Raw genomic sequence first — 288,358 nt, forward strand, 5'->3', positions numbered from 1 at the left:
ACCTTCAATTAATTAGTATTACTTATGTTACAACTACAGACATACACGTCTAGTTACATTTAACTAAGTGCTAATGTTACATGATTTACACGTCTAGTTACATTTAACTAAGTGCTAATGTTACATGATTTACACGTCTAGTTACATTTAACTAAGTGCTAATGTTATATGATTTACACGTCTAGTTACATTTAACTAAGTGCTAATGTTATATGATTTACACGTCTAGTTACATTTAACTAAGTGCTAATGTTATATGATTTACACGTCTAGTTACATTTAACTAAGTGCTAATGTTATATGAACGTCTAGTTACATTTAACTAAGTGCTAATGTTACATGACACGTCTAGTTACATTTAACTAAGTGCTAATGTTATATGATTTACACGTCTAGTTACATTTAACTAAGTGCTAATGCCATATGATTTACACGTCTAGTTACATTTAACTAAGTGCTAATGTTATATGATTTATTGTCCCTCGGGAGTTCAACGATAAGTCTGTAGAATTTTGACTTAAGGTTTCGATCTCCGGAATAACTAAAGAGTATCGGTGAGTCAGAGTCACATAGATTTCATGATTTTAAGGATTAAGATTTCATTGGAACATACACCTTTCCACTAGTGTAATAAGATTCATCACGTTTTAAATATTGATACCAATTAAAAAACTAAATTTTTTAAACATCAAAAAATGAATTAATTTCCTTCCAGCGTCCGCCCGGCATGGCCAGGTGGGCTAAGGCATTTGAATCGTAATCCGAGGGTTGCGGGTTCGAATCCCCGTCGTACGAAACATGCTCGCCCTTTCAGCCCTGGGGGCGTTATAATGTGACGGTCAATCCCACTATTCGTTGGTAAAAGAGTAGCCCAAAAGTTGGCGGTGGGTTGTGATGACTAGTTGTCTTCCCTCTAGTCTTACACTGCTAAATTAGGTACGCCTAGCGCAGATAGCCCTCGAGTAGCTTTGTGCGAAATTCGAAACAAACAAACAAACAAACTCTACAACGTCCATCCCTCTCAATTGTTGAGCTTTTGTTGAAATATGGCATACAGTTTTTTCTTTTCTTTCTTGTAAATCGTAACTCTGGTAACAACTCACATTATACTTTCTTCGCATTTGTAGGAAAAATGTAATTACTTTCATTGTTGATTAACAATAAACTCGAGGGCTAAAAACAGTCTACGTTTTCGTCACTATTTACATAAAACATTACAGTAGCGCCCTCTATGACCCAACGGCATAACCGCGGATTTACAACGCCAGAAACTGGGTTTCGATATGCGTGGTAAGCAGAGCACAGATAGCCCACTGTGTAGCTTTGTGCTTAACTTCAAACAAACAAGAATAGCGACTACCTGTGGAGTGGGCGAACCTTTGCACGTTTTCGGTTTGGCTTTCAAGTTGCATCAGCTCTACGTGAGAATAATATATTTTTTGCTGGGAACCTGTTTCCTGCAGTTTAAAATTTCAAAAAATAAATCATATTAGGTTAGGTCAGGGTGTTTACAGAACTGTTTTGAATGCTTAGCCACCTGTTATATAGCAGAAATATTGTCTCGTACAATGGTAACGTATATAATTCTTCTGAGAAGGTTGTCAAACATGTCATTTAACTATTTATGTCTTTCGCATTCTGGTATCAGTTACTCAAATATAAGCCACAGCACAGTTACAATATAGTGAGTTTCTATTTTAAACTGGTCTTTCGTTGGGTGGGATGATCGTTGATGGCCACAGAACATGTATGTATTAAATAATTCAACCTAGTAATAATACTAAAACGTGTATTTTGTGTAACCTACCCACGTAACTATGTAATCATATGATAGCTGTGTGTGATGAAATAGCAAACACATGATAACAGCCTGTAGATAATGCTGAATGAAGCCTTTCACACTTCATTAGGTTGATTAAAGTATTACGTACAGAAAGTTCATATGGAATATTTTGAGATTAAGAGATTTCCTGTCCTCCGCTGGGACAGCGGTAAGTCCCAGGTCATCCCATAAGTGATGTCGTTTGTAACACTAAAATTTAAAATGACAAGAAAGAATTCAAATAACAACTCTAATCAATTATTATTTTCCATCACTTTCAAAAGTCAACGTCTTAAAATATTTCCAACACCACGCTTATAAAAAGTCTGATGGTTTTGAGACAAAAAGGGTGCAAAGACTATTTTTAACTCATACATAGAAGTAAATCGTTTTTCATTCAGATTATGTTGCAAACTTTTGAAAATATGGTAATCTGAAGGAGCAAGATCAAAAGAATAAGGAGGGGTGTGGAAGTGTCTTCCAGTCAAGCTCTTCAATTTTTCTGTAAATGATGTGTGAGGATGTGTACTGTCACTGTCATGGTGGAAAGCAACTCCTTTCCAATTTACCAAAGCAGGTCTTTTTTTTTTTAGTGCACTCTTCAGTTGATCCAGTTGCTAACAGAATCTCTTAGCAGTGATTGGTGTGTCTCAAAGTGTATTACACCACCTTTATCCCACCAAACACTAAGCAAAATCTTACTATGGTGCACATTCGCTTTTGGCTGTGGTGTAGCTGGTTCTTCTGCACTAACCCACTGCTGGTGGTGTTTTGTTAGGGTATCCATTTCTCATCTCCAGTCACTAGACGATTTAGAAACAAAACTTAAAGTTCATGAGAGTGAAGAGATGTGCAGATGTCCACTCGTTCTGTCAAATTATCAGCTGACAACTCATGTGGTACCCAGTTTCCCAACTTTGAAACTTTACCAAGTTGTTGCAAATGTAAATGGACAGTGAAAGGAGATGAATTGAGTTTCTGAGCTAATTCTTTAACAGTTACAGCAGAATCTTCCTCAAGTGATGCTAGAAGCAGGTTATTATGAAACTCAACATGGCGCCCAGGGTTAGCTGCATCTGTCAAACTGCAGTCATCAGTTCTAAACTTATTAAGCCATCTTTGACACTTCCTCACAGTCAGAATCTCATTGCCATGTACCTCTTGAATGCTTCGCGTAGCATTGGTAGCACTTTTTACTTTTCTGAATTTGTCAAACATTATATGCCTTATGTGCTGCTCTAACATTTCCATGACAACTGGAGCTTCCAAAGTAAATAAAACAAAAACTAGTAAAGAAATGAACTGGCTTACACTTAATGTTATTAAGTCATTTTACGTAACAAATATAACTTTGAGCCAAGAAATATGCATTTAAACTTATCCTATCCCAACAGATAGCATAACTCGTGGGATGACCTGATACAACGTTAAAATCAGGGATTCGATTCCCCTCGTTGGACATAGAAGATAGCTCGATGTGGCTTTGCTATAAGAAACACACACACAGATTTCCTAGAATATCTATATAATGCTGAATGAAGCATTTCGCATTTCCACTTTATCATTAGGTTGATTAAAATATTAAGTTCAGGATTTTCTTATGGAATATTACTAGAACTTGATCATTTATTTGCACGAATAGAAGCAATTAAAACCACGGGTATCGAAACCGCTATCGTTGTAAGTCCGCACACATAGCGCTGTCAGTTTTACAGCGTACCTAAGACTATAAAATACAGAGCGCATAAGGGTGGGTGAGACAAACAATGAATCATCAAGTCCGAAGTCCAGGAGTGTTTACTACTTAGCGTCATGTAACAACTCCATCTGTCTCTTAAGTCTCTGGACGTTTTATACAATAAATCACTACCTTCACCATGGTTAATTTTCTCAGATTATTCGACAATTATTATATAAACTGCTAACCCTGTTAACAAATTTACTTGCATGGTGTTCAGGTACACCATTGATAACAGTTAAGTATCCACAAAATGGCTGGTCCCAGTGGTAGTTCGAGCCATACCAAGTTCGTACGATCTTTCTTTTTTATGTTTCTCACAACACGACAGTAATGTATATTCTGAACACAGGGTTCAAGGACAGGTTGCAGTACGACTTTCAATTAATATTTTAACCTCTCCCGTCTGCTAGTATTGTCTGGAAAGTTCACAGCTGCCTTCGTAACCTATTTAAGGTGAGAAACATTTGGTAAGTGCCTTCATTTCGTTTACTCCTAATTTTTATTTTCAAGGATTATTACCGTTGTCCAAAGGTATTTAGAAAGCTATTTATAATTCGCATGGCGTTTCGAGGTGTTGTTTGTCCACCAAAGTGAACCTATATTTATACTGAGTTTAAGAAACGTAAAGCATTAATGCAACTAATTTATTCTTGTGAAATATTCACCAGCCAAGCGGTTTTAAGACACTAAAAATAGGTATAGAGCTCATTAATCATTCGGTTCACCTCCTGTCACTGAGTTGTACCGGTTTATAATATGCACTTCACTGCTGTACGAAATCTAGTTACCTTCTTTCGATCTGACCCTGTCTGAGGTTACTGGAGATGGGTGGAATTCTCCGAAACAGGTATAACCCAGTGACTGATGATTGCATCGAATGATATATTAAGCTACAAACGTATTTTTAATGCAATTTTGCATGTTGTTGTCACAGACGATAATGCGAGATAAAATACTTATTATCTGTACGATGCTAAAATACACCATGAACCTTATTCCAAAATTATCACAGCCATCTTATCATCCATTGTCCATAACGGTGGGGTGGTATGATTATCGTTACTGGAAATATCCAAACGTACTGTCTCCAGGACTATGAAGCCTGAAAGCAAATCATGTATTAGGAGTTTTAGTTCTTTTCTCTTAAGTGACCTTCTAGATATCAGAATCTTACTCAGCGTCGGGAGACGCATCAAAGGTGGTACTTATCGAATTGCAGTTTTCTTGTGTTGAGAGCTTCAGTCTGGTTAAGATACGTTTTTCGTACAGCTCCTTGGCCAATAATAACTCCTAGGCTTTGGCTTTCCACGTCTGCTTTCTTGAATCTGAAATCTAAATGTTTAATCCTCTATACTGTGACATATATTCTCAACTTTGAAAGTAATCCGAGGGTCGCGGGTTCGAATTCTCGTTGTACCAAACATGCTCACTTTTTCAGCCATGGGGGCGTTATAATGTGACGGTCAATCCCACTATTCGTTGGTAAAAGAGTAGCTTAAGAGTTAGCGGTGGGTGGTGATGACTAGATGTCTTAAACTGCTAAATTAGGGACGGCTAGCGCAGATAGCTCTCGTGTAGCTTTGCGCGAAATTAAAAAAAACCAACACCAATCCAAATGCAACTTTGAAAATTTACAGACGATGCCCATGATATATCTTGAAGTAAGGATATGACGTACGTACACGTTCTCAAGTTCATAGGTTATTCAAGGTTACAAAAGCGGGATTTATTAAACCATGAAAGATTGTGGAGTTTAGTCCGAAACTTCGTATGTTACTGTTTGGTTCACCAGAGGGAGTGACAGTTTCTACCACTATAACATCTGTTTCTCTCCTCCCTCCATGATGTGAGACTGTTGCTCCAATATTGTATGGGTTCGTTGCTCTATTAACATGTCCCAACAGGATTATTGTTTTGGGTCTAATGCATTTCCTGTGTTTTTGCACGTTTATAGTAAACAGTGTTTATAAATAGTTGTTTTTTTTTGCCTTTGTTTCCAGCGTTTGCAGTTTTTTTGTCCATGGACCAAACATAGCCTGGTGGATAAAGCACTCGTCTCACAACCTGCGAGTCGCGAATCGAATAATTTTATATGACATGCTTGCTCTTTCAGTTATGGAGGTGTTATAATGTTTCTGTCAATCCAATTATGTGTTGGAAATGACTAACTAAAGAGTTAGCGATGGATGGTGTTGACTAGCTGTCTATTACTTCAAAATTAAGCACAGTTCGCGCAGATAACCCTCAAGTAGCTTCGTGCAAAATTCAGCAAGCAGACAAACAAATAAATCTTAGTCTATTGTATATCAAGCTACTTGTTAAATAACCCATCATTACTGTGGTCTGTATGTATTAGTCATGTGACTGGATATTCACCAATGATATCACAGCTATTCTCTCAACTCAAGCCTCAACACTGTTTTAAATATCCCTGTTTCTTGTTAAGTTTTTGTTCTGATACATGACACAGATTCGTTACTATTTGTGGCCCAACAAGGCTAGGTGGTTAGGGCGCTTCGACTCGCAATCTATGGGTCGTGGGTTCGAATCCCCGTTATATCAAACATACCCACCCTTTCAGCCCTGGAGGGTGATGATGACTAGTTGCCTTCCCTCTAGTCTTACACTGCTAAATTAGTGACGACTAACGTATATAACCTTCGTGTAGCTTTGCGCGAAATTTAAAACAAACAAACGGTACTATTTTTGCTCATGTAAACATAAAATGACCGAATAAAAAAAGATGAATTGTCCTAGCTGTTAGAAAATTGTATAAATTAATACGTCCACGGGCGTAGCTTACTGGGGTAAGAGTCAATCATAACTATATATCAGTATATATGAAGAAAGACAGGTAAGACCAAAACATATGTAGCTGTGCAGAGTACAGAGGTATCATCAGGAGAGACAATACCCTGCACTAACTATACACATTTAATAGTAGGCCCAGCCATGGAGTTATTAGCTTGTACATACTGAAGATATACCTTAGAATACTTAGATTCATTACTAACATATAGAGACGTTATCTGAACTTTACCTTGCTATACTCGAGAAAAAAAACTTCTTGCTTTCCTGGTATGACACTCACGACTTCCATCTGTGGTTTAGCAGTATATCTGCGAACTTAAACGCTAAAATTCGGGTTTCGATACCCGTGGTGGCCAGAGCACAGATAACTCATTGTGTAGATTTGTGCTTAATTCAAAACAACAACAACAACAATCCATCTGTAAGAATGGAATTTCTTTGTTCTTAGCAGATGCTCTTTCAAGGGGAATCTATAAATACGATTATGTTATACAGAAATACATCCAAGATATCTCCTTCCATGGCTGCTGTAGTTACCTGTGAGAAACTAGGGAAACCTCGTTATTCCTAATTTCAATTCCCAACATCCGTACCATTTGAGGTTGAAGTAAGCTTAGAATGTTTAGTATGAAGAGCCACATAGCTCTAACAAACTTCTGCACATCTCTAAAGTTATTCATCAAACATTGTATCCACAACATCCCATAGAGCTTCATGGATGATTATGTTAATATTTGGTTATTCTGTCTCCCGATTTTGCTCAAATGTTTCAGTTATCCTGTTGTTCGGTTAGTTGTATTTTTACACATCTTTTTAACACGTTTTTATAACCATCTCTGATGTTATTGGTTTGTTTTTCCAACAGCTTTAAAAAAATAACAACTACTGGACAAATCTCTCCAGATTTCACACCAATGTTGAAAGGACTTCAAACTTCTTTTAGTTTCTGTAGATTTCTTAAAAATAGCATTAAATACATTGCTGACACTAGATTATCACTTGTTGGTTTTTTTATCTATATTTCTATAGATTGATAGATTAAATACGAATAAAAGTACTGATAATGTATTGGAACACACAATGTTAGTGATACTAAACACAATGTTGACGATTCTGAACTCATTGAACACAATGTTAGTGATACTGAACACAATATTCACGATTCTGAACTCATTGAACACAATGTTAATGATACTGATAAGATTAACATGAACAAATTTCATCTTACCTGCGAGGCTTACGAACAGATCTGATAAACCGACTCTCCTGGTGTCGTTAGGTAGGTATTTCTTACATACCTTTTTAGCGGAATACGATTTACCATAGTTCCATCAAGTAGTTTGTGAGTTACATTTTAATTGTTTTATTTCATGTGTGCGACCAATATAAAAGAATTCAAAAATCACACACAAATCTATATATGTATATACGTTTGTGTATCTGTATAATGTCTGAGAGAATTTATGTTTGTTTGTCTTTGTAATTTCGCGCAAAGCTACACGAGGGCTATCTGCGCTAACTTTCCTAATTTAGCAGTGTAAGACTAGAGGGAAAGCAGCTCGTATCACCACCCACCGCCAACTCTTGGGCTACTTCTTTTAACAATGAATAGTGGGATTGACTGTAACATTATAACGCCCCCACTCCTGTAATGGCGAGCATGTTTGGTGTGACGGGAATTCAAACCCGCGACCATCAGAGTATACGAGTCGAGCGTCCTAAAGACCTGTCCATGTCGGGTCAGATAATTTATGATTGGTTCTATATGTTAATCATGTTGTTCAATGTTGTTTTTTGAATAAAGGGCAGAATTTTACATCCGATTAGAGAAAAGTTAAAGTTCAAATACAATAATTACGTTTGACAAGAAACAGTTGAAACAAATTTGACACTTTAAGGTTACCTTGGCTGTGTCTTGATAACATGTCTCAATATATTCATTACATTTAAAACACGAAGCCCTCCGTCTGGAGTCATGATTATGCTTGCATAATATTTAGTCTTGACGTACTTGGAGTTTGGACTGCAGTCTCGTGAGAAAGAAAGTCCCTTAGATTGATGCTATGACTGGCTTGAAGTTAAAGTTTTGACCATCAGAGGGCAGGGCTAAGCAGTTTAAGGAACTAAGTGTTGGCCTACATGTGTGATTTATATACGTTTATATGTGTGTATACACAGACATTTTGTTCGTTAATAAATTACTTTCTTTAGATGTAACTAAACGAACGCATCTCATCAGATGTAGATATCATAAAAAAGAGATAAATCACATTTTTACAATTATCTAAATTTTGGCCGAGAATGTTTGTTTTCTTCACAGCCACCTATTTTGTTTTCAACAAGATGTCACAATTAAGGGTGGATACATATAGTTAGCATTAGGTAGTTAAATGGGAAAATCCTGATAGAAAATCCTAATAGAAACAAGTACATTTTATAGTTTGGGTTTCTTAACATAGAACAAGTCCGTTGCCGCCGTGATTTGTAATCCTTTAGGGAAATGCCTGTATTTTGTGTTTGTTTGTTTTTTCAATTTCGCACAAAGCTACTCGAGGGTAATCTGTGCTAGCCGTCCCTAATTTAGCAGCGTAAGACTAGAGGGAAGGCATCAACTCATCACCACCCGCCGCCAACTCTTGGGTTATTTTTTCATCCAACGAATAGTGGGATTGACCATCACATTAGAACGCACCCACGGCGGAAAGGGCGAGCATGTTTGGCGCGACGGGGATGCGAACCCGCGACCCTCGGATTACGAGTCGCACGCCTTAACGCGCTTGGCCATGCCGCGCCTATGTATTCTGTGTTTGACACGACTGTAAAATTTTACCATTTGACAGAAATCAGTTAAAGTGTAAAAGCTTGTTTTAAACTTTGACCGCTTTTTGACAACTGACAAAGTTTAACAGGCATTTCTCAAAAGGATTACAAAATATGACACCAATAGACCTATTATATGTCATGAAACGTAAATTATAAGATGTGTTTGTTTGTTTTAGGGTTTTCCCACATAAGAACTAAAGGCTAACTCCATGTACCCGCCCTTAAGTTTGAACTAGTAATCTAGAGAGAAGGCAGATAATCAACAACTTCCGCCGCCAACCCTTGGGCAACTACTGTCTGATCGAATAGTGGAACTTTGACCGACACACTAACCACTATGTTACACCTGGCCCCATATTTTAAAAACTGAACTAAAAATACGCCAAGTGAAATGAGTTTTAGAAGCAAATATCTTTTTATAATGATTTTATGAAAGACAGACTTAAATCCGTAATTAATGCTTAATTGACTTATTATTCGTATTTCAGCTGCAAGTCTTCCAAAGGATGTTTAATACGAGATAACTTTCATTGCGAGAATACTTTAAATTAATATTTACAAGCCACTAATACATATAGTATTGTCGAACATTACTTCATCTCACGAGCTTACACTGTCTGAAACGATTTGAAATGAACTGGTTTTCAGAATACTCGATTCACAAACTGTGGGTCACGAATTCGAATTTCAACTCTGAACATGCTCGCCCTTTCAGCCATGAGAGCGTTATAAAGTTACGATCAATCCTTCCACTTTTCGATGGTAAAGGAGAAGCCCAAGAGTTGGCGGTGGGTGATGATCACAAATTGCCTTTCTTCTAGTCTTACGCTGCTAAATCACGGGCTGCTAGCGCAGATAATTCTCGTGTGGTTTGACGCGAAATTCAAAAACAAACAAACATTAGGATCTTCAATACTATGCTCTACCGTACTGTTAACAAAGTTTTTCGTACATTTACACCGGAACTATTTGTAACCATATCCACCACCGGGGACGCTAAGCGTTCAGTACTTTGTAAACTACGTATTTTTAGGTCGTTCACTATTGTTGTATAGCATCAGTTATTTGAACGTTACTCAAAAAAGTCTGTAACTTTCTTCACTATAATGGGTTATAGCTCTGTATATATGACACGTCTCCTTGGCTAATTAACTACTCTGACTGATTTCAGGTTTTTTCACATTTGTGAAGTTTGTTATATTTTCTATCAAAACAACTAACGAAAACTAAAAACACTTTAATGTTTTTTACCAACTTCTTCTTCGTAACACAGACACACAGACAGACACTTGTATATTTTCCTTCAGTAAAATTTAAAAAAAAAATATTTTCCATTTTCCACACTAACACAAAGTTTTCCTACCAACCAAGAACGGTTATCAGGTCATACATCTACGCACGTGTCCTAATTTCCCATATTTACTAAGCCCTCCCTCAATTACTCCCGTATTTCACAATTTTCTGAGTTCTTTGCCATTTACGTCAAGCTTCACGTCAGAGAGAGGGTAATTCAGTTCATTCCCCATATTCTGTTTGGCCCACAGTTAAGTTGACGTCATTCTTGCTTCAGTAAAAAACACATATTTAACAATATAGCTTAGAACTTCTATGCATGATTAGTTTGTTTGTTTCGGATACTCATCTACAGGTACACAAAGACTACATGCAGTTGTTAAGCCCAATTTTGAACCTTGAGACATTTTGACAAATCAGTTGGATTTAACTGTCACACTTATGCCACACCCATCGCCCTAAAATGCAGCCGTTTATTTTATTTTATTTTTGCCAACATAACGCGAACCTTGGGCTCTCGAACTCATGCCTGGTCCGTGCATGATTCTTGACAGATGTAAATATGAAATAATTATATTTGTAAATGTTTGGTTTTGTCATTTGTTTTGAAATTTGCAAAATGCTACACGAGGGCTATCTGCTCTAGCCGTCACTAATTTAGCAGTGTAAGACTAGAGGGAAGGCAACTAGTCATCACCACCCACCGCCAACTCTTGGGGTAGTCTTTTACTAACGAATAGTGGGATTGACCGTTACATTATAATGCCCCATGGCTGAAATGGTGAGCATGTTTGGTGTGACGAGGATTCGAACCTGCGACCCTCAGGTTACGAGTCGAACGTTTGGTTTTATATTTACTAACGACATGAATTCTCTACTCCTTATTTACTGGTATATTTAACCTGATTTTCATCTAACATACTGCATGAAGTCACTTTAAAACCTTTAAAAAATAAGCAACAGATTTTACTGTCTGAACAGTGGTTCAGTGGCAAACTTGAGTTCTGTCATATTTTTCGTCTTTAGGCTTAAAATCACGTATTAACTTCATGACGGATAGTATGTTTATTTCGCTTTGTAATTCTCTTTCGGTTTCAAGATTTTAAGCCCCTCCCCCAGTGGTTCAGCGGTATGTCTGCGGAGTTACAACGCTAAAAACCGGGTTTCGATACGCGTGGTGGGCAGAGCACAGATAGCCCATTATGTAGCTTTGTGCTTAATTCAAAACAACAACAACAATCAAGATTTTAAAATGTCTAAATCATGGGCTTCTAAATGATATGGGTTAATAAATTATCGAAAATTTATTTGACACAACAGACTTTTTTTTGAACGAATACACTTTTTCATACGATTGCCTTACGAAATTTACTAACATTCCAGTTGGATTGTGAGGGCTTTATTTTATAACGAGGTTGAGTACCTAATATTAAAACGATTTTGAAGCATCACCTTTGATGACATCACGATACTTAAATAAAGCCAGAAGGTGCTGAATTATAGTTCTGATACAATCTGTTCCACCTTTGATGACATCACGATACTTAAATAAAGCCAGAAGGTGGTGAATTATAGTTCTGATACATTCTGTTCCACTGCAAAATTGTCTCGGCTTTGGTTATCACGTGACTTATTACTTGCATATTCGAAATCTTATTAATATAACGTACTCAATCCATCCTGTCTCTGTATCTCTCTCTCTATATATATATATTTACTGAAATTGCACCATTTCTAAGTCCGAAAGTATTAAATGCACTTTTATAAAATACAAGAACCTCAAAGTTGGGAAATAGGTATTTTAGGGCCTTCATATTTTGTTAATACATAACTAACGGATCTGGTTTTTATTGTTATGGTTAAATAAGAACTGCTGTAAAGAAATGTATCGTACCAATCGAAAAACAATTGCAAACTCCGAAGTACACCATTTATACTTAAGTAGAACATTAACTCACATCGGATAATTAAATTCTGTAAATTATAGAACACAGCTGGTGCAACAAGATATGTTTACCCTTTCCAGTCTGAGTAGGCCAATAACAGTTTTATTATTCTAGGGCAATTAAAAAGCGTAATTAACTGTGATGTTTATTCATATATAAAAGTATAAAACTAGACCAGATAAAGCACTTTTCTAATTTATTAAATTACATAAAACTATAGAACATTAAATATAAAAAATTACATATTTCTTTTAAATATTTCCCACAGTATAGCCCCCCGCTAGTACAGTGGTATGACTCCGGATTTACAACGCTAAAATCAGGGGTTCGATTCCCCTCAGAGGGCTGAGCAGATAGCCCTTTGTGGCTTTGTTATACAAAAAACACAAACACGCCATGGTTCTTGGTATTTGGCCCGGCATGGCCAAGCGTGTTAAGGCGTGCGACTCGTAATCTGAAGGTCGCGGGTTCGCATCCCGGTCGCGCCAAACATGCTCGCTCTTTCAGCCGTGAGAGCCTTATAATCTGACGGTCAATCCCACTATTCGTTGGTAAAAGAGTAGCCCAAGAGTTGGCGGTGGGTGGTGATGACTAGCTGCCTTCCCTCTTGTCTTACGCTGCTAAATTAGGGACGGCTAGCGCAGATAACCCTCGAGTAGATACACGTCAGAGCAGTTTAATAAATATGTAACCTAATTCTGACTTGTAAGTGACTTAAATAACATTGATAGTAATTACATTAATTGTAGTTCATACCATTGTTTGTTTTTTGAATTTCGTGCAAAGCTACATGAGGGCTATCTGCGCTAGCCGTCCCTAATTTAGCAGTGTAACACTAGAGGGAAGGCAGCTAGTTATCATCACCCACTGCCAACTCTTGGGCTAATCTTTTGCCAACAAATAGTGGGATTGACTGTTATATTATAACGTCCCCACGGCTGAACGGGCGAGAATGTTTGGTGTGATAGGGATTCGAACCCGCGACCCTCATATTACGAGTCGAACGCCTTAACCCACCTGGCCATACCGGGCCAGTTCGCACCACAACAGTTGCTGTTCGTGCAAGTGATAACATAAATAAAGTCTAGACGACTATCACGTTGTATTCCAGCATGACTCATGAGCCCGTCGTATTAAGTGAAATACCTCGTTGTGGAAGATATAGTGTGGGCGATATATATATACATTCTTCTTTGGTTTTACTCATAATTTCGTAGAATAACAGTACGTGTAATTATAACAGAAAATGGATGATTTAAAGAAGAATTAAAGGAGAAACATTCACTTAAAGTGAATTATTCCCTTTCTTCGAATTATTGGGTGGGCGCCTGCACAAAGGGGTAAGAGGGGTCAAAAATGACCCTTCTTACATTTCCCAAATTAGACTTTCAGTTCATAATGTTTCTAATGTTTGAATGAAAAAGAAAGTTTTAAATGGATTATTATAATAGTTCCTGAGAGGAAGGAAGAGGTCAACGCTGAACCTGATCTTCCCTGGTCCAAAACATGGTTCGAATCCCGAAAAGGAAGAAAGTAGCTAGTCAACGACACCCAGAGCCATCTGTTAAGCTACTATCATTCAAGTAGACAATAGGACTTGACTTTTATAGCCAAACTAAGATGTAACGTGTGTTGTTGTGGTAATGGTTCACGAATAACGATTTTTAGGGTTAAAAATCAGGGTATATTAAGTGCTAGGTCACTCCTGGTCTGTGCTGGTGTGACACTGTAATTAACTGAATACCTTTGAAAGAATTATTAAAACAACAACACAAAAACAAGCAGGAACATTCAATTTAATCAAATATACGAAAATGCTCTTGGGCCCGGCATGGCCAAGCGTGTTAAAGCATTGGACTCGTAATCCGAGGGTCGCGGGTTCGAATCCCGGTCGCACCAAACATGCTCGCCCTCCCAGCCGTGGGGGCATTATAATGTTACGGTCAATCCCACTATTCGTTGGTAAAGGAATAGCCCAAGAGTTGGCGGTGGGTGGTGATGACTAGCTGCCTTCCCTCTAGTCTTACACTGCTAAATTAGGGACGGCTAGCGCAGATAGCCCTCGAGTAGCTTTGCGCGAAATTTAAAAAAAACAACAAACAAACGAATATTCTCTGGTGGCTCAATGGCAAGAGTGACGAAAGCTTATAAAACTAAAGTTTGGAGTTCGAGCCCTGTCGTGGATGCAAAAAAAATTACTTTACTGTGCTACTTAGTAAAAATAACGATATTATGGTTCAATTATAGAATGTTTTAATTCTCGAGTTAGCATACTTTAAATTTGTTCAAGATGTTTTGTTTCGTGGTGTTTAAAACATTTGCTTTTCAGGTAAATTCGACATATCTGTTAAATAATCTCCAACTGTACATGATAACAGCAAGTTGAAAATAAATGTGTTAATAAGTGTTAAAAACAGTTCACAAACAACACAAACAACTATTTGTATCGTCTGAGAGTGTGCCAAGTATTATTCACTTGAGACATCATGAATAATTGAAATGTTATTATCTCTGGACACTACGTAGACAAACTTAAGCGGATGTGAAAGAGGGACATAGAAGTTATTGAACTACATTAGGCTTACGTTTGTGGTTTTCAGTCGGTCATAAAAACCATACAAAAAGTAGAACAGAGCTTGGAACTGTTACGTGGGTTTTGGGGTCACAGGTCATTGCATTGGAAAAGATAAGCACGAGATTGTGAAGAACGTTGAAAAAAAATTATTTATTTCAAAACTTTGTTAGAATTAAGATAATGGTTTTTAATCGGTTGTAAAAACAATAAAAAATAAGAAAAAAATATTAGGGTTAGAAATTACGATATGGATTTTGGTGTCACAGGTCGTTACACAAAGTGAAGAACCTATTTATTTAATAAGTTGATGAGTTTTGGATTCGAAGATTTTTGTCAGTAAAAGAATATATATATACATACATACACACATACTAAGATTAGGTAATACGAAGTGTCTGTAAACGACTTCCATTAGTTTTGTAACCTTTCAGTAAAAGTAAGAATGATGAAAAGACCCGTAATGTTTCTCCTAACTCTTCCACAGAGACCCGTACAACTATACTGTAACAAATAACCTGCATTTATTTCACTGAACTAGAACGTTTAAAAGAGCCTATCGACTGGCAGGAAATTTCAAAACGAAACCAAAACCTGTTCTTAGAAATACAACTTCAGAGTTTTTTGGCTTAACTCTCATGGCATGAATCTAAAGGTAAAATATATAATAAAACAACCCTATGTACAGCGCCACACACATCTCACTTTTCTACAGTGCGTATGTGTATCATATTTGCACGATTTCTAAACACCACAAAGTTCGAATGTGGACATGCTAAACTCAAACACCTACCCCTCAATCCTTCCATGGCACGATTCAGTGTCAAAGGATACCTCAGTTGTGTTCTGTTTTACCTTGTAAATGTGCATTTCTTTACACCTATCACATGGAGAAGAGATGTTTTAATATTTGTGATCAAGCTTTCTGATTGTTCAGCAACAAAGAAATTGTGGGTGTGAGCATTTTGACGTTTTCAACGAGATTTGTTTCTCGTCTGATAAAGACTCGCTGCGGAAGTCTCGGGTTTGTTTCTTGCACTTTTCAGTTTTAGAGGAGAAAGAGAAGGTTTGTTTTTGAATCTTCGCGCAAAGCTACACGTGGGCTATCTGCGTGAGCCGTCCCTAATTTAGTAGTGTAAGACTAGAGGGAAGGCAGCTAGTCATCACCACCCACCGCTAACTGTTGGGCTACTCTTTTACCAATGAATAGGGGGATTGATCGTCACATTATAACACCTCCACGGCTAAAAGGGCGAGCATGTTTGATACGACGGGGATTCGAACCAGCGACCCTCAGATTACGAGTCGAACGCATTAATCCTCCTGGCCATGTCGGGCGAGAAGGGTTTTTTTTGTTTTGTTTGTTTTGAATTTCGCACAAAGCTACTCGAGGGCTATCTGTGCTAGCCGTCCCTAATTTAGCAGTGTAAAACTAGAGGGAAGGCAGATAATCATCACCACCCACCGCCAACTATTGGGCTACTCTTTTACCAACGAATAGTGGGATTGACCGTCACATTATAATGCCCCCACGGCTGAAAGGGCGAGCATGTTTGGTGCGACGGGGATTTGAACGAGCAACCCTCAGATTACGAGTCGAACGCATTAATCCACCTGGCCATGTCGGGCGAGAAAGAAGGTCCTGTGCCAATGATCCGAGGCTTACTGTCAAGTAAAGTGTATTTCCGTTACATTTTAGGGAGAGTTTATTTTAACCAAAAATAAAATTATCACACATTCGTTGCGTTTTAATTTTTTTTTAAGATTTGAAAAATACATTTCATGTGGACGTTGCGGAATAAACATATTTCACTCTAAAACACAAAAAAACCGCAACGAAGATAACCAGCAACCAGCTCAATGAGAAATGCTAACAAAAATACAGAAAAAAATATGAACATAAGATACGCACGTGTAGGATAGGGCAGATGCCAAAGAAAAACTTCTCTAGTTGAAATTATCTTTATGTACGTTCCACTTGGTCCGTCGTGGCCAGATAGTTAGGGCCGTCGACTCGTAGTCTGAGAGTTGCGAACCCTTGACCCTCGGATTACGAGTCGCACGCCTTAACGCGCTTGGCCATGCCGGGCCCAAGAGAATTTTCGTATATCTAATTAAATTGAATGTTCCCTCTTGTTTTTGTGTTGTTGTTTTAATAATTATTTCAAAGGTATTCATTTAATTACAGTGTCAAACCAGCACAGACCAGGAGTGACCTAGCGCACGCCTTAACGCGCTAGGGCTAGGCCATGCCAGGCCCCGTAATATGGATGAATCGATGTGTTGTATGCTCGTTGGGAATATAATAGCAGAGACGGTCACATCCATCAAATAAGTTATGTCCTTTTATAAAGTAGCATACATATTGTATTTAAGATGCAGCTGAACCTTACTGGTCTTATTGATATAGCATCAGTTAAGATACAGCCAAGCCTTACTAGGCTTAATGATATTATAACATTTGATATACCTTTCAGACCATAATCACTAACGTTTATAAACATAAATCGCCGAGTATGAATCCATAAGACAAGAAAACCTAGCAAGTATTCCTAGTAAATAGTAAATAATTCATAAATGTTACATATAAAAATGTAATACACTTTCAAATTACTCTTTTAGTTACAAAAAGTTGAAGTTACAAAGAGTTTGATTTTATAATCCATGTACCGTGCGCATCCAAAAGCTTAACTCTTTCTAATGAGTCGTGTAACTAGCATGATAATACCTGAGATCCTGCTAAGCCTTAGTAGTCTAAAACTGGTATAACATTTAATGTACAACTAAGCCTTAGTACCCTAAAAACAAGTATGACAACATTTAATGTACAACTAAGCCTTACTAACCTAAAACTGGCATGGTAACATCTAATGTACAATCAAGCCTTGCTAGACTTAAACTGACGTAATAACATTTAATGTACAAACAAGCTTTGTTAGACTTAAACTGACATAATATTATTGAAGGTATAAGTAAACATTACTGCACTTAATCTAGTATGACAAATTTAAGGTCCTGTTGGCTTTACTAGTTTAAAACTTACATGATAATAATTAAGAAATAGTTGAGTATTCCTAGAGTTAAACTAGTTATTTTAACATGCAAGGTACAGTCGAGATTTAAAACTCGACATAGTGATATGGTGACTCTTAAGACGCACCCAAACATTACATACTGAACTTACTGATATTGTAACGTTTAAGAAACAGGTAAGCCCTACTGGCCTTATTGATATAGTAACATTTAAGATACAGTCTGGTCTGACTGGAGTTATCGATACACTAGCATTTAAGATACAGCTGAATTTGATTGGGCTTACTGATATGTTAACATGTAAGATAGAAATAAGTCATACTAAAGTTACTAATGTGGAAATATTTGAAATACAACTGAACCACACTGACGTGGTAACACTTAAAATACAGTTGAGCCTCGTGGTGGGTTAAGGCGTTCGACTCGTAATCTGAGGGTCGCGGGTTCGAATCCCCGTCGCACCAAACATGTTCGCCCTTTCAGCTGTGGAAACATTATAATGTGATGGTCAATCCCACTATTCGTTGGTAAAAGAGTAGCCCAAGAGTTGGTGGTGGGTGGTGATGCCTTCCGTCTAGTCTTACACTGCTAAATTAGGGACGGCTAGCGCAGATAGCCCTCGTGTAGCTTTGCGCGAAATTCAAAACAAACCAAACACGAGGGTTATCTGCGCTGGCCATCATTATTTAGCAGTGTAAGACTAGAGGGAAGGTAGCTAGTCCACCCACCGCCAGGTCTTGGGTTACTCTTTTACCAACACAAATGGAATTGACCGTAACATTATAACGTCTCCACAGCTGAAAGGACGAACATGTTCGGTATTGAAGTGATTCCAACCTGCGCCCCTTCAGATTGCGAGTCGAGCACCCTAACCACCCGGCCATGTCGGACAATGTGATTTTCTTATATCATGAATGTATAATGGGTGATGAGCTAATTTGGGCGCACAATTACACTTGTGGGTAGGTTTTAAGAGATCTGGTGAGTAAAAAAAATCAAATCATGCGCTCTCCAGGCTTAGCTCATAAAAAATATAACTAACAAAAATAAAACAAATATAAAAATAAGTTTTACAAAGACAAGAATGTATGGAAAGTTTTATTGATCTGAGAAGATAAAACTACAAAAACTGAGTTACTGAAAACTAATTTTGTTTGTATTTTTATTCGTACCTTGATTTAGACTGACATATTTACAGTAATTTAGGTTTGGTAGTTATATTTTCGTGTGGGGTTCGCGATTTATAAATATATATATATATCTGCGGTATAAGGAATGGAAATCGCGAAACCCCAGACCATCATTCTAGCGCTTTGACTATTTGTGAGACACGCTGTGTTATGGGGTCTAAAGTTTACAATAAAACTGATTGCACTATTTTATTGCTTTGTTTGTTTTGAATATCGCGCAAAGCTACACAAGGGCTATCTGTGATAGCCGTCCCTAATTTAGCAGTATAAGAATTGAGGGAAGGCAGCTAGTCATCACCACCCACCGCCAACTCTTGGGCTACTCTTTTACCAACGAATAGAGGGATTGACCGTCACGTTATAACGCCCCCATGGCTGAAAGGGCGAGCATGCTTGGTGTGACGGGATTCGAACCCGAGACCCTCAGATTGCGAGTCGCACGCCTTAACCCACCTGGCCATGCCGGGTCACTTGGAAAGGAAAACATACGTGTAATGTTTTGAAATCTAATACAGTTGCAAAGCAAACGATACATTTACAGCTTTAATAGTGTATAATCGGTTTAATTATACGATGCCGTAAATTTGTCATTAATCTATAATATTTTCTCAGTCTCTATAAACATGTCCACCTTTTGGCTTATTTCCAACCTTTAATAATTTATTATGAACATTTAACTGTTATGGTGTTAGAAATTATGGTAGGAACAAAACGCATATTTATTGGTAAAAGTCAAAAAGTACAACATGATACGACGCTAAACACGCGTGAAGTTAGAACCATTTCTTCCCTGTAACTACGAAGTCTGTGCGATCACGTGCGTCTCGCTCACTGTGTATTTTAATATTGGTGGAATAAATTCAGGACATGACGAATATTAAGTTATTTTTAAGGACTAAAACGTATTTGTTTACAAAGCCAATTTTTAAGGGAACATCAGCTGAGGTTGTTTTTGTCAGTCGCCATTAAACTTTGTAAACGTAGATTGTTTTGTTACTTAGTTTAAACAAACTTCGTCTTTCATATTATTTGCACAAAAGAGATACGCGAAACTAGTTTTTTTTTTACGCGTAGTAAGCAACTGTCTGTTCCAAAGATTTTAGAGGACGTTTCTTAACTTAGATAACTGTTTCGAGCTCTTCAGTTTGCATGCTGTGACACAAAATTTTTTGTAGACATATTCTTCTGCTTCAATCCAAATTTCGAAATTAGAAATATTTCTTCGAGGTTAGAGCCTTGGCATCAGAGTCGTTCTTTCTTTTGTTTTTCTTGTTTGCTCAGCTCAAAACTTTCCCCCAAACACGCTCGGCAATACGTGAGATGGCGAGGTTAAATAGTCACCCTCGCTGTGAACTATCTGTTCAGATTTTTCGAATCACTTTAACATACAACTCTTACGTAGCCTCACGAGAAACTCATAAACGAACAGCCAAAACAAAGAAACGTTTTTTCCCCACTCTTCGCTTCCCAGTGGCACAGTATGTCTGTGGACTCACGATGAGATAGCAACCGAGTTTGTATACCCGTGGCGGGCAGAATACAGACAGCTCCTTGTGTAGCTTTGCGCTTAACTTCAAACAAACCGTACTGTACTCAGAAGATGTACAGTTAAATGATAAACTGTTTCGCAATACTTTATACCCCTGAAGCTGTTGTGAGACGAAAAAATCCACAAATCGTGTTAATCCAGTTTCTTCTATATACTTGAACAGTTTTAATATCCAACAAAACCTCGTTTTGTTTGTATCGGAAATCTTTCTACACGTGTTTCCTGTTTAGGTGCCGACTGTGGTAACCGGAACAAACCCTTAGAAATATGTAGCATTGTTTTTATGTCTTCAGGAGGAGGTTTAACAGTATCAGTCTGGACTATTTTGGAAGCTGTAAGAGAATTTTTTTTTTTTTTTTTTGAATTTTGCACAAAGTTACTCGAGGGCTATCTGTCCCTAATTTTGCAGCGTAAGACTAGAGGGAAGGCAGCTAGTCATCACCACCCGCCGCCAACTCTTGGGCTACTCTTTTACCAACGATTAGTGGGATTGCCCGTCACATTATAACGCCCCCACGGCTGAAAGGGCGAGCATGTTTGGCGCGACGGGGATGCGAACCCGCGACCCTCGGATTACGAGTCGCACGCCTTAACGCGCTTGGCCATGCCGGGCCGTTGTAAGAGAAACGTGTATATAAATAAACGTGTGCCTTTTCAAAGATGTGTATAGTTGTTACTCGGGTCACCATGAGTAACTATATCATAATTTGAAGATAGTACACTCACTTCTGCCCCCGATGGCGCAACTGGTATGTCTGCGGACTTACAACGTTAAAAACCGGATTTTGATACCCGGAGTGTGCAGGTCACGCATCGCTCGTTGTGCTTAACTTCAAAGAAACAAACAAACAAAAAATAATCACTGTCAAATACGCGCCATTTTGAAGAACCGTATTTAAAAAAGTCACTAATAATTAAAACGAACATATGACTAATCACAGTAACGCCACTACCAGAAAACACATGTTAGTTTAAAGTTAAGTCATAGTACATAGTGTAATAGTCCTATTGGTAAACACAAAACCTGTTTCAAGATATGATTAATCTATCCCAGAATTTCAATAGCTGCAGCTCTTTCCTGGGTTTGTTAATATAAACAAACCCTACTGTTAAGTGTCGACTTATTGATCGACGGTGAATAAATTATCCACTGTTAAGATGTTATTTGTTTGTTTGTTTGGAATTTCGCGCTAAGCTACTCGAGGGCTATCTGTGCTAGCCGTCCCTAATTTAGCAGTGTAAGACTAGAAGGAAGGCAGCTAGTCATCACCACCCACCGCCAACTCTTGGGCTATTGCGCAGATAGCCATCGTGTAGCTTTGCGCAAAATTCAAAACAAACTTTCCACTGACTTTGTTTCAGAAATTCACGATAACTACAAGGGCTAGTCGTCTCTAGTTTTGAACTGAAAGACGAGAGAGCAGATAGCGAGAAAACAGCATCCGTTGCTCAATGTTTGTATCGTTCTAATCGAATTCTGGGGTTTGATACACTTTCATAAACATTCACGATTTCAAAGAGCAGAGCGCGAGTTAAACAGCAAAGGGACGCGATTTATAGAGCCTCGGATCCATAGTCTCGCGTAATAACCATTCCAGAACCAAACACATAAAATAGGATCCTTGAGTCATCCATACCAAATCAAATCAGTTTAGATGTAAATTTAACTTAATTATTGGTTTGGTAGTTTTAAGTTGGGTCATCACTGATTGTGCGGATTTATAACGATAAAACTCGAGTTTCGATACTCACGGCTGAAAGAACACTGTAAATTTTACTGTAAATTTATATTTGATTCAAAAGTGCTTTTATATCATAAAGGGTAATCTTTAGTAAATCGTGTATGTTTAACATAACATAATAAGTAATATCTAATTAGAGATTTTTTAAACGTATAAAACTTCTAATTTATTAAAATCGTGCTGCTTATGTCATTAGATAACAAGTGATATAAATATCTGCAGCTAGGCATACAATAATATAATTATATCTAAATACATGTTTTGAAGTGTTTCAAGAAGAAATAACTCCACACTTGTCAGGTAAAAGAGGCAACACTTTCGACACTTAGAAGGAATGAAACTACTGGAAAACAAAGTATCGTATGCTATAAATAAGAAAACCAAAACATGGGGAGTCATTAGAATACGGTATAATCAGAAGGCATCTGGTATCATTAGTAAAGGAAATCTCTCTTCAGGTCAGGCAGTCAGTCTTCACATGAAGGATCGAGTCTTGCTGGTGCAATCTCTTGGTTGTTATATAGTGTTGAAATTATCTCAACACCCTTGGTGTTGTCCAGTTGACGTAAATTGTCTACATCGTTTTTGGTCTCACTGACCTGTAGGTTGACAATCTCAGACTTTATATTACTGATTCGTCTGCACATTCTCTTAAGTGCCAATATAGATATGGTTGTGCTACTTTGGAGTAGCATTTGATTAAACAGAATCCTTTGTGTTATAGTAATTATGTTAAACGTACAAGATGCCACATGGTGTTGGTTTGGATGTTTTTCTTGACATTTGTACGGTTACGTTTGAAACCCTCTCTGACTTAACTATTATTGGCTTTGCTGCTGACGCACAGAGGTAAATTCGATAACCCATTCTGGTCCGTACTGTTGCTCTTATTACACTGTAAAAGCTCCTTTAATACACCTTCTGAAGCTTATTTAACATAAATAAGACTTTCTGTGATTTCTTTCTTATGTTATCAACATTAATTCTTATGTGGACGATTTTTGTTCGCAACGGGAAGAGAGAGAGAGAAGTGTGCCATTAGTAGCCAACATCTAGCATTATTTTTCTGATGTGTGGGAGTTGCTGGAAATGTGTACATCGTAAAGATGTTTATGTAATGTCACTTCTTGTCCTTCTAATGTACTGACCAGAAGGAGCTGTACATACGTTGAAGAGATTAGAGCTGATTTCAAAACTTGCAGTTCCCCATTTGCCAAGTTTCATTTGATAGCACCTGATATCATGTCCAATGTCAATAGTGTAAGAATGTTAAAAATTTCCAGAGTTTTTAGATTTGTTGTAAAATATCATCATCTACTCAACTGTAGGCATATTCAAGGTGCAAATAGCCCAACACTATAGTGTTGTAATGTCTGAATACAAACAACACAATAGAAAATGTGAAAGCGCAAGTTTACTCATATCTCCGTAAGGGCACAACAAACCTTTATGACAAGTTTGAAGATTCATCAAAAGAGGGCAAAGTAATGCTAAAAAAAACAACAACAACAAAAAAACGCGAAAACGTAAAAACTGAGAATTTGTATAGATCTTTCCATGGATCCGGTGGACCTCTTTACCAAATTTGGTAAAGATCCATCTACAAGGGGCGAGCGAAGTGGTGGAAAGAAACATGAATGTAAACGCCCGTAAAAACTGCGAAGCTGAAATTTAATATGTATTTTCCCGTCGTAGACCTAACGAACGTCCATATCAATTTTAGCGACGATTCATGTACACTTTTCGAGTCAGTTACATTGACAAACAACAGACAACACCGTTATATTTACTAGCTGGAGTTATGTAAGTTTATAATTAAGGTTATCTTAGAACGTGAAAAGTTTCTTCCCTTATATGTAAATGTAAAAATCGCACCCCTCTCTCTCATGAAAACTGCAAAACACAAAATGTAATAAAACCGCAAGTTTGATCATATCTCCCCATGGACTCCAGAAACATTCATGCCAGGTTTAATAAGGATCCAAAGTAGTGGCGACATTCGTGGAAACGTAAAACCGAGAATTTGTATGTATCTCTCTATGGACCCAACGAACCTCCTTATTAAATTCGGTGAATATCCATACATAGGAGGTATGGTAGTAGTAAAAACGGAAAAAAGGCCCATAAAATCCGCAAAACTGGAAATTTGTATATGTATCTCTCCGCGAGTCCAGTGAACCTCTTTAATAGCATACCGGTTTTGGTTAATATCCATCCACAGTCTGCAAAGTAGTTATACCGGCGTACAACAGACACTACTGTTTTACATATACTATTCTGTAAAACGCAAATGTGAAGCAGAGAAAACCAACTTACAGGATTAAAAAATTCAAATGTTTCGTAAAAGTTGTATCTCTGGTTTAAAGTAATGAATAACAATAAGCCGTCGGTAACAAAAACACAACTTATTTTACCTAACTTGTAAGTTTAAATATTTTTATAATTTACTGGAGTTTCAGCTTTTTTGTATTAAATGTTTTAATTACAAGTATTTTATTATCATTATATTTTTATCTTTAGTAATTGTTTAGTAAATATTTTATAATGTTTCCCACTAAAACCTTTCCATGTAATATCAATACACTAAATATCCTGTCATGAGTTGTTAAAGCCTAACTACCGTAGATAGGCCATCCAAAACATCTCTTTGAAAATTTAACAAAGTACTCAGGTTAAACTAACAAATTGAACAACACAGAGCGCTTAGTTACATTATAGGCCCAGTATGGCCAGATGGTTAGGGGCTCGCGAATCGTCATCCGAGAGTCGCGGGTTCGAATTCCGTTACATCAAACTTGCTTGCCCTAAGATCAGATAGCCCTCGTATTCCTTTGCACGAAATTAAAAACAAAGATACGCTTACGTTAACGTTTTTAGAAGAGAGGAAAAAAAACTAATTTGGTATTTGATGAAGGATTTAAAACAGAATACGAACAGTAAAACAGCAATTAGAAATTTGATGCAGTAGCTAGACCCAACTTTAACCCTTCCTTCCATACATGGATCATAAATATTAAAGAATAGAAAGTTGATTGCACACCTGTAGGTTTTAGAATATTATTTTATTTTGGGAAACTTCTGTAGCTTTAAAATTCTACGGAGGGGTGGTACGTAGGTTGGCACTTGAAAATGTGAAATAAAACTGTGGTCAGTACAGTTATAAAAGTTTTCCACTATCAGTGTTCTTTTGTAACCTGAGGATCGCGGGCTCAAATCCCCGTCACACCAAACATGCTCACCTTTTCAGCCGTGGGGGCATTATAATGTGACAATAACCAGTCACATTATAATGATAACTTTTACCAGTCGTTGGTAAAAGATTAGTCCAAGAGGTGGCGTTGGGTGGTGATGACTAGCTGCCTTCCCTGTAGTCTTACACTGCTAAATCATGGAAGATTAGCGTAGATAGTTCTAGAGTAGCTTTGCGTGAAATTCAAAACAAACCAAACCTTTCAGACTTTGTTGTTAAATCAGAGAGGTTAATAAAGTTATATCGAGTTCGTTATAAATAGAGGATTTTGGAGACTTAACTTTTAGATTTCTGCAAAATTATTGTACCAGATCACTGACTTAGCTAATTTCAGATTATACTCATGAGAACAAAATGTTTTTTGATATACTTTTCAGAGGGTAGATGCGACGCTACCGCCATCATGTGACGATGATTTCAATAGCGAGTTTTAATTTTTTTCTTTTCTTCTTTTTTGGCGGACTAAACCGTGTGAAAACAACACCTCTACCCTGGTGTTCTGCTTTCTCGCACAAACCTTGATGTATCGGAGATTTCTGTTGGAGAGACAAGTTTGTTTTCGTTCTTTGATTCGAAAACTGTTTAATTTATTTACATCAAAAACATTTTATCAGAATGAGAAGGTACCAACTGTGGTGCCTTCGATGAAAATACAGTAGAAATCAAGAGCAGAACGTGGCGTTGGCACGCACTGCGAAGCGGGCATTGGTTTGACGCAGACCTTCACAGCTACATTGTATCAAGGTCGGGGACAATGTACCCTGCTGTGTTTTTGCTCTTGTATGTAAGAGCTTTTATTGTTTTGGATTTCCCTCCACATTACTCTCCCTGGTTGAGGTAAAAATCGATTTTAAAGTCGTCGCCACGGGTGTATCGTAATCGCGCCCTTGAAGTTACAGAAGACAACTTTACTTGCGCCTGATTTTCGTTATTGTCAGCGTCTTGGAGCCCTGATATGTCAATGAAACCTTGCCAACAGCTGCTTTTTAGCCACAATTAGTGGCAGGAAAGCAGCCAACCAAAAACGGTCACTTTCATGGATGAGGCAGTAAGTTCTCGAACGACAGAACTTCACAAGCACACGAAGAGAAGAGAGCTACAGCATGACTTCGGTTTCGCACAAGCATTGGAGTGATGAGTAAAACATGTGACGTCATTTTGAATGCGATTATTTCAGAATTTAAGAAGCTGACAACATTAATACATCTTTGGCAATATATTTTGAAGCCAGTAATTAGAACAGCGCCGCTCAGGTAGGTGTTTTTGTTTGAGTCAAAAATATCGGTAGCTAATATTAGCTTAGTCTCATGGTCAGGCTGAGTCATATACGGTTCCTCGTTGGTTGCGCTTCAGCTATCTCTCATCACTACCCGAAATATGGTAGATTTGACGGGTAAACAAAGTTCAGAGCCGGTGAAGTAAGTGTAATATTACGTGATCATTCAAAGCAACTAGGCTTAAGTTCTGAACTAGCTACAGTGGATTAATTCCACTGATAGTCTATGAAAGGCAGAAAAGTATAACTGGAAAAACAACAACAGCTAACGTTTAAAAATTAGATTAATGATTGTATTTGTTTAATAATAATTTTACTAATGCGTTTTATTTATGCGTTTGAACAATTGTATCTTAAAACGTTTACTTGGAGGAGTATTTTTAATGGAGATTATTATTTATGTAAAGAACAATTATTATGAAGCGTTGATACCTGAAGTTTAAATAAAACCACAAATATACCAGGTTGCTTTTAATAAAAAGAATGTAGCTTCAACAAGATATTCATTACAAATATCATTACTCAACTTAGTCTTAAGTACATATACTGAAACTAATAAGAGCTAATCAAAGACTAATTAAAGAGATACGTAACTGTTTTTAAAACATAGCTACTCACCATTGGGACTTTAATTAAAGAGAAAAATATAGTATTTGTCTAAAAGAATCGTGGTTACATCAGATCCTAAACTAAAACTCAATCTTAATGAGCGGTCAATACCAGAGACACTTTAATAAAAGTTGGATTAGTGTACACAATCAGGCGGAGCACATAACAATAGGCACAATAAAGTGGTTTAAATAACTAAGTTGCTAATACTAAAAACTCTAAACTATAACAAATAGTGGTTTAAATAATATTGATAAGCTACTAATACCAGACACATTAAACTCTAACAAATGTGTGTTTTATATAAACAATGTTGTCGAACCAGCCATTCCTAGTTTCAACGAAGTTTTCATCAGTATAAATAATTCCTCTCATCGGCCAGTACTAAACACTTAAATTGAATAATCGTGGTGAACAGTTAATACCAGAGAAACATAATTTTAACAAAGGTCAGTTAATGAACTCAATCTAGCTGACTAGCTAGTACAAGAGACTCTAAATTCTAATAAATGCTGGTTTGATGGAAACAATCTTGTTAGCTATCCAGTACAAAAGTTCAAGAAAGATTAATTTATTATAGCTTTGTACGAAATGTTTTTTCTGTTCAGGTAGAACCAGCCACAGTTAACTCTAACAACGATGAATTTATTATAAACAGTCTTAGAGCAGTATATTTTGGTAGCTTGAAACAGAAGCATCCATCTTTAACAAAGGAATATGAAATAGAGAGATTATAATTTTAGTAACTGTCATATTTTACTCTCAGAAGAGTGTAGGCTTAACATGAGTATATACCAAATATAGATTCTAATTATCAGACCAAGGAATGTTTAGTACACATTTTTGAATCAGAGAACATTTTAACTGAGTATTTGTTATTGAAAGTATTCAGCTCTAATATGTGTATAAGTACCTAGACTTGTGTATCACACATCAAATAAAAAAACATCACGACCGTCAATGGATCAACCAAAATCTGAAATTTGGCTTAAGGAAATGTGTAATTTCTACTTTTAACATGTTAAGACGTATATTCTATTGCATATAAGAAGCTTTAAAACACAGGTTGAGAAACGTGAAATTACTTTTTCAATTTTCTGATGTTAATTTTACTCTGAAATTATATATGAATAATATAATGTGCATTTTGTAAATAAAGTTTGACATTGCTAAGCCTGATTAATCGTTTTACGTTAGGGCTGGAGGGGGTTCAGCCTCAAGGCCCATAATCTTAATGGAGGCCCATTGATAATTCTATTATATATAAGATTATGTGGGATACAGAGCCCACAAAAATTATTATGCCCTGGGACCACATAACCTTAAATTCGCCACTGATTGTTTTTTATCAGGCCACACAGACGTTGTATTAACCTTGTGGCATTTCCCGAAGTCTACAGTAACTTGTGCATAATTAGTTGGAGGTGCATGAGTGTAACTTGTAACAATTTCCGAAGATTACAGTAACTTGTGAATAATTAGATGGGGGAATGTAATTTGTTTGTAATTGGTTGGAGAGTGTAATGTATCCCTAATGCTACATAAGTTCGTTTCTAATTAGTTCGAGGGTTTAACTTTTGTCAATTGATACATAAACTTGTTTTTAACTAGGTGACGTAAATAATGGTCAAATTAAAAGTGGACAGTTTTTATAATCGTTGCCACAGTTATGCTAACTCTATTTCACCCTTTCTTAGCATCTTTTGTTAAACTTTAAACTTAGAGATCGTGGGATTTCATATCGGTAGGCTTGAAGAAGAAACCAACTAATTCGTATTTAAAAAAAATCAAATAAAATAGGGCATAAGGTCGGCTACTTCGTGTTCTCGATACATGAGCTTTGCAATTATCATGGTCCTTGCGAAAAGGTTAAGCTATTCCATAAACACGTGGATAATTAATAATAAGTCACACTATACGGAAAATATCACGATTATTAGAAAGTATTTTTGGAATAATTTTCTTCCCACACTTGGATTATATTTATAGGTAAATTCTTCAAACTGAACTGACCTGAAGTTTTAATGACCTTTCAGTGAATTCTGCGGAAGTTAATGTATTGAAAAGAATCACAAATCTCGAGAGAAGTTTCATTTAATATGGATTTGTTTATCACTTTCTTTTGGACCTTTATGCCTCTAATAATAATAAGAGAGTACTGAAAGTAACAAGCTACGTAAAGCTACGTCATTAGCCAAGATACTTTGGTAAGGTTTACTGCTCCATTGGTGTTGTTAGTGTATACATGTATTCGATAATACCCCATTTAGCGCTCTGGAAGGCTTCCCATGAACATAACTCCTAATGAATCAGCTATAAACAGGGCCATTTAACATTAATAACTTATATGGAGGTATGTAATTAAAGGCATTGTTTTTTACTTGTGAATGATATTTAAGTGGTTTGTTTAGGTCACGGTAAACATAGGTTGTTATAATACAGTGTTATTTATTAACGTAAATACACACAAATATTCTTACAAAAAACAATGAAGCACACAAAATTGGTGTCGATTCGCGAAAAAGTGTCTATCTCAGGGTGGAAAGCAGTAGGTAGGCGAAACGGCAGGTACGTGAGACAGTGGATGCCACTTGCCTGTTTTCATCACCAATAGAGGGGCACGGTTTTTGTCTATAAAATGACGTATTACATCACGTTGTTTTCTCTATGGAGATTTTTTAGATTGTTTCACACTATGTGCTAGAAACGTCAGAAAAAAATGTGACAGTTACGGAACATTGTGTTTTGTTTTTCTATTTTCTGTTTTTTTTGCATTATTTTTTGAAATAAAAATTATTAATTCACTATTACCATTACTGTGAAAAAAATAGTGTTCAGAGAATTATGGATTTTTGTATTTCATTTTTCTTTTTCGTGATAAAAAATAATCTCACGGAGAATTCGTTCTAAAACGAATCAGATTAAAGCGGGAAGGCGCTAAGCGGAGTCTTACTCTAATTTACCGGGTTCGCATCCCCGTCGCGCCAAACATGCTCGCTCTTTCAGCCGTGGGGGCGTTATAATGTGACGGTCAATCCCACTATTCGTTGGTAAAAGAGTAGCCCAAGAGTTGGCGGTGGGTGGTGATGACTAGCTGCCTTCCCTCTAGTCTTACACTGCTAAATTAGGGACGGCTAGCACAGATAGCCCTCGAGTAGCTTTGTGCGACATTCAAAAACAAACAAACAAACAAACAAACTCTAATGTACACACACTCTCGTTAGTTTCGAACGCAGATACAACAGAATCTTAATTCATAGTGCGACCCTCTTTGATTTCACTAAAATGTGTTCTAAAAGTTGCAAACAAGCTAACTAACTAACACTCTGCGATAACTAGACGTCCACTAACGTTCTGTAACACAAGAATTTTATTGATAGACTTTAACGCGCCATCTATTGATTATCGATAAATACATTTGAACATATATGATATTTGCTTTACAGTAGCTAAAATGCTATCTAAAGGAAACCAGAAGTTATAAAAGAAATATCAAGGTTTCACTTTAAGATAAATATATCGTTGAAAAGTTTAAACTGGGTTATTACCCGCTAAGCTACTCAACTTTTAGGGGTCCTTAATAAAATACAGTTTGTACAAAAGCTAATTCTAATTTTGTAATGTTTCCTGGTTCGGTTGTATTATTTATGGGACATGATATAATCAAATAATTTAATAAGCTAAACTAGTTATCGAAACAAATCTGGACCAAACAGATTGGATTATTTCTACCGTTACGAAGAGCAATATGTCATATTTTCTTAAGGGCCTGGAGTAGCACAATAGTAAGCGTGCTGGACGATGAATTTAAGGATCCTTTGTTCAAGTCCCGTTGTCATAAAACAGAACATGCTCCTCATTTTGGGGCTGCGAGTGCATCATAAGAGTGACGGTTAAATACCATTATATGATTAGAGTGGACAAAGATTTGACTGTAGGTATTGTTGGTTTGCTGTCTTCCCTCTATAGTATACTCTATCAGATAGAACTTATGTAGCTTTGTGTAAATTTCCAAACGTACAACATGTTAGCTTTAGACGAGGTAACTTTTTATAAATAACGAAAAATTTCAAAATAAGCATACATACAACTTAGAAATCGAGCAGTTAGTCCTCAATGGTAGATCTAGCCTGAAAAGTTGACAGCCGATGATAGGGTAATAAATCATGATACTTTGATTTAAACAGGAGGGTTACGCATGTTATAATAGAATAAATCTTAAGTTTTTTGAAATCTAACCTTTAAATGTGAGCATTCTATGACAGTGTATTCTTGGTAAACTCCAGTTTTAAAGCTAAATATAAATCTGGACAGCCTATAAAAACTAAAAAGAAAATCTTCTGGAAACTGGATAGCCTGTGAAAAGGGGAAAATTTTTGAGTCAAAGATTGACTCGAAAGTTATACAGCAAATGAGCAAAAAAAAAAAAAAAATCAAAGTTTTTCTGTGACAGGATTGCTGGATAGCCTACAAGAAATGAAATAATTACCAGGGTATAATAGACTCTCTTAATCTCCCGTTTCTCTTCATCCCCCTGGCGGGATTAAGAGTTATTTTAAGATGAATTAGGAAAACTTACCAGAGTGAATAAAAGTTTAAGTTAGATACTAATTTTGAAGGATGAGATGTTTAAGAAGCCCTTTGTTAGATGTTAATAACTATATAGATGATAAGGTTCAATAAGGTTTACGTTTGACTGGAAAACTGGTTACCCTGTTAAAAATCCCTAGTTGTATATGACTGCAAAACTGGTTAGTCAGTTAAAGATCCTTAGTTTTATCTGAATGGAAGACTAGTTAAACTGTTAATAATCCCTAGTTGTATATGACTGCAAAACTGGTTAGTCAGTTAAAGATCCCTAGTTTTATCTGACTGGAAAACTGGTTAACCATTTAAAGATCCCAATTTTATCTAACTGTAACACTGGTTAACATGTTAAAAATCTCTAGTTTTGTCTGACTGGAAAACTGGTTAACCTTTTAAAAATCCCTACTTTTATTTGACTAAAAAACTAGTTAATCTGTTAAAAATCCCGTTTTATTTGACTGGAAAACTAGTTAGTCAGTTAAAGATCCTTAGTTTTATCTAAGTGAAACACTATTTAACATGTTTAAAATCTCTAGTTTTATCTAACTAGAAAACTGGTTAACCTGTTAAAAAACCCTAGTTTTATCTGACTGCAAAACTGGTTAGTCAGTTAAAGATCCCTAGTTTTATCTGACTGGAAAACTGGTTAACCATTTAAAGATCCCAATTTTATCTAACTGTAACACTGGTTAACATGTTAAAAATCTCTAGTTTTGTCTGACTGGAAAACTGGTTAACCTTTTAAAATCCCTACTTTTATTTGACTAAAAACTAGTTAATCTGTTAAAAATCCCGTTTTATTTGACTGGAAAACTAGTTAGTCAGTTAAAGATCCTTAGTTTTATCTAAGTGAAATACTATTTAACATGTTTAAAATCTCTAGTTTTATCTAACTAGAAAACTGGTTAACCTGTTAAAAATCCCTAGTTTTATCTGACTGCAAAACTGGTTAGTCAGTTAAAGATCCCTAGTTTTATCTGACTGGAAAACTGGTTAACCATTTAAAGATCCCAATTTTATCTAACTGTAACACTGGTTAACATGTTAAAAATCTCTAGTTTTGTCTGACTGGAAAACTGGTTAACCTTTTAAAAATCCCTACTTTTATTTGACTAAAAAACTAGTTAATCTCTTAAAAATCCCGTTTTATTTGACTGGAAAACTAGTTAGTCAGTTAAAGATCCTTAGTTTTATCTAAGTGAAACACTATTTAACATGTTTAAAATCTCTAGTTTTATCTAACTAGAAAACTGGTTAACCTGTTAAAAAACCCTAGTTTTATCTGACTGAAAAACTGGTTAGCCAGTTAAAAGTCACTAGTTTTATCTGACTGGAAAACTGGCTAACCTGTTAAAAAATCCCGAGTCTTATTTGACTGGATAGCTGGTTAGCCAGTTAAAAATCACTAGTTTTGTCTGACTGGAAAACCGGTTAGCCAGTTAAAGATTCTTAGATTTATCTGACTGGAAAACTGGTTAAAAAATCCCTAGTCTTATTTGACTGGAAAGCTGGTTAGCCAATTGAAAATGACTGGTTTTATCTCACTGAAAAACTGGTTAGCCAGTTAAAGATCCTTAGTTTTATATGACTGGAAAACTGGTTAAAAAAATCCCGAGTCTTATTTGATTGGAAAGCTGGTTAGCAAGTTAAAAATGACTAGTTTTATCTCACTGGAAAACTGGTTACCTAGTTAAAAAATTCCGAGTCTTATTTGATTGGATAGCTGGTTAGACAGTTAAAGATCCTTTGTTTCATCTGACTGGAAAACTGGTTAACCATTTAAAGATCCCAAGTATTATTTGTCTGGAAAGCTTGTTAACCAATTAAAAAATCCCAAGTCTTATCTGACTGGGAAGCTAGATAGCCAATGAAAAAAAAAAAATTTGAATTTTCAGTGTTACGAGATTGATGGAAAGCCAATAAGAAAAATGTATCAATTTCCGAATTTAAAGGTTGACTGTCATGTATGAATAATAAATCCTAAATTCCTGGTCTGACTGTAAAGCAGGACTGAGTTTTTGGTCTAAATTGAAAAATTGGACAGTCAATGAGAGAGTGAAACATCCAGAGTGTTTGTTCATCTAATAACATTACATGGTAGGAAAACAGGACCAAACAATATTTGCATAGTTCAGTATAGTGATACCACATAGATATTTAGAACTGTTTGAAATATTTTTATTAGTGACTTATACCAGCTGCTGGTTGATTTTATAAAATCATGTAAAGTTACACGGTGTTTGAATCATTGTGTAAATGAATGAACAGTTGTAATGAACAGCCATTTGAGTACAGTTGCTAAAAGTAAAATTTATTTATAAGAAGCTTAGCTTTTCTGGGCGTTTCTTTAAGGATGTACTTTACCAATACTGTTTAATTTGATATTTGTTTGGTAATGTTTTCAACATAGAGATTACGTTAATATCTTACGAAATTGCTAAATAATTGTTAGGTATGATAACGGCCGTAAATTAAGAATTTTTATTCATTTTCATAAAGTTATTTGTTTATTTGTTGTTAAGCACAGAGAATACATAATGAACTATGTGTTCTGCTAATATCAGGTAGCGAAACTCGACTTTTATTGTTTCAAATTATGAAACTTAGCGCTGAGCCACTAGAGTTTCATCAAGTTGACAAGAGGCTGGTTTAAGAAGTCACTATCGTGGTAGTTTTTACAAAAAAAAACACAATGAAAACGAAAAACGAATTATCCTATCGACTTATGTGACTAAAATATGTGGGGAAAGCAAGTACATGATTTAACAAAAATCTCTTTAGCTATTCATATTTTGTGAATTTCCACCAAATCAAATCCCGTTTTGATAAAATGGTTCTAGTAGTACCTTACGTTTGTAGATGGCGCTAACTTTAGACTTTGTTTGTATCAAAATATAATTAAACAAACCCGTTTGTTTCTTTGCTTGTTATCAGGAACATAGCTACACTGTGGGCTATCTGTACTATGCCCATCGCTGGTATTGAAACCAGAAGTTTAGCATTTTTATATGTAAGAATTAACGTTAAGACACCGGTACGAGACCAAAATGAACCAAGAAAATGTTAAATTTCGCAAACTGTTTTCTTTTTTCGGGCCGTGACACTGCTTACAATTGTTGGGGCACCATCATGGTTGGGTCTGGAGGAAATCTACATGCTGGTAATCATCACCTCTCCTGGTAGCTGAGCCTAATTTCACAGAGAAAGACTAGAGGGAGGCAACTTGTAAACACCATCCACCGACAGTTCTTGGTCTATTTCTTTACAGAATAGTGGGATTGGCCGTTACATTACAGTTTCTTCATAGCTGACGACGGAGATTCGAATCTGCAACTTGTGAGTCGACCCTCGTAACCGGAGTGGTAAGGACATTCGTCTCGTAATCTGAGGGTAGCGGGTTCGAATCCCAGACACACGAAACACGCTTGCCCTTTCAGCCGTAGGGGCATTATAAGTAACAGCAAATTCCATTATTCGTCGGTAAAAGAATAGCCCAAGAGTTGGCAGTGGGTGGTGATAACTAGCTGTCTTCCCTCTAGTCTCACGCTGCCAAGTTAGGGATGGCTAGCATAGATAGCTCTCGTGTAGCTTTGCGCGAAATTCACAAAAAAAAAAAAAAAAACCTAGTGCTATTTTACATAATGAAAAGACTAAACCAAGAATACAAATCATGTTAACTAAAATCGACCTTTCGACATTTATGTCATAAAATAGTTAAACCTATGTTTTGTGTTGTTCTTAAATTTAAAATATAGAATGAACTATGTGTGTATCAAAACAAGTTTTTGTTGTTTTTTTTTAGGGTTATAACCCCTCAGACTTACCGCTGAGCCACCTGGGAGAGAGGAATTTTGATCCTGCAAACAAATTGAAGTAAAATCCGAATTCACATAACATGCTAAATGCATTAACAACAGTAAATTTAGAGTCTTATAATATGGTCCAAGTTTAAATAAATAATATTTGATGACGTTATGAAAAGTCAATAGACGGTTCAAGAAGCCATTTTATCGTTATCTGACTTTGTCTTTATAGTACACAAGTGACTCGTAAACAGTTCCTCTTGACATTAGGCCTAGCTTGCAAAGTCAAAACTATAGCTTGTAATTTGGCGACAGTGCTTAGTCGGCTTCTTTAATCTCTTCACTTTAAAAAAACAACAACACACACACAAACTATGTTTACCCAGAAGACTGAATTTTGTAGCTAGTTCAAGGCTGATTACCTCGTATCACTTAGCTTTTGTAAATGTCGACATTGGTATCGAATCAGGAAGATATTTTTAGATGCCACTTCTTGTTTCTTGCATAAAGTGCAGCTCACAAAACAGCGGACTATTTGTTGGTGTTTTAAAAGGAATTTGAGATAAATGCGTGTTTGTATGTGTTCTCAAAATAATTACAATCTATAAAATTGGAATATATTTCCAATGTATAAGGTTTATTATGGGTGATTCTTTCGTTTTATCAAATTGTTACTCATGTTTGAAAGAAACCGTTCTGTAAAGTTGCGCTTTGATCATTCACATTCAATTTATATACGTGAATAATAGTTACATATAAGTTATTCTAGATGGCAGCACGTTATAACTGATAATATTCAGAGGGGCAATATAACCGAAGGGGGCCGTTGAAAGAGCTGCCTTTCAAAATGTACGAGCTCTTGAGGTTAGAATTTTAGCCTTGTGAACTTCTTCAATCTCTGAGTTTATGAACCTATTAGTAATGTAAGAAGTAAGTGACAAGAGGCTTACCAAGTTTTAGCTACTTTTCTTACATCGGTTCTAATTAAGAAACGTTTTAAAACTAACTCGATATCTGATTTTTTTAACTGATTAACCGAGAGAGGAATTTAGTCCTGGTCATTATAAAAAGATGTGACAGCAGTTTGTAAGTATGTCTGAAAGTGTATCGTTAAATGGAAATAAGAATCGTATTTTATTTAAAGAGATAGTCTTTCACCAACTGCATGTCTGCGAATTTATAACGCCAGATCTGGGTTTCGATACCAGAGGTGGGCAAAGCACATATAACCCTTTGTGTAACTTTGTGCTTAATAACAAATAAACAAACAAACGGTAACTAAATACACGCAAGTTTAAACACTTTCGTAGATAAGTGATATCTATATTGTCATAGAAAATACGTAATTTCCCTTACAACATTAAAAAAAAACAACCTCTGAGGAATTTTTAAAATTGAGTATTGTTTCCGGTTCAATTAATTGATAACTTGACAGTTGCTGTCATCAACACATGTAATCATGTCACTTAAAATACGTTTCAATATTGCTATTTTATTTTCTAATAAAAATTATATTAAAAAAGATCAAACCATCACGAACAAATGTCTTCCTGTTTGTTACGTTTTATACTGTTTGTAATTAACTTGATACGTAAGCTTTATTTATTTATTTATTGTTTGGGCCAAAAACCAGCGATTTAATTTAGCTCATGGAAACTTTTGCCAAACTTGTTTAGTTGAATTTTGCACAGAAGTACAGGCGTCCCTGATTTTGTGTGTACGTTTATGCATTTTCTTACAGAAAAGCCATATCGAACTATCTGCTGTGTCCACTGAGAGGAACTGAACCACAGATTTTAGCGTTGTAAATCCACAGATTTACCGCTGTTCCTGCGAGGACTCCTAATTTCGAAGTGATAGACAAGGGGAACTGGTTGTTTTCTTGTTAAGTACAATGCTACATAATCTATACAGAGTCAAACTACGGTTTTAAACGTAATAGGCCTTTCAACTTACCGCTATGTCTCTTGGATGGGGACATATTTGTTTTTAGTTAATAGTATGCGAGCTCCCGACCATCAGCTCCACAGTCAAGCACGCACACTACTAAGCCGTATTCTGCTCTTTGTAAAGCCTTCCAGTGACGCAACAGTATACCTGCGAACTTATTTTGCCGGAATTCGAGTTTAAATACTCGTCGTCGGCAGAGCACAAATAGCCGTTTGTATAACTTTTCCCTTAATTATAAAAGGTCTTAACAATCAGTCCATCAAGCCTTTGCAAATAATAATAATAAATTCACCATGTTGCCCTCTAAATCACCTTTCAAGAAACAAACTAAACAAGTGAATATCTTAAAAATTTACACAAATTATCTAACTTACGTAGATATTTTATAAAGACATTGCGTAATGCTATTATCATGATACGTTGTCAGACAGCCAAAGACAAAATCTCCAACAGCACATTTTCTGTGGTTTTAAAGTTTCAATCATACTAACAATACGTTTTATAATCTTATCTAAACGGAAACGGCAACTTTACATATATGTTTTCATACGTATGACCGTACGTAGCCAACAGATTCTATTTTGAGGCTAACACTGAAATGCTTTATTCATTGCAGCTTTCAGTCTTATTTGTGAGCTCTTTGTCAAGTGAGAAACAGTCAAAATACGAAAGTCATGTTAATAAAAAATAATGTAGAATATTACACAACGTGTAATAACAACTAATTATTTCGCAAATAAAAACGTTTACAACAGATGGCACGTTTTATCAATTAAGTTAAATAATTATATCTACACGGTTAATTACAACGTAGCTACGTATGAGGTAATACATCATTTTCACGTAAGTAGTTATTTTGAACAATAAGAGAAGTGGAGCATGACTGGAAACGTATTTTATAAGAAAATATAATTAATTCAAAGTAAAGTATCAACAGTAAATAACATTTCAACAACTTCTCGAATAGTTAGTATGAAGTTAACAACTTGCATTAGCACGAATTTCAAAAATAGTATTATCAACATTTGCAGTCGACAGCTAAGCCTAATTCTTTAGGACTAAACTTCGCTCCTACAACCTGCAGTATTTAAGCTTATGATGTAATCGCTGAAATACAAGAAAATAATTCAATAATTTCACGAATATATCACTTACACAACTAATTATTGACGTGCAATAAAGCGTAATATCAAGATAAACTAAGAAAATGTCTTTAAAGAAATTAGAAAAACAAAAAAGTTATTTCTTCATTTTTTCAATTGAATGGTAAACAACAAGTTAGTGGACTTACGACATTAAAACCCGCGGTTCAGTTTCCCTAGTGGACAGAGTGCATGTAGCCGATCGTGTATCTTTGTGCTGAAATCAAAGAAACAAAAAAACCCAAAAGTAACTAACATATTATTATTAATACGAACAGGGTTAACAATGAAGACAAAGTTTCATCTGTGTGCTCTGAACCTTGTTACCGAACCCGAACAAAGATCCTACCAAGAAACTAAAATACGTTTTAAGTTGTCTTAAACGATCGAAAGAAATTACCGGAGACATTCGTTGTGGACTACAAGAGAACAGAGCTAGACTTTATTCACTACCTAAGATCTACAAACCGAATGTTATGGAATATACTAGTTAGACTAAATGTGAGTTAATTTAGCAGTCCTACGTATAACACATTTCAACATGATGCCAGATAATTGGCTTACCATACAAATTCTTGTCTTAATAATGTCAACTAATCCAGTCCACTGGTTTACCATACAAATTCTTGTCTTAAGAATGTCAACTATCCACTCCACAAGTTCACCATACAAACTCTTATCGTGAGAACACCAACTAACTCACTCTACTGGTTTACCATACAGATTATAATCCGATCTCATACTAAAACTGCATGATGTGGAGATTACAAGTGATGTCCAGTCTCCCTTTACCAGAATTCCTAAGAAGGACGCTCCCATAGTTATTCGAACTAGAAATGAAAGAGAACAGAAGGCACAATAATAGGCTTTCACCTTTCTCTTATTGTTTGTCAGATTTTGTAGGTTGTATCTAAAATAATGAGCTATTGCCACATTTATCCTTCACCCCTTCTATTCGGTTGTGAATACATCTCTGCGATTTGGAAACCGAAGATTGAATTATATGAAAATTTATTTGATCATCTAAACAACCAGCATCCACGTATTCACTTCGCAATTAAACTGGAAAATAATAATAAGCTTTCCCATTTTCATTTTATACTGGTAATAAATGACAAGTTAACATCGAGTGTATATAGAGATAAGTATTTAAAGATCGAGTCTTGCCATCTTAACCAGTTAAGAAGCAAGATCTTACCACATTTCTGTCCTCTTCATCCTAAATTCTTAGAAACAGAACGAGGCTAAATTTACATTGTTTGTGTTAAAGGGATTAATTTAGCTTCATTAGTCAACCGACAGTTTAAAACTTATAAGGAACGTCAGCAATACTGTAATCCGAGACAAGAAAGAAAAGTGAGCCATCAACTACCGCACTGTTCTTTCGAAATGTGTGACTAAATTTCATTGTATTTATAAAGGTCAGGTAGTTGGGAGTAATAAACTCGCAATTTAAAAGTCGCGGATTTTAATCTCCGTCACCTCAAACATATTCCCCTTTAAGGCGTGGGAGCGTTATAATGTTACGGTCGTCAATCCCACTATTCGTTGGTAACCCAAAGAGTAACCCAAAAGTTGGCGGTAGGTAGTGATGACTAGCTGCCTTCTCTCTAGTCTTTCATTGCTAAATTAGGGACGGCCAGAGCAGATAGCTCTCGTGTAGTTTTGCGCAAATTTTAAATCAAATCAAACTTTAAAAGACAAAAAAATATTAATTAACAACAAGTATCCGATATCTAAACTTGGACTACGAAATATTATTTATAGAATAAAATGCAGTCTTGGCCATCATATCTCTTCAGGTTCGTGTTAATGAATACAAAGTAACACCTACTGACTTCCTTTTATCATCAGACAGAATCGGTTTTTACCGAACACTGGTTTAGTTGCAGAGAAGGAATACGATTGGATAAAAATTGAGGTTAGTGAAAATGAACCAATTACCACGAGAAAGGAAAATAGGTATATATATATATATACGTTAAATCAAGAAACTCTGGGTCAAAACAATTTAAAATACAGGTCGGTGTATTGCGGAGGAAAATTACGAGCCACGTGTCTTAGTTTCTTATAAATAACAGCTTCAATTATTTTTACTTTAATTTTGCTATTTTAGCCTTCATAGTCACCCTTTTCTAATACTTAGAGTAATTATATGTGCCTGTGAGCAATGCACGACTTTATATATAGTAGCTTTCGTTTTTATGAATAATTTGTTTTATATACAATTATTTAACTGATATGACGCGCCATCTGTTGTACGTTTTTCTGCCTATGACACGATTAACTGTAACACGTTATGTAACGTCCTATATTTCTTTATGCTTTTTCTTTTCCACAAGTTAGTGCTTTTAGATTGTTGTGGTTACCTCAGCTTTTATATTCAGAGTATCTCTCACTAAACGCTTCTAGTGGCACAGCAAGATATCTGCGGACATACAACGCTAAAAACCGGGTTTCGATACCCGTGGTAAGCGGAGCACAGATAGTCCAATGTGTGTATATAGAAATTCTATCTCGTCGAAGAACGTCGTAAGCTAGAAGAGTTGTACTGAAAACGGATTTTATTTCTTCCCGCAGTTAAGAAAGTGGTTTAAAATTTTAAGTGCCAGTTGGTCAAAGAACATAAAACAGTAAGCGATTAACAGACTTATATAAATACAGCGAAACACCAAACTGGAATTCAATGATCGTAGACAAGAAGGCTCATAACAGCTCCTACTTAATAATATTTATTATAAATACGGCTGAATTACAACAATAATTGTTTGGGTATGATATGTATTATCTCCTACGGTTATTGGAATCAAAAATGTATGCTTTTTGTCCGTCTGTGTTTCCGTATCTCGGAAGCTCACAGATTAATTAACGCACACAATAATATTACACAAGTTTGTTTTGAATTTTGCGCAAAGTTACACGAGAGCTATCTCCGCTAGCCGTCCCTAATTTAGCAGTGCAAGACTAGAGGGAAGGCAGCTAGTCATCACCACCCACCGCCAACTCTTGGGCTACTCTTTTACCAACGAATAGTGGGATTGACCGTCACATTATAATGTCCCCATGCCTGAAAGGGCGAGCATGTTTGGTGTGACAGGTATTCGAACCCGCAACCCTCGGATTACAAGTCGAGGATCTTATTCACCTGGCTGTGCCGGGCCACACAAGATGGAGAGTAAGTACGGGACATTTTTCTCCGTATTTGCCCCGGATCCATATATGAATCCGGATCCTGCATCACTTAAAAGCATGGGTGTTTTGGAAGGTTTTAGGTAATAATGCTGTAAAATGCGATCGTAGTTGTATCAAATTTCGTGGACACGTGAAGGGTGGGTCTCCTTATTACGCTACGAGAAATAATCCGGATCATTGATCATTTTGGATCTCAGAGGATTTTCTGAGGTTTCGAAGGTGAAATTTGACATTATTCAGCATAAACGCATGGAGTCTCGGGGGTAAGTGGGTGGGGGCGTTGGCGAAGATGTGCAGCCTATGTGGTATTCTTTTCACATTCTGAATTTAAACTTCTTTAAACTTACCGAAACTCTATTGACTTCTCAAAAAGATGTAGGTCGTTTCCTTGATATCACCTGCCATACTAATTGTTATTTTTAAATACAGTTGACTTTTATTCTCATGTATAATACACTTTCATTTATTCTACATTAAACGGCCCGGCATGGCCTAGCGCGTAAGGCGTGCGACTCGTAATCCGAGGATCGCGGGTTCGCGCCCGCGTCGCGCTAAACATGCTCGCCCTCCCAGCCGTGGGGGTGTATAATGTGACGGTCAATCCCACTATTCGTTGGTAAAAGAGTAGCCCAAGAGTTGGCGGTGGGTGGTGATGACTAGCTGCCTTCCCTCTAGTCTTACACTGCTAAATTAGGGACGGCTAGCACAGATAGCCCTCGTGTAGCTTTGTGCGAAATTCCCAAACAAACCAAATCTACATTAAATTCTAGTTTTTTAGGCTTAACATGTAACATAATTTCAGTCATACAATAGAATCGAATACCTTTCATCGGTACAGGCTCGGCACGGCCAGATGGGTTAAGGCACTCAACTCCTCGCAGTCCGAGGGTCGTTGATTTGAATCCCCGTCACACCAAACATGCTCGCCCTTTCAGCCGTGGGGCGTTATAATGTTATGGTCGATCCCACTATTCGTTGGTAAAAGAGTAGCCCAAGAGTTGGCAGTGAGTGGTAATGACTAGCTGCCTTCCCTCTGGTCGTACACTGCTAAATTAAGGACGGTTAACGCAGATAGCCCTCGTGGAGCTTTGCGCGAAAGTAAAAAAAACAAAACAACAAATTTTCTATATAATTAGTTCGTTGTTGGTGATTAAATGTTACATTTGTAAAGCAGGGTGGTTTAGTTATCATGGCTTATACGTTTGTAGGTGTTGTGTTTTAAGGGCGAAGGCTATTTGTTGCATTTTCGTAATGTTCCATTTTCGGTAACCGGTACTCATATTAAATATTGATCTTAAGATTTAAATTGTGGTGTAACTTGTGATTTAAGATATGTAATAGCTTAATATGCATTGCAACAGTAAAGTTGTGCATTGCGTACTATTATATATAAATTATACATAGATACGTGCTTATACGCGATAAAATATGTAAAGAACAAAGTAATGGAAAACGTAATGTTGTACTACAGTCTTTAAAACCTTTCCAACTATTCACTTTCAAAGAAATTAATCCCTTCTATGTTTCAGGCACTAACATGTGTTTAAATTACTGACGTATACAGTGAAGCGCCATTAAGCCGCGGACCAGCAAACCGCGAAATCGCATAAGCCGCTGTAGCAAGTCTTGTCCCAAAATTTTTGATGTATTAAATAATTAAAAAATGTGAAATAAAATGGTTTGAAATGTATTTTATTTGTTTTTTTCTTATTGTTTAACTGCCAATTAATAAATTCGGTATTAAAAATTTAATAATTTATGCAACTGCGCAATATCGCTACTACGAGATTTAAAATGGCGGCCCGCATGTAACACGGGAAGACGAAATTTTACAGGGAAAAGCGAATCATCGCAATGCATTGGTCGTTTGTGTTAAAACGGTACTTGTCAACTGTATCTGAATAGTCTATACATTAATATTATAATGATCACGCAATGGCCCGGATGAGGCTCCTCGGCGGAACTGTTGGCGACATCGGCTTTTCAGTCACAAAGGTTTAAGCCGTGGTTAAGCAGGTTGACCCCCCAAATACCGCGGCTTAACGGCGCTCCACTGTATTTTATTAAACTTTACATCGGTTCAGCTAACTGAATGTTTTAACACCCAGAAAGTATATAATAATTTTATTCAACGCTGTATTGTATTACACTTTACATCGGCTTAACTTACTGAATGTCCTGACATGTAGAATTTTTGTAGTAATTCTTTTAATCGCTTTGTAATAAAACGCCAGTTCAACTTGAGGTTTTATTGTGCAAATTTTTGTAGTAATTCTGTTCATCGCTGTGTACTAATATACCAGTTTAATTTAAGGGTTGAAACCTTGTAGTAGTTTTTGTTTCTTCATTACCACGTGTATTTCTACCAGATAATTTCACGAAGATCCTTTCCAGCAGAGTGTTATTTACTAGCCAGAATGTCTATCGCTTTATTACATAAAATTTCACCACACTGTAGTTAGCTCAATGTTTTTTTCTGGTGATTAAACTGATTCAGAACGAACTATGTTTGTCTTACGCTTGCTAAAAAAATTTACATATTTTAGCTATGGGTCATAAATCATGATTGAGGTCTTGTGACGTCAGATTTCATACGGTTTGTTCGTGTTGAATTTCGTTTCAGCACAACTTGCAAGAACATGACCAAAAAAAAAAGCACTTATAATTTCCACTTTCGTGTGGTATAGTACTGCTCTTCAGTTGTCTGGTAGGCAGTTGGAAGTTGGTGAACCATAATGTTGGAATGCGGTGGCGGTTAGTAAATAAAATCCTGAAGTTGTCATGAAAACCTAAGTACTTTAAAACTGCGTCAATTTCTGTGATTTCTCTTCAGAAGCCAAACTTCCTCATAGTTTGTAAAAACAAACTGAACCGGTTTGACACAACATTGATGTATAAGTCCCGAAGAAATTCACAGAAATACTTTTCTGAACTGAACGGTTGTTACCAGATCCAGCGCCAGCTGGGAGAGATAGGTTATGCAGGTGGGTGGGCCTACCACCTTGAAATACCGCTTTAGCTCTCCCATTTTTGACTCACAACCTCAGTGCTATTTTTATGCTAAAACCTACTCTGATGTTAAAAAAATATATATGTATATATAAATCCATTAGAGATGTATTTAAATGTAAATAGGTCTAGTGAGACAAAATGTGTGTGGAAAGAAACACACAACTTTAAATCTTTGTTTAAGTTTTTGCAGGTTCTTCGTCGTAATTAGGATAAATTTTTTACTTTGAAGCCCAAATTCAGTATTTGCTGCCACATTCACCCCAGCGCCATCTTTCAACTAAAGAAAGAAGGAGATTCTCGTAACTATCATTCTGGTTTGGTCTTCAGCGAACCCAACACAAGTTCGAACTCTCAGATATTTAAGTCATGTACGATAATAATTGATCATATTGTCACAGACTGGTGGTTTGTTTTCTTTTGTCTTCAGACCAAAGCCACAACGAGCTTCCTGCTGTATCCACCGCAAAGAATTGAATCCCGGATTTTAGCGTTATAAGTCCATAGATTTATCAGTGTTTCATCGGAGGGGGGGGGGTACATACTGTTTCATGTAATGATCTGAATATAATTCACGTCAAATCAGTCTCTCTCTGTCAAAACATGATTTACAATGTTTACTTAATTTAACATGAACTTACTTCCACATGAGTATAGATGGAAATAACGTGAGTATTTCAATTAGTTTGAGAAGATTTTCAAAACCCCAAAAAATTAGTAGAGGGGAGGAAATTATTAGTAAATAGTAAAATGTTGGTAATACGGTTAATTATAAAAGGTAGATTATTGTTAGAGACGTTTACACTTAAATTAGAGACATCTATGAGTGAATTTGATCACGGTCAGCGTTTGTCGCTGTTAAATAGTGGTTAGCTTAACTTACAGACATCTATGAGTGAATTTGATCAGGATGAGCGTTTGTCGCTGTTAAATAGTGGTTAGCTTAACTTACAGACATCTATGAGTGAATTTGATCAGGATGAGCGTTTGTCGCTGTTAAATAGTGGTTAGAAAAAAAAAAAATTAAGCCCCGCTAGTACAGCGGTATGTCCACGGATTTACAACGCTAAAATCAGGGGTTCGATTCCCCTCGGTGGGCTCAGCAGATAACCTGATGTGGCTTTGCTATAAGAAAAACACACGCATTTTGTGAATTATAGACTGTTACACACAGTATTTATTTTACATAAGGCGTGCGACTTGTAATCCGAGGGTCGTGGGTTCGCATCCCGTCGCGCCAAACATGCTTGCCCTTTCAGCCGTGGGGGCGTTATAATGTTACGGTTAATCCCACTATTCGTTGGTGAAAGAGTAGCCCAAGAGTTGGCGGTGGGTGGTGATGACTAGCTGCCTTTTCTCTAGTTTTACACTGCTAAATTAGGCTAGCACAGATAGCCCTCGAGTAGCTTTGTGCGAAATTCAAAAACAAACAGAAAAATTAATTTTAGAATAAAGAGCTACCTGTGTATCTCACTTTTACTAATAAAGCAGAGAACAACTAAAATTTATTAGTAAAAATGTTAATACCCATACCATCCGTCCTGAGATACAGTTTTACTTCAAGTGTGTTTCTCGTCATCACGTAAAGAGCTACCTGTGCATAGCTGTACCTGACTTTGAACTACTAGGCTAGAGGTGAGGCAGTTAGTTAATTGCACCTATCGGACTGTTGAAACTGGCTGGGAAATCGTTGTTCTTGTATATTATATGGATTATGGAAAGTACACAGGGGAACGTTGTATGCATTGGATATGATAGTATTACGACAGGGGCACGTACAATAGAAAATATTTGTTTGTTTTTTTAATTTCGCACAAAGCTACTCGAGGGCTATCTGTGCTAGCCGTCCCTAATTTAGCAGTGTAAGACTAGAGGGAAGGCAGCTAGTCATCACCACCCACCGCCGCCAACTCATGGGCTACTCTTTTACCAACGAATAATGGGATTGACCGTCACATTATAACGCCCCACGGCTGACAGGGCGAGCATGTTTGGTGTGACAGGGATTCGAACCTGCGGCCCTCAGATTATTATTCGAACGCCTTAACCCACCTGGCCATGCCCGAGTCTTGCTAAAAAAAAGTGAAAACAAACGGAATATTAATCTTATTATTTGAATCATCAAGGGAAGAAATGTAACTTCAGTCTTATTTCCCATTATCTTACTTTAATTGATATCTATAGTTTAGCCAAAACCTGGTTCTCATCTGAATCAGCTCTCTAATTATATTTTTTTCTGTGGTATAACTTGTACTAAGGCACGCTTTCTCAGTGCCTAGATTTTTCAATTTTTTTAAAATTTTGTTTCCATGTAAACTAATTCTTTGGTTAAAATGAGTCCAGATAGTTTGTGATTTTAACTTTAACACACCAAATTCTGCTCCTTGTTTAAATTGTTGATTTGTATGAATTTAATATCTGGGAGCTGTCTTTATCTGTCTCCCCTTCTTTCCATATTTTTATTTACATGGGGTTAAGTATGCTATATTCAAATTATTTTGGAGTTTCACTTCGTCGTTACTGTCCATGTCGCAATGTCAAGTCATGTTTCATCTGGCAAGCGTTTATTAGAATCTTCTGCAGATTATTTTCTATTGTGGCCCGGCATGGCTAAGCGTGTAAGGCGTGCGACTCGTAATATGAGGGTCGCGGATTCGCATCCCCATCGCGCCAAACATGCTCGCCCTGTCAGCCGTGGGGGCGTTATAATGTGACGGTCAATCCCATTATTCGTTGGTATAAGAGTAGCCCATGAGTTGGCGGCGGTGGGTGGTGATGACTAGCTGCCTTCCCTCTAGTCTTACACTGCTAAATTAGGGACGGCTAGCGCAGATAGCCCTCGAGTAGCTTTGTGCGAAATTCAAAACAAACGAACAATTACCCAATAACCTTTGTTTGTACACCAAGCGCATTGATTCAGCGAGAAGTAATATACATGTTTGATAACGTCACTAGTTTTATGGTTTCTGCCGTTCTTATAATGTATAACTGCTTTCACGTTTGTTTCGTTCATCTGTTCATTGAATTTTACCCAAAGCAACTCTTCCGGTATCTGCACTTGTTGTCCTTAATTTGAAAGTTATAGACTAGAGGAAAAGCAGCTAATTACACCACCCATAGGTAACGCTCTGATTTGTTTGTTTGTTTTTGAATTTTACGCAAAGCTACACGAGGGCTATTTGAGCTATTTGTCCCTAATTTAGCAGTGTAAGGGAAGGCAGCTAGTTGGCACCACCCACCGACAACTCTTGGGCTACTCTTTTACCAACGAAGAGTGGGATTGACCGTAACTAAATAACTCCCACCCGGTTGAAAGGGCGAGCATGTTTGGTGCGACGTGGATTCGAACCCGCGATCCTCAGATTACGAGTCGAAAGCCTTATCCCACCTTGCCATGCCGGCCGACGCTTTGGTTACTCTTTACCAATGAATAGTGGGATTGACCATTACGGCATAACACCTTCACGACTGAAAGGTCAACTACGTTCGCTGAAGTCAGTCGAGCCCGCGTCACACACACTACGAGTAGAGGGACTTAACCTTCAAGCCAAGCTAGGGCACTACATTGTAAAGCGTGAAATATAAACTACAGCCTGTCTCTTTTCTACAGCTAACTGCTGTAATATGTCTTTTCTAGAAGGGTATTTCTACCCGGTATGCTGTGATACATAGAAGTATTTAAAAACGTCTTATAAATAGAACCTCTTGTTACGTCATTAATTTTTTTCTGTTTCTTTGACCGCAATTTTTCACTAATGGCTTAGCATCATATTGTCATAGAGTCTGCAATTTATAGCAAAAAAATGTTCCCATTCCATGAAGATAAGAAGGGGCGTATATAAATGCAAGGAGGTGGATGAGACAGAAATAGCATAGTACCCTCCTTTAACTTTTAAGAGCATGTGGGGATCTTATTTATCAAAGAAGACACGTGCAATGTTTAATCCAAACACTGGTTGGTGCATATGTTTATTTTTTATATAAGGGAGTAATGGCCTCCTAACCCTCTAGCTGACATTTCTTCCTAATAGACGATTTCAGATTTATATTGCTGTTTTTCCGTGTTCATCATTTTTATGGTTTTCCATGTCGTTCCCCTTATGAACAGAAATGTTCGTTCATTTTTATTTAGTTGTTTTTTTCCTCGCCCGTTTATGACGAAAAAAAGAAATCAGGTCTCAAGCAACGTACGGCTTGAATTTATTTGTAAAGTTTAAACACTGTTTCAAGAACTTCTAGATCACGTGATACGGTTACTGGGATTACTTGTGATTTTTGTTTATCGCATCGGTGAAATAAATAACTGTATAATTATTCCTTTGCGCTTCTGTCTGGTATAGGAGAACGCGTGTGTGTGTTTCTTCTTATAGCAAAGCCACATCGGGCTATCTGCTGAGTCCACCGAGGACTCGAAGTGTGAGGACGTCATCAGTGATTCCTCTTTAGGAAAGGATATTGCTTCCCGTTTTACGGTCTTGGTGTACATTAATGGGATAACGGACGCGGGTGCGAAAGAGACAATGTTTTTACACACGTCATCAAACTATAGAACACGAGCGTGCGTACTGAGTAGAAAGTTATTTTATCTAAAAATGATTTAAGAAATAAATGTGTAGATCGAGTTAATAATCTCTGAAACGGTATTGCGATTTATTAGATTTTATTTTAGATCAAAACGCGATCATGCGTCGTGATCAAATTATGAATATTTTATTTCTGATTCTAAATATTTTTCAAACAGTCTTTTTCCAAAATTGTTTTGAATTTCGCACAAAGCTACTCGAGGGCTATCTGTGCTAGCCGTCCCTAATTTAGCAGTGTAAGACTAGAGGGAAGGCAGCTAGTCATCACCACCCACCGCCAACTCTTGGGCTACTCTTTTACCAACGAATAGTGGGATTTACCGTCACATTATACGCCCCCACGGATGGGAGGGCGAGCATGTTTAGCGCGACGCGGGCGCGAACCCGCGACCTTCGTATTACGAGTCGCACGCCTTACGCGCTTGGCCATGCCAGGCCCTTTTTCAAACAGTTCCTGGATCATTAAATAAATATTCACTCGTCAATTGCCCCTTCCCCCAGTGACTCAGCGGTACGTCTGCGGACTTACAACGCTAAAAACCGGGTTTCGATACCCGTGGTGGGCGGAGCTTAATTTGGGCCCGGCATGGCCAAGTGTGTTAAGGCGTTCGACTCGTAATCTGAGGGTAACGAGTTCGAATCCCGGTTGTATCAAATATGCTTACCCTTTCAACCGTGGGGGCGTTATAATGTGACGGTCAATCCCACTATTCGTTGGTAAAAGAGTAGCCTTAGAATTGGCGGTGGGTGGTGAGGACTATCTGTCTTCCTTCTAGTCGTACACTGCTAAATTAGGGACAGCTAGCGCAGATAGCTCTCGAGTAGCTTTGTGCGAAATTAAAAAAGAAACAAACAATTCAATGATCATTGAAACTCATGTATCTCAGGCCAATATCTCTTTAACAATAATAAGAAATAAATAGTTGTTTACTTTAAGTATCACAATAACCTGTAATATATCAAACTACATGTAGCCCGTCATGAAACCTTATGCTACTAAGACTTGTCACAAATTAATCACTTATTCTGACGCACACGTGGTCAATGAACCCGGAGAGTTCCAAAACAGCTAATAACAACAAATATTTTAAGGGCTTAACAGCTATACCCAAGGTATTTCCTTCGCTTTGATCATTATCTTGAATTGCCGAAATGTTAGTGTCTGTACAGTTTTGGTCAACTCCTGTTTCCTTCTGAAAAATTACCACGACGCACCTACCTGTAGAGTTCTTTAATGGTTAAAACATTCTCTAGGTTGTTCTTCAAGAATTGCAGAACCTGAGCTGAGGAAGTACAAGTTTAACATCCTGGTCCAAGGTCGTTCACCTACATATCCATTACTTCACAGCCCTGCTCATTGTTTTCACAAACAAGACTGAATATACAGCTTAAAATGTAATCGAAGAAGACCAAATACGAGCTAAATAAGAAAACGTAAGCTTCTGGTGGTTGGCCCTTTGTGCTTAAGTACAAACAATACAGTGCTTCAGGGCTGCGTTTACTTTTTTTTTTTTTTTACCTGGTCTAAAATTGCTACGTACTGATAAAAACTTTCACTTGATTTGTTACTTTCTCTCCCCAGTGGCTCATCAGTAAGTCTCCATACTTACGAGGTAAAATTTGGGTTTCAATACCAGTGGTGAGAAGAGGACAGATAGTCCATTGTGTAGCTCTGTGCTTAGCAACAACAAAACCTGTTATTTGCTTTTTTGAGTGAGCATACATTTTAACTCTCTTTTATTTATATTCGCTCGATAAGTGGAAATGTCAGTGTGGCTCGGTATCGCCAGGCGGTTATAGAACTGGACTTGTAATCTGAGGGTCGCGGGCTCGAACCCCCGTTACATCAAACATGCTCGCGCTTTCAGCTGTAGGGATATTATAATGTGACGGTCAACATCACTATTCGTTGGTAAAAAGTGTAGCCCAAGAGTTGGCGGTGGGTGGTGATGACTAGCTGCTCTCCCTCTAGTCTAACACTGCTAAATTAGGGACGGCTAGCGCAGATAGCCCTCGGGTAGTTTTGCACGAAATTCAAAAACAAACAAGCAAACAATAAAAACAAATATTACACAGTAAGTTAGGTTTAAAAATAATGTGGTGTTTGCAAGCAAACAAACAAAAAAACCTTTTGAAATTACAACTGGACAACTTTTCACGTCCATTTTAGCGATTACTTGGAATGTTGTAGAAGTAATAAATAACAAAATATGATGTGGGAAAGAGATAGTGATTACAGAAACAAATATTTTTTATTCTTTTCTTATATAGTTTGTTTTATCTCAACATAACTTCTGATTGAATGATATATGACAATACACTGGTAAAATGTTCCAAATCAACATGTATCAAAACTCACCTATTTATTATCAATATTCAATTCGCATAATCACTTAGGTTTTTACTACAGTAAATATGAAAAGTTGATATTACATGACCACAGTGGAGGTCGAGTTTGATAAATGAGTTTATTTCTGTGTATTCCGACATGCGAGTTACTTGATTCGAAAGAAAGGCTGTTCTGGAAGCTAATTCATTTAGTAAATTCTCTTTAGTATTTTTAAATATATGCGAGAAGGAAATGCTCTGAAGGGGTTAAGAGGGGCGAATCACCCGTTAAATTCCATTCGTTATGTGCTTAAATGGTGCTTAAACTTATACAATTTTTGTTCTGTATCTATATTTTTTAAATATATGTATACTTGTAAACTAAACTGAACTTTCTTTTTCAATTTCGCGCAAAGCTACACGAGGGAACTATCTGCGCTAGCCGTCCCTAATTTAGTAGAGTACGACTAGAGGGAAGGCAGCTAGTCATTACCGCTCACTGCCAACTCTTGGGCTACTCTTTTACCAACGAATAGTGGGAGTGATCGTTACATTATAACGTCCCCACGGCTGATAGGACGGGCGTGTTTGGTGTGACGTGGATAGATGAACTTTCACCAAAGTAATAAAGAAGTAGCTGAGAGTAATGTGGACTTTTACCATAGAAAATCAAGCGTCTATATATTCTTTGACAGATTGTTTTGGTAGAGTATTCATAATGACACTTTGTAGAATGGACGGCAACTGTATGTTGTGGAGACACATGTGTAGAGGACGACGTTTCGAAAGTCTTCTGCTTTTCGTCTTCAAGTTGCCGTCCGTTCTACAAAGTTTCATGAAGAGTCTATACAGCTAAACTGATCCAGAGATGACTGGAAATTGAACTAAATGCTGTAGATTAAATTTCTGAAAAGGTGTGAAACAGACTTAATAGAGATAATTGACAAAAATAACCAGTTGTTGTCGTTTTCAGAATTTTAATAATCTCCATTTCGAAGTACCTCTCTAACACACTGAAAAACGTAAATACGTCCACGTGCTTTCTCCAAGTAGTAGCTAACGTTACGAATGCTCTTGATGGCGTGAAACACTGTTCTTAGAATACGTATTCGTTTCTTTCCTTTGTTGGCCACATGCCGTCACTTGCTTCGTGAAGCTGAGCATTCCTTTATGCAAATTATAGCTTGAAGGCAATATTCATTTTACACACTAACTGTAGTCTGAAAAGAAGAACAATCCATTCTGCCACACTACGAATAGTGCACATTTCACTGAGTATTAATGCTTTTGAAATAATAACGTTGTTACATAACAATAACAACAGACCGTCCCAAATATTCTTCTGTTTCGGTGAAGATGATAATTGGTTTAGTGTTATGTGTCATGGAGAGAATAATCAATGAACAATTTCGATAAACCAGACTTATGTTGAGGTTTCTGTTGCCTTGTCTCTTTATCTTGCAAATAAAAGTTTATATAAATGAATATCACTTGACTCTTAATCTCTTAAATAAAAGTTTTTGTATATATAAATATGACCTGTCTATTTATTTTTTTATCTAAACATTGCCCTCCGCTAGTACAGCGGTATGTCTGCGGATTTACAACGCTAAAATCAGGGGTTCGATTCCCCTCGGTGGGCTCAGCAGATAGCGTGGTGTGGCTTTGCTGTAAGAAAACACACATACATACAAACATTTACGTGTACGTAAAGATGGCTTATCTGTTTATTTCTGTATATAGGAATTCGTATATAAATAAATAGGAAACCTTAGTGATAGACTACAGAACAAAGGAAAGTTTTCTCTTTTCCTACCAGTCTTTGTATGTCTGCTTATCTCTTTTTACATATTTATATAAGGCTACGGTTTAGCACGAGGTAACATTAACTAACGGACAGATGTTTCTTGACGAGTCACGTGTTTGGTGGTTTTTCCACTTTAATTTTAACTAATGTCGTAATAACTGTTCTTACAGAAGACGGAAGTAATTGGTTCAAAGAAGCTTTGATAGGATATTATAACTTACTTCCTATTTGGCACCGATCCAACAGGAAGAAATACCTGAATTCAGAAAACATTTAAATGCTAACATTCCAACAAATGAACTGAGCTGAAATTACAGCTGTAAAGCTCATGTAATGATGAAATCCGGGTACGTTTTTTATATTTGTTCATACGTTAAACTTTTCGCCAATAATTAAACTTTCTCAGCTGTTAGTCCGTTCACGTCCTTGTGGTTGATATTAGGCATTTATCGAAGATTGTTCACAGAGAACTTAGTTGGTGGTAAGAGGTATTGCAACTTGAATAATGTTTCTTGTGCTAGAAATGTTCAAGACAATAATCATCTTTGCGTGTAATAATTTTTATTTAATAACGTTTCGAAGAACATCAAGGTCTTGGTTGTTTTTCGTTTCTTTACAACTTAAATTTTCTTTTCACAAATTGTATGTTTGTGATGGTTTCGTTTGCTAGCTTTTAAGACTATCAGTAACTAATCATTTAAACTAGCGCATACATGACATTTAGTCTCTTAATAAATAGTTTGTTTGTTTGTTTGTTTAGAATTTCGCACAAAGCTACTCGAGGGCTATCTGTGCTAGCCGTCCCTAATTTAGCAGTGTAAGACTAGAGGGAAGGCAACTAGTCATCACCACTCACCGCCAACTCTTGGGCTACTCTTTTACCAACGAATAGTGGAATTGACCGTCACATTATAACGCACCCACGGCTGGGAGGGCGAGCATGTTTGGCACGACTCGGGCGCGAACCCGCCACCCTCAGATTACGAAGCGCACGCCTTAACGCGCTAGGCCATCTTAATAAATAGAGATAAAGAATATGACATCTTCTAAGTAATAAAACTCTATTCGAGATTTTTTTTAATCAGTTCTTTTTGTCAAGCCTAAGTTAAACCTGTCGGCCGAATAGGTAACTTTTAAAATTGAAACAGTTTTTCTAATGAGATAACATAATTATAGTTAGTTTTTTCATGAATGTTTAATTTTTTTTAAACCGTTAGTGTCACACCTACTAAAGTTGAATACGTTATATTAAAATGATTTTGGAGTCTCACCACATCATTACAATCTATGTTGAACCGTCTGGTCACAATATGTTTGACGATCGTGCATGTTGACAATATATCTGCAGCTTATTTCAATTAAAATAAAGACTCTGTGTATCGTAAGGCTGTTATATCCATAGCAAACCACCGTTCTACGCCCGATTCCGTAATACATCTAGCATATGAAGTCGGAGAGTTTTCAACGTCTGTTTTAAATCTCTGATTGCTAGGAAATTCACAGATCCATGGTTGCTGCGTCGGGCAATATGACTGACGTATGCCTGTATTGAACAGGTTGACCTCAAACGAACATTCTTCCTAATTAAGTTGCATCTTTTTTCCCTTAACCTTTGTTTTCATGAATCCTAAGCTGTGATAAAACGCTACGCTTTGCTTGCCACGTGTTGGGTACGACTTAATGCAGACCTGTTTCTAGCTGGTCCTGGAACCTCAACTTGATCCATATTAATTTATATTCTAATACCATTGAGTACAACGATATCCCCTTCTTGGAAATCTTATTAAACCTCCAATCTGAACACATCCTTATGATTTGAGTGTATCAAACCTTTGAACCAGAGAGAGCTGTTACATTGCCTTTCCAGAAGCAGTTAGTTGTCGATAGTATCAATGAAAGTCTTAAGGTAATTCTGAGATGTTCCGTTCTACATCCACTTGCTGAGTTGGAATCGTTTTGATATAATATACTCAACTTTTTCTATAAGTAACTTATCATTTAGAGGAAAAACTAACCTGATTGAATGGTAATATAATTAATTTTCATACTTGTAATTAGATTAACTTAGTAAAGTCTTGAGTTTCCTCTACAAAACGTTGTTTAACAACAACTCCAAAATATAAAAATGCCCCTCCAGTATTTCAGCGATAAATTATCAAGCTTACGACGCTAAATTTCGGGTTTCAATATCTGTGATGGGCGCAGTACAGTTAGCCTATTGTGTAGCTGTTTATTTAACTGCAACCAAACCAAAGCAAAAGATGTGCTTTATTTCAAATAATCATTGACGTTTTTAAAATTTCAATCCACGGAATTTCAGCTTTGAAATATTTAAGATTAGTTGTTGTCAAATATCTTGGTTGCCGTTAAAAGTATTCGTTCTTAGTCTTAGCACGTGACGTGGCAGAAAATCCAAAATCTACAACCTGTGTACTTCACCCAATAATATTAGTATTGTTTCTAAGCCTATTGTGGCGACACATTCTTAATAACTTGTGAACAAAAAATTACCTATCTATTTCTGAAAGACTTTAATCAAAATCTGCTAATAGGTTTGGTAAGGTTAAGAACTGTGGTAAGGTTAGGAACTGTTATCTTTGTTTTGTTTTTGAATTTCGCGCAAACAAAGCTACACGAGGGCTGTCTGCGCTAGCCGTCCCTAAGTTAGCAGTGTAAGACTAGAGGGAAGGCAGCTAGTCATCACCACCCACCGTCAACTCTTGGGCTACTCTTTTACCAACAAATAGTGGGATTGACCGCAACATTATAACGCCCCCACGGCCGAAAGGGCGAGCATGTTCGGTGTGACTGGGATTCGAACCCGCGACCCTCAGATGACGGGTCGAGTGTTCTAATCACCTGGCCAATGCCTATGATGGGAAGATCACAGATAGCTCGTAGTGTAGCTTTGTGCTTAACTTCAAACAAGAGAGATTCTTGTCGTTGTTGTTTTGAAGTAAGCACAAAGCTACACAATGGGCTATTTGTGCTCTGCCCACCGCAGGTATCGAAACTCGGTTTTTAGCGTAGTAAGTCCGTAGACATACCGCTGAGCCACTGGGGGGCAACAAGAGAGAAGCATAATGTTAAAATAGATTAATTAAACTAAAAGACTGACAATTCGGCCATAGCAGAGTTTTCCTTCTCAGTTTGTGATACAAAACAAATGTATGTTAATTTCAACATCTGCGTAACTAAGTTACGGAAAATCTGTTATTAAACCTAAACAACTTTTATGAAGTTAAAGTTCGCAGACCTGTGTAATTAGTAAATGTTGTGCACCTAACGGCTGCGAGAGGAACTATCGATGGGGAAAATGATTGCAAATCTTCCATCTGATGCTATAGGACTCCTTTACATGTTTCATTTAACCTATTTTTGTTTCTTTTTATTTGCGCTGGTTATTTTTGAGAATTGACGATACGACTTTTTGCTACAACGTTGAATACTTGTGAAGAATCGGACCAGGTCGCACGTGCAAAGTTGTGTCACGCGTGTTGATTGGTGCATATACTTAATAAAATGTGTTATTATTCACAGGTTTGGCTTTGAATCTTTTTAAGAATATCTCTTTTAAAAGGATGTACCTGGATTTATAATAATCGATTTCACATTGGCGTTTTGCAAAATTAATGTGTGTTTATGTTTTCTTATAGCGAAGCCACATCGGTCTGTCTGCTGTGTCCACAAAGGGGAATCAAACCACTAATTTTAGCGTTGTAATTGCGTAGATTTATCGCTATCACAGAAGAAGGTCGAAACGTTGTTCGTTCCTCCACGTAAAAAGTTTCTCAGCCCAAACCAGCCGTTTTTACATATATATTTCTGCATAATATATTTCCGACAGAGATTTCACGTTGTCATTTTCGAATGCAGCAGTTAAACATATAATAATTTCAAATTCTAAATACAAGCAAGACTATTTAATGATTTGGTTTCACTGAAAGATTGTTTAGGCAGAGTATTCGTGAGGAAACATTGTAGAATGGACGGCAACTGCCTGTTGTGGAGAGGACGACGTTTCCAAAGTCCTCCGTCTTTCGAAACGTCGTCCTCAACACAATAGGCAATTGCCGTCCATTCCACAAAGTTTCATCATGACGTGGTTTCACGTTTCTTTAAAATAAACCTCTACCTTCATTTGACAATATTTTTTGACGTACTTTTGTATTTTAATCATGAGTTTTTACAAAGACCTTTTTACGTTTGTGTGATGGTGTATTACTGAGGGAATGTTTGTTCATACGGTTAGATTTTATGAAGATGTTTGTATTCATATAATGATGTTTAATAAGGGACTTTTGTTTCATGTAATTAGCTTTTTAATCGAGACTTTTGTGTTCATATAGTTACTTAGTTTTTATGGAGACTTACGTGTTGAAATGGTAAATATTTACTGCTGGACCTTTATATAAGACGTTAGAGACTTTTCCATATGAGGATTTTTACTGTGGAGATTTTTTCATATTACGATTCCAAACTATTATCCATGTCTTCATTTACTGTAAACTGATGACATCATGGGATATCTTGCTTGTATTTTTATTTTTTATTTAATGTAATTATTTTCATCTTATTATAGCGATAAAAAATTATGCTGATTTTACTTTGAAGGGGTTTTATAAAAGTGACTTTTGTTAATGTGGTTTGGTTTGAATTTCGCGCAAAGCTACACCAGGGCTATCTGCGCTAGGCGTCCATTTAGCAGTATAAGACTAGAGGGAAGGCAATTAGCCATCACCACCCACCGCCAATTATTGGGCTACTCTTTTTACCAACGAATAGTGGGATTGACCGTCACATTATAACGCTTTCAACTCTGAAAAGGTAAGCATGTTTGGTGTGATGGGGATTTGAACCCGCGACCCTCGGATTACTTGTTAATGTGTTGTTAGAGAAACCTTTACTGTATATTATGTGGTAAAACGATTTCGAACGTCTACGGGTTTTATTTTTAATATCTATCAGGATGTATATATTTGTATTATATTGATTGTTTGTTCAGAAATTCAATCGACGTTGAACATCCTACTGAGGAAACAAATTAATGCCAGCAATAACTTCATGAGCGTTCAACACGGCATCTTCTTCACACCAAACGTACTCGCTCTTTCAGCTGTGTTATTATGTGTCACTCAATTTCACTATTCCTTGGTAAAAGAGTAGCCTAAGAGTTGGCGGTGGATGGTGATGAAACAGCTAGCGTAGATATCTCTCCTGTAGCTTTGTGTGAAATTCACGCCAAGTTTACTGTGGTATCTGCTCTAAATGTTTCCGTGTTTGTTTTGTTCCAGTGGAACAATGTTATTCGTAAACGAATAACAAACGGTTAGAACTCATACTAACCAACCCAAGATGGCGTCGAAGTCTGACACAAACAAGCAAGCCAGGACGATAATGTTCATCTTATCAGAACTGACCATAATTGTCAGTGGTGAATGTTGTTTACGAAAACCATGGTATTTCATATCTGGAGCAATTTCTACACGTTCTTTTGTTGTTCATATCATCAAGATAACTATATAGATCAGAACTGAAAATTATGATAACTTAGTAGAAGTAAAACCCGTTTTATATATCAATATAATTAGAAGTTTGTGATACCATTAAACAAATAGCGAAAATAGAAAGAAATAGAATGACTGAAAATACATTAATTCCTCTTTTGGTGGTCTGAATGTTATTAATATTTTTGGTCCTAACGCTAGTAATAGCTAATGATGTTGAATCAGCTCAGGAATATTAGGTTAGTCTTATATCGATATGCTATGCTAACTAATCGTTTTAAGTGTAATAAATACGTGTTTTAGGTGTAATTTAAATACACTGATTAACCCCAAATAAATACTGAAGTTATTCAGAACAAATTGTATACTGGAGAGTAGGCCCATGATACTATGAAATAGATTAAATAAAAATCATTTTATCATAAAAATAAAAGACACATAAAAGCTACTTGCATCATCACTGATTCCTTTTGAAAATGAATCTGTAGTTAAACGTCTCTGGGTTTTCTTGTCGATGTCATGTGGGTGTTTTATGTCATTTCAAAGTTTCCTTCGTAGTCGGGTTTCACATTTTATATACAAAAATAACCACAATCTATTGACCAAGACAGGAAAGAAATAATCGTATAATAACCACGCTGCCTTAAAACGATTTCGATAAGGGGTCAGTGCTCCTAAGAAAGCCAGGATACGAGTTTTTTGTTGGTGCGTGTGTTTCTCTCGACATTTACTGTTACTGGTGACGGATTATTCCAGAGAATGTATTCGTTCTTAGAGTTAAGAATTTTCTATAATTGTTCTTATTCTTAAGCTTTTGGAAATGAAGTACAATTCATAATTATTGCTTCAATGAATGTAATTCTTAAGAAGCTGAGCTGAAACATAATATCGCTATGAACAAGAAAAACACACGTGTTCCACATGAAGAGGTTGAATGAAGTGAGAACATTGTTATGGACAATATAAACATGCAAACTGAACATCAAGATACAGAATTAAGGTTTCTTCTTTGTAGAAATATTATTAAAGTAAATCCTTTCTCATCGAACCCTGACTCATAATCATTGACTACAACTTATTACGTTCTACTTTGATCGAATTGTTTCTTCACATTGGATTGAATATTTAAACCAATAACAAAGATGTCACTGTTAAGTTGGCTTTTTTTTGTGTTTTTTTGAATTTTGCACAAAGTTACTCGAGGGCTATCTGTCCCTAATCTTGCAGCGTAAGACTAGAGGGAAGGCAGCTAGTCATCACCACCAACCGCCAACTATTGGGTTACTCTTTTACCAACGAATAGTGGAATTGACCGTCACATTATAACGCCCCCACGGCTGAAAGGGCGAGCATGTTTGGTGCGACCGGGACTCGAACCCGCGACCCTCAGATTACGAGTCGCACGCCTTAACACGCTTGGCCATGCCGGGCCTGTCACTGTTAAGACTATTAGCTGTGTTCTGCTGGAAATAATTTCAGATGCACGATTCATTATTTTGCCGTTGTTCAGTAAAATCAGAAGAGATAGAAAGTTATCGGAATCTACGTTTAAATTTCTATTGAAGAAATTTATTTTTATCAAGCCGACACGAAAAGGAATAGTATGACGTTTAGTTTCTATCAGTGTTAGAAGGCGTCGCTGTAGTAACACAAGTGACACAATTATCAGTATCAGGATATTTAAACAGAAAAATATATCTGAAGATTGGGGGAATGTCCGTGCTTTCAGTTCTTGTACACTTTTGTTTTGACAATAGTTTGGTCTTGAACCCTTGTAGAAGATAAAAAAATCTCACGATATTGATTCGTTAAGCCTGAATTATGATCATTTCTGAGCAAAGTGACTAAGTGATTGATCTAGGAAATAACTAGTACACTATATGTTAACCGTTACTGATTTCACCGGTTTAAAGAAGTGGTGTATACTGCGTATTACAGGGAAACTTGATTTTTCGAGAAATGTTCTCCAGGCAATTTTGTGTTCCTCGATATTCAGCTGGGTAAAGAACGTTCAACTGGTTCTGGAATAGTCTCAGCACAAATCGAAAGATTCAGAAAAATTAATCATTTAGCTACACATTTCAAACCGACATAAACAAATGTAAACGAGCAAACGAACACCTAACTTGAACATGTAGCAATTTTTTTATGATAGTCTATATAAATACACATCAATATGTGTGTGTCTGTCTATCTGTCTGTTTCTTATAGGTTTCCACACCGCTTGATCAATCAGTATCAAACGTTACACAGTGACACAGAACGACATGGGGAAGGTCATAGGGGACTTCTATTCAAATTTGGTATCTAATTTCGGGGAAACTACCAATGTAGTGTATCCCCTTAACATCAGAAGGAAAAATGTGACCACTATTACTAGAACTCTTGTTAGAAAGGTTTCATAAAAAAGTCTAAACCTTTGTACACTTCTCTCATTCCTACTCTTTAAATTGTCTTTTTTGAAAGGATTAAACCTTATACAGTAAAACCTGTCTAAGGCGGAATCGCAGGTGACCAAGTAAAATTTCCGTCTTAAGCAGGTTTTCTGGCTTCGGCGTAGTGAACATGCATTTCATTAATTATATATAATTTTTTGAGTGGAACATTATACTTGTTTGGCTCAAGGGAAGTAAGGCATTTGTGAATAAAGTTATTATACTGTTTAAGTTATATTTATCAGAATAAGAGCAAAAAATACACATTCAAAATATACGTACATACACAAAATATTAATCAAATTTATTTGAAGAAAGTGTCCAATTTCAACTGTTTTGTTTTTTAATGGGCTTTCTCATGAAGTTAAAAGAGAACACTAATTCTACGGTCTTCTCATGAAGTTCATTTTCTCCCTTCCTTTTTGCATACAGTTTGATAGAGTTAATATAACTTAACACTTGTGATGAAGTAGGAATTTCTGTTTCCTCACTATCTTTTCCATTTTGTTCATCTTCTGAATCTCTCACACTGTTACCATCTTGTGATTCTATTATAGATTTTAAATCAATTTCATCAGTTTCTGTTAAAACATTCTTGTCAACGTTCACAGAATCATCTGCATAAGTCTTCCCAATCAGTTTGGATTTCACCAGAATTGTCATAACAAACAACTTCTCCAGAATCTCTGCCATTATTAAGAATTAATCTACAGTTTCGAAAGCACTTTATTACGCATTCATCTTTTATGCATTTGATTGAATGACTTGTAAATGCAATTGCATCTAACATGCCAATTTTCGTGATCATTTCAGATACTCTCTTACAATCGTCCGTGTTTGCAATAATATGCTGAAGCATGAATTTTCTGTAGTTCAACTTTATACATTTTACAATTCCATTATCTAGTGGCTGTAGAATTGATGTTGTACGTAAAGGTAGAAAGACTAAACGAACGTTTGAAAGTTGAACTTTTGGGTGACAAGTTGCATTATCCAGGAAAAGTTGAATATTCATATTTTCTTGTTCCATTCTTTTTTTTAATTTGTTTTAAAAATTCCTCTAATATAGCACTTGTCATCCATGCTTTATTATTTGCTTTTCATTTCACAGGAAGTTGATTCATAAATTTTTGAAACAACATGGATTTTTACTTTCACCTATTACACATGGTAAATTGTCCCTAAATTTTAAAATTAGGGAAGACAGAAATTTATTTTTTTTTGTGTGAGAATTATTTAAAGAATAGAATTTTGCACTTAAAAGACAAATATATTTCTACAAATTATAAATCTAATTTAACTGCAAAAATAATACTGACAGAAAAAAGAACATAATATATTTAACCAATACTTACTGTAACAAAATGTCCGATAATTTATTAATATTTAAACAAATTATTCATTAAACAAGAATTTATTAATATTTTAAAATATTAATTAAATAAGAAACTAACATTTAATCAAAAACATTTTTTTCTGCCTTACTCAGGTTCTAATCCTACTTGTTGGTAGATGAGGAAGGTGAAAGATAGTTTTCCGTCCGCATTATGCAGGTTCCGCCATGTGGAGGGCGTTTCAAAAGAGAAATCTTAAAATAATGCTACAAAATTTTGATATTTCCGGCTTGTACAGATTTCCGCCTTATGCAGCTTTAGGCTTAGACAGGTTTTATTGTATCACGTTTATTAAATGTATCATCTCCCCCAAGTGGTTCAGTGGTGAGTTTGTAAGCTAAAATACCGGGATTCGATACTCGTGATCGGCACAGCATAGATAGCTCATTTTACAGCTTTGTGTTTAATAACAGACAGTGATTACATATGTAAGTGTGTAGATATATCTGCATATGTCTATCGGCACTACTCAGCTGAAAATGTAGCCATTATAATGAATTTTATTACATCAAGGTCAATGGTGTAACTACAATAGATGGGCTTTCCTCGCATAAAAGGTAACTGGTCCCCTAAATGTAGTTCCCTGTAACTGTAGTTACGATTCTGGCTGATTCTGTCCCCCCTGTTGGATCGTGGGCTGAGGGGCTTAGTATGGTCTTGGTTTGTTTGTTTTTGAATTTCGCACAAAGCTACATGAGGGCTATCTGCGTTAGCCGTCCCTAATTTGGCAGTATAAGACTAGTGGGAAGGCAGTTAGTCATCACCACCCACCGCCAACTCTTGGGCCACTCTTTTACCGACGAATAGTGGGATTGACCATTACATTACACGCCCCCACGGCTAAGAGGACGAGCATGTTTGATGTGACGAGGATTCCAACTCGCGACCCTTAACCATCTGCCGGACCGAGAAAGTTAGTGTCTTATTATACATATATATACACTGCTGGCCAAAATCTTAAAGCCAATGAACATAAAGAAAAATAATGCATTATGCGTTGATAGACTCAACCACTTATTTGAGTAGCGCTTCGAAATATGAAAATAAGAAAAGGGAAAATAAAAATTAAAAACTTTTTAGCATTTAATAAGGAAAATGTGAACACTATGAAATTAGCCTAAATACTAGCTGGTCAAAAGTTTAAGACCATACCAAAAAGAAGTCCTAAACAGGGTAGGAAATGCTCAACCAGAGGTCTCAGTATTGAGGTGCACGGCCGTCATTGCGAATAAATGCAAACATTCCCTTTGGCATGGTCGATATAAGCGTTTGCTGAAGGCTGGCTGGAATGTTATTCCAAGTGCTGAAGATGACTTCACGAAGATCATGCACTGTTTGGAATTGACGTCCATTTCTATAGACTTCCCTTGCTATCCACCCCCAAATATTTTCAATGGGGTTCAGTTCGGGCGAACATGCTGGATGGTCCTAAAGAATCACGTTATTTGCCATGAAAAAGTCCTTTGTCTTACAGGCATTGTTGACTACAGAATTGTCCTGCTGAAAGATCCAGACATTTCCACACAAGCAAGGGCCACTCGTAGTCTGAGGGTCCTGGGTTCGAATCCCCGTCATACCAAACATGCTCGCGCTTTAAGCCATGTCACGATCAATTCCACTATTCGTTGATAAAAGAGTAGCTCAAGAGTTAACGTTGGATTATAATGACTAGCTGCCTTATCTCTAGTCTTACACTGCTGAAGTAGGGACGGCTAGATAGCCCTCGTGTGGCTTTGCGCGAAATTCAAACACAAACAAGCTACAAATGATGGTTCGGACTACTCTTGACATAATTTCCAGTTTTTGTAATAGTTTGGCTCTTTTGTTTTTCTACGTTAGCAGCTGTTCTGTGATGTCTTCATTTTGATTGGTAAGTGAAACAATCAACTAATTAATAAATGCTAAAATCAGAGGTTCGAGTCCCTTTGGTGGACATAGCAGATAGCCTGATGTGGTTTTACTGTAAGAAACCCGCACACACACACATCAATGTTTTAAGATATTAATGAAGTGTACTCGAGACTAGGATAAACGAAACATTTATTGACAGTTTTATGGTAATAAATATAATTTGAAAAGAAGAGAAAAACGTAAAACAAAGTAAGAATTATAATGTAGAGACTTTGTTTGTTCGCTTGTTTGTGTTTGTAAATTCACGCAAAACTACTCGCTAGCAGTCCACAGTTTTAGAAGTGATAGACAAAATGGAAGTTCACTTGTCAACGTCACCCAACGCCATCTCTTGGGCTACTCATTTGTCAATGCAAATTGCGATTGATGAAAACAGTATAACGCCTCGACGGCTGAAGAGAGAGGCGAGGTCACTGGGTGATTGCGAGTCGAGCGCTTTAAGTGGCAGGATATGTCTATAAAACCAAAGGTCCCCCCCCAGTGGCTCAGCGGTATGTCTGCGGACTTACAACGCTAAAAACCGGGTTTCGATACCAGTGGTGGGTAGAGCACAGATAGCCCATTGCGTAGCTTTGTGTTTAATTCAAAACAACAACAACAACATAAAACCAAAGTGAAATGAAGTAATAACTTAAAAAACAACATACACTGTCACTATGGTAATATAATAGTGAAATAAAACCTATATTATTGGTTAACAACACATGCGTAATGAGTTGCGAAAAAATGTACTTTGAAAAACTAACTTGTATATAACCATGCTTATTATATGTTCTTCTATACGAAAGAAAGCAATGGACGTCAGCAAACAATCTCCACGAAAGAGCGATAAACTTGTGGTCTTATAACGCTATAATTCGAGGTTCGATCCTCGCAGTGACCAAGAGTACATTGTGCAGCTTTGCACTGCGAAAAGGAAAAAAAAGGAACAGCTCTTCAGTAAATGTTCATTGTTCCTCGCATTCTTACGATAACAGTGAAAAAGCTGTAGTGAACGAATCGAAAATTATTCATGTCTTTTAGATACTACGCAATGAGAGATATTATCCTAATTTAAGTCTTGGAGCATTTATTAAGATTTGATTCTGCGTGTAATTTGTAGGTAGTTAAAGAGAAGAGATTGCAAAACCATTCGTCACACAACACGTGCTGAAGTTCGATGAACTTCAGGTCGCACGCACCGAGGCTAAAGAAATGTCTGACGCATGTTTAATGTTTTAATTTGAAATTATTGTGTTTTCAGTATCCATAAATTTATCTTATGACGAGAAAAACAAACAAAAACATTTTATGTTATGACAAATTATGTATATTTTTTCATTAATTTATCAGATTTAATGAATTATGTTATTAATAAAAAACACATGGAACTACAATTTGGTATATACATAAACACGTAAACCTTTGTGCTTCTCTTATATTATTATGTACAAAAATCCAAAATTATTTTTATTCAAACAATCTGGACTATCAGAAAAACGTTTATACAAACTCACGTTTCACATGGTTGCTATTTTTTAAATAACGTTTTGATTCTTATTATGGTGTGACAAAAACTATACCGAGATGTTACATTCAATTTTTGAAATACTTGGAGCACCTTAACTGTCTCATGTATTTAAAAAAATAAATAGGGGAGGTGATTTTGCTATCATTGAGATGTAGGAGTCATTGTCGTCCTCTGGTGGGCAGGGGTGGTAAGGAAGGTGGATGCCCTCTTTCAAAAACACAACCACAAAAATGCAAACCCGAGAACCCCCCACGTTCATTGACCTCAACGTACATTTGATAAGGTTGTGCAAGTTATTGCCTTACTGGGCAGGTGAAGAGTGGTTTGCGCGGTTCGTACATTAGTATCACAAAATAAGCTACTCTACTATTAAGGAAACGCGACTGATGTCAGTTGTAAAACACAAGAAAAACGTTACCTTACGTGGCGGGTTAATCTAGCGGTTCAACATTGTTTTAATAACATCTGATTAACATCGACCGCGACTCTGTGAAGACAGCGAGAACGTGATTCCCGCTTCTTGAATAACCATACAGCCGAAAAATGTTTGTTTGTTTTTGAATTTCGCGCAAAGCTACACGAGGGCTATCTGCGCTCGCCGTCTATAATTTAGTAGTGTAAGATTAAAGGGAGGGAGGGCAACTAGTCATCACCATCCACCGCCAACTCTTGGGCTACTCTTTTACCAACGAATAGTGCGACTGACCGTCACATTATAACGCACCCACGGCTTAAAGGGCGAACATGTTTGGTCTGACGGGGATTCGAAACCGCGACCCTCAGATTGCGAGTTGAACGCCTTAACCCATCGGACCAAAAGTGTCATTTACATGGTAAAACAGATATTTTAAACACGTTACTGCAATAATTTGGCGTAGTAAGTCGATATTCGTAAATGTTTTAAGTATTATGTACTTTATGCATGCTTTATAGAAAATATTAATTGTCTTTCTTTTCGGGTGTCCCCCCGCTAGTACAGCGGTATGTCTACGGATTTATAATGCTAAAATTAGGGGTTCGATTCTTTTCAGGTGCTGGTTATATATATCAATAAATATATATATGGTTCAGTTTATGTCTCGTTGTAATTGGTCATCATTATTTTCATTCATATATTCTAATGCTTTTAATTTTTAATCAATGGGCTAAGAAACAAAATAAGAAATATTGTTATTTGCACCGGTGAAATATGAGAAACGTTTCTTACTAATTTAAGAAATCACTAACGCTAATTTATATCAGAAAACAAACGAATGACAGGTTTGCTTATAAAGTGTATAGACACATAATTACAAGATTCCATTATCTTGAAATACTTTTGAGCAAAACATTAAAATTTCCAGTCAGTTGGAGTAACTCTTGAAGGTGTATTTTTGTGTATATAAAATTACAAAAATTAGGGCGAAATTACAGTCCTAGTCTTACAAAAATACCTTTTGTTTTATACCAAAACCACATTGTTCTATCTGCTCTGTTCGCTGCAGGGAATCAAATCTCTAATTTTATAGTTTTAAGTCCGTAGTCTTACCACTGGATAGCTACGAAGCTTATACCCTTTGAGAAATACACGCTGGGGAACAGAGAAATGATTTACTTATGATATAAATGGGTAGCGTGATTAGTTTACATTATGAATTAGTCATAATACTGAGTGCGTTATGAAAAGATTTGTAGTGTGAGTTTCAGTTTGTGTTTCAGTGAAAACTCATGGGGAAGCTATAAAGCGAAACGTTAAGTGTTTAATCAAATAAAAACAATATTTTGGTGTTATAAGTTCCTTTATTTCTAGCATTAATAAACCTTCTATATAACAATATGCACTACAGAAATAAAATAATAAATCTGTAGGCTTATAACGCAAAAAAAAAGGGTTTATATATTCCTAGTGGGCACAGTACAAATAGCCCATTATGTATCTTGACATATAATTCCAAACAAACAAATGCTTTATAATATAATATAATGACTGACCCGTTATCTGTAGCAATTTATCACACAGATGGAATGGAATTTGGAATTTCGCACAAAGCTACTCAAGGGCTATCTGTGCTAGCCGTCCCTAATTTAGCAGTGTAAGACTAGAGGGAAGGCAGCTAGTCATCACCACCCACCGCCAACTCTTGGGCCACTCTTTTACCAACGAATAGTGGGATTGACCATCACGTTATACGCCCCCACGGCTGGGAGGGCGAGCATGTTTAGCGCGACGGGGATGCGAACCCGCGACCCTCGGATTACGAGTCGCACGTCTTACGCGCTTGGCCATACCAGGCCTATCACACAGATACTATACAAAATTGATGTTTTTTTAACTTTAATCATAATACATATATATATTCAGTGATGTCGAGAAACCCACTTGTAGAGAAAAATATATATATAAAAACGGCTCGTTTGGGTTGAGAAAATATTTTACGTAGAAGGTCGAAACGTTGTTCGCTCTTCTGTGTAAAATATTTTCTCAACCCAAACGAGCCGTTTTTACATATAATTTTTTCTCTACAAGTGGGTTTTCTCGACATCACTGATTATTATTTCATCACGGCGATTGTACGAGAAGTGTAAGTGTTTGTGTTTTTCTTTGTGTATTTGTACTTACCTGTTACCATTATGTCTGAACTAACATACCGTACACCACTATTAACAGTACACGCTCACACGATCGTTAGGAAACTAAGAAATTTAAACCAAAGAATTATCAATAGAAGAAATGACATCTATTTCATTCAACAATGTAGAAAGGAACAACTAACCCCTAATTTTGTAAAGGTAAAACTTTCAAAAAAAATTAATAAATACACAAACATTATCCAAAATTTACAGAAAAAACTACTTAAAGCCATGTTGAACACGAAATACAAAGAACTACATGACTTACAAAAACAAGAAATGAATCTAGACCATCAACTGGCATGCTGCATTAAACCAGAGATTTATGGACTTATACAACGAAACATAAACCAAATCAATACTAGGAATGATAGAGACAAAAAGATCTGCCACAACAAAAAACTAGAAAACTAAGATGCAAACAACAGAAAAGACATCACAACAAACCGTTGACTAACCTCATAATTAACAGATCCGACCGACAATTAAACACAGACGCGATACATCTACTTAACAAAGGACTCAACTTCGCAATAGCACCTAGGTACATTCCAACCATAGAAATCAAAACATGTTTAGAAGATCTAGCCAGGAGACTTGTGATACTTTCTACCGAAAACAAAAACAAGGAAACAACCAAAAACAACCAACAGAAACCTTTGTGAACCTGACGATGTCCGAAGAAGGTCGAAACGTTTTTCTCTCTCCTACGTAAAATATTTTCTCAACCCAAACGAGCCGTTTTTCATATAAAATGTAAGAATGTTGATACGATTCTTTCAAGGTGACCCATGTATTTTTTGGGCCTAAAGCATAATATCACTGACTAGAGGGATATATTTTTGAAATGCCTATCAAGTATCTAATATTTAACTTTTCTAAACGGAAGTTTAACATAACATGGAATGAACACGTCCACGGGTTAGCATTCCAAAGTGTGTCTAAAGTTCCCTGGTTTGCGGCCCATTTCCACCAAAATTGTGCCCACCACGGGAAATTGAATCTCGAGTTTTGTAAGTCTATAAATTTATCACTGATCTACGGGTGCTCACAAAACGTTAATTATGACCAGCGAAACTGGAACCCAAATTTTAAACATATAGGTATCACTAATTCAATTTCCATATTAAACCTAACGAAGAAAAGTTCTTAAACATATAAGCATAATTAATTCAATAGCTATATCAAGCCTAACGAAGAAAAGTTCTTAAATATATAAGCATAATTAATTCAATATATATATTAAGCCTAACGAAGAAAAGTTCTTAAACATATAAGCATAATTAATTCAATATCTATATCAAGCCTAACGAAGAGATGTTCTTAAACATATAAACATAATTAATTCAATATCTATATCAAGCCTAACGAAGAGAAGTTCTTAAACATATAAGCATAATTAATTTAATATCTATATTAAGCCTAACGAAAAAACTTTTTAAACATATAAATATCATTAATTCAGTTTTAATATTAAGCCTAACGAACAGTAGTTATTCAAGACGTCACTATAGAAAATATTTTTGTTTGTTTTTTTAACAGAGGTTTTATTTTGCACGGTAAATGGATATTGCAATTAAAAAATTAATGCTGTCTTGGAATTTGAAAAATTGCTTCTCTTATGTGTAATCGTAAAAAAACAACGCAAAATTGCCCATAAAAACTGCAAAGCACAAAACGTGAAACCTTAAATTTGTATGTATATCTTCATCGGAACAACAAAGCTACATACCAAAATTTGATAAAGATCCATCCACACGAGGTGAGGTGGTGGAAAGAAACCCAAAAATTCCCATAAAACCACAAAACGCAAATTAAAAAGAAAATATTTGGATGCATCTCTCCATACACTTATTGAACCTTCATAACAATTTTGGTAAAATTTCATGTACATCTTCCATAGTAGTTACACAGACATACAACAGACAGTACTGTTATATTGATATAGATCCTAGGAGACGCGTGAAATAGAAGAAAGAAGCAATAACCATAACTTTTACAGGTTAAGACAAAGTTTAAAGCTGCATTAAAATGGAGCCCGGCATGGCCAGGTGGTTCGGAAGCTCGTCTCGCAATCTGGTAAAAGAGGAGCCCAAGGGTTGGCGGTGTTGACTAGAAGATGCCTTCCATTTAGTCTACCACTGCTAAATTAAGGATGGCTAGCGCAGATAGCCCTCGTGAATTCAAATCAAACCAAACTGAGGATTATCATAATATAAAGTGCACAAGATGGTAGGTTATACAATTTTTGTTCGAGACGTACTACTCGAGTTAGCTTGAGAAATGGACAACAGGAATTAGTACATAATGTGGGTATTGATTAGCATATGCCAGTTTGTTAGTTTGTTTGTTTTTCAATTTCACGCAAAGTTACACGAGGGCTATCTGCGCTAGCCGTCCCTAATTTTGCAGTGTAAGACTAGAGAGATGGCTGTTAATCATCACCACCCATCACCAACTCTTGGGCTACTCTTTTACCAACGAAGAGCGGGATTGACCGTCACATTCTAACGCCCCCACGGCTAAAAGGGATTCGAACCCGCGACCACCTGGCCATGTCGGGGCCCACATTAAAGTTAGCTTTGATACTTCATTGACTCGATCGTGGAAAAATGATATTTCGAAGGAAACTGTTTGTACAGAAATATGGAAATGTCTGTACTAGAGGTCGTATATAAAATTCTTCATTGTAATAATATGATATAAGGCTTAGAAATATGTGAAGAAATCGTATAAAGATATGCAGAGAATTCTGTATTAATTATCTTATACAAAACTCTTTGTACTAATAATACGATATAAGCCCTTGAAGTGTGTGCGTGAAGAAACTCTACATACATAAAAAGGGAAAATGCGAAGTTAGTAGAGATCGTATATAAAATTATTCATTGTAATAATGTGATACAATCTTTGAAACGTGTGAATTAACTGTAAACAGATATAAAGGGAATGCGGCACTAGAGGTCGTGTCCAACTGAACTATTTACAAACATAGGAATAAATCAATATGTAATTTGCTTGTGAAATGTTCCACAGTTTTGAGATCAATTTAATAATCCAATCAAAATTCACATGCTTACACACGTGATTTTCTTTAACTGAGAATTATTATATTTCGTTTTCTTTGAGATTAATGCATTAGATGTGACAGTTGAACGACTGGTTGTTTACGTGAAAAGAGGATAGGCTAAAATGAAAAGTAGTACAAGGAAAGCGATCTATAAATAGATGTAAGGTGAACTGTTATTGGTCCAGAAGGCTGACGACATTTGTATCTGCAGTAAAAGATGTCAACCGATTCTCCTCGTGCTTTGGTTTAACAGCAGTAAAGTATCGAATTGTAGCAGCTTTTCAAAACACAGTGTATAAGAAAAAAGAATAACATTGGTAAATTAGCCTTCTTTCGTGTCTATAACAGTTGTTGTGAACAGATTTCGAAATTAATGTTATTCTAACAGCCGCTAGTTGACTTATTAGTGGATAGGCTGACACGATAAATTGGTATCGAAACATATGTTATCTCTCAGCTGCTAGCCCCCCGCTAGTACAACTGTATGTCTACAGATTTACAACGCTAAAATCAGCGGTTCGATTCCCCTCGGTGTGCTCAGCAGATAGCCCGATGTGGCTTTGCAATAAGAAAACACGCTCAGCAGCTAACTGCTGTAAAACGTAACACAAGTATTTTGAAATTTATATGAATTCATAATGTTACTTCGTTCACCAGTCACAAATATATTTATATACGTCCAGAAACAACCTGATGTTATTACATTAACCAGTTATCAGAACCTTGCTCATCCTCACTGTTCATAGCGTTACTTCATTCACAAACACGTCACTTTGTATACACATAAACATTACGATAATTCATCATTAATTCATTTCTCGCTTTTTTACACATGAACACTACAACAGCTTTAACACACATACACATGAACGCTGCAACACTACTTAATTATTCAGCTATAAAGACACTGTTTTAGACACACACAATACATGAGCTCTACAACACTACTTAATTATTCACTTATAAATACACTGCTTTAAACACACACAACACATAAACACTACAACACTACTTAATTATTCAATTATAAAAACACTGTTTTAGATACACACAACACATGAGCTTTACAACACTACTTATTCCGTTATTCGTCACATTATAACGCTCCCGTAGCTGAGAGGGCGAGCATGTTTGGTGTGACTGGGATTCGAACTCGCGACCCTCAGATAAGTGCCTTAACCACTTGGCCATGCCGGGCCTTATCGTGGTTTACTTTTGACTAATACTTTCATTTTCAAAATCATTAATAGTGAAGTCATTAACATTCATTAGCAGTCCTTTAACAGGCCCGGCATGGCCAAGCGTGTTAAGGCGTGCGACTCGTAATCTGAGGGTCGCGGGTTCGCATCCCCGTCGCGCCAAACATGCTCGCCCTCCCAGGCGTGGGGGCGTTATAATGTGCAGTCAATCCCACTATTCATTGGTAAAAGAGTAGCCCAAGCGTTGGCGGTGGGTGGTGATGACTAGCTGCCTTACCCTCTAGTCTTACACTGCTAAATTAGGGACGGCTAGCACAGATAGCCCTCGAGTAGCTTTGTGCGAAATTCAAAAAAACAAACAAACCCTTGACGCTGCTACACGTGGAACGAAGTGTATTAAAATTAGTTTGTAATTTAAAAGTTAGTGTTTGAAGGAAACTGAATACATCTAGAAATATTCCTGTTTTATTCAATAGAAGTTCACTTAACGAAACTGTTTAAATAGCGTTTTTTTTTACTGTGTTTAGAATGGTATTAGTATTTTTTTCTCAGTGTCCCTTCATTCACATTATGAATGCATAATATACTCGATTGTTCGCAAATGTCTCAAGTGAGGTTTACACCTGATGCTCCGTGGTATTTTGTACAAATGAACTGTAAGCTTAGGCTCAAAGATGTCAACGTGCTGTTTTGAAGGCTTGTCACGGACGGAATCTGGGATAGTTTCTGGATACAAATAAAAATGCTGACCAACTTTGTTTACAGTTAGTACGAAGCCAGAGATGATAAATAATAAAAATTTCATTCAAATCATAATGTAATTTCAAAATCATTTCAAATAGATGTTAACCTGAAATTTACGAAAAACATACATAAAACATGTTTATTTTACTAATATGACCTGAAATTTTCACTGTTCTCAAAGAAGTGGTTGCTACGCGACTTTGTATCGGTTTAGTTTTTTTGTTTTACTATTAATTTGCTTATTTGTTTTAAGACTACTTTTATAGTAACAGCGGCGCTGTTTTACAGAATTACCTTTGAGAATCAAAGAAAAACAACAACATGAAACATTAGTAGCACCAGTTTTTCGATTTCCTTCTCCTGTTAAATGAATTTCAGATTTTGTTACAATGTTTAGCAGCAACAGAAAACCGAGATCAAAAATTGACTTCAGTAACCGAAGTCGCAACAACCGTTATAGTTCTGTAGCAATCCAAAGCAACTTCTCATGACATATTTCCATTCTCCTCTGTTATATAGGCAGGTAGTTCAACAATCTATAAGTGTATTTTACATCAATAGCAATCTAAAGCAACTTCTTATGACATATTTTCATTCCTCTCTGAAATATAGGCAAGTTGTCCAACAATCTATAAGTGTATCATAGATCAATAGCAATCTAAAGCAACCTCTTATGACATATTTTCATTCTTCTCTGTAATATACACAAGTAGTCCAACAATCTATAAGTGTATTATAGATCAATAGCAATCCCGAGGAGTTTCATCTGATATATTTCCATTTTTCTCTGTAATATACACAAGTAGTCCAACAATCTATAAGTGTATTATAGATCAATAGCAATCCCGAGGAGTTTCATCTGACATATTTCCATTCTTCTCTGTAGTAATGGTAAGTTGTCAAATAGTTAGTATTTTAAGTGAATTACAATACAAAGGTCTTCACTGGAGTGAATAGATCAAGATATCCGAAACTTGGAAGTTGATCTTTCTGACAGTGTACTTTGTTCAGGTTACGCTGTTTTTGATAACAAATACAGGGTAGCCCAAAGCGTAATGAACTAATTCTTGTCAATATTAATTTATTTCAGATTAGTGTTGTACGTGTACATGTGGGTAGTGCATAAAATAACACACATGCACAGTCTGAAAAAGAATCAACACATTTGATGATGCGACTCAAACACATTCCTCGTATAGAAAATACTTAAATGCAAAGCGGTCAACTTTTAGAACATCTATAATATGCATCAGGGAAAATGTTAGTTAAGTTGACTCCTTCACATTTAAGAAATGACAACTTGTCCAAGAAACTATAAGTTATAGTTGCAATATATGAAAGAAAATGATTATTGTACCATTTGTTGTGAAATAAGTTACCACAGAAAGCTTACAAAAACTCCAGATTACCTGTATAACTTTGAATCTCAATACGAAAGCCTGTGTCTTACATAGCCTGAGCTATCTGAAACTGAGAAATTTGTCTCCAGCTTAGTAGAAAAAAAAAACAATTTGACTTGTTTCTCTTTTATCCACTTACGATAGAGCGAAAAGTATAATATGCGAGGCGAATACCCTCTGGGCTGCTTTTAATCCAAACCATATGTTGAAACGTAATCGGTGTTTAGTTTATTACTATTGGCCAATAGAATATCACTGTGTGATGTTAAAGTCGTACACTAAACTATAATCACGTTTTAATGGTGTTTTTGGACATTGTGTTGAGTGAAGTGATGCTTATATATATATATATACACACTCTTCCCTGAAATTCAACATTGCCAATAAATATATCTGTCTGGAACACCTGTCGTGAACTTTTGACCGAAATTGTAAGTTAGTGTGTTACTGGGTGTAAGTAATAATGGTCTTCCGCCTTAATGTTTCATCATTTTCTGCCAATAGGAGAAACATAAATTATACATTTTTTGTGTGCTTGTTTATAGGGGTTGCAGACGAAAATCTCAGCAAGCATTAAAATATGTATTGGTTCTATAGATGTCATGGTTTAGTGGTACTCGTACGATAAATTCAGTCTAATTATTAAATAAGTTACTAATCTATTATATTTATAATTAAATCATAATTAGTAGTTAGTCGATAGATAAATTTTCAGTTGGCAATTTACTTGCTGTTTTCTTCAGGGAATTCTGGGAAGTGGCGAAAGGTCCGTATTTGCCTGTTGAAAATTGAAAACCTCTTGAATTCGAGTCAACACGTTTCAAATAAACTGCTGTGTATTGTCAGTTATTGTTTTTATTGTCAAGTTCAAATTTATTGCTAACTGTAAGGTCAAGATCTGTAAAAATACCTTCCATTATCTTGCACCTACCCAAGCGCCCCCAGTGGCTCAGCGGTATGTCTGCGGACTTACAACGCTAAAAACTGGGTTTCGATACCCGTGGTGGGTAGAGCACAGACAGCCCATTGTGTAGCTTTGTGCTTAATTTAAAAAAACAACAACAACAAAAACCTGTCCAAGTTTCATGGATAAGCCTGGAGGAAAAAAAAAGCATTACGAAGTTTTAATCGTGGTTTCGTTTATTTAAGATATATTCAGGATTGTTATATTAATGTGCTGTAGAATACATATTTGTTAATTAGTATTCTGTAGCAGACAACACTTTCCTTTCTGTCTTGCTTTAAATTTGCCGATGTGAATGCAATAAAAAAGTGCACGTGAATTGGAGATCCTTGAAAAATGTAGTAACGATCCGCCTACTGGCTACTCCTGATGTAGAACAGGGAGTTATAATGATGTCTTTCAAATGCACTTATATATATGTAAATATTCTCTTGTTACCCTATTTCAATCGTTTTTGTTTTGACACACGCATGCGCTTTGGGGTAATATTAACTTGAAAGATATTGCTCATTCTGGCTGATGAAGTAATGTCTTAACTCAGTTTTATAATGGTAACAGCGGGACTGCTAAACAGCAGCTATTATAAAGTTTACTAAAACATAATTATTGAAAAACTGATTTCAGCTCTGAATAAATACACAATTTAAACTATGACTAGTTTTCAAATGTACGATTGACGACATTAACAATAAAAAAGAATAATGATGAATCATAGATTAATAACACAAGTGTTAAAAGACAACTAAAATACGACATTTACTTTAACACTGCAAGGAGTTTAGTCGTGTCTTTTCGGTTTGTCTTTGGCCAATGTTACCGATTAGAGGTGAAATTCTCCGAAACCGGTAGAGTTAAATGACAAGTGATGAATCTAATCATAAATTGGGTTTTATTGTAGTTTTTAGTGTTTGTATGTTTGTAGTTAAGCACAAACCAATACAATGGGCTATCTGTGCCCTGCTCTCTGTGTTATGTGAAATAGATTTTTAGTCTTAATACAGAGCCACCGACTGAAAACAAAAATTAGGTTTTCTTTAATACTGTGTGAAGAATATTTTATTTTAAAAATAGATTAAATGTTCTTACAGGCTAAGTTGTAAAGCTGAGGGTTTATTACATTAAAATCGTGTCTAGATATCCGGAGAAGGCAGAGCACAAATAGCCTACGCTGCAGATTTGTACTCAACAATAAACAAACAAAATATCCATGGATCAGTGAAGCTTCGAGCAAAAATGTAGCTGGTCAGGAGTTTAGTTCTCGTATTTTCAGAGTTGTAGTTCCACAAATTAAGTCCGGCATGGCCAGGTGGTTAAGGCACTCGACTCGTAATCCGAGGGTTGCGGGTTCGAATCCCCGTCACACAAACATGCTCGCCCTTTCAGCCGTGGGGGCGTTATAATGTGGAGGTCAATCCCACTCTTCGTTGGTAAAAGAGTAGCCCAAGAGTTGGCGGTGGGTGGTGATGGCTAGCTGCCTTCTCTCTAGTCTTACGCTGCTAAATTAGGGACGGTTAGCGCAGATAGCCCTCGAGTAGCTTTGCACGAAATTCAAACCAAACCAATCCACAAATTAAACTTACTCCACGAGATTTACCTTGTTTGCGAAATCTAAATGTACTTTGAAAACAGTCGACATTTATTTTTACGCCCAAGACAAACGTGCTTTTACTAATTTGGAAAAGTTTGTCTCTTTTGCCCAAGGTAAATATATTGTAATTACCTTAGTTTTTTTTTTTTTTTGCGCATAAGGTAAGCGTATTGTCATCATTTTGGAAACTTCATCCTTCGACACAATGGTTCCCAACCAGGGGTGCGAGATAGCGTTTTTTTGGCCACCTTCACCTTTATTCTTAAATAAATAATTTCTGTGAGGGGTGCGAGAACATATTAAATTTTTTTTAGGGGTGCGGGGCATAAAAAAGGTTGAAACCACTGCTTTAACATGATGAACCAGGATTAAATAATTAGATGGAATTTGTTTTTACATTTTATAAAACAATTCATTAAACATTATGTTAGGTTTAACTTGGAATGAAAGACTTACAGTCATGTGAAAAAAGGGTGTTCTAACTTTTTCACATGACTACGTATTTTGATACACGCTCACATTAAATCACCCATTTTCTCTCTCGGCTGGAAAGCATTTCTAGTTTCAGAGGTTACATTCAATACATTTCAATATCAGGTTCTTCGATTTTATTAATTTTTAAGTTTATTTAATTTTTTTTTTAAATTTCTCGTCAAGTTCCACGAACTGACTGGAAGCTTACTCGAGGCATATTAGTCACAGACGACCTTCTCGGGTGAAGTCTAGCCCCAATTGTGAATAAAGAGGAGACACCGGCGTGGAAAGTAGGGAAAAGTGTTCGTATACACGTGGGCGGGGAGTCGGGCAGTCGGGTAATATGCAGCACGCCATAGAAATCGGAACAGTGAGAAGTTGGTGTACAACCACGTAAGATCCGCGGTCTCACCGGCAGCCAGCCGTGCAAAGAAACTCGAAGTGAGGCAGACCTGACGTGTGAGGTAACTTTCCTATCTTGTGCTCTCGCTTGTGATTCTACAGATGTCAGAAATTATATAAGTTTGTTTTCTTTCCTTTCAGTTTTGTCCTTTAAGTGATGTGGTCTGAATAAGTACAGTAGAAGAGTTTAGAATAAATAATTTGATGAAAACAGAGTGTAACATTTAAAGCAGAGAGTTTTGTTACCGTAACACGTTTTTATAGATGAAAACAAACATGATTAAATCCCAAATTAAAATACAACCAGAATAGTGCATAGCTGCTGATCATTTATCAATTGTTATTATTAGTTTTTGTACTGAAATTTATACGGAATTTTGTCGATATCTTCGGGTCAACATATAGGGTGTTCCATAATTAATATACTAAAAAGAAAACTTAATAGCTTTTTTATTATGTGAGATAACAACAAACGTTTTTAAAATGTTCTGAATGCATATACGTTTTGATTTATTTAATCAATAAACTTCTACGTAGATAAGACAGCATCATGAATACCAGGTTTCAGTCCCTCAAGATCTCTTGGTTTGTTACGGTAGACTTTTGTTTAAAGAAAAAAAGAACAACTAAAGATAAATGTTCAAAGGAGTGAAATCAGGAGAACTCGTCAGGAGTTGTTATTTTACTGAAAAATAGGGTCAATTCTGAAATATACAATAGAACACATTCATAAATAAAAATGATAAACATGATGAATAATAATGATGGTAATTGGCTAAAGTAAAACTTACACGCCTTCAGAAGATATTTTTCTTTTATTGTTATTTCAAATAATAAAATATTTATTCAACTTTCTTTATAGTATGTTCATTTCGTTTAGAGTTTCTGCTTAAACTTTGTAGACGCAGAGCAACAATGATTTACTCAGGAAACGTGTATTATTAGTTTTAATTTGGTGTTAAAAAAGATACAGACTAAACTACCTACTTGCGTGTTCTAACAGTGCAAGACTAAAAACAGTGTCACCGATGTAGCAGTCTATTAGGTTTTTGATTGGTCCTGAAAAATTATATACTTGTATTATTTTAACGAAACGTTTCAGTATTGGATCGTTTCGTTACTGAGTGTTAATTGGTGTTATTGAAGAAAATTGAAATATGATTCGTCTTGGAGAACTATATCTCAGTTTACCATAACGAAACGTTCCATTTCTGCACCTTGGTGCTATTGAATGTTGGAATGTGTTCTTTAGGTCGTTTCATTTACAGAAATCAATATTTTTCTGTTTATCGTTTGGATAAGCTCCTCAGTGTACTTTTCGGAATAAAAACAAGATAAAAATAAGAAAACAGTGACCTTAGTAACGCTAGTTTTATCTCTACTTTCCAGCAAGTGTAAGAGAATAAAAAGTTTCCTCGTTTTTAGTAACGAAGAACTGCAGTTCCTCTGCTCATGGCGTAAAGCGTAGAACGAAAACAGGTCACTTAGGACTGACTTTTGCTCGCATAAAATTTGTTTGAAACATTTCGAAGGGATTAGCAGTTTGTTTGTAACAGAAACATGCTGAAACTGCGTCATTCATTAAGGTTTTAATATTTTTGAGATCAATTTGTTTTGAGTTATAAAGCGATATATGGAACGATAATTTAAATATTTTGCGAATCGAGGTATCCGTCCGAGCGTTCGTCTTTTTACTGATTTAAAAGCTGTGCGTGCAGGTAAAGGCATGAATAATACTGGTGCCAAGTTTATTTCACAAGCAGGATATTCTGCACAAAATTATCAGGAATCAATTACACTGTCCTTCACATTTCAAAATGTAAACCAACTTAGTGAATTAAAACGTATGTTTACTGTATGTTACTGTTGAACCGCTTACTTAGTGAATCAAAACGTATGTTTACTGTATGTTACTGTTGAACCGCTTACTTAGTGAATCAAAACGTATGTTTACTGTATGTTTACTGTATGTTACTGTTGAACCGCTTAAAGCATGACTTAAATAATCAACAGTTACTTTTTGTGGTGGGTGGTGTAAGTAGCTCAGAGTTTTGGTGGGTGGTGTAAGTAGCTCAGAGTTTTGGAGGGTGGTGTAAGTAGCTCAGAGTTTTGGTGGGTGGTGTATGTAGCTCAGAGTTTTGGTGGGTGGTGTAAGTAGCTCAGAGTTTTGGTGGGTGGTGTAAGTAGCTCAAAGTTTTGGTGGGTGGTGTATGTAGCTCAGAGTTTAGGTGGGTGGTGTAAGTAGCTCAAAGTTTTGGTGGGTGGTGTATGTAGCTCAGAGTTTAGGTGGGTGGTGTAAGTAGCTCAAAGTTTTGGTGGGTGGTGTATGTAGCTCAGAGTTTAGGTGGGTGGTGTAAGTAGCTCAGAGTTTTGGTGGGTGGTGTAAGTAGTTCAGAGTTTTGGTGGGTGGTGTAAGTAGCTCAGAGTTTTGGTGGGTGGTGTAAGTAGCTCAGAGTTTTGGTGGGTGGTGTAAGTAGCTCAGAGTTTTGACTGTGAGTGAAACTAAGAGTGGAACACGGTTAATCATTGTAAAGGTTCATTAAATAATTTAAATCGATAAATTAATTTAAAAATACCCCTCATTCACAAGTTGCAACATTTTTTCCCCAACCAGATACAAATATTTGAGAACACGATTTGAAACAATTTGAAACATATCTATTATGTGGGATCAGCCGGAACCGATAATCAGCTGATTTTACAGAAGTGATTTTGGTGGAACAGCTCGTCATCTCTCGTAAATATATCGTCCATTTTAAGAAATATGTAAGCACTAAGCAGTTGAGTTTACAGATTTAATTGAGATACAAAAATAAGAGAGAGAAAGAGAAAGGTTTGTTTGTACAATGGGCTGTGTGTGCTATGCCCACCACGGCTATCGAAATACAGATGCTAGAGTTGTAAGCCCGCTGACATTCCACTGTGCCACTGAGGTAGCAGAGAGAGTGAGAAAACCAAACACGTGAGAGAAATGCATGGAAATAGACTATTTCGTCAGAAGTTTGTTAAAACATGTCAAATAAAATTCGATTTTACTGTGTTATTCTGAGATCGAGAAGAACGTAAGCACAAACTTGTGGTGCGGTGCATTGTGCTAAGTTCAGGACATTAAAATTGACAAATTGTCTTGAAAAACTTGGACAGAACTCTCAAACTAGTTACTTCATATCTCCGGCAGGTTTACTTATTTTCTCGTCCTGCTAACAAATGCCTGTTTACAGTGAATGTTGTCTGTTTCATGTTGGCCGATGACATTAAAGAATTTATTAAAATATGAAACCAGCAAATATGATATATACATCGCTTAAAAAACTGATCGCACCTTAGAATAATTTGCTTGGGTCATGCATTAAGTTACGGTCATGTTTTGTTTACTTTTTTTTTCTTGTGACAACAGTTGTTGACATGGGTTGGGGTGGAATAATGGGGTGGAATAACTTATTCACGCATACGTTTTTGATGGCACATTTTCTACTTTCGTTACATTGTATGAAGGAATGGGCTTCCTTTCGACCTCTTAAAGGGATTTGTTTCCACACTAATCTTGATGTTAAATGTGACGCATACGTTTGTTTTTTTGCGAATAGGTTACAAATAGCATACGGTGGCGACAGAACACCTTAAGATGGTAGATCAGCCACTGAAAAATAACATAAGGAACAAAAATAATAAAAGTTGCAGGAATCTCTTTCCTTGACATATTATATTATAGAAGTACCATAATAAACTCGTCTCGGAACACTGCGCAGGTATGCACCGAGTAAGAAACGTCACGAGGAAGTAGTGCAGAAATGACGTAATGAAATCGATTTCAAGAACGTGGTGCATGCGGGTGTGAATTCTGTATGATATACGCTTGCGCCACACGCGGGTTCGTGCAGCTAGTGTGTTTATACAGCACGAGGAGAAACGTTCACCTCATTACTGGAAGGTGTCGTTGACCTCTTATTGAAATCACGTGAATCCTAATAAACCATTTTTGGGTGACAATTAACCTTAATTACACCAAAAGAATAACAGTAGATAAAAATCAACATAGACACTAGGACCTGATAGTACTACACGTGTTAGATCTAGAACTCAGAGTATTTGATTACGATAAAGTGAAGTTGTGTTAGTTCACTGACGTTGAAACAAGAGAAAACCTTAATGATTTTCTCTGACAATAAACCTCAATTACAATAATGTATGTAATGTAAATGTGAAAAAAAATCTGCGAAAACTAATCCATAAAAAAGAGAAATGTGTATGCAACTTTCTGAATAAAACCGTTTTATTTGGGTTTTTAGTTTGGTTTGGTTTCAATTTCGCGCAAAGCTATTCGAGGGCTAACTACGCTAACAGTCCCTAATTTAGCAGTGTAAGACTAGAGGGAAGGCAGCTAGTCATCACCACCTATCGCCAACTCTTGGGCTACTCTTTTACCAACGAATAGTGGGATTCATAGTAACATTATAACGCCCCTACGGCTGAAAAAGCGAGCATGTTTTATGTGAGGGAGATTCGAACCTTCAGATTGCGGGTAGAGTGCCTTAACCAACTGGCCATGCCGAGTCATTTCTTTGGGAGAAATAAACGATAAAGATCCATAAACGCCCAGATTAACGCCAGAACGTGAACAAAACACTGCTCAGTCACTTGAATTACGGTTTATCTGCTTTGTTTTTTTGCTTTCACCAGAAGCTGGTGAAGTAGGTAACTAGTTTGCCTTTCAGTACTCGAAAAACCTTTAATACTGATTATTTAATATTTGTTTTTAATTAATTATTTATCAAATAGATTATGGTTTTTCAATTAATTTTCTATGGAGAAAGTTTTTATGTTGTTGTTAAGTGCCCACGAGTTATTTCTGACTTTCATCGCGCGAAGTGAAAATGACACACACTAAGGTTCTCTAACCTTTCAGTAGTGTCATCATATCCGGAATTTTCGGAGGCTGTGTTGATCCTACTTCATGGTTATCAGGGCTGAAAAAACAAACAACAAAAAAAAAAAAACAACAAAAACAACCTCTTCTAGTTCCGCCACAGTTCTTTCGCCCTCAGGGTGCCGAGAGAGAAAATTTAGATCACGACCGGTAAGAGAGAAGTGAAAGTTAGCCAGAGTCGTCCATATGCCTTGTTGCATATCAGGTCAAATCTGATTTATGGCAATGACGAAAATTGTGTCAGATATAAGTCTTGTCCTCGTTTGGAAACATGATATTACATATTACTTTTGCTTAACCGTACTCGCTTACGTAAGGATGCTCTATTTGCCTCGATTAGTACTAGCCTTTATTGTTACCTTTATATTTGAAGCTCCAATAGTCCTAACTAATTGAGTTGCGTACGTGTGTACAAGTGTACATGTCTTGCTATCCATGTAGTAATTCTTAAACGTATATTACAACTGAATAAAAAATATTTGAACTCTTGTGATTTAGGTTCTTGAAACTCACAATATTTAAGAGAAGAAAAACATATTTTTTCCCCAAAAGAGCCGGGAGCGACACCAACAAATACGGATCGAGGGGAGGTTTGTGGATCTCTCAGGCTTCAACAAACCTATTTGCTTTGAAACTTGTGTGATTACTAGTTGTAGCGAAGGATAAGATATCGTGCTTGGGTATTTTTATTTAACTTAATAAACATTAAAAGTGCAATAAGTATACATATAAGATCCCTATATTGTTTTGAAGATTTCTACAACAGTGGTTACCCAATTCGTTCTAATGCTGAGGAATAGCAAATATTGGTAATTTTACAAAATTAGAGGAGGGATGAACCTCATCATCCTGCATTACATACTTTATATCATCCTGCATTGCAGTTTTGCTTTTGGTGTTGATTGATCAAGAAATTTAGAAATGTATACGGAACACACACACACACACACATACTAACGTTTATTTATCTAGATATCAAAATTAGTCTACAGCAATTATATAAATTCAGGTTTTAGACATTTTCAAAATGGGAGTCTGGAATGAATCTATGATTTTACATGATGAACGTGAAGAGATTTCACAAGTTTTTCATACTGGAATTATAGAGGTTAATGAAAGAGTACCAGAGGTTTTCTGTGTGGTAACGTGTGTTGCTCCCATAATGAATTTCTTTATACGCAATTCTATGAAATTCTTATCTGTTCGTTAAGAGTTATTATCACTTGTACATGAAGCTTAAATTATGAAGCTAGAATATCACACCATTAGATTAACTTTTGTTTTTAATACTGTTAGATAATGTTGTTATTTATTATACGTGTGTATGACGACCAGCCCTAATTTTCAGTATTACACGTTGTGTGACTATCTACATTAACTTTCAGTGTTACATGTTGTGTGACTATCTACATTAACTTTCAGTGTTGCGTGTTGTGTGACTATATACATTAACTTTCAGTGTTGCGTGTTGTGTGACTATCTACATTAACTTTCAGTGTTACATGTTGTGTGACTATCTACATTAACTTTCAGTGTTGCGTGTTGTGTGACTATCTACATTAACTTTCAGTGTTACATGTTGTGTGACTATCTACATTAACTTTCAGTGTTACATGTTGTGTGACTATCTACATTAACTTTCAGTGCTGCATGTTGTGTGACTATCTACATTAACTTTCAGTGCTGCGTGTTGTGTGACTATCTACATTAACTTTCAGTGTTACATGTTGTGTGACTATCTACATTAACTTTCAGTGTTACATGTTGTGTGACTATCTACATTAACTTTCAGTGTTACATGTTGTGTGACTATCTACATTAACTTTCAGTGTTACGTGTTGTGTGACTATCTACATTAACTTTCAGTGTTACGAGCAAAAATATTGAGAATTATGAAAACACTTTGTTACTTGTTTTTATTGCATGTGTTAATGTGGAAAGAATGGTGGGAATAATAGAATATGATGAACATCGATAAAGTCGTTTAGGCCTAGGGAGTATTTAGATTCTCCGTAAGGAAGATTTGGGTAAGGTTTTATTAAATAAAATAAAACGACTTCCTTTGTTTATAACAAGTGTTTACAAATGACGGTTAAGGGTGAATAGTGAGTGATTCGTTTACTTTTACTTGAAGAAAAAAATTATTCCCGTGAATTCATTTACATTACATTTTAAACGATTTGAACTCCAAAGCCAGATATTACGTCATGGTAAGTGTAAAAACGGGTTTCCAATGGATGGATATAAAGGTTTTTGACTCTATCGACTTACCATTAGGGATCGTCTTTCTCTCTTTCTCCTGTGCTTGGTTTTGGTGATTAGAAGGTCAGTGAACTCTTTTTGGTAGTCCAAGGTCAATGACGTAATGAAAGGCGGGCCCCTGAATGACTTTTACTTTTAAACTTTTAGTCGTCTTTCCCGCGTTTTGAAGTCATCGTTGTTAGAAGTTTGAAACAATGGAAATTTGAGCAAGTTGAATTAAGTCTCAAAGGCAGATGAAATACGTAAGTCCTGAGTTCTTCCTTTGTTTGTACAGTCCTGATTATACGGCATGCTCCTGTACGTTTATCATTTATTATTTGAACATTTTTTGTTTTCTTTTTCTATATTTCGGATAATTATGCATTCACTTTCACCATCTTCCGTACAATACTGTGTACTTTATATTACTCCCACCATCTTCCGTACAATACTGTGTACTTTATATTACTTTCACCATCTTCCGTACAATACTGTGTACTTTATATTACTTCCACCATCTTCCGTACAATACTGTGTACTTTATATTACTTTCACCATCTTCCGTACAATACTGTGTACTTTATATTACTTCCACCATTTTCCGTACAATACTGTGTACTTTATATTACTTCCACCATCTTCCGTACAATACTGTGTACTTTATATTACTTCCACCATCTTCCGTATAATACTGTGTACTTTATATTACTTCCACCATCTTCCGTACAATACTGTGTACTTTATTTTACTTTCACCATCTTCCGTACAATAATGTGTACTTTATATTACTTGCACCATCTTCCGTACAATACTCTGTACTTTATATTACTTCCACCATCTTCCGTACAATAGTGTACTTTATTTTACTTCCACCATCTTCCGTACAATACTGTGTACTTTATTTTACTTTCACCATCTTCCGTACAATAATGTGTACTTTATATTACTTGCACCATCTTCCGTACAATACTTCCACCATTCTTCCACCATCAATACAATAGTGTACTTTATTTTACTTTCACCATCTTCCGTACAATACTGTGTACTTTATTTTACTTTCACCATCTTCCGTACAATACTGTGTACTTTATTTTACTTCCACCATCTTCCGTACAATACTGTGTACTTTATTTTACTTCCACCATCTTATGTATCACAATGTGTATTTTTAATGTTAAACTAATATAAGCATTGTTTGATCAGTTTAATATAATGAATGTTAATACTGGGTTGTTGTTGTTTTCCCCAAATCTCACCATTTCTTCTCAGCATATTAAAAATAAAACTGGGGAGTTTACAATATTTGATGAACAACTTTAAACAACATAAAATATCGGTGTTAAAGTGTTATATGAAATATTTTTAGCCAGGCTTTCTAAGTATTTGCTAAGTTTTGTTTTTTTGTAGTTAAACAAAAAGTTACACAATGGGTTATAGGTGCTGTGCCAATCATGAGTATTGAAATCCGGTTTTTAGCGTTATAAAATAACAGGTAATTTTAGTTAAAATTATTTGTTCTTTCGTAGTGAAATAGTGATTGTTTGTTTATATTAAAACAAAGCCAGATTGCGTTATCTATTGCGTCCACCACGGGATATTGATCCCTCTGGTTTATTTGGCCTTCTAAGTCCGTAAACTTGACGCTGTCCCATCGGAGGGTCCCCCAGTGGCACAGCAGTATATCTGGGGACTCACTTCGCTAGAAACCGGGTTTCGTTACCCGTGGTGGGCAGGGCACGGATAGCTCATTGTGTGTAGCTTTGTGCTTGGCTAAAATCGATCGATCAATCTAACCCATCGAAGGATGAAACGGTGATACGTTCGCAAACAGTTTATGAACCTTCCTATGTGTCACTGGATAGAAATTATGAATATTATGGAGAAAAGACACATCTGCGATCCTAGAAAAAAAAAGGTTTATATTTATGTAGATTGTTACATAATTCCTAAAAGAATAACAAACGCAACAGTTGAAAATTCTTAAAAGTTAGACTAGTTTTAAGTGTTAGTGGATTGTCTTTTTGGAAAATGAAATTTAAGTAAAGCTATTTCCGACATAAAATGTTGGAACGTCTCCAAGTACAATTTTAAGACATGTCGAAAGTGTTACTTTAGAAATAAACAGATAAAGTGTAGTAGACAATTTTGTAAGTTCTATATTCTAAGCATTATATCATAACCATTTTCTCTAAGTGCAAACCGTTGTCCCAAACTCTTATAATTTCCCAAGAAATATCAAGTATTTTTAAGTTTTCGTTAATTAAATATACTAACAAATAATTTTATCTTTCCAATTTTGAGTACCAAATAATGTCCCTACCTTATGGTAATAGAAGGTATGAAACATGATTCATATATTATACCTCAAGTAAAAATGTTTTCGCGTTTTTTTGTTCTCAAGAAACTTTCAAAGTACTTTCTGACGATCAATGTTTAAAAATTATACTCCGCCCATTTTGCTTGAGTAAAAAGTAAATAAACTCCGCCCGTTTTGATCCAATAATAAAAAAATTAACCACGCCCATTTTGATCCAACAATAAAAAATTAAACTCCACCCATTTAAATCCAATAACAAAAAATTAAACCACGCCCATTTTGCTCCAAAAAAAAAAAACTCTATTCAATCCACTCTAATAATAAAGAACCGAATTCCAACCATTCTGCTTCGGTCACAAGAAATCTAATTCACTAATTTTGCTCTAACCATCGAGAATCAAACTCCGTACTTTCTGCTTCAGTAGTTCTGGACTGACGACGCTGATATTAGGGTTTTGATACCTCTTGTGACAGAACTCTGGTAGCTTTTTGCTTAACGATACCATTCCAATTCAAACTTGTTCGTCGGATTTACAACCCTAAAATCAGGGGTTCGATGGATTCAGCAGATAGCCTGATGTGCTATAAGAAAACACACAGAGAAAAAACCTGCTCCAATAATAAATAATCGAACCCCGCAAATCCTTCTCCAATAATAAAGAATCAAAGCCAACCCATTCTTCTCGAAGATGCCAAAAGCACATCCTAAAGCGTTGTGTTAAACACCTTCAAGACTGTTCTACTCATACACTTCTCTAACGTTTCACCTGATTTAAAAACACAGAAAAGTGTTGTTATCTGCTGTATGTGGTCAGACCTGCCCAATAATATTTTTAACCCTTTGGTTTACCAACATGGGCACATATGGCCTAATAATAATCAATTTAAAATCAAACATATATTTTGTTCTTCACGCATCACAGGCATATTAGTTGCAAATAAACAAGAGGCGGGAATATAAATCACGTATATCTCTATCTGATATGTTGATAATAGGAGTTAAAATTGTTACCGGAGTGCATAGAAAGTTACTATATCTTAAGTGGTTTTCAGGCAATACACTGTCATTGGGTAATAACCCATAAAGGCCGTAGACTAAAATTTGAACTGGTGTCTGGTTGCAGGTTATAATTATTGTTTATAAACCCTAACTGGTCGTGCTATAACACGAAACTAAGAATGCTGAATCATTAGTAACGAAAATATCCATTATTAACTTCCGCTTCCGCATACTGTTGCATCTAATATCTAAACTATTACCTAATACAACATTTTCAGGCTGACAAGAAACTCCAGTTCTTTAACCCCCCCTTTTTCCCACCACCCCATGCGTAAGACACTTCAACTAAAGTATCATCACGAACAAACCACTAAGTAGTTTTTGAAATCGCCCTAGGCAGGCAAGAAAGTGACACGTAATTGAAAGGGTTTAAACCACGTGGTTCTATGCTTCAAGAAGAGCAGCATTGAGTTTGAGAGTAAGCGAAAGTCGAAAGCAGACACGAGGACTTTCCCGATTCGAACTATCATTTTGTAAGTAAATAAATTGCCGAATTTGCTGATGACGTATTAATCTACAACTTGTTCGTGACCTCGCATTTAGACAACTTTCTTAAATTGTATCCTAGGCCATATTACATCTAAAACTAAAGCCGTAAATATATACTTGTATAATAATAATAATTTATCAAGCCTTATATAAGTTCTGGATAAAAACCTATTATAAACTTAGACATAGTGAAACTAGAAATACGTGATAATTGGTACAGATTGTTAAAACTTTTGTCATTGGAGTATTTTGTATCACTGGCTGAGCAATTAAAGCTATCTAACGCTATTTAGAATTTTGGATCACTGACGAGAGGAAGGGCAGCCCGTCAGCAGCACTCTGTTACACATCGTCCAGTGTAAAGGATTGACTGCCATTCTTATCACGCATAAAATGTGGGGAATATTTTGTAGTATGAGAGGAATCTAAACCCGATTTCACTGGTCCAATATCCCTAAGTTTACCACGGGGCCAACTCATACCTCATTGAAATACATTTTACCAAGATCTTTCACGTTGTGTATTTTACTTCGGTTTCAATTGTTAAGTTTTATGAATAGCAACAAAGTCTTGCAAGTTTTAATAAATAATAATAAGTAAATAGTCGATCATCTGGGTGGGGTAATATTGATTGTTATGCTAAATTCAGATCAGTAGAAGTTGAAAATTGTCCATATATATTAAATAAATGAGTTTTATCTTTTACAGTTGACTTGATATTAGAAACGGTTTGTTTGTAATGATGTACAATGGGCTACTGTGCTGTAACCATCACGGGTATCAAAATTTGATTCTTAGCGTTATATGACCGTAAAGTCATCGCTGTGCCACAGGGGGGAGCCGTGAGGAAAGGAGGACATAGTCTGAATTATTAAAATATATACAAAACATTCAACGTTTTTGTAATACTTCTGTACAGATGTTTAGGTTTTTGACAGTATTTGTTTTCAAGTATTTCTTGAATTGTTGGCTTAAGGCCAATAGATTTACGTTATTTAAGTTTGCTTGTTTTAAAGAGATGTTGTTTGTTTGTTTGTTTGGAATTTCGCACAAAGCTACTCGAGGGCTATCTGTGCTAGCCATCCCTAATTTAGCAGTGTAAGACCAGAGGGAAGGCAGCTAGTCATCACCACCTACCGCCAACTCTTGGGCTACTCTTTTACCAACGAATAGTGGGATTGACCGTCACATTATAACGCCCCCACGGCTGAAAGGGCGAGCATGTTTGGCGCGACGGAGATGCGAACCCGCGACCCTCAGATTACGAGTCGCACGCCTTAACACGCTTGGCCATGCCAGGCCTTGTTTTAAAGAGATATCAAATAGTTTTCTGCCATGAATCAAGAATCAAAGAGGTATCAAACAAGTTCTCTGCCATGAATCAACAATCAAAGAGGTGTCATACAGTTCTCTGTCATGAATCAACAGTCAAAGAGATGTCAAACAGTTCTTTGTAATTAATCAACAACCAAAGAGATGTCAAACAGTTCTTTGTAATTAATCAACAACCAAAGAGATGTCAAACAGTTATTTGTAATTAATCAACAACCAAAGACATATCAAACAGTTCTCTGTCGTGAATCAACAAACAAAGAGATGTCAAAGTTATTTGTAATTAATCAAAAACCAAAGAGGTGCCAAACAGTTCTTTGTAATTAATCAACAACCAAAGAGGTGTCAAACAGTTCTTTGTAATTAATCAACAACCAAAGAGATGTCAAACAGTTATTTGTAATTAATCAACAACCAAAGAGATATCAAACAGTTCTCTGTCGTGAATCAACAAACAAAGAGATGTCAAAGTTATTTGTAATTAATCAAAAACCAAAGAGGTGTCAAACAGTTCTTTGTAATTAATCAACAACCAAAGAGATGTCAAACAGTTCTTTGTAATTAATCAACAACCAAAGAGATGTCAAACAGTTCTTTGTAATTAATCAACAATCAAAGAGATGTCAAACAGTTCTTTGTAATTAATCAACAATCAAAGACATATCAAACAGTTCTCTGCCGTGAATCAACAATCAAAGAGATGTCAAACAGTTCTTTGTAATTAATCAATAATCTAGGAAAATAGGATGACAGCAAATCAAGTTTCATCGTAAGCTAAATACAAAGAATAATTTAGCGCTGTATTTTGGATTCGCTGATTTCGGCTTAACGAAATCTCTTGCTCAGTTTAACGTACCTAATATTTTGGTTTTCAGTGCATGATACACTAAACTGAAGTTTTTTTGTGCCCGTAGTAAGTCTACATACAGCGAATAAGAACGCGTGCGTGTGTTCCACCTCTTATCTTTACGCTGTTTCGGTCAATTGTGTTCGATGCCAGGACTTCTGCTGTGTGGCATTGTTGTCAAAATCGTACTAACAGGTTTTCAGTCATTGAAAAACAACGCGAGACTCGGTCTTTTGATATAACACCTGTATGGTACAACTTCGTGCTAACTGATCATTGACCTTAGGCAGGTTGTTTTTGAAGACATTTTTTTTTTTTTTAACATAGAAACTGGTCTTGGGTAAGGCAGGTGTTATGAGATGGAAGGCACATTCATCTATGCCGGAAATCTGACAAGACGTACTGCATAGTGATTTAGTAGCTTGTGGTTGTGGGTAGATTACGAACGCATGTGATTCAGCGAGTACATGATATCTGAGGAAAGGTAAAGTGTCTGGAAAGATGAAAATAATATGTCGACGTCACTTTAATGACTGTATGATAGAATGTTTTACGCTCTCTTAAATCTGCCAGTATTCAACTTGAAATTTTGTACCTTTGTAGGTTTAAAGATCTGAGTTACAGCAGCTACAATTTTGTTTGTTATTCAGCACAAAACTACACAATGTGCTATCTGTGCTGTGCTCACCACGGGTATCGAAACCCGGTTTTTAGGGTATAAGTTCTCAGCGATCCAGTGATGTGTTTTATATTTTCAGAATGGTAATCTCACTGTGTGAACTATGAACATAATCTCACCACGTGGTTTACAGAAACTGATTACAAATCCTCAGACCTCGCTATGAGATCTCTACTCTTCTGTGTATAAGTTTATGTTTCTATTGGGTTAATTTCTCTTCATATAGGGCCGGGCGTAGTCTAATGCTCGGTGCACCTTTCGTTCCGCTAAATAATCTTCTTAAATTTCTCAATATTTTAATTTTTTTTCTTTACACTTTCACTTCGCAAATTGTACGTTGTTTCAGGTTTGGTTAGTTTAATGTCAACTCTCTTTTTGTTAAGGAAGTCAATAAACTTAACAAAGGAGCAGTAAGAACATCGAATATGACCAGTGAAAACTCTACGCCCCAATATTTGTTTTCACATCTAACATTTCTGAGCAATAGAGTTAACATAGTTATACAGACACATATTTTGTGACTATGTTACTAATTAAAGACAGAGACATAGTCATTTTTGCAAAGTTACGTAAAACGACGTTTAAGTGAAGAAATCATTTAGGCTTCAGTTTATTTCTGGCTGTTATTGAAATGTCAGACGTGTCACTTCGTGTTCGTAGGCACACTAGAAAACAAACAAACAAACAAACTTGATTCTGACCTAAGGTCTTGGAAGCAGTAAGAGTCTCCTAATTTTCTGGAACATGTTTGTGACAGTTATAAACGCCCGTTGCTATGGTAACAGTGCAATAATGACGAATGTGTCGCCACGGTTGTGTTTGAAGAAATCGAACAAATCCAGGGATTACTACTATAATAGTCCAAATAGTAGAGTAAGCCTAGCGGTTGCACGGCTGTTGCTTGTGTTGCTGTTAGGGGGTCGTATGGATATTTCAGTTTATTAAATCATAGTTACAAAGAAATGTAAACTGAGAAGGTCGCACAAACATAATTTTGATAACATCAAGTAGGATATAGTTGTTTGGCTTTGTCTCCCACATCCAAAGGTAAGGCAGGGAAACAGAAAGACAAAGAAACATACGTTTTGTTTATCTAAAAATACGTATTTAGCTCTTTCAAAGGCTTATACCGTTCAGTTTCAAGAGATTTTAGTAGTTTTTTGTAAACCAGTGGTTGCTGTATTTTATCCTCCTAGAAGGTTTGGTTTGTTTTGAATTTCGCGCAAAGCTGCACGAGGGCTATCTGCGCTAGCCGTCCCTAATTTAGCAGTGTAAGGCTAGAGGGAAGGCAGCTAGTCATTACCACCCACCGCCAACTCTTGGGCTACTCTTTTATCAACGATTAGTGGGATTGACCGTCATATTATAACGCCCCCACGGCTGAAAGGGTGAGCATGTTTAGTGTGACGGGGATTCGAACCCGCGACCCTTGGATTACGAGTCGAACGACTTAACCCACTTGGCCATGCCGGGCCCCTCCCAGAAGGACGTGTAACTAAAATAATGCCAAATATGTTTTTTTTAATATATGAATGAGTTCACCCGAAACCTCTCAGGTCAGTTAAAAAAATGTGGCCCATTACAGGGTTAAAGGCCAACTTCAACAAAAATAGTGGAAATTACTACATTATCCAGAATTATGTAAATGTTCATTCGAACACGTCAGGCAAACAGAAACAACAGTTTTTACTGGAGAGACAGTTGAATAAATTTCATAAATGGTTACTGCAGCAATGTTAAACCTAATATCTACGAATTTACAACGCTAAAATCAGAGGTTCGATTCCCCTCGGTGAGCTCCGCAGATAGCACGATGTGGCTTTGCTATAAGAAAACACAAACACTTAATAACGCCTGTCAAATAGTGCAATGAAATTGTAACACTAAACTAATTTCTAATTTTTGATTTAAATGTTGTTTGTCTGTATAAACTTCTTGTCATTTATCTATCTCAGTTTTTATCTATCTATCTTGCCCTGAAGGAATTTCATGAAGTGTGATTCTGAAGAATCAATATAGTCATCAATCTATTACTTCTGACAGTAAAACTAAAGTAACTAACGAAGTAAGTAACTGATGATTACGAATTCTACCTTAAGTTTTTTTGGTTTAAACAAAAAGGCACAGGAGTAATACTGAGGATTTTAATAAAGTAAAGGTGTAGTCGTTACTATTTAGATAATCCTCCCCCTATTCCGAACGAGTACACTCCCCAAACATTTGTTGCGTAGATCAGTATAAGTTATCCGTCTCCTCTCTTCCAACTCTCCCTATGACTAACGGGGAAGTGTTATACATAGTAGGAAGTATTTTATGCAAGCATTGGGCTAAGTTGCTTATAACAGTAGGAAGCATGTGGTGATTGTGTTTCGATTAATGTTTCCACCACTGTGTTTGTCACCATTATTGTCTTAGGAATGATTATCCCAGTGAAGTGTTCATCCAGATACAAGACTTGTATAGTGATATATATGCTTTTCATAACCTGAATAGTTAATTAATGAGTTACCGATATTCAAATATTGCCACGTCTTTTATTATGAATATTAAGTTATTTTCAATTCTTTATTTTTGAATAATAAGTTATTTATCAGTTTAATTTTAGCAATGTTTTCAAAAGGGTTGTAGGATGTGAGAGATGGCAAAGTTTGGCGTAAAACAGTGCTAATAGTTATAATCTTGTTTCTAAAATATTTGGGTACATTTACGCCACTTAGTGTTGTTTTTCTCAGTAGAAAAAAGCAATTAGTTTAACTTAGCGTATTTCTAAATATGTATTACTTAAGTTCGTTTGTTTGTTTGGACATTAAGCAGAAAACTAAACAGTGGGCTATCTGTGCTCTGTCCACCACGGGTATCGAAACCCGGTTTCTAGCGTAAGTCCGCAAACATACCTCCGTGCCACTGGTAGTAGTATCACTTAAGGCAATGCGTTGTCCGAAACAATATACGATATGTTACAGTTGTGTTACAGCGTTGTCTGAAACTATACACGATATGTTAAAGTTGTGTTCCAGCGTTGTCTGAAACTATACACGATATGTTAAAGTTGTGTTCCAGCGTTGTCTGAAACAATACACGATATGTTACAGTTGTGTTCCAGCGTTGTCTGAAACAATACACGATATGTTACAGTTGTGTTCCAGCGTTGTCTGAAACAATACACGATATGTTACAGTTGTGTTCCAGCGTTGTCTGAAACTATACACGATATATTACAGTTGTGTTCCAGCGTTGTCTGAAACAATACACGATATGTTACAGTTATGTTCCAGCGTTGTCTGAAACTATACACGATATGTTACAGTTGTGTTCCAGCGTTGTCTGAAACAATACACGATATGTTACAGTTGTGTTCCAGCGTTGTCTGAAACAATACACGATATGTTACAGTTGTGTTCCAGCGTTGTCTGAAACAATACACGATATGTTACAGTTGTGTTCCAGCGTTGTCTGAAACTATACACGATATGTTACAGTTGTGTTCCAGCGTTGTCTGAAACAATACACGATATGTTACTGTAGTAACGTTTACAATTTTTATTTAATGAATATTTGACTTACATGTGTATCTCGTCTTAATGCAACTACAGATAAATAAACTTAGAATTAAACGATACTGATACAGAATAAAACAAAATAAACACGTAATAAAACAACATTAACATGGAATAAAATAAACACATCATAAAACATCATTGACAAAGAATAAAATGAAGTAAACACATGATAGAACATCATTGACAAAAATGAAATGAAGTAAACACATGATAGAACATCATTGACAAAAACCAAAATGAAGTAAACGCATCATAGAACATCATTGACAAAAACCAAAATGAAGTAAACGCATCATAGAAGAACATCTACACGGAGTAAACGCCTAAAATAACAAAATTAATGCAGGATTAAATAAACTGAAACGAAATGAAATAAAATAGATCGAATGAAACAATAGACGTTGTGCCCTTGGCCCACTCCAGAAAAAATCGAACCGTTATCTTGTCTCTCACGCAATCTTGGTCTGGCATGGCCAGGTGGTTAGGGCGCTCAACTCGTAATATGAGGGTCGTAGGTTCGAGTCCCTGTCACACCAAACATGCTCGCCCTTTCAGCCGTCGGGGCGTTATTATGTGACGATCAATCTTACTATTCGTTGGTAAAAGAGTGGCTCAAGAGTTGACAATGAGCGGTAATGACTAGCTACCTTCCCTCTAATTTTTAATTGCTAAATTTGAGGCAGCTAGCGTAAATAGCCCTCGTGTGATTGCGCGAAATTCGAAACAAATCTGCCACCTTTTAGCATAGGCTGCAAACAAATATGTTCCTGTAAGCAGTATAGTCTGTTGAGATTTCGTTTTATAAATATTTACCTTTTCAAAATACACGTTTTAGAGGGTTAATGTCTCAGACAATATATTCTACGTAACAAAGAGCCATGCGCAGAACGTTTTGAGAAAAACAACCAAACACACACAGGCTGAATTATATTTTCTTGAGAAACATATTAATTCTAAGACTACATTCTTCGACACGAACAGTAATAATAATAACGCTTTCATAACTTAGCCCTATGATCACGCTTCACTTATTATGAGCTATTTAGTCTTAATATGAGCATGCCGTTTCACTGCATGTACTGGTTATCGTGTTGCCTAGGAGATTTATCATATACCAGGTAGCATTAGCGTTTTGTTGTTGTGGGTTGACATTCTTGCAAGTGAACATGTCAATGTGTTTCATCGTTACTGCGTGCACTAAAGTGATAGTTACGCACTTACTCACTGGATGTCGCTAAATAAATCTTCTATATTATTTACCAATGCATGTTGTATTTTTATAATATATATTACAAAACGTACCCGACTTAAAATTGTTACTGCAGTCATTGTGATTAAATGAATTTGTATATATATAAAGCTAATTTAACCAAAATGTATCTGTTTATTTCGTGTGACTGATAATTTGGTGTTTGTTTGTTTATTAATTCTAAACTCGGAAAGTTTCTAAGGTTCTTTAAAAGACTATTTTCAAAACTCCTGTCTGTGTTTATACATATTATGTAAATCTACACAGTTCCACAATAATATAACATATAAATAACTTGGAAAACACGTGGCGCATAGATACTGAAGTGTTGACCTAAATTTAAACAAAGGAATACATTATTTTTTTTTAATTTCGCGCAAAGTTACCCGAGCGTTGTCTGCGCTACCCGTGCTAATATTCAAATTGAATAGCTAAAAATACAAAAAGCATGGACATATGTCATGAATTGTGTATTTGTACTATTAGTGTCGACGAATGTGGTTTTGGAATTAATATGTTTCTCAAAGAAGTGTAATTTAGTGTGTTTTTATGTGTTTTGTTGTTTTTTTCGAAACGTTCTGCACGTGACTCTTCGTTATATAGAATATGGTGTCTGAGAAATTAACCCTCTTGAAAGTATATTTTAAAAAGAAATGTGCGGTAAATATTTATAAAAAGAAATATCAATAAGCTGTATTGTTTACAGTAAAGTATTTGATTGCAATTTACGCTAACAGGTGGCGGATTTGTTTTGAATTTCACAAGTCACACTTGGGCTATTTACGCTAGCTATCTTAAATTTAACATTTAAAGACTAAAGGGAAGGCAGCTAGTCATCACCACTCACCGCCAATTCTTGGGCCACTCTTTTACCAACGAATAGTGAGATTGATCGTCACATAATAACGCCCCCACGGCTGAAAGGGCGAGCATGTTTGGTGTGACTGGGATTCGAGCCTGCGACCCTCATATTACGAGTTTAGCGCTCTAACCACCTGGTCATGTCGGACCAAAGTTCCGGGAGAGACAAGATTATGGTTCGATTCTTCTGGAGTGGACCAAGGGCGCAACCTCTATTTTATTTCATTTCACAGATTACGAGCCGAACGCCCTAAGTCCACTTGGCCATGTTAGGCCTGCAAAGAAAGGAGAAAAACACAAATCAAATACTGAATTTAAAGTAATTCCATAATTATATTACGGTGAATAACAACTTTGCACAATCTAGAGCTATAATTGTAAAAATACATGAGGAGAATATGTTACAATATTTTGTTTGTTTGTTTTTGAATTTCGCACAAAGCTACCCGAGGGCTATCTGTGTTAGCCGTCCCTAATTTAGCAGCGTAAGACTAGAGGGAAGGCAGCTAGTCATCACCACCCACCGCCAACTCTTGGGCTACTCTTTTACCAACGAATAGTGGGATTGACCGTCACTTATACACCCCCACGGCTGGGAGGGCGAGCATGTTTAGCGCGACGCGGGCGCGAACCCGCGATCCTCGGATTACGAGTCGCACGCCTTACGCGCTTGGACATGCCAGGCCTATGTTACAATATATCAACTATACTACATTTATCATACCTAGTGCCGATGAGAACTTTCGTTCAAAACTAGGGCTCATAAGGCTGGCTGGAAACACATCAGTAGTTTAGGCGTTTTATATGTTTATTTATAATGTCACGGTCAATCCCACTATTCGTTGGAAAAAGAGTAGCCCAAGACTTGACGGTTTTACACTGCTAAATTAGGGACGGCTAGCGAAGATAGCCCTCGAGTAGCTTTGCGTGAAATTCAAAAACAACAACAATATTATAAATTACGACTATGTCATTTATAAATCAGTTTTGGGCTAAAGATTATAATAATAATACATTATTATATTATTATAATACGTTATTATTTACTCTAACACCGATTATTTGTTTATGAATATTTGTTCAGTTGAATGGCACACAAAGAACGGATGTTTTTGGTTTTTAGTAGAGATGTAGGTTTTTGTAAAACCGCAAGTTGACAAACATGTTAAACACCACGACGCCGAAACCGATTATGTTACACTGGTGTTCGTACACGCGCTGTAAAACGAACTGCATTTAGCACGTTGGCAGCTTATTTATTTGCTTGTTTTAGCCTAAAGCGATAAACAAGTGTTACTCCGCGCTCTATCTACCGTGGAGAATCGAACGTCGGATTTAAGCGTTGTAAGTCTGTAAAGTCACCGCTGAATCAAGACAGGAACCGGTTTTACGGACTACTTTCTTTTAACACATACGATGACAATAGGAAGTTTCACACAGAAAAAAAAAAAATCTCAATCCTTCAAGTTGATGTACATTTGTAAGGAAGAAGACATTTGTTTTCTGCTGGAGTTTTCTCATTACGTAGAAGTCCTAGATAAAATAAAAATTCATCAACAGTAACGTCTTCTTAATAACCAGTTCAAACAAATGTTAAACATTATTCAAGACAAAAGAAAAACGATAAAAGAGGAGATAGGAGAAGAGAGCTGTTATTAGGATGAATCACACGGACCACAAAGTTCCAGGCCTCGTACAATCACACGGACTAAAAGTCACAGGCTCTACAAAATCAAATGGACCACAAGTTCAAGGCTTGCCCCCCATCTCTTTAAAATTAAAGTCTATCTTATTGATTAATTCATATATATCTATATAAATTTAATCTCCACAAGAGAAATATATCATGCGTTTTTAAGTTATATTTCTTCACACCCCCTTCACAGACACAGTGGTTAAGCTCAAACACGAGAGCTTATAATGCTTAAAATGATAGTTTTGATCCCTGGAGTGAGCACAATGCTGATAGCACATTCTCTAAAACAACAATAACAACAAGAGAGAAAAAAACAACAACGAATAAATTATATTCGTGACCAAACACTGCTAGCTCACAAATGTACATGGACTGATGGTAAAGGTTGATCTTCCATATAATCATTTAAAACTGTTTGCAAGGACCTCATCTTATACATGTATATATTTTTTTTTCTAAAGAATTATAAAACCTGCCAATCAGGAAATTTGTCGATCGTAGAAATTTGTCTCCGATTAAAACTAAACATTTCTGAGAGGCTGTTCTTGAAAAACTGAAAACATTATCTAGTCCCAGCAGATCAAGAAATGCGTTATTTGTAATAACACTTTAAGCTTACAATAAATGAGTACTATATATTTCAAACAAGTTATAATTATCAAGGCGTTAGAGACTCAATCTCGTGATCTGAACTCCCCTCACGCTCCTGTTTTACGGTCGGTATATGATATTTAATTGACTCTCAGTATTTTTTTCTCTAATTCATTAACAATAATGAATTAATTGAACTTAAAGATGGAGTAAATTTTTTGACAGTTGGAGGACACTTATAATTTAAAAAAAAAATGATTTGAAGAGGTTCGACGATTCAAGGCAATCGGAATGGTAGCCTTCAATAGCTTTGTCGTTTATGTTTATGATGAAACGTGTTATTACACTATTAAAAAAAAACCCGCAAAAACTCTGTATATCACCGATTTCTTAGATTGTATCTCTTCTATGAGGCTCAACATGGCCAGGTGGTTAAGGCGTTCGACTCGTAATCTAAGGGTCGCGGGTTCGAATCACCGTCGCACCAAACATGCTCGCCCTTTTAGCCGTGGAGGCGTTATAATGTGACGGTCAATCCCACTATTCGTTGGTAAAAGAGTAGCCCAAGAGTTGGCTGTAGGTAGTGATGACTAGCTGCCTTCCCTCTAGTCTTACACTGCTGAATTAGGGACGGCTAGCGCAGATAGCCCTCGAGTAGCTTTGCGCAAAATTCAAAAACAAATAAACGTGTCTTTTATAGCAGAAAAGCCTCTTTTAACTTCTCCATTAAGGCCCTCTTTACTTTCTCTAACAAAGCTAAACTAACTAACTAAATCTTGTGAAAATTTTAAAACAAACTAAAAAAATTCCCTTTTTAGTTTATTCTGAATTTTGTGCAGGACTACCCGAGAGCCATCTGCACTAGGTATCTCTAATTTAGGTAGACACACTAGAGAGTTTTGTTTTGTTTGTTGTTTTGAATTTCGCACAAAGCTACACGAGGGCTACCACCCACCGCCAACTCTTGTACTATTCTTTTACCAATTAATAGTGGGATTGATCGTCACATTATAACGCCCCCACGGTTGAAAGGGCGAGCAAGTTTGGCGCGACGTGGATGCGAAACCGCGACCCTCAAATTACGATTCGCACGTCTTAACACGCTTGGCCATGCCGGGCCCACACTAGAGAGAGAAGCCAACTAATCATTATCATTCACCGCCAACCCTATTTTACTAGCGAATAATGGGATTGATCGTGACGTTATAAAGCCTTCACGGCTTGAGAGGGCGAATATTTATGTATCTGTGACCCACACATTGCGATTCGAGTACTCTAACCACTTGGCTTAAAATCCTCTTTTAATAGAGAGGGAAACCTAAGACTTGTTCAAATAATCTTTCATTGAGGGTTTTCGAGTGATTCTAGAATGTTAGATACTTAACATTGTTTTATCTCTTACAATGGCTATCCTCTCAGTGTCTTAGTAATAAGTCTAAAGGCTTACGACGTTAAAATGTTGATTTCGATACCAGTGCTAGGGGCACAATACAGGTAGTTAGTTCATTGTATAGCCTTATCCTTAACTATGAAAAAACTAACAATCTATAGCAATTTCCTTTTTAGCGCCATCTGTTGAATGTTTAAGAGATTTTGGGGTAACATGAGATAATCTAATCATAAAAAGTAAGTCCTGTCGTATTATTATTATCAATATGTTTATAACAGATTAAATATTCCAACTACATAGATAAGGATATACCAGTGACAAAAAGTAAAAATTTGAAAGTATTTTATTTTTGTGGAATAACGTTATTATATTTACGTTGTAGCTATATTGAATTTAAGACCAGTGTTCTGATGCTTGAAAGAAAAGTATGCTCGTATTACAGTCATATTTTTATTGTGTGAAGATTCTGGTTTTCTTTCGCTACTTTTTCGATATGTGCAATTTGTTGTGGAATTAATTGAACGACACATTTTTGCTTTGTTTCAGTACTTGTAAGGCCCTGGCATGGCCAGGTGAGCTAAGGCGTTCGATTTGTAATCCGAGAGTCGCGAGTTCGAATCCCCGTCGTACCAAACATGCTCGCCCTTTCAGCCGTGGGGACGTTATAATGTGACGGTCAATTCCACTATTCGTTGGTAAAAGAGTGGCCCAAGAGTTGGCTGTGGGTGGTGATGACTAGCTGCTTTCCCTCTACTCTTACACTGCTAAATTAGGGACAGCTAGCGCAGATAGCCCTCGTGTAGCTTTGCGCGAAATTCAAAACAAACAAAGAGTACTTGTATATTGTGTGTAGTTGTGTTGTTCTTTCACTTACTGTTGCTATATTTCGTTAACTTTGTTTTGCGATACATACAGAGCTGCTGCGGTGTTAACTTGAGCTTAGAGAAGACAACAGTGAGACTATAGCTTAGATGTTAAGGAAGTGATCTCACACGTTAAACTTGAGAACAGCCAGAACTCGGCTGTAATACATGCGTCACTGACCATGTTTCAGGTAACATTGATAAAACAGAAAATAAAAAAAACAACTGTTGTTAACTCTACATTGTCAAGAGTACATAAGGGTATTAATCTTTGTCTGAAAAACAACAACACACTACCTCGAGATTTTGTTGTTATTAGAATGGATGACTGAGCACGCTACACCGGGCCATAGTGCCACAAAAACGAGGCATAACCTAATAATTCAGTTGGTTAGCTTCCTGTTTTTGATAACGAATTTGAAAGAACAGCTGGGAAAGCGACGAATAGCATCTGCTCTTTCTATGCTGTGGATTCGTGTGGACCATCGTGATGTTACCACGCAACAACAACAAAAAAGATAAACATTTAATCCAGAAAGAGGGAAAAATCTTCCATCACTGCCCGATGTTTAAAACCGTCAGAAATGAGCACTAGATAAATGATATTCAAATAAATCCATTTATTTTTGAGGATTTGAATTATGAGATTTGTGTCACGTTGATTGTTCCGACTTTTTAACTGTATGAATTACTTTTCGTTTTTCATCATATTTAACTGAAACTAAACTGCATAGTTTAGGAACTTTAGTAACTAAGTGAGATTTTAAGAAAAATTGCTTTAAGAATTTAAGGTTTACATGTTTTGTAAAGTGATTTCCACCAGAGGGCAACATGTAACATGTTTCTATAGTCTTTCATATATCAGATGTAGTGGAGAATTTATAGTTTGTTTTGAAATTCGCGCTAAGCTACTCCAGTGCTATCTGCGCTACCTCTCTAATTTATCAGAGTAGGACTAGAGTGAAAGCAACTAGTCTTCACCACCCACCGCCAACTCTTGGACTACTCTTTTACCAACAAATAGTGGGATTGATCGTATTTTATAATGCCCACACGGCTGAGAATACGAGCATGTTTGGTGCGACGGGGATTCGAACTCGCGATCCTCGGATTACGACACGAACGCCTTAACCCACCTGTCCATGCCGGGCCTACATGGTTGGTAAGGAATGCCTTTAGGTATGTATGTATATTTTTCTTATAACAAAGCTACATCGGGCTATCTGCTGTGTCCACCAAGGAGAATCAAACCCATAATTTTATCCTTGTAAATCCGAAGACTTACCGCTGTCTCCTCGAGGAACAATGCGTTTAGGATTTTAGAACTATAAGTAAACTTACTGTATAATTACTGTAGTTTGCAAAGAGCTGTAGATCAGTCAAAAGAGAATACAGATATTGATGATGAAGTAAGTTGCAATTAACCTTAACCTATCAAACAAATAAGAACAACAAAACTAGTGAGCTCAATGTTTGTTTCTAATGTTTTTAATTCATGTAAATAACATTTGATAGAAGGAGATAACTACGACAATTCCAGTTTTAATGCTATAACATTTACGTTTGCGTACACGAAAGAAATACTTTTGTTACGTTTAGATGTCATTAGCTGCCGTCCGAAAAGAAATGCAGGGGAAAAAACAACAACAAGAAAACTTGTACTTAATCTCAGTTGACAGGTTGAGACACGTTTTATTTTAACTGGTTAAAATATTATTCTTATATTTAACAATTATAAGATTTTCGTTTAACCTGTAAATCACGTCCCAGAATGTTTGGATAAGTATTTCAAGATGGATTTGTTTTTAAATAATAATTATCGCAAAAATAAGAATAAGGATTATTACTAGCGCCATCTGCCGACATTTTGCTAAGTTTAAATAACAGATAAAATTCACGGAATAGATGATCTTGATACCTATTTTGTATGTGTGTGTGTGTGTGTGTGTGTGTGTATGGTATTAGAAATATAAAATTGCTGGGATCAGTGTAATGTATCCGACAGTTATCTTTTATTTATTCTTTGAAATATTTTAATAGTTGAGTAAGTACGTTTAGTTCTTTTCTAAAAAAACTGACTTTGGAGAAAAAAATTATAGGGGTCTAATTTTATTAGTTTGATGTCGCTGTGGCTGGAGGGGCCGTCGTATAATATCTAATTTAATAAATCATGTTCTTGAGCTAGGTACCTCTATATCATTTGTTTGACCGCCAGCGGCACAAGATGTATATCCGTGGACTTACAACACTAGAAACCAGGTTTCGATACCCGTGGTGGACAGAGCACAGATAACTCATTGTGTAGCTTTGTGCTTAATTTCAAGCGAATAAACAGATTATTTGCTTTAAACTGAAACCAAAAATGTCTCTGACGTCATTCAGTATCTGTGTCACCAATTTTCTGGATTTCAAATGTTTTACGAGTATATCTATGCATGAATACGGAAACATCAAACGAAATATAGAGGGCCTATTTGGTCGCCAGATGTCGCACTTATTTTCACTTGTTTATCACAACCAGAAACGATGGAACTTAATAGTTGAATCCTTTCGTCTAATTAAGAATCTGCGAAACGTCATAATATAGCTTTACGATGTCATTAAAGAGTCAGTTCATTTAAATGTTACTAGGTGGTGTTGATCATTTCACTTTGAAAATCGTATTTTACTTAAGAGTAGTGTAGCTAGGATATTGAGAATTTATTTGTGCGCCAATCAAACCTTCGTCCGCTATTTACGTACACTAAATGTTTGCTTAAGTTCACGCATTAGCAGTACAGTACAACCTAGATGCCGTTAATTAAGGTCCCAATTTTTTTTTTCCTCAACAACTCGTGCATGAAATTGTATCCCTTGTTTACCGTTTCGCAAGGTGTGCATTATATATGTATATAACTCACGTTTATGTATTCTGTAAGAAAGACATTGAGGTTTATCAGATCTTGTTATGGTCCGAGATCAAAATAACATAATTTGTTTGATAGTCCCCGTGTTTCGTAGACATCATAATCTAAAAAATAGCTTTTTTTATTTTCTATTGTTCATTTTCTCTTTGTCGGGATTTAGGTCTTTAAAGACCAGGGGAGGTCAGGTTCGTTGATCTCCCCCGCCTTTCTGTAACATGTATTGTGGTTGCTGTAGGATTTATATGTAGATAGAACACGAAGGTTAGAGCAAACCGCATTTACTCCGACCCTTTTCAGGGCAATGTAGTATAAACACATCGTCGCTGTGTTCGGTGTTACATAGTCCTGTCATGGCCAGGTGGTTAAGCTTCTCGACGCGTAATCCGAGGGTCGCAGGTTCGAATCGTCGTCACACCAAACATGTCAATCAAACTATTCGTTGGTAGAAGAGTAGCCCAAGAGTTGGCGGTGGGTGGTGATGACTAGTTGCCTTCCCTCTAGTCTTACATTCCTAAATTAGGGATGGATAGCGAGATAACCTTCGTGTAGCTTTGCACGAATTTACAAAAAACAAACAAACTTAGTCCTGTATTTTGCGAACTTTACACACAGACACACATATTTCACCAGTTTTAATCTTATTTGAGAACATTTTACATATAAAACCCTTTTTAAATGTTTTCAGCTCAGTTTAAAACTAATATAGGTGGCTCAGTATTAGGTGTCCCAATCAACTCTTTGTTTCTAAACTATATGTTAACTTAGGAGAGACAAAAAAGAAGCGTTTATAGTGTAAATTTCGCTACAGGAGAGCTATTTGTGCTGATCATTCCTAATTTACCAATCATAGGTCAGATCAGTGCTTTCCACACGTCAATCATTCATGTACCACCTGTACTATTACCGTTTTTTAAGGGGCCTGGCATGGCCTAGCGCGTTAAGGCGTGCGCTTCGTAATCTGAGGGGCGCGGATTCGCGCCAAACATGCTCCCCCTCCTAGTCGTGGGGGCGTTATAATGTGCGGTCAATCCCACTTTTCGTTGGTAAAAGAGTAGCCCAAGAGTTGGCGGTGGGTGGTGATGACTAGCTGCCTTCCCTCTAGTCTTACACTGCTAAATTAGGGACGGCTAGCACAGATAGCCCTCGAGTAGCTTTGTGCGAAATTCCAAAACAAACAAACAAACAAACAAAACCGTTTTTTAATTTAAATAAATTTATTTTAAAAGTAAATTTCGTGATAAATTAAAAAAAAACAGTATCAGTTACAGTAATATTTATTTAAAAATATTATTTTTCTTATCTTAAAACAACATTGTTATAACAAGGTGTAGAGAACTTCAGAATTCGTGCTAAAAGTAACACTAACTGAAGAACATGGTCCTCGGTATTTCGTTGCGCATGCTCTTTGAATAGCGGCTAACCAATGAGCACGCCCTCTAAATAATAGCTACTGTTTAATTGTCGGAAGATAATATAATAATCGCATTAGAATTTATTTTTCTCATTTTTTTTTCTAATACACATTAAAATAAATATATAACTATTAAAAAACAAAAGTCGTTTGATTACCACCTAAAATCATGTCGTGTACTACCAGAGGTACGCGCACCACGCTTTGGGAAACACTGAGCTAGAGGGAAGGTATCTGGGCAGTACCACTATCTCTTGAGCCATTCCTTTTACTAACGAATAATGGGATTGACTGTCACGCAACGGAAAGGGGGTTTGAACCCGCGATTCTCATACTGCGAGTTGATCGTTCCTAACCATCAGGCTAGGTTTATGTCTAATACCCTTGTAACTCAGATTGAAATGCTGTATCTTAGTGCAGCTGCGGTTTCATTAAGGAACTGATATCTGTTTATTTGTTCAGAGTTAAATACTAAGCTGCACAATGGCCTAGTTGTGCTCTGCCCACCATGGGTATCTAACTCTGATTTTTAGTGCTATAAGTCCACAGCTTTACCACGGAGAGGGAACACAATGTTGAGAATGGAACTTAATGATATGCACAAAAGATCGTCCTTCATGAGATGAATCCGAAACGTTAGAATATACGAATATTATTGATTGGTAGTTGATCTGGTGAAACTGTATTGTTCGTTGCTATTGGTTTATTTTTATGATCACCAAGGGGGAAGACTTTTTGTGTTTTTTTTATCAACATTGTCATGAAACACCAAATTAACTTAGCAGTTTTAAATCGCATGTATAATTTATGTATAATTTATGTTTTCGTCGTTGTTACCAAGACAAAGATATACACGTCGAATTACCAGTTTATAAGAAACACTACTTGGACAAGTTGGCTGAAAAGAAATATGCCCAATGTAAATAATGATCTATAATGTGTGTGTATTTTCTTATAGCAAAGCCACATCTGCTGAGTCCATTGAGGGGAATCGAATCTCTGATTTTAGCATTGTAAATCCATAAGCTTACCGCTGTACCAACCGGAGACATGATTTATAACATCTGTTTATTTTTCTTACATTCCTTGTTTATTTATTAAATATCGATTTGTGAAGTGTACACCACAATTAACAACAACAAAAAAAACTTCGTTCGATTACATCTTTACTTCCTTCGTGCGGATGTCTTATAAACTATCACGATTTTTAAAAATATAAATAGCATATAAAATTACAGGCTGGTTTGCAAGTCTACGAGACGATTAAATAACACAAAGGAAACATTATACATTTTGATGGGAATAAGACAATATAGTGTCATAGTGCTTTAGGCTGATAGTAAGAAAGTTGTGAGTTCGAGGCTTGTTTCATGTTGCTACGTCCTTGACCAAAAGACTAACCTGAACCGTTTCAACCAACCCAGGTGTATGATGGATAGTCGCGGATACCCGTGGGTGAAGGTGCGATGGATTGGCGTCCCGTCCAGAGGTTATGTTCCATCACTTTCATCCTCTTGTGCCATTGAAGTCAGAGTTCAGCAGTGGTTCCTATGTACCGTCTAGACATGGGATGGATTTCACTCAAACGAGCCAACTTGTCAATTCACAGATAGTAGTAACATTACTAAGTGTGCAATATATAAATTGTCCGTGCAGTTCAGCTTAAGTTGCACAGTCGGCGCCGTTTGTCCCTAGTTGATGTTTGAATTTTGTTAAAACAACGTAGTGCTCTTTGATAAAGTTATTTTCAAACAACTTGTTTATACAACGTAAAAAACAAAGAAAAGAAATGACCAGTTTCGGTCATAGACCTGCACGAGGCATCACGTGGTGTATTATGTGTTTCGTTGTTGGAATTATTTTTGTGTTTATTTTTTTAAAAATATATTTAAAAATTACAAGAGACGTGACGACCAACAACACTTTGGTTGTTTGTAGTTAAGTCCAAAGCTATGGGCTACCTGTGCTCTTACCACCACGGGTATCGAAACCCTAATTTCTAACTACGTTAGTCCGCAAAGACCAATAATACAAAAATATCAAAGAAATATCAGAGTTCACTGGAAAGAACACTTTAACATTTTTTAGACATGCCTGTTACTTTCTGCCAAAAAAAGCTATATTAATTGCTCTAAAGCAGGTGGCGCACCCAGCACTACAGAGTGGAGTTGGAAGGTCTATGTGAGAAAAAAATAGACCTTTTCTTTTAAGTGGTTTACTTGAAAGTAAAAAAAAAACAACAACAAACAAACCAGCAGCTACTGAACCTGTCAGACATTTCAGAATATCAGGGTGGTAGTTCACCCACATCCCTAACTACATCCTAACCTCGGATACGCCTCTGAAAATGTTTTGACAACTGAGGAGTGGCAGAAGCCACGTGTGTATATTATTTAGTTTCTTTTTTGTTTTTCAGAGTAATACAGTTTATTAATTTTAAACCAAATGTTATTTGAAAATAGTTGTTTGACTTACTACAGTGATTGCATAATTTCAAAATTGAGGAAAAACGGTTTGTATATACATTTTTTTATTTACTGGCGATATAACAGTTGTATGTGTGTTTTCTTATAGCAAAACCACATCGGGCTATCTGCTGATCCCACCAAGGGGAATCGAACCCCTCATTTTAGCGTTGTAAATCCGTAGACATACCGCTTCACTAGCGGCGGGCAATGTTGTTGTTGTTTTGAATTAAGCACAAAGCTACACAATGGGCTATCTGTGCTCTGCCTACCACGGGTATCGAAACCCGATTTTTAGCGTTGTAAGTCCGCAGACATACCGCTGAGCCACTGGGGGGCTAACAGTTGTGAAAACAATAAACGTTTCTTGAATGTGTGAATCTCTCTATGACTGTTGATACAACGTGACAGTAAAACAGATTGTTTACTTTTATTTACTGGTGATATAACAGTTGTGAAAACAATAAACGTTTCTTGAATGTGTGAATCTCTCTATGACTGTTGATACAACGTGACAGTAAAACAGATTGTTTACTTTTATTTACTGGTGATATAACAGTTGTGAAAACAATAAACGTTTCTTGAATGTGTGATTCTCTCTATGACTGTTGATACAACGTGACAGTAAAACAGATTTTTTACTTCTATTTACTGGTGATATAACAGTTGTGAAAACAATTAACGTTTCTTGAATGTGTGAATCTCTCTATGACTGTTGATACAACGTGACAGTAAAACAGATTGTTTACTTTTATTTACTGGTGATATAACAGTTGTGAAAACGATAAACGTTTCTTGAATGTGTGATTCTCTCTATGACTGTTGATACAACGTGACAGTAAAACAGATTTTTTACTTCTATTTACTGGTGATATAACAGTTGTGAAAACAATTAACGTTTTTTGAATGTGTGAATCTCTCTATGACTGTTGGTACAACGTGACAGTAAAACAGATTGTTTACTTTTATTTACTGGTGATATAACAGTTGTGAAAACAATAAACGTTTGTTGAATGTGTGAATCTCTCTATGACTGTTGATACAACGTGACAGTAAAACAGATTGTTTACTTTTATTTACTGGCGATATAACAATTGTGAAAACAATAAACGTTTCTTGAATGTGTGAATCTCTCTATAACTGTTGACACAACCTGACATTAACATATTTTTTTGTATCATATGATTGAGTTTGAGTTTGAATTTGAAGTACCATAAAGTGCTATTTTTTACTCTCAGTAACAAAGATTTTCATCAAGATAATGAAGTCTAAACTTATTATAATAAATTTTATACCAGCCATTTCAGGGACGCTGAACGTAAACGGCAAAGATTTACATAGTTTTTCTTTAACCAAGAAAACAGTGAAGTTAGAAGTTATTGATTCGTTAAGTACAGTTAAATAATCATTCTTGATGACGAGAAACCCACTATGATCCATTATGTCGACCCATGTATCATTTAACTACAATCTCGGTAAATATATAGTGTTGGAATTTTCTAAATATGTAACATCAGCTGGCTCCTCTTTCAAAGACTCTTTGAACTTTAAATATATTTTTAATCAACTAAGTCATAAATCCTTAATGGCTAGTTTTGATGTAATCTCCCTCTTCACGGAAGTCCCAACATCTGAAGCCTGCGAGATGGCTTTAGAACTTTACATCCAAGACCCTCTGATACACATCCTCGGCAACCAATTAACAACCTTTAGATAATTCACTACCATCAAAACTAACTTTATGTTCAATAGTCAAAACTACCTACAAATAAATGGACTAAGTATGGGGAACCCCGTGTCATTAGTTCTAGACAACATTTTTATGACATAGATTGAATCTCAAGCGATCAATTCAGCCTTACACTCACCACTATACTGGTACAGGTATGTTGATGATACAGTTGTTGGATTCACATCTACAGAACACACACTTAGTTTTTTCAATCACGTTAGATCGATACATCCCAACATTAAGTTCACCTGTGAACAAGAAACAACTAATCAAACAGCATATCTTAATCTCAAGATCACTATAACTGACACACAATTCAAAACCGTAATCCACAGAAAAATCACCCATACTGGATTATACATTCCTTGGGCCTCACAACATGAAACGAAACAGAAACTCAACATATTAAGAAACCAAATAAACACAGACACAAAACTATGTTCACCCGATAATATTAACGATGAAATTGACAGAATGAAACACCACTTCATTAACATCAACAAATTTCGTTAAAAAACCGTGGAAAAAAATATACACACACACCTAGACCAACAACAAACAAACAATAGTAAATCCCAAGATACAACAAACTACAAAACCTTACACTGCTACATACCATATGTTCCTGACATCAGCGAAATAATAACCAACATTTGGATTAAAACTTATAACAAATCACAACATTCCAGTAAACACCAAATTTATTCAAAAATTAGATACAAAACTAAAGTCAATACTATGTAAAAACTACAGTGACAAACATAGTTTATAAAATACAATGCAAGAACTGCCACGACTTCTATATTGGAGAAACAAGTAGAAAAATGGAAACCAAATTCAAAGAACACAAAAAAAAACCTTCGCACGTTTTTGAACACTCCAAATAAAATAAACACAACATAATCATAAAAAACACCCAGATATTAAGTTAGGAAACAAATATAAACAAGCGCAAAATCAAAGAAGCCCTAGTTATACAGCAACTAAAACCAAAATTAAACCAATATAAAGGAAAACCTTTATATCTGTACTAACTAATTACCTAACATTCATCTGCAACGCCCCCTACAGCCCGTACTCACTTACACTTTCGTCCCTATGACATGTGTCCGGCAACGGTCACTTTCAAACTCTTTCTTTCTTAACCTAAGGATGACCTAGGAAGATCGAAACGTTGTTCTCTCCTTATCAGTAAAAGTATTGATACCCATACTAGCCGTTCAGAGATACAGTTAAAGAATCAGTTTATCTGGCAACGTGTTGTTAGTTACAAACAGTAAAGTGTGAACACCATCAAATTCACAGAACTTAAATTATGGTCGTTGTCTGGACAAACGTGTTTGAAAGAGTCATGTTAGATAAACTAAGATACCCATCCAAACAATTATCCCGTTTCGTAGAGTTTTATTGCCTAGTTAACGAACTGGAGTTATGAAGTCTGTTACTTATCCATTTTCAGTAAATAACTACTCCAACTGTTATCCTGAAGTCGATACTGAGTTCGTATGCAATTATTTGCAATTTCTTAGAGTAACCTTTTAATATTTTGTTGAAAAAAGCTCAGCTCTTCTAAAATAAATTGTTCTAATCTGTTTTACTGCGTTTTGTTTTAAGCAAGCAAAAAAAAACCGTATAAAAACAATATGGAAGTCTAAATGATCTCCAGAACAGTGAATCAGCTATTGGTTAAATTTGAAGACACAAAATGGAGTACTGTCTTTCCAGAGTAGGCAGCACTTGAAGGATGTGTCAAAGTAGCTCTGGGTTCTCATTACAACAGGAAAATCCACTCGCGTGTGATTTTATAGTCTCTTGTTAAAATTCTTCTTTCCTTTTTTAATAACTTATACTTCCCCTAAGAGCCGCTAACCGTCACCACCATCGCTGCCTATTTTTAGAATACTTTGACAGGATTCTGTACTGGTTTTCTTCCAGCAGAATTAAATTTGTGATGAAACGTTTACAAATATTTCTCGTCTTAAAACTACAATTTGCGATTTATCAAAACGTTATATGTATATGATTCATCATTCAACCACGTTACTTGGTATGGATATGTTAGAAACGAGTCTTTCTATGAATAAAAGCTAAGTTAACCCTATTTCCCAACATACCCTCAGTCTCAGTCGTGGGTAAAGACCAGGAGAAGAGGCACCATTTCCGGATTTATTCATTGGCTCAAGCGAATCAGATAGTATGCATACACATCTATGTAGAAGGACTCCCTTTAACAGGGAAACTACCCAGTTAATGAAATAATTTGATAGCGTGCATTATTTAAGTCGTTACCAATTCAAACTTTTAAGTTCACTTCCTATATGACACGCAGTGTGGACGTAGAATTACATCTAATGAAGTCGTTAGAATTTAAAGAGCTAATTATGATCACGAAAATACACGCACGAATTGGGCGTGGCTCAGTAGTTAGCGTGTCCAGAACAATGAATCCAAGGGCTTACAGTTCGCGGTCTGTTCCGTCCCAAAGCTTGATCCATACTTCGAGATCATTTATGCCCGCTTCCCCCAGTGGCACAGCAGTATGTCTGCGGACTCACATCGTTAAAAACTGAGTTTCGATACCCGTGGTGGATGGGCAGAGCACAGGTAGCCCATTGTGTAGCGTTGTGGTTAATTCCAAACAACGCCATTGATGCGCTATAATAGTGGGTGTAAACTCTCATTGTTCGGTCAGATAAGAGCATCTCAGTGTCTCAGTTGAACGCGGTGGGTGCTACCTGTCAAGTTTGTGTGATAAGAAAGATAAAATTTTACCTACAGATTCGACAAGCACATGGATGATGAAATTTCAGGCTTTTCAAGGAACAAGAGTAACAAACAAAGGAAAAAAGTAATTTATCTCGTTAAATCTCGTCTTCGCGAGTCTGTATTTAGTGGTCATTCAATAGTTTAGTGGTCATTCAATATTCATATAAACAACTACATTCATCCGAAGCCGTTGAATGTTAAAAACAATAATTTGGAGAAATAACTTTTGGACCACCCTGTACAATCTATTTTCTTGCTGTCTGATAAATATTTGTGGATAAACTTATTCACAAGGTGATAAATTACAGAATATTTTATTTGACTTAAAATATTGTGTGTAAAGGAGAATTACTAAAACGCTACCAGAAAGAATCTAGTTTCCAGCATTTTGTTATGAGTTCTTTTTTCTTACTAGTAGTGTATCAGGACTTACATTTTTTTTGTATCTCCTTCTGTTAAATGGTGCGAACTGTCTCTGTTTATGCGTACAGTGTAAAGGAAGAAAGGAAGCTTGCTTTCATTGATGAAAGAGCTTTAAATACGGTCCGCGTCGACGTCATTTACTCGGACCTACTGGCCTACTCCCATATACGCTGCAGAATACAAGGGCAAGATGTTGAATAGAAGCGTCCCTGCACGTGACTGATGGATGATGACACAAATTATGGATTTGAAAGCCGTGATTTTAGGTTTCTAAGCAACGAAGATCATTATTAGACCTTTGTGACGCCATTCATAATATGGAGAAGTACGTCAAGCAGTCGAGGTGAGTGCAAGCGTATAGGTATGACACAAAAATCAAACGACTTCTGAGTGTAAAAACAGTGAAACATATCATTGTATTTGGTTATACACAAAGGAATATATGTTTATATAAGATCAGTTATAATATTCAATTTTACAACACGTAAAGCGCGCACACTATTATTTCTCTGTCGGTGAAGGATAATTGAAAAGGGAAAAATATTTATGCCTTTAAAAAAAAAAGTGTTTCGTATGTATTGTGGGCAGTTTTATCACCCTTGCTTCCTGAAGCCCAGAAGCAAACACGCAAGTTGGTGAATCTGCCAGAGCCCCAGGAAAGGAGCACAAAAGGGGAAACACAAACCCAAGTAAAACTGGGTAAAATACGGTTCTTGAAACCATTGCTGTTCTGTTGTTGTTTTGAATTAAGCACAAAGCTACACAAGGGGCTATCTGTGCTCTGCCCACCACGGGTATCGAAACCCGGTTTTTAGCTTTACAAGTCCGCAGACATACCGCTGAGCCACTGGGGGGCTGGTATCCTGTTGACTTAAAAATAAAACAACAAGAACACAGAAAAATAAGTTAAACGAGTTATAATGTTGTCCAAACTGTTTCGTTGATTGGTACAGGGCGAAGCAAAGTCATGAAAACAAGTTCAATAACTTTTATATTAAAACAAATATTAAACCGAATACGTTAAATGTCACACTACAGTGAATTTCTCCTACATTCGATGTATATCTATATCTCTTTTGTTTTTCTTGGTCAAATGAACTGTATCTATACGTAAATATTTTTATCTGTTCTTTGTTCAACCAAATGGTGTAGCGATCCACATTGTTCGAAGTACTGGTGCGTGAATATTTACTGTTTCTATCACGAGTCCTTATATTCCCTACTTTTAACAATCTTCGCCATAGTCGTCCCCCTTTCGGTGAATTTATGGGTTTTCAATGCTAAAACCCAAGGTTCGAGTCCCCCGTTGAACAAAGCTCAGATAGTACACTGTGTAGCTTTGAGTTGAAAACAATGCATCAGTCACAAGGCCCGGCATGGCCAGGTGGATAAGGCACTCGACTCGTAATCTGAGGGTCGAGGGTTCGAATCCCCGTCACACCAAACATGCTCGCCCTTTCAACCGTGGGGGCGTTATAATGTTGGCGGTGGGTGGTGATGACTAGCTGCCTTCCCTCTGGTCTTACACTGGTAAATTAGGGGTTTAAAAAAAAACAACAAGCATCAGTCACAGCAGATTGTGTTTTTCTTCTTTAAGATAGTAGGTCTGGATCACTCACTTCTAGTTATTGTATTAAACGTTAACTCAAAACAGCTCTTCACATTCTATGTGAAGAATTGTTATTAAAATAAGGTTTTAATGTAGGATATCTTCAGATGATTTATTACAGCTGTAGAAGGTAAAATATGTCTGTACAAAATCATTGTTTAATCATAAAATATGAAACTGTGAAACAATAGTAATTTGTATCTTATCGCCACCAGTTGTTTGGTTAAAATAATAGTAAAGTAAGACTTTAACGTTATTCTTGTTTTTTAACTGAGTTGAATAACATAGATGTAGAGAAGTCTTGTTCCTTCCTCTCCAAAGACCGAATATAAACCTGTCCTCATTTTTAACGTATTTAATCCTCTAGAAACTGATCTTTAGACATCAGGAGCTTTATGGAAGAAATGTGGAGAAACGGGAATGAAACATAACAACACACTGACTTCTTAATTGCATGTTGTTAAAAATATTCTAATATTAAAAAAATCTAAAAATAATTATATTATAGGCCTTTTTTTATTATCGTAACGCCAATCGAATGACCCACCTCTACCATCTAGGGAAGGCAGCTAGTCATCACCACCCACCGCCAACTCTTGGGCTACTCTTTTACCAACGAATAATGGGATTGAGCGTGACATTATAACGCCCCCACGGCTGAAAGGGCGAGCATGTTTGGTGTGACGGAAACTCGAACCAGCGGCCCTCTGATTACGAATCGCACGCCTTAACACGCCTGGCCATATATATATATATATATATAAAGAATTTTTTTTGTTTTTTTCATTTCTCGCAAAGCTACTTGAGGACTATCTGCTCAAGCCGTCTCTAATTTAGCAGTGTAAGACTAGAGGGAAGGCAGCTAGTCATCACCACCAATCGCCAACTCTTGGGCTACTCTATTACCGACGAATAGTGGGATTGACCGTCACATTATAACGCCCTCACGGCTGAAAAGGCGAGCACGTTTGGTGCGACGGGGATTCGAACCCGCGACCCTCGGATTACGAGTCAAACGCCTTAACAAGGTCAAAATACGGACTGATTACCATATAATACTAATTTGCTTTTTTTAATGATAACCAATTAATTAAACATTGAGGTAACATCTTTAACATACTATGGAGTCCAAGTGGAATTGTTTTAATGAAAACATAGGGTATAAGTTTCACGTATATCTTGTTTTGTTTTTGTATATGTCTGACACTTGAACGCGTATTTCAATGTAAACTTGATTGACCCCACCCCAAGTTTTTTTTTCTCAAGCAGACAAACGTCTGCATGGGCTTAATTTAGCCAGGAGAGGGAGGCGGTATCTTCTCCTCGTATTGGAGCAATACTTAAACTTTTATTTCTCAACAACTTACCCTCATGTGGAATGTACCAGCTACGCAAGCTATTCCTCACTTTTGAAAACAAAGTCACGCCACTGAACCTTTCATCTTAAAAAGGAATATACTGGTAGTTCTGAGGGTAGCAGAAATGTACACGTGCACTTTCATACTGCGTAATCGAATGGCGTCGATTTTCAAGCAAAAATAAATCACATTTTATATCGGTCATTCATGTTTTTATATTTTTATTTTAGCGCCCACTAGTGGCAATTATGTGGGTATGCAGATAGTTGAGCTCTGGTGTTGATTAAGACCAATGCTGAAAGTTTATGATAAGAGAGTAGTTATTTCTTTTCTGATTTGTTTGTTTGTTTTGTATATCGTGCAAAGCTACACGAGTACTATCTGCGCTAGCCGTCCGTAATTTAGCAGTGTAAGACTATAGGGAGGGCAGCTAGTCATCACCACCCACCGCCAACTCTTGAGCTACGGTGTTTTCAACAAATAGTGGGATTAATTGAAACATTGTAACGTCCAAACGGTTGACAGCGTGAGCATGTTTAGTTGGAGGGGTTGCAATTTACATATAAGGCATTTTATAAAGTTTTTTAATGACGTTTATGACTAGTTGGTGGCGCTGGAACATTTCTGATTAACTAGGTAGTTCTGCTTTAGGTTTTAATGACAGTTGTTTGTGTGTGTGTCGCTGTCAGTTAACGTATGTTAGCCATAGACTACTAATTTTCAAACATTTATTTCTATTGAATGATCGGACTTACATGGCCACTCGGTTAGGGCGCGCGACTCGCAATCTGCGTGTCGCGGGTTCGAATTCCCATCCCGTCAAATTTACTCGCCCTTTCAGCCGTGAGGGCGTTATATGTGACGATCAATCCCACTATTCGTTGGTAAAAGAATAACCCAAGAGTTGGCGGTGGGTAGTGATGACTAGCTGCTTTTCCTGCAGTCTTTCACTGCTAAATTAGGGACAGCTAGTACAGAATAGCTCTCGTGTAACTTTGCACGTAATCCTTGGCACACCAAACCAATCTGTTGAGTGAAGGGTTTCGTGAGTTTATATAGAAACTTAACATGGTTTTCCCAAACTCGTCGGTGTCAATGAGCTTATATTGCTCCAGTTTAATTATTATATGTCCTGTTAATAGAGCGTGCTGTGTAATGGCAGAGATTTATTTCGTGTCTTATTGTCTTCTTTCGGTTTTTTATTGTACTGCCTTGAATGTTATTGTCTTGTAGAATTGCCTGCAGATATTTGCTTTGAAATTTCTTTTATGTATTACATCTTTTTGCCCAAGTTCTGCATGTAGGGAAAATAAATACCTTTAGCAAGAGCATCTTATCCTTGGTGTTAATGTCTTTAGCTTTAGCAAGTGCTTCTTATCCTTGGTGCTAATTTCTTTTTTTATTATTAATTTTAAATTTATAACGTTGTAATAGTAGCAATTCTGTTTAAGCAAAAGTGTATGCAGCCATTCATCTTGTAAGGATAACCATTCGATTTGAAGCACGTATAACATGAAGACGGTCATCTAGTAAGGGTAGCCATTCGATTTGAAGCACTGTATAACGTAAAGACGTTCATCTAGTAAGGGTAGCCATTCGATTTGAAGCACTGTATTACGTGAAGACGTTCATCTAGTAAGGGTAGCCATTCGATTTGAAGCACTGTATAACGTGAGGACGTTCATCTAGTAAGGGTAGCCATTCGATTTGAAGCACTGTATAACGTGAAGACGTTCATCTAGTAAGGGTAGCCATTCGATTTGAAGCACTGTATAACGTGAAGACGTTCATCTAGTAAGGGTAGCCATTCGATTTGAAGCACTGTATAAGGTGAACACGTTCATCTAGTAAGGGTAGCTATTCGATTTGAAGCACTGTATAACGTGAAGACGTTCATCTAGTAAGGGTAGCCATTATGTTTGAAAGACTGTATAACGTGAAGACACTCTTTCTTGATGGAATTTTTGTCACCATTTTTTACAGTTCTGCTCTTCAAAAATGAATTGACATTTTATGGATAATGATTCATATAACTGGAAGTTTAGATATCTTTTTGTATTACTTTGTTCTAATTTCCCTTTAGCTGTTGCAATGTTTCATGTTGGCAATGTTCATGAACGGCAGTGTTTTACCGATTTTTTTTGTTTCCATTGTGAATTGCATTCTGTGAATCACAGAGTTTAGGTGTTTCCAAAATGAAATTAGGTCTATGCGACTCGTAATCTGAGGGTCGCGGGTTCGAATCCCCGTCGCACCAAACATGCTCGCCCTTTCAGCTGTGTGGGCGTTATAATGTGACGGTCAATCCCACTATTAGGTTGTAATAGAGTAGCACAAGAGTTGGCGGTGGGTGGTGATGACTAGCTTCCTTCCCTCTAGTCTTACACTGTTAAATTAGGAACGGCTAGCACTCGAGTAGCTTTGTGCGAAATTTAAAACAAACCAACCCTTCTCCATGCGGCAAAATGGACAACGTGTCATCAAAAATGTTTTTCGTGTGTGTCTGTGTGTGTGAGTGTAATTGAGTATCCTGAGTTCTGTATCTTTTATATAAATATACGCTCTGACTGGAAATCACTTATCAAAGCAGTCTATTTGTTCAAAGCGTATTTATTGTACTGGAAGTAAGTGTACTGTACACACTGCAGTTGTTACATTACAGCTTCAACGTTCTTGTCAGTTCTGATCGACAGTGGATCATCCAGTAGCAGCTGCTTTTGGGTGAAATGGATGGTATCTGTCATGGGAAGCATCAAAGTGGCTAAAATATCCAGAGGGTTAGTGTGGCTAATTGTTTAATTATTGAAAAACAATATGTTAACTTCTGAATGTGTTGTTCTGTGTTGCATGATAATAACTTGTTTGTTTGTTTTGAAATTTCGCACAAAGCTACTCGAGGGCTATCTGTGCTAGCCGTCCCTAATTTAGCAGTGTAAGACTAGAGGGAAGGCAGCTAGTCACCACCATCCACCGCCAACTCTTGGGCTACTCTTTTACAAACGAAAAGTGGGATTGACCGTCACATTATACGCCCCCACGGCTGGGAGGATGAGCATGTTTAGCGCGACGCAGGCATGAACCCGCGACCCTCAGATTACGAGTCGCACGCCTTACACGCTTGGCCATGCCAGGCCTATGATAATAACATAAAGAAACCAGTGAGATTATAATAAGGTGAGTTTATGGTGTAGATCTCTGAGAGGGATGTTGGGCAGCCCGTAGAATTGAGTGGGACAGGTGACGCTGGTTCTTAGAACCTTAGATGTATTCTTCTTGATTGACTGCTGTTTATTTAGTGTGTTTTATTTGTTCTCAAAATATTAGATGTGTTCTTTTTGAGTAATAATTTATTTAGTGTGTTTTATTGGTTCTCAGAACCTTAGATGTATTCTTCTTGATTAACTGCCATTTATTTAGCATGTTTTATTGGTTCTCAGAACCTCAGATGTGTTCTTCTTGAGTAATAATTTATTAAGCGTGTTTTATTGGTTCTCAGAACCTCAGATGTATTCTTCTTGAATAATTGTTGTTTATTTAGCGTTTTTTATCGCTTTTCTTACAAGTGTCTCTGCCTTTTCTGTGGGATCATGCTTTTCCTCCTGTACTTTAACGTCCAACAGTGCACCTTAAAGTTGTAGTACTCAGTACCTAATACGAGTATACCGCAACCCACCAGTAGCACAGTCTGCGGACTTACAACGCTAGAAACCAAGTTTTGATACCTGTTGCAGGCAGAGCCCAGAGAACCACTTGTGTAGCTTGTGCTTAACTACAAACAAATAAACCATACTCCTTTTTTTTTTTTTTCCTGCAGGGAGAACCTTAATGTGTTCATATTTGTTTCGTCATGAGTACACTGCCTATATAATCGATTACAGATACATTTGTAATGGTTACAAGGCATTGATTCATCACATGAGTATCTTGTTGCTATCGACATTTTCGGCCGAAGTCTTAATCATCTCACGAGATTTGACCACATTAATAGAATGAGGATAACCCCCAAAAAAAAAACACACCACAGTTTGCCAGTAGAGTTAGGAAACTAAGTAGGTGTAGTGATATAGAATTCAGAATAACATAGCTTCTGTTTGTTAACATACCTGTTCAATGCTTCGTCGAATGAAACCTACGAGTCTGAAACTGGGCAGAGAGCCTATTTTGCACGTGCTTATTAGGCCATAAAGCTGAAAGTCAAAAAATTAGTACAAGCATATTCATTTTAACCCTTTGATTACTAACATGTGCTTTATGTATCCCATATTTTTGTATTTGGTCACAATAGTTGCTAAATGTTTGGCCCAGTGCCCTAATAATATAATTAATTAAAAGTTAATCTTTGGGATATTTTTCACACATTGCATACGTATTGCTTAACATGACACAAAAACATACATAACACGGGCGTAGACAGAAATTAATAAAGTTGTGCTACTTTTGGAGATAAAAAAGAAAATGATTGGCAAGGAATGACATCTTGAAAGGCGCTTGCTTAAAACGTGTTAAATATTTACCTCTATTTGATAGCTTCGCGGAAGTAAGTTTGAGTGAAGGTAAAATTTATAGTCTTCGTAAGAGCAATACGTGTTATTAGCCAAAGACGTAACGCCAGCCTTTCCCCAGTGGTACAGCGGTATGCCTCCGGACTTACAACTGTAGAAACCGGGTTTCGATACCTGTGGTGGCCAGAGCACAGATAGATAGCTCTTTGTGTAGCTTTGTGCTTACCTACAAACGAACGTAACACCAGAAAGTGATCTATTAGTTTGATTTTAGTTGCCACAAGAGGGCGTTTCTGCAGTAATATGCAAGTAAGTGGTAATTGCTAGAATTATTGGTCAGCCGAACAAACATCTGTAAAACCGATCATTAATTTTATTTTTAATATACACAGTAACAAATTAAAATAGTACATTAAGTTCACACTTGGTGGAGCTGAAAACGAAGCAATTGACCTTTTAAGTTTACAGCTCTATTTGATGAAAAAGCTATTATTTACCCGCAATGAGAGGGCAGTAGAAACATTATAAATTTATGCATACTACAACTGCTTTTTCAAAATATTTTAGGGCTCGGCATGGCCAGATAAGGTACTTGACTCGTAACCTGAGGGTCGCGAGTTCGAATTCCCGTCACACCAAACATGCTCGCCCTTTCAGCCGTGGGGACGTTATTACGGTACAGTCAATCCCACTATTCGTTGGTAAAAGAGTAGCTTAAAAGTTTGCGGTGGGTGGAAATGACTAGCTGCTATCCCTCTAGTCTTACACTGCAAAATTAGGGGCGGCTAGTACAGATAACCCTCGTGTAGCTTAACGCGAAATTCAAAAACAAACAAACATTAGGATCTTCAATACTATGCTCTACCGTACTGTTAACAAAGTTTTTCGTACATTTACACCGGAACTATTTGTAACCATATCCACCACCAGGGACGCTAAGCGTTCAGTACTTTGTAAACTACGTATTTTTAGATCGTTCACTATTGTTGTATAGCATCAGTTATTTAAACGTAACTCAAAAAAGTCTGTAACTTTCTGGACTATCATGGGTTTAAGCTCTGTGTATGTGACACATCTCCTTGGCTAATTAACTACTCTGACTGCTTTCAGGTTTTTTTACATTTGTGAAGTTTGTTATATTTTATATCAAAACAAGTAACGAAAACTAAAAGCACTTTAATATCTTTCAAATGGGAGAGAGGAAGAAAGAAATCGTGTTATGCTGAAATAATTAGGCTACATGTGAGTTGAATTGAACCTGATGTAGTTCGTTTATTTCAGAATTTTTTAGCGCAACTGCCTAATGATTTATCTATCTGCACATAGTTAATCTTGTCTCACTAGTGAAAGTTACCGAGGGAAGGTTTTCATCAGCCCTTTTACGTTGCCTTTAACAACCTTTTGCTACGCTTACCATCATGCTTTGCGTGTTGAAGCGTCTTGTGTCTTTAAACCACTGCCATCAATTAAATAAATATGTAGGCCTAATGTAGAAATTTTGTAGGTTTCTTTTTATAATTTGAATAGTATTACCTTATTCTAAGAAATTATTGACTGTCCATTTCTGGCCTCAAACAAGCTAGTAGTTTAGGCCACGTCCAGTTTTATAAATTATAATTTACAAGCCATATAGTGTAAAATTTGATACAAACGTACGCTGTAGCTAATGTAGGCCTAACGTTAGCACTAACCATTGAGTCAAATATCACTGACACCACTACTATGTATGCCACAAAAATGCAAAATAAACGCAACTGACAATAAGGAATTTTAGTTTCAACTTTAGACCCGGAGATACTGCTTTTATACACTCTATATGGATAAAAATGGGAAAAGGAAAAAATCCAACATGTACTAAATTTCAGCCTGGTAACAGTACTACTTTGTAGACACACGTCGCCACGCTAAGAATGATGGTAATGGTAGAAAACCACTATTATAGTAATATTTGAGGGTTGGTGAAGAAAGGCTATTCAGTTTGCGAATGAACATCCCTAATTTTTAAGTGACTGACCAGTGGGTAAGCAACGAGTTAACAGTAACCCCGTTCTGTGTGACAGAGCAATGGGATTTGATCGTTTACTGTTTTAACGAACCGATTTTCCAAAATCGTGGAGCTCGGTTTTACAACTACAAGCCGCGGACGCAAAATCCTTGGATTCGCAGTGTATTTACTCTAACCAAGAGACCTCGCCCAGTTGATTTTAGGAAGTATGTGAGTAATATTTGGACAGATTTTAATATTGTACATTGATTTATTTAACTTTACTTAGTTTTCTTAGAGTTTATATTGCTTTTACCAAAAACAGTTGAAAATAATTTTCTTCGTTTAGGATGAAGAAAATAAAACCGTAAGCAAACGAATGAATATATATATATATGTGTGTGTTGGGCTTTTACTGTATGAAAACCTCTGCGCCAGAAAAATATATATGCTACATCCAACACAGTCAAAAAACACCCACACCTCAGGAGAATGTTAGAAATGAATGATGACATGTGAGGCTAGCTGTAACTCAGGAAAGAGCGACTGCTCGGTACACTCGAGGGAGGATTATTTTTGGCGCGGAAGGCTGGTTCCACATAGAGTTTGTGGACGATTCACTTACTACGCTGTCCTTCGTTCGCTTCAAGACCTTGACACCTACCTATCTACAACATCGTCAAAACCACGTTTTTTGTTGTTTGTGTTTTCCGCTTGTTTAGCATTTTTGACTAACATGTCGAAACTGCGAGCGCTCCATCACTAACTGGCACATCAAATGTATTGCGAAATCTAAGTTGCCAACTAGAATATTGCTTTGCTTATCGATACTGTAAAAAAAAAAAAACAACAAAAAATACAGACACATACACATAAAAAACACATTTAGACATATTTGATTTTTATCATACATCTCGTGACCATCTTAGATTGCCTATAGACATTCACCATTGCTCAACTGATACGAAAACGTTATCAATAGTTAATGAAACATATCACAAAATACACCTTTTTAAATTTTATGTTTCGTAACAAAAGCTGCAGTGCTATAGCAGGCGGGCCAAGTGTGTTAAGGCGTTCGACTCATAATCCGAGGGTCGCAGCAGCCGTGGGGGCGTCATAATGTGACGGTCAATCCCACTGTTTGTTGGTAAAAGAATAGTCCAGGAGTTGGCGCTGGGTGGTAATGACTAGCTGCCTTCCCTCTCGTCTTACACTGCTAAATTAGGGACGGCTAGCGCAGATAGCCCTCGAGTAGCTTTGTGCGAAATTCAAAACAAACAAACAAGCTATAGCAGGCTTTCGCTTTGCTGACGTTTATTTCACCCATTCATTATGTGGGAGAGAGGTAAGTGTACTGACTTACAGCTCAAAAAATGTGGGGTCCAGCAGTTAACCCAATATGGTTTTTCTGTAAAGCAAATTCGAAAAAGAATTATATGCATATGAAAAGCAAGTCAACTAGAATGCTCTCTGTTCAGAGATTTATATTTTACTGATATTTTTGTAAACGCCTATTGATATGAAACACGACCTACATTTATTGTACTAATTAGACCTTGTAAGTGATTATACAATATTTTAACAAAAATGTTAACAATAGTCCTTTAATTTAGGTATTTAAGCCGGCACGTAGTCGGAGAAGATATTTAAAAATGTGCTGTGTACTTAATACGTGAAGGTGAACCTTCTGTGTTAGCGGGCAAACTTCAATAATATATAATGGAAAATTTAATAAGCTTCTGTGATCTGAACATTTTCTGTATGTGTACTAAAACTGAGATTTTTCAAACTGAGCAGAACCTTACACGCATGTAGCGTAAAGTAACAGTTTAGACTGTGGTACAAACGTAGCTATCCCTGACTCTGGACTACTGACCAGAGGGAAACTTTATCAGCCAACAGAGCAGAAGCGAATAACGGGATTGACTCTCACATTTGAATGTGCGGAGCGTGTCTCATGCCCTTCCCTCACATCTCCAGGTTACACACATCCTAACGGCGTTGATTTTTACTATTTATTTAACGCAATCTCTTGACTGCGTGACGTTTTTACGCATACGAGAACTTTGGGAGAAGATATACGTCAATTAAAATTTATAAAGTATAGTTTTAGTTTATGTTTTTTTTTTGTCCTCAGTTGGTCAGCAGTATGTGTACGGACTTACAACGCTAATATCCGGGGTTCGATTACTCGCAGTGAATAAAATGCAATTGCCCATTGTATAGCTTTACAGGAAGGAAACTTTTCTTGTCTATTTGTCAAAAGATACCTAAAAAGTCTAGTATCACAGATACCACAAACTTGGAGCTTTATACTATTTATTATTGGAGTTTAATAGGTATTTACTTATTCTAAGCAAACATTACAGACTTCAAGTGCCTCATCTGACCTTAACCCCATCTAGTTATGGGGTCGGTGGCTCGGTTATTTTGTATTCGGATAGAACGTATACAACGGACAGCGAATGAGTTCAGTGACAGGGATTCGAACCCTCGACCATGAGAATGCGAGTCTAACGTCCTAACCACGAGCCTCTTCAAGTACCTTCTCAGATGGGCACTTAAGTAAACATAATAGTAGCTTAATGTATTTATTTATAATATATATATTCATATTTATGTATATATGTGTGATGTTTTTTCTCTCGTGACCAAGTCAGCATCTTTATAGGTCCCATATACCCAACGTTTTAAAGCGTGTTTTCAACAATAGTGATTTATCACAATGTGTTTGCCTACACTGAAATCATGAAGGTTTTCACCAGTCATATTTTTCTAGGGTTGTTAGTAGTTGAAGAGAGTATAAGTTACTTTGTTATCGAATTATTAAGTGGAGTTTATTAATATTTCAGCTCATCATAAACTCTAACATTCTTGTTATCGGGAGTATTTGAATGAGACCCATTTTATGGATAGCTTCCTTTAATTAATTTTTACAGGGCTCCATCCGCATCTGCATGTAGTCTAGGGAATTTCATAACTATGCCGTGGTGAGCTAGAGTGAGTTAAAATTATGGGATTAATCCCTGTGGTGAGCACAGCACATGTAGTCTACTGTGACGCGTTGAGATTTACAACAAACATGTAACTCCAAATTCACTTGAGATTTTGGTTAGTGTAAAGGCCTCATTAACCTCTGGAAAAACTGAAACAAATATATAACATTAATTAAGTATCAGATATTTTGCTTAGCTTAACTAGTAACTCGTTGTGTTACCTTATTCAATTTTCTTAAGGCCTGGCATGGCCAAGCGTGTTAAGGCGTGCGACACGTAATCTGAGAGTCGCGGGTTCGCATCCCCGTCGCGCCAAACATGCTCGCCCTTTCAGCCGTGGGGCGTTATAATGTGACGGTCAATCCCACTATTCGTTGGTAAAAGAGTAGCCCAAGAGTTGGTGGTGGGTGGTGATGACTAGCTGCCTTCCCTCTGGTCTGACACTGCTAAATTAGGGACGGTTAGCACAGATAGCCCTCGAGTAGCTTCGTGCGAAATTTAAAACAAACAAACAAACAAACAATTTTCTTAATTAATGGAAGAACAACAACACGAAGGGAGAAATAACTTTCTGGGAGTACGCACCATTCTGGTTAATAGTTACTTCTAATAACACTGTAACACTATGTCTGGACATAGGCACAACAATACCAGTAGAGGAAAAACAAAAATTAAAAACTTCTTGGTACGTGCTGAACGTTGTTTTCACACTGTGGTTGGCTGGAAAACAACGACGTCATTGTGAACCTGCTACAATGCTGTGGGAGTGGTGCCACTACATCATGATGGAACTAAGATGAGTGATTTAATGATGACAGGTGTCACCGAATTCTGGTTTGTTTGTTTGTTTTGAATTACGCGCAAAGCTGCACGAGGGCTATCTGCGCCAGCCGTCCCTAATTTTGCAGTGTAAGACCAGAGGGAAGGCAGCTAGTCATCACCACCCACAGCCAACTCTTGGGCTACTCTTTTACCAACGAATAGTGGGATTGATTGTAACATTATAATGCCTCCACGGTTGAAAGGGCGAGCATGTTTGGTGTGATGGTGATTCGAACCCGCGGATTACAAGTCGAGTGCCTTGACCACTTGGCCATAGCGGGCCCCGAATTTTGGTGCAAGATATACATATGTATGTATAAACGTGCTCTATATAGAGATATGTTATATTACAACGTGTAATAGGAAGATGTGGGTCAATTGAGTTTTAAATCACGTGATAGTCAGTTTCTGCTAGTGTGGTGGCAGTACTGAAAGACAACATCGCATATTACTGGACACGTGTAACTTACTAGCAATAAGCATTATCAGTTACACCTCTACGTCACTTTGAAGTGTTTGTAGATAGCTGTTTCTGGTTTTTCATCATATTACTTCCAAATGGGCCTCGTAATCTGAGGGTCACGGATTCGCATCCCTGTCTCACCAAACATGCTCGCCTTTTCAGCCGTTGGGGTGTTATAATGTTACGGTCAATCCCACTATTCGTCGGTAAAAGAGTAGCCCAAGAGTTGGCGGTGGGTAGTGATGACTATCTGCCTTCCTTCTAGTCTTACACTGCTAAATTAGGGACGGCTAGCGCAGATATCCCTCGAGTAGCTTTGCGCGAAATTCAAAAACAAACAAAAACAAACTTACAAATGTTTATGCACGTTTATTGCAATGCTAATAAATGCAAGGTAACGCGTACAGTTTATGTTCTAGAGATTACAGTTACTTTAATGATGTGAACAAGGTTATCCCCATAATTCAGAACAGTTCTTCAGCGCTTGGTTTAATTTTCATGAGTGCGTTTTAAAATGTCTTATAGAAAGAAGTGATGCAATAGTACTTCTCTCTACATACAGCCAGAGGGTAAAATGTTTAATCTCACATAAAGATGAGGTGTTATCGTCAACGTTCTGATTTACGCAAAGTCAATTTTTCTTGCCGCGAGACAGTTGGGGTCATTATTGAAATTTATCAGCGGTGACCTAGTCTGAGTTACGTGTGATCGGCTGGCTCTGGTTTGTATGTCACACAAGCCTCAGAGAATAACGGGTTTTGGTGAGATTTTACAACAAAAGCATGATTGAACTTTCCGAAAAGAGGCCTAATTATGGACTACACGTTTTCAGTATAACATGAAACTTAATCAAATTTGTCTTCATAACATTTCTAAATATTTTTAATTTGTTTATTATGAATAGACGTTATGTCGTCTGTATTTGTTGTAAATAAGAAATGTATGTCTTACTTATAAACACGTGGCTTGAAAACACAGTAATCAGAAAGATGGAAAGTTGTGCCTTCCTATCCTCTTTAATGTCTGTTTATAAGATAATTATGTAATTCAATCAAACGTTAACCACAGCTATGCCATCAACTTATTTATTATAGACGTTGAGTCACAGTATACAGCACGAGACATTACTTGGTATGTATTATTGGTTCTTGATTATTTAGAAAAAAAAATATACCATTAACAAATAATATAGTATCGTTGCAAATATTTGTAAGAGTAACTAACGTTCAATTGTTTTTAGTTAAACCTAAAACCAGATTTTTGGGGTCACTAGTTAATTATTGTATTTAAACAGATCCGAAGACCTAAAGAAGCTGCAGTCATATATCATGTGTTGTAGAAGAAAGATATTATTGGGCCTGGCATGGCCAAGCGTGTTAAGGCGTGCGACTCGTAATCTGAGGGTCGCGGGTTCGCATCCCCGTCGCGCCAAACATGCTCGCCCTTTCAGCCGTGGTGGCGTTATAATGTGACGGTTAATCCTACTATTCTTTGGTAAAAGAGTAGCCCAAGAGTTGGCGGTGGGTGGTGATGACTAGCTGCCTTCCATCTAGTCTTACACTGCTAAATTAGGGACGGGTAGCACAGATAGCCCTCGAGTAGCTTTGTGCGAAATTAAAAAAACAAAAGATATTATTTAACAACATGTATTGTCTACTTGATTTTATCACACCTCATTTTGGTTATATGAATAGTTTGTTATGTGTATAAATTCATATATTTATGGTTATTTATATGTGTAGATTTGTATATGTATAGTTATATACATAGATTTATGTATGTATGGTTAGTTATATGTATAGATTTCGGTCTTATAAGGGTTAAAACATAAACATACATGATGTATCAAGTCTTATCAGTACAATCTGTTAAACAGTCTTAATGGCTCAAGTATTATAAGTACAATCTGTGGCTCAAGTCTTATAAGTATAATAATGTTTTAAACATAAACAGGCTTGGTGGATTAAGTCTTATAAATACAGTCACATGTTAAACATAAAGAGTCTTGGTGGATCATGTCTTATAAATACAGTTACCTGTTTAAGACAGAAATTTGACACAATTGATAAAACAGTTGGTCATTTTAATTTGTTGAAAAACTAAAACGTATAGCTGTTTCTCAGCAGAAGCTATGTGAACATTTCTTAAATTTTTAACTGGAAATAATTGCAGGGGTGTAAAAAGTCCATGCACGTGATAAATTAAATAATTTTTTTTTCCATTTTTATACGAACCGTAATATTCGTCCATCATTATATAACATCAGTTGGTTTTTTGTTATAAAATATTTATTTATTATAATTATTATTTGCAAACTATACGAATTTTTGTACGTTTATGATGGACCTTGTGCAAGTAACAATACCTGATCTCTTTTTAAAGAGGCCAGCGCCATCTGCACAACATTTACAATACTGGAATTATTAGATAAACAACATTAATTTATAAAAAAAAAGCCTCTTTCAATATTTATAAATACTGTTCACGTGTTATACAGATGGTTAGATCCGTAATAAGAAAATGATTATCAATATGCAGATAATTAAGTCACGTGACAATCACAGTCGATACAATGTCTTGGTGGAGTGGATTGTGTCACAACTATATTTTGAACATTGTTTGTCATAGGGAAGGGTTTGGTTTGGTTTGAAATTCGCGCAAAGTTACACAAGGGCTACCTGTGCTACTCATCCCTAATCTAGGGAAGGCAGCTAGTCATCAACACCCATCGCCAACTCTTGGGCTACTCTTTTACCAACTAATAGTGGGATTGAACGTTACATTATAACGTCCCCACGGCTGAAAGGGCGAGCATGTTTGATGTGACGGGGATTCGAACCCGCGACCCTATATACATATAAACAACGTGAAGTTCCATCAAAAAAAAGTTATTAAAGGAACATGTGAGATGACATCAGTTCCAGTGCGGTGAGGGTAATTCAGAATCGTTGTCTGACAGCTGAGGATTTGAGACACAATTTACTGAGTACAAAGTTATCTTTATTAGTTAAAATGTGACTGCACTTAGTGCTTATAATATGTTCTGAATATTAGGCTAGAGCTAGTGTGTTTTAATTTGAATATAACTTAGAGCATAATAGTATGCATTAATATTAATTTCCGATCAAATTAAACTATGTACTGAAAGCAAAACTAAAGATAACTTGGAAGTGAATATAGCCAATTCAATATAATTTCACTATGTTTTTCACGTAAAAAGATTAGGGTACTTTATTTCATCGTGTCTGTACTCTGACAGTTAACTAATTTCATAGTTTGAAGAAACTATACAGGATAACTAACAAGAATTTAGTTTCTTAGTTGGGGAGGACTTATGGGGCTGTATCGTAAAGCTAGTTTCTCAGTTCTGGAGGACTTATGGGGCTGTATCGTAAAGCTAGTTTCTTAGTTCTGGAGGACTTATGGGGTTGTATCATATAGCTAGTTTCTTAGTTGGGGAGCTGTATTGTAAAGCTAGTTTCTTCTTTGGGAGGTTGTTCGGGGCTGTATCACAAAATTAATTTATCAGTTGGGGAGAGCATACGGGTTTGTAGCGTGAAGCTAGTTTCTAAGTTGGAGAGGACTGACACAGCGGTAGCGTAAGCCTAATTTCATAGCAGGAGAGGGTGTACATGACGGTAGCATTAATTAAACCAACTTAAGTTACTTCTCTGAAGACATACCTGTGTTTGTTCTGTAGTGTTAAGATATAAACTGGATTTTCTTTGGAGAGCAGCAGTGGGATGGGTGGACAGTTAATCAAATTCCTACAGAGGTAAACACAAAACTATTGAGATGGAATCTTCACACGAAACATAAGTAACTGGAAGGAGATGCAAACCATTGCATTCTGATTAACTCATCTACGATTTTACAATTTCAAATTTATATTTTTGAATTTGAAATTATTACAAACGTACATGAAATAGGATTGTACTGTAATTACAAGCTTCCTAAGAAAACGAATGTGTAAAATATCGAGTTATGAAATCCAGGTTGCAATATGTTCACTGGTTGCTATAGAAATGATTATGACGAAACTTCTCTCTACGTGACTTTACACCATATAACAAAGGCTTATCACGAATTATAATTCTATTGCTTGCAGTAACGTGTCTCGGTGATGACAGATAAGCTGTTTTGTGGTATGCTTCTGAAGGGAGAAAGAGAAGAAATGTTTGAACTTTTGCCAGCTGGAAGTCTCTTCGTTCAGTTCCATGTATAAATATTAGTGTTTATGTGATGATGTACCCCTTGCTCTCTCCGCTCACTTCCATGTATAAATGTTAGTGTTTATGTGATGATGTACCCCTTGCCCTCTCCGCTCACTTCCATGTATAAATGTTAGTGTTTATGTGATGATGTACCCCTTGCCCTCTCCGCTCACTTCCATGTATAAATGTTAGTGTTTATGTGATGATGTACCCTTGCCCTCTCCGCTCACTTCCATGTATAAATGTTAGTGTTTATGTGATGATGTACCCCTTGCCCTCTCCGCTCACTTCCATGTATAAATGTTAGTGTTTATGTGATGATGTACCCCTTGCCCTCTCCGCTCACTTCCATGTATAAATGTTAGTGTTTATGTGATAATGTACCCCTTGCCCTCTCCGCTTACTTCCATGTATAAATATTAGTGTTTATGTGATGATGTACCCCTTGATTAGAATGAGGCGAACTTCCTGGCTTGTTTGTTTTTGAATGTGATTTTAGTTCTCATTGAAATATTTCATTAACTATTACAACTATACATTAACTATACTTCCAAACGAGATGGGTCATTTCGTAGATAGACCTATAGCATGCAGTAGCATCGCCACATGTTGATATTTGCTTCTCCGCCTTCTAATAATCACGTCGTGTTTTTCTCTGCCCGTGCTCACGCGACTTGCACACATACTTCCCGCCAGGAGTTGCGTAGAAGCTTAGGGGGGGTTCGTTGAATTCTCCCAGACGCACCACCTGTGCGCTAATCTTCTCAGGAAGCCAATCAAGCACTCAGCCTGAGCTTCTGACGGTCATTCTGCAGTAGAGTCTCAGAGCTCGCGAGATCTGTCCGCTAGCCTCTCCCTGACCTAGAGCATTCTGCGGTAGAACTGGCCGAGAATTTGGTGTTAGAACCTGAATATTTGTGTTCCGTATCTACGTGTGGAACAACCAACTGTTACCCGGGAACATCTGGATATAGGTAAGTGTAAATCGAAGTGTGAGACGATTTTAAATGCTTTTGAGCCGTTAAAGGTCGCACGTAAGAGCTTCCTTTTCTGTTACGTTTATCATTAAATTTCTGTATTCGTTAAACATATTAAAACAAATGTTCTTCATGGCTCGAGTCGCACAGAATAGTAGGTAATCGGTGAACTCTAGATGATTCTGTCTTTTCCCCTACCAGATGGGGAACGGCACATGATGAACCGAAAGATGAACTGTTATGTCGAACGTTGAAGGGTAGTTTATTCGTTGTTCGTTTTATTTCACTCTGAAGCACATTTTTCCTAAAGCCAAAATTTAAACTTTAGTATTTTTGTCATAAAAACAACGACATCAGTGTAATAAAGATATAAACATTCACACGAATTGTACATGTTGCGTGCGTTAAGAGTGAATATCCCAAATAGAAAGCATGGCTCACGAACGTCACGTTTAACTATAGGTGATGGTAACAAATGATGACATTGGGTAGGTTTTTCTAGGACCGTACCCTACCTTGTGAAATATGCATACATTTTCTAGCTGATAATATAACAGAAATTAACGGTTTAAGTTATGCCCCAATTTCTAAGTTCCTTTAAAAGGAAGTCACTCTGCTTTTAAATGTACCTTGAACACAGGTTTTCCTCTTAGATAATTAATAAAGAAACGTTATCTCTGTTAAGTTAAATTATTAGTTCCGCCATCTTCACATAATAATTTCCAGTACTGTGTAAGGAATATATTCACTGGAAATTATAAAAGTGGCACAAGTGCTAAACAATGGCAACCGGTGGGCACTTGACTAGAGGTCTTCTCGCATGACAAATGAAGACTGGTTATAAATGACTGGGAGAAGTCGTCAAACTCTGTCTTTGCGACAGAAATATTCGGCTAAATATTCACGATAAATTTCTTTTAATTAATTAATTTAGAAATTTCGTTCTTTTAAAGTTTTAGAATTTTGTTTTATTTATATCCGATGGAAATATTTTAGCGTGGAATATCATGCTTAACTGTTCAAATACAGAATTACCCACAAGTCTGATCCTATAGGAAAATGGGACGCGATATCTTCGATGTATCGTCCCTGGAATCATTTTCTTATAACGTATTTGATCCTGTATGTCTTTGGTTTAGCTCAAGGACTGACATGGCCAGGTTGTTTGGGCGCTTGACTCGAAATCTCCGGGTCACGGGTCCGAATGCCTGTCATCGAAAACACTTGCCCTTTCAACCGTGGGGGCGCTATAATGTTCGGTCAAATCCATTGTTCATCAATTAAAAAGCAGCCCAAGAATTAGCGATGTCTGGCGTTGGCTACTTATTTTCCCCCTAATCTATCATTGATAAATTAGGGACGGCCAAAGCATGTAATATTCGTGTGGCTTTGCGCGAAATTCAGTCTTAAATGGCTTAGTTCAGAAAGCATATGCGTTGTTTCCCTGTTAATTTAACAAATTTGTAGGCTGTTAAACTTGAAAATGTATACTACAGTTAAAGCAACAGTGAGCTGTTATGTACACGATAACGAAAATAAATTGACACGTCTAAACGGAAGTTCTTTCTAGTTCATTTTCTGTTTCGAGCATACGCCATTCGCCAGACAGTAAAGACCGTGCAACAGTGTTTTTCACAAAACCAGTTGGATTAGAACGTTCGACCTGCAATCAGTGTGTCGCTGGTTCGAATCTCACCACTGAATATGCTTGCCCTTTCCACTATTCAGCTAGCTTAGCTCAAGAGCTGACGGTGGGTGGTGTTGACTAACTACTTTCCCGTTAGCGTAATTTAGAGACGATTAGTGCAGTTAGACATCGAGTAGCTTTGTGCAAAATCCACAACATTAACCAGCTAGACCATGTGGCCCGTCGTGTAGTTGAGGTTTTCATAAATGTCTGTATCACTTTCTGACTGTCAGACGATGTTAAGTAATGAATTATGTACACAGCACAATTGATCGAGTTGTGACTTCCGTCTGAGGATAAGACTGACATTCGTTAAGGTCTTTAAATAATTTAAATGGAGTACTACGTGACGTCACACCCACCTAAGTTTGCTCATATATCCACAGATAACCCAGACAAATAAGCGCAGCATATAATTTACTGCTTAAATCGAATGTATTCCAGCAATTGAAATCGAGTGTCGCATTTAATAATATATACATATATGTTTCAAACCGAGAATACCGCTTAATGACCACCAGGTACTTTGCTATCCGACAAAGTTCAAAGAATAGTCAATAATTACGGTTTGAAACAATTTGTTCGTTACTATACTCCGAATGATGTCTTTTTACATCATGTGTAAACCTTTACTCATTACAGGATAATTTTAGGCTCTGCTTACAGTGAAAGATTTTGAGACGTGTCACATGTTGCACTGTTGCATTCTTTGATAATGAATAGCTTTGTATCTATATACGTATGTAAAAAAATATACTTCTCTTCTGAGGAAAGCCAAGGATGTGACTACATCGTTAACGTGCAGGGCTATGGACCTAAAGGCACAAGGTTCGGATAAACATGCTTCGTGCTTTCAACAGTTGGGGCTGTATAATCATAGCAATCACTCTCGTTATTTAGTTAAAAATTGTCACGTAGGCGGAGGGTGCTTCTGACTGGAGACTCACCTTCTGGTCAGTAGTTTTAAATGATCGATGGCTATACCTAAGCCTTAGGAACTTTGACTAGGCCGTTTAGTTTTATGTTTTCATGTTTATGTTTTTTGAATTTCACGCAAAGCTACTCGAGGGCTATCTGCGTCAGCCGTCTCTAATTTAGCAGTGTGAGACAAGATGGAAGGCAGCTAGGCCGTTTAGACCGTGTGTCGAGAGAAGTGTCTTTCAGGATGAAAATCCAGTTATACGAAATGCTCAGTGAACAAAACTGGACATGCGAGTCAGTTAAAACGTTTCTCTTTTCTTAAACGTAAAATAACAATGAAGTTCGTTGTCATTTTGAGCACTGTTGACGAGATTAACCCATATCACGAAGACACTTCGCCTATAGTTTGGAGAAGATGAATGTTTCTAATCCCGCATTTGGAATTCTAAGAATAAATGTCACAGTAATTCTTTCTCTGGTTCAAGGTTAGGCCACGATGCAAGTCGGTAAGTTTGTGATTTAAACGCACAACTGTTCCACTTGATAGTTTCTGATAAGAAAGTTTTCTATGCTAATTAGTTTTACCAGTGGTTGCACTCCAAGGTTGCTTCCAGGTCAAGGAGACCATTTCTAGTGCTATTTTTTTTTCTTGCATTTTATGACTTTGACTTCACTTAGTGCTGTGTCCTTTAATCTCTTTCCTACAGTGAATTAATATTTTGTTTGAAAAAATTAAGGTTTTGATTCCCAAAATAAACTATTAGTATTCACGACCGTCGTAACTCTTCAAAGAGAATTCTGTTAAGTATCAACTGAATTGTGAACATCATTCTGCAGTCGGATGTCAGGTTGTCGTGACACGTCTTAACGCTTTTCTCAGCGTTTTTTTTTTTTTAATTTCGCACAAAGGGCTATCTGTGCTAGCCGTCCCTAATTTAGCAGTGTAAGACTAGAGGGAAGGCAGCTAGTCATCACCACCCACCGCCAACTCTTGGACTACTCTTTTACCAACGAATTGTGGGATTGACCGTCACATTATAACGCCCCCACGGCTGAAAGGGCGAGCATGTTTGGCACGACGGGGATGCGAACCCACGACCCTCAGATTACGAGTCGCACGTCGTAACACGCTTGGCCATGCCGGGCCCTTTTCTCAGCGACTGTTTTTTTGTTAACTCGCTGTTTTATTTTCTTTTTATTGCGAAGTCAGGTCAAGGTCAGGCTGAAGGTCAAGTCGATTTTGTAGTAATTTATTTGCTTGTTCGTTTGTTTGAACTTAAACACAAAGCTCCACATTACTCTGTCCACCACGGGTGTGGAAACCCGATTTCTAGAGGTGTGAGTCCGTAGACATACCGCTGTGCCACTTGAGAGCTGCTTTAGGGTTTAACACAAAAAGAAAATAAATGAATAAGCATATTTATAAATACGTAACAGGTGAGAGAAAACTGACCATAATTATACAACGTTACAGTTATGTGATAGTTTCGAGCCATTGGCAACATTCGAAAGGCTTATCTGGATATGTATTTATTTATTTATGGCATGCGTTTTAGTTAACGTTATTGTTGGGGGTGACATATTTACGTTGTTTTCGTTCTTTTACACGTTCTAATAATTATGAACGAATGTATGCTTTATTAAAAAAAAAACCATGATGATAGAGAGACCGTTGATTGTCCTATTATTTAAACGAAACGCAGATTTTCTATTCATCACCATTTAAAATACAACCCACAATACTGAAAAATCATATAAACCATATCTCGTACTCTTCGTGTGTTTTTGTATCGTAGAATCTGAGTTGTCTGTAAACAGTGAGATCACGACAGACTTCCGCCGACCTCAGACTTTTCCCTTTGGGGATGGTATGATTAACCACCACCAGTGGGCGATAGAAGTTGAAAGCCTTTTTTGTTTATTATGACCGCTTAAGGTTGTACTGGGAGGCTATCACAACGTCCTGTTTTCTTAATCACTCACTGAGATCCCAGGGGCCTTTTTTTTATTATACATACTGTAAAGCCTTATCTGGGTTTGTTTTCTTTCTCCATGGATTGAACTTTGCCATTGAAGGACAGCGAGATCATGTGGCCGTGTATTATTTGCGTTTCCGATACAGAAGTGTTTGTACACTAATTATGAGAGTTGGAGATACGACAAACAAGATGTAACAGACACACATTTCGAAGCAAAGATGTAACTTCTCTCAAAAAACAACGAAAAGTTCTTTGAACATGAAGTGAGATAGTCAAATTACAAGATGCAATGTGATGAAGTTATAACAAGACATTTCATTTCATAGCCCTCTGACGGTATGTAAGACAACTGTAGAATAGATCGCATTTTGACTTAAGTGAGACTTTAAATGAACAGCATTTCTGTAATATTTAAAAGAATTATATTCAGGAATCTAGCAGGTGACCAAGAAAAAAAGAACTCCAATTGTATCTTTTATAAGTTAAAGTCAGAAACTGAAGAGAGCTGTGGTATATTTGGCAACTTCACTGAAAGCTATATATTTATTTGATCTTAAAAGCGAAATTAAAAATCAACATGATAATATATATTAGTTTATGCAATATGGTTTAGTTACGTTCTTACTTATAATGATTAGAATACATTGTTTCATCATTTGGGTATTCTCTCAGTTAGCATCACTTTCGGTCGTGAACCCAATAATATCTTATGAATTTGACCAGTTTAGGGAATTTATATTAGTACTTAATAAATATATTAAACTAAAACTGCAAAATAATCTTTATAATAAAAGGTGCCTCTGGTGACTGATTAAACGATAAACATGTGGTCTTGTAATGCTAAAAATTGGCTTTCGATACCTGCAGTTGACAGCACACAAATAGCTCTTTATGTAGTTTTGTGCGTAAAGAACAACAAAATAAATAAACTATGATAAAAGTATGATAATAATAACAATTAAATATGATACAATTAGTGAGGCCCACTCCCGTGTGAAGAGTGTTGTGTAGAAAAATGTGGTTCTTGTCAGTGAACACGCTATGCCTGAGGGATATCCCTCGCTGCCTCCAGTAGATAACCTATTTAAATTTGTATCCACGAACCTGTTTACCTACATATCTATGTCTGAGCTCGTTTACCTATACAGTAGAATCTCGGACTCTTATATTTATCGATATGATCAATAACCTAATTATCTATGAATCCAGATAAAAAAGTTTTTTGAATATTTCTAAACATATAGAGTGTATGTTGTCTCTCTATAAATGGATATGAATCAGCGTATAAGTATCTTTTAACACTTGTTTTCTGTATTCAGAATATTATAAAATATTGCCTGTTGAAAACTGTATTTCCACGGCTATCCTCGAATTAGTTAATCTGAGTATTCACACAAACACACAGACAAAACAAAATAAAATGTTTTTTTTTTTTTCAAATTCTTGTACAACGAGTTTGCTCGCGCATAAATAAAACTGTCTAAATTATATTAATAATAAGTCGGGTTCAACAGTCGACCTTTGCGCATGCGCTATACTTTCAGTCGGATTTCCTTATTTGAAGCTCGGAGGATCCAATCTTCAGGTGGCTAGAGTTCAACGTGAACTACTAGTTTATTTAAGCAATTTGGGTTTATACGTGATATTAAATCTTTAATTACCAAACTGCCACTAATCATTTCAAACTATTATCTGTTGAGCAGGTGTTTCTCTGTTTATGGTGAGTGTGTTGTATGTTATTGGTCATGGTGTTTAATGGAAACTAGATTTTGTTTTCGAAATAATTTGAACTTTTGAAAGTCTGCTAAACTAACACTTAAAATATAGGAACTTGTTTCCTGCGCTGTCTGTTTATCTGTAACTGTTGTTATTTCAATGAAGTGTTCTAAAACAATTACAAGCAAAAATATAAATGTCAGGAATATATTTTGGTTCGTACTTTTAAACTGTTTAAACTCGTATAACCGATTAGGAATGTATCAGTTATTGTACCAAAATTAAGAACTTTGCCAAATTCATTCGCTACAAGCCCGTTTTCACGATTTATTAATTTTCACAAGCAACTACAGGACGTTCGGAAAGTCACCGTGCAGTTTTGTCTGTTAATAAATATTAGTGCACATGATTTTCCGAACACCCTGTACAATATGACCCAATTTATTAAACAAGCAAATAATCAGTTTAATTTCTTCCGATGTTTTATTAATAGTCATGGCACGGGTGGCAAACTGTCTTGTGAAATTCGAAATTATCTGAAGAAGTGAAAATTGAAATCGAACAGGATTCGAACGCATGATTCTTCTAATCGGTTGGAGTGCTTTAACCAACTAAATTATTTTACATCGAATGATGCAAAACTTACTTTTCAGTTAAACAAGTAACGGAGAGGAGTAACTGGCCTGGACATCTGATTCGAGAATCACGGGTTTTAGCCTTGTCTGATTTCACTTCTTTAAATAGTAGACCAAAACAAATTGTGTACTGTCTGAAAAGTGCTGTGACACGTACCTGCTAGTGACGCTACATTTTGTGTGTGTGTGTGTGTGTGTGTGGTAGGGTATTGGGCTAAAAATATAGACGAGAACCACTCAAGACATCTTTAATCTGACCTAATTATGTTCCAATACGTAATTTACCAAGTACGTAAATGAATTTACTTCTCAGTAAATTTGAAATTAAGATTGTTCGAAAAGTAAAAATATTAAGCATTCTTTCGCTACTTGAACTGGTTTATATAACTTCGAAATTGTTTAAAGTACCATACGTATCTATATACGTACATATATACATATAACATTGAAATAACAATGGATATTTTTGGAGAGAAACCATTTTTAAACTACATACAACTTTTAAAGTCGAGCTGAGTTTACACTTCCTGGAAACTACAATAAGAAAGTCCTTAGACAACATTTCGCGCTGTCGTATAATTTATTTAAAACACCAATGTCTAAGGCTCGTTGTATGCTTCTAAATGCTTTCAGAATTGTTTTCGATGAATATATCGCAGACAGAAACTGTTCTCTTCGAAATATTGAATGATGAAGAGCCTCAAATCTCAACAACACCTTTTAATATCAGTATACAGGAAGGTAGCCTTTGTGTGTGTGTGTGTTTTCTTTAGCAAAGCCACATCGGGCTATCTGCTGAGTCCACCGAGGGGAATCGAACCCCTGATTTTAGCGTTGTAAATCCGAAGACATACCGTTGTACTAGCGGTGGGCGGGTAGCCTTTGTAAGGAATACAGTTATTTCAAAGTAGTATCAACTTCGAGAAGAAGACAAGAGAATTATTTAAAAATATAGCTGATTTACATCATCCGTGTCTGGATAAAGTACAGTCATTTCTGGGTAACTTTCGTCATCTCATCACATAAATTTGGGTTTGTTCAACGATTCCTTTTTTGTTTGTTTTTGCTTAAGATCCTTTACACCCAATTTTAATTAACTGGGATTTTTAAGCCGAGATAAAGATGGTTTTTTAGTTGAATGTTTTTCGATAATTGAATATTTTGATTGCTTTCAACCGGATTAGGCGTAGCCATGTTTGCATGCTTCGCTATGATATATATGTATATTGATATATATATATCAATATTTTTATACTGTTGGTAGAACTATCAAACTAGGACATTTTCGTAATGAAATTAGTCAAACGTAAACCAAAATCACGGAAACTGTAAAACCAGTGGTTTTGGTAGATTCCCAAGAATAGAGTACTTGCATCAGACAAGAAATTCATGTTTTCTTTTGTGTTTTCATGTGATTGGTAAATAGTTTGTCACCGAAAATTATGAGAAATAGTAAAGTTAAAAACGAATATTACTGATTGCTTTTGGATTGAAACAGAATTTTCGTTATTTGACATGTATTTTTAGCAACTTGTGTAACTATATACTTCCAAACAGAATATGTTAATCTAATTGATAATATCAGGTCATACCTTAAGTAATGTCCGATTTTAGGTTCAGAAAAAAGAGAAAGGATTTCAAATGGTTTTAATGTTAGTTAATCAATAATGTATGTTCCATTATTATTAACTACTTCCTTCCAACGGTTCACAAGCTTCTGAATGTCACTTCTATAACATTCTTGGTGTTTGGAGGAAAAGAATGTAGAGAGGGTAGTTTTGACATCTTCATGTGGAGAAAGGTCTGGAGAATAAGGAAGATGTGGTAGTGTTTCCCAGTCTAGCTCTTCAATCTTTGCAGATGTGATCCTTTCTGTATGGGGCCGTGCATTATTCTGGTGTAACACAACACCTTTATAATTGATCAAAGCAGGCCTTTTTCTCTTTCAGTGCAACATTCAAGTGCTCTAACTGTTGACAGTAGAAGTCTGATGTAATAGTTAAATTGAGTGGCAGCAACTCAAAGTGTATCACACCAACAATATCCCACCAAATGCTTAACAATATTTTCCTAGGGTGGAGGTCCATTTTGAACTGTGTTTTAGCCAGTTTACGTGCACTGAGCCATTGTCTGCAGCACTTAATATTTTTGTACAATATCCATTTTTCATCTCCAATCACTAACTTGTCTGAAATAGGTGTGTTACGTTCACGAGAGTACAGAGAAGTGCAAAGGTTTACATTTGCTCTTAGGTTGGCTTCTGTCAAATCATGGAGGACCCATTTTCCAAGTTTTGATACCTTTCCAAGCTGTTGGAGATTACGGTGAACTGTTTAATGGGTTGAATTAATCTTCTGTGGTAGTTCTTCAACTGTTACAGCACAATCCTTAACAAGTGCAGCCAGCAGCAAGTCATCTTTAAACTCAACAGGACGACCTGAACGTGGCATGTCACTGCTGCACTGCTGCCTTTTTAAACTCATAAAGCATTACATGCCTAATGTGCTCCTCAGACACATCCATCTTCATAAGGGTTTATTTGATTAATGATCTGAAAAAGTGGAGTTGGATTAGTGTCTTTTATTTGTCTGAACATTTACACACACGACTTATTACATATTTTAGTCATTAAAACCTTCTACAAAGAAAGAAATGATGATGCATTTTCTGTATTAAATTTTCAGACATTACTTATGGGATGACCTAATACATCACTATTTAAACTATTTTTGATACATTTGTTAAGAGGTATTTTAGTAGTTCTTGTAATTATATTTGCAAATAGAATATGACTGTCTAGCTTATAATACACAACTATTTACATGTAGTTTTACACATTTAACACATATTTTAGCAACTCGTGTAACTATATGTTTCCAAGTAGAATATGTCTATCTAGTTGATAATAAACTGCTATTTATATATATTTTTACATATTTATAAACATATTTTTAGCAACTCGTGTAAAATATGTACACCACATGCCCAAAAATGTGTGGACATCCGACCATCACACCCATATGTACTTGTTGAAGATCTCATTCCACAACCATAGGCACTAATATGGAGCTGGTCCCCCCCCTATGCTTCTAAAACAACCTTTACTTTTTTGGGAAGGCTTTTCACTAGATTTTTTAACATGGTTGCCTGAGATTCGCTCCTATTTGGCCGCAAGAGCATTAGTGAGGTCGGGCAGTGATGTCGGGCGAGAAGGCCTAGCTCGCAGTCGGCGTTTCAATTTATCCCAAAGGTGTTCGATGGGGATGAGGTCAGAGCTCTGTGCAGGCCAGTCACGTTATTCCACACCAACCTCGGCAAACCATGTCTTTATGGATCTCGTTTTGTGCATGGGGACACTGTCATGCTGAAACAAAAAAGGGTCTTCCCCAAACTGTTGCCACAAAGTTGGAAGCACACAATTCTCTAGAATGTTACTGGCTGTAGCATTACGATTTCCCTTTACTGGAACTAAATAGCCTAGCCCAAGCCATGAAAAATAGCCCCAGACCATTATTTCTCCTCTACAAAACTTTACAGTTGGTACTATACATTGATGCAGGTAGTGTTCTCCTGGCATCCGCCAAACCCAGATTCGTCCGTCAGACTGCCAGATAGTGAAGCGTTTCCATTGCTTCAGAGTCCAGTGGCGGTGTGCTTGACACCACTCCAGCCGATGCTTGGCATTGCGCATGGATATCTTAGGCTTGTGTGCGGTTGCTCGGCAATGGAAATCCATTTCATGAAGCTCCGGACAAATGGTCCTTGTCCTGACTTTGCTCCCAGAGGTAGTTTGGAACTCGTTAGTGACTGTTGCAACTGTGGATAGAAGATTTTTACACGCTTCAGCACTGGGCGATCCCGTTCTGTGAGCGTGTGTAGCCTACCGCTTCGTGGCTGAGTTGATGTTGCTCCTAAACGTTTCCACTTACAGTTGACCGGAGCAGCTCTAGCAGGGCAGAAATTTGGCGAAATGACTTGTTGGAAAGGTGGCATCCTCTGACAGTGCCACATTGAAAATCACTTAGCTCTTCAGTACAACCCATTCTAGTGCCAATGTTTGTCTGTGGAGATTGCATGGCTGTATGCTTGATTTTATGCACCTGTTAACAATGGGTGTGGCTGAAATAGCCGAACCCACTAATTAGAAGGGGTGTCCACAGACTTGTGGCCATGCAGTGTTTTTTTCAAATATAATATATCTATCTAGTTGATAATACACCACTATATCAACAGTGCAGTAATAACAAGGTAAGAAAAACCCTTAAAGGTTTTTTTTTAAAAAACAAAATTAATTCTCGATAGTGTAAGAGTCTCTTATTACTCACGAAGCCAGTGTGTTAAAATAAATGTACGATAAAAAACACCTTAAAAACCTAAGTTAATTGAAAACAAATGAGAAATAGAGTACATTTTAACCGTGTAAACAATATACAAAATTTATCATTGGATTGGTCAATACGATACGTACAGTCAACAAATCGCTGAAATTGCAAACTGGAATATTTGAATAAGGCGGTAAACTTGGATGGGCAAATGCCCAATTCAGCTGGTTACTTATCAGGCGACCTTGATAATGCACGTGTTTGTTTATTTAATTCGAGCTTTACACATTGAATATACGTCCACGTGCCACGTTTTGTTGATATCAAACATTACGTAAGTAAGACGAGTGTTAATATGATTACGTTGTTGAAAATTGGAATGAATATGTTGAATGTAACATGTCACTCTTTCCCCATTGCGGACGAACCTCAGAGAGGCAATGATGTTTACATGGTAAATAAATATGTTCACGTGGTAAACATTATTCAACTGCAACGTTTTCGATCAGTTACCTGTCCGATTGTGGTTCTGTTGGGCAACTTTTCAACAGGATAAACAGTGAACGAATTTAGCTTTTAAACGAAATCAACCTTTCCCTACTTAATCTGTTTACTATAAAGATTTATTTGGCATTGTTGGAAATGTATTAAAACTATGCAGCGTCGTAAGATAGAATTCCTTTTGTGTTTTCGTAAACAACTTATGATACACATGTGAATGAACACGCCCCTTTTACGTATCTAATATTCCCCACATATTCGACCGAAAGTTAAACTTCCTATGTATATCTGTTGCAATGATCCTTCAAAAAAGTATTTTTATAATGTAGATCAAAATGGAAAATAACCGTTTGAGAGCGTAATAAATCGTTATTTTTCGCTAACCCTAGTATTCTGGGTCTCCAATCACAACACAATGTAAGGATATTTCGATGTGTTGCATGGGTGGTAAATTTAGTTATTAAATGATAAATCTTGGGTAACTGTTTGTTTAATAAAGTAGGAACTATTACTCTCTTCCCCACATCCAGCCTCAAATGACTCCCGTTTGAAACATTTTAGGCCTGTGGTTTTCTACCGGAGGTTAACAAAGAGGCTTGGAAGGGACCTTATGAACATAACATTTCTTATATGTAATTGAAAAGATAAATATTTAGTCTCTGGTGTATTCATTACATCTTCATTGAGTACATTACGACACATGCTGAAAACAAGAACATTACTTCTTGAGAACTTCGCTCAAATCGAAACGGTTCATCAGGGCTGACAATGTTGAGAACCACTGCTTTACCAGTAATGAAAATGTTGATAACCAGTGACTTAAGCTGCTCAGTAGAACATAGTTCGATTAGAAGTCGAAGAGATTGAATAATATCTTGATTTAGTAAGATGGAATAAAAGTAAGTACTTTAATTAAACGACTCATTCTTCACAGAAAGAAACCAAAGTTAAATATAGTAGGGAAGTATACTGTCACAGGGTTACAGAACACTTAAACACAAACATAAAAACACTAACCTAAACGTTGCCCACAGGGAGAAATTGAGTAGCATTTTTACCATTTTTTTTTATTTTCTGCAAAGTTACACGAGAGCTTTTTAACCGACCCGGCATGGCCAAGTGTGTTAAGGCGTTCGACTCGTAATCCAAGGGCCGCGGGTTCGAATCCCGGTCGCACCAAACATGCTCGCCTTTTCAGGTGTGGGGGCGTTATAGTGTGACGGTCAGTCCCACTATTCGTTGGTAAAAGAGTAGCCCAAGGGTTGGCGGTGGGTGGTGATGACTAGCTGCCTTTCCTCTAGTCTTACACTGCTAAATTAGGGACGGCTAGCGCAGATAGCTCTCGAGTAGCTTTGCGCGAAATTAAAAAACAAACAAACAAGCTTTTTAGCCAGCTGTTCCTAATTTAGCAGTGTAAGACTAGAGGGAAGAAGGCAGCTAGTCATTACCACCCACCGCCAACTCTTGGGCTACTCTTTCACCAACGAAGAGTGAGATTAACTGTTACACTATAACGCCCCCAACGAATGAAAGTGCAAGTATGTTTGATGGGACGGGAATTCGTACCCGCGACCCTCAGATTACGAGTTGAGGGCCCTAACTACCTTATCATGCCAGACCTCTACCGCGCTGAATGTTGCCTGGACTCTGTTATATGATATTGCTTTTTATTCTGTTTCCTGAAACCTTAGCAGGTTTACATATATATCACTTTATCTCCTACAAAATGAACAATAACTTCTAGTGGTTCAACAATTGGTCTACAGGTTTAAAACGAGTCAGTTTTCGATAACCGTGGTGGACAGAGCATAGATAGTCCATTGTGTAGATGTGCGTTTAACAGCAACCAACCAAACAAACAAACAATCAACATTATGAACTTACTGTGTTGCTCCTATTGGTGTAATATTTATATATATTTAGTTTGGCAAAGAGAACGTGCCGTGTACTGTGTAAAAATTGTAATTAATTATATCAATTTGTTTGTGACACAATGTAATTAGGGGGAAAAATAGTTGCATATTAATTCTTATTGTGTGGTCCCCCAGTGGGAATGCGGCAACTTTACGTAGTTATAACGCTAGAATTTGGTGTTCGATTTTCCACGATGTGGCTTTGCTCTAAAACGTTTACTTGTTTGTCTGTATGCGAACACTCTTGGAACTAGCAGGAGCATACTGGGCAATTGAACTCGAGGTAGCGTAAAGGTTCCTTATCTATACATCGTAGCCCCCAATCAAAGAGGGGCTAAAATGCGCCCGGAAGGTCACCCATGCCTTATGGCGTGTAGTAATAGACGTTAAAGTTCGCTGAACTCGAATATTGTATTGGATATTGCATTCCTGTCCATCTCAGGATCACAAAGCTACACTTTTGAAATCGTTTTCATATCCATATTCACGAGCCAGCGAGGTTAAACTTGATACGCGTACTAAAGAATCAAAGGCAGGTGACCTAATGCTTGTCCTTTTTTTTAAATACTGACCCACCCACCCCTAGAGTAACTGTAGTTCCGTTACAAAGTAGTACCAAGGGAACTTCATCGTGCTAGAAAGGCATCCAAGCAAGGTAGTGGTCTAGGAGTAGGTGTTGAGACTTGCTAAGCCTCAATTTGACATCAGATTTCGTGTTCCAGACCCACTTGGGATCTCAAGAGCGCCATATTTTAAAACCGTATTTGTATCCCCATCAACAAGGTAATGGTACCATACTTGGCACACGTGAGCTGGCACGAAGGGGCGAGTGTCTTGACAGGTGTTTTTTTTTTTTTTCATATACAGACACCCTTAGGGTAGCTATAGATGTAGTTGGAATAGTGGATAAGCTTGATAAATACAGTGGGGCCTCTGGTGGCTGTGAGGAGGCCTTCTAAACACTGCAGCGGAACGTGTGTATTTTATGCTAGTTATGTTAGTAGATAAAGCTAGAAGAGCTTATTGGATTATTTTGAACTTCGTAATTCGGGCCATCAAATGATACTAAAATGCTGTTTTGTCTTATCTAACTTAAACCTCGATGTTATTATTGATAAAAATATCACTCCGTGAAGTGTACTTGATTTCTATCACCAGGTTGATCCGGAAATAGAATTACTTTTGGTATCCAAGTTCACTGCAGTTCGGTTGTCGATAGACTGTCTGTTCTCTGGTACAGAATACTTGACCTCTTTATATTCGAAAACCACGTGGACAACTAATACACAAAATGAAAGCATATTTGTTGTATGTAAGATTCAGATACCATTACTGACTCGAATGGTACAAACGTTTTTTACCAAACATACGAAAGAACATTAGAGAACGGAATACCACCGAACGTATCGAATATTTATATTTATAAATAGCTTTCTTCTTATCGTGACATATTTCTCTAATTGTGTTTTTTTTTTCTACCATTATTTTCTGAATTGATAGTTTGCTGGAAATAAATAAAAAAAGAAGATCAAAGATACAAACATCAGGGAATGAACGTACTCTCAAACACATATAAAAAAAACAACCAAGGGCACAAGTGTTACTCAGATAGACATAGAAACATTTGGGCAGGACCGTATTCTCAGACGGACAAAGAAACTCTAGGGTATCGATATATACTCAAAGCGATGTACGAACACTATGGCAGGATCATACATTCAGATATAATCAAACATCTGGCATGAGTATATTCTTAGACAAACATCAAACAGCGGAAGAGGAGAACTCAATCACACAAATACTAGGGCAGAGAGTATATACTCAGTTAAACGTACAAACATAGGAACATGAGCACCTACTCGGGCACACAAATATTAGGACAGATAATACACTTCAATAGACGTACAAACAAATGAACATGAGCATCTAGACAGACACACAGATACTAGGGTAGACGTACAAACGGAGGAACATGAACAGCTAGCTGCTCAGGCACAAAAATACTAGAATAGAGAATATATTCAGACGTAGAAACATAGAAACATCAGTATACAAACAAACAAATACTAGGTTAGAGAATATACACAGGTAGACTTACAAACATAGGAACTTCTGGACGTACTCAGACACACAGATACTGGGACATAGAATATACTCAGACGTACAAACATATGAACATGAGCAGTTGTCAGGCACACAAATACTAGACAGAGAATATACTCAGGTAGACGTAGAAACATAGGAACATGAGCACGTACTCAGACATCCGCATAACACTATTTTTTTTCACTCAAAGCTCGTGTTTTGCAGTGTGTTTTTATAACATTTAAGCCGTTTACGTAGCAATAGACTTTTACCTATAAGAAACCTTAAATTAATAGTTTTTTTTTTGTTATCTTCCTATATACGATGTCCTTGATTTCTGTTAAATGAACGTAAACATCAAAGCTTTTAATCTGACTCGAATTTTATCGAGGTATTTAATCACTAAATGAAAAAAATATTTTAAAAAATGTAAGCTTTATTTCATCTGTTAGGTGGATATGCGAAACTGATCGAAATAATTTGATGGAAACTGTTTTCACCACTATACGTATAACGTAACTTGATACCTTAAATGCTTCTAGTCACACGTTAAAACACGAGATCACTTAGTGAAGACGTGCAACGCGTTATTCAGGTTACGTTAAAAACTCGAAGTCTTGCAATATTGGCTCGTTTAATAAAAGGTGTCGTTTTTGATAAAATATAGATCTTCATAGCTAGATGATTCAGATCTTGTTCTCGGAAACACGTGTTTTGTTTTAGTTACTTTATAAGCGTAGGATGTTTTTAACTGATGGATAAACTGAAGCTATAATTCATTACAAAACTGCTTTGCTGTCGGCACAACGGTTTGGCTTCGACTTCTGTCACTTTTACTTTTCTACTAGGTTGTTCATCAGTATCACACATATAGGCAATTTAACTGTCGCCATGTTCGAGAGAGAGGGTAACGTGACCTTGATAAATACACGTGCGTTGTGACCTGGCATTTTTTTTTCTCTTAACTTTACCACACAGTAACTCAAATAGGTATTGTAGCTGCAAAGCATAAACAATTCCTACACTTATTACACTTTAATAACATTCGCTTTTATCTCACGAAGGAGTAAATTGAGGACCGTAGTCTCAGACTGTGTTTGTCGTTCATTGACCTGTCCTGTCGGTTGTTATGGGCCTCTTTTTGCCAAACGATTGGTGGGATACGTACGTTGATGGAAAACAGTTTTTCTTGCGTGCAGTAGGAGGCGCAAGCAGTCTCCTCCTAGTGTTTTTGAGACAGCGGAAACAAGAGAAGGTGGTTTCCATTAGATTTCTAATTTATTTTGAACGTGTTTAATATTAACTAAACGAAAATGCCCAAGATGAGAGACCCAGAAGAATACATTGATTACTTACTCTTAAGTATATTTAACTAGTTTCTTTTGAATGAGACCCTGCATGGCCTGGTGGTTAAGGCACTCGATTCGTAATCTAAGAGTCGCGGGGTCGAATCCCCGTCACACCAAACATGCTTGCCCTTTCAGCCGTGAGAGTGTTATTATGTTACAGTCAATCCCACTATCCATTGTTGGTGAAAGAGTAGCCCAAGAGCTGGCGGTTGGTGGTGATGACTAGCTGCCTTTCCTCTAGTGTTACATTGCTAAATTATGGACGGCTAGCGCAGATAGTCCTTGTATAGCTTTGCACGAAATTGAAACCAAACCAAACCTTTAGATTAAATTGCGCTTAAATTTCACCGCATTTACCATTTCTTTGAATGAGAGATGACACTTTATTTTTATTCTGATTTATACTATACAGAGTAACTGCTTAAGCTCAGTAGGTGTCTCTTATCTCGATGGCATGTTTATGAAACAATTTCATCTTGGAAGTCTGATGTTTCATGTTGGTAGATGTAGTAAACTTACTTATCTACGACTTCAATCATTTCGTGTATGCTAACGTTAAGACATTCTAGAGTGTAAAGTGATGACTAGCTGCCTTCTCTCTAGTCTTACACTGCTAAATTAGGGACGGCTAGCGCAGATAGCCCTCGAGTAGCTTTGCGCGAAATTCAAAAACAAACAATCAAATGAAAAACGTATAATTTGGTAAACGAAAAATTTAATAAATATATGGTTTGATATCCATTTCCACAAGCTTCTGCCAATCATCATTGTGTTAATGATTCGAAATTATATACACTTTAATGTCATTTATACCAGTTTTCCACAAGCCTATCTATCATCAGTCTTAGCTATTTTCTAATCCTGCGGCGGGACACTAGTAAGTTTCCAGAGCGACAACACTAAAATTCAGGGTGCAATTCCTCGTGGTAAACATAGCAGATAGCTTACTGTAGCATTGCTCTAAAACAAATAGTTCTTTCATAGAAGATTCAGCCAATGTCTTCATCATGAGAAAACATGACTGAAATAGACAGCAGCTGCACTCCTAGTTCAGAGCGACACCTGAATAAAGAAAAACGAACCAACGTAAACCACATCTCCATTTGATCTACTTTTTTCTGTAGATTAGTACTCCAAATCTCAACAATATTCCACTTTATTTATTTTGCAGGCTTAACGTCAAAACATTTTGTTACACCTTTTCTGCGATACGTCTTTACGTTTAAACCGCTTATAAAGTTACGATTAATTTCTCAAACTTAACAAACAAACATATTTTTTATTTTTTTACTTTTTTATATTTAGAACTAAAAATAATTCAATTTTAGGCTTTCGATTCTTAGCGGGATTGTCTTTGAAACAAACCTGTAGCTCGTAAGTCGATGTGTTCAACACAGTGTATCGGAGTTTCATCGACTGATCCGATAATTCATAGGTTTTTTTTTTTTCACCACAGGTTCGGCCTTGTAGGAAGCATTTATAGTAAAAGTTTTAAGTTTTTTAATGCCACACGTAGCAATCGACTCTGAAAAAAAACAGTATGGAAACTCATACACAGTATTGAGAAAAAAAGGCAGGTGTTTTCTCATGGTCGTTTCGTTTTATGCACAAAGTATAGGTCATTTTTCACGCAGATACAGTAAATGTTTTTCAACTCCAACTAGCAGCGATGTAACTAGTCAGTTTCCCACCCTTGCAAGTAAAATGCCCCCACTCACCCACCCCCAGAGTGGCACAGCAGCATGTCTGCGGACTTATAATACTAGAAACTGTGTTTCCATATCCATGGAGGGCAGAGTACAGATAGGCCCACAGTGTTGCTTTGTGCTTGATTCCAAACAAACAAGCAAAGTGTGAGGTTCACACTCGTTTCTAGTAAGTTTTGTGTGAACATTTCTGTCTATAAAGTTAAAATAAAAACTTAATCTTCCCTTTAGATCAACATATTTCAGTAAAGATACATTCACTAAATAAATATTCATACACAAATATATCTATTTAAAAGGTTTGGTTTGTTTTGAATTTACATTGGATTAACGGTCATATTATAACGCCCCCAGAGGGGGTAAGATTCCCGCGAGCTTTAACACAAATTCATGCAATTTATAATACTGTGAAACTTCAAAACCAAAGGAGAATATTGTTACAGTCTTAAATGTTCTAAACATTTCTTATTACACAACGGAACCAATAGAATCCTGCAACAAACTGGAACATTCCTTGTTTCTCTTTGCAGACAATAGGACATCAGCATGCACTCGAATAGACATGAAAACATTTGACACATACCAATACTAATTATGAGGAAATTTATTTGCGATCTTTTCATTTTTCTATATTCACAATGCAATTGGGTTCCTTTAAAATATATTGGGAACAGAGAACTATAAGATGAAAAACCGACTGTTGAAAAAATAATAAGTTAATATAGCGAAAAATATAGCATGACTTTGTTTTTTAAACAAACGTCACCGTGTTTACTTCTGTGTTCGTTTGATCAATTCGTATTAAAAGCATTATCAAAACAACAGCAACCAATTAAATCTTGTAACTCCATCAGTTCATCTCTCGTCAACCAAAATTGGCTACTTCACTAGATGGTCATCCTCCAGACACACCTAGTCAGTTAGTTGTTCACTTTCCAACCAAATGTGGTTTCTCCATTAGTTGATCACCTTCCAATCAAACTTGATTGCTACATTAGTTGTTTGCTTTCTAAACATATCTAGTTATTTCACTCGTGGATCATTTTTCACACCGAACTTAGACACTCGATTAATTGGTCACTTTCCAGTCAGATCTAGTTACGTCACTTTCTAACTTTCTTACGTTACTTTATTAATTGGTTACTTTCGTTAAAACTCTGAGTGTATTCAGATTTAAATCTACGATCAGAGGGAGTTTTGTTGCAAATAGTTATTCTTTAGCTGAGAACTGGAATAACCAATACTATTCAATAAATACATCACCAGTAAGCTTGAAACTGTATTCTAATTCCATAACCAGTTCTTAACTACAAGAGTTACCAGTATTGCGTATTGTTTATTTGTTTCTGAATTTCGCGCAAAGCTACACGAGAGCTGTCTGCGCTAGCCGTCCCTAATTTAGCAGTGTAAGACTAGAGGGAAGGCAGCTAGTCATCACCACCAACCGCCAACTCTTGGACTTTTGGTTTACCAACTAATAGTCGGATTGACCATAACATTATAACGGACACACGGCTGAAATGGCGAGCATGTTGTGGTGCGACGGGAAATCGAACCCGTGACCCTCAGATGACGAATAGAGTACCTTAACTACTTGGCCATTGCCGGGCCGTATGGTCTAGACTGACTTCGACCCAGGTTTTAATAGCAGTTTATTATTAGGACTGTCACAAAGCTGTCGTACACAGTTATGACTGACCCTTCTGTTTTATTTTTATATATTACATCCAACTGTTGTAGAGGTTATGTTGTGTTACACCTGACTGTAATAAAGTTATGCGTACACTACAGAATCTAAAAACATTATGTTCTAGAATTTTCAGATAGTCTTAAGACGACCCAAAGAATAGGACTATAAACTCGCTATTTAAGTATTTTAATCCTTGTATAACCCCATTTTCATGGGTCTTACTTTCTTTTCATTCCACGTCTTAACAAGCGCAATGAATAACAACTTTATTGATAGCGGTGGATGGCGAAATATTGTATTAGATGTCTTCGAAAAGTTGAATAAATGTAACGTTTTCGCCGGTATAGAAAACAAACAAAAAAACGTCTGATATTAAATTTCACATTTCACAAAGAAAGAGTGGAACGTGTTGTATGTTCCGTACACTAGGCGACGCTAGCTTGTAACTGGGTTGGAGTTATTGCGAGCACATATTTTGTGTATAATAAGTAGAACGTGCACCGATGGATTCTCCACGTCCACCCCACCATCCCAGAGTACCAGAAAAAAACAATTGTTGAAGCAGCAGATTTTTGAGTGGGTTGTATTGAAATCTAATGTAAGTGGCCTTCCCTTCCCCGTGACTGGTCTTGGTGAAATTTCTCGCCAGTGGTGACATTATGTTAGAAAGAAGACCAGCGAATATTTTTATGATTATTTAAATTTAAGCTCTTACTATGATTGCAGTAATTTTAACAGCTTAGTCAGAAAATTACATTTCTATGTACTGGCTAACTAAATAGAGAGGGATAGAAATGAACATATTAGAAATTCTGAATATCACTCACCATATTTCATGCAGTTGTTTGTGCGGATTTTGTTTCCGTGTCATTTACCTTGTGGTATTATCAAAGTATAAATTACTAATTTCCCGACAAGTACAAGATAAACGAATCCGCAAGGAAATAGAAGAGTGATTCTCATAAGCCAATTCATTCTTCCATGTGAAGGCCTGGCGGGGGGTTGGTGTTGATTTGTTGTCCTCCCTCTGATCTGGCCCGACATGGCCAGGTGATTAAGGCACTAGACTCCTAATCCGAGCAACGCGGTTTCGAATCCTCGCATAATGCTCGCCTTGTCAGCCGTAGTGGCGTTATAATGTGACGGTCGATCCCACTATTCGTTGGTAAAAGAGTATCTCAAGAGTTGGTGGCGGGTGACGATGACTAGCTGCTTTCCCTCTAGTCTTACACTGCTAAATTAGGGACGGCTAGCGCAGATAGCCCTCGTGCAGCTTTGCGCGAAATTCAGAACAAATCAAACCTTCTTGTTTATCACTTCTAAATTAGGGATAGCTAGAACAGCTATCGTAGAGTAGCTGTACGCAAAATTTAAAAGAAAACAAAAACCAAATCTTCCTACTCGTTTTCGAAATAACGAGAGTGGATAAAGTTGGTAAAAGAATAGCCCAAGAGTTGGCGGTGAGTGATGATGACTAGCTGCCTTCCTTCTGATCTTTCACTGTTAAATTAGGGACGGCTAGTGCTATCTATAATGACCTTAAAATAAGCCTTCACTCTACAAACTTCTACAAAACAGTACATCGAAATTCAAAAGGTAAACTCGCTTTTTTTATCCAGTCGACAGCATCACCATGTGCCCATGTTCTATCAAAGTATCAGTCGGAGTAAACGTGAAACACGGTTATTAAATATTATAACGGCGCAAATGCTTTTAAACAGAATGTTGTATGTTAGTGCAATATCTTTTCGAGCGGAATAGGCACTTCGTATATTGAGAACAAAGAAGTTAGAAAAAAAAAGTAATATTAATGACATCATGGGATTACATATTGCCGCCATTACAACACAGAAACTAAACACGTGTTATACCTCCAAACTACTTTGTATCTTTCAATATTTTTATTCAGGTAATTTACCGCATCTCTTCTGAGGATGGTTTACTTACGTTATTGTGCGAATCTCGTGATCATCCGTCATTTACAAGCAGGTTTATAACATCCGTGACAGAACTCCAATCCTCCGTCACGGCGGATATGAATTATTCTGAATGATGTAGAGATATCTAGTGGTAGCATATCTTAGAATATTATACCTTAATTCTGCAGCATCGTTTTTTTTTTTATTTTTCTTCTAGAACATATTTTCGAATAAAATTAGTTGTTGAAAGGAAAATTTCAGATTTGGCCAAATTTGGACGTTAGTGAAAATACTTAAATATTATGCTTTCTTAGTAACAGTAAAAATGTTGTGTATTCTCAGTGAGGGTTTTCTAAAACTGGTTATTGTTCAAAGTGGGCGCTGCACCATACGGCTATCTTACCTGATTAGTTGACTTCAGTTTTGCCCTCTTTAAACGGTTTGGAAATACACTTTCAAACTAATTACTAAACTGTTTCAGCATACCGTTAAGCATTACCCACCAGAGTCTGAAAAATGCATAAACTAACAAAGAAGTATTCTTATTTTTAATAAATATATCGGCTGGGCGTGTCAAATGTGCCAGGGCTTTGAATTCGAAACATCTTTGTTCGCGTTACTTTGCTGAAAAGACACGTTCCCCAATTTGGTGTCATGGGTGCGCTATTAGAGTGGTGATCAAACAAGAGTATTACAGGAACTAACACTGGTGCTTTTGATTAACCCTTGTTTATCAGCCCAAAATTAGGGACAGTTATGTGCTAGCAGTCCTCGTGGAGATTCAAGTAAAAGCTTAAACAAATATATAGATTTTTAAAACATGACAAACAATTTGTATCGAATTTTAAACCATTATCCGATTTGAAATACATCATTTAAAAGTATTATTTGTTTTATATTTCTTTGCGATATCATCTAGAAGATAATCATCCCAGAAGTTAAAACCGTAGGAAAGTTAGTTATAGGTTAACAAATATAGAATGTTGGCCATTTTAATAGTTTCACTGCACACCCTAAATATTATCCATCTTTTTAAATGGATCTAACTCTTATCGGAAAAAATTTTCAACCTAATGTCCGATTCAAACATTTTTCGCCCGCCATACTAATCTGGACTCAGTGTGAAATAAACACCATAATAAAGAGAATGGTGTCTTGATTGATTGGAACCTATTCGTCGAGTTCCATATTTAATAGTCTTTAGTTGGTTTTAGATAATGGCAGGATAGCAGATGGACAAATGCGGCATCCATGTGTCTTGACTTATTGCAACTTATTCTTCGAGCACCATGTTTAATAGTCTGTAATTGGTTTTTAGATAATTGCGGGAGAGCAGATGGACAAATGTGACATCCATGTTCGTCCCTAACATGCTTAATTAGATTGAGATAATGCGATTTTCTCATAGCAAGTTGATTGATGTTACTGTTGTGATCTTAAAACCAAGTTCAAACAAAATGATTGTTGGATCATCACTGTGAAAAAGTCTTTCTACATTGGAATGTAAATATAGTGCAATACGATCATGTACAGTCTGGATGCTATTAAATACATCAAGAGATCCAACACTTTGTAAATAAATGATTGTCGCATAATTACGCCATCTGCAGCAGTTTGAGTTGTGAAAAGAAAAGTAGTGAAGAGCTTCCTGTAATTGTCTTCACATTGATATTCTACAATCACCACAGCTTCATATAGTGTCTTCACATATATACTCTGTGGTCGATACAGCTTCCTGTAGTTTCTTTACATATATACTCTGTGGTCGATACAGCTTCCTGTAGTTTCTTTACATATATACTCTATGGTCAGTACAACTTCCTGTAGTTTCTTCACACACACAAAAAAAACTCTGTAGTCAGTACAGCTTCCTGTATTTTCTTCACATCTATATTTTATGGTCAGTACAGCTTCCTGTAGTTTCTTCACATCGGTACTCTATGATCACTACAGCTTCATATAGTTGTCTTCACATACACTGCTGGCCAAAATCTTAAGGCCAATTGAACATAAAGAAAAATATGCATTTTGCGTTGTTGGACTCAACCACTTGTTTGAGTAGAGCTTCGAAAGATGAAAATAAGAAAAGGGAAAATAAAAACAAAAACATTTTTAACATTTAATAGGGAAAATGTGAACACTATGAAATTAGCCTAAATACTAGCTGGTCAAAAGTTTAATACCATACCAAAAAGAAGTCCTAAACAGGGTAGGAAATGCCCTTCGTGATGACTTCACGAAGATCATGCACTGTTTGGAATTGACGTCCATTTTTATAGACTTCCCTTGCCATCCACTGCCAAACATTTTCAATGGGGTTCAGTTCGGGCGAACACGCTGGATGGTCCAAAAGAATCACGTTATTCGCCATGAAAAAGTCCTTTGTCTTGCAGGCATTGTGGATTGTAGCGTTGTCCTGCTGAAAGATCCAGTCATTTCCACACAAGCGAGGGTCTTCAGTCAATAAGGATGCCCTCTCCAACATGCCAATGTAGCCAGCTGCTGTTTGAAGCCCCTGTATAACCTGAAACTCCATTGTTCCATGGAAGGAGAAAGCACCCTAGATCACGATGGAACCTTCTCCACTGTGTCGTGTAGAAAATGTCTTCGGTGGGATTTCCTTATCGTACCAGTAACGTTGGAAGCCATCTGGACCATCCAGGTTAAATTTTTTCTCATTAGCGAACAACACCTTCTTCCACTTTTCTACGTCCCATGTTTGGTGCTTCTCAGCAAAGTTTAACCTAGCTGTTTCGTGGTGTGGATGGAGGCGTGGACTTTGAAGACGTTTACGGCTTTAAAGCCTTACTCTCGTAGATGCCGTCTTATTGTTCTTAAGCTTCATTCTGCTTCCGTAGGGACCTTAATCTGGTTCGACGATCTGCTGGTGTCTTGCCGGACAACCCATCGAATCCTCCTGCTCAACGCCGGCGAACTTTTCTTGGGCCGACCACTTGAAATTCTCGTTCCGTATCCATCAGGGTCTTTTAAGAAATTTGCAACAGCAGTTTTACTTCGCTCAATCTCATGTTGAAAGAGACTTTGCTTTTGCAGCTCGACAATTCTGCCACGTTCAAACTCTGTCAACTTTTTAGCCTTTGCCATGTTTTTACTCAATGTAACACAGGAGATGTCAGTGGGAGATGTTGACAACGCTAATGCTTGAACACAAATGACTAAATTTCGTTACGTGTTTACCAATTAACACTTCGTTTCAGTATGGTCTTAAACTTTTGGCCAGCTAGTATTTAGGCTAATTTCGTAGTGTTCACATTTTCCCTATTAAGTGGTAAAAAAGGTTTTTATTTTTATTTTACCTTTTCTTATTTTCATCTTTCGAAGCTCTACTCAAATAAGTGGTTGACTCTAACAACGCAAATTGCATATTTTTTTCTTTATATTCATTGGCCTTAAGATTTTGGCCAGCAATGTATATACTCTGTGGTCAGTACAGCTTCCTGTAGTTTCTTCACATCTGTACTCTATGGTCAGTATAGCTTCTTGTAGTTTCTTCACATAGGTACTCTATGATCAGTACAACTTCATATAGTTGTCTTCACGTATATACTCTGTGGTCAGTACAGCTTCCTGTAGTTTCTTCACATCTGTACTCTATGGTCAGTATAGCTTCTTGTAGTTTCTTCACATAGGTACTCTATGATCAGTACAACTTCATATAGTTGTCTTCACGTATATACTCTGTGGTCAGTACAGCTTCCTGTAGTTTCTTCACATCGGTACTCCATGGTCAGTACAGCTTAATATAGTTGTTTTCACATCTGTACTTTCTGGTCAGTACAGCTTCCTGTAGCTGTCTTCACATCTGTACTCTATGGTCATTACAGCATTTAGTAATAGTTTTCACTTCTGTATTCTGCAGTCAGTACAGAATAGGGTAAAATGTATCTCGCAACACAACGTCACAAGCTGCCAGCTACTCATTTTTCACAATTTATACTGCAATCGTGAGTAAAACCGTGTTTTCCCGTTGCATCTGTAATAAATATTCTTTCACTTGTTGTTTTCAGGTTCTGTGGTTTTCTTCGCATGGTAGGTAGCTCGAATCCACAATCGCTCAATTTTAGCATATTTTTGTGTCCGATCACTATTAACCTGTTGACTGCCAAGTATTTCAGCTGCTACAATACAACTCTAATGCTTCTTCAGTTTGTAACTTTTTTCGTGACGCCATTTTGGATCGAAAGTGAAACAATTTGTAAGTAGATCAAATGCATATATGGTGCTGACATCTAGCGTTGAAGTTAGGTATTATTGAGAACGAATTAACTTGTCCGTAGCACTGTGTTACCAATCGGCTTGGACGAGTTATCTCGTCGACGACACTGAACAGGTTAATAGAAAATTGTAATGAAAAATGTCTTCGAACAGCTGACGTCCACTATCGTGGTCCTTTGAAAATCGGAAATACCCTGAACTCTACCTTGAAGAATAAACCGTGACGCTTTTCAATTGCTGTATTTAATCAAGCAATCATCTAACACGCCACAGTGTCAGTTTACTGTGCACATGAAAATAAATGTAAACGCTATGGCTAAAGGTTACGGAAATAAAAGCTTTTTTTTTTTTTTAAAAGGGCCTTTGAAAACAAACATAAACATGTGAAAAAGTTAAACATTATTTAAATAACCAAATAACTGATATTATTATAAATATTTACATCAATCACACTTTATATTTATTAACTGTCTGTTTTACATATAAAACATCTTCTTGGTTATGGTTGTAATTGAGAAACGTGATAAATGTTAGCTGATTTGCATTAGCAAAAAAAAGAAAAATATTGCAGAACCGGTTTTCGCTGAGAAATTGTAGCCAAAACGTTAGATGTAAAAACCTCTTTAGTGTGGCAGTTTAGTATTTTACACTTTCGTCATTTCTCAAAGTAAAAAAAAAAAACTATATTTTTTTTCATAAAAGTTGTCCTCTGGAGGAATAGCTGTAAGTTTACGGACTTACAATTCTATAATCCGAGGTTCAGATCCCCCTCGGTGAACAAAGCGGATAGCCCAATATGGCCTTGTTCTAAACAACAACAAAAATGAACATGTATAGTTTATACGTGTTTAGGGTGCTTTAAGAAATGCATTTCTAAAATAATAAACAACGTGATAATGGCGAAATAAAACCCATAAAAAAACTAGTTAAACAAGGGCTAACTGTAAGAAAATAAAAACAAGAAACGACCAACACTATAAGATACCATAAATTTCTCTCATTTGTATGGAAATTCAAGTTGTCTAGCGTTTCAGAACAAATACACGTGTGAGCTCAACGAATGATTTGACACCAATAAATGAATTTTCTTCCGACAATTGTTATTTTAAACTTGTACCTAGCATTCTTCAGTTTTGTTGGGTTTTTTGTCACATTAATAACTTTGAGGTCAGTTTATAAAACTTTACAAATAAAGCTTTTGAGCTATTAACTTTTGAAATTTCGAAGCCTCTAATTTTTGCAATACCAAAATTATACTTCCCTCGCTCCTTGTGAGGTTCACAAGTTCTATCGCATTGATGGGCCCGGCATGGCCACGTGGTTAAGGCACTCGACTCGTAATCCGATGGTTGTGGGTTCGAATCCCTGTCACACCAAATAAGCTTGTCCTTCCACAGTGGGGACGTTATAATGTGACGGTCAATCCCACTATTTGTTGATAAAAGAGTAAATGAAGAGTTGGCGGTGGGTGGTGATGACTAGTTGCCCTCCCTCTAGTCTTACACTGCTAAATTAGGGATGGCTAGCGCAGATAGCCCTCGTGTAGCTTTGCGCGAAATTCAAAACAAACCAAAGAATAAGCATTGAGTAATTTTACGTTTTCGCCTGTTTCATCATTTAGTGTAAGCTCTGTTAGTTTTTGATGTTCGCGCGTAACCACGTCATTGCTGTCTGCTCCAGGCGTCCCAAAATTTGAATTGCTAAACTCGAGGAAAGACGGCTAGTCAACAACACGTCGTCGAATCCTGGGGATCTCTAATGAAAACGACATGATTTGACTGCCACTTTTATAACACACCTACGATTCTAAGGTCATGATTTTGCAGCATGGATCCTTGGATTTATAGTCCCAAACGTGGCAAAAAAAATTAACAACAGAATTTGGTATGATTTGAATTTCGCGCAAAGCTACTCTAGGGTTATTTACGCTAGCCGTCCATAATTTAGCAATGTAAGACTAGAGAGAAGACATCCACCGCCAACTCTTGGGCTACTCGTTTCCCAACGAATAGCGGAATTGACTGTCACTTTATAACGCCCCCACGACTGAAAAGGTAAACATGCGTGGTGTGAGAGGGATTCGAACCCGCAACCTTCGGATGTGAAATCGAGTGCCTTAACCACGTGGCCATGCAGAGTCTAACAACAAAATAAAATGATAACAACATAGAAACAAAAATTGTGTGAAATGTCTTAACATGTTTCTTTGTAAAATACACAGTGGACTCCAACAAAGAATTGTACCCGTAATTAGTTTGAACAGTTCAGTAAAAATGTGTTTAAATAAGTAAGTATGAAAATTATTGATAATTCTACGAATCAAACAACTTTAATAACAAGGACATCCGTCAATGTCAAGAACCACGCAGATGAATCATATCTTACTCCTGGAACGTATTAAAATTAATCATTGTTCTGTATAACAGATTCAAACATTTTAAATGCGAAAATGCAATATTGATTGTGATGAGAAATATTTTAGGAGAGAAAATAGTCAAATGTCTTTGGTAATGTCGTTTCGATGAAAAACATGTTAGATACTGAGAATAGCATCTCGAGTTTCGTAAACGTCATTTGTTTTGTTTGTTGTTTTTGAATTTCGCGCAAAGCTACTCGAGGGCTATCTGTGCTAGCCGTCCCTATTTTAGCAGTGTAAGACTAGAGGGAAGGCAGCTAGTTATCACCACCCACCGCCAAATCTTGGGCTACTCTTTTACCAACGAATACTGGGATTAACCGTCACATTATAACACCACCACGGTTGAAAGGGCGAGCATGATTGGCGCGACGGGGATGCGAACCCGCGACCCTCAGATTACGAGTCGCACGCCTTAACACGCTTGGCCATGCCGGGCCCAATAATATCTTTCTTCCACAACACATGATATATGGCTGCAGCTTCTTTAGGTCTTCGGATCTGTTTAAATACAATAATTAACTAGTGACCCCAAAAATCTGGTTTTAGGTTTAACTAAAAACAATTGAACGTTAGTTACTCTTACAAATATTTGCAACGATACTATATTATTTGTTAATGGTATATATTTTTTTCTAAATAATCAAGAACCAATAATACATACCAAGTAATGTCTCGTGCTGTATACTGTGACTCAACGTCTATAATAAATAAGTTGATGGCATAGCTGTGGTTAACGTTTGATTGAATTACATAATTATCTAATAAACAGACATTAAAGAGGAAAGGAAGGCACAACTCAGTTTGTAATAAATTACCACTATAAAACAAATTTCGTGAACACATTTACATACGTTCTTTTGTTAGAAAATTACAAAATTATGTATTTTTCTTTAAGGCAGTACAGATCTGGGTTTTGGTCTAGTACCTAGCACGTTCTACGATTTAGAATGCATGGATGTGGTATAAGAGTGACTGTCATATCCCACTATTCGATTGTAAAAGCTCAAGTGTTTATATTAGGTGCTGTTGTCCTAAATCAGAGCCGGCAGTGAAGGTAACCGATGTGCAGCTATGCGCGAATCTCCGTAAAAACGTAGAAAAACGTACAAAAAGAAAAAGAAAAAAGCTATACGTTATGCTAGTGAAACGGCAACATGTGGGTTAGTTAAGATTTAGCTTGGCATTACATGTAACAGGTTCCACTAACACGTACCTGTCCGTGCTATAAGTGGTTATGTGATTATAAACCTCCTCCGTTTGTTTCGTAGCCAAGCCTTCCGTTCAAGGAGATGACGTGGAATCATGGAGAACACAAAACACGTCTAAGGTTTGAGTTAAAACAGTTCTTTAAAGTAGAGACGGGGATATCACTCTGATCTCCAAGCAGTTCGATAATAAAGAATACAAACCTGTTAGTTTCAAAACACGCTGATGCAGTGTTTCACTAACTTATCTAATGTAAAGGTAAAATAAAACGCTTCAGTGACCTAAACCGATCTAGCAGTGAGGAACTATCTTATGGTATCCTCTCTATTAATGATTCGCTCAAGTGCTTGAGCCACAGTTAAATAGTTTTAATTTTTCTAATTTATGTATATCATAAAGAAACCTATTATTGCGTGTTATAATTTATTTCGGAGGAGTCTTTCTTTTATTATATTGTGTGTGTTTTCTTATAGCAAATCCTCATCGGGCTATCCGCTGGGTCCACCGAGAGGAATCGAACCCCTGATTTTAGTGTTGTAAATCTGTAGACTAACCGCTGTACTAGCGAGTGACGTTTTACTATATTACGAACGTTAAAATGTTTCTATTTCAAATAACTGGAAATTTTTATTTTAATTTAGAAGTCAATTAAATATTAATTAATTAATATCAGATTTATGGTATTTGCCAACAAGATTGATGTACATAATTTTCTTTTATAACACAAATATATTTTAATACACAAAAACAAACAAACAATACAATTTAAAATAACGGTAATTACTAATAGTAGTTATAAAGGATGGTTTATATACAAGAGTTTAACAAACTTACAAATAATGCTGAATATTATATCCAGTCTAGAACTGAATATTTTACCGACGATACAGGTCCACGACGAACAAATCAATTGTGGGTTGATAGTACCGCACTTCGCTTAAGCTAGCTAGCTTGATTGTTCTCACACAATTATAAGCTGACTTTTTCTGGCAAAGATTTTTAATGTCCTCATAGAAATACTAACCTTCAAATAATTCAACTTCAGTTGAACGATTTGTAATGTTTGAAATCTACACATGTTTTTGCTCATATTTTGTAGTTTTTTGATTAATAGGCATTAATTACAATTATATTTCCAAGGCCTATAGCACACTGACTGTAGCTGACTATTAGTGTTTTTCTACTGTCTTCCAGCTAGCCCCTTTTATACGAATCACGCAAATTTCTCGAAGTTTCAACAATGTCCCAAAGCGTTTTCGCGATATAAATATTGTTGATTCTTACTCTTAAGAATCTTCTACAAATTTAGAGAACAGGCGGGACTTGCGCAATACACAGTCAAGAATATACATTACGTACAAAAACAAAAGTATATTGAAACAAGCGTAGGTATTAAAATAAACGTATAACGGTAAATCCTGTACACTATACAAATGTTATCTCAGTGCTTTTTTTTTTTTTTGGTTTTCCAACTAAAATGCATTTTTCTAATTATACGATTGAATAAAAGTTTTAGAATTATGAAATAACAGCATCTTTAAGAAACAACGAGAGACCTATTGGTCCATCTCGGCTGTCATAATTTCTAGATTAAATTATTATAATTGAAAAACAAAAAAACTGAAAGCTAGTCCTTGCCATTCACGTGGTTATCAATCTTTCTTTTACACTTGCATAAATTTACTGCTTCCACAACATCTGAAGGCAACCCATTTCAGAGGCTAACTACCCTGTTAGAAAAATAAAACTGTCTTAGCTGAAGATGACTCCCACCTTGAGAACTTTATATTTGTGTCCCGGGTCCGACTATCCTCGCCGTTGAATATGAAAAACGATGACTCATCAACGCTATTAATTTCCTTTACAGTCTAAAACGTTTCAATCTGATCTACTACAAATCTTCTTTCGTCAAGAGTAATCAATTCCAAAGATCTTAATCTCTCTTCATACGACAACTTCTCCCTACCAGGCGCCATTTTCAACATTTCAATGTCTTTCATAAGCTAAGGAGTCCACGACTGAGCACAATACTCCAAATATAGCCTAACAAGAAACCAATACAATGAAATTATAACCTCTTAAGACTCGTATTTAATACTTCTCTAGAAACAACCTAAAATCACGTTTGCCCTACCATTAACAACAACACATTTCTTTGATGACTTTAAAAAAATGATCAGTTATTACACCAAGAACCTTTTCTTTCATGACATTGTTGAGGTTATTCCAAATCACATTATACAATTTAAATTAAATAACCCACATACATTAGCTTGCATTTTTTATAATTAAAACTCATCTGCCATTTATTTGCCAACTGACCAAATGATCTAAATCCTTTTATGAGGCAGTAACATCCTTTTAGCAGCCAAGGAACACCACAAACCTCAATATATTTGCACGTTTAAGTAATTTATTCGCCATTCCTTCATCTATGTCATTGATGTAAATAAAAAAGAACAGTTCGAAAATTGACCTCTGATGTACCACACTCGTGACATTAATCCAGTTTGACTGAACTCCATCTATAAAAATCCCTGCTTTCTCCCATCCAGTTAGCTAAACTAATCCCTCACACTTGAAGAAATCATTTTTACCAGTCTTTTTGTGAGGAACCTTGTAAAAGGCTTTCTGAAAACTCAGATCTATACAATTATGCTCATTGACATAAGCAGTGACATTTTCAATGATTTTCAAAAGCTTTGTAACACAATATTTTTATTAGTGGAGCCATGTTAACTTTGTTAAATGGCGTTCGAAAACATCTGTTATCAGACTTTCGAAACCTTTTCCTGGTTTTTTGGTTTGGTTTTTGAATTTCGCGCAAAGCTGCTCGAGGGCTATCTGCGCTAGCCGTCCCTAATTTAGCAGTGTAAGACTAGAGGGATGGCAGCTAGTCATCACCACCCACCGCCAACTCTTGGGTTACTCTTTTACCAACGAATAGTGGGATTGACCGTTACATTATAACGCCCCCACGGCTGGGAGGACGAGCATGTTTAGTGCGACCGGGATTCGAACTCGAGACCCTCGGATTACGAGTCGAACGTCTTAACACACTTGGCCATGTCGGGCCCAACTTTTTCCTATAATTGATGTACGTCTAATGTGTCTATAATTAATGGAATAATTTTTATCTCCTCCTTTGAAAAGAGGAGTGACATTAGCCAATTTCCAATCTTTTGGTTTCTGTCCATTATTCGAGAACGTGCAAAAAAATAGTAGCAAGTGGCTAACATATCCAATCCATAACTTTCTTCAAAATCCTTGAAGAAATATTATCTGGCTCAAGAGCCTTATAATTTTTAAAATTCCATTTTTTTCTTAACCAGTGCAGAATTAATGAAATTGTCCGACCTTGTTTCTAATTATCGATCACTCAAGATGGGGAACACTATTACATATTTATTAGCCAAACCTGAAGAAAAGGCAGAAATGAATGAACCAACCATCTCATGATTATCATATACGACTTTTCCTTTATCGTCCTTCGAGGGTCCTTCCAACCCAATTCTAACATTTTTTAACCCTAATGTACTTAAAAAATCATTTTTGTTAATTTTAATATTCTAAGCCTACTTTTTTCCCGTACATCCTTTTTCATGTCCTAATTTCCTGTCTGACTAAGTAACTTCCTTGATCTTCTGTGATCTTTTATAATACCTTTAAATTAATTTTTTTTAATTCACGATACTTTTATTTAATTTTACCTCTCACACCTTTTGTGGACAAACTTGATTTTTTTTCCTTGCAACCGTCCTTTTCTTTTTATAAAAAAATACGTTTATGTTGAATATTTGCAAAAAACATCCTAAAATATGTTCCACTCTCTGTTTCCAAATAACTTGGTTGTTCAGTTCATAACAGATAATTCTTGTCGTATCCTTCAACGTTTTCAAAAGCTGTAACCAAAATATCCTTATTTTTGTTCTCCATATACAACAAAACATTAAACGTAACAGAGGAATGACCGTTTACATCAATATATTCTCAAATTTCTACACTCTTAAAAATTTCTATTTTAGAAGTTAACAATAAATCTAAAATTGTTTGTTTGTTTTGGAATTTCGCACAAAGCTACTCGAGGGCTATCTGTGCTAGCCGTCCCTAATTTAACAGTGTAAGACTAGAGGGAAGGCAGCTAGTCATCACCACCCACCGCCAACTCTTGGGCTATTCTTTTACCAACGAATAGTGGAATTGACCGTCACATTATAACGTCCCCACGGCTGAAAGGGCGAGCATGTTTGGCAAAATCTAAAATAGAATTGTTTCTAATTTTCTAATGAGTTCCTTGACCAACTGGTGAAGAAAACCATTTAACGTTACGAAAGTTTTATTATTTTCCGAACAACATAAGTAATTTGTTTGTTTGAAGTTAAGCACAAAGCTACAAAATGGGCTATATGTGCTATGCCCACCACAGGTATCAAAACCCGGTTTCTTTTTTTAAATTTAAAGTGAAATGTTCATTGAGAATTCATTTTAACATCCAAGGTGGAAAAAAAGTATATTGATTTGGATATGTTTATTTTCACAGAATATTAGGCTTTAACTTAAACACAACAGAAATAAGATTATTTAGCGTGTATCAGTATATTTTAAAAGAAATATTGTATTGTCTTTGAAACGTAATAAGAAAACAACAATTGAATTTAAGTAATTACCTCGAAAGGGTGCCAAAGGCCACCTGTTGTAACCACTCATACCACTGTACAGTTGTGTGTATCGGTCAATCGGTAGACACTAAAGTGACGTCGCTTAAAGGACGCTTAACGCTGTAATTTGTAATGTCGTGATGTCAGTAAAATGTACGTGTGACAGTGACCATAAGAATAATTATGCACACTGTATTCTACAATTCAGAGAGCATGACATGTGAACTTCAAAAGCAAGAAATAAAAATATTTATTTCTCTCAATTATGGTTTAATTTATTCGTGAAACAGAACACTTTCAGGTACCCTATAGAAGTACATCTAGCAAAAAGTTTTGTCTTAAAGCCCAGTAAAGAAACATTGTTTATAAAAAGTAGTTAGTATAATGTTTTACACATTATTTAACTAGGGATTTTGAAGCGTCAGTGTGAAAATTCCGTAACACTACATACTAGTATGAGACGTTCCTGACATAAGAAAATATCGTTAGACTATTATCAGATGTCTCTAACGTCGGAAAATCTCTTTAAACTATTATCAGATGGTACACACATCAAAATATCAGAGTCTTTTAACATCAACAGATCTCACTGAGCTGTTATCAAACAATCACAACAACATAAGACCTCATAAAGCTATTACCAGACGTTCTTAACATCAATGTACCTCACTAAGCTATTACCAGACGTTCTTAACATCAATGTACCTCACTCAGCTATTACCAGACGTTCTTAACATCAATGTACTTCACTCAGCTATTACCAGACGTTCTTAACATCCAAATACCTCACTAAGCTATTACCAGACGTTCTTAACATCAATGTACCTCACTCAGCTATTACCAGACGTTCTTAACATCAATGTACTTCACTCAGCTATTACCAGACGTTCTTAACATCCAAATACCTCACTAAGCTATTACCAGACGTTCTTAACATCAATGTACCTCATAAAGCTATTACCAGACGTTCTTAACATCAATGTACCTCATAAAGCTATTACCAGACGTTCTTAACATCAATGTACCTCATAAAGCTATTACCAGACGTTCTTAACATCAATGTACCTCACTCAGCTATTACCAGACGTTCTTAACATCCAAATACCTCACTCAGCTATTACCAGACGTTCTTAACATCAATGTACCTCACTCAGCTATTACCAGACGTTCTTAACATCCAAATACCTCACTAAGCTATTACCAGACGTTCTTAACATCAATGTACCTCACTCAGCTATTACCAGACGTTCTTAACATCCAAATACCTCACTCAGCTATTACCAGACGTTCTTAACATCAATGTACCTCACTCAGCTATTACCAGACGTTCTTAACATCCAAATACCTCACTCAGCTATTACCAGACGTTCTTAACATCAATGTACCTCACTCAGCTATTACCAGACGTTCTTAACATCCAAATACCTCACTCAGCTATTACCAGACGTTCTTAACATCCAAATACCTCACTCAGCTATTACCAGACGTTCTTAACATCCAAATACCTCACTAAGCTATTACCAGACGTTCTTAACATCCAAATACCTCACTCAGCTATTACCAGACGTTCTTAACATCAATGTACTTCACTCAGCTATTACCAGACGTTCTTAACATCCAAATACCTCACTAAGCTATTACCAGACGTTCTTAACATCAATGTACCTCACTCAGCTATTACCAGACGTTCTTAACATCCAAATACCTCACTCAGCTATTACCAGACGTTCTTAACATCCAAATACCTCACTAAGCTATTACCAGACGTTCTTAACATCCAAATACCTCACTAAGCTATTACCAGACGTTCTTAACATCCAAATACCTCACTAAGCTATTACCAGACGTTCTTAACATCCAAATACCTCACTAAGCTATTACCAGACGTTCTTAACATCTGAACACCTTTCTAAGCTATTACCAGACGTTCTTAACATCCAAATACCGCACTCAGCTATTACCAGACGTTCTTAACATCCAAATACCTCACTAAGCTATTACCAGACGTTCTTAACATCCAAATACCTCACTAAGCTATTACCAGACGTTCTTAACATCCAAATACCTCACTAAGCTATTACCAGACGTTCTTAACATCCAAATACCTCACTCAGCTATTACCAGACGTTCTTAACATCAATGTACCTCACTCAGCTATTACCAGACGTTCTTAACATCCAAATACCTCACTCAGCTATTACCAGACGTTCTTAACATCCAAATACCTCACTCAGCTATTACCAGACGTTCTTAACATCCAAATACCTCACTAAGCTATTACCAGACGTTCTTAACATCCAAATACCTCACTCAGCTATTACCAGACGTTCTTAACATCAATGTACTTCACTCAGCTATTACCAGACGTTCTTAACATCCAAATACCTCACTAAGCTATTACCAGACGTTCTTAACATCAATGTACCTCACTCAGCTATTACCAGACGTTCTTAACATCCAAATACCTCACTCAGCTATTACCAGACGTTCTTAACATCCAAATACCTCACTAAGCTATTACCAGACGTTCTTAACATCCAAATACCTCACTAAGCTATTACCAGACGTTCTTAACATCCAAATACCTCACTAAGCTATTACCAGACGTTCTTAACATCCAAATACCTCACTAAGCTATTACCAGACGTTCTTAACATCCAAATACCTCACTAAGCTATTACCAGACGTTCTTAACATCCAAATACCTCACTAAGCTATTACCAGACGTTCTTAACATCCAAATACCTCACTAAGCTATTACCAGACGTTCTTAACATCCAAATACCTCACTAAGCTATTACCAGACGTTCTTAACATCCAAATACCTCACTAAGCTATTACCAGACGTTCTTAACATCTGAACACCTTTCTAAGCTATTACCAGACGTTCTTAACATCCAAATACCTCACTAAGCTATTACCAGACGTTCTTAACATCCAAATACCTCACTAAGCTATTACCAGACGTTCTTAACATCCAAATACCTCACTAAGCTATTACCAGACGTTCTTAACATCTGAACACCTTTCTAAGCTATTACCAGACGTTCTTAACATCTGAACACCTTTCTAAGCTATTACCAGACGTTCCTGACATTAGAAAATCTCACTAAGCTATTATCAACGTTCCTGACATTAGAAAATCTCACTAAGCTATTATCAATGTTCCTGACATTAGAAAATATCACTAAGCTATTATCAACGTTCCTGACATTAGAAAATATCACTAAGCTATTATCAACGTTCCTGGCATTAGAAAATCTCACTAAGCTATTATCAACGTTCCTGGCATTAGAAAATCTCACTAAGCTATTATCAACGTTCCTGACATTAGAAAATCTCACTAAGCTATTATCAACGTTCCTGACATTAGAAAATCTCACTAAGCTATTATCAACGTTCGTAACATCAAGAGACTTCACTGAGTTGGTATCAAACATTCCCGCTATCAGAAGATCTCATGAAGATTTTATCAGACATTCCTACCACCAGAATATCTTACTAAATTATTATCAGATTTCCTAACATCAGAATATCTCATTAAGCTATTATCAGACGATCAGAATACCAGAAGATCTCACTAAGGTATTACTAGACGATTTTAATATCAGAAGATCTCACTAAGCTCCTGTCAGACCTTCCTGACAGAAGAAGACACCATTAAGGTATTATCAGACGTTTTTATCAACAGAAGATCCCACTAAGCAATTATCAGATGTTTCTAACATCAAAAGATCTCGCTAATCTTTTATCAGGCAGTCCTGACATCAGAAAACTTCACTTAGCTATTTCCAGACATTCCTAACATCAAAATATTCAAGTAAGCTATTATTAGACATTACTGACATCAGAATTTCTCCCTAAGCTAATATCAAACGGTCTTAACACCAGCTATTACTAGAATATCTCACTAAGCTATTATTAAACATTCCTAGCGTCTAAAGATGTTATTAAGGTATTATCAGACGGTCTTAACACCACCTAATATCTGAAGAGCAATCTAAACTATTACTAGACATTCCTAACATCAAAAGAGGTCACTAAGGTATTATAAAACGGTCTTAACACCATTTAACATCTAAAGAGCACTCTAACCTATTATCATACGAATGTGCTTTACTATCTAAACATTTTTACAAAAGCCATAACCAAAACCGTATAGGCTGCTAACTGAAAAATATTTTAAGTTCCACTAACAGATAACGCTGGACTTTCTAGAAAATTGTTTTCAAAATAATAATATTCTATTATAGATTTAATTACCTCTACAATGTTATACAAGCACCTACCAAAATTATTTACTAAAGTGAACAAAATAGATTGGACTGCCACTAGAATATTATGCTAAGCACTCAATAAAGAAGTCACTTGATTTATTTAGGTACCTCTAGTGGATAATGAAGTATACATTTGATTTAAAGAAATGCTATCAACAGACTTGACTGCCATTAGTATATAATGCTAAACCTTCGTTAAAGTAGATTTCACTGCCACCATTAAGTAATGCTAAACCCTCATAAGAATATTCTTTGGCTGAAAGCTATGCAATCACCAGTTTGTTTCTCTCTAGTTAGATATAAAGCTATCTTTGCTTGAAATCCGGTTTTCAGCGCTATAAGTCTACAGAGTTAACGTTGTGCCACTGGAGGGCTGCAACCACCAGACTTGAATGCTACTAGCAAATTATTATTAGCGAAATTTAGAAGTCAGTTATAATTACCGTTATGCATGCATATATGATTAAAGCTGTAATAAAAAAAAAGAAAACAAGTGGGTAACGTAGAGCTTTGGACTAATGTAAACTGTACTTTGCTTCAGGTCCTTGTTAATTTTCAAGGTTTCCGTGAGTGTAGCTTTAAGCACATTTTATACAGTTCTGGCGTGCTTACGGCGATGCTAAGCATCTTAAAATCTTCAAACCATTTCCGGTTTGTTGTTGCAGCCAGTGCCTTACAGTTAATAAATCAGGCCAAAAAAGGAAAATCACACTGTGATCTCAACCCTTCTACTGCGCTTCTGCACGCAAAGCTGTCATCAGATTTATGCAGTTCAAAGACTAGGTAGTTTCTGTCTTGCACGAACTTCATGATCTGTTAAAATCACAATTTAAGTCTCGAAATTACCAAAAATTGTCTGTCACGCTCTAAGCTGTACATTTCCCAGTTGACGAGTTTTGAGGCGTCTGTGGTTTCGTCTCATTTACCTCGTTTTAACTCACGTTAAATATTGTTAAACGAACCAGTTTGTAAGACATGTGCGGAAGAACAAATGTCAGATCTGTACCGAAATTACGGAAAGACGTAAGTTCGTAAGGTGCAATCAGTTAATTACAATAAATAAGTGGACATAATAATAAAATAATTTTATGCTGTTATAACAAATAGAATATCCTAAGAATCAGTCGGTTTGTCAGTGAAGTGAATCCTGTTCATTATCTGATTCCGAAGATCCAATGTTATGTGGGGCTGTAATAAGAGATAAAAGGTGCTCCTACCCCAGAAACACATAAAAAGATTATGATGGCAAGACGTCCATAAATTATACATCTCAACAACTACCTAGAATATTTTGGAATATTTTCCTTCTTTCAATACGTAGCTCACAATTCTTAGTGATTATGCCTTGATCTGCTTAAAGTTAATAGATTAGTTTCGAAGTTTCAAGATTTTTTGTTGTTGTTGTTAAACCCATCAAATAGTTTTATACCTCAGGCTATCAGTGTAGCCTTGAAGTTATTGTCAACCTACGCAACATGTTTCCGTCCCTTGTGATGTAGTAACTTAAAGGCGGCGCATTAAAAGCAGGCCACAATTCGCAATAATGTTGACTTGACTATCTCCCATAGTTAACTGGTTATTAACTTCCCCCTTCCCCAAGGAAAAAAACAACAACTTAAGCGTTAGGCTTTTACGTAGCTGTTCCTTTTGTTTGTTTTAATGAGAACATACTCAACCTTCGTACTGTAATTTGTTCCTTCTTCAGTTCGAAACTAATAGCTAAAATATTGTATTTCTAAAACAATCCAAGCAACCCAAACAGTTATAGGTTAACCACCTGAACTAGTGAACAAAATGCCATAGCATTATAGTCGGTTACCTTGTCTACAGTTACACTTCGTAAAAAAGGACAATCATTTTTTTTCCCTAGGCACGTGTTGTTATTAATTTCTTCGCTGTGTTTTCCATTTCTGTATTGAATATCACAACAACAATTTAACGAGTAAACATATAGCGTTTTTAGTTCACTGTTGTGGAAATTAGAACAACCATAAGCACTCTTTTATAAAGTCTGAAAAATTTACTTTAATCACTTTATTTCTGTTTGTTTTTTGGAATTTCGCACAAAGCTACTCGAGGGCTATCTGTGCTAGCCGTCCCTAATTTAGCAGTGTAAGACTAGAGGGAAGGCAGCTAGTCATCACCACCTACTGCCAACTCTTGGGCTACTCTTTTACCAATGAATAGTGGGATTTACCGTCACATTATAATTCCCCCACGGCTGAAAGGGCGAGCATGTTTGGCGCGACCGGGATGCGAACCCGCGACCTTCAGATTACGAGTCGCACGCTTAACGCGCTAGGCCATGCCGGGCCGTCACTTCAAACGGAAAACAAAAATTGTAGGAGACAGGCATCCATTATTTATACCCCCATCCGTTGCCGAAATAGCGCAACGGTATTAAAACTTGAGCGCTTATAAATTTATCTTCACTGTGTTCGGTAAAGTATCTTATTTTGGCTTTAAGTTAAAGTTTTGATGTCACCTAGTTACTGTAGGCAGTAATCACCAATATTTAGCGTAACATATATCACATTGAAATCTTTATTTTTGTTGCTCTATATAATAATTGTTCTGTTATAATACTTACCGTTTAAGTAAATATTTAATTTTGAAAACGCTTGCTTACCTGAAGCTGCTATTTGACACAGTACGCTTGGTAATAGTATATTTATAAGTAAATCTAGAGGCTTACAACGCAAAAAAAAATCAGGCCCTTTTCCCCGCGGTGGACACAGCAGATAGCCCATTGTAGCTTTGGTTTGAAATGAAAATAAAATAAATAAATAAATAATAAAATATAATAGATACTTCTAGTCACTGTTCCACAAGGTTTAAGGTCTTATTATCATTCTATTGCATGTTGTTGCCAATACTTTACATCTTGCAGAATAATATAATAATGTTGAGTGATTTTGTTATTTGGTGATCACAATATACCAAGTTAATGTTTAGCCTATATATGTTAATAGTTCTGGGTCACATGTATGTGGCGTTCCCTTCCGGAAGTCACTATTGTTAATATTCAGTGACGTAAAAACGTTGTTTGAGCAAATAGGCCTCTTTGTTGAAAATTTTTACAATGTTTGGAGAACTGGAAAAACTAGGCTGTAGTTAATCATGGATAAATATTACTTTTAGCCGCGTTAAAATAGAGAAAACCGTGTCGAGTCTGTTCCTTCATCTAGACAAATTTCTATACACTTAACTGAATAACCTATTTTCACGTTTTTCTAAACCATATGGAAAATAGTTTGTTTAATGTAATGAAGTGCATTTATGTAGATGGCGTTGCTAAAGCCAACAACTCTTTGGTGAACTAATAATATATTCAACGCTTGAGGTGCTTTAAGATTTATAATTTTGTTTTCAGGTTGCTGGACGCTGAAAAAATGGGTATTTTGTAATCCAGTAATTGGGTAGTTACCCCTACATTCCCATTTTTGTTATAGTCTTATTTATTACTTTATTTTAAAATTTTAAGTTTGAAAATTCTAATATCAGTGATGACATCAACCGTAGTGAATGTGGCGGAAGGTAACTGGTGTTCACAGACATTTAAAAATCTCTTCAGATCCAACGGTTTAAGTATTATTGAATTCAGTGTTTCTCAACTTATCGCATTGTTTTCCGATATGTAGATTTCGTAGTGGGTAAGCATGTATTATATCATAAGCCTAAATCTGGGAACAAGTTTCATCACCCATACTTGTTGATTGTAGAAAGCTTGTCCTTCGGTACTCAGTTCAACATTCTTAGCACAAGGTCGCATATGACAAACGACATGCGCCAAAACTCGGCTCAAACTGTTGATGGTACTTAACAAGGACATAATAAGTACCTTTATGAAATGTAGTTAAACTAATCACGTTTTACGTTTTTTTATTAGATGGAATAATACAAAGCAAAGACAATGTATTATAAATCATATAAAACAAAATTTTGAAAAGTTTATTTCTGTTTAGGCCCCCTTACGTAAATAAAGTTCATGAAATGCTTGAGATCTTGTCAAATTATAAATACTGTCGAAGCTTTCGAGCGACACCTGTTGAGCTGATGAAATAAATTAACTCCATGCTCGTCCTTGAAAATAGATATAATTTCCAGTTGACACAAGCTTTTTATGAGAATTTTGTTGATAGTTGCAATCATTTGAAACGTAAAATAAAGAAAAGGAAAAAGTGGACAGGACAATGTTTTAATCTTTTTTGTTTGTTTTAACAAAAGGAAAGCTTTAATTTCTTGGAAGAAACTTAAAGGAGACAAAGTCGCGAAAAGATAGAGGTGTATTATATTAATGTGCGTAAAAAGCAATCCTCAAAACTCGAAAGAAAAAAACATTAACTACAATACTCTGCCAAAGTAACCGAATCTATCCTTGACACGTGGTTGGTAAATTGAGAGATGACATTTAAACAGTCTGTATATTTTTCTAGTTTATTTTCACGGTTCTGGAATTTCACACACACGTACAAATCGAGAAAACTAAAACCCGGAAAGATAAAAAATGAGAAGGGTTTATTAAATATTCTTCATATGATATACAGGGTTGAACAAAATAATTATGTACAATTGGCACTGTATGGTAATATACTATTGTTTGTTCTAGAGTAAGATGTTAGTAATTAAGGTATATTCTAAATGAACAAACTGTATAACCACTCCCACCTGCCAGTGGTGGGCAGAGCACAGATAGCCCTTTGTGTAGCTTTGTACTTAATAGCAAACAATACCTGGCCCAGCATGGCCAGGTGGTTAAGCCGCTCGACTCGTAATCTGAGGGTCGCGGGTTCGAATCCCGTCACACCAAACATGCTCGCCCTTTCAGCCGTGAGGTCGTTATAATGTAACGGTCAATCCCATTATTCATTGGTAAAAGAGTAGACCAAGAGCTGGCGGTGGGTGGTGATGACTAGCTGCCTTTCCTCTAGTCTTACACTGCTAAATTAGGGACGGCTAGCACAGATAGCCATCGTGCAGTTTTGCGCGAAATTCAAACCAAATCCCCCAACCCCATCAGTACATTTATCTGTTAAGATACACGTCCATATAGTCTGTTGACCTTCAAGATTAATATAACACCATTGATGGTCAGTTGATGGACAAGAATTGTAGTGACAATTTTTTTATGTCATGCACGTATTGTAGATAACTGAAAGATCTTCAGAAAAGGTTTTCATTACGTCTGTCAGAAATCTTGAGAAAGATGTCTTCACGTACGTGGTTACTTGGTTAAAGTGTTTGTAGGCTGGAACCCCATATTTCGCTTTAGTATAAGCAGATGATCTCAGCTTTTAACACGAGAATGAAGATAAACGTGTCTACTTAATAAAATCAACAAACACCTTGATTATATTTCTAGAGAGATTTAATGTTATAAATAGGAAGTTGTAGTGGGTCTCAGAGATTCTTATTTGAAGTATGACACAAGTGCTTTTCGTTGTGAATCCTGAAAGAACAAATCAATAATCGCTTTTCAGACAATATTTATGTCTTTTTTTTTTTCTACACATCTGTTGCTTATGGCATCTGTCATATATAGGCTGGTGGTTATGATACTCAACTACCAATTTGCGGGTTTGAATTCGACTGCTATCGCCGAACCTGCTCGCCCTTTCAGCCGTGGGGGCGTTACAATGTGACGATTAATCTTTTCTATTTGTCGGTAAGGAGTCTGGCAGTTGGTGGTGTCGGATAGCTGCTTTCTCTCTTGTCTACCATTTCAAAATTGGGAACAGATATTGTAAGTAATTCTCGAGTATCTATGCACCCCAAAGATTTTAGTTACGACTGGATCTATAAATAAACTAACCAAACGACTGCATACAATAACAGAAGCCTAATCTATTGTTTCAGTTAGGAATGGATCTGATAGATAACCTTACCATATTATCTTATCAGATTTATAGTGATATGGTAATTGTGTTTAAATGTTTAATATTCACAAAATGTCTCGAAAATGTAGTGGTGTTTCAAATGAACGGCGTGGTTTTAAACCTGAAGGATGTGTGAGTAAACTGCCATCTTTTGTGCTCTTCACATGTACTTGTATCAGTCAAAGTACGAGTTCTTAACGCATTGCACACTTTGTATCTTCTATATTCATTCTATACATTTTTTTAATGTTGAGAGAACACTTTACGCAATCAGTAAAATGGACGTGGATATTTAAACTGCGCAATAAATTTCATCGTTATGGCCTTTAAATCCAATTCTCTTGAAGTGCTTCCTGGATGAAAGCAGTTGTTTATCGTGTTCATGGAGACACGTGTTCGAACCCACGTCGACCGATTTATAAGACACGTCATTTACTCATGTACCTCACGTGTCTATATTCACTCTAAAGAAAGTTACATAAATGTGAAAGTGTAGCTGAACAGCAGTAGGTAGATAAACGAGTCAAATTTACTTGGCACTTACAAACATGATTTACTATATAGCAAAACTTTACCTAGGTTTTTTTTTTTACTTACTTTCAAATTATTCTAGTACAGGTTTCCAGGACATGCTATTTAACACTTGGCATGAACGTGAAATGCTTCATACAGTGTTATCACCACACACTTATTCTTCAGCTTTGAGGAAGACCATTGTGAAGTGGTAATTATAGGCCTGAAACGTTTCGTAGGAACAACAGTAAGAAAATAGGGAGGGCTATGTTAAAGAAACAAGCAGATGCACAGTTACGTTGAGCCTATACGACCACTGTCAAAGGTAACCCTTTAGCTCGTAACGCCCGTTAAAAAAACAACAACACTTCTCAAACTAACTTTCATTCAGAGAAGTAAGAGATGAAGGAAGTTTGACTCTTCTGTAGTCCTGTATGCGTTGCTGCGTTAGAAAGAAAAAAGTAAGATATATATTTAGATGGTGTTGTAACTTCGAGGAAGCAGAAAGGTGTTCTTAAACCTCAAATATCTACTGAAATAAATTTGTCTTTTTTTTTTTTTTAATATGACTTTTAGAAAAGACATTTTTGTTGTTGTCATCGCAAGTATATTTAACTTTAGGTTAGCGGTCTTAAACTTACGATTTACGAAGGTCTATGAAATTTCTAGTTTACTTTCACAATTAATTTAATTCGACGTTAGAATATAAGTAGCTTTAATTTTGTTATGTAAGTTATGACAATCATTTTTATTCTGATTGGGGAAAGCTTCAGGTATAAGTAAGCTTTTCTAATTCCGATTGGTTGCGACAAATGGTATCGCGTGTGACGTCACACTACATTCCATTGGAGAGGACCCTTGTTTTCTGGATGAGACATAGTCACGGAGGCATGTCCTATCGGACACGTAGAAAATATTCCAAAACATCACGAGTTTGATGTTCTCCGAAGACATCGCAAATAGAAATGTTTTTTTTTATATATACAGTGTGTCCTCGTAAGAAAGTTCAAGGTGGGGTCTGTCAGCGTCATCCCGACCATTAAAACCGGTTAGAAAGATTTGTTGTTGAGATAGGGCCCCAAAAAATCCGAAGGAAGCGACCTTGAGCCCAATCACGGACCTAGCGCCGCCCTGTGTTGCAAAGTCAAGGCTGAAATTTTCAGCTTTGGCGAATGGCCGCATTAAATAGCGCCATCTGTGAAGCGAGTGGGAATATTTAATAGAGAATCTTTCATAGGTTGACAATGGGTGAGTCGGCAATTTTTATTTTGTCACACAGTGGATGATAATCAAACCTGCTCTTTGTTTTTTAATCACAAATAACTTTTCGAAAACGTTTCAGTAGTAATAGTCCATTCGGATACATAGATGCACAAAATAAAGTCTATATAATTTGTCGTTTCGCATACACGATCCTATCATACAACGTATTATCACATTAATATTCAGAGAGAAAAAGGTAAAATATTTATTTGTTATTTGTACCTGGCAATCTGCAGTGTGCTTAATCCGAATTGTTGTTTATAACGCGGCTGTCAGTGAAGTTACAAAAGTTTGAAACTCTTTAAAACTGTATTACTACTATAAACGAATAAAGGTAATATTGGATTAACTGAGCTGTGATAACAGGAGGGATCAAACTGCGAATTTTGGCGTTATGTTCCCTCAAACGTATCACTCGGCCATAAGGGGGTTGTAAAGTGATATAAATGTTAGTTAATCAAATAAATATGGCATTGTTATTAATTTGTTACAATAAAATAAACAACAAGAAAACCCAAAAACCTGGGAGTTTGATTCTTTAGAGTTTCTATCATTTTTTATAACTGATTTCTCTTTGTTAGTCTTTTTTGGGTAAAACGTGTCTAATTGAATCGTAACACAAACGACTTCTGAGTGTCATATTCGCATACAAGCGTTTCATGTCCTCTGAACAAATTTCAGTAGTAGTCGTCTTATCCATTTAAAAATAAGTCGTAAATGAGTGAGATACATTCTACTGTGATGTTTGTATTTTACGAAAAAAAGTAACTCGTAAAAGAGTAGCCCAAGAGTTGGCGATGAATGGTGATAACTAGCTGCCTTTTCACTAGTCTCTCACTGCTAAACTAGGTTGGATAGCGGAGATAGCTTTCGTGTAGCTTTGCGCGAAATTCATAACAAACCAATCAACCAAAAAGAATCCCCTGTATAGGGTCAAAGTAATTCTATTAAAGAAATATTTTATATTTCTCTATTCACTCGTTGATTTGGTAATATAACACTAAACAAAAGAAAAAAGATGGCTTAACTTGTATCAATTTATAATGAATCCGTAGAAGTTCCAGTGATTTAATTATTAGATTTCTTCTATTATTTCTTTTAAATATTAACCAGTAAAAGTCATTGCTAGTGAAACAGCATGTTTTTAACCCTCAAATTATCGAATTACTTTTATTCTTCTCACTACCGCTAGGAGTCCACATATTATATCATACCAAGTAATTGTATGTATTTGTCTACGCCTACACTCAGTGTAAAGAATTGGGTAAACCTTTGGGGTGACGTTTTATTTGCTCTTTAAAACACATGAAGAGACTAATGTAGTAATTAGTGGGGCTACTTACAATATTGGAGGTATTTTTACATATTTTGTGTGATTTTTATATCATTGTAAGTATCGTAATGAACATAGTGATGTACTCACTATAATTTGGTGTATTTATATGTATTAAAAAAAACGCGTGTTTGAAATTACTACAGAATCAATATAAGGGCAACCGGTAACTTTAGGGTTAACCTCATTATGTGTGTTTAGACACCTAAGAAGTTAATATAGGGCTCACCGGTAACTTTAGGGTTAACCTCATTATGTGTGTTTAGAAACCTAAGGAGTTAATATAGGGCTCACCGGTAACTTTAGGGGTTAACCTCATTATGTGTGTTTATCAATATAGGGCTCACCGATAACTTTAGGGTTAACCTCATTATATGTGTTTAGAAACCTAAGGAGTCAATATAGGGCTCACCGATAACTTTAGGGTTAACCTCATTATATGTGTTTAGAAACCTAAGGAGTCAATATAGGGCTCACCGGTAACTTTAGGGTTAACCTCATTATATGTGTTTAAAACTCTTACGGAGTCAGCATAAGGTTTGCCGGTAATTTTAGGGTTAATGTTATTATGACCACAGTGCGTCTGTAACCAAAGCATGGAATTCCTGTTACATTTCATTTAAGCTCTTGAAAACCAAAATAACACGCATCGTCAAGGCGTGCGGTCAGGTTTTCCGTGTTTAGTGATTGTTGTAATGCTTCAATCAAACATTTTTTTTTCAAAATGCTTTATCTTCTTGGAATTGAAGACTCATATCCTGACGAGCAGTTTCAACCAATATATTTTATAACCGGAAAAGGGATAATTCAAGGTTCCTTGATTACATGGTTTGTTCCACTTTTCCATGATATAAACATTGACGTTGAGAGAGTACGTTACACAAAACGTTTTATTGGAGAAATGGTTTCTTCCCTTTAGATTTAGACGAGCCATTTACTTTTGTTGACTGATTGCACGTGCAATCTTAGTTGTCAATCTCCTAAAAGAAGACTCTTCTGTGGATGAAAGTAGTAAGACAATGAGATTTTATAATTTTAAATTTTTTATTAATATAACTAATCTAAAGAGGGCGCCTTCATGTAATATAAATACCAACATCTACAGAAAAATTATCTTTATTATTTGTTTGTTTTTGAATTTCGCGCAAAGCTACATGAGGACTAAGCTAGCCGTTCTTAATTTAGCAGTGTAAGACTAGCGGGAAGACAGCTAGTCATCAACCCACCTCCGACTCTTGGGCTACTCTTTTACTAACGAATAGTGGGATTGACCGTCACATTATAACGCCCCCACGGCTGAAAGGGCGAGCATGTTTAGCGCGACGGAGATTCGATCCCGCGACCCTCAAATTGCGAGTCGAACGCCCTAACCACCTGGACGTGCTGTGCTGTCTTGCTTTAAGCTCAAAATAGTTCGTGGATTTGTGTTACGTAGCAAGGTGATTTAAAATTAACCGCAATGGTTATCTTACGTTGTGTTTCTCTATTGCTGGACCTCCCAGTGACTCAATGTGAAAGCTTATAACGTTAAAAAACAAAACAAACGGGTTTCAATATCCCCGGTGGGCAGAGCACAGGTAGCTCATACTGCAGCTTAGTGCTTATCAAGAAACGAGCAGAATGTGTGACTGGAATGACCGTTACAGAAAATGTGACATAGCTCATGCAAGAGTGCTTGTTGATTGGCAGTTACACTTATCACGAATATCACCCGACGTGAAAAATGTTGGGTGTATGTTTTGTTGTTTCTCGTATTTCTAAGACTTATTGAAGGGTAAGCACTGCATTGATTAACATATACTGAAAACTTATGAAAGTCTAATTTAAGAACGAGATGTTGAAAGACACTAAAGGAAACTGCAGGTAAAAAACAACAAAACTCAACAAAACAGAAAACGTTGTGTGATGCCTGTCTCTTTCTACACCGATTTTTTTTATTATTGCTCATAACGTTTTCACTGAAATACGTGTGCGTTTTTTTCTTATAGCAAAGCCACATCGGGCTATCGGCTGAGTCTACCGAGGGGAATCGAACCGCTGATTTTAGGGTTGTAAATACGTAGACTTACCGCTGTACCAGCAGGGTGCCCCTGAAATGGCCTCAGTAAACATTCTGATTATGCAAACAAAGCATATATTTGTTATACCTGCGGTCTTTATCTGATTACACGAATATCTTGAGTCTTTATCGAATCATACGAAGAAAAACTTGAATTGTTATATCTGGTGAGCTAAGCGTGGCTGAGTTGTTAGTGTGTCCGAACTGTGAATTCGAGGGTTCGCGGTTTCGTCTCATCGTTTGAAAATGCGCTGCGCACGTCAAGGCCTGAGTGCGATATAAGAGTGACAGATCAATTCCATTATTCGATCAGACAGTAGAAATCCAAGAGTTAACGGTGGGTGCTGAAAACTATCTGCCTTCCCTTTAATCTATTAATTCAAAATTAGGGACGACTGTATACATACAACCCTTAAAAAGTATAATACATAACCAATTTATGACAAGTTTATCAGTTAGGCTAAACAAACTATTTCGATTTTGGAGTTAACATTTAGTGTGAAACGTTTAATATTTAAGAAACTAAACTAGATAAACTATATAACACTCAATAATTCTTCACCTATTTTTGAACTGTCTCACACAGAAGCAGATACATTACATATTAGCATCACTTTAATAATGTCTTTACATACAAAGGTGTTTAGATCTCATAAAACTAACAAGAAATAACAATTGATGCGTTAACAACTTACAGTATTATTTGCTGTATGTTAAACCTTGAAACATTTTGAAAAACGTAGTATATATTAGCTGGGTTGGCCATATGTATGTTTGACCTTTTATACCTCAGTTCTCTGCTTAGCGGTAAAAGTGTTAGTACTCATACCAGCCGTCCTGAGATTAATATTTATTTCAACTGGGTTTGTTTGTTTGTTTTGGAATTTCGCACATAGCTACTCGAGGGCTATCTGTGCTAGCCGTCCCTAATTTAGCAGTGTAAGACTAGAGGAAAGGCAACTAGTCATCACCACCCACCGCCAACTCTTGGGCTTCTCTTTTACCAACGAATAGTGGGATTGACCGTCACAGTATACACCCCCACGGCTGGGAGGGCGAGCATGTTTAGCGCGACGCGGGCGCGAACTCGCGACCCTCGGATTACGAGTCGCACGCCTTACGCGCTCGGCCATGCCAGGCCCTTTCAACTGGGTTTCTCGTCATCAAGAATGTTTGAGCTAATGCCCAGTTGCTTTGTATGTATGCTCAGTTCAAATCTAAGAATATTTTTGTTTAATTTTAAATAACAATAATAGTTAGTAATAATCAACGAAAAAAAATTTCCACCACTCTGTTTGTGTGCTATAGTGTTTCACATTTGATGTTTAATATTAGTGAAGTTCCCACAAACATAATGTTATTAGCACTGACAAAAGGAAAACATGCCACTGCTCTGTAGCCCACTATTAATTACACGTTTAATTTTTGACAGAATTTCAAAAACTCTGACATTAAAAAAGGAAATGACCTTCAGGTTTCTGTTTATAAAACAACATAATTTTAGAGTGGTTATTTCACATCTCATAACATCGAGAAATGTAGACAATTATTATTCAGAAATTTAACAAGGGGAATAAACAGCTTCAAACGATTTTGAAATAGAAATATATATATATACAGATAACAGCACGTGAATGACCAAAACGTGCGATAGATCATTTGTTTATTAGTTACTTACTCAGAGTGAATTTTTCTTAAATTTTAGTTTGTTAACCACCATGTAAAATCGAATCAGCGAGGCTGAAAACTGAGAACTGAGGGAATTTGTCTTTAGTAAAACATGAACGTTCGTAAATACTGTTCATATTGCTTCTGTCTTTCACTACTTTTGCTAGTCATAGTTTAAACGCAGATTTTTGTATGTGAGTCAAAATTTAGTTGGTATGTCTAAAGTAACAGTTACAAATGTGCAAGCAAGAAACAACATTTTTTTTAAAAATAGCAACAGTTAGAAATAATCACAAAATTTTAACACTGTTCTGACTGCTGCTAAAGTAATTTAATGTTTTGTTTTCTGAATTTTGCGCAAAGCTACTCTAGGGCTATGTGCGTTAGCCGTCCCTAATTTATCAGTGTAAGACTAGAGGGAAGGCAGCTAGTCATCACCACCCACCGCCAACTCTTGGGTTACTCTTTTTACCAACGAATAGTAGGATTGACCGTCACATTATAACGTCCCCACGGCTGAAAGAGCGAGCATGTTTTTGTGCGACGGGGATTCGAACCCGCGACTCTCGGATTACGAGTCGAAAGGCTTAACCCACCTGGCCATGCCGGGCCTAAGTAATTTAATAATAAATGGTTGAGCCTTCTTATGAAATGAGAACACATCCTTTGATTGTAATCTTCAGGCTAATTTTTAGTTGTAAACCGTAACAGTAAGCAGAAGAAAATGCTGGTACCCATGACAACTGACTTCTGTGAACCGGAAAGTAAACTAACATACCTTTGTTTTTGTTCATTTCCTGGTTTCGACTGTAAGGTGTGTTGACTCAAAGCCTCTTTTAATTTTTTTCTTAGCATTTTTTTTTTTAAGCTGGTTTTTCATGGCCATATTTGAACGTTCTGGGAACTTATTGGCAAAGAACGAAAGCTTGTCCTTGGAGTGTAAAAACATTAGGTACAGTGTTTACATTTTACGCCTGTATTTTCCGCGTCTGAAAGAGGAGACAAGATGAGGAAAAAAAACGCGAAAAAAAACACCAAAAAACTTTGTGACGATTGAAAAAATTGTGGAATTCAAAACTTTTTTTGCTTTTCTAGCATATGTCGTTAACGTACGTGACATCTGGTTTGCTATTGAGGAAAAAACGAAGCTCTGACGTTTCGCTTTTAGATGTTGTTTTATAAGGTGGCTCCAGGATTAGATCATTATCAGTCTGAGTTTAGAACATGTCGATGGTACTGCTAGTGCCATAGAACACGAGTGTAAAAGTGTTTGCATAAAGATGTAGGATTCCTGCTTTAGAATGTCTCTAGTTTAAGTAGTAATAATGTTTCTTTGTGATGTTCAGCGCAAAACTACACTATGGACTAACTGTTTTATATTCATCATGGGCATAGAAACCCAGTTTCTAGCGTTATAAATCTGCAGACTTAAAGCTGTGCCACTGGGGGGTAATAGTTGAGAACTACAGCATATATATTAATCTTCATTTATTTGATTCGTTTTCCTAGCAAGCGATGGTTATTTAGGTCCTCTGGGAAAATGTAAACTATCCTTGTTTATTCAGCTTATTCACCGTTCTGGATTGTTTACCTTATGAGTAACTATAACGTTTTCTCTCTGATCTATACATTTCTAGACAAAAAATTGACCTAGCTATTTTGTAGAGCATTACATATGGTATTCTTATATTAGGAGGTGTGTGTGTGTGCTTTGTTATAGCAAAGCCAGATCTGCTATGTTCACCTTGGGAATAGAACCCCGATTTTCCCGTTATAAACTCGAACACTTCTCGCAGTTCTGCAGGGATACTGTTAGAAGGATTATCACTTGCCATTCATTGATTCTTATTGGCTGTTGGTTTTTGTTTTGTTTCAGAATTTCGTGCAAAACTACACGATGGACTTGTCAGTTCCTGGTTGTGAACTGCTAAACTAGACGTAAGACACTAATCAACAGCACCCACTGCCAACTTTTGTTTGGTTGAATATTGGAATTTACTGCTACTCTTATACCGCAAACATGTCTTTGGATACGATAACCTTTGAGCCACGTACTGGTTGCAAGCGAGTAATGTATAATATTCAATCTGGAATTTAAACATGTATTCAGTATTAGACCGTGAAAGTCACGATTTTTGCTTGTAAATTTTGCTTACGAATAAATTAAAGATTAAACGTATTAGTTGGTAACTGTTATATAGTTTACACACCCAAATAACATGATTCAAATATTTAAAAATTTGTTGAAATATTTCATATCAGTATTTAAGATTGTAGAAATGACATTAATTTATTAGGTTGTTTGATACGGGGCCGGCATGGCCAGGTGGTTAGGGGCACTCGACTAGTAATATAGAAGGGCGTGGGTTCGAATCCCTGCCACATCAAACGTGTTTCTTATGCCAGCTCGTTATAATGATACAATCTATTCCATTTTTCGTTGGTATAAAAGTTTGTTTGTTTTTTGAATTTCGCGCAAAGCTACATGAGGGCTATCTGCGCTCGCCGTCCCTGATTTAGCGGCATAAGAGTGTTTGGTGTGACGGAAATTCGAATTCACGACCCTCACATTACGATTCGAGCACCTTCACCACCGGACTGCTAAAATAGTAACCCCAAAGTAGCTAAACTAGAAACAGCTGCTGCAGATAGCTTTCGTATATCTTTGTGTGAAATTTAAGAACAGAGTTTTGTTTCATACGCTTTACAGTAAATGAAAGACAGCGGAAAGTACCACGTTTTGACAATTTACATTTATAGAATACAAATATGTTTATATGTGCTCTAATATTAATACTTTACAAATATATTATTTTGCATTTGGGATTACTGTCAGAGTAAACTTCTTAAACTAGCCCTACTCTTGCATAGTAATTGCTCTTTCCCATTAGCTTAGCGGCAAGTTGTATGGCTTGTAACGCCAAACACTGGGTTTCGACACTCATGGTGGACACAGTACAGATAGCCCATTTTGTAAGTTTGTGTTTAACAACAAAGCAAGCAAACAAAATTCATACTACTTTTAAACACGTTCGTGTTTTTTTTTTCTTTTATCTTCCTAACCGTCTTATACGTAACTGATTTGCATTAGATTCAGTATAGACCAAGAGTCTAACCAATGTGATTAAAATTAGGCTTGACTACAGCATTTAGCCAGATTAAAATTAGGCTTGACTGCAGTATTTGGTCAGATTAAAATTAGGCTTGACTGCAGTATTTGGTCAGATTAAAATTAGGCTTGACAGTATTTGGTCAGATTAAAATTAGGCTTGACTGCAGTATTTGGTCAGATTAAAATTTTGCAGTATTTGATCAGATTAAAATTAGACTTGAGTGCAGCAGTTGGTCAGATTAAAATTAGGCTTGATTGCAGTAGTTGGTCAGATTAAAATTAGGCTTGATTGCAGTAGTTGGTCAGATTAAAATTAGGCTTGACTGCAGTATTTGGTCAGATTAAAATTAGGCTTGACTGCAGTATTTGGTCAGATTAAAATTAGGCTTGACTGCAGTATTTGGTCAGATTAAAATTAGGCTTGACTGCAGTATTTGGTCAGATTAAAATTAGACTTGAGTGCAGCAGTTGGTCAGATTAAAATTAGGCTTGATTGCAGTAGTTGGTCAGATTAAAATCAGGCTCGACTGGAGTATTTAGTCAGATTCCTATTAACCAATTAACACTTAACGAACTTGAAATCAGCATTCTATACAAATACTATATCATATCTATATATTTTTTGTCTGTCACAAGTCTAAGTTCAGAACTTGGTATTTAATCTAATTGTTCCATTTTTCTCTGGTGATACCCAGTTCTAGAATTTTGAGAATTTTGGATGACTCCATGAATCCAACTGTACGATCCACCTATAACTATTACAATTTACGTATAATTATCTGTATGGATCATTTCAATCCACATCTTAACATTTTTATATAGGCTCGATTTTACTGAAAGTTGGACACATGTGTTTGTTTGTTTGTTGTTTTTTTGAATTTCGTACAAAGCTACTCGGCTATCTGCGCTAGCCGTCCCTAATTTAGCAGTGTAAGACTAGAGGGAAGGCATCTAGTCATTACCACCCATCGCCAACTCTTTGGCTACTCATTTACCAACGAATAGGGATTGACCGTCACATTATAACGTGTCCACGGCTGGAAGAGCGAACATGTTTGGTGTGACGGAGATTTGAACCCGCGCCCTCGGATTTCGGGACGAACGCGTTAACACGCTTGGCCTTGCTGGACCATGGACACATGTGATGAAAATGCAATTAATATATTTATTTAGGATTTACCTTTACAATACATAGCTTTTGGAGACCCTAGAAGAATAAAGTCCTACACTAACTGATACTTAATAAGTACCATTTCGTGGCGATAGCATCAAATTATTGAAATTTTCAAATTTCAGCGACCTGTAGTTTGTCAATCGCTGATCCGACTTGGCGTAAATCAGCCCAAAACCTAACTAACCTAGAGTAGCAATGAACTAACAAGTTTTTGCTTCTTGTTGTTTGTTATTGTTATGTATCACCTTAGTTTGTTCGTGATTTTGCTTCACTGCACGTGGACTATTTGTGCTAGCTGTCCATAATTTAGCGGTTTAGGACTAGAGAGAAGGCAGCTAGTCATCGACACCCCCACCGCCAACTCTTGGGCTACTTTTTTACCAACGGATAATGGGATTTACTATCACTTATAACGTCACCATGGCTAAGCATGTTTGGTGCGACTAGGATTCGAACACGTCGAGTGCCCTAACCACCTGACCATGTCGAGCCCAATGTCAGTTTACTTTCTTTACTTCGTTTGTTCAAACGTTTCTTTATTACGACAGAAAGTTGTCCAACAGTTGGCGGTTAGTGGTGTTGACTAGTGCAAAATTCAACAAACAGACAAATATCATGATAATAAGTTCAAAATATTAAACAATTAATTACGTATTATACTAAATTCAAAACATTTAATTAATTATTAATGTACTAAATTTAAAACACTTGAACAGTTAATTATCATTATAATAAATTCAAAACATTTAATTAATTATTAATGTACTAAATTTAAAACACTTGAACAGTTAATTATCATTATAATGAATTCAAAAAACGTAAACAGTTAATTATTATTATAAAAATTCAAAATATTTAATTAATTATTAATTTACTAAATTTAAAACATTTAAACAGTTATTATCATTATAATGAATTAAAAACATTTGAACAGTTAATTATTATTATAATAAATTCAAAATATTTAATTAATTATTAATTTACTAAATTTAAAACATTTAAACAGTTATCATCATTATAATGAATCAAAAACACTTGAACAGTTAATTATTATTATAATAAATTCAAAAAACTTAGAGTTAATTATTATTATAATAAATTCAAAACATTTAAACAGTTAATTATTATTATAATGAATTCAAAACATTTAAACAGTTAATTATTGTTATATTAAATTCAAAACATTTAATTAATTATTAATTTACTAAATTTAAAACATTTAAACAGTTATTATCATTATAATGAATTCAAAACATTTAAACGGTTAATTATTATTATAATAAATTCAAAAAACGTAAACGGTTAATTATTATTATAATAAATTCAAAGCAAACAGTTAGTGATCATTGTAATAAACTCAAGACATTTAAGCAATTATCACTACGTGGATACACATTTTAATTTTAATTATTTAAAATATTAGCTTGTTCATAAATTATTCATAATTATTTGTATAAAGTTCTTATTTATATTGTTATAGAGTTATATTTTCATGATGTAGTTTGCTCGATATTTGGTTTGTGATCCAATGATCTGTTGCTTTCCGTGAAATCCTACCGATAGACGTTGCACTTAATGAGAGTAAACATGTTTGTTTTTTTTAGGAAGTAAAACATCATATCATTAAATGTATTGACATTTACAAGCAATTTATATTATAGTAAATGCATTTGAAATCTGAAAGTTGCTTAAGCACGCAAAACGACATTTTATCTTTGAAGAATTTTTATATCTACCATTAGCTTGATCTGAAACAATCACAATAAGATAATATAAATTCGCGCCTTTTTTGTTCAATAATAAAGTTTTTCATTATCACGTGACACTTTTTTCAGTTGTACTAAGGCTACTCGTTTTGACTCATAGAATAATAAATTATTTCGTTTGCTGAAAACAGCTAAAACAAAAAAAAATATTAATTTAATAAGCTTTCATTATTGATTCTAAATCTGCTCAAAACTACCGCACTAACATTTCTGTTTAGATAGACAAATGTCTTTCGTATTATGTCAACCAAGTATTCTAACAATATATACAGTCTGGTTGAAGGTCAAATCCGAAGATTTTTCTTCTTCTTTTTTTAAATTACATTTCTGGTGTAAGGGATTCATGTCAACCAATAAGACGACACGAAGAACCAGTCTTGGTGTCCTGTAACGAGGTTGATAACAGCCTATTTGTTTAGAGACTTTTGAATAATGTTAATTATCGTATATTGTAATGTAGTACAGACACTCGCCAATACGTTATTTTATTGAACCTAAGTGTTGAAAGTGAAAATAATTTTGGAAGTAGTATTGTAACTTTGACGAGACCTGTTTATTATATTTCAGAAAAAGTCACCCATGAAGTTTAAGGTATGTACAAGTGGCGCTCATTGTTTCTAAGAATGGAGACTAACAGTAAAAACGACCTCGACAACGAGGGTATTAGACCCATGAACCCAGATGGAGAGAATCCGGGTTTGAATGGTGTAATCGTTAATGGTGGACATAAAGTTACAGCGGTGCATCACGAGGAAAGCAGCGCCCGACTTCTTCAGGCATTTAATGAAACAGGGGGCGCAGTGGAAGAAGTGAACTGTGAAGAAACGGAAAAGTATTATTGTGAGCTTTGGTCCTGTCGACCAAAATGGCTCCAGCCTTTCGCTAATAAGAAAGCGTTCCTGGTGGTGTTTTGTCTTACTAGTGTTCTTCAGGGCATGTATTACACATACTTTGTCAGTGTTCTAACTACGATAGAAAAACGCTATCAAATTCAAAGCAAGACAGCTGGTATTGTGATGTCAGCCACAGAAAGTGGACAGATAGGTGGCGCTTTGTTGTTAACCTATTATGGTGGACTAGGGCATCGGCCACGATGGATAGCCTGTGGTACTCTGCTATGTGCAATAGCATGCTTTTTGTGTTCCGCGCCTCATTTTCTGTTCAGTGAGGAGTTCTTCGTATCACCTTCTATCAGGAGTGACGACAACAGCACCTCGCTAACTGTACGTCAGCTGCACTCAGAGTTGTGCCATGTAGCCATTCAACAGTCGTCGACTAAATCTCCTTTCTGGGAAGATTCATCTCACACCATTGAAGGTTGGACCTCTACCACGTCCTCCAACAGTTCCATCAACCAGTACGTTCAGTCTTTAGATAATATTTCTTATCCCGTTCCTCAAGCGGAACCCTACTGGAACCGCGGAGGGAGTTATTGCGACACCTCCGACGCACCGGCACAGTACAAAAGAGTTACAAAAACAGTCCTTGCCATTTTCTTTGTCAGTCTTCTCTTCATTGGTATTGGTGCCATGGCAGTATATACTCTGGGAATACCATACATAGACGATAATGTAGCTACAAGAGAATCTCCTCTATACTTTGGTAAGTGAATCTCTGCTTTTTGAATTAATTTATACATCGATTTAACTTTGGTTAAGTAATAAGACATGTGTAACTCGTGAGCCAAAATTCGCTTTACTTATTGTCTTCATAACTTCAAACTGATGAAGAGATTTTTCGTCACCATGAAACCCCGTTCTTTTAGATTTGTTTGTTTAATTAAGTACAAAGATGTACAATGGGCCATCTGTACTTTGCCGACCGTAGGGGTCAAACTTCGAATTTTAGGATCCTTTAGCTTCTTGTTGAAACTCTGGTAGAGAGTGTAATGGAAATATTTTTTTTACAAATATTCTAAACTTGAAAGCATGAAAATACTGTTTCCCAATTTTGGAAATTCTGTGTATTTTTACATTTGCTAAATTACTGCATGATACATGTTTTTATTTTACTAGTATTATAATGTAGATCGATAACTTTGTATGGTGACTGTTCATACTTAGCTTAAAAATCATATATAGATTTGGTTTGAATTTCGCACAAAGCTACACAAGGGCTATCTGCGCTAGCCGTCCCTAATTTAGCAGTGTAAGACTAGAGGGAAGGCAACTAGTCATCACCACCCACCGCCAACTCTTGGGCTACTCTTTTACCAACGAAGAGTGGGATTGACCGTCACATTATAACGCCCCCACGGTGAAGGGCAAGCTTATTTGGTGTGACAGGGATTCGAACCCACGCCCCTCCATAACAGTAGTCGAGTGCCTTAACCACCTAGCCATCCCGGGCCTCATATATAGGAAGGTTGGACAAACAGTTATTAACTAACATGCCTATTCAACGCAACAAGACAGTTGAAGATTCATACGAGGAAGGCCTTCTGTTTCAGCTCAACCTTTCACTGAGACCATTTTCGATCAATGGTAGTACTCGTATAAGAAACGAATGTGTTTTTCTTTTTGACAGAAAAAAAAAAAAAGAACGAACTGAAAAGTATTCTAAATATTTTGTGCGACTAATTTGAATTTTTTGTAATGTTTTCACTAAATTTTGTGAACTTCAGACTTCGTCATCTTAGTAGCTATTGGTTTACGACTTACAAGCTACAGATCCCGGGTTCGAATCCCATCACTGAACATCGTTCTTTTAATCGTAGTGACGTTACAACGTTACGATCAATCCCAATATTCGTTATTAAGAAGTACTCAAAGAGTTGACAATAAGTGGTGATGACAAGATGCTATTACTCCAACATTTTTAAATTATGAACAGCTAGCGCAGATAACCCTCGAGCAGCTTTGTGAGAAATTCAAGGAAAAAAAAAAAAACATCGTTATTACACACCATGTAACTTTGTCTCAAACAAGAAAGTGGTTAAATTTCGTTGTTTCTTTACGTTACCCATCACCTTACTTACCCATCTTAATTTGTGTTATTTAAATTTATATTTTGACCATTTTTAATATCTCAATGATTGTAATTCAAACTTATTCAAAAAACGAAATCTGCCTTTTTAATCTATAAAATTATATCTTTGATCTTACGTAAATAGTAATTATTTTATTTTTTTAGTTCTACCATTTGAAACATATTTGTGCTTCTAATTTTTATCACTCTTTATAACATGGTTAACCTTGTATTATATCGTTTGTACCATTTTCATATCTATATAGCCCGGCATGACCAGGTGGGTTAAGGTGTTCGACTCGTAATCTGAGAGTCGCGGGTTTGAATCCACGTCCCACAAAACATGCTTGCCTTTAGAGTCGTGTGGGCGTTATAATGTTACGATCATTCCTACTATTTGTTGGTCAATAGTAGCACAAGAGTTGGCGGCAGATGGTGATGATTTCAATTAGGAACAGCTAACGCAGAATTCAAAACAAACAAATTCTTTATGAATTAGCTAAGCCTTTTGATTCAAAACAAACCAATTCTTTATGAATCAGTTAAGCCTTTTGAAAGAAATCATTTTAAAACCTAAACTCTTTCAGGATAAATCCGCGTTTTAACCATCTTAAGTTATTGCTGTATTTGCTTTAAAGGATGGAATTGTATATTATTACACTCTTATTACGTGAGTCAACTTATAAATTCCGCACTGAATTTGTTGTAACGTTTAGCACTTGTAGCAGTTTATAGAACTTAGAAAATAACTCTTTTGTTCGCTTAGGCTCGATATGACCAGGTGGTTGACGCGGTTGACTTGTAACCTGAGGGTTTCGGGTTCGAATCCTCGTCACACCAAACATGCACGCTCTTTCAGCCGTGGGGGCGCTATAATGTTACAGTTAATCCCACTATTCGTTGGTAAAAGAGTAGCCCAAAAGTTAGTGGTTGGTGGTGATGACTAGGTGCCTTCCCTCTAGTCTTACACTGCTAACTTAGGGACGGATAGCGCAGATAACCCTCGTGTAGCTTTGCACGAAATTCAAAACAAACCAAACCAATCTTTCTTCCAACCTTAAAAAACGTACACTATACAAAACGTTTCGTGAAATTTTGCAGAGAATGAACATTAATTAGTATGAGTAAACTGCGCAGTGTTCGAAGTACGTTGTTTTGTTGTTGCTTGTATTACTTTCAAACCTAAACATCATGTTATCTGCAGATGGATTCTTTGGTCAGTATGAAGATTGTTAGTGTCGCGGAATAATTTTGGACAATTGACCAGAGGGTAGGTAGATAGCCAGTTGCACCTTCCGCCACATGGGTATTGTTTAGCTCTGTGAATCGAATAACTGGATTGACTATCATTTTTTACAACACACCCACATCAGAAGATAATGAATGTATTTACTTTATGATGTATGGAGTTCCGGACCTTTCGATTTGCAGACTGACAACCAATATCCCTATCAAGTAATCGCTTTACGCACGTTATTTGCTCTCAACGCAAGTACTTAATTCTGTAAAATATGGCACCCCAGTGGCTCAGCGGTGTGCCTGCGGACTTACAACGCTAAAAACCAAGTTTCGATACCCGTGGTGGGCAAAGCACAGATAGCCCATTGTGTAGCTTTGTGCTTAATTCAAAAACAACAACAACAACAACAACTGTAAAATATGTAGTTTGGTGGACATACTGTTGTAAAGTCAAATAATTAATTTCTTACCAAAATTACTGGTTATTAAAACTGTGTAGCATACTTTACCAAACAACTTTCACCAAGATTCTTGAACGAACGTTTCAAGCAGTGTGTTGATATCTTGAACAATTTCCTGTAGTCTCTCTTGTCTTGTGTCTGGTTACGGAGGCAAATCCACTTTATCTTATATAATATATGATAATTATAGAAACCCGATAATCAATTACTTCTGTGCGGATCAAGTGTTTGAAATATGGAGTACGGTACAATGGATCAGTTGACCAATACGTGTATAGCTTACATTTCTGAATAATACTGGTAAGAAATGTCAACATCACATACTGGTTGAGTGATACCACTCTCTAACACGACGCCCTCTCATAAATATAAATAAACCTTTGTTTTACTGATCATATAAGTTGAAACAGACTGGTGGGTGACATGTTGTGTCAACTTAATTGTAAGCTGTGTCACAAAGAGCGCTTGTAGTTTGTGATGTCTATTTCCGTCCAACGAGGAAATAAAGACCATTGTAGTCAAATCAGTCTCGTAGTTCGAATACCATTTTTTTTACAGTGTCATCGTTTTGATCTTCTTTCGGTTCCAATTCTTCTTCAGTATACGATTAACAGCTTCAATGTCATCATTGTAACTCTCACGCTCAACAGAAATATTTTAATCTCTACCCAGAATTGTTTGTGCTCGTTCGATTCGTATCCTCGAGGAGTGTTAGGTTTCGTTTTCATAAATAAGCATTTGTTTACGCAATAACTAGAAACTAAAGGTGGCCAACTTTAAACGTTAATTAAATCCGGTAAACGTCTTTTAGCTCATAGAATTAAAAATATTTACGAGTTCTCTGAAAGCTGCTTTTCTATTTTATTTTATTTTATTTGAGATTCATATATTTTATATGATTTGAATAGAAAATGGGCGTACAAAAGAGTCACATCAGTGGAACATGGAACGCCTTCGTAGCAGTGTCAGGCTTATAGAATCAGTACCGGTTTTGATGTGTTGAAAGCAACTAATTTAGTTTTTGGCTTGCTGTTAAGCGCAAAAGTAAACAATGGGCTATCTGTAATATGCCCTGGTATCGAAACCCTGTTATTAGCGTTGTAGGTCTTCAGGCTTACCGCAGAGCCACTAGAGGGTAGAACGTAAATGAATCAGGTTTCTCAAACAGGCAAAATTTCAACCATAACTGTATGTTAGCCAGCAAGAAAGAAAAAAATCGTTATGAGACACATTTAAATATATACCTTTTAAACCTTAATAGAAAACCTAACTTCATTATTGAAGAACACTTTATTTATGTTTATTTCATACTTGACAAGAGTAGAAGATTGACTTAAATCACATCCGGCTATCTGCCATGTCCACCGAAGGGGACTCGAACCCCTGATTTTAGCGTTGTACATCTATAGACTTGCTGCTGTCCCAGTGGTTGACACTGTGGCTTAGCATATGATATGTAGGGTAGAACATCGAATGGTCTAGGTGTTACAGGCATGCTGCCACTAAAACCTTTCTTAGCTGCAGATGCGTTATAAAAGTGACAGTTAATCCTATTATTTGTTGAAAAGACCACTGTGGCGGTAGTTATATATATGACTAGCTGCATTCTATCAGGTCAGTAATTCAACATAATAAACGGCTATATCTGAATCAGAGCGGGTTTCTTATCTGGCCGTTTATCCTACGTGCGCATCATGTGACTTTCAGGTTGGATACAGAAAATCAATCATATTTAATTGGAAACAATATTTGCCATCCAGTGGTTCAGCGGCGAGCTTGAAGACATAATGCTACAAATCCGGGTTTTGATACAGTGGTGCGCACAGCACAGATGGCCAACTGTTTAGGTTTGTGTTTAATTACAGATAAACAAAGAAAAACAAACCTGTTATATATAATACTTGTTGTGTTGTTTTTGTGTTCTAAACAGCTTTACGTTTCTTCATTCTCTGACAAATGTGCATTTCATCAAGACGTGAGATTTTTCAAACATTTATTCAGATAGTGTTTTTTCGTCAGTAATAACGAATTACTAATAAATAACATTTTCACATGATTATACCTAAAACTAGTAGAAAAAAAGCTCACAATAAGTGCGAATTGAAACCTGAAACCTCAATAATATAAATAACTTCATCTACGTATTGCACTCCATGTTTGTCAGATTCAATCAACATATTTCATAATTGTTACTATTATTACATAGAATTTCGCTGTAATCCTCTCAATATAGTTTACCGTTTATAAAAAAAACAAAACAAAACAAACAAACACGAACGTATTTAGTAATCAAGAACACCAATTTTTTGAAGATGTTTTTAAACAAGTAGTGTGAACGTATCTTGCTATTAAAAGTAATTACTGTATTTCGTGTGTTGAAGAATATCGGATGAATTAATAAATAAATACTTCCGTTTAGTTTGATTTGAATTTCGCGCAAAGCTACACGAGGGCTATCTGCGCTAGCCGTTCCTAATTTTGCAATGTAAGACTAGAGGGAAGGCAGCTAGTCATCACCACCCATCGCCAACTCTTGGACTACTCTTTTACAAACGAATAGTGGGATTGTTCGTCACATTATAACGCCCCCACGGCTGAAAGGGCGACCATGTTTGGTGTGACAGGGATTCGATTGTTTTGTTTGTTTTTCAATTTCGCACAAAGCTACTCGAGGGCTATCTGTTCTAGCCGTCCCTAATTTAGCAGTGTAAGACTAGAGGGAAGGCAGCTAGTCATCACCACCCACCGCCAACTCTTGGGCTACTCTTTTACCAACGAATAGTGGGATTGACCGTAACATTATAACGCCCCCACGGCTGGGAGGGCGAGCATGTTTGGCGCGACTCGGATGCGAACCCGCGACCCTTAGATTACGAGTCACACGCCTTAACGCGCTTGGCCATGCCGGGCCAACGGGGATTCGAACCTCCTACCCTTGGATTACGAGTCGAGTGCCTTAACTATCTGACCATGCCGAGCCAGATACTTTGGGAAAAGACGTTAGACCGTGTAACTAGCTGCTGTTCACAGTTTCAAGTAACAAACAAATGGGCCCGGCTATTTCGTGTAAAAATAAAGTGCTTAAACTAACGAATTTTACAAACCCTAAATAGACTCTTCTTTAATGACATATTGAAACAAGATGAGTACTCATAAATATCTATCAACCCTTTAATGTGTACTCTTATTGGTTTCGAAATGAACCTAACTTCAGATTTTAGCAAGAAGGTTTTTTCTTATGAGAAGATGAAACGATTTTCCGTCAAAATTATTTGTTATTTTAAGCCAACTTCAGTTTTCCCTTTCTTTCTTTTTCGCTTGTTATGAGAATTTATGAGAATTTTATTTTTTGTTTTCATATTGCAGCCATCACGATAGGAGTCCGAATATTTGGACCTGTGTTTGGTTTCCTGCTGGGTTCCTTCTGTACCAGCGTATACGTGAATTTTCCATTCGGTAAGCCACAGTTCAGTTTATAATGTTATGAAAGATACGACCGCTAGGCGGTAGTGTAAGATGACGTAACTGTCAGTTGGAAAAATGCTTTTTATTTATTTATTTAAAGGAACGAAGTGTAAGTTGAAAAAGAGCAAACGTTCGAAAGATATTTTGAAAAGTAATTAATTACGAAAGCATATCATATGTTGTCCTCAAGGCAAACAAAATGTCCATTATAAACTTTTCAAATGCATATTTTCTGATAACAAAGTGTGGTTTGAGACAACTTGTAACATTTTTCTAATTAGATATAAGTCGTGGAAATTGTCAAATATGTTCATTGTCGTCCTTTTTTTTTATAAAAATATTTATTACTTCTTTTACCAAAAAAATAAATCCCAGGTAACGTGTATGAACTTGAGGTTAGATAATTTTGCATAATAAATGTTTTTTCTTGTCCCCTTTAATTAAACAACCAAAAATCTAAGTTATGTTTTTAGAAACAACGTATTTTCTCCATACCAGAAAATCCAACTCACCTGACCTCGAATGACCCTCAATGGGTAGGGGCCTGGTGGTTAGGAGTATTTCTGGTGGGGGCAGCACTCATCTTGGTTGCTTTTCCAATGGCTGCTTTCCCGCGGAAACTTCCTCAGACCCCTTCTTCTCCTAACCGCCAGGTGGCAGTTGTGAAAAGTAGCGGGCAGTCCAACGGAGGTATGTTTGATAAACATCCACAAAGAAAAGCGTTGCTAGGCAACCACGCATCCCACGAAGAACATTCAAATAGATCCAGCGCAAGATGTAAGTAACTGATGCTTATTGATTCTATTATCTAACTTTTCTTATATATGTTTATTGAACTTTTTTTTTGTATTTTAAAGCAACGCAATTCCAAAGGCCATATTACCCTAAATGTGAAGAAAGTAGAATATTTGAGATTCAAACATGTTTTATATGTAAAGCTAGATTGTTATTCTGAGTTGTAACCTTTGTCTTTTATAGTGAGTATTATTCAAGTCATTGTTTAACTACTAGAAGGAAAACGAATCAAATGGCTGGTGGATTTTTGAGGAAAAGGCTTAAAGTTGAAAAGAGAAAATCAATATCTTTGTTATTCATTCCATGTCACTTGGACACACCGCTCTAAGACACTGACCGTTGCGTTTATAAAAGTTTCATTTTCGCGGTGAATTTAATTTGGCAAAAGTGCAGTGAAAAAGAATACTTAGGGCCCGGCATGGTCAAGCGTGTTAAGGCGTGCGACTCGTAATTTGAGGGTCGCGGGTTCGCATCCCGGTCGTGCCAAACATGCTCGCCCTTTCAGCCGTTGGAGCGTTAAAATGTTACGGTCAATCCCACTCTTCGTTGGTAAAAGAGTAGCCCAAGAGTTGGCGGTGGGTGGTGATGACTAGCTGCCTTCCCTCTAGTCTTACACTGCTAAATTAGGGACAGCTAGCGCAGATAGCTCTCGAGTAGCTTTGTGCGAAATTCCAAAACAAACAAACAAAAGAATACTTGGAACAGTCTGTCTAACAAAGTAATACAGTTTGTTTACCACGTAAAATGTTTACTACTATTACAATATTGCGTTTCTAAAAAGAACAAACAAAATAACATTAAGAAGAAACTAATGATTATTTCAAAAATTGTAAAGTATATTTTAGTACCAATCCGCAAGTCGATTCAATATCTGATGATAAATGTTAAAACAGAAATTATTAGTATGAAAATGTATTAGTTAGCCCGCTATCTAAAGCATTTATACGTTCTATGGTTCTTGATAGAAACGTATGAAAGATAGTGAAGACAACTAAGCCTAACTTGTTTTCCTCTGATATTTTCTTTACGATTCGTAACATACAAAAACGCGTCCAAAAATCTTTATTTTCCTATGTAAGTTAAGACCCGTTGCTAAGCGACAAATGTTCTAGACAGGTTTGTCTACACGTATTTACTCTAGACAATAGGTAAAAAATCGTCTGGAACATGTATATCTTGACTTTCTTATCTATTTTTAAATAAATTTTACTCATTTCGTATAGCGCTAATGCTTCGTGAGTTTAGTCTGTTAATTAGAATTCCGAATTGGTTAGTTCGTTTAATAGTTCTCGGGGTCACAACTAACTACGTCATCGTTGACATGTTGATACAGTTACTAGTGTAGTTGCTTGTTTGTTTTTGAATTTTGCGCAAAGCTACACAAGGACTATTTGCGCTGGCCGTCCCTAATTTAGCACTGTAAGACTAGAGTGCTTTTCCGTACTAGAAACATAATTTTACATAACTGATTCTCCGTAAAAAAAAACAAAGTTTTTACATAGTTGCTCGCTTCCCAATAGCATTGCGGTATGTCTGTGGACGTACAAAGCTAGAATCCAGGCTTCGATATCTGTTATGGGCAGAGCACAGATAGCCTATTATGTAGCTTTGTGCGTAACTACAAATAAACAAAAACAAACATAGTTGTTTATCCGTATTAGAACCAATGTTTTACATAGTTGTGTATCCGTATTAGAACCAATGTTTTACACAGTTGTGTATCTGTATTAGGAGGAAATTTTTATATTAGAAAAAGTCCTCCCACTGGTATATCTGCGGACTCACACTGCTAGAAACCGGATTTCAATATCCGTGATGGGCAGAGCACAAATAGCCCATTGTGTTGCTTTGTGCTTAATTCCAAAGAAACAGAGGAAAATATCAGAAACAAAGGATATTTTTGATGGATAGACACGCGCACGCGTGTGTGTGTATATATATATATCCGTACAAAAAGCTTGCTTTTCAACATATTCCAAGATTCGTTGGCTTGGCGGTATTTTAAAAGGGCCCGTGTCAATACCATTTCTGATTAAAGCTTACATTTGTTAGCTAATAGCACTTAGGTTTATATCGTCTGAATAAGTGGGTTGTCGTACAAGACGTTTAAATAGGGTTGGAGTTTACCGGTTCAGACAGACAACAGATAAACCAGGATCAAAATATGAGCAGATATTGACATCGTATAAGAGGAAATGGTGTGGTATCGTAGAAGGTGTTATGTTTCAGTATGTGTGTTCAAATGGTGTGGTATTGTAGAATATGTTATGTTTCAGTATGTGTGTTCAAATGGTGTGGTATTGTAGAATATGTTATGTTTCAGTATGTGTGTTCAAATGGTGTGGTATTGTAGAATATGTTATGTTTCAGTATGTGTGTTCAAATGGTGTGGTATTCAGAATATGTTATGTTTCAGTATGTATGTTCAAATGGTGTGGTATCGTAGAATATGTTATGTTTCAGTATGTATGTTCAAATGGGTGTGGTATTGTAGAAAATGTTATGTTTCAGTATGTGTCCAAATGTGTTCAAATGGTGTGGTATTGTAGAATATGTTATGTTTCAGTATGTGTGTTCAAATGGTGTGGTATCGTAGAAGATGTTATGTTTCAGTATGTGTGTTCAAATGGTGTGGTATTGTAGGATATGTTATGTTTCAGTATGTGTGTTCAAATGGTGTGGTATCGTAGAAGATGTTATGTTTCAGTATGTATGTTCAAATGGTGTGGTATTGTAGAATATGTTATGTTTCAGTATGTGTGTTCAAATGGTGTGGTATCGTAGAATATGTTATGTTTCAGTATGTATGTTCAAATGGTGTGGTATCGTAGAATATGTTATGTTTCAGTATGTGTGTTCAAATGGTGTGGTATTGTAGAATATGTTATGTTTCAGTATGTATGTTCAAATGGTGTGTTATAGTAGAATATGTTATGTTTCAGTATGTGTGTTCAAATGGTGTGGTTTTGTATTTAATTGTGGTTTCTGGTTTTGACGTAAATAATTCGCTGCATAATTTTGATTTATTAGAAATCACCCGTGGAACTATAATCATTTGCCTGTGCTGTTCATCCCTAGATAGGCTAGAGGGAAAGCAGTCAGTCAATAGTACTCACCACCAACCCTTGGACTCCTCTGACTGTAGATCGGGAGTTTACTACCACTCTTGTGACGTATTCAAACCCCCAAAGTCTACACTCCGGGACGATAACTATTTAGCCACGCCCAACCGTGACTATGAAATAAGACAGTCGAAAAATGTTATTCTCGTGACTAGAGTGGTTACTTTTCTCTGTTACTTGTTACTTTGTTGTTGTTTTTCTGAAAACTTAACCTCGTATATTCAAAGATAAACGCCCACTCAAGTGATACAGCCTTATATCTGTGGACGTATTACGCTAGAAACCGAGTTTCGATACCCGTGATGGAAAGAGCTCACTGTGCAGCTTTGAGCTTACTACAAACAAACAAAACCAACGCTAGACATCTCGATTTAATGTAACATATTAGCACGTATCAAGGTGTAATATTTTCAAATGTAGTTATACAGCCTGAGGCGTTAACAAAGATTATTACTAAACAACGAAGTTGTTTGGTATTTTTAAATAGCTTGACAGCGTTTCACGTAAATAATGTAATTAAACATCTCGAATGCGTTTCGTTTAAGGCTGGTTGGTTGATTTTCTGTAATGTGCAAAGGTACACAATGGTATCAAAACCTGGACTTTAGCATTGTAAAAGCGTAGACTTACCGCTGAGCTACTACTGGGGGCATTGTGTAGATCATACCATTAAATAGGTTTATCGTATTTTACGTAAATAATGTTATTAAACATCTTAACTGTATTTTTCGTAAAATGTTTTACTAAAAGCTTTATTATTTTAAATAACGAATGTTTCTGAACATTTCATCGTATTTTATGCAAATAATGTTATTAACTAGCTTCACCGTATTTTACGTGAAAGATATCACTAAACAACTTTTCCGTATTTTACGTAAAACGTTTTATTAAACAGTTTTACCGTATTTTATGTAAAAAGTACTACTAAACAGCTTTACCGTATTTAATAGTATGATGCTACAAATCTGACCGTACGTAAAAAAAAGTGTAACTAAACATTTTGATCGTATCTTACGTAAGAAACGTAATTAATTGTTTACAAACGTGTAAATACTTAGGATAGAAAATGAAGCGTATTTGTATCATATAAAAAAGACATCGCAAATAGAAAATTTAATCTCAGTATTTTCCTTTCTTTCTCTGGTTGTTCGTAGCTTTCTCCCAAGCTATGAGAAGGTTACTAAGGAATGACATTCTCTTGTGTCGAACAGCAAGCAGTGTACTCCATATTCTTCCTATTGCTGGCCACTACACCTTCCTTCCAAAGTATCTGGAAAGTCAATTTCAGGTGAACCCTGCTAAATCCAACATGATTTCTGGTGAGTATACTTTACCGTTTCGTTATAGGAGAGATTTGACCTTGACCTTGATGAATGCGTATTATATATGAAAGTCTAATTTCGTTATTATTATAGAAAGGGGGCCTGGCATGGCCAAGCTTGTTAAGGCGTGCGACTCGTAATCTGAGGGTCGCGGGTTCGCATCCCCGTCGCGCCAAACATGCTCGTCCTCCCAGCCGTGGGGGCGTTATAATGTGACGGTCAATCCCACTATTCGTTGGTGAAAGAGTAGCCCAAGAGTTGGCGGTGGGTGGTGATGACTAGTTGCCTTCCCTCTAGTCTTACACTGCTAAATTAGGGACGGGTAACACAGATAGCCCTCGAGCAGCTTTGTGCGAAATTCAAAAACAAACAAACATTATATAAAGGCTGAAGTAAGATTTACCCATTTCATGTTTTTCTTTCTTCTTAATATTAAGTTTATTTTACACTCTCGTTGTTTGGTGTATTACACTGTAATGGAAGAATATAGTTTAATTCGTAAGCCATTTTTCATTTTACTTGGATCATAGTTTTAGTGGGAGCCTATGCAATAAGATACTTGTATTCTGAAACGTTATTTAAGATATTGTTTAATTTTACAACATAATATGTTGCGTTGCAGAAACAGGTCTGTAATATTCTTATATAGAAAGGCACAGATGGCGCTATTATCTAGAGTCGTAACAAGTTTATATTGTTTACCGAGAAGTGCGCCCCAGTGGCTCAGCGGTATGTCTGCGGACTTAAAACGCTAAAAATCGGGTTTCGATACCCGTGGTGAGCAAAGAACAGATAGCCCATTGTGTAACTTTATGTTTAATTCAAAAAACATCTTTTTTTATTATTGAGAAATAACTTATTGTGCTTGGCTGAGACTAAGGAAAATAATAATCGCTTATTACAATTTAACGGTAAATATTTCAGTTGATGTTCAGTTTTCTACCATAAATGTAATGTATTATTATTGTATGGTAACTTCATCATAGCGGGTCTAACGTTCAAATTGGCCCGGCGTGGCCAGGTTGGGTAAGGCGTTCGACTTGTAATCTGAGGGTCGCGAGTTCGAATTCCCATCGTACCAAACATGCTCGCGCTTTCAGCCGTGGGGGCGTGATAATGTTACGGTCAATCCCACTATTCGTTGGTAAAAGAGTAGCCCAAGAGTTGGCAGTGGGTGATGGTGATGTCATCCCTCTAGTCTTACACTGCTGGCCCGGCATAGCCAAGCGCGTTAAGGCGTGTGCTTCGTAATCCGAGGGTCGCGAGTTTGCGCTCGAGTCGTGCCAAACATGCTCGCCCTCCCAGCCGTGAGGGCGTTATAATGTGACGGTCAATCCCACTATTCGTTGGTAAAAGAGTAGCCCAAGAGTTGGCGGTGGGTGGTGATGACTAGCTGCCTTCCCTCTAGTCTTACACTACTAAATTAGGGACGGCTAGCACAGATAGCCCTCGAGTAGCTTTGTGCGAAATTCCAAAACAAACAAACTTACACTGCTAGATTAGGGACGGCTAGCGCAAATCACCCTTGGGTAGCTTTGCGCGAAATTCAAAATAAACAAAGAGACTCTCATTCGCTCAGTGTTTCGGTTCACCAACAGATCTTATATTTTTGATAACGCTCTGGCATACCTACTTTTTCCAGAAATGTATTCTGCTTTATTCATAGATAATTGTAATCTCTTATAATCGTATACGTACGGATAAATCAGTAACGTCTGTTTAAAGACATAACAAAGAGGTGTAATTTAAGGTTTTTTGGTTTTTTTCCTTGTTTCTGTGAGGTAGCCATTTATAATTACATGAAACAAAAATGTCGACTCATTTTAAAGCATTTTATAACCAAGCTACTTTGTCTAAATTTGCCATATGTTTGGTTGTACAAAAAAAACTGGCAAAAAGTCAAATGTTTAAAGACATTTTAGTTATTCATCAGAGAAATATCTAACTCTTAAGGTATGAAATTTGTTTAGTGTATTTATGACGTGAATTAAGATGAAACAATAATTTTAACGTATTTTTTTAGCTACTTCTTAAATAACATTAGAGTACATTTTGTAAACATCATTAGGTCTTTCCACATTGTCCTACAAAGTCAAATTAGTTCCCACTCGTATTTTTACATTAGAAGGAGGACTCGATTGGTTTTACTTGAATTTCGTAAAAAGTTACACGAGGGTTATCTGCGCTAGCCGTACCTAATTTAGTAGTATAAGACTAGAGGGAAAGCAACTAGTCATCACCATCCGCCGCTATCCTTTGGGTTACTCTTTTACCAACAAATAGTGGGATTGACCGTCACATTATAACGCCCCCACGGCTGAAAGAGCGAACATGTTTGGTGCAACGGGGATTCAAAACCGCATCCCTCAGATTATGAGTCGAACACCTTAACCCACCTGGTCATGCAGGGCCCAAATATAAGTTTGGTAGTCTGTGTGTGCTTTCTTATAGCAAAGCCTCAAGGGGCTATCAGCTGAGTCAACCTAGGGGAATCGAACCCCTGATTTTAGCGTTGTAAATCCGTAGACTTACCGCTATACCAGCGGAGGACTTTTCTTTCTTTTTGGTACAATGAACGTATAAAGTAAAATATCTTAATCTCCCAACGTTTCTCCCTGAAATTTAATACCGAGTTTTCCATTCGCTACAAAGAAAATGAACGACACAAATAAAGTACCGTATACGTTTCAATATTTCTCTAGGACGTGTAATATGTATTATTTCTGTTTTCAATCCCATTTAAAAATGTCTCGTTTGTTTCAATGTTCTAGATAGAACTATGTGAAAGACACTGAGGAATTCACTGACACAACGCAAGAGCTGCGAAGCAAGCTTATTGGCTTTCTAAGACGCTAATACCAGGCTATATACATGTTAAAGTAAATTAATTATTTAAAGATAGAACTGAAGGTAAAGAAGACCTTGAGTTTATATATATATATATATATTAAAACGTTTGATTACGTTTTTTCTGTTTCCTGCGTAGGTGATCAGTAATAGAAACAGTCCATCTGACTTGGTTCAATGGCACAAATATATCCCCTGACGACAGTCAAGTTTCAGCAAGCAAACAGATAATCAATAATACGACATTATGCATACTTAACGATATACAAGCTCACAAAAGTCAAACACGTGTGTTTCTTCTAGTCCAATGATGACTACCAGTGGGAAGAGGTCTTTGTCCTGTTACACTTGTTCTGTGGTACGAACCGAAACAACTTGTTTAATGACTTTTTCTTTTATATAAACTAAATCTCTCAACTTTGGACAATACCCTTTATAGTAAAAAACAATAAAACTACATTTCAGGTTAATTAAAAGCAGCAGCGTAAGGGCAACATTAGGGTTAGAATGGAACTAAACAAGAAATAATATTTTTTGCTCCATATAAACTTTCTGAAAACGAGTTTTTAATTAATAACAATTCATTATTTTATTTACTTGCTTCTATTCTATCAGTTAGGGGACAATCGTGTATTTACAAATTATGCATTTTTATCGTTTTATTAAAATATATAATACGAAGCAAATGAAAAGAGTTATAGTTGTGTGGATTTTCAGATCTAGCCAACCTGATGACTTGTGTTTTTTTAGATTAAGATCGTCCCCCAGTGGCTCAGTGGTATGTCTGCGGACTTACAACGCTAAAAATCGGGTTTTGATACCAGTGGTGGGCAGAGCACAGATAGCCCATTGTGTAGCTTTGTGCTTAGTTCAAAAACAACAACAGTAGATTAAGATCTTTTAGTGTATGTGCAGCCATAGTAGTATTTTAATGCATAGTGCTGCCATCTGGACGTACAGTGCGTGCAGAATCAAAATTTAAACCTAAGGTTTTTTATCACCTGCTTGTGATTTTAAACTCGTGTCCTTTTTAGTTGTTTATTTTGGAGGAAACCCACGTTGGGCTATCTTCTGTGTCCATACCGTGTAAATCTGTAAAATTACTGCTGTCCCAAAGTATGGCTCTTTTTTTTTTAGCTTCTTCTGTATTACATGTTCGATTCATTTAACACTTCAACTGGTTGCAACTAATAGGACAATAAAGACAAGTGGTTACATTTATTAACATACTTGGTATTGAGATTTAGTTTTAAAAATACTATTCACAAGAGAAGGTAGTCAAGTGACTAAGTGTATTATGGATACCCTTAAGGATGGTTCCATTAAAAGGCTACTAGAATTTCTAGTGTTAATATATTTCGAGTGAAACTTGGGTATTACGCTATTCTAGATACTATGATAAGGTATAGTCATGTTTAGTTCATTTTGTTCTCATGGCCAGGTGGATTAAAGCGTTCGACTCGTAATCTGAGGGTCGCGGCTCCGAATTCCCGTCACACTAAACATGCTCGCCCTTTCAGTCGTGGGGGCGTTATAATGTACGGTCAGTCCCACTATTCGTTGGTAAAAGAGTAGCCCAAGAGTTGGCGGTTGGTGGTGATGACTAAATACCCCCCCTCTAGTCTTACACTGCTAAATTAGGGACGGCTAGCACAGATAGCCCTCAGAAGCTTTTCGCGAAATTCAAAACAAACCAAACCGAAACAATAATTTTGTTCTGAATGTCAATATTCGTAGGGAAAATAATATCACTAGAAAGATTGGGATATTTCCCAAAACCATATAAAACTGGTTGTTCCAGTAGGCTCTCTTAGCTTTATTACCAACAGTGGTAAGTTACGCTTACAGTTTGGCAGAGTCGCCTTAGTTTAGCAGCATCAATGTCAATATGTCAGTGTGGTCTTAGGTTGACCAACATAAACGATGAATTGTGCAGATACGGTCTTAATTTTATGAAAATCAATACTAAGTTATGTCGGCATCACTGTTGAATTGTGTCAGTATGGATTTGGTTTTGTCAGTATTACTGCTGAGTTATATCAGGATGGCCTTAGTTTTATCAGTACCATTGATAACTTATGTCTGAGCGGTTTTCGTTTTGTCTGTATAAATGGTGTATTACATCCATTTGGCCTTGGTTTTGTCAGTATCAATGCCGAGTTATGTCAGGATGGTATTAGTGTTGTCAGTATTACTGCTGAGTTTTATCAGTGTGGTCTCAGATTTGTGTGTATAAATAATGGATTATGTCAGTATTACTTCTGAGATATGTTAGGATGGCATTAGTTTGGTCAGTGTTAATGTTGAGTTATGTCAGAATGACCTTAGTTTTATCTGTATCAATGCTGCAATGCTGAGCTATGCCAGTGTGGTTCCATATTTATCAGATTTACCTTTCAGAAAGAGAAAATGTTGAGTTATTTCTTGCTTTCTATCAAAATACACCCCCTTACAAAAATGATTGTTTGTTTGTTTTTTGAATTTCGCACAAAGCTACACGAGGGATATCTGTGCCAGCCGTCACTTATTTAGCAGTGTAAGACTAGAGGGAAGGCAGCTAGTCATCACCACCCACCGTCAACTCTTGGGCTACTCTTTTACCAACGAACAGTGGGATTGACCGCGACATTATAACGTTCCCACGACTGGGAGGGCGAGCATGTTTGGCGCGACGGGGATGCGAACCCGGGACCCTGAGATTACGAGTCGCACGCCATAACACGCTTGGCCGCTAGATAAATAAAAGACATCCCTTTACTTCATGAAAATGAAGCTGTCCGTATCAGAAACATTTTTCTTTTACTAAACCACAGCAATTAGCTGAACTACGTGAAATTACAGGGTTTAAATTTTATTAGTCTCTTGAGATAAAAGTCCCGGCATGGCCACGTGGTTAAGGCACTCGACTCGTAATCCGAAGATCGCGAGTTCGAATCCCCGTCATACAAATCATGCTCGCCCTTTCAGCCGTGGGGCATTATAATGTTACGGTCAATCCCACTATTTGTTGGTAAAAGATAGCCCAAGAGTTGACGGTGGGTGGTGATAACTAGCTGCCTTTCCTATAGTCTTACACCGTTAAATTAGGGACGGCTATCGCAGATAGTCCTCGTGTAGCTTTGGGCGAAACTCAGAAACAAAAAACAAAAACAAAACAATCCTGAGATAAAAATATACACATGAGCGGTAAACACTAGTCTAACCGCTAACAGGAGGTTACTTAACGTTCGTGAACCGAGTGGACGAGACTGTAATGAAACATCAGTCTTGCGGCTTCATTCAAAGTGCCGCGTCTTAATCAAACTCAACAAATCCATTTACAGATGCCGCATAAGTAACGACGAACCTCAAAATGTTTAGAAAGTAGATATATATAATTTTACAAAACCAACGCAATTTCAAGCCTAAATATGATATCGCATGTCACATTTTCCGCTGTATGACGTCACATTTTTGTCCCACCTCAAGACAGAGTATTAAATAGCCTGTATTCTCTTATCAAATGTTGGACGTATGTGCTTAGCAACATAAGTATGGGGCCTTCGTAGCCAAGCACTAGCGTGCCTGTCGTGTGAATCTACGGATTTATGGTTAATGTTCTATTGCGGCAAAAACACGCTTCGCACTTTGGGACAGGTGGAGCTCGACAAGAGTAACAATGAAATTCCACGTTTCGGTCACACTTTTGGTGTGATAACTATCTGCCTTCCCGCTACCCCCCCTCCCTCAGTGGCATAGCGCTAGAAATCGGGTTTAAATACCCCTGTTTGGCAGAGCACTGATGGCTCTTTGTGTAGCTGTGTTGTTAATTACAAACAAGGAAATCATATACTCTGTTGAGTTCAAAATTAGGGACGTTTGCGCGCATATTGCGCTTGTGAAGCTTTACGCAAAAATAGTAAAGAAATTACAACATAAGGTTTAAGCATCTAATTACTCAAGGGAAAATATGTAATTTATGAAGTTGAAAAAAAATGTGTAACGCCAAACAAAGGAAGATAAAAATGAGGAAGAAAGACTCACCCTCCAGAGGGACATGAAAGTTGAATTCTTAAACCTTTTTGAATGATAACTCCAGAGGAAAAAATATATTCAATAACCGTAGTTTACCATTGAAGAGACTCTCTATCGAAAGCACTTACTGTATGGGGCATTCATTATTTTATAAATTACAGTAAAAACATCCCAAGGTTCTCCACTTTAAGAATTACAAAGAAGGGCCTTAAATTATGAGAAGAAGGACTTGGATTTTTGGATCTTTTTAACTGAAAATTAACATTAAAAATGTATCCAATAACCTAAATTTTCTATCGATGAAGGACACCATTGTCCATTGAAAGTAGTCATTTTTCAGGCATTTCTCTTTAATTAACAGGTGAGAAGTGAAAATATTAGACAATTTTAGCTCATTTTCAATAAAAGAAAACCAATGTTATCATAGCCTATCCTGGTGAAAAAGTGGTTGCCATCCAATCATGATTCAGATTATCAGACAAAGCTACGGAAAGGATTATCTCTGTTATACAATCATTCCTGATTTTGTTCTGATAGACAAGAGGGAAGGCAGCAGCTAGTCAACAGCCCCAAAGTCGGTAGGACGACTTCACGAATTAGGGACATAAACGATAGAAATTCAGTTAGAAATGCACATTGTCCTCAAATTACCCTTGATGAAAGAGAGTTTGCCTTCCAAGAATGTTCATTTCAAAATTGCCAACAGGTTTTTGTTTACCCTTGATGAAGGAATGTCCATCTTTCGTCAGACCATATCGCCAAATTCGGTCATGCTCTATCTGATGACCGTGTATTTGGACAATAACTCTGCAGCGTGTAATTTTCGTTGTACAGGGGTTCGTCTTAAAGGTGTTATGTCCATTCTCCATATGACCTTCCAGAATCAGTCCAGTATACTAAGATAATGTCTTTCCAGCGTCCGTTTCAATAGTCCGTTCTCCCAACATGGTCCATGTTTTTGTGTTCACATCGTTATTAAGGGCAAAAGGTATTCCAGTTTTGAAAATGATAAATCTTTGTTCTGAACACATCTTTACGATCTGAGTGTATGAATATTTTGTGTCAGAAAAGGATGTTATATGCTCTTCTTAAAAGTATTAAATGTTTGGTGGCACATGAAAAGCCAAACAGTGTTAAAAATGTAGTTCTGAAAGACTCTGTTCCATTGTGACATAGTATCGCCTGTGATTGCAACATGACCTGTTAATCTGTATATTGAAAAGCGGGCATTTTAAAACCGTATATAGATTGTTTTTGTTTGTTTTTGGGGCCCGGCATGGCCAAGCGCGTTAAGGCGTGCGACTCGTAATCTGAGGGTCGTGGGTTCGCATCCGTGTCGCGCCAAACATGCTCGCCCTCCCAGCTGTGGGGGCGTTATTATGTGACGTTCAATCCCACTATTCGTTGGTAGAAGAGTAGCCCAAGAGTTGACGGTGGGTGGTGATAACTAGCTGCCTTTCCTATAGTCTTACTCTGCTAAATTAGGGACGGCTAGCGCAGATAGCCCTCGAGTAGCTTTGTGCGAAATTCCAAAACAAACTAACAAACACGTTTCTAGTCCTGATTTCTCCAAGCCCGTTGCCTTGGCTGTGGTTGGTTTTTCTAGATGTTTGTTTATGAATTTCGCGTTAGCTTTGTTTCCTCCTTCTTAATGGTAGACGCAAAATGTGGGGAAAAATGAAATAGAGTCATAATTTAAGATTATTATTGTTATTTATTTTCATTATTATGATTTTTGTAGAGTTGTTGTGTGTTTCATATAAATCCTGTACGATGAGTAGATTGGGGTACACTAAAATATAGGAACAAATTAAACGTTTTGGTCTCCATTAGACAACAAATAAAAAAAGAGAAAAAACTAAGTTACGAATGTAATTTGCTTCCATGATATACAGACATCAACCAGTAATTCTATTTCTTAAAATCTGATCAGAGTCAGTTTGTTTGTTTATTTATTTTTGAATTTCGCGCAAAGCTACACGAGGGCTATTTGCGCTAGCCGTCCCTAATTTAGCAGTGTAAGACTAGAGGGAAGGCAGCTAGTCATCACCACCCGCCACCAACTCTTGAGATACTCTTTTACCAACGAATAATGGGATTGACCGATGCCCCCACGGCTGAAAGGACGAGCATGTTTGGTGCGACGGGGATTCGAACCCGCGACCCTCAGAGTCAGTTAAGTATATATTATAGAATGTCTAACATATACATTCTGATTACTCTCTGGATTCCACTCAGGCAATTTATTATTCGTTTACAGATGTTATACGCTAGTACAGTGGTAAGTCTACAGATTTACAATGCTAAAATCAGGGGTTCGATTCCCCTCGATGGGCTCAGTAGGTAGCCTGCTACGGCTTTGCTATAAGAAAAACACATACACCAACTTTCCACTTTCTGGTTTTAAAATATCTTTTCTATTTACTTGAGAAAACAGGTATTTTATGGTTTTTTTAACTGTTACGTTGGCAGTTACTAAAAGTACAATTTGTCTCGTAACATATTTTTTAGTTCCAAAACATAAGGACGTGTGGCTCCTCCATGTATTACCTAGTTCTGGAAGAATAACATCTGCTTCGTGGGTTTCTTTTAATTGTATTCTGGCGGTGGTGTTTTCTGTCTGAATATATCACGAAGCTCTTCCATATAAATTAGAAACTGTCTTCGTTACTTCGTCTGAGAGATGGTCCTCTTACTTTTTACTCAACCAAACCAGTGCTGTAACGTTTGGGACGTCTTGTTTTTTTATATTCGTGTGCTGTTATACACCGAGCTGAAAAGAAACCTAACCGTAATTTTCCAAAGCTTTAATTTGCACTGGCCTTGAATTCCTGCAGACTCTATAGGCCTTCAATAGGGTTTGGCCATGTTTCTATCCACTTTTTTTGTGTACGAATTAATTAAAAGAGTAGATTTATGGCTCTTTTCATGCATGAGTAAAGCCAATAAGATACATTAAAAACTTGTGAGCTTTGGTGTAGGACAAAAAAAAAGACTCTAAATAACAGGGGACCTTTGTCTTCTGGGAAGTTTAAACAACAGACAGAAAACGATATTATATAAAAAAAACTGATATAGGCTCGTAATAGAAAGGATGGAGTTTATTACAATGCAATCTTCCTTCCTCATGTAACTGCATGCAGGTATGAAGAGCTGGGGGAGGGTCAATTCATGAAAGCTGTATGACCTCAACACAATGTAAGCCTTTTGATATATGTATTTACAATAGAAATATTACTCAATTCGAGTTTCGGCAAAGGCAGTAATATTGTTTGGAATCACACAGTGTTGCAAATCTGTTTATGATTTCGGTGACAATTAATTAAGTTAGATTGTACAGATAAAGTATTAGGCAGACACTCCAAGTGATTTACGTTGCCTGGAAATATGAAAATAAAAGTTCATATCGCCTCGTTTTCATATTGTGAGTTAGATATAATAAATTTCATGGATGCTAAGTTTTCCGATAAATATCTAATCTCATCTGTTTAAACAAAACTCACTGTGTGAATTTCACAAAAAATTATAATCCAAAACTCGATCGCTTTCGACTAGTTGGCTATTTTTCTCTTGAAGAAGAAAGTGGTCGAGTTTTGGATTTTGTTGTTGTTGTTGAAAGAAACTCATTGCATCTTTTGTGTGCGATCCTGTGTGCTAAAACTTTTATCGTAACACATCGCATGAAGATAACATATCATATGTTCACATTACCAATAAAATTTCTTTGTGTAATATTCTGGCTTGGGTTTGTTTCGGTTACAGAACTGTCTGTGGTTGTGTTAAATACCCCGTGTTACTGTGTGGATTTCCTCTGAGAAAAGATATATATATGGACGAATTGTACACAAATGAAAATATTACTTCATGGAATAAAACCCAGTGAAACTAGAATACTTCTTTGTATTAGTACTTTATCAGAATGAAACATCGACAGACGAGCATTGTTCTATACAGAGTATTCTGTTAAGTCGAACAAAGATGTTAACACATGAACAGGGGTGAATTATTCGGAGTGTTATACTGGTATACACAAGCAGATCTGAGAGAAGATATATGCAACGAACACAAGCACATCTCAGAGAAGATATTACATGCAACGAACACAAGCAGATCTGAGAGAAGATGTTATATGCAACGAACACAAGCAGATCTGAGAGAAGATATTATATGCAACGAACACAAGCAGATCTGACAGTGTTACGAACTAACGATAACTAAGCGATAGGCCTAACTCTGAAATCAGTCTAATTAATTTCTTTTTTAAATTTCCTTTCGTACTTACAACACTAACCCAAAATTGGTGACTATAACACTAGTCAATCGACAACATTGTAAAGAAAACAACAATTAACAAAAATCCATTAATTAAGTGACTGCGTAGCTCACTGATAAATTAAGAACTTAAACCACAACTGCATAACGTTACTGTACTGTTAGAATATTTTTGTTTCCAAATTCCTTAGAAAATTCGAGACATCACTCTAAATCTAGACAGTACATTTCTAGGCGTCACGCATCATTTACTTTATGTCGAAATTCCCTCTAGCAGACGACGCGAAATGTCTAAATTAATATAATGAAATGTAGTTCACAACAATGTATTTCAAGCATCAAAGTGCTCAATCTCCAGTAAAAACGGTAAATGTACACTCAGGTCTGTAATAAAAACAATTCATCTGATAGCTTTAATATAAATGTTTCTGTGCACCATATGTGTATTATAGACAGTGTATTTAGAACTTGGAAAAATTAATTACATTCTACGTTAACAAAGCTGAGGCCTGGCATGACCAGTGGTTAAGACACTCGACTCGTAATCTGAGGGTCGTAGGTTCAAATCCCTGTCACACCAAATAAGCTTGTCCTTCCACCGTGGGGTCGTTACAATGTGTCGGTCAATCCCACTATTTGTTGATAAAAAGAGTAGCCCAAGAGTTGGCGGTGGGTGGTAATGACTAGCTGCCTTCCCTATAGTCTTACACTCCTAAATTAGGGACGGCTAGCGCAGATAGCCCTCAAGTAGCTTTGCACGAAATTCAAAACAAACAAAGCTGAAATTTTTCTTACGGTAGTTATTAAAAGAATGACTGAATTGTAGTGAGTTACGTTTGATTAGATGTTTTTCGTTCGACTTTAGAAAGTGAATCTTCAAATATGTGAATTATTGTCATATTGTGTTAACTAGAATTTCGTTTTTACTATGAAGAGAGAGGCCTGATAAATATATAAATAGTCATTAATTTGTTTCGTGCTTTTTGTGTTGTTTCTGTTTTTTAATGTCACAAGTGGACGTAACAAAATTAGATTGAAATTAAAGTCCAGTACAACTTCGCAAGTACATTGTTTTTTTTTTTTGTTAAGCCTTTTCAGTTTTATGCGCCCGCGTCGCGCTAAACATGCTCGCCCTCCCAGCCGTGGGGGTGTATAATGTGACGGTCAATCCCACTATTCGTTGGTAAAGAGTAGCCCAAGAGTTGGCGGTGGGTGGTGATGACTAGCTGCCTTCCCTCTAGTCTTACACTGCTAAATTAGGGACGGCTAGCACAGATAGCCCTCGAGTAGCTTTGTGCGAAATTCCCAAACAAACAAACAAACAAACCAGTTTTATGTGACATTATTGTTATAGGCACTCGTAGTTTTAAAATTTGCACACTTTTTGTTCACAGGATGTCAACTTCCACTGTAAAATATTAAACATCATTATAATACTATTAAGGACTTAGCTAGTCCAAATATAGGTTTGCGAAGAGAGAGCACAGTGGGTGCAATCGCAGCTCTACATGTCTATCAAATGCACTTATAATGTGTAAAAACAGCTTCAGTTTACCATGCAAGTGCATTATTTTTAGTGGAATTTGTAACGGGCATATAGAGCACATTTATATCGAGTTCAGGCCTTTTCTTTCAGATGAGCTAAAATGCTTAAAAGCTTCGTAGAAATGTTATTCGTATAAGCTTTTTATCTTACGTTTTAACCCTAATTGTGAAACTGCAGACCAAAAGAGAGTCGATCTTCAAAGCCCATTCGTGTAATAGGCAATTGAAATGTTAATAAACAGTCTTCTGATTGGAGCTCTGGAATACGTGTCCGATTCTTATTGGATGATTACTAAGACACATTAACTTAGTAGAAATTGTGAACTTTGGTGTTGCATACCTTATGCATATCTTTACCGTTAAATGCTTTTAGTTTGCTTTGAATTTCGCGCAAAGCTACTCAAGGGCTATCTGCGCTAGCCGTCCTTAATTTAGCAGTGTAAGACTAGAGGGAAGGCAGTTAGTCCTCACCACTCACCGCCAACTCTTGGGCTACTCTTTTACCAGCGAATAGTGGGATTGACTGTAACATTATAACGCCCCCACGGATGAAAGGGCGAGCATGCTTGGTGCGACAGAGATTCGAACCCGCGACCCTCAGATTATGAGTCCAATGCTTTAACCACCTGGCCATGCGGGGCCAAATGCACTTGAGTAGTGTCTAATGTCGATATTCTGTGTTTTCGTTTATGTATTAACTTTCATATCCATGTATATAACTTGCGTGTTGTTGTTTCTAGAACTCTGTAAGTTTTAATAAATAATTATGTGACACTTCTATTTTCTGATGACTTTTGTAATGACAGCAAGACGCTGTTTAGCACGTGGAAATGTGTTCACAATTATACTTTTATTTCGCGTCACCAGGCATCGCAGGAATCCTTGTCATGGGAGTGGGCATTTTCACCAGTGGTACACTAATGCGTAAATTCAAGCCTGGTGCTCGAGTGGTGGCGTGTTGGATTGCCCTAGCGACTTTCGCCTATTCTATAGGGATGGTCCTTCTCATGTTTGTTGGGTGTCCACTAAACATTCAAATCGACATGGATGGAACTGGGTAAGAGTGAGGTCAAAGTTTACCTGTTTTTAATGTTTCTGAAATTTATTGTTTTCAATTTTATTTATTTCTAGAGTGAATCTCTACAGATGTTTCTCTATATATCATTTACAGTCTAAAAAAATGAATAAATATATTTATCACGTTTCACGAAAGAAATTCGGGCATCTTTAGCAAGTAAAAGACAAAAAAAAAAGACATTTATTACAAATCAAAAGATGTCCGATTACACGTGTTTAAGAATTTACAAAGCAATTAGAATTTTCAAAAGTTACTTTGCTTATGTCTTAAGGAATAGTTGTTTTCAGAACTTTAGTTTCTTTTTTGATTCTAAATAACCTTGAAATGTACTATCATTCACAGAGAAATTGCGTCATCTACCGGAACAAATTGTAACGATACCTGCAGCTGTCGCTCGGGCGTTTTTGCACCAGTTTGTGGCGCTGACGGTGTGACGTATTTATCACCATGTTTGGCTGGTTGCACCGGAGTTTCTGCTGAATTTCATGAAGAAGTAGGTGGAAGTATTTTACCGAAAATTTGCACATATTCATTAAATCCATACATCGAACTACACTCTTTTGTTTTTGTATAAAGTTTGTTTTGAATTTCGCGCAAAGCTACACCAGGGTTATTTGCGCTAATAATTCCTAATTTCGCAGTAAAAGATTAGAAGAACGACAACGATTTATCACTACACACCGCCAAACTATTAGGCTAATTTTTTACCAACGAATAGTGGGATTGACAGTCACATTATAACGCCCCCAAGGCTGAAAGGGTGAGCATGTTTGATTTGACAGGGATTCGAGCTTACAACCTTTAGATTGCCAAGCGTTTTTTTATGTAAAGAACGAAGTTCTGAACACTCATGTATTTAAACTGTCCTTACTATACACAGTTCATAAAACTGTGTAATATGTGCGTACATACGATTTGTAATATTAAGTTTAGCCTAAACCTATAGTCTTTTAGCAAGCATTTCTTAGATTAAGTTTCCCATTCCCCAGTATTACAGTTTTACATCTGCGCACTTACAAAGCTAGAAATCGGATTTCGATACCCGTGGAGGGCAGAGCACAGATAGTTCGTTGTGTAGTTTTGTACTTACCTTCTAACATAATCATATGTTACAACTAAATTTTTCTTTTTAGTTTTATAAGTGTTACAGTATATTTTACAGAGTCTTATAATCCCAAAATAACACAAAGATAACACTTTCGTTTTCTTGAAATTAATGATATAAGTTTATGTCAATATTTACATTGACAGCATGTCTGTATTCATTTTAAATGATCCAATCACAAACAAGATATAACTGATTTTTTTTTTTTTTTCCGCAGTGAAATAAAATATGAAATTATAACACAGCGTACTGTTTATTAAATTACCAGGGCCTGGCATGGCCTAGCGCGTTAAGGCATGCGCTTCGTAATCTGAGGGTCGCGGGTTCGCACCCGAGTCGCGCCAAACATGCTCGTCCTCCCAGCCGTGGGGGCGTTATAATGTGACGGTCAATCCCACTTTTCGTTGGTAAGAGAGTAGCCCAAGAGTTGGCGGTGGGTGGTGGTGACTAGCTGCCTTCCCTCTAGTCTTACACTGCTAAATTAGGGACGGCTAGCACAGATAGCCCTCGAGTAGCTTTGTGCGAAATTCCAAAAACCAAACCCAACTAAATTACCGAATCCAGTTATCGAGAAATAATCACATTAATAATAGCAGATTTATTTATTCTGTCTAATTCTATTCGTCGAGTTGTTTCTTTTAACCTGTTATTGTATATCATTCGGAAGTCGTTTTTAGTATTAAAAATACATATAAATTTTCTAAACAACAAGTTATTACTGAGTGCGATGAGAACTGAAAATTGGAGTGGGGGAAGTGAAACAGAAACCTTTCTCCCTAGATGGCAGTACAAACAACTTTAAGTAACATACTTGAGTCATTGGTTTGTTTTGAATTTCGCGCAAAGCTACTCAAGGGCTATCTGCGCCAGCCGTCTTTAATTTAGCAGTATAAGACTAGAAGGAAGGCAGCTAGTCATCACCACCCACCGCCAACTCTTGACTGCTCTTTTACCAACGAATAGTGGGATTGACCGTCACATTATAACACCCATGGCTGAAATGGCGAGCATGTTTAATGCGACAGGGATTCGAACCCGCGACCTTCAGATTACGAGTCGAACACCTTAACCCACCTGTCCATGCCGGGCCTGAGTCATTGGAAAACTACCAATTTTTGTTAGCATTTGGAACGTCTCAGAGTAATCAAAGTACTCTTACCCAGGCGCCCACCGCTAGAACAGCGGTATGTCTCCGGATTTACAACGCTAAAATTAGGGGTTCGATTCCCTTCGGTGGGCTGAGCAGATAGCCCTTTGTGGCTTTGCTATAAGAAAAACACAAAACACACTTACCCAGGCTTAATGTTTTTCTACTTAATGTTTTTCCACGTTGTGATAATGCGAACCTTAAACCTAGTATGGTATTTTCGTAAGACTCAAATCGTATCTTACAGAACAAACTATCGCAAATTCATTAACGCAGGTGACGAGAAACATGGCCCAGCATGGCCGGGTGGTTAGGGCGCTCGACTCGTAATCTTATGGTCGCGGGTTTGAATCCCCGTCACTCCAAACATGCTCGCCCTTTTAGCAGTGGGGGAATTATAATATGTCAGTTAATCCCACTATTTGTTGGTAAAGAGTAAAGAGTAGGCCGTGGGTGGTGATGACTAGCTGCCTTTCCTTTTGTCTTACACTGCTAAATTATGGACGGCTGTCGCAGATAGTCCTCGTGTTGTATTGCGTGAAATTGAAAAAAACAAACAAATGAGAAACAACTCCCTTGAAGTGACTTTCTAAATTTTTAGTTTGCATTGTCGGGTTCACCCGGAGAAGAACTTACTAAAAATTAATTATATCCTTGTAAAAATGTTTAATCTTTAGTAATAACAAATGAAAATATTTCACTTATAAAACAGTATTGTTTGTTTGTTTGTTTTTGAATTTCGCACAAAGCTACTCGAGGGCTATCTGTGCTAGCCGTCCCTAATTTAGCAGTGTAAGACTAGAGGGAAGGCAGCTAGTTATCACCACCCACCGCCAACTCTTGGGCTACTCTCTTACCAACGAATAGTGGGATTGACCGTCACATTATAACGCACCCACGGCTGGGAGGACGAGCATGTTTGGCGCGACGGGGATGCGAACCGGCGACCCTCAGATTACCAGTCGCACGCCTTAACACGCTTGGCCATGCCAAGCCGTCTATAAAACAGTAACTCCTATCAGTGTTACTACGTTTTAGACAAGCTGCAAAGATTAGTGACTTACCTTGAAAATCTGACGTGACTTAACCCTGAAGATCTGACGGAATGATTATTAAGGAAGTTCACATGTGAAATTTTTTAAAAGTAGATTTATCAGCGTTCTTTATGAATAATTAGCTATTTCATTTTTTTTTTTTTGTGACGTTCAACCAAACCTCAGTAAAAGTTAATTGATGACTGGCGCTTGGCCGAAATATAATAAAAAGTTTAAAATTTCTAATCAATACTTCCGTAGATTGGCTGGACTTAGGTCAGAAATGTTATAATGTGTACTGCTTTATCGTACAACTATCGAATCATATCTCGAAGTGGTTACTCAATACATCAAACTAATTTTAAAGCAATGCTGGGTCGAGAATAGGTGACGGGGCAGTATGATTGGCTTAAACTGTTCTAAGGCTGGGTTGAGAATAAATAATAGTGCAGTATGATTGGCTCAAACTGTTCTAAGGCTGGGTTGAGAATGAATAATAGTGCAGTATGATTGGCTCGAGATGTTCCAAAAAACCAACAACAACGATTTTTGATGTCAGTTTCTATAAATTAATACTGGTTTTATTTGCCCACAGTACATGTACAGCGACTGTCAATGTCTAGGAACAAATATGACAGCTACCAATGGCTATTGTCCACTTCAGTGCGATAGCCTGGTCTGGTACACCATCATCTTCTCGCTCTTCATTCTCATCCACTCCACATCAGAGGTCGGCTCTATGTTACTAACATTAAGGTGAGTTACATCACTCCCTTTAGACACCTATAATCGCAATTAAGTTTTTTCGAAAAGGTTATTACTTTCTACAGGTTTGATGTTATATATATATGTTTCCATCCCTTCTCAATGTTTTTGAAACCTTTTGAAGGGAAACTTTAAACATGTTGATGTTTTTCAAGTGACAGACAATGAACGTTGTGTAAAACAACAATGTTGAGAGTTAGCTTATATCAGTATAAATTAGGACCTGAAGCTTGCTTATTGGTTAACGTATAGGTCTGGAGGCCTTGGTATAAAGGTTTGGTACTACAAAACACATTTCGTAGTCTCAGTTGTGGGTACGTTATAAGAGTGACAGTCATTTCAGATATTTGTTTAAGAGTAGCCCATTTAGGCGACGGGCACCGCCAACTGATTGTCTTTCCTCTGGCCTGGAGTTCAACACTTTTTTTTATGGCTACTCTTGAATCACGTAGGGCATTTTTCAAATGAACAGGCAAACAAACTGCCTACTTAAACTGGGGTTTTCAAAACATTTTAGTTTCTTCAACTCACAAGTTTTTAACGAGATTAAAAATGTTTATTAAAATACTGCTTTAAAGCAGTTATTAAATCCAATAACGTATTGTTGCTGTTGTGCTTACAGTTGTCTCATCAGTTAATTTTTAAATAACCTCGTATCATAATGTAACTGGTCCTGATTTCACATGTTCGTAACTATATTATGTTCGATGATATAAGAGTTGATTAATTAATGGTAACAATCCGTTACAGTTGTACAGAGTGTAAGGGTAAGATCGAAACGTCAACACAGTTGTTTATTACAGGGTAACAGGAATCTGACATGGACACTGTTAATTCAGTCACTTACATGAAGCCAACAGAACTCTGATTGAGACATTGTTAATGCATACAATTATAATAAGCTAATATCAAACTGATATAAACGTTGTTGACGCAGACACTTATAATAAGCAAAGTTAAACTTGGTACATCTATTATTTCAACGCAGACGTTTTCAATAAACTAAGTTGAACATAGTACAAATTGTTAAAATTTATCTGAGTTTGTTATAAATGCCCTCTTTAAAGAGCTTATACGAAGTTGTTTAGCTTAGCTTATTATAACTGTTTACGCTAGTATAGTTTACACAGAGTTCAGCTTAGCTAATGAGTGTCTGCGTTAACGTAGACATTTATAATAAAACGATCTAGACCCGATATAGACATTCTTAGAAGCTTATAAAATTATTTCTTTGAGAAACAAAGGTCAATTTTAAGTAAACAGTAAGTTTCAACAGATTTTTAAAAGTGGTTTACATTCATGATTATGATAGTAAAACAAGTTAATTACGAATTACACACTTACGTTTTGTATGCCATAAGAGTTCAGTAAGTTATTTACAAAGTGTTTTTAACAGATGCGTTGAACCAGGAGACAAAGCTATGGCTCTGGGTCTGATATCTTTCGCTATTGGTCTATTTGGTAAGTGATAACGAGTATATTCATATATATATTTACTTTAATTGACAAATCAACAGAAGTGGTTTTGTAAAACGAGAGAGAAGAATTCTATTTAGGTTTCATTTATAAAGGTTTAAAATTGAAATTTTAATATGTATATTTTGATTTATTTGTGATTTATCTGAATGTAGATTTTATTTTCTATTACCAGGTTCCTAGGGCCAAAGTTTACAAAGGAGGACACCTTCATTGATTTTTATAAATATTTTTATTGGGTTTTCCATTAACCAAAGATACTCGTTTTTAGGTTATAGATATTTTAATTGGTCCTTCCCATAGTTAAGAATACTGGTTTTTAGATTATAGATATTTTTATTGGGTTTTCCAATAATTAAAAATACTCGTTTTTAGGTTATAGATATTTTTATTGGGTTTTCCAATAATTAAAAATACTCGGTTTTAGGTTATAGATATTTTTATTGGGTTTTCCAATAATTAAAAATACTCGTTTTTAGGTTATAGATATTTTTATTGGGTTTTCCAATAATTCCAACAATTAAAATACTCGTTTTAGGTTAAAATACTCTCGTTTTAGGTTATAGACATTTTAGGTTATAGATATTTTTATTGGGTTTTCCAATAATTAAAAATACTGGTTTTAGGTTATAGATATTTTTATTGGGTCTTCCCATAATTAAAAATACTCGTTTTTATGTTATAGATATTTTTATTAGATATCGAAGGGCTAGAGCTTGCAATGTTTTGTTAATGAAAGCTGAAAATAAACAGTACTGAATCAATCCGTGATGACGAGAAAACCCACTTGTAGAGAAAAATATATATTTAAAAACGGCTGGTTCGCTCCTCTAAATAAACATTTTCTTTATTCATCCAGCCGTTTTTAAATATATAAGTACTGAATCAATTTTTTTTAATTGCTCGTTTAAGTTTACTTGTTTACATAGGACAGAAAGTTACAGTTTAAGTAAACAAGACAGAATATTAATGCATAATATATAGTTAAGTGAAAACGTTCTTTTTACAGCAAACCGAGTTTTATAGCTTGGTCTCTTTGCCGCGAGTTGTTCCCTAAATTTATCAGACATAGTCGAGTCACTTGCGTGTTGTTTCGTACTTTGGAGCCAAGAGGGTGCTGTAATAATGACGGTTAAATCCCACTAATTGATTTGATTATTTGTTTATTTCTTCCAAAGCCACACAAGGTCTATCTGCGCTAGCCGCCCCTAATTTAGCAGTGGAGTAACGAGATTCCCACTGTCCCTATCTACTATCTAACGAAACCACAGCCAAGGGATTGACCGTCACAATATACTGCCCCCACGGCTGAAAGGGCAAATATATTTGGTGTGACGGAGATTCGAACCCGCGACCCACTAATCCGTTAGATAGGTGTAACCCGGGCACTGTAGACCCTAGTAGAAAGAAGTTTGTAATTAAATTGGTTTAACATATTACATTCTTCATGATCAAAGTGAGACAGAAGGATTTGTTTTAATAGAGTTTAACAAGATCTAGAAAATAACGCGAAATAATAACAACGTTCGGAAAGGGAAGAATTTCATGGATTTTAAACGTTCTCTAGGACCTAAGGATCTTGAAATATAAAAATATCCAAGTTTAATGTGTTTCAATTCTGAACGAGTCATTATTTTTTGTACGTGAAAAATTACGACCAATACTTACTCTAAATATGTTTACTGTATTTTATTCTTCGTACAGGTAACGTGCCTTGTCCAATAATTTATGGGGCTGTAGTGGATTCTGCCTGTTTGTTCTGGGAAGATAACTGTGGTGAGCCTGGAGCCTGCCGCGTCTACGAGCCGGCCAAGTTCCGGATGTACTTCCATGGTATTACAGCCATTATCATGTTTTCAGCCTTCCTAATGGACGCTCTTGTATGGTACAAGTCCAACTCCATTCAGTTTCACGTAGATGAAGAAAATGACCAACCAGAAGAAACAGTGCCCGTGAATATCATATACTGCACTCAGTTTGAGACTAGTGTCTGATAAGGAACTGCTGTACTCATTCAGGAACAAGCATTTTACCCATCGTTTAATTTTATCTTGAAACACTGACCAGTGGTAAAGCTTAGTTTGTTGTGACTAAAGAAGAGCTTTCCACAGTTTATTTTTTTCTTTCAAACCTAACCGCTGACCTCGTTCGTTATGATGGAGCCACAAAAACGGGTCTCTGACTAGTTTCAGTTAGAAACAAAACCTCATGATCAACAGCGGAAAGTCTCATTCAGAAACAGCCGTTGTAAGTGTAGAGACTTGGACTTGCGCCATCTCATGTGAAGATTAAAGTTGTTGCACAGGAAGCGGCTCTGAAAAGAAGTAACCTGAGCACTCTGATGTGAGGTGGAAGACTCGAACACTGGATTTGGAATGCTAGACGATCGATTACTTTACCGGATTTTTCTGGTTTTGGGAATATCGGAAAATTACAATAATACAAATGCTTTGGGAAGCAAAGAAGGGAAGACGCTTTGTCTGGATAAAGGATGAGAACTGATAAGAGAAACAAACAAACGAAAGTTTAAACTAATTGATGTCCCATGAAAAGTAACGTAATTTCCATTTCTATTGTAGCTGTTAAAGTCTTGTGAACTTTTATATCGTACATTGTGATCGCCTCTTGTTAATGCCGTAGCTTCACTTGGTGCTAATTTCACGCACGTGAGCGTTTCAAAGTTAGTACGCTAAACTACAACAAGGAACGTAAAGCGCCAAGTGGTGCATTTGTATTTGGGTCTGAATTGTACATTAGAAAGGGCTGTTAATGTTCTGCTGAGAAACTATTTACTGATTAATCAAACAATTACAGTGAAAAATCAAAATCCCCCGAAACAGGGCAACCATGAACAAGCCCTTAGTAAGTATGCTCAGTAATAATAACAAACGACATTAATACCAGTATTGCTCTTGTTGCGATAACGTCAGATTAATAGAAGGTAGATTAACATTTGAGATAACACTAATATCCGCTTTAGATTTTAGATTTTGAAAAAAAGAAAATTGCTGAAATGGCTTTCGGGTAAGAAGACGTGACTGTCCAGGTGTCTCGAGAAATAAAGAAAATTAAAATAATTGCTCACTTGTGGCCTCTGGTGGAAGTTTTTTTAAGTGTAACTTAAAATGTCCAATTTTTACGAAACTGCTTGGATAAAGCTACTTTATAACAAAAAATGAATACTTCTGTCATTTATCGGGACTTGTAAAACAATATTTGTTTGTGTGCACACGCGCATCTAACCATCACCAGTCACTGATATACATATAAAACCAAAAGGTAACATAAGGTTAAGAGAGGTTGAATTTTGGGAAAACGACTTAAAATGTAATGGTTTAAAATGTAATGGTTAGTGGACTAAATATTTTCATCGATATGCAGAAAAGGTATTTCAAGATGTCGTGACACTATTAAGTTACTACTTTATCAAATTAAATGTAATACTATGTCTCGGCTGCTCTGGTAATTTGCTGTTACTCAGATGGCTAGTTGTTGCTTAGACTATTAGCAAGTACTCAGGTGATTCTGCTGTAGCTTGAATAGTAAGCAGTTATGATGTCACCATTGTTCGGGCAGTTAGCTGTTGCTATGGCAATGTCGCCATTGTTCGGGCAGTTAGCTGTTGCTATGGCAATGTCGCCATTGTTCGGGCAGTTAGCTGTTGCTAGGGTAATGTCGCCATTGTTCGGGCAGTTAGCTGTTGCTAGGGTAATGTCGCCATTGTTTGGGCAGTTAACTGTTGCTAGGGTAATGTCGCCATTGTTCGGGCAGTTAACTGTTGCTAGGGTAATGTCGCCATTGTTCGGGCAGTTAACTGTTGCTAGGGTAACGTCGCCATTGTTCGGGCAGTTAACTGTTGCTAGGGTAATGTCGCCATTGTTCGGGCAGTTAACTGTTGCAAGGATAATGTCGCCATTGTTCGGGCAGTTAGCTGTTGCAAGGTTAATGTCGCCATTGTTCGGGCAGTTAGCTGTTGCTCGGGCAGCCAACCAGCTGTAAACTGGTAAGACGCACGCAGGAACATATTCACTCAACATTTACAGTACGTTATGCTTGTTAATGGTTCAAATAGTTTTGATTGTTATTGAAAAAGAAAAACTCAGCTTAGTACGATTTTTGAAAGATACGAGTTGAGGAGGGAAATTATATATGTTGAAAAACTGCACAATCTACTCAACCATTGTGAAGAGTGATCCCCTTAAATACTGTCATTGTTGTTGCCAAAGTCATGTTATGTTCTCTCAACAGTTCCATGGAATGTCACCACAGATGTAGAGGTTTATGTGTACATTTAAAGATATAGTTTATCATTATATAACACAGAGTTCCACTGCAGAAAGATGTATACATTTATATAAAAGTAGTTATATATCTATTAGAATAAATAATGCCTGGGGTGTGTTATTTGTCAGGAGTGACTGATACTTATCCTAGTAGTGTATATAGTTCGATCAACAAAATATATAAAGAAAGATAATGTAATTTTTAATGAAGAATAGAGAAGCCCTTGTACATATTATAACGTAATGTTGAAATAAAGAACATTTGTCGATATTTTAGTTTTGGAATGTACGTGTACAAATAACTATGAATTGTGCCTATCATGTTTGTCTCGAAAAAAGCTGTAGTTCCAGGAAAAACTGGAGTTTTTTTTTGTTTTGTAAGAGTTATAGGTTGTAAAAGGAATAAACCGTTTCGAAGAGGAATATCCGTTTCAGTTTGAAGTTAATTCTTGTAAATATATATACATACCAAAATTATCTCAGTAAATCGTATCCTCATATCTCAATAACCCTGTTTCGTTAAAGAGAGAAGTCCATAGTTATGAAAGTTAGACTGAGACTGTTACGTCCAGTTTGATGAAATGTCATAATAAAACATGCGTGAATTATTTCAGAAATGTATTTACTTATTTATTATTATTAATAGGCTTAGCACCGTCATTTTTAATAGGGCAGGCCCTCTGCTGCGTATCAGGTTATAATCTCAAGAATAATTTTCTCTGATGTAAGAGCTGGTACGAACATAAATAAAAGCGGAGTTGATTTTTAAATCTCTTTGCGTAACGGATATTTGTTAAAAAAATTCATTTAACATCAGAAATAGTCTTCACATGTGAAATTTGATTGTCGAATTTATTTTCTACTTTCTGAATAATTTTAAGCTTAGGTTTCACACAAACTGTTTGTTTTTTCTTAGTTCCTTATTTAGATTAAACTTCTCAAATTTCCTTTGAAAAACATTTTACATTGAATTTTAAACATATCCACATAATGAAACTTTGTGAACATCTATTGTGAGTAATTACATAATTTTTTAATCGAGAAATTTAGTGCATTTTGCACAAAATGTAAATATATATATATATAAATACTAGGTACAATATGTCAAAGGAAACCTTTTTAATTGCATCGAAAATATTTTAAATCGTTTATCCTCTACGCTCCCTGGTGGCTTAGCGGTAGTCTGAATTAATAATCGATTTTGGATGCTCGCCATTGGGCAAGGCATTGTTAGCCCATTGTGTAGTTTTGTGCTCAGCAGACAAACAATGAGGTCTCTACGAAACTATAACAAAATCTGCATTTACAATTCAAAATGACGTCACGGCTCACATCCACTCGTATTGGTTGTTTAAACAGTACAGAAGATAGAGACCAGAAACATGAGGTTTGTATCATAGAAACTTCAGATTTTGTTTATTGTATTGAGGGTACTGCAATAAGTCAATTACAGGATCAATCAAGAGGGACGAACTTTAAGTTTAAAATAGGTGTAAATAATAAAGAAAAAGAGATAAACTTTAGGTTTAAAATCATATTTTGTTTGTATTTATTGTGATTTTGTAGATGCATATACAGTAAGGTTTCCCCTGAAGTGGCACAGCGATGTGTCTTATGACTTTTACTGGTATAAATCGGGTGTTTGATACCCGTGGTGAGCAGAGCACAAAGAGCTCTTTGTGTACCTTTGTGGTTAATAACAAACAACAACAACGGGGTAAGAAAATTAAATTCCAAGTTATTTTTACCAAGAAACTCTAAACTTATTTAATGACGTAAAAAGTAAGTCTTGTTTGTTTTGTTTGCTCTGTATTTTGTTACGATTTTAATATTCAAATACTACTCTTATTTCCTATTAAAATAAAAATCAACCATCAGATTTGATGCAAATGTAGTAAAAACGTGAACAATTTGAAGTTAGAGAATTAAACAACTGGAAAATTAGAAACGACCCCTTACGTATACGAGAAGAGTGGAATTATGTTTGTTTACGCACCTAACGATTAGAATTTAACAAATATGTGATACAATAGCTACCGTGTAGTTACTACTAACACTAACATTGCAGTTATAAGAAAGTAAATAGACGTACGCCACAAGAGCTTAAATCATCTGGGCTAAGAATAGCCCCTAACCTTTGCTAGTTCTTGAACATAAGAGATAAAGCAAAGTCTATTATTCTTTCTGAGCGTTTTGCCGTTAGATGTAACGTATGACACGTTTCAGAGATTCCACCTTCTACGTATTTCATAGAGGAAAACAACTCGATTTCCCATGATGCAAAGTGTTCAAGTGTTCACGAAGTATCGCAGATGATTAACATGTGACGCCCACACAGGATCTGAGACGCAATTATTTTCCAAGTCATTTTACAATGTGTAATGGCTATACTTGTTGTCAAGATAGTCTTGTCAACATCCGTTAATGTTTCACTTAATGCACACAGATAATTCTATATAAAATTGCCAAAAATAGCTGTTGTTATTATAGTCGGTTCAAAGACGTTGTTATGTTTTTTTTGCTCCGACAGTAGCCTACAGAAGTGACGTTTGATGTAATTGTTAGGGTTATAAACGTAGTGACCATTTTGCTTCGTTCGCGTGACTACTGGGATTTTTTCTAGTTATTACTTTCACGGATTATCCAGATCTCAGACAATTTCCGATAACAGCGAAGCGAAGTACCAAGATAATTATTCCACATAATTAAATGTTAGCAAATTAAGCTAGTCAGAGCAAACTTTATTTCATCATGTTCCAAATTACTGCAGTTAAAATGTACATTAAAGTAAGATGTTTATTGGATTCTGACATTCTTATTTGAATGTCATTAAATCGTGATGTAGCTCGTATTTTCTTATATGGCCTTAAATTAGGTTTAGCTTTTTATTAAGTGCTTTGATTGTCAATGAGCTTCAATGTATTATCACAGTAAAGTGGGTAATAGGAAAAACTGCAAAGACGTTCTGTTTAAAACCCAAAATATATGAAATGATAAATTTTTTAGTTTCCATAGTAACGAGTTTAATTCAGTTTTGCTATGTAGAGAAGCAAATCTAAAGATTTAGATAGAAATAAAAATTTTGTGTTCTTACAGCAAATTTATTAAATGGGCTATCTTAACGATGTCCATCGCGGGGAATAAAACCCAGAAGTTTAGTTTTAACTTTTTGATCTTACCGCCGACCAATCAGCGAGCTGAAACAAAAATTAAAATGTGTAATATTATTACTTAATATAAACAAACAAACAAACAAAATAATAAACAATCAAACGTATACGTAAATACATAAATGAATGAAACGGTTGTTGGTTGAAATACTTATAGGGATGTATATTAATTTTATTTTTAAGTAACTCAGTTTCTGTAGTTTTAACTTTCTTGTTTTACGACTTTTTGTTGCATTAAAACTTTCTATATTACCATAGCTGTCTATATTATACACATACATAAATACATATCGATCCCTATTTGGGGGCCCGGCATGGCCAAGCGTGTTAAGGCGTTCGACTCGTAATCTGAGGGTCGTAGGTTCGAATCCAGATCGCACCAAACATGCTCGCCCTTTCAGCCGTGGGGGCGTTATAATGTTACGGTCAATCCCACTATTCGTTGGTAAAAGAGTAGCCCAAGAGTTGGCGGTGGGTGGTGATGACTAGCTGCCTTCCCTCTAGTCTTACACTGCTAAATTAGGGATGGCTAGCGCAGATAGCCCTCGAGTAGCTTTGCGCGAAATTCAAAACAACCAACAACCGACCCTACTTGTGTTTATAAAATTAAATAGTTCTTATTATATTTGTTTATTAACATTTTTTTTAGAGTTTTCGTTGTTTTGTTTCGTTATTTTGTTACGAGTATTGCACACAGATAAAACCATAGAAACTTCAGATAATGGCTGTTGTCTCCATCTACGAAACCAACTTAACTATTTTTACTGATTTGTCGCCTGATTGCTGTTTTAATTTGTTGATTCGGTTGAGAAGCTGAAACACCCTGGTTGCTCAGGGCCTATGCTATCAAATAGTGATCGCTTTGGAGGGTTGTCCACAACGCCCTACCCTATCCAGCTTTTAGACAAATTATATTTGCGTCCACATTTTTGTAATTTTGTACCGCCATGAAGGCAGGGTACTACTTAGTTTGAAATTTTGTATCACCGTGAAGATATGTATACCTTAGTTTGAAATTTTGTACCACAATGAAGACTGGGTACTACTTAGTCTGAAATTTTGTATCACCGTGAAGATAAGATATCACTAGTTTGGTATTTTGTACCACCCTGAAGAAAAGGTATTACCTACTTTGGAATCATGTATAACTATGAATATAGGATACTGCTTAGTTTGGAAATTTGTACCACCACGAAGATTGGATACTACTTAGTTTGAAAATTTGTACCACTGTGAAGAAAGGGCACTATTTAGTTTGAAATTTTGTATTACCTACTTTAGAATTTTGTACCACCATGAACATAGGATGCTAGCTAGTTTTGAATTTTGTGCCATCATGAATATAGGATGTTATTAGTTTGGAATAATATTCCACCACGAAGTACTCAAGGCTTAGAAGTTTTAAGTTTTACATGAGAGATAACGTATTAAAACATGTAATTTTTAATTGTTATTGAGAAAGGAACTACTCAGTTGCATAGTTTGTTATTTATAGAAATGTATATTCAATAGCTGGTGATAACTTTGAACGAAAGCTTCTGTGCGAAAGTTTCAACTGCTAACTAGTGCAGTAGGTAATGACTGGATCAAATAGGTCATGGCTACAGATTCAATATCATTAAAATTTGAAAATGTTTCTGAGGGGGGACATGCCCCCTGATCCCCCTAGAAAAGGCAATAACCTCACCACACCAAAAGTGCTTGCTCTGACAATAACTGGATTACATGCATGACGATGTCACAAGACATCTTCTGCCGTTTCTCTTATTTTTAAGTTTTTCGGCCAAAAATTTGTTTTTACGATGAAGAAATTTATGATATCAAAAACCATGTATTTTTATCTGAGTTATAGGAGTAACAGATGATGGTCAGCTTACTTAAAACTTTGTTTAAAATTAAGCACAAAGTTACACACTAAGATATCTGTGCTCTGCCCATCGCGAGTATCGAAATCTAGTTTCTAGCAGACATATCGCTGTGCCACTGGGGGGCTACGAGTAAACATTAGTCTGAAACGACATACTTTTTCTACTTCGTGATAAATCAGCCATGTTTGTTTCATTTCAATGCAAAAGTGGTTAGTATACGTTTGCTCTGTCAGTCACGGGAATCGAGCCTCAAACTTACCACTGAAGATTCGCGCGTACTCGTTTTACATAACCGTATACCAGTATTTGATTTTTTTTATTGTATCACAACTTGAAACGTCCTCTTGGATTTATTCATCGTTTCACTTTAATATACGTTTTTTTCTATCAAAGGATCCTCCGTGAAAAAATAAATTCATGACAATTAGTGTTAAAATCCTTCCTAACAGCCTGTACTGAAAGGTATAATCTTCTCTGTTTAAGTTCAATTATATCTTCAAATACTAGTTCCAGCCACATCTGAAAGACCTTTAAACTATCATTTCAAACAATAAACCAAAACGTATGAAACAAATCTGGCCTGGCATGGCCAAGCGTGTTAAGGCGTTCGACTCCCAGTCACACCAAACATGCTCGCCCTTTCAGCCGTGGTGGCGTTATAATGTGACTGTCAATCCCACTATTCGTTGGTAAACGAGTAGCCCAAGAGTTGGCGGTGAGTGGTGATGACTAGCTGCCTTTCCTCTAGTCTTACACTGCTAAATTAGGGACGGCTAGCGCAGATAGCCCTCGAGTAGCTTTGCGCAAAATTCAAAACAAATAATGAAACAAATCCTTCAATAAACACGTCAGTTTGATTTCTGTTCGAACAAAACTAGCGAAAGGGTTAAATAATTTAAGGATTTCATTGTTTTGTTTTCACATAGAAACAAAGCTACACTTAAATGATTTGAGACGTACATATAACCGCGTGCATCAGTGACTTAGCGGTAAGCTTGAGGGTTTATAAGGTTAGAATTCAGGGCTCGATCCCAGCGCACGACACAGCATAGGAAGTATATCGTGTAATTCCACGTTGAAACTGAAACTGAAACAGTATATGATCGTATTCACAATTATTGTTTTAAAATTTATTTCTCAGTACATGTTAGAAAATAGGTAAGAATTCCAGTATCAAACTAAAATAACTTTCCTCAGTTATTTAGCTGTCATCTAATAAAACGAGAAATGAAAGTCTATTTTACTTATATGATATGTATATATATACTTACTTTGACGGCGTGATCGAATTCCCGTCACACCAGACATGCTCGCCCTTTCAGCCATGGGAGAGTTATAATATGACGGTCAATCTCACTGTTCGTTGTTAAGAGAGTAGCCTAAGAGTTGGCGGTAGGTGGTGATGACTAGCTTCCTTCCTTTTAGTCTCACACTGCTAAATAAGGGACGGCATTTTTGTTCGTTTGTTTTGAATTTCACGTAAAGCTACTCGATGGCTACCTACGCTAGCCGTCCTTAATTTAGCAGTGAACAGAAAATAACAATTACAGATTTTCGTGCACTTCGTATAATCAGTCATCCCTAATTCTGAAGTGACAGGGAAAAATATAGACAGTTAACAACATCCACCGCCACCTCGTGCGCTTCTCTTGCGTCATCAAATTGTGGGATTCCACCGTCAATTTTCAGCGCATCCACGGTCCAAGAGTGCGAAACGCGGTTTTGTGACGACGAGCCATGAATTTTAAATACTCAAAATTGCAGTTTTAGTACCACAACCGTTAAGCTACCTGAGGCCCGATTTACAGAAAGAAACAAATTCTTGTTTAGTTTAACAAGTTCTCCAGAGATGGCGCTGCGTTACACAGTCCAGTTCGTCGTTTTCCAGTCAGTGTTGCGAAGTTTTAAAAAAGGACTAAATTATATATTTTTTTTTCTAATATACGATTATAGGTTATTTAACTTGGACAGAGTAGTAACGAGAGGGGAAGGAGTGGCTGTGTATGTAAAATGTTGACACTGAGAGTATTACAGAAAATAGCAAGGAGGTTGAATCCATTTGGGTTTCTGTTAGTGGACGTCAAGATAAAAAGCTCTTAGTTGGAATCTGTTACAAACCACCAGTTGAAACTGCTGAAATTAGTGAGAAAGCTTGCAGTGAGATTAAGTTTTTATCTGTTAATTAAGTCATGATTATGTGTAATTTTAATTTCAGACATATTGATTAGGAAATGTTATAGTCAAACCGTGAGGGAGAAAGGATTCTGGAAACTGTTTAAGATGGATTTCTTCACCAATTGGACAAGAAGCCTACTAGAAATAATGCTATTTTAGGTTTATTGTTAACTTTTAATATAGAAATAGTTAAGAGGATGGAAATTGGGAAACATCTAGGTACATGTGGTCATTGCTGTATCAGGTTTGAGGTTTTTGCATGTGTAAATCAGGAATAATGATATTTTGATTCCAAAATTTGAAGGGATGACATCTAGGTACATGTGATTATTGTTGTATTAGGTTTGAAGTTTTTTTGCATGTGTAAATCAGGAATAATGATATTTTGATTCCAAAATTTGAAGGGATGACATCTAGGTACATGTGATTATTGTTGTATTAGGTTTGATGTTTTTTTGCATGTGTAAATCAGAAATAATGATATTTTGATTCCAAAATTTGAAGGGATGACATCTAGGTACATGTGATCATTGCTGTATTAGGTTTGATGTTTCTTGCATGTGTAAATCAGGAATAATGATATTTTGATTCCAAATTTTGAAGGGATGCAACAAGAATAATCTGTTGCGTATTGAGCAGCTGAGATATTTGGAGAAACTAAGAAAATGTACCACAACCGTTAAGCTATCGTTTTAGTGTATAACAGGTAAAATTATAGAAAAATGTAAGAAATTTAATAAATTTGAAATGATTTGTATTATAAAAGATTTTGAAGATTATAGAAGATAAAGAGAGCTGGTCAAACAGAAAATTACAACACCCAAAATGATGCATGGAAGAATTTGGCTGAAAATATAAAAAATAACAGTAACGAGTTTTCAAAAGTACATAATGGTTAAACAAAATGATAGTATGTTTAAAGGAACGTCGAGGGGTGGTAAAGGAAAGCTCGCACCTGACGACTATGAAATGGATCGGCTATTAAACACTAATTTTCCTTTAGTTTTTACTAACGAAGACCTAATTAGCACTCCTTATCTTGAATGAATAATTAATAGATAAAAACAAAGCTGAACAAGACAACTACATACATTCTGAGCTTGTTAAAATAAAATTGGTAAGTTTAAAGAACGATAAAGTTCTTGGGTCAGATAATGTTTACTCGAGGGTTTCAAAGGAGGCCAAAGGTTGAATATGTGAGCCACTTGCCACAATTTTTTGTAAGTTCTTACTTGAATAGTGGACAAGTGCTATCAGATTGAAATTAACTAATCTCACTCCTATCTTCAATAAAGGTAATAGAAGTTGTCTTATACAGTACAGTCTTGCATTGTTTGCTGAAAAAGGATTTGATAAAAGACACTTTGCAAAGTAATTTGCAAAAATTGACAAAAGGATTTTATCAGATTGTAAACATGGTTTCACCGAGGGAAAATCTTGCCTTATAAGTCTTTTGATGACATAGATGATGAACTGGCCAATAAATTACTTAAATTTGCAGGTGACATCAAGTTCTTGAATATTGTTGGCTGTGAAGAGGATGTTGCTGCTTTACAAAAGGATTTACATCATTTATTGAGTTGAGCAAATAAATAGAAGATGGGTTTTAGTTATGAAAAATGCAAGATGCTGCTTGTGAGTTTTAAAACTTTGAATTATAAGTATAATTTAATGGAAATAACTTTAACAGTGTCATAAAAGTAAAGGATGTTGGTATAATGGTTGATCAGTTTTTAAGGATACAACAAGCATGTTGTTGCTAATGACCATGATAGGGCAAATACAATTTTAGGTTTTATCTATTCAATTAGTGAATACTAGTCTAAAAAGGCTATAAGTTTATTGTATAAGTCACTGGTTAGGCCACATTTGGAGTATTGGGTTCAGTCTTGGACTCTTTATCTGAGGAAAGACATTGAATTATTAGAAAGAGTTGAGGAGAGGGTTACTAAAAATTATACCTGGGATGGAAGAGTTGTCATATGAAGGGAGTATAAAATATTTAGAGGATATATGATTGAAGTGTTTAAGATTGTAAATAGAATTAATAATTTTGATGCATAAATATTTTTATACTTAACAGTGAGAATTATAGAATTAGGGACACAAATATAGATATAGGCAAGGTAGAAACCATCTTCAGTCAACACAATTCTATTTTTCAAATTGGATCGTTGGCCTATGGAATCAGTTGGTTGTGGATGATGTGAAGGCGGTAAATTTGAGTGAAGTTAAAAGAAAACTTGAAAGATATATGAATGATAAGGGCAGGCTTTAAGTTTTTTATTTAATAGTTTTAATTCGGCTTAGAGAATTGGAGAGCCGAGATGGACCAACGAGTCCCTTGTTGTCCCTAAACATATTGTTATGTTATTATTTATTTGAACTTCTGTGTGGGAATAGATGCTGGTGGAAAAATATTGATTTGTTTCACAGGTCATTGTTTTACCAATATTTTACTTTACCTGCAGTTGATAGTTAAATTAATCTCCATTACCTAACGATTTTTCAACGTGAACGGCACTTTATTTGAGTTAAGCAGACGGATAACAGAACCCCATACAATTAGTGGTCATTCCTAAGGTCGATCTACTGACCAACGAGAAGAAAAGCAACTAAGTAGCATTCATCGTTACAAGAATTTTCTCTGACTCTTTGAATAATAAGTGAATTAATTGTCATTTAAATAACGTAACTGTAACCGAAATTGAACAGTCAGACGTTTGGATCCACAGCCGGACACGTTAACCCAAGTTACTATCAATAACGGATAATAGGGAGATGCTTTGTTCTCTGATACGGTCCTTGTAAGAGCTCTGTATTACATTTCTCTTAACAAAAACCAAACAAAAGAAAAAAAGCTTTAAGAATATGACAAGATTATAAATTAAACGAGAAAGATAAACTTCGATGTAACGTAGAACACAGTCTTTGTTAATTAAAATTTTCTAAGAGATGGGACATTTTTATAAACAGTAACTCGTGCATAATAGATTCATTGAATCTTTGTAAGTTTAAAAAATAATAATAAATCTAATAAAATTAATTGCACGAAGAGAGAGAGAAAATGTTCTTAACATTAGAGTAAAAAAAATATAATGAATATTGACATACATTTATGGAAGTTTTAGTTTATACATAGTAAATTTTAGGCCTAGCATGGCCTAGCGCGTAAGGCGTGCGACTCCTAATCCGAGGGTCGCGGGTTCGCGCCCGCGTCGCGCCAAACATGCTCGCCCTCCCAGCCGTGGGGGCGTTATAAGTGACGGTCAATTCCACTATTCGTTGGTACAAGAGTAGCCCAAGAGTTGGCGGTGGGTGGTGGTGACTAGCTGCCTTCCCTCTAGTCTTACAATGCTAAATTAGGGACGGCTCGGTGCAGTGGGCTAACAACCTACTCACTTAAATACTTGTTGAAGAATCCGCAAGCGATTGCGGCGGCCCTATGTTCCTAAATGGAATCTAATGGTGATAACTAACTAACTAATGAATTTTAATCAGGATGGTTTAAAATTTTCCACTTAATCTTCTAGAAATGACTAAAAATATGTTCAAAACAAACAAAGCTATAGGATACTGAACGTAGAGTTAAACTAACTAGTTCAACATTTAATAAACTTAAATAACATTTACAAGTGAGATATTATTCGTCCACTTTTCGATACATGATAAGAAAGGTTGAATTTAACGTTAAGATTTGAATATAGATATTGTAAGTTTTCTTTTGAAGTATTTTCCTTTTCTCTTACACTACATATTTTTGAAGAACATTTCGCGAACATTAATACAGCCTTATGTAGGCTTGTGAAAATGTTAGTATATGGAAAGCAGGCTCTATAATTTTACTGTTCGTAAAATGCACCTGTTACAGGTTTAACTTCCATTTTGTGTCAGTTTCTACTTCTTCAGTTCGCTTTCAAACTACGCATTAGTAGTGAAACTACATAGTACGGTGTTACACAAAAAATCTACACTTTTGGAATATTAGCTCAAGGCTAGAGAACAAGTCCCGACATGTTCACGTATTCAATACGACATATTGGAAACAAAAATACAAATAATAAAACATTTCTAAACAAAAGAGACTGTGGCCACACTGTAACTAAGAACTAGACAAGATAACTTATTAAATCAAACATTACATAAACATAATGATTAAAATCTGCTTTATTAGAGTGTCCGAGCTTTAAAAACCTCTGAAAGTCATTTAGAGCTGAGCTGTTTCCTGCCTACGTGTGTACGTCAGGTAATATCACAAGCAGGTAGCACTTAAGTTGTGCTTAAAAATCACTTCTCAGAATATTTTGTAGAACTGAACGTTCTTTATTAATAGTTACATTAATATTTCTTTTTTCTCCGAAAGTCCAGTTTATTTTTATATTAATTTCACGTATTTAAATTCCATGATGTGACCAACTCTCTGAAAGCCACGAGGAAAAGTGTTTCTAACTTTATTTTACAAATTTAACGTCTACACAGTTATTAAATTGAAGGTCATATGCAAATGAAGTTTCATTTTTCATTTGTTTTTTTCTTAACAAGTTCTTCAGAAAACTCGTTATATTCCAGAAATCCCTCTAGCGGCCAAGTAGACAACAATAGCGCTATTTGTTTCCTTTTTGTTTCTTTTAATATTTGGTGTGATAATCACGTTGATAATACATAAAGACCTAAAACGTGACTTACCGCCAAAAACCAAAGTAATTCTTGGAAGAACACCAAGTCCTTCCTTTTTAGAAACAACTTCTCTAACTGAAGATTAAGTATCAACGATAGAAGTTATGTACTTGAAATAAGATTGAACCCAGGTGAGATAAATCTTAATATTTGGCTTCCCTTCAAAACTACTGGAAGCCAGTGCATGTAAGTTATAGGTAGTTCAAATTAACCCTAACCAAACAGTTTATAAAGTTGGCTAATTTGCATGGATTATTATTTCGAGAAAAAGTGCACCTCTTGACAAAGAAGCATTAGTATAGAGATATTCACAAAAACGTTATCCAAATTATAATATAGATAAAGCACACACATTAAAATGTTAGCTCAATAGCATTAGTATTCGGGGCTTAATACCTGAAGTGAGCACGGAACACTTTCTCCATGGGGCAGCTTTCTGATTCACAGCAGCACTCCTAATATGTGCTTTATACAAAATTAAATCCTATAGATTCTGTATAAAAAGAAACAAGAAAGCATTACCATACCAATAAATTTTCCATGATAACCTTAAGAAGGGAAATGACAGCTTTTATGAAAACCAGTTTTTGTTTCGCTATCATTTGAAGCTTTGAGCAATACCATAGACTTAGTCACTTTATGGTAAAACCTGAATCACTTTCAGGTATAGTTTAGTGTTTACCACAGAATTTTTATCTTTCATCTATAGTTTAGTGTTTACAACAGAATTTTTATCTTTCATCTATAGTTTAGTGTTCACCACAGAATTTTTTTATCTTTCATCTATAATGCATTATTTACTATATAATTATTAGCTTTCATCTGTAGTTTCTGTGCACCCTGCTGGTACAGCGGCTATTCTACAGATTTGCAACACCAAAATAAGGGATTCGATTTCTCTTGGTTGCTAGCCCAGCGTGGTTTTTCTATAAGTAAAACACAAACACACTATAATTTATTGTTTACTATATAATTATTAGCTTTCAACTGTAATTTATTGTTTACTATATAATTATTAGCTTTCATCTATAATTTATTGTTTACTATATAATTATTAGCTTTCATCTAATAGTTAATGTTTACTACATAATTATTAGCTTTCATCTCAAAATTGAGCATTTCTTACATAATTTTTAGCTTTCAACTCCAATTTATTGTTTACTATATAATTATTAGCTTTTATCTCAAAATTGAGCATTTCTTACATAATTATTAGTTCTCATTTACAATGTATTGTTTACTATATAATTATTAGCTTTCATTGGATAGTTTAGTTTTTACTACATAATTGCTTGTTTCATTTGATAGTTTTGTTACCCGAACATTGTAGTTTGTCTGATTATTAATTTTTAGTAATATTTCAGTTTTGTTATCACTTGATTATTTGCTATATGATGATAACTGCTACTGTCTAGTCTCTAAATTATTGCATACTGATTGTTTTAGTTTTCGTCCTGAAGTTTTACGTTCCCCCAGTCTTCATAGTAAAGGGAGTTTTACAGAGCGCTTTCGTATCATGCTATTGATTTCTAAAATTATCTCAAGTAAGTAAAACCACAAATAGGTTTTATTATTATGTTGACTGGCATTATTCTTTGGCCGAAGAAATAGTAGAAAGGAAAATTTATGTATAGCTAAACATCTTAAAAAATAATTCAACAATGTAACACAAGGTCACAGTATCGCATGTAGCAATTAATACGTGTGTGAAAAACTCGCAGTAAATAGAAGATAGTTTAAAACAAACAGAACCAGATTCATGCACTCACTTCGATATTATATGGTCTTGTCAACATTTTAACAAAATTTGGCCCGGCATGGCTAGGTGGGTTAACCTGAGGTTCATTCATGGGTTCGAGTCCCTGTGATACCAAACATGTTCGCTCTTTCAGCCGTGGGGGCATTATAATGTTACGGTCAATCCCACTATTCGTTGATGAAATAGTAGCCCAAGATTTGGCGGTGGGTGGTGATGACTAGCTGCCTTCCCTCTAGTCTCACACTGCTAAATTAGGGACGGCTAGCGCAGATAGCCCTCGTGTAGCTTTGCGCGAAATTCAAAAAAGACAAACAAGTAATATTTATTTTCCAAAATTTTCAAGATTTGAGTTCATTCTGTTTAAAAATAAAACAACCTAGAATATTTCCAAAATCGTTTCACGTGTATAAAACTACTGTGAGGTAACTAGTATTACATTCACGTGATCGTATGATGGATGATTTTCTCTGAGCTACAAATAAACATTGTAGATGACGTAATTGATATATTCTCGTTACCATGTTTTATTTTTGTACCGATATATAGTTGCTTTTCTTTTAATCTAAAAATATTTTCGTCACTTTCCACAGCGATACTCTTGTACCTGTCCAATACATTTGTTTATTCTATCTTAAGGTTGTTGGTTTGTCGCACTTTAAACGATAACAAGACGCTATGCCTATTTAAAGATTCGATCGTTGTTATTGAAATATTGTAAAAAATGATGTTTTAATCAAAACAATAAGCTGGTTCACAGAAACTAGAGTTTTAAAAGCACGTTTTGATATTCGCGTGAGTTATTGTGTTTATCAAACGTTTACATTTTCACGTCTGGACATTTCTACTTGTTACTGCGTTTATTGAAAAACTTACATTTGTACAGAAATGTATGTAAGTGATTTATTACAGAAAGACTCTCAGGGATCAAACAGCATATTCTGCTTTACTAGTACTAATCTCTACAGGCCAGAGATAACAAAACGTGCTCAAAGTGTTGAGTGTGTGCTGTGGGAATGTGACACCTGAACCTCCCAGATCCCAATGAAAACCAAGTGCTCAGCCGTTGTCGTGGGTGCTGCTGATTGGATGCTCCTCAGTCCAAAATTTGTGATTTACAACTTTGAGCGAAAATCTCTACAGGCACAATTTTGACACAGAAACTTTGCAACCTTCTGCTATATAAGTCGTTGAATTAAGTAGTCAAACAAACTAACTCAAGTGAAACAGCAAAATGAAAACAACATTTGTTCACATCATAATTTCTTTGTGGGGAATTTTACTTTTGTGTACCAATTCCAAGTACTTCTACTGTAAATAAAAGGCATATTTTACTATTACCTACTGTTATTATCAAAGACTCATTGCTAAACTGAACAGAAAGTACTCGGTAAGTGTTGTAAACCTAATTACATTACGACACTTAGAGAAATAAAAAAAATGAGTAGTGTTTCTTTTTCCCGATAGGCTTGTTTATTGTTTTTTAGAACTCTTGTTTTTGTTATTTTTTGTGCCCATTCCGCTCGCATATACTTTTCTCTGCCATTAAACAATATTTTCTGGATTTATTCAATGTCATTTTTTGTCGATTTTCCCTAAATTTAAAATAGTACGACGACCAGTATTGGAATACCTAGATGTGAAAGGCTTATAATTAAATAAGCATGACATGCTACATGAAAATTGTTGTTTTTTTCCATATCTAGCGAATCGTTGACCCAACAGCTAATTTTAATGTTCCAGAATTTTGCACAAAACTACGTGGGCTGTTTGTATATAGCTATCCCTATTTTTGAGCTTAAAGACTAAACATTAGGCAATTTACTAGCACCAGCTCTCAAGTTCTTACAGTACATTCATGATCCCAAACTGAGAAAGGAGTTGGTTTTTTTTTTTCACCAACGGGACGCAAACCATAAACTCGTGAATTCACAGTTCAATTACACTAACCACTTTAACACATCTCGATAACTAGTTTGAAGTAGCAATATATTGAGGCAATATTTACAGATCCTGTGGAATAACATATTCCTCCTGTTATTAGTTGATGAAACAATTTTTATGCAATTCGTAAGATTAGTACAGAAAAAGCTCATGTAGCAACTTGAACACAGATAGGTAAACATAGAGACTGGTCTAAAAGTATTACTTTGTATTTCAATGTAAGGAAACAATCAAAATGATCGTTTAACACTCAAATAACATTTTCAGTTAGCAATTATATAACTTATTCAGTTAAAAATCAGATAACACGTTCACTTAATAATCGGATAAAACGTTAAACTAACAAATGACATGTTTATTTAACAACCAGTAACATGTGAGGTATTTTATTAGATGTACACAATACCAATGAATCTTATTTCTTCGGCCACTTTAAAAGTATCGAAACGTAAGCCTCGAAGCACGTGATTTTGTCACGCTCTAAATTTTGAAAATATATCTTACGAAAATTCAACATATTTCATTTGTCATGAAATAATGAGCTTTCTAAAAAATAATAATGACCGCGGGAAGAAACGATCACTTTATATCGACATTTGTATTTCATGGCATGAAAACAGTATTTCTTGAAGGACCTCGTTGTAGAGTTGTTGCTAAGCAACTGAACGTTTCAGGAGTCGTGTAGGATATCGTAGTTTGTTGAATCGAATGGTGTATGTGAGAAACAACTTACTTCGAGGTTACTTATTTTATTATTTCTTCCCCGAGTGTAACTAGCGTGTGACTTACAAGCTAACGGATATATGTGCCTCGGTTATCAACCGGTCCTGAAGATATTAAGTCTTTTCTGAAATACCAATTTGTCAGCTGGGAGAAAAGAGTTAATCTCGCCCTCAGTGTTTACGGGCACGTTCTGACAGCGCCCCCGAAGGTGCAATTACTGCCAGAAATGCAGCATGAGTGTCAGAACAAGATGGTTTACTTTTCCCAAGGGAAATTAGCGTTCACTCATTCTCAGACTTCATTTAGGCCTAACGTGTGTTTTTTTTTTCTTCTTCGGATAATAACAGCTTGTACGAATACTCTTTTCATAACCGTTAGGATATTCCAAGAGATAAGAATGATTCGAAACCTGCTACGAACAAACACCTGTTCTTTAAACAGCATAGACGTAATTTTTTTTTATATAACTCTTTTGTTGATAAAGTAGATTTTCTTTATTATCAGTCTCAAATGGCTCAACGGTAAGTCTGAAGGTTTGTTTATCTGTTTGTGAAATTCGCACAAAGCTACTCGAGGGCTATCTGCGCTAGCCGTTTCTAATTTAGCAGTGTAAGACTAGAGGGAAGGCAGCAAGTCATCACCACCCACCGCCAACTCTTGGACTACTCTTTTACCAACGAATAGTGGGATTGACCGTCACATTATAACGCCCCCACGGCTGAAAGGGTGAGCATGTTTGGTGCGACGGGGATGCGAACCCGCGACCCTCAGATTACAAGTCGCACGCCTTAACACGTTTAGCCATGCCGGGCCAAAGCCTGAAGGCTTAAACCGATAAAAATCGGGTCTCGATACCAGTGGTGATCACAGAACAGTTAGTCCATTGTGAAGCGTTGTGCTTAACAAACAAACGCTAAGCACTTCTTGTGTTAAATATGTATTACCACAGATATCAGGGACAAAGCTTGCTATATTTATATTACAATCTTAATTGTAACTTAAAATATGAATAACGTTCCCTCATGAAACAAGTTTGGTCTATTGCTTCATTTCAAATACATCTGTTCAGTAAATAAGAATACCAGACAATATAGTACAACATAATGTTATTTTTCATCGTTAAAGTCAGTATATGTTGTCATATAATCAAGTTATATTGAATTCTCCATTAGTAAGTTTGCGCGTATTTAAGGAAGTTTATTCAGACTTGGAGACGTAAACATTTGTAAACATTTCGCCCCTTCTTAGTTTTATTAGTTAAGTTTTTCACACAATTAGATGTGTGTATTGGTTCGAAGGAGGTAATTCAATTAAAGTTGAATGTCACGTTCTCCATAAACGTCAGAGCTTCTATTGGGCAGCGCAGTGATTACTTCACCTAATTGTATTTTTTCTTCTTTCATTAAAACGTGAGAAAAATAGGTGTAAGAATGTCATTTTAACAGTGTCTCTGTTCTCGTAACAAATAAAAGTAAAGAAAAGAATTATAAATCTCCAAACCTTATAATTTCAATTATGAAAAGTAATTCATCGTGTTTAAGGGCTGAAGAACAGATATTTGGGAATATATACGGAGCCACGTGAACCACTTCAATCCATGTGCACTAAATTGTCTTCACAGTAACTTCATGAAGCACTTTAACCATTTATATTAAAGTGCTAATATTCAAGACAATCATGGCATGGCCAAGTTTGTAAAGCCGTTCGACTCGTTATCTGAAGGTCGCAGGTTCGCATCCCCGTCGTTCCAAACATGCTCGCCCTTTCAGCCGTGGGAGCGTTATAATGTAACGGTCAATCCCACTATTCGTTGGTAGAAGAGTAGCCCAAGAATTGGCGATGGGTGGTGATGACTAGCTGCCTTCCTTCTAGTATTACACTACTAAATTAGGGACGGCTAGCACTGATAGCCCTTGAGTAGCGAGGATGTTTGGGCAACCATTACATTACGGAAATTAGTTTTATTTTTAACTTAACCCAAAGTAGTTTGATTTCCAACCTAAGGAAAAGTAGTTTTATTTTTAACTCGCGATAAGCAGTTTTATCCTGAACCTCAGAGTCAACACAGTTTGTTAATACGTTCCATATCTGTTGCAGAACAGTGAAACCATGAGATTACTGTACGTCGTAATTCACTGTAGCGCTTTAATATAACACCTTACTGGTAAAATTATATGAGAAAGGAACAGTGATGTAAGTGGTGTAACTTCTAATGATAGTTTTACTAAACTTTTACGCCTCTAACAGAGTAATGTTGAAATTTGTAAGCACACACTTTGTTAGGTTTTCTCTAAAACAATAAGAAATAATTCCATTCAGCGAACAACGCTTCTATCAATATTTGTGGAGCAACACATGCGCTCTACGAGGCTCTCGCTGCTATGTTGCTATTGGAAACACCTTGTATTTGAAACAACAGTAATATTAACCCCACGAGAGAAATAAGTTGTTGCAGTGGTCACGAGAATATAATATTGCAAAAAAATCATGGTGCTTGGGTTGCCTTGACGACAACAACTTGTCACGAGACCTGATAATAAACTTCCCTGCAAGATTTGAAAATATAATTGTTTCTTTATACTTTTCCATCAACCAGTAATCTACAAATAAATAATTGTTTGTTTGTACTTAAGTACAAAACTACACAATGAGTATCTGTGCTCTGTCCACCACCGGTATAGAAATCCGGTTTCTAGAATTATAAGTCCGCAGACATACTGTTGTGCCATTGGCTATCAGCGAGAAAGGATAAAAATAAAAATCTTTAATGGAGAATTCGTGTTACTTTATGTCTGATCTGCCATGGCCAAGTGGTTAAGGCGCTTACCTCATAATCTGAGGGTTAGGGGTTCGAATCGCCGTCCCACCAAACATGTTCGCATTTTCAGCCGTGTATCGTTATAACGTGCGGTCAATCTTAATATTCGTTGGGAAAAGAGAAGACCAAGAGGTTGCGGTGGGTGGTGATAACTGTGTTCCTTCTCTTATTCTCCTAAATTAGGGACAGCTTGGGTAGATAGCCTTCATGTAGTTTTTCGCGAAATTAAAACAAACAAACAAACAATACTTTATGCCCCATCTTAAGTACTATGAGAGAAATAAAGTTGATGTTCGATCTTGTTAGCCCCCCTAGTGACTTAATGACGAGGTCGAGGCCTTGCAACACTAAAATTTAAAGTTCGATCCTAGTAGTAAGCATAGCGCAGATACACGATTGAGCAGCAGTGTTATACTTACAACGAATAGCCTGTCATGGCCAGGTGAGTTAGGCGTTCTGCTCGTAATCTAAGGGGCGCGGGTTTGAATCCCCGTCGCACCAAACATGCCTTCCCTTTCAGCCGTGACGGTTAATTTCGTAGCCCAAGAGTTGGCAGTGGGTGGTGATGACTAGCTGCCTTCCCTCTAGTCTTACACTGCTAAATTAGGGACGGCTAGCACAGATACCCCTCATGTAGCTTTGCATGACATTCAAACCAAACAACAAATAAATAATTATTTCCTTTTCAAACAGAGTTTTTGATTAAATTAACCTAATGCTAAATACGTCTTAAAACAACTTTTTTACTTTATACCCAAAACATTGTTCTGATTTACAGTTGTAACGATTGAATGACTATACCATTGTTTTTATGTCGATACAGGAATTTTGCCCTTTATAAAAACACATTTCTTAAGTTACAAAATCTTTGAAAAATGTATGAGCTTTCAGAAAATTACAATTCAGAATGAATTTTGACAAATGATAATACTTAACTTATACAAAATGTGGTTGATGTTCTGCGATCAAAATTTTGATGAGTTAGAAATAGTTGAGCTGGTTCATCCATAATTCAAATACGTTTAATTCAGGTTTATTAATCTACTAGATAATACAAGAGTTGTAAATAATTAATAATCAAGTACACTAAGATGAGACACGGAAAATAAAATACAGAAAATGTACACGAAAGTATCTATGTAACAGGAAAAACAAACATTAATCATTCGAAAAAGAAAGTTCCTATACGATCAAAAATAAATAACAGCATTTATAAAATACAACAAGAGGTATACAAATAACCAAGTAAACCATACATTTAACTTACTGGTTTGAAAATTAACAGACTTTTAAATATGTTTCTTCTCATATTATGGGGAATAACATTTCGAATGCCCCCTCCCCTTGATAACTCATTGAATTTCTTCGACCTATTTATTTTTTTAAAGATTAGGATGCATAAATCCAATCTTAATTATTGTATCTTGACTACGAGTGTCTTTGTTATTTCTTATAAACAAGTATTGAAAGCTGGGTATATTAATTAATAAATTTTTGTTATATAAACAACAATTTACCGAGTGATACATTTTTCGCAAATGTTTATTATTTAGTTTTTATGAAATAGCTGAGCACATAATAGCGATACTTGTAACCTAAATCATTCTCATAAGCCGTTTTTGTTTATTTGTAGTTTGTTTTTGAATTTCGCTCAAAACTACTCGAGGGCTATTTGCGCTACCCGTTGCTAATTTAGCAGTGTAAGACTAGAGGGAAGGCAGCTAGTCATCACTACCCACCGCCAAATCTTGGGCTACTCTTTCACCAACGAATAGTGGGATTGACCGTCACATTATAACGCCCCCACGACTGAAAAGGCGAGCATGTTTGGTGCGACGGAGATGCGAACCCGTGACCCTCAGATTACGAGTCGCACGCTTTAACACGCTTGGCCATGCAGGGCTTATTTGTAGTTTAGGACAAGGCTACACATTGGGTTATCTGTGGTGATCTCATTAGGGGTATCGAAACCCGGTTTCAAGAGCTGTAAGTCCACAGACTTACTGCTACCCGGGACTTATAACAAGTCTTTCTTGAAGGATCAACGTATTATATTCTGATGAACCTTCCCAAGCCTTTGGACATAATAGCCTAGCGGTAAGCATAGATTATTTGTTTTTGGATTTCGCGCAAAGCTACCCTAAGCCTATCTGCGCTAGCCATCCCTAATTTATCAGTGTTGGACAAGAAGGAAGGTAGCTAGTCATCACCACCCACCGCCAAGTCTTGGGCTACTCCTTTACCAACAAATAGTGGATTGGCCGTTACACTATAACGCTCCCACGGCTGAGAGGACGACATTTTTGGTGCGGCTGGGATTCGAACCCGCGACCCTCGAATTACAAGTCGATCGCCCTAACCACCTGGCTATGCCGTGCCTAGGTAAGCAAAGATCGACTACTGTGTCGCTTTGAACTTAACTACATATAAAGTTTATATTATAAACGAATAATAAACGTAGATAAATACAACTGTTAAGCCTATTTGTCTCACAGCAGTTTTTTAATGTACCTTGTGTAGTCAGACCAAATTAATTTATTATTCATTGTAATACTTAAAACCATTTCTGCTAAATATAGTTATTTACTTCCTTTCCATTTGGTTGTGATGAATTATAAGTTAACTATTTCAACATTTACAAACAAATCGCTGGTACTAGGCCAATAACGAAGTTCTTATTATGAGCTACACTGTAGTATCATGTGCAAATAACATTTGTTTTGTATAATATAATAAAAATAACATTTGTCCCAAAACAGATCCTTTAGGAAGACCTCTTCTATTTGTTCATTAATCAAAACATTTATTATTCGTATTACGTACTGAGACTCCGTTTTTTAAATTGGCACCAACCAATCGGACGTTTCGATTTTTGTTCCCCAGTTAAATACGTTTCTTAAGAACAACGTAAGAGTCTAACATTCTAGGTTCTTTTGCTTAAGAGCAAAACCACAATGGGCTACCTAGTTTGTTCACCGCAACGAACCGAACCTTGGCCTCTAAGTCCGTAAACATAGCCCTGTTTCACGGATGGACTAAATTATTCCAATATGTCCAGTGGCACGGCTGTGGAAACTTCACTTCGCTCCGTCTTATTATTGATAATTTCACATAAAATTGAAATAACCTGCTCAGTAGATCTATTCTTACTAAAACCATTCTGATGTTTAGCTAATAAAAATAAAATATTTTTAATATACGTAATATAATTATCGTTCTATAACTGTTATATTCATTTTTAAATATTAGTTATTATAATTGTTTTTTTAACAGGATCTGGAAATAGTTATTTTTCAACGCGTATGTTAAATATTTATTGCAGTGAAACAGGAATACTTTGGCTTGTTATGATTTCTCGCAAAGCTACACGACGGATATCCGTCCCTAATTTAGCAGTGTTAAACTAGTCATCACCACTCACCGCCAACTCTTTGGCTACACTTTTACCAACGAATAGTGGGATTAATCGTCACATTATAACGCCCCACGGCTGAAAGGGCGAGCATGTTTGGTGTATATATGGCGTGGCCAGGTGGTTAAGGCACTCGACTTGAAATCTGTGATTCGACCTTCAATCTTGAGGATGTCATAATATGAGGGTCAATTTCACTATTCGTTGGTAAAAGAGTAACCTAACAGTTCTCTAGTTTCTCATTTCTATATTAGCTCTTGTTCATATTTGCGCGAAATTAAAAAAACAAACAATTAATAAAAACATCACCTGTGTTAAAATAAATTACATGAAAGATACAGAGGCTGAGTATGTTATAAAAAGGCGGTTTTAAAGGTTCATCACGTCATAACAGTCCATGTAGCAAAGCGCAGTCTTGACAATAGGTTTCCAACGTATTCTTTCCACTGCAAAGCACGTTGTGTTAAAGCTGTCGTGTACAAAGCATATCCCTTCCTCTCTGTATGTGTTCCATGGTCTGTGTGGTGTACAAGAATGACAGTTTTCCAGCTCACATTTCAACAATTCGATCTCACAGGAATATCCGGCAACGTTACCGGTATAGCACGAATGCTGTTACATTTTCTGTTAACTTGCTTGAAGTAGGAGATGACTGAACGAATATGCCGTGGAAGCAGCTTCTGTAAATGTGACTTATGTCACTTTTCTTGAAAAAAGATCATTCTTGATTATGTTGTCCGGGGTTATGTGGCGAGCTTTTTTCACTGACCCTTTTTGTTCGTGGGTTATCACTTGTTAAATGATGCCGCACTTTGCTTAACACGGCGGGGACAAGACTTATTGCAGGTCTCTTTCTCGATAGTCCTGGTACCCTATATTGATCGATATTCCTTTGTTTTCCATTGCCACTAAATACAAGGAATACTTTCACCTTTGAAATGCGAAATTCTCTATCGATATAATTTTGTTGCTTGTGACTGAGACGTGATTTGATGATTTGTTTTTAGTATAATCCTGTAAAATGTGAAATTCTGGACTATTCAACTATGTACAACCTTCAGGAAAGCTAAAAATTTTAATCATTTATTAATTTATCTATTTTTTGTAGCTTTAACTCATCGAAATATTAGTTTTCCAATTGCTTTGATCATTTTGTTATAATTCATTAAAATAAAAACATTTTTTTTGCTCGAAATTTAGCTTTATGGCTCCATAGAGAGTTTGCCATTATATGAAATAGGGCACGAGAGGGGTGTTTATTACGGTTTATCGTAATGCACGTGTTAAGAAAGGCCCTGAATGATATTCAAAATATATTATCTTATAGCAATCTATCTGGTATTGTTACATCTACTTTCTGTAGTGCATATTGGTGAATAAAATACATTTTAATATTAGAAACAAACGACCTTATAACACGAAATTACAGTGTAAATCGTTATTGAGTTTAGAAGGCAATTGTGTTAAATTAAATTATGTATAAAGCAAGAAAGAATCCTCAATAGCCGCGGCACTTGAAATTATTTTATGCAGGATTAGAGTAAATTAATCTATGAGACATTTTTGTTTTTCCTTTTTATTAGCTATACCAAACGTGGGAGGGCTGTATACACCATTTAATTTCCTTATACCTCAGGGCACGTGAAAGCCTACCTTCAAATGAAACTATTTTAGGCAGAATTAAACTTTATCAATCAATAAAACCTTGGGCGTAGTCAAAAACGCAATCGAAAAACTTGGCCCTCTAGAGTCTGAAACTGTAATTAGACCTCGAATCGCTCAATAAATGATGGAAATATGAACTAAAAGTTTACAACTGAAAAATAAACAAACAAAATCTCAGAGTCGTTCTGTGAACCTTTACGCCGCGGCTAAAAATACAGTAAGAATTCTGTGTTAGTTTTTATAAAATAAAACTTTACTCTAATCCCGACTAAAAGAATTGCAAGTGCCGTGGCGATTGAGGATTCCCTCTTGTTTTAAGACGTGAAGTACTGTTTCCTTCTGGAATCAAACTCTGTATTATGGGTTTGAAAATACGTGAGTGAATATTTGTTTTATCCTGAAACATTTATTTATTTTCTACTTTTCTCAGTAATTACAGCGTTGATCCCCGCTGAGACAGCAATAAGTCTTCAGAATTACAACTTTAAAATCAGGGGTTCTATTTCCTTCGGTGAACACAGCAGATATTCCGACGTGATTTTGCCATAAAAACCACACACAATTTCAGCGTAATGATATAATATTTTTGGTATACAATTTTTTTTTTCTAAGCCCGGCATGACTAGATGGTTAGGGCGCTTGACTCGTAATCTGAGGGTCAAGGGTTCGAAACCCTGTAACACCAAATATGCTCGTCTTTTCAGCCATGTGGAAGTTATAATGGTATGGTAAATCCCACTACTCGTTTGTGAAAGAGTAGCTCAAGAGTTTACGGTAGGTAGTGATGACTAGTTGCCTACCCTCTAGTCTTAAGCTGCTTAATTAAGGACGGCTAGCGCAGACAACCCTCGTATAGCTTTGCGCGAAATTAAAAGAACAACAACAAAGAAACAATATCTACATAAAAAATATTACTACGAAACCAATATATTGAAATTGTTATCAAACATATTAGTAATAAGATGAACTACAATAAACCGAAAATAATTAAGCAGACAATCCTCGTATAGCTTTGCGCGAAATTAAAAAAACAACAACAATATCTACATAAAAAATATTACTACGAAACCAATATATTAAAATTATTATCAAACATATTAGTAATAAGATGAAGTACAATAAACGGAAAATAATTAAAAAGTACGTAAATTTACCGCTGTTCTAAGGTTTTAAAAAGAACTTCCATGTTTGTACTGTTTATAAGTGAGAAACACGCAACTTTCTAATTAATACCACCTCAGCATTTCCTTTCCACTACGCGCATTAAACAAAATGAATAATTGATACGCATGTATATATATATATATATACCCTTTTATAGAACAATATAGACCTTGTTAAAGAGGTTTTATACAGGAGACTTTGCAGTTGTCTCCTAACAAGTTCAGTTAGAGTAATAAATTACAATCTATAGCGGCTTTCACTAGTAGTTTTTTGGTTTCATTTTACGTACAAATTTAGAGCAAAGTTCAAATATATATTATAGGAATAAATAACAGTAAACTTTAGCATTTTCTTTTGTATAACGAACGTATTAACCTTTTAACTACGTGTTTCCTGTGGTAATTAACAGTACTCGCTTTGAGGTTTTCTGAATGTTACAATAGCCTAAAAACACTTATCGAAAATGTCATGCATTTTATTTAGTTCTCGACTAAAATATAGATGTCATATGATAATGACGGTATTGTGATTTTTTATACATGTCATGTGATAATGACGGTATTATGATTTTTTATAGATGTAATGTAATAATGACCGTATTGTGATTTTTTATACATGTCATATTATAATGACGATATTATGATTTTTTATACATGTCATATTATAATGACGATATTATGATTTTTTATAGATGTCATATGATAATGACCGTATTCTGATTTTTTATACATGTCATATGATAATGACCATATTCTGATTTTTTATACATGTCATATGATAATGACGGTATTGTGATTTTTTATACATGTCATATGATAATGACGGTATTGTGATTTTTTATACATGTCATATGATAATGACAGTATTATGATTTTTAACACTCAAAACTTTAGCTCTAGTCCTCACTTCTTTAAACAATCCTATTAAATGAAACACTAATATAATATATAATAAAATAAGGTACATTTCTATCGGGTTGAATTAATACAAAACTAGTGGAATTTTTAACATGTTTTATGACGAACTGAAAAGCAGGAGACAACATAAAAACAACATGCTCATGACTTATGGAAAAAAATATTCATGTTGTTAATAGGACCACGCAAGAGTGTTGTTAGCAAATGACTGATCGTTCTTCGAGAAACAAAAAAACTTAAGAGTGAATTATCGATTACTAGAGGCCTTTTTTTATTTTTACTCTAGCGCCACCTAAGGAAAATGTGAATTCTCATCAGGAGGAGTATCCAGTCCTCATTAAAATCTCATCAACTTTCCTTGAAGTTATAGATAAAAATATAAGTTCCTCATCTGGCACAGTCAAGAAGCGTGAACACCGAGGTGTAAGTCATGTCTACAGTTCAACACATTTATGTACCAGCTGAAAAAAACCTTGTTTTTATTTCGTTTGTTGTTGTTGTTTTGTTTTTGATCTTGCGAGAGTTTTAAGAACTTCGGTCTTTCCATTATTATCTCAGAGCTTTGAAAATAAGCGATTGTCCAGTAGACAACCTCTTTACGGAAATTATGAAGTGACGCAGTATGGCAAGCCTGGTTCGTAAAACCCGGCTAGTTGAATAATTGACATTTGATTAGTGTATATGGGCAATTCTGTATTTTCTTTGTGAGGTTCCATGCAAAAAATAAAGTGGCCGCTAGATGACACTGGTTCGTAAGACATCTGCAGTTGTTGTCACGAATCGGAATTGATTTTTTTGGAATTTCGCACAAAGCTACTCGAGGGCTATCTGTGCTAGCCGTCCCTAATTTAACAGTGTAAGACTACAGGGAAGGCAGCTAGTCATCACCACCCATCGCCAACTCTTGGGCTGCTCTTTTACCAATGAATAGTGGGATTGACCGTCACATTATAACGTCCCCACGGCTGAAAGGGCGAGCATGTTTGGCGCGACCGGGAGAGCGAACCCGCGACCCTCAGATTACGAGTCGCACGCCTTAACACGCTTGGCCATGCCGGGCCAAATCGGAATTGAATTATATTAAAATGACATAAAACAATTCAACCTTTAGAGGCGAACTAGTTATACGAACTGACAAAGCAACTTGATACACAAATTATTATTTTTATTTAGAGATAGCTGGGCGTAACCTAGTGGTATAATTGCAGATTACGAGGCCAGGGGTCTTGAAATCTAACCCCGATAAATACGCTTCACCTATTGAGGCGTTAAAAAGTGACCGTCAATCTCCTTATTATGTTCAAATAGTCGTACAAAGTCTTGTCTGCCCCCCCCCGCTAGTATAGTGGTATATCTACGGATTTACAACACTAAAATTTGGGGTTCGATTCTCCTTGGTGGGCTCGGCAGATAGCCCGATGTAGCTTTGCTATAAAAACACACACATAAATTCTTGCCTATAAGTAACGGCATGACCAGGTGGTTAGGGCGCTCGACTAGTAATCTGGGGTCACGGGTTCGAATTCTCGTCACACTAAACATGCTCGTCCTTTTAGCCATGCAGGAAGGGCGTTATAAGTGACAGTCAGTCCCACTATTCGTTGGTAGAAGAGTAGAATAAGAGTGGTCAGTCTTACACTTCTAAACAACAAAAGACAATTCGACAATACCACTGCAATATAGGTTTCATTAGCAAAAGCTCCGCTGCTTTCCGTTAGCTATCTACAACGTCGGTTCCCCAGTGCCTATTTCAACAGTGGGATCGCACATAAATCCATGATGTATATCTTTACAACGTGACTTTATCTTGGCAGTAGTTTTCACGTGACTTGTTTATTTGCAAATCAAAATCGTTTTAATAAAACTACTTAATATTCTCTACAAAACAATATCCTGGATACACATAACCATGACACTCCAAATTGCTAATGTTCCCCTGACTAAAAAAAAATTGAATGGAGTCTGCTGAATTAGCATCCGATTTTGATTTAAAATTGTTTTATCTTATTTCCTCTAGTGTTAGCAGTTTTAACTACAGTTCTTCAATATTATCTATTGATAAAATGAAGACGAGAGTGAATTACAAGAAAAAATTATTGAAGAGAAACTTGAGAAACAAGACGTATTGTTGGAAAACGAATATCGACCGACCCACTTGGGGCTCATTTAAATACCTTATTAATAACATTTTTTATTCATTTCGAAAACGGAATTATACATACCTAAACTTTTTGTAAGAGAAAGAAAACGTGGAGGCAAAGATAAATATGCATTAACCTCGAGTTAAAGAAGCGACATTTTTTTTTCATTTCTGTTTCACAGTTTCCAGGCCTCCTCTCCAGTGGAACAGTTGTATGTCTGTGGGCTTTTGGGCCCGGCATGGCCAAGCGTGTTAAGGCGTGCGACTCGTAATCTGAGGGTCGCGGGTTCGCATCCCCGTCGCGCCAAACATGCTCGCCCTCCCAGCCGTGGGGGCGTTATAATGTGACGGTCAATCCCACTATTCGTTGGTAAAAGAGTAGCCCAAGAGTTGGCGGTGGGTGGTGGTGACTAGCTGCCTTCCATTTAGTCTTAGACTGCTAAATTAGGGACGGCTAGCACAGATAGCCCTCGAGTAGCTTTGTGCGAAATTCTAAAACAAACAAACAAAAAAAATCATCCCTTGAGTAATGTCCGATTTTAGGTTCAGAAAAAAGCGAAAGGATTTCAAACGCTTTTAATGTTATTTAATCAATAATGTATGTTCCATTATTATTAATTACTTCCTGTCAACGATTCACAAGCTTCTGAATGTCACTTCTATAAAATTCTTGGTGTTTGGAGGAAAAGAATGTAGAGAGGGTAGTTTTTGACATCTTCATGTGTTCCAAGCTCTTTTACATCAAGATAGTTCTGCAAACTTCGGAATAGATGATAATTAGATGGGGCAAGGTCTGGAAAATAAGGAGGATGTGGAAGTTTTTCCCAGTCTAGCTCTTCAGTCTTTACAGATGTTATTCTTGCTGTATGGGGCCGTGTATTATCCTGGTGTAACACAACACCTTTATAATTGATCGAAGTTGGCCTCTTTTTTTTCGGTGCAAGATTCAAGCTCTCTTATTGTTGAAAATAGAAGTCTGATGTAATCATTACATTGAGTGGCAGCAACTCAAAGAGGATCACACCAACAATATCCCACCAAACGCTTAACAAGACTTTCCTTGGGTGGAGGTCCATTATGGGCTGTGTTTAGCCAGTTTACCTGCACTGAGCCATTATCTGCGGCGCTTAACATTTTTATAATATATGAACTTTTCATCTCCAGTGACGAACCTGTCCGAAAAAAGTGAGTTACGTTCACGAGAGTGCAGAGAAGTGCAAATGTCCACTCTTGCTCTGAGGTTGACTTCTGTAAAATCGTGAGGAACCCATTTTCCAAGTGTAGACATCTTTCCTAGTTGTTGCAGATGACGGTGAACTGTTGAATGGGTTGAATTAAGCTTCTGTGCCAGTTCTTTTACTGTTACAGCACAATCTTCATCAAGTGCAGTCAGCAGCACGTCATCATTAAACTCAACAGGACGACCTGAACGTGGCATGTCACTTAAGCTGTAGTCACCTGATCTGAGCTTCTGAAACCACCTTCAACATTTTCTTTCATTGAGATACTCCGCACCGTAAACACCTTGAATGTTTCGTGTAGTTTCTGCTGCACTGTTGTCTTTTTTAAACTCATAAAACATTATACGCCTAATGTGCTCTTTAGATACATCCATCTTCATAAGGGTTTATTTGATTAATGATCTAAAAGAATGGAGATAGCTCCTTTTATTCGTCTGAACGTTTTTATACACATTTAAAATACTACATATTTTAGTCAGCAAAACCTTCTAAAAAGACAGAAATGATGATGTGCTTTCTGTATTAAATATTCAGACATTACTTGTGGGATGACCTGAAAACTATTATATTCTTAAGTGAAATAAAAGTTTTAATTTCTAATTAATTAATTAAAATTCTGTGTTTTAAAGTAAGAATTTAATTAATTAATATACAGTTTCCGATAATTTTCCTTCTTTCTTTATAATCCTTTGAAATATACATGTTTTTTTTTTTCAAGTATATCAATTTTATTTGGTGGTATTGATCTAATACCAAATTTTCTTGTATTAGTGGCTATAAAAGTGTACACTTCTAAGTATGAAATAATGCCGTGACACGTAAACTATAAAGATAAGCACTTATCCATCCATTATAATAGGATTATGATTAGACATGCAAACTCTCGGTCGAGGTGGAAGGTTCTAATGCATGTAGTAACATTTCACGTACATGTTCCAGTCAGAACACAAAGAAAGTCTTGATTGATAACGGAACTGTGTTACACGTACGATTGTTCCGGATCATCTGTTCACTCGTCGAGTTATCATTTTCAACGTATCTGTAACGAGACTGTAAAATATTTGTTAATAACCGAGTGTTGTTGTTGTTGTTTTCAAGTAAGCACAAAGCTACACAATGGGCTATCTGTGCTCTGCCCACTACGGGTATTGAAACCCGGTTTATAGCGTTGTAAGTTTGCAGACATACCGCTGAACCACTGGAGGGCGTTAATGACCGAGTACGACTTACGTGCATTCCGTAAAGTCGCGAAAGGAAACTGAAGAACAAACGAATTGTATGTTTTATTTGGAAAATACAACATAATACATCCATTTCCCTCCACATCCTTAATTTATCTTTCCAAAGTGAAAATAATCTTGCGGTTGGTAGGGAGAGGGGAGAATTATACTGAACATCCTGTTACGTTCAGAAAAGACGTAAGTACTACACGAGTTATGTAATACTTCAAACTTAGTTTCTTCACAGATTAAAGACACGCCATTTTTAAATCACTTACAATATTACAATGAGAAGTAAGTACTTAAAAATGTACTTAACAAAAATAAACGATTTTCCATTCAGGTCAAAGAGGTCAATGCTTAGCTTTTCTTCTTCTTCGAATGAAATTGTTTTTTGGTTAAAAGCCCATTCTCCAAACTCTCCTGGCCTGGTGTGGCCGGGTGGTTATAGCACTCGACTCGTAATCCGAGGGTCGCGGGTTCGAATCCCTGTCACACCAAACATGATCGCCTTTTCAGACGTGGGGGCGTTATAACGTGATGGTCAATCCCTCTATTCGTTGGTAAAAAAGAGTAGCCCAAGAGTGGGTGGTGATGACTAGCTGCCTTCCCTCTAGTCCTACACTACTAAATTAGGGACGGCTAGCGCAGATAGCCCTCGTGTAGCTTTTTGCGAAATTCAAAACCAACAAACAAACCTTCTTCCGTATTGAGACGAACCGAATTAGCTCTGATTACCTTGCGCAGAAATTCTTGTGGTATTTGATTGAAGTTCTAAAGTTTCGGTTTTTAATGACGTTTAGATTTTTCACTTCAATTACATGTATTCTTACTGTATCTTGAATAAATCAACAAGAACTGAAAGCCTCACTAAATGTACAAAAGCAGTGTTAAAACAAAACAACTAAAATGTGAAATATCAGGAGATGGTATAATCAACATTTCTTGGGTTGTTTTTAATTTAAAGAAACATGCATTTTAAAAAAGGAGAAAAAATTAAAAAGATAATAAATTAAACGTTTCTGCAAACTTTGAAAACATTTCTTTCGGCATTATACAAAATATTAAGAAACACAGAGAATGCGTTTATTGTTTTTAAATAATACAAAAATCACTCGGAAACTTTCGGCATGCGTTGTTAGAAGTTTAAATTATTTTATATAACTTTGCTGAGGTTCTACTATTATACAATATACGCATATTTTAAAATTCATAAATTATATTCTAATTTGTTATAGATGTCATGAAAGCTTATGCTAGGACCTTTATGTTACTACATTATTTATATTGTAATTTCGAGATGTTCAAGTATTAGAAGAGTGTATAATAACAACATTGTATTTTGTTTATTTATTAAATTTAAGCAAAGCCACAAGAGGGCTCTCTGCGCTTGCCGTCCATAATTTTGCAGTTTAAGACTACAGAGAAGGCAGCTAGAGATCACCACTCACCGCCAACTATTAGGCTACTTTTTTACCAATGAATAGTGGGATTGACCGTCACAATACAACGCTGGCACTGCTGAAAGAGCGAACATGTTTCGTGTGACAGGGATTTGAACCCGCAACCAGCAGATTATGATTCGATTGCCTTAATCACCGGGTCAACAATACTGCAACCACAATATGTTCATTGTATCCATTGCCAATGACGCATTTGACTCAGTCAAACGTCATCAGGCTAGAATAAACATAGCGGTGGTCAGAACGTTATTTATACAAATGATTTTGAACAACACCAATTATTACATTTTTCAAGCTGGCCACGAGTGATTGTTATTAATTATATTTGTCATAAGATGTTAGCTTTGGATCAGTTATATCTACGAATATTGCTTTCTTTATCTGGCCTCTTTAGAATTTTCTAGAACTGGAAATGTGCTTGAAAAAGACGTCCACATCACAACAAATGCTTTAATTAAGCCAATTGGGACTGGGCGTTGTCTAATGGTTAGCGTGCTGGATTACGTTCGTATCAGAAGGTCCATTGTTCCAAAAATGTAGCCGCTGAATTTTTGTTTTGTACTTTTCATACAATTGAAAGTGTACACATCAACACTGCCATATAGTGACTTCTGATATAATTGAAAGTGTACACATCAACAATACCTCGTAATGACTTCTGATATAATTGAAAGTGTACACATCAACAGTACCTCGTGATGACTTCTGATATAATTGAAAGTGTACACATCAACAATACCTCGTAATGACTTCTGATATAATTGAAAGTGTACACATCAACAGTACCTCGTGATGACTTCTGATATAATTGAAAGTGTACACATCAACAGTACCTCGTGATGACTTCTGATATAATTGAAAGTGTACACATCAACAGTACCTCGTGATGACTTCTGATATAATTGAAAGTGTACACATCAACAGTACCTCGTGATGACTTCTGATATAATTGAAAGTGTCCATATCAACAGTACCTCATGATTACTTCTGATATAATTGAAAGTGTACACATCAACAGTATCTCACGATTACTTCTGATATAATTGAAAGTGTTTACATCAACAGTACCTCACGATTACTTCTGATATAATTGAAAGTGTCCACATCAACAGTACCTCATGATTACTTCTGATACAATTGAAAGTGTCCACATCAACAGTACCTCATGATTACTTCTGATATAATTGAAAGTGTCCACATCAACAGTACCTCATGGTGACTTCTGATATAATTGAAAGTGTCCACATCAACAGTACCTCATGGTGACTTCTGATATGATTGAAAGTGTACACATCAACAGTACCTCATGGTGACTTCTGATATAATTGAAAGCACTCACACAAACATTAACTGATGTATTTTACTTTGTTGGTGTTTTTAACAAAAATAGAAGTTACATAAACTTCATTACACTTTTATTGAGTTGAAGAAAACTTTTGTGTAGGTCACACTCTAATGGTGATACGTATATAATAAATTATTAAATCTGCAATTTATTCTCACTTTAACAAATACTTAAACGTTGTACTGACTGGTGAACGTCTTGAGTTAATAATAAAACTATAACTAACCGCACAATGACATAAACGCTGATAAATATTTTGCCAGAAGCGACTAAGCCAATGTTTTCTTTAGAAAATAAATAACAACACCAAGGGAAGAACTGGTTCGCCGGGTAAAAATAAACAAACCTCAAAATTACAATTCAATTATTGGTCGTTTCGGTTTTGTGACAGCTCTTAGAAGCACCTCCATTCGTACAGACTTGGAAAACCTAATACCCATCACGCTTTGACCGATAATCGCCCGCAGGTTGTTATCTTTTGGAAGAGATTCCGCAGAGAATCCACACGATGACGTAAGAAGAGAGAAAACTGCGTAAACATCTGAAGCACATCATAGAACGTGCAGTCGGTTTAAGTGCGCGATGAAGTAACTAAGTAACACGGGGATGTTTCTGTACTTATTAAAGCGTAAGCGTGAATAAAAAAATGTTTGTTTTTTTTAAAGAAGGACCATGATCTAATTAAATTTTGAATCTGAACGACAGTACACATTTTAATATTTGTGTAAAGGTCTGAAATCCTACTTACTTTGTGGTTCCTCCATTTATCTCGCCCAGCATGGTCAAGCGTTTTAAGGCGTTCGACTCGTAATCCGAGGGTCGAGGGTTCGAATGCCGCTCGCACCAAACATGCTCGCCCTTTCAGCCGTGGGGGCGTGATAATGCGACGGTCAATCCCACTATTCATTGGTAAAAGAGTAGCCCAAGAGTTGGCAGTGGGCGGTGATGACTAGCTGTCTTTCCTCTAGTCTTACACTGCCAAATTAGGGACGGCTAACGCAGATAGCCCTCGAGTAGCTTTGCGCAAAATTCAAACAAACAAACAATCCTCCATTTGTAGATTCATCCTTAGTTCTTAAGTTTCTATGATCCTTTTTATTTAATTAATTTTTGTGCATTATTATTATTCATGAGATATTAACAATGCTATTCATCAGTGTTTGATTGTTTGTTTTTGAAGCTTGCACAAAGCTACACGAGGGCTATCTCCGCTAGCCGTCCCTAATTTAACAGTTTAAGACGAGAGAGAAGACAGCTAGTTACCACCACCCACCGCCAAGTCTTGGGCTACTCTTTTACCAATGAATATTGGAGATTGGTCGTTACATTTTAATGCCCCCACGGCTGAAAGGGCGAGCATGTTTGGTGCAACAGGGATTTGAACTCGCGATCCTCAGGACACGAGTAGCACGCCTTAACCCACCTGGCCATGCCGGGCCATCAATGTTTGAAGGTTATTTCAAGGAAAGATATGGGCCTGAGGTGATTTTTCAGGTATATTATTTAAGTAAATATAAGTCTCTAGTAGCTCAGGGGTGTGCTTACGTACTAAGTTTCATACGACATGGCAGAGTATTGCTTCAAGTGTGGTTAAATGCGTCGTGGGGCTAAGGTGCTTATTCTGAAAAACGTATCAGGTAAGAAACAGTGATTCAGTCAAGTTAAGCGTAGTATACTACTTAGTATTACGGAATGAGCTCACAAGTACGTAACCTCCTCAATACAAGAGGTTCAACAATGAAGCCAGGATTATAAAGAAAATCTTGTCAGTTGCGGTGTTAACATGCGTAAAGAAATAATAGGACCCATTATTTCCAATCAACACAGCAGTGTGATTTATCTACAAACTGACAGAAACGTGATACACCTAATGCCACCTGGTGGTGACTTCTGAACTAACTGAAAGTGACCTCTACAATACTAGAGTCTTGGCTAAAATAAGACCATTATTAGTAAAATGGAATACAAATGCACTTAGTGCTGTCAAACTGGGAGATTTATGGTACATTATGTGATAATGTATAATGAGACAAGTTTTGTAGACATTTATTAGAGATTTATTAGAAAGGTAAACAAGTTTATCAGACACCTGAAGAAAGATGTGTAATTCAGCATTTCACCCATTGTAATAAAACTTACCAAAACATATACAATGATAAAATATAACATCAAGTTATTGCAAATGGCGTCTTTAGTTTTATGCCAATCGATATTAAACATTTGGTACTCAGTTTGTCTCTTCCTCGTACTATAATAAACTCTTCAAGGTAACGTGACATGCTGTCTATAAGGGTGTTGATGTAATGCACCGCGATTTCATCTCAACGTATTACCAACTACAGTACTGGTTTAGAGTCGTGGTTAGCAATTGTTTTGGTTCAGTTCTGTCCGATAGATGTCAACTGGATTACAACCTGGAGACTTCGATGGTCATGGCAATCTTGTAACGTCCCCCTGGTGAAGATAAACCTGTACAATACATGCACTGCGAACAGCGGTATTGTCATTCTGGAACACAAAGTTATTGTTAAATCTTGCCTTAACATATGGCAGAAATATAATCTTTAGGTGATGCCTGTAGGAGGCGTCAGTCATTGACATTTCTCTGAAGGATATGAAAAGAAGTTGTTTTTTTTTCCACCAATAGCTACACAAACATTTATTTCACCCCGCCTGTGTGTTCTCCATGGGAAAGGCAGTCTTTCCTCATCTGTTCTCCAAGCAAACGATGAAAACAAATTCAACCATTAGTTTTAATAAGACGGAAACTGGACTCACCTGAAAAGATGGCATGTCGCCAGTTTCCAAACTGTAAGAGGACATGCTGTCTCGTGCAAGTAACATGGTAATGGCAGTGAAGTCTTGTTAATATATCGGTTTGTAGATAGTACTTCTTGCAAAGCAACCATGTTTGGTCAGTTTCCTATACACTGTTCTTCTGGATACTCTGGGATGAACGTGTTCATGCCATTTTTGCTATAAGATATCGCAAGACTTCTCTCGACCTTGACTTGTTAGCCTAAGATGACCATGTTTTGAGCAGGTTAACACGTCAACTGGTAGCTTTTTTCATGGAACCAAGTTTCCTGCAGTCCGAAGACGTGTCATGATTCCAGATGCAGTAAACTGGAGGCTGTACTACTCTTCGTTGCGTTTGCTTCATAACATTTCTAAACAGTAGAAGACTTTGATGCTCTATAACTTCTGGCACGTGACGAGAGATGACTCGTCAAGTACAGAGAAACTGATTGAATAAAGCGTTGATCTCATAATGACGAGAAACCCACTTGAAGTAAAAACGTATTCTTAAGACAGTTGGTATGAGTATTGAAACTTTAATTAAAATAAAATACAAAACAACATTTGGACCTTATTAGGCCATCTTTATTAGCCTGAAGATGACCTAAGAATATTTGATCAGCGACCTGGAAAGGTGACTTTTCTGGTCATCAGGTGCAAATAAGCTAATGAAAAGACAAAAGTATACCAAATTGTGTGAACTAAAACTTTGTCAAATCTAAAGACGTATTTTATTGGAGTCTGAAAGCCAAGCATGTATTTAGAAACAAAACCAAAGCCTACAAATTTCCCAAATTGTTGATAATTTTGCGTAACAGTTATATAATATTAACCTTAGCAGTAAAGATATTACAAAGTAAGAAATATAATATGAAACGATAAACGTCTTTATGATTCTCATATCATCATTATGGGATTTTCTACACTTACGATATATTCAATTAAACTCTAGCAGTTTGTAAAAGCATGGATGGTTAATATTATAAGATGTTTCTAGAAAGATCAAGTTATAACTGTTAGTATTTTAACAATGACCATTGAAAACAATATTACTAGAAAAATAACGTCACCATAGAAACTGTAACTTTCTTCTATCTCCTAACGTAGGAGTTAAGAATTTTGATGGAGCTCACCATTTACGTTCTGAAATAATCCGTATTTATATAAATATAATATTACTGTCTGTTGTATGTCCTTGTAACTACTTTGTACGGTGTAAATGGATCCTTACCAAACTGTTTTGGAGGTTCAATAGGTTCACGCGGAGAGATACCAACAAACTTTCACCTTTGCACTTGTGGGCGTTTCTTAACACTACCTCACCCCCCTGTTGATGGATCTTCACCATATTTGGCTTGAAGATGTTTTTTAAGGGGGGTCAATGCCAATTTACAGTTTCGCATTTTGTGTTTTGCAGCGTTTTTCGTTTTTTTTACAATTACATACAAGGGAAGCAACTTTTCATGTCCTATGATGATCTTTCATTAATCATGAACTCTAGTTAGTAAACAATAGAGAAGCTCTAAATATGGTCAGTTGAGAATTAATTAGAATAATAACAAAATTAACTTCGTATTTCAAAGTGGATCAACTCTTTACCTATAACGAAAACAACGGATAGCCCTAAATTATTGTTTTTACGGGAAACAACTTTACTGTTAAGATTTATTTTGAGCAAAATTTTAAATCCGTAAATATTAACTTTAGCGTTTCATTAATAACACCATGTAACAAAATTTTTACTTTTTCTTGTTCCTGAGCAGAAAGTGTTATTTCCCAATTGCTTTTGCCTAAAGTAAATGGAAAAGACTTATTTTTCTCTTCAAACTTTGCTTTTGTGACCTGGGAGCATATAACGAAAACATGATGGAAGACTGTATTTGTGGGCTGATACGTGAAAGTGATTTACATTAAAGTCACAAATCTCGAAGAACTACTCACTTCTAAACATTTTTGTATAACTTTAGTATAAATACATGTAAATCAATTCATATGTTGTTTTATTTAGACCTTATGTAAATGAAAATGTGCAAATTTGTCCATTTTTACATAGAAAATAGGTTAATTTGCAAATTTCATTATCCAGGTCATAAAAGCAAAGTTTGAAGGAATAATGGCCATTTTCTGTACTTTTAAAACATAAGCTATTAAGAAACAACACATCCAGGAACAAAATTTGTGTTACATAGTATTATGAGTGCATAGGCCTAATGAACTCAGCAAGGATCCGACAGCTAGAACAGAATGTTATACTGAGCACAAAAAAAAGCTCTTTTAATGGAATATTTTAAGTTTATCTTCCTTTGTTTAAGCAGCTTACAGATCGGTGTCATTGTTACAGTGTCTGTGTACCTTTTATATAAGACCTGTCTTTGTGAGAATTTCTCAAGCACCCAAATATCAAGGGTAGAGATATTTGGCACGGGTTGTGGATGCGTTTTTGTTTGTTTGTCTGCAATAAGGCAAGATACACTTAATCAAACAAAACTGCAGCCTTATCCTACGTAACGTGGTCTCGTATGAGTGGTTTTGGATTGTAATATAGAAGTCGTATAATTAGGGCTCAGACAATGGTGACTTTCTGTAGTATAAATATAGGCAGTGAAAATGCATGTTTGTTCATTTGCTTTTATAACTTGTGTAAAATACGAATAATAAAGTCTTGGCTCGCTGTTCGTATAAAATTAGCTAATACATGGGATATCTTACAAACTAATCAAAAACTGACGCAGAGTAGTAAATATGTGAGCTTCACGAAAAGTGTATTAAACATTAAACGTTCAGAGGCTAGTGTTAAATCTTCAAGAGTTTAGTAAGACATTACGAACATTTTCATAATGTAGAGATGCGTTCATATAGTTTGCTACGGCTCTACCCAGAAAGTTTCCTAACCTGTCAGCAATAACCTTGTGAACGAACGTCTGTTTGATCAAGGGTTCGACATTTATTTCTGTACATAGTTGTGGTTGTTGTTTAAATTTAAGCACAAAGCTAAACAATAGGCTGTCTGTGCTCTACCCACCATAGGTATCGAAACCGGATTCTAGCGTTGTATGTCAGCAGACATACCGCTAAGCCATGGGGGAAAGACTGTACAGAACACAGACAGCACGTTGTGTAGCTTTACGTAAAAGAAAAACAAAAAACTTTTCCCTTGATTTTGTTTCTTTAAGTCGTTTATAACGTTCAATTCAATACGCCGTATTAAAGATTGGTTAGTGCGCTATATTATGCACGATAAACGTTCATTGGATATCACTAACACCTTATCTATATGCACAGGTTGGTCTGATTTCGATTATCGCGTTGAGAAATGACCTAGGAATTAAAAAAGGGTAAGAAATGAAATCAGATGCGAATAATAATGGGAAAAGCACCCGGAATATTTGAAAATAATAACAATAAAAATATTCCAAGTACTTTTCCAATCTAAGCACCCGGAATATTTGAAAATAATAACAATAAAAATATTCCAAGTACTTTTCCAATCTAAGCACCCGGAATATTTGAAAATAATAACAATAAAAATATTCCAAGTACTTTTCCAATCTAAGCACCCGGAATATTTGAAAATAATAACAATAGAAATATTCCAAGTACTTTTCCAATCTAAGCACCCGGAATATTTGAAAATAATAACAATAAAATATTCCAAGTACTTTTCCAATCTAAGCACCCGGAATATTTGAAAATAATAACAATAAAAATATTCCAAGTACTTTTCCAATCTAAGCGCCCGGAATATTTGAAAATAATAACAATAGAAATATTCCAAGTACTTTTCCAATCTAAGCACCCGGAATATTTGAAAATAATAACAATAAAAATATTCCAAGTACTTTTCCAATCTAAGCACCCGGAATATTTGAAAATAATAACAATAAAAATATTCCAAGTACTTTTCCAATCTAAGCACCCGGAATATTTGAAAATAATAACAATAGAAATATTCCAATTACTTTTCCAATCTAAGCACCGGAATATTTGAAAATAATATCAATAGAAATATTCCAAGTACTTTTCCAATCTAAGCACCCGGAATATTTGAAAATAATAACAATAGAAATATTCCAAGTACTTTTCCAATCTAAGCACCCGGAATATTTGAAAATAATAACAATAGAAATATTCCAAGTACTTTTCCAATCTGTGTATTCCTTACCAACGTGAAATGCAGGTTGGAATCCTTTCATTGAATGTGCTCGCTCTTTCAGCCGTATAAGAAGCTATATAATTTTTTGGTGTGTTTAGAATTAAACACAAAGCTACATAATGGGCTATCTGTGCTCTGCCCACCACTGCTATCGAAACTCAGTTTTTACAGGTGTGAGTCCGCAGATAAACCGGTGTGCCACTAGGGGGGCATAATTTTTTTGTTTTTATTGTCTTTCAAAATCTGTAGTAGGTACTGGAGGGATTTACACACTTTGATAAAAAGATATTCACAATGTAAATAAATATTACACAACATACGTATATATTTATATGTATTATAACCAACGTTTTGCCTTGGCGGCTTCCTTAGATTTAATATACCTGTTGTGTATATTACCTCTAAGTAAGTCAGAAAAGCGAAATGTTGGTTATAATAAAATATATCTGAAATCCAAAGAGCGTTTCGTCTAAACTTTTTTATCAAAAGATCTAGATAATATGACCGTGAATCCCACAGTAAAACAATAATTGGCAGTTGGTGGTGATGACAAGATGCTTTCCTTCTGGAATATCTCTCGAATGGCTTTGCACGAAATTCAACACAGAAGGAGAAGCATATTATAGGCTTTTGAAAGTGGAATTGGCCGCGGTATCTTTGTTGTTATTATTGTGGTTCTCTACAACAATATTAACACTAATGTTATAAGTTTGAAGAGTTAGGCTTACTACTGAACACACTGACCCGATACACTATTAGTTTCGTTCTGAGATACGGCCCGTCATGGACAGGTGGGTTAAGGTGTTCGACTCGTAATCCAAGGGTCGCGGGTTCGAATTCCCGTCGCACCAAACATGTTCACCCTTTCAGCCGTGGGGGCGTTATAATGTGACGGTTAACCACATTATTCATTGGTAAAAAAGTAGCCCAATAGTTGGCGGTGGGTGGTGATGATTAGCTGCCTTCCCTCTAGTCTTACACTGCTAAATTAGGAATGGCTAGCGCAGATAGCTCTCGTGTGGCTTTGCGCGAAATTCAAAATAAAACAATCGTTCTGAGTTGAGTAACTGATTGAATATACATTATTACAATTTTTACAGTAAGTAACCTCCTAGAATAGGTGCAACGTTTCCATCACTGGTGTGATCATTCCCAAACTCGTGTACTTGTAAGTGATTGCACCAGTGATCGAAACGTCGCATCTGTTTTAAGAACTAATCTCACTCAGTGTAGAAGCCATAAATTCTGAAAAAAATATTCAGTAAACTATTGTTTAATTTTTACATTTATAATAAGTCCGAAGACTCAAAGTAAACAAGACAATATTCCTGATATTAAACCCCTAAACAAAATAATAAATTAGTGTGTTTTTAATTCTCTATCAATCTCTGAAAACCTATAAGTAAATAGCGATTAATTACGTTACTACAGTGTTTAGTTACAACAACTAAGAGATTATTTGATGGATCAATACATTGATCGTCTAGGATAATCAAACTAATACAGTGGTTTCTTTTATTTTTCCGTAGAAAAGGCGTTTGCGAGATTTTATTCTTTGACGTAAAACAAACTTTGAAGTGTAACTGTACAAACTGGGCATTTGGGAACAACCAGGTAAAATGTTCACAATTGTCAAGGGAGTAAATTGTGAAAATCGAAATATTTCTAGTTAATTAGTTGAGGTAAAAAATAAGAACATTAAACTTGACGGGAACAGAGAACACAAATGGAAGCCATGGTTAATTTGAAGTTGATCAACATGTAAAGACAGTCAAATTTCAGAGGAAATTGTTTATTATTATTTTTAATCAAGCGTATTTTTACCCGAGTGTTTTGTTAACCCGATAGATGTTAAGGGTTAGTGTGAGGTTCATGATTGTTTTTATTCGACAGAATATTCCGAACTTATAAATATTGACTGTATGTTTCTGACGACCTAAGCAGCGTTAGACATGCTCAAGGCTCTACACAAAAGACATAACTGCGTTCGAACAACGTGATCGTTATCCAAGTTCGATTGAGTGTATAGAAGTCAGCAGTTTTCGGACTTTAAGTGTATGTGTTTAAACAACTTGCTGGGCAAGCAAGATAGCCAGCAACTGTAATGTCTTGCTATACATATATATAAAAACCTCAATTTTATGTGGAAATCTGGTCTGGACTAGCAACTAGGAGACGCCACAATATTCTTATAATCAAGTCCGGATGACAAATTTGGAAGCGATGAATTATTTTGAACTGGTCCTAGCAAGACATTTGGGATCAAAGAATTAATTGTATTATTATAATGTTTGGACAATATACCTGGAAACAAGGTATTATTATTTGTATTATTATCAAATCACAAAAAGACATTTGGAAATAAGACGCGGATCTCATTACGTCATTACGGTGTACGTCACCGCGTGTATTCGTGTTTTATTTAACAGCCGTGCATCTTGACAATAACCCCAAAACGTACTTTCCTTTGCAAAAGTGTTCAATAAAAGTTAGTAATGTTCAAAGCACACTACTTCTTCCTGTATGCCTTCCATGTTACACATAGCACACAAGGACAAGAGTTCTTTTTTTTTAGCGTTCATTTCCACAGTTCGATCGCACAGAAATTTATACTCTATTATGTCTTTGTGTGGAATAACATGAATAGCCATTTCATTCTCTAGTTGCTTGAGACATGCAATAGTTGAACGAGAGGTATGAGTTGCAGTCCTCGCTTTGCAACCCGACATTCTGTTGGTCTCGCTTAAAGAAGATTTTTCATGTTGAGCACTGATTAAATAGTCCTCATTTCCCTTTGTGTTCGTGAATTTTCACATGTTAGAAAAACACTGCACTTACAACGGCTAGATTCAACAGAGTTTTCTTGACGCCTCAAGCTGATTCATATTCTTTTGTTTGTGAATACCATTATGGGCAGGTACTATTCCAGTCTTAGAAGTTCTAATTTCTCTAATTTTTTTTTAGATATAAGTTTATATATACATATTTTGAATGGATATCTTCATTTAATACCTTTCCCAAAAGCGATTAATTTTGGTGGCTTTAATCTACCTATGAAACACCAAAGGATTTTCAAATGTAGTTCTGATACAATCTGTTCCACTGCAATTTATATTGGCTTTGCTTCTCGCGTAAATTACTGACTTATATATACCAAACCTTGTTTTTTAACATAATGTAATGAACTCTCTGGGATTGGTGTTAATACTTATTTCTATTAAAACCCAGAAAAGTGATTACAGATGGATGGCTTCCTTCATCCTTTTTCCTTAGTGTAGAAATAAATTGAATTATCTATCAAGACAAAACCATTTTCCAATATTAGGAACTACGCGCTAAACAAATGTAATGAACATATTTACGGTCCTCGCAAAAGCGAATAATGCCCGGTAATTATGCATAAGAATAGTATATTGATCAAAAGACATAAACCGAAGTTAAACGAACAATGATTCATCTGCATCACACTTCTCAGTGCTAAAACACGTGTTAATGGTGGCTTCACCTTAGAACTGTCGCCGTCACCATGAACTACTGACTTGAAACTTGATATCTAAATATAGCAGTCATCATAAGTTAAATATCATCAAAATGACATCTCTTCTGATTAAGGCCTGCGAACTAAGCAGTAATACCTTTCTAATGACAATGTCTGATAACCTCTGATCTGATAATATAAATGATTTATTGCAACAAAAACTGCCCTTTATATTGAGGGAATGAAAACACGAGTCTACACGTGACTTTTAGAAAACGTTCTTAAAGTAGTCAATTTCTTCATCTTCGAATAGTAGTGTGAAAATCAGTAAAGTAACAGAGAAATATAATTTCTAGTAAAAGCAGTCTCAGTAAAGATTGATCACATGCGCTGTACGTAAACATCGTGTTTGTACTATATACAGTGAGTTTACTGAACCTTTGTATTCCACTCACTTCGTACGTGTTTTCATACACATGAATAAACGATTTTGGTGTTAGGGTTTTAGAAATGCTGCAGATCTATAATCTATAAGGAAAAAACATGTAGGTATAGGTGGTTGTTTCTTACTGTCTGATTGCACGGAAGAAGATAAAATCGGTCATCCACTAAGTCAACGGCTTACTGGTCTTAAAGCAAACAATCTTCCAAAGTCGCTAAAAAACAAACAAACAAAAAACAACTAGTTCTTTGTTCTAATTTAAAAGGATAGTTTCTGAGCCACGCGAACACCCAACTTCTTTTGTTGTCTCGGATTTCCTGGAGAACGCACGTGAAGGTTGATGCCTTTACGATCAGAAAGTCTTACAGCTGTTGCAACAAAGCCCGATTGCAGGGGAGTTCTTGCAGACTTCGGCTAGAAGGATGCCTACTGTTGGTAGTGCGGATGGCTAATGACATTTTGATGGGTGTTTTACACATGTATGACCAATGCTCGGTTCGAGTTAATCGTAGACACTTTAGGAAGTCAAGGCGCCGGTTAGACTTTAGTAAGGCTTAGTAATCTGTTATAGGTATAAGGGTATAGTTTACGTATAATAAACATAATATAAATCAATCCAGAAGGCAAAATTAACTTATCTAGAAGTTCTATGCCATATGCTTATACACCAGTGGAGACATTTCTCAGTTTAAGATAATTAAATTCATACGTCGTAAGATGTGATGACAGGATATATCGTACAGAGCCCCTTCAGTATATATTGTTTTCAAGATTAGTGTGATCGGAAAATTAACACAAGTTTGTACAATACTACGCCTATTGGTAAGACGCGTCGTAAATATCTGTGTACATTCGTGTTTCAAATATTTTGGGCTCATATATGAAATACGCCATATTCAAGGGGACACTATGCCACTCTTCTTTCAGTATTTTTCAGGTGAAAAGGGGACACTATGTCACTCTTCTTTCAGTATTTTGCAGGTGAAAAGGGGACACTATGTCACTCTTCTTTCAGGATTTTTCAGGTAAAAAGGGGACACCATGCCACTCTTCTTTCAGTATTTTTCAGGTGAAAAGGGGACACTATGTCAGTCTTCTTTCAGGATTTTTCAGGTGAAAAGGGGGCACCATGTCAGTCTTCTTTCAGTATTTTTCAGGTGAAAAGGGGACACTATGTCACTCTTCTTTCAGGATTTTTCAGGTGAAAAGGGGACACTATGTCACTCTTCTTTCAGGATTTTTCAGGTGAAAAGGGGACACTATGTCACTCTTCTTTCAGTATTTTTTAGGTGAAAAGGGGACACTATGTCAGTCTTCTTTCAGGATTTTTCAGGTGAAAAGGGGGCACTATGTCAGTCTTCTTTCAGTATTTTTCAGGTGAAAAGGGGACACTATGTCACTCTTCTTTCAGGATTTTTTAGGTGAAAAGGGGACACTATGTCACTCTTCTTTCAGGATTTTTCAGGTGCAAAAGGGGACACTATGTCACTCTTCTTTCAGTATTTTTTAGGTGAAAAGGGGACACTATGTCACTCTTCTTTCAGGATTTTTCAGGTGAAAAGGGGACACTATGTCACTCTTCTTTCAGTATTTTTCAGGTGAAATTCTCAGTCGAAATGTTTTCTCAACACATCTTATACTGTGAGTAATCATCATTTGTTGTTGTCTAGTTTCCAGAACCTCCCCCCCACATAAAAGAGAGAGAACCAGAAGGAAGGGACATGAACACATATCTTTTAGGCTTCAAATCATACACGTATACCAGGTTCGTTGTGTCAACCACAAGAATTGTACGGTTTATATGCTAATGATGTATTAACGGTAAAAATATAATCGAGAAGATGTTTTGAACTTTGCACTTTGTAGTAAAGTGTATTTACTAACCTATGCTACTGTACGTTCACAGTAATGTTCAATCGTAGACAGTCTGTTATATTTAAAATACGGGTATATACAAATTACGTAGCAATCGTAAACTCTACCTTTGTTTGTTCGTTAAGTAATACGTTTAATTAGTTGTCAGTACTATTAACTCGCACGCGCAAATACCATTACTTATCAATAGAACGATAAACCAATCGTTACATGAAGACCAGTTAGCTATTAGCATTGCTCTGGGTGAATTAAGTTTTTTTTCCTATTATGAGGGAAAAAATGTACAGAGAACTGTACGCAGGTATTTACGTATATTTATGTATATGATTAAAACAATTATAAATATCATATTTTGTTATAAAACAACGAATATTTATAACATCAACTTGAATGATTAGTCTATTATACCGAACAGTAGTAACTAATATTACCTGTTGAATAATTAGTCTCTTATTCTGTACCGTAGTAACTAATATTACCTGTTGAATGATTAGTCTCTTATTCTGTACCGTAGTAACTAATATTACCTGTTGAATGATTAGTCTCTTATTCTGTACTGTAGTAACTAATATTACCTGTTGAATAATTAGTCTCTTATTCTGTACCGTAGTAACTAATATTACCTGTTGAATGATTAGTCTCTTATTCTGTACTGTAGTAACTAATATTACCTGTTGAATGATTAGTCTCTTATTCTGTACCGTAGTAACTAATATTACCTGTTGAATAATTAGTCTCTTATTCTGTACCGTAGTAACTAATATTACCTGTTGAATGATTAGTCTCTTATTCTGTACCGTAGTAACTAATATTACCTGTTGAATGATTAGTCTCTTATTCTGTACTGTAGTAACTAATATTACCTGTTGAATAATTAGTCTCTTATTCTGTACCGTAGTAACTAATATTACCTGTTGAATGATTAGTCTCTTATTCTGTACTGTAGTAACTAATATTACCTGTTGAATAATTAGTCTCTTATTCTGTACCGTAGTAACTAATATTAACTGTTGAATAATTAGTCTCTTATTCTGTACTGTAGTAACTAATATAACATGTTGAATGATTAGTCTCTTATTCTGTACTGTAGTACTAATATAACATGTTGAATGATTAGTCTCTTATTCTGTACCGTAGTAACTAATATAACATGTTGAATGATTAGTCTCTTATTCTGTACTGTAGTAACTAATATTACCTGTTAAATGATTAGTCTCTTATTCTGTACCGTAGTAACTAATACTACCTGTTGAATGATTAGTCTCTTATTCTGTACTGTAGTAACTAATATAACATGTTGAATAATTAGTCTCTTATTCTGTACCGTAGTAACTAATATAACATGTTGAATGATTAGTCTGTTATTCTGTACTGTAGTAACTAATATTACCTGTTGAATGATTAGTCTCTTATTCTGTACCGTAGTAACTAATATAACATGTTGAATGATTATTCTCTTATTCTGTACTGTAGTAACTAATATTACCTGTTGAATAATTAGTCTCTTATTCTGTACTGTAGTAACTAATATAACATGTTGAAAGATTAGTCTCTTATTCCATACTGTAGTAACTAATATTATCTGATTTACTTATGTCTGTACTATGAAGTGACCTGTGTCTGGATGTCTATGTGATTGTAGTGAGGAAATATTTACAACTTCCTGAGATAGAATCACCATGAAACTTTCAGGGTTTTTTGGGTACACTCCAAAATGATTCTAAAACCCATAACTTTACTAATGTTACAAGTTCGACAACCACTTCAATCTCGCCTTGCTAGTGTTTTATTGGCTGCGAAGACGACACACACACACCATCCAAGTGAAACCAAAGAAGTAACCTTCCACACATGATGTTGATACATTTTCTAGTGTTATTAATATCGCTTTTAATGCGTTTGCTTCTAATTTTATTTATTTTAAATAATATGTCCCACATCACGGAATCCAGTAATTATTAATAAAAAATGTATTTGTTAACGATTATCTTGTTTTCTTTTACTTTTCTAAAACTTATTATTTAGTTCGATGTGTATTATCTAGTCTCATGACTAGTTTATATGTTTACGTTTGGTGGGGGCTTATATCCGTCAAACTTATAGTACGATTTCATGATGAAACTCTCAGGGGTCATGGGTCACTTTGATTTTTGTTAAGGTTAAAAAGAAGTGTAATTGCCTTCGCTTTCTCACGTCTCTCTTGTGTTTCTTTTGTTTATTTTCAGCGAAATGTTCTGATGCAAAAGTCTTTGAAATTGAAGAAAAGATGGTAGTTTAAGATCATACAGAGCCAACATCTAGTGGGTTAACTTTCCCTCTAGTCTGATACTACAAAATTAGGGACGGCTAGCACAGATAACCTCTTCGTGTAGCTTTGTGCGAAATTCAAAAGAAACCAAACAAACTAACAATTGCTGAATAAAGAACGTTTTAAACCTAGAACTGGAAGAGAACATGAACAAATATAATTTTATGGATGTTTCGTAATAAAGTATCATACAGTTAAAGTAATATAATTCAGATGTCATTCTGACATTGCTGATCTATGTCCTCTAGGCGAAGATAAACCTTCAAAGTAAATCAGCTGAGAACTATAGTTACTGATTAATCGTTTATGGTAATAATAAATTAAAAGAAATATGGGTTAAACGTATGAGTCCACGATACATTTTAATCACGTGCACTGAACTTGAATAAATTATATAATATCATCTCAACACTTAATATTTTTAACTTTACATTTTCTAATGAATCTTGCACTGAATTCTTTCTAAAATAAAGAGGCTTTGGATTTTGCTTTTAGGGGCAAAAACTCCTTAGCGTAAGTTATAGCATAATTATGACAAGTTTGTTTTTTGGAATTTGGAATTTGCGCAAAGCTTCACGAGAGCTATCTGCAATAGCCCTTCCTAATTTAGCAGTGTAAGACTAGAGGGAAGGCAACTAGTCATAACCACCCACCGACAACTCTTGGGCTACTCTTTCACAAACGAATAGTGGGATTTATCGTAACATTATTACGCTCTCACGGCTGAAAAGACACGCATGTTTGGTGTGACGGGGATTCGAACCCGTGACCCACAGATTGCGTGTCGAGTGTCTTAACCACCTGGCCATGCCGGAACGAGTTTTTATTTTTTGAGCACGAAAGACAACCGGATTGAAAGATAGACTTACTTCAGTTGCTTCTATAAATCTGACATGATTTCCTGGTCACAAAATCATATTTTGTTTTATTGCGATTCAGACGTATTCAAGTCCGTTCGACGGTACAAAAGTCACCACGAATGAATGGAAGAAGCATTTCAAGCAATGGAGAAATTTGGATCAACACCCTAGTCCATAGAATGATACCTGTAATGGTGATGATAGTAAATATACCGATCCAATTCACTACTTCACCAAAACTGGACATATCTCTATATCTTTCACACCATAATAACCCCTGATTGGTTCATATTATTGAAATTCCTAAGAATACAGCAGTAAGTCTTGGACTTATAACGCTAATAACCGGGTTTCGATACATATGGTGGGCAGAGCACAGATAACCCATTCTCTAGCCGTATACCTAACTACAACAAACATAACGTTAAAAATTGGTTTCGATACCAGAGGTTGGAAGAATGCAAATAGCCCAATAAATAGCTTTGCGCTCAATAACAATTCTTCCCCAGTAGGTCAGGGGTATGTTTAAGACTCACAACGCAAGCATTTTGGAATCGAATCTCCGGAGTTAACAAAGCACAGATAGTTTATTATACGGCTTTACTCTAAGGGTAAGAAGGGTCATTCTATACTAGCTCATCCAGAAAGCAGAACTTTCCCAGTTCATGTCATAGATTTCCTTGAAAAAAGTTAAGCAAAAAAAATTAATTTTGATTTATTCAGCCATGCAAAATCCTAAAACTATACTGCATGGCTGATGAAATCAAAGTAAAGTTTTTGCTTAACTTTTTTTCAAGGAAATCTATGACATGAACTGGGAAGCCCTAGGTGAGTTAATATGGAATGACCCGGAAGCAAACAAACAAAAATATAATATTAACGTAAAGCTCACCAAGTGAATGTTCACCAGCCTTTTTGATGACGAGAAACCCACTTGAAATAAGATTTTACCTCAGAACGGCTGATGTGGTTCTTAGCCTGAAGATGACCTGGGAAGGTCGAAACGTTGTTCCCTCCTTATCAATAAAAGTGTTCATATCCATACTAGCCATTCTGAGATATGTTCACCAGCTTTAGCCAATGGGGGTTTTCACAAGAAATATGTCCTACTCCATTACCTACATGTCAAATTTCCCCATTTCGTACCAAATGTACACTGTATTTTTGATCTAAGTATACGCCATCTAGTGTACATGGAAAGCTTGTCAAGACATGTGGAATGAAACAATACTTCACTTTCCTTAGGAAAACCTTGCTATAACGTTAATAATTCTATTAAGCTCCCTACAGTGAAGCTATGTTTCCTTCTAATATTGTTTATTTGTAAATAGAATGTCCCACTTCACTGAATCCAAAATCTGGTAATAAAAATTCTTTTCATCTAAACCTCTCTATTGTTTTTATATTTCTAAAAAACTTATTGTTTACTTTGATGAATATTATCTCGGACAGTAGTGCATCTTTATAGACCTGGCATGGCTTGGTGGTTAGGTCACTCGACTCGAAACCTGAGGGTCGCAGGCTTAAGTCCCGTCTCCGAATGTACTTGCTTTTACAGCCATAGGGTCGTTATTATGTGATTGTCAATCTCACTATTATCAGTGAACAGTAGTCCAAACGTTTCGGGGGAGGGTGTTGAAAAGCTGCTTCAAAATTAGCACAGATAGCCCTCGACTATTTTTGCGCAAAACTCCTGACAAATAAACAAGTATTTTCATAACAGTCAGACTGTGTACGATAGCAGATAAAGGGTGTAGCTCCAGGTCAGCACGGAACTTGAGACATCGCTCTTAAAAACGTCCAGTAGTTAAGATTAAGAAACACAATAATAAGTTAACATTCAATGTATTTTGAAAACCTTCTACTGTCAGCATACTACCAAATTACAGCCCTAACCATCCTCCAAGTAAGATACTAATCATCTATTTACCCACGTGTTTGGCGTGCTCTTGATTTATGCATGGCCAAGCGCGTAAGGCATGCGACTCGTAATCCGCGGGTTCGCGCCCGCGTCGCGCTAAACATGCTCGCCCTCCCAGCCGTGGGGGTGTATAATGTGACGGTCAATCCCACTATTCGCTGGTAAAAGAGTAGCCCAAGAGTTGGCGGTGGGTGGTGATGACTAGCTGCCTTCCCTCTAGTCTTACACTGCTAAATTAGGGACGGCTAGCACAGATAGCCCTCGAGTAGCTTTGTGCGAAATTCCAAAAACAAACAAACAAACAAACTTGATGTATGCTCTAATATTAAAGATATGAACAACAAACAAATCCATTTAAAAGCAGTAAGAGTAGATAGAGATTATGAACCTTTATTGTCGACAGAACTTTCCAAAAAAAAATGAACTGCAAACGTTTACTAATGACATACTTTGAATTAACTCCATTAAAAAAATATCTTAAAACGAGTTCATTAGCATACCATTTCTCCTGGAATTTCGGGAAAAAAAATTGACAAAGGTTGCAAAGAAGCGTTCATTCTACAAAACAAAGAGGTCTTTGTTGACCTGAAGATGACCTAAGAAGGTTGAAATGTTGTTCATCTACTTTATGTTAATTAAAATATTTAATATTCATAGCAGTCGCCTCTGAAGTATAAAATGTTTAACTGTTTACAAACACGAAAAGACCTCCCGCAAAAAAAACAGACTGAAGGTAAAGATGGAATTTACTAATCCAGTTGTAGTTGTAGTAAAGTGAGCACAGAGCAAAGATGGACATTAGAAACGACATAAAACGTGCTAACACTATGCCTACCAATGTGGCTGAACATTTCTAGGACCGTAATAGTAATTACAATTGGAAAAAAATATAAGACATTATGAAATTCACAAACAAACATAGAATATAACTTAAAAAGGCGTATTTGTATAATTAAAAACAGGTGTGTGTGTGTGTATGGAGAATACGGAAAATCAACATGTCCTATTGAAATATTTAAGTAATCCCTCATTTAAGATCTACTATCCACCCCTTGTTATTACATATGAAGTCACCCATTAACGGTTGTAGTTGAATACATGTAACATTATCACTGTGAATACTAGCCCTGATGATGATATGTTTTACCCAAACCAGTCCTCTGCAGATAATGATAAATATTTTAATTGTGACCGAAAAAAAGGCCGAATTTTGTGCTCTTTACTATTAATATTGTAGCACAATGTGTCTGAAAAAAAACAACATAGTTAATTGTTAGTAATGTTAGGTTCATTACAGAGTTCATGATGTTCTTAATTTAGCTATTATGTTGATTTATAATGTTAATTTGGATATTGTGTTGATTTATAAAAAAGATGTTTTGGAGAAATATGTATGTGAATTTGGATATTGTGTTGATTTATAAAAAAGATGTTTTGGAGAAATATGTATGTGAATTTGGATATTGTCTTGATTTATAAAAAAAGGTATTTGAGTGAAATAAGTAGTTTTAGATTTTTTAATCACTTTAACTGAGGAATTACTTTATTTTTTTAAAGAATTCTATCATACGTATACTTTTAATTCCGGAAGAAAACATTCAAATAATTAATTTGAAAATGAGCTTAGATATAAGAAAACTGAGCTATTATGCAACGTTTTTGGCACAACTCGTATTGAACCATTTCAGAATAAAATGGAACAAGGCATAGCTTAAAACTTAGTGTGACAAACAGAACAAACAGAATATTTGAGAACTTACGGTTCGAATCCTGTTGGCGAAAAACCATAATTTAGGAACGTGGGTGTGATATTTACGTGAGGGTAGAATCACACAATTTGACCAACTTCAGGAGTTGGCGGTGGTGCTGTTAACTAGCTACCTTCATTCCAGTCTATCTTTTAAAAACTGGGTATGGTTAATACATTTACTTCTTATATAGTCTTTACAAACCTCCGAAACAAAAATTGATTTTGCTTGTTTGTTTGCGGTTAAGCCTAAAAATACACTCTGCCCACCATGGGTATCGAGAGTCAGTTTCTAGCGTTGTAAATCCGCAGAAATACCGTTGTGCCACTTTAGGGGGGGGGAGTGTGCTAACAAACAGAAGACAATAATACCTCTTTCATAGTGACGTTTACTCACACTTGATAACATCAGGAAGGATCATGCTTCAGATGTTGAAATGTTTTTCATTGTTCTACGCATGCGTGATATAAATACATTTTACCATACAAAAGATTCCCTCTTTAAACTACTACAAAAGCGATTACTACTATAATTCTCTTAATTTAATTTTAAAAGTTTGGTATTTTGAACGTAAACGCGTATTATGCGTAACATAAGCCAAATAGTTAAGTGAGTGTCCCTTGATGTTCAGCCATGGCCATCTGTAATTTCGAACTACTGACCAGAGGAAAAGACAACTAATCAGCGAGAATCGCCGCTTACACGCTTACATTTAACCGAATAGCGGGATTAATTGTTACAATTATAAAGCCCCACAGCCTAAAGTGCATAGCATTTTAAGGATATATCGCGGCTCGAGTCTTGGACCATTCAATCTATAATCCGTCTTGCTTGCCACGAGACTACTGCCGTTCAAAACAAGATAGAACATTTACAGTAATAGTGACACAACGTACTCGAAATCGTCAACTCACAGCGTTACCTTTCCTGGTTCTTCAAACATGTATTTTACGTAAACTTTTAAATGTTTTCAGAAATAAAATATTACTTGGTTCTAGTAAGTATTTATACAGTAAAGAACAAATCTCCAAGAAGTTATAATGTGATTGACATATGTGTGTTTAAGCTGTATAACTGGCAATGATTAGAACTGCTATAGTCATGCAATTGTTTTTCTTTGTGGTTTGCGAAAGGTCATCATGAAAACACGGAACAGTACATGTTAATCCACATGTCTAATGATACCTCTACTTAGGGATAATCCTACAATGGTAAAATATATGCCAGTCAACATGTTTAATTATGCCTCCATTTCGGGATATATTGGAATATAATACCCCTACAAAAGTCAGTGTGTGTTAATTAATATGTCTAATGGTGCCTCCATTTCGGGATATATTAGAATATAATACCCCTACAAAAGTCAGTGTGTGTTAATTAATATATCTAATGGTGCCTAGATTTAGGGATATATTAGAATATAATACCTCTACAAAAGTCAGTGTGTGTTAATTAATATGTCTAATGGTGCCTTCATTTAGGGATATATTAGAATATAATACCCCTAAAAAAGTCAGTGTGTGTTAATTAATATGTCTAATGGTGCCTCTATTTCGGGATATATTGGAATATAATACCCCTACAAAAGTCAGTGTGTGTTAATTAATATGTCTAATGGTGCCTCCATTTAGGGATATATTAGAATATAATACCCCTACAAAAGTCAGTGTGTGTTAATTAACATGTTTAATTATGTTTCCATTTCGGGATATATTGGAATATAATACCCCTAAAAAAGTCAGTGTGTGTTAATTAATATGTCTAATGGTGCCTCCATTTCGGGATATATTAGAATATAATACTCCTACAGTGGTAAAGTATATGCCAGTCAACATGTTTAATTACGCCTCCATTTAGGGATATATTGGAACCTAATACTCCTACAATGGTCAATGCATGTTAATCAACATATATAATGATACCTCCGCTTAGGGATTTATTGGGACATAATACTCCAGAAAGAAGTATCTTCCTTATACCGTATGTTTCTTGTATGTATCTTTTCCATCTACTTAGATACATTCAATTTTGTATATTCACTGTCTTATTCTACGTGTTACAAATTAAGAGACCAGCGGTTAACAATAGGGATAAAATTGTGTTACAAATTAAGAGACCAACGGTTAACAATCGGGATAATATTGTGTCTGAATTCCAATTTCTCTGGTACACATACCTTTTGATTTTTTATACATCACAAAAAATCTAATAAATTGAATTGTAAGAAATGTAGTGTAGTTATGCCTTATGTTAAATAAAGTTTTGTTTTGATTATTTATCTAATCGCAGAGACTTTCCATCACGCGAGAAATAACAGTTTTCTACTTTTGATAGAGACCGGTAACTGTAATTCCTTGATGTATACTCAATTTAGTTTTGCGCTAAAAAATATCTTTATAAATCTTTCAAGAAGAATAAGAAAACAAACAAATAACAAAAACTTTCTAAATTACATTTTCCGTATTTGTAAAGAGTTATGGACCCATATGGCGTTATCTCTTATTTCCAATAGAATTATACTTTCTCCTCAATCTGCAATATTTCATGTTTGTATTTTAGAAAGTTTTAGAAAATGTGTGCAGATAGATTAAAACAGATGATACCTTATAGAATTCAATCTCGGTTAGCATGCATTCCATTTGTTAGTCTATTTTACATTGTATTCTAATTAAAGCATCTATTCTTTTAAGGAAGTAGAGCTTATATTTCCGTAGGAAGTACATTTCTGAACGGAACCAAAAGCACGTTACTTAAAAGATGTTTTATGTTATTTTATTACCTGAGAGGTCAAAATCAAATAACTAAATTCTGCCATAATGTGTGGCCCGGCATGATCTGAGGGTTCGAATCCCCGTCACACCAAACATGCTCGCTCTTTCAGGCGTGGGAGCGTTATAATGTGCGGTTAATCCCACTATTCGTTGGTAAAAGAGTAGCCCAAGAATTGGTGGTGGGTGATGATGACTAGTTGCCTTCCCTCTAGTCTTACACTGCTAGATTAGGGAGGGCTAGCGCAGATAGCCCTCGAGTAACTTTGTGCGAAATTCAAAACAAACAAACAAGAACAAACACTTTCTCTGCTACCTCAGTGGCACAGTGGAATGTCAGCGGGCTTACAACTCTAGCATCTGTATTTCGATAGCCGTGGTGGGCATAGCACACACAGCCCATTGTACAAACAAACCTTTCTCTTTCTCTCTGTTATTTTTGTATCTGAATTAACTCTGTAAACTCAACTGCTTAGTGCTTACATATTCGTTCGTAAAAGAGTAGCCCAAGAGTTGGCGATGGGTGGTGACGACTAACTGCCTTCCCTCTAGTCTTACACTGCTAAATTAGGGATGGCTAGCGCAAATAACTCTCGAGTAGCTTTGCACGAAAACAAAACCAATGACATGAACATTGCATTTTTTAAACGATAACGAAAATATAGCCTAATTGTGTTGAATGTTTTTCTTTAATTTTTCAATTATTGTAATACAATATTAAAGTCTTGTAAAAACAGTTCACAAAAGTTGGTTTGGTTTATTATGAACTTCGCGCAAAGATACACGAGGTAGTCCTCTGCGTTAGCCATTCGTAATTTATCAATTAAAGACTAGAGGAAAGGTAGCTACTCATCACATACCGCCGCCAACTCTTGAGCTACTCTTTTATAAACGAATTATGGGATTCAGCCGCGAGACTGACCCTCAAATTATAAGCGTGTTTTGTGAAACAGGCATTAGAAGTCAAGACCAGCAGATTACGAGTCAAGCGCCTTAAGCACCTGGCCATACAAAGCCCATAAATGAGTTACACCACTTGCTACAACAATCTTTCAGTAATTGGTAATTGAGAGTATTCAATTGATATAAAAATACATATTCAAATTCAGGCTTTCATACAAGGCTGATTTCTTCCTTGAGAAATAAATTACCCCTAAATGTTTAAATACATCCCTGTATTTCCATTTTCATTTCTCCACTTTTGTACTATTAAGCTTTAGTTTGGTTTGCTTTGAATTTCGCGCAAAGCTACACGAGGGATTTCTGCTGACTTATAGTAAGTGTTTAAACCTTTTTGAACTAGCTTGGATGCAATAAATTAAAATCCGACCTGATAAAATTAGTATTAGTATAGCAACAAAGATTTTGAACAATCAAAATTAATTATATAATGTTTTCTAAGAGAATGATACGGCATATATTTAGAGCTTTCAAATATTATATAAATAACAATAATATATTACATTTAATTTCACCAAACATGCTCGCTCTTTCAGCCGTAGGGGCGTTATAATGTTACGGTCAATCCCACTATCCGTTGGTGAAATTGTAGTCCAAGAGTTGGCAGTGAGTAGTGATGTCTAGTTGCCTTCTCTCTAGTCTTACACTGCTAAATTAGGGACGGCTAGCACAGATAGCCCTCGAGTAGCTTTCTGCGAAATTCCAAAACAAACAAACAAACAAACTTACACTGCTAGATTAGGGACACCAGACTGGAGCTAATATATTACTTTTTTGCACACACCAAAAAGAAAGAAACTAAACTTGATTTAGAGTCGTAAAATATATTTGTACATAGAAAGCTTTTCCTTATTTCTATCCTAATTTGGCCCGAGATGGCGAGCTGGCTATGGTGCTTGACTCGTAATCTGAGGGTCGCGGGTTCGAATCCCCGTTACACTAAACACACTCGCCCTTTCAGCAATTGGGACGTTATAATATGACGGTCTATCCCACTATTCATTTGTAAAAAGAGCAGTCGAAGGGTTGGTGGTGGGTGGTGATGACTAGTCTTCCCTCTAGTCTTACACCGCTAAATTAGGAACGGCTAACGCAGATAGCCCTCGTGTAGCTTTGCGTGAAATTAAAAAAAACAACAACAACAAACAAAAAACAAGCTCCTAATTTGTAGCAGGACATACGCCTTCCTCGTGCTTTTAAAGTCAAACTTAGGTTTCAAAAGCTTTCTTTCACACTTGGCTCTAGCTTGCCAAGAACGTATGTTTCACCTTTCTATCACATCTCGAAAGCATCTCTGCGTACCACACGCCTACTTTCACAATCAAAATAGCTTCTTCAACGCGTACAAGTTTCTGGGAAATCGTTGTGTTTGTGGAATATTCCTTGTCTGCTAAGATTTTTAACCCTCTCTCCAAACATCTGGTCCTGACGTCTAGATTATTGTCTTCTCAAACAACAGCTTGCCTTTCGTGTGCAGCCAGGACCTAAACAGATTCCCTGGCTCTGACCATACCTAAGGCTGATATCAGCCAAGTTAAACATTTCCACTCTACTACACATACCCATAGCATCGCTGTTTGAGAACAGGACTTTTTCAAGACATTAGCTGTTAATGGATTCCTTGGCTCTACGTTTTTCTTACCGTTTTTCTTCCTCATTTATTCAACTAAGTTTCGTCATTAATCAAACCAAGAGCCTCGCTGACTGAATATATATATATATATATATAGCATTCATTAAGCCTTCTTATAATATTTGATGCGTGTAGGTTTTGTTTTTTACTCTACGTTATTAACCCACATTCTCTTAAGTTTAATTTAACATTTCGATTATAAGTAACTTGTAAAAAAACAACTAATGGAACGTCTAGGAGGTTTTTTTTTTAAATAAAATTTAGTATTCTGTTAATGGCCGATAATCTATATCATGTTTGTTAGGTCCATTTATTACAGATTTATAGACATTTGTACTTTAGTTACAGAAATGAAACTCGTTCTATTCAGAGTGTTTTCCTTTTGACCATTACGCGAAGTACCAAAGATATGACATCCATTGAGTGCAATAAGTTCAAAGGGTCTAATGCAATATGAAGCCATAACGTCGCAGTTTGGAGAGTTTTGCAATACGTAAGATTATCATGGTCTTATTTTCGTTATGTAATCACTGACATTTAACGAAAATCGATACCATGGAAAAAAAACACAGTATCCTGTTTCCTTAAGTAACGGGTTTTAGCTTATAAAACATAAAAGCTGGTAAAAATATATGAGTATTTTTAGAATCCCTCTAAGCTGTTCGATAAACACGTGTAAACGAAATTATCATAGCATCATACTTAACTTGTTACATTAATATCAGTTCCCGATTAAGTGTTTTGGTCTCTAATTTCTTACTTTATTCTAGATGCAACAATTTCAGAAAAATATGCT

The 288,358-nt window shown here is 36.3% G+C and overlaps 1 protein-coding gene across 5 annotated transcripts; it reads left to right on the forward strand.

The window, feature by feature from the left end:
• Positions 1–26,269: 26,269 nt before the first annotated feature.
• Positions 26,270–229,342, forward strand: LOC143246573 (solute carrier organic anion transporter family member 74D-like). Of its 5 annotated transcripts, XM_076493510.1 has the most exons (12): positions 26,289–27,025; positions 79,048–79,328; positions 115,140–115,414; positions 192,550–193,584; positions 200,016–200,105; positions 200,613–200,891; positions 205,186–205,350; positions 218,899–219,088; positions 219,452–219,602; positions 222,991–223,151; positions 224,557–224,621; positions 226,341–229,342. In XM_076493510.1, exons 4-12 carry the CDS (start codon positions 192,576–192,578, stop codon positions 226,628–226,630), a joined length of 2,400 nt encoding a protein of 799 aa, XP_076349625.1. In that variant the 5' UTR covers positions 26,289–27,025; positions 79,048–79,328; positions 115,140–115,414; positions 192,550–192,575; the 3' UTR covers positions 226,631–229,342. The 5 variants fall into 5 exon arrangements, with proteins under 5 accessions (XP_076349626.1, XP_076349625.1, XP_076349623.1 ...); XM_076493508.1 differs by lacking the exon at positions 115,140–115,414 and having other exon boundaries at positions 26,290–27,025; XM_076493511.1 differs by lacking the exons at positions 79,048–79,328; positions 115,140–115,414 and having other exon boundaries at positions 26,270–27,025.
• Positions 229,343–288,358: the final 59,016 nt, after the last annotated feature.

Source organism: Tachypleus tridentatus, chromosome 3 (genome assembly GCF_004210375.1).
Source record: "Tachypleus tridentatus isolate NWPU-2018 chromosome 3, ASM421037v1, whole genome shotgun sequence".
Taxonomy (NCBI): Eukaryota; Metazoa; Arthropoda; class Merostomata; order Xiphosura; family Limulidae; genus Tachypleus; species Tachypleus tridentatus.

Bases quoted from the DNA above. Each gene is read 5' to 3' on its own strand.
- LOC143246573 (XM_076493511.1), top strand. From the start codon at position 192,576: ATGTACAAGTGGCGCTCATTGTTTCTAAGAATGGAGACTAACAGTAAA. The intron at 219,089-219,451 runs GTAAGAGTGAGG...TATCATTCACAG, and splicing joins ATCGACATGGATGGAACTGG to AGAAATTGCGTCATCTACCG. The intron at 224,622-226,340 runs GTAAGTGATAAC...TTCTTCGTACAG, and splicing joins TTTCGCTATTGGTCTATTTG to GTAACGTGCCTTGTCCAATA.